This window comes from Sphaeramia orbicularis, chromosome 7, assembly GCF_902148855.1.
Source record: "Sphaeramia orbicularis chromosome 7, fSphaOr1.1, whole genome shotgun sequence".
Taxonomy (NCBI): domain Eukaryota; kingdom Metazoa; phylum Chordata; class Actinopteri; order Kurtiformes; family Apogonidae; genus Sphaeramia; species Sphaeramia orbicularis.
Genome location: NC_043963.1, coordinates 29,568,809 through 29,857,166, shown reverse-complemented (window position 1 = coordinate 29,857,166; position 288,358 = coordinate 29,568,809). Strand labels below are relative to the sequence as shown.

The 288,358-nt window shown below is 39.0% G+C and overlaps 14 protein-coding genes across 29 annotated transcripts; 7 read left to right on the top strand and 7 right to left on the bottom strand.

Annotated features, from left to right (window-relative positions):
- The first annotated feature begins 7,750 nt into the window (after positions 1–7,750).
- Positions 7,751–17,367, top strand: wdr46 (WD repeat domain 46). Its single transcript, XM_030138811.1, is given in 18 exon segments — positions 7,751–7,832; positions 8,101–8,258; positions 8,530–8,605; positions 9,018–9,104; positions 9,196–9,308; positions 9,391–9,478; positions 11,248–11,309; positions 12,390–12,494; positions 12,590–12,740; positions 12,845–13,080; positions 14,305–14,371; positions 14,373–14,459; positions 15,613–15,783; positions 15,861–15,915; positions 15,918–15,944; positions 15,947–16,050; positions 16,160–16,273; positions 16,386–17,367. Coding segments are annotated over 18 exon segments (1,872 nt in total). The 5' UTR covers positions 7,751–7,775; the 3' UTR covers positions 16,500–17,367.
- A 2,403-nt stretch (positions 17,368–19,770) lies between these two features.
- On the bottom strand, positions 19,771–21,505 carry LOC115423097 (putative UDP-GlcNAc:betaGal beta-1,3-N-acetylglucosaminyltransferase LOC100288842). Its single transcript, XM_075353487.1, is given in 5 exon segments — positions 19,771–20,615; positions 20,618–20,795; positions 20,798–20,872; positions 20,874–20,927; positions 20,929–21,505. Coding segments are annotated over 5 exon segments (1,113 nt in total). The 5' UTR covers positions 21,118–21,505; the 3' UTR covers positions 19,771–19,998.
- Positions 21,506–29,213: 7,708 nt separating this feature from the next.
- nr2c2 (nuclear receptor subfamily 2, group C, member 2) lies at positions 29,214–42,345 on the top strand. Of its 4 annotated transcripts, none has more exons than XR_003935763.1 (15): positions 29,214–29,364; positions 31,873–31,981; positions 32,287–32,382; positions 32,586–32,786; positions 32,915–33,020; positions 33,126–33,305; positions 33,501–33,657; positions 33,750–33,840; positions 34,620–34,765; positions 35,080–35,245; positions 35,606–35,727; positions 35,877–36,016; positions 36,241–36,378; positions 37,172–37,341; positions 39,010–39,618. XR_003935763.1 is itself a non-coding variant. In XM_030137943.1 (15 exons), the coding sequence occupies exons 2-15, from the start codon at positions 31,922–31,924 to the stop codon at positions 40,159–40,161; spliced, it is 1,884 nt and encodes a 627-aa protein (XP_029993803.1). In that variant the 5' UTR covers positions 29,214–29,364; positions 31,897–31,921; the 3' UTR covers positions 40,162–42,345. The 4 variants fall into 4 exon arrangements, 3 of the variants coding, with proteins under 3 accessions (XP_029993803.1, XP_029993802.1, XP_029993805.1); XM_030137943.1 differs by lacking the exon at positions 39,010–39,618 and adding an exon at positions 39,987–42,345 and having other exon boundaries at positions 31,897–31,981; positions 37,172–37,277; XM_030137942.1 differs by lacking the exon at positions 39,010–39,618 and adding an exon at positions 39,987–42,345 and having other exon boundaries at positions 29,215–29,364; positions 37,172–37,277.
- Positions 42,346–43,308: 963 nt separating this feature from the next.
- mrps25 (mitochondrial ribosomal protein S25) lies at positions 43,309–46,039 on the top strand. The gene is made up of 4 exons (XM_030137946.1): positions 43,309–43,442; positions 44,369–44,475; positions 44,558–44,645; positions 44,921–46,039. The coding sequence occupies exons 1-4, from the start codon at positions 43,309–43,311 to the stop codon at positions 45,108–45,110; spliced, it is 519 nt and encodes a 172-aa protein (XP_029993806.1). The 3' UTR covers positions 45,111–46,039.
- A 287-nt stretch (positions 46,040–46,326) lies between these two features.
- On the bottom strand, positions 46,327–53,861 carry rbsn (rabenosyn, RAB effector). Its single transcript, XM_030137941.1, has 12 exons — positions 53,742–53,861; positions 52,044–52,324; positions 51,135–51,269; positions 50,897–50,997; positions 50,754–50,799; positions 50,510–50,671; positions 50,148–50,410; positions 49,889–49,959; positions 49,314–49,400; positions 49,119–49,221; positions 48,924–49,028; positions 46,327–48,840 (listed from the first exon to the last, which is right to left on the bottom strand). Exons 2-12 carry the CDS (start codon positions 52,204–52,206, stop codon positions 47,740–47,742), a joined length of 2,337 nt encoding a protein of 778 aa, XP_029993801.1. The 5' UTR covers positions 52,207–52,324; positions 53,742–53,861; the 3' UTR covers positions 46,327–47,739.
- Positions 53,862–57,933: 4,072 nt separating this feature from the next.
- Positions 57,934–60,307, bottom strand: trh (thyrotropin-releasing hormone). Its single transcript, XM_030139815.1, has 3 exons — positions 60,185–60,307; positions 59,568–59,778; positions 57,934–59,080 (listed from the first exon to the last, which is right to left on the bottom strand). Exons 2-3 carry the CDS (start codon positions 59,755–59,757, stop codon positions 58,464–58,466), a joined length of 807 nt encoding a protein of 268 aa, XP_029995675.1. The 5' UTR covers positions 59,758–59,778; positions 60,185–60,307; the 3' UTR covers positions 57,934–58,463.
- Positions 60,308–117,892: 57,585 nt separating this feature from the next.
- tmcc1a (transmembrane and coiled-coil domain family 1a) lies at positions 117,893–164,942 on the top strand. 11 transcript variants are annotated; one of them, XM_030138029.1, is made up of 9 exons: positions 117,893–117,999; positions 118,986–119,065; positions 129,126–129,171; positions 129,712–130,113; positions 130,264–130,640; positions 158,561–158,818; positions 159,294–159,985; positions 161,346–161,481; positions 162,632–164,942. In XM_030138029.1, exons 4-9 carry the CDS (start codon positions 129,951–129,953, stop codon positions 162,944–162,946), a joined length of 1,941 nt encoding a protein of 646 aa, XP_029993889.1. In that variant the 5' UTR covers positions 117,893–117,999; positions 118,986–119,065; positions 129,126–129,171; positions 129,712–129,950; the 3' UTR covers positions 162,947–164,942. The 11 variants fall into 11 exon arrangements, with proteins under 11 accessions (XP_029993889.1, XP_029993888.1, XP_029993893.1 ...); XM_030138028.1 differs by having other exon boundaries at positions 130,261–130,640; XM_030138033.1 differs by lacking the exon at positions 129,712–130,113 and having other exon boundaries at positions 130,354–130,640.
- Positions 164,943–166,722: 1,780 nt separating this feature from the next.
- plxnd1 (plexin D1) lies at positions 166,723–234,256 on the top strand. 2 transcript variants are annotated; one of them, XM_030139079.1, is made up of 36 exons: positions 166,723–168,110; positions 169,861–170,037; positions 173,406–173,537; positions 174,716–174,816; positions 179,319–179,448; positions 181,959–182,136; positions 182,380–182,488; positions 189,781–189,880; positions 191,680–191,778; positions 193,210–193,299; positions 193,615–193,723; positions 196,195–196,352; positions 199,862–200,007; positions 203,693–203,798; positions 205,174–205,313; positions 206,133–206,312; positions 206,693–206,777; positions 208,731–209,000; positions 212,280–212,429; positions 215,497–215,611; positions 216,279–216,386; positions 217,933–218,045; positions 219,163–219,267; positions 220,323–220,456; positions 221,402–221,600; positions 222,258–222,404; positions 222,534–222,690; positions 223,072–223,175; positions 225,122–225,185; positions 226,460–226,494; positions 228,295–228,399; positions 228,519–228,682; positions 228,769–228,916; positions 230,776–230,916; positions 232,133–232,207; positions 233,252–234,256. In XM_030139079.1, exons 1-36 carry the CDS (start codon positions 166,899–166,901, stop codon positions 233,366–233,368), a joined length of 5,703 nt encoding a protein of 1,900 aa, XP_029994939.1. In that variant the 5' UTR covers positions 166,723–166,898; the 3' UTR covers positions 233,369–234,256. The 2 variants fall into 2 exon arrangements, with proteins under 2 accessions (XP_029994939.1, XP_029994940.1); XM_030139080.1 differs by having other exon boundaries at positions 166,899–168,110; positions 220,326–220,456; positions 233,252–233,368.
- A 202-nt stretch (positions 234,257–234,458) lies between these two features.
- On the bottom strand, positions 234,459–239,278 carry exorh (extra-ocular rhodopsin). Its single transcript, XM_030137712.1, has 6 exons — positions 239,194–239,278; positions 238,173–238,557; positions 237,769–237,937; positions 236,595–236,760; positions 235,442–235,681; positions 234,459–235,347 (listed from the first exon to the last, which is right to left on the bottom strand). Exons 2-6 carry the CDS (start codon positions 238,531–238,533, stop codon positions 235,219–235,221), a joined length of 1,065 nt encoding a protein of 354 aa, XP_029993572.1. The 5' UTR covers positions 238,534–238,557; positions 239,194–239,278; the 3' UTR covers positions 234,459–235,218.
- A 36-nt stretch (positions 239,279–239,314) lies between these two features.
- ift122 (intraflagellar transport 122 homolog (Chlamydomonas)) lies at positions 239,315–261,501 on the bottom strand. Its single transcript, XM_030137708.1, has 29 exons — positions 261,339–261,501; positions 259,852–259,918; positions 259,681–259,765; positions 259,529–259,607; positions 259,358–259,434; positions 259,199–259,265; positions 258,964–259,110; positions 258,136–258,211; positions 256,286–256,477; positions 255,723–255,861; positions 254,807–255,009; positions 253,716–253,853; positions 253,342–253,506; positions 252,971–253,168; positions 252,572–252,712; positions 252,098–252,151; positions 251,335–251,496; positions 250,360–250,526; positions 249,248–249,419; positions 247,828–247,930; positions 244,808–244,948; positions 244,589–244,686; positions 243,413–243,513; positions 242,154–242,319; positions 241,930–242,047; positions 241,714–241,842; positions 240,464–240,540; positions 240,173–240,337; positions 239,315–239,982 (listed from the first exon to the last, which is right to left on the bottom strand). Exons 1-29 carry the CDS (start codon positions 261,380–261,382, stop codon positions 239,896–239,898), a joined length of 3,558 nt encoding a protein of 1,185 aa, XP_029993568.1. The 5' UTR covers positions 261,383–261,501; the 3' UTR covers positions 239,315–239,895.
- Positions 261,502–261,535: 34 nt separating this feature from the next.
- On the top strand, positions 261,536–265,132 carry mbd4 (methyl-CpG binding domain protein 4). Its single transcript, XM_030137710.1, has 8 exons — positions 261,536–261,673; positions 261,873–262,140; positions 262,243–262,997; positions 263,094–263,159; positions 263,252–263,386; positions 263,652–263,801; positions 264,802–264,905; positions 264,990–265,132. The coding sequence occupies exons 2-8, from the start codon at positions 261,971–261,973 to the stop codon at positions 265,062–265,064; spliced, it is 1,455 nt and encodes a 484-aa protein (XP_029993570.1). The 5' UTR covers positions 261,536–261,673; positions 261,873–261,970; the 3' UTR covers positions 265,065–265,132.
- A 478-nt stretch (positions 265,133–265,610) lies between these two features.
- LOC115421787 (uncharacterized) lies at positions 265,611–267,918 on the top strand. Of its 2 annotated transcripts, none has more exons than XM_030137713.1 (6): positions 265,611–265,736; positions 265,822–265,958; positions 266,031–266,158; positions 266,229–266,288; positions 266,380–266,569; positions 266,728–267,918. In XM_030137713.1, the coding sequence occupies exons 1-6, from the start codon at positions 265,727–265,729 to the stop codon at positions 266,836–266,838; spliced, it is 636 nt and encodes a 211-aa protein (XP_029993573.1). In that variant the 5' UTR covers positions 265,611–265,726; the 3' UTR covers positions 266,839–267,918. The 2 variants fall into 2 exon arrangements, with proteins under 2 accessions (XP_029993573.1, XP_029993575.1); XM_030137715.1 differs by having other exon boundaries at positions 265,822–265,961; positions 266,034–266,158.
- Positions 267,919–268,076: 158 nt separating this feature from the next.
- On the bottom strand, positions 268,077–275,629 carry creld1b (CRELD disulfide isomerase 1b). The gene is made up of 11 exons (XM_030137711.1): positions 275,411–275,629; positions 274,135–274,257; positions 273,957–274,039; positions 273,723–273,833; positions 272,624–272,715; positions 271,011–271,190; positions 270,807–270,902; positions 270,627–270,710; positions 269,567–269,662; positions 269,334–269,474; positions 268,077–269,239 (listed from the first exon to the last, which is right to left on the bottom strand). The coding sequence occupies exons 2-11, from the start codon at positions 274,249–274,251 to the stop codon at positions 269,019–269,021; spliced, it is 1,221 nt and encodes a 406-aa protein (XP_029993571.1). The 5' UTR covers positions 274,252–274,257; positions 275,411–275,629; the 3' UTR covers positions 268,077–269,018.
- A 1,699-nt stretch (positions 275,630–277,328) lies between these two features.
- LOC115421819 (interleukin-17 receptor C) lies at positions 277,329–287,493 on the bottom strand. The gene is made up of 16 exons (XM_030137763.1): positions 287,128–287,493; positions 285,042–285,069; positions 284,822–284,953; positions 284,445–284,567; positions 284,251–284,354; positions 283,110–283,218; positions 282,969–283,013; positions 282,588–282,724; positions 282,316–282,378; positions 281,769–281,826; positions 281,447–281,679; positions 281,040–281,087; positions 280,663–280,714; positions 280,389–280,484; positions 280,273–280,311; positions 277,329–278,849 (listed from the first exon to the last, which is right to left on the bottom strand). Exons 1-16 carry the CDS (start codon positions 287,263–287,265, stop codon positions 278,032–278,034), a joined length of 2,223 nt encoding a protein of 740 aa, XP_029993623.1. The 5' UTR covers positions 287,266–287,493; the 3' UTR covers positions 277,329–278,031.
- Between the last annotated feature and the right edge of the window lie 865 nt (positions 287,494–288,358).

Here is a 288,358-nt window from a genome sequence, read left to right as displayed (position 1 = left end):
AGTGAACCACCTTGAGATAGTGGGACTGACATGGGAAGATGTGAGGGATGACCTTACAAATCAGTCGAGCCAGGAAGTAACATCCCAGATAGCAAATATTTTGGCAGTATTATGGCATACATTTGGCACTTTTGGCATTATGAAAACCTTTAGGCTTAACTATGGTATGATTAAAGTTATCCATAATAGATATGGAGGCACCAGCAATATATGGCTGAGTTCTGGCATAAGTCTGGTTAACCAAAAGACTGGGCAAAGAGCGGGATCCAGTATAGGGATGGTATGGCATGTTTATGGCAAGCCAGAAGATTGACTAAAGAGCGGCAACATCTTATTCCATATATGGATGTGCTTTGGTTGTGTTTTGGCATATATCTGTAAAGGCAAAACACTGCGCAAAGAGCGGGAATTTCTACCCAGAAGAAGCCCCACTTCATTTTAAAAGCATGATCAACACAAATTTTGGGTGAATTTTGGCCTCCTTTTGGAGGAGTTTTGACTACTTTTTGGCTGGATTATGGGGATTTGCTGTCACAAGGGGGAAAAGAAAGGACTCAAATGCTCGGTACTGAAGGGAAAAAAAAAAACAAGTTTATTTAACAAAATATGAAAACGCAACGAAAACCTAACACAAAAGCCAAATCAGAAACAGAGTCCATTAAAAAAAAAAAAAAAAAAAAAAACATACAACACCTGGGTCAGAGTCCGTGGATGAATATGGATAATTGTCCGGGCTATGGAAAGGAGTGAGGAGAAATGGACCAGCGCTGCATGGCTGCAAACCAAAGCCTTAAATAGGCTAGAGGTAATTGGCTGCAGCCACGCAGCACCAGCAGGTGAGTCTGATGATGATTATTAGAAAAACGGAAAAACTGAGGGTCACAGGCATGACCAAAAGGGAGGAGCTGAGAGTCACATAGGCACAGATCCATGACCAAGAGGGAGGGGCTGAGAGTCACACAGGCACAGGTCCTGACAGGACCCCCCCCCCTCAAGGGACGGCATCCTGACGTCCCAAAAGATGCGAAAAAAAAAAAAACCCCACAGAGACCAGGGCATCCTGGATTGTAGAGGGGATCCAGGCAAAGGGGCACGAAGAACCACAGGGCAGACGGGCTGAAGCACCTCCCGGTGGGACGGCGTGGAGAGCCTCCGGGCAGACTGGCTGAAGAACCTCAGGCCGAACAGGCTGACGCACCCCCGGTGAAACGGCGTGAAAAGCCTCCGGGCGAAGAGGCTGAAGCACCTCCCGGTGAAACGGCGTGAAGAGCCTCCGGGCAGACTGGCTGCAGAACCTCAGGGCGAACAGGCTGAAGCACCTCCCGGTGAAGCGGCATAAAGAGCCTCCGGGAAGACTGCCGAAGCACCTCAGGACAGACCTCCGGACCAGATCATGGAGAAACCTCCGACCAGGACGTGAAACCCCTCCAAAACAGGACAGAAAAAATCCCCTGGTTCGTGGACCTCCAGGGCTGTGGCAGACAGGACTCCAGCTGGGCTTAGGACATTGACTGGAACTGAATATGGCTGGACTAGAGACTCTAACTGAGACAAGACAGACCGGACAATGACTGGACTACAGACATCGACTGGAATTGGACTATGGCTGGACCCATGACTCTGGCTGACCGAGCAGACAGGGGAACGGACTCTGAGACTGGGCAGACAGGGGAACGAAGAGGGAGACCGAGACGGAACCGGACTTCAGGAACGCAGCCGGACGGAACCGGACTTCAGGAACAGGCTTTAAAAAACGCTGCGCGAACAGACAGAAACAGATTTCAGGAACGCTACGCGGACAAACTGAATCAGACTTCAAAAAACGCTGCGCGGCCGGAACCGGACTTCAAGGAGGGGAAACTACCAGACGGCGTACTAGCCTCCAGGTAGTACAAAGGAAAAGGGAACTAGGCCAAGCAGAGAGACACGGACAGACAGACACAGAGACACGGACAGGCAAAGGGACAATTTACAGAACTGAACAGATGAGAACGATAAAATGGAACTCAAGAACATGAACTGCAAGAAACAGAGCTAAAGGACAAACAGGGAAAGAACTGAACTAAGGAGAAACTGATGAAACTGCAGACAAAATAAAGAGACTGAAGACAGACTGAAAAAAAAAAAAAAAAAAAAAAAAAAAAAACACGGGGAACATATAACGCACATGGACTGCAGTAACACACATTGACAAAAAAATTCGCACCCACTGAGAAATACACATAGAAACTAGGAAATTCACACATAGACTAAGAAACAGACTGAAAAATACACAGAAAGACAAATACACACAGAAATGCACACATGGACAGAGAGAAACAGGGAGGAACGAATAAAACAGGCAGATCAGAGCTAATAAACTCACTCAAACCATTAGACACACGAAGGAAAAGACACAAGAACCCGGACCCCACGAAGGCCCAGGTCCCCACATGGAACAGGACACCGGCAACACGAGGCAGAAAACAGACGAGACAAAAACGCACCGAAAAAAACAACACGGGAGGAGAGCCCGGACTCAACATGGACCGGGACCCCACATGACATGGGAACGCCGGCAACACAAGACAAGAATCAGACAGGGGACAGATACATAAGATACGGATACGTGCACCCGACGGCTCCGGGACGTCCCGAACCAACCGGCACGGAGGAGACCGAGCCGCCGGAGCTGAGGACAAGGGTAAGTCTCAGAAAAGCCGGATATGGGGCAGGGAAGCGCGGAGCGACGGTACAGGGGAAAACTAAGGAAAAGCAAACGAAACCAGGGATAAACAACTTAAACACGAAAAACGAAAAAAAAACAGGTCCCTTCAGTACCGGCTGAGTCCAGGTATGGCTGGTCCATTCTGTCACAAGGGGGAAGAGAAAGGACTCAAATGCTCGGTACTGAAGGAAAAAAAATAACAAGTTTATTTAACAAAATATGAAAACAACGCAACAAAAACCTAACACAAAAGCTAAATCAGAAACAGAGTCCATAAAAAAACATACAACACCTGGGTCAGAGTCCGTGGATGAATATGGATAATTGTCCGGGCTATGGAAAGGAGTGAGGAGAAATGGACCAGCGCTGCATGGCTGCAAACCAAAGCCTTAAATAGGCTAGAGGTAATTGGCTGCAGCCACGCAGCGCCAGCAGGTGAGTCTGATGATGATTATTAGAAAAACGGAAAAACTGAGGGTCACAGGCATGACCAAAAGGGAGGAGCTGAGAGTCACATAGGCACAGATCCATGACCAAGAGGGAGGGGCTGAGAGTCACACAGGCACAGGTCCTGACATTTGGGGCTTTTCTGGGATAATTATGGCTATATTTTGGAAGTTTGTAATTACTTTTGGATGAATTTTGGCTTCCTTCTGGTTTGATTTTGGCTTGCCTATTTTGGGCCATTTAGGGCCCATACATCTGCCCACAACTTTGTCAAAATGGCATGCCAGTTTTGGGCCAGATTTAAGCCATGATGATTTTGCTCTCTGGGATGGGTTGGTTGATATTTAGTATGGTACTTCTCCTACAATGGAATGCAAGGAGTTTATTGGTAAATGGCCAAGAATTTAAACATTTCATTGAGGAATCGTCTGTTAAGCTGGATGTAATATGTGTGCAGGAAACCTGGTTAAAGCAGATTTGGATTTTGTAATTAATGGATCTACAGTAGTGAGGAGGGATAGAAATCATGGAGGGGGAGGAGGATGTGCTACATTCATTAGGCAAGAGGTCCCACATAGAATCATTAAAAAAGGAGATGAGCAGGAGTTCATAGTTGTGGAAATATGGGAGAAGGGGGAGGGGGTGATGGTTATTAACTTCTACAATCCCTGCAAAAGGCTGGTTTTGGAAGATTTACTTGAGATGCAAGGACAACATGATCATAAAGTGGTTTGGTGTGCTAATTTCAATGCTCACAGCTCCCTATGGGGGGGTTCATTTACAGATAATAATGGCAAGACTATTGAAGATTTGATTAATGAAAGGGGTTTGGTCTGTATAAATGATGGAACAGGAACAAGGATTAATGTTACTACAGGTGCTGAATCAGCATTGGATGTCACATTGGTGTCTAATTGTATGGCCACTGTAAGTAAATGGGAAGTACTAACAGATTCAACTGTAGGCAGTGACCACTACCCTATCTTATGCTCAGTGGGTGAAAGAGGGGAAGTGACGTCGGGTGGTAAAGCACCAAAGTGGGTATTTGGTAGAGCAGATTGGAATAAGTTTCAAATATTGGCAGAAAACAATGTAACAAGGATTAATATTGTGGGGGGTATTAATGACATTAATTATTAGGTAGCATCAGCAATTATTGAAGCAGCAGATGGAGCTATACCCAGGAGCAAAAATACAATGAGGAGAAAGCTGGTACCGTGGTGGACAGAGGAGTGTCGTCAGGCTATAAAGGACAGAAACAGGGCATTTAGACAGCTTAAGAGAACCCACAACATTCAATATTTAATTGAGTATAAAAAAGCACAAGCATTGGTGAGAAGGACAATACGTCAAGCTAAGAGGGCAAGTTGGAGATATTTTTGCAATAAAATAGGGAGAACAACACCTGTGGCAGAAGTATGGGGAATGATCAAAAAGATGGGAGGAGACAGGAGAGAGTGGGAGTATCCAGTTTTAACATCCGAGGAGGGAATGGCTGTTTCCAATAAAGATAAGGCTGAGTGTATGGTTAAGCATTTGCCAAAATACACAGTTCCGATAACCTTACCGAAGAAGGAGGAGGGAGGAGGGAGAAAACATTGAGCCAGTATCCAGGTGTGTTGGACAGGAGGGAGGAGATAGTTCAGATGATGGACAAACCTTTTTCATTAGATGAAATGATGAGAGCAATAAACAGGTCAAGGCCAACTGCTCCAGGAAAAGATCAGGTATATTATATCATCGAAACATCTAGGAGGTGGAGCATTAACAAAGGTGCTGCAGTTGTATAACAAGGTGTGGGAGGAGGGAAAGCTGCCAACAGTATGGAATGAAGCTGTAGTGCAGGGGTGTCCAACATGTGGCCTGGGGGCCAAATGCGGCCTGCCAAAGGGTCCGGTTCAGCCTCTGGGATGTTTTTGCCAAGTGCAAAAATTCCACAGTCTTGAATTGAATTAAGCAAAAAAAAAAAAAAAAATTGCTTGAATTGAGGAAAAAATCTTGAATTAAGCCGAAAAAAACCTTCAATTGAGTAAAAAAAAATCTTCAATTAAGCCAAAAAAAAAATCTTCAATTAAGTAAAAAAAAATCTTCAATTAAGCCAAAAAAATCTCAAATTTAGCAAAAAATCTTGAATTAAGCCCAAAAAAATCTTCAATTAAGTAAAAAAAATCTTCAATTAAGCAAAAAAACCCTCAAATTTAGCAAAAAATCTTCAATTAAGCCAAAAAAAAAAATCTTCAATTAAGTTAAAAAAAATCTTGAATTAAGCCAAAAAAAATCTTCAATTAAGTTAAAAAAAATCTTGAATTAAACCAAAAAAATCTAGAATGAACAACTTAATTTTTTTCTTTGTTTTAGTGCAAAAATAACATTAAATTATGAAAATATTTACATTTACAAACTATCCTGTAACAATAAAATGTGAATAACCTGAACAAATATGAACAACCTGAAATATCTAAAGAAAATTCAGCCCAATTTGAACTCTCTTCTGCCTGTTCCTCAGTGTTTAGTGTCTTTGTAGATCTGATCCAGAATGCACATGGACAAATGATAAGTTGAGGAATAATATTGATAAAATTGCACTAAATTTTCTTACGTTTTTTTAATTTAAATTTCAGTTTTTTTCAGGTTTTTTTTTTTTTTTTGGATAGTTTATAAAAGTAAGTATTTTCATAATTTAATGGGGTTTTTTTTACACTAAAACAAAGACAAAAATTTGCAGTTGTCATTATTTATAGGTTATTATGTTATTATTTTACTGGTTTGGCCCACTGCAGATCAAATTTAGCTGAATATGGCCCCTGAACTAAAATGAGTTTGACACCCCTGCTGTAGTGATTCCAATAAGAAAACCTGGTAAGGATCCATCTAAGCCTACTAGTTACAGGCCCATAGCATTAACATCTAATTTATGTAAGATAATGGAGAGGATGGTAACAGAAAGGTTATCTTATGTACTTGAAAAGAAAGGATTGCTGGCAAGTTTGTCAGAGTGGTTTCAGGAAAGGTAGGGGTGCAATAGATTCAGTGTTGAGGCTGGAAACTGAAATAAAGAAGGCCCAGAGTAATAGAGGGTTAGTTGTCACAGTGTTTTTTGATAAAGAAAAGGCATATGACATGATGTGGAAGGAAGGACTGCTAATAAAGCTGCATAAGATGAGTGTGGGAGGGAGAATGTTCAATTGGATAAAGGATTTTCTTTTTGGAAGGAAAATTCAGGCTCAGATTGGGTCTGAAGTATTGAGTCAGCACATGGTTGGAAATGGTACACCTCAAGGCAGTGTTATTAGTCCTTTGTTGTTCACTGTTATGATAAATGATGTTTCCTTAAAAGTACAAGATATAGGAAGGTCATTGTTTGCGGATGATGGGGCCCTGTGGAAGAAAGGAAGGAATATGGAACATGCTGTCAGGAAAGTACAAAGAGCAACTGATGAGGTGGTGGAGTGGGGGTATGATTGGGGATGCAGATTTTCAGTGGACAAAACTCAGACTCTGATATTTACGAGGAAGAGAGTGGAGGAAGGGATGAAACTAAGAATGTATGGAAAGGAATTAGAGATGGTAAGAAAATTCAAGTTTTTAGGGGTGCTCTTTGACCCACGGTTAACTTGGTCAGACCATATACAGAGAATAGAAGACAAATGTAAAAAAGTAATAAATGTGATGAGGTGTCTAACAGGTAGCATCTGGGGTGCAAATAGCTCAGCACTTAAAAGAGTATATGTAGTCTTGATTAGGTCAATTCTTGATTATGGTTGTATTGCTTATGGTTCAGCAGCTAGATCTTTAATTAAAAGGTTAGACGTTGTGCAAGCACAGGCCTTAAGGATGTGCAGTGGGGCATTTAAAACATCACCTGTTCCTGCCTTGCAAGTGGAAATGGGGGAATTGCCCTTAGAAATCAGAAGGAAGCAATTGATGACAAAATACTGGGCTAATTTACAGGTACACAATGACTCTCACCCAACAAAAGCTGTGTTGCAGGAGTGCTGGGAAGATGCAAGGAGTCAGAGGGATCATTTTAGTAAGATAGGGAATGTCATTGCAAGAGAGATGGGGGTCATTCCATGGCAATTCAACCAATGGTCCCCACATGACCCCCTCAGAAAATTCTGAAAAAATTCACACTTGTTCACCTACCAGATAAACGAACACATCCAAAGTTTTAATGTCCTATCTGTAATAGTTTAGGAGATACAGCCCTTTGAAAATTTATGTTTTTTTTTTTGTTTTTTTTTTTTTTTATTTTGCAAATTTGCTTTTCAGCCAACTTTGAGGAGCTATATCTCCTTAGGTATTTAAGGCACACTGCTGAAACTTACGGTCTGGGGTGAAATCCCCCTGAAAAGACCATATTTTGGATCAAAATAATTGTAGGTGAAGTTCAGGTCTTTGATATAGGTGAAGGTTTGTTTGTTTGTTTGTTTTTTCTTCTTAACCATTTATTATTTGTTTTATGGGAATAAAGAAGGTTGTATATTGTAAGACCCACACTCCGGAGCAAAGGGTGGCGGTAATGCACGAAAAGTTGAATGCCAACCGCCGTAAAACACGAAGAGGAAGAAGAATTTTTCTGAAGTGACGAAACCGGAAGTCTTAAACGTACACAACAAACATGGCGTCGGCCGACAAGGCACCGGTGAAGAATTCACACGTGGGGAAGAAGAAACAGGTAAGAAACCATGAGTTGGCGACAAGTAAGTTGTTTTAACCTTGTACAGTATTAACAGTTTTCTGTAAAGACAACATTTTAAACCGATGAACTGTACTGTTAGCTGTGCATTTGTTAGCATCGCGCCGCTAACACAAGTGGCTCTGCTGTAGTGTCCCGAAGAGACGAAATGACCCTGTTTGTGGTTATAAACACCTGAAATAAACAAAAATTTACTCATGTCAAAGTCACAGCTGCTAAGTCACCAGTATGTATTCTTGTCCAACAGCCCGCAGCTCGTTACTGGGAGGAACCGCAGAAAGAGGGTGAAAGCAAGGTTGTAAAAGATGGAGAGAAGAGTGAACAGCAGCAGAAGAAGAAGAAACAAACAGCAAAGAAAGAAAACACGAAGGCAATCAAAGAGATGGAAAGAAACGTATATCAGAGGTAAATGAACAGGGATGGGTGTTGTTTGACTCAAGGTATGAGTTCTATTCATTTGCAAATCCTGATTTTAATGTTGAATTGAAATAGCAGTCGATAAGTTCTCTCATTAAGACTAGTCTGATCAAATTTAACATATAATACTGAACAAGACTATTCTCAAATGTAAACCACAGCTCTTTAATATACCACACAGTTTACACTTATGTTGTACAAGTCAGACTCAATATTAGAAATGTTAAAAAATTAATTTTGGGTTTTGCCACCAATACAGCACCCATGTGAAGCCCAAGTGTGTTTTCACTGGATATAAGCCAAAAAACTATGCTGGTTATTCTGCACCACATGCAGTAAATTGCAGTTAAGATCTCTTCACTATTGTTTGTTGAATGATGTAATGGTACACAAAATGCAGTTACATGATTAATGAGTATATTTGTTTTACTTTTAATGTGTTACTATTAGGTAAATATCTACATCTTTTAAGTAAATATTTGTTAGTATAATGTTATGTGAAAATACACAGTTATTAGTCAACGGTAGCACCAAAGTCCCCTAAAAATGTAGAAACAGACCTAGTAGAACCAAATACAACAAAAGCAGCACCGCAAAGTTGTTTTTATCAAAGCCATGTTTTGAATCTAGAGCTGATATCCAACACGGTAGGCAATATTTAACCTGTCCTTGCTTTATTGTTCCTATTCATTTGTATGTGCTTGTATTTTTTGTGTTAAAAAACTTAAATTATTTTGTGTTCTCTAGCAGCAGAAAGAAGACCCTTTTCCTGGACCTGCCCCCATCCCAGAAGACAGAGTGGAGAAGTTTAAGAGGAAAGAGAAAATGAAAAAGGTGAGTGTCTAGTGTCTCCATTTCAAGTCTCCGTTATGTAAGATACAGATACTTCCACTAACATGTCATTCCTTTACTCATTTCTACATAGCCTCGAAACAAGCATTTTAAGCTGAAAGCCCTGATAAGTCGCTCAGAGAAAGCCTCAGAAATGGCCCAGAAACAAGCGGCACGTATTGACCTTCTGCTCCCAGAGGATGCAGGGTAAATTCTTTTATAAGTTGCAGAATGGGTATCACATCCATTGCTTCAAATGTTTAGTTGTAACATTACTGCCTATTCTCAGGTTTTTAGAAGGAGACGATGGTGAGGACACATGCACCATCTCTCAGGAAGATATTGTGGATGCTGTGGATATATCATCTGGTGCAAAGGTAAGGAGCAGGGGTCGTGTGTAATACTGTGGCCTTACATACTTTATAATATGCTCTGTTTTGATCTGATATAGTATCAAATACTGCTCACCAAAGATCCGTGAAAATTAACCTTGTAGAAACTATTGACATAGCTACATTTGTCGCACTGATTAAAACTATATTATACAGTGGACATTCTCTGATTGATTTGTACACACAAAACTGCTGTTATACTAAATAAAACAAAATTGATGCAGTTGAGATTTTTTTTTTTTTGGCAACAAAAATGAGGATGCTGTGTACAATCCCTGAAAGATTTGTAAGATTTATATGACTCAGAAATAGAACCAATCAAGAGCATCCCAGCACAATCTTATGAGCTCAGTATCCAGTTGGATCAAGAAACACTGGCTCTCCACTAGTGTCACAAAATTCTGGCTCTGGTGAATATTCCAAGTGACAATGCTACTCCATGCATGACCTCTGTTTTTAATCACAGAATGTCTTCTCTTTAATGAACCTCATTCCTGTGCCTCTGATGCAGCTCTTTGAATAATACAGTGAAATAATCTGAAAAGTGCAAAGGCTGTATATAAATTGTAGGTGGACATGTTGTATTGGAATTCTGGTGTTACTTCGAGCACTGCAGCTTTGTAGCCCACAGACTCACTGATGGGTCCAATCAAGCGGTAACATGTGGTCACATTTCGTGTTCAACAGTCTCTGTCATGTTAGCAGAGTAACTTATATGCATGTATTATATATATTTGACTAGGTATTTATAAGCACTTTAACATTATTTATAACAAAATTTGGGATAGATAACATTTTTAGGTGAAGAATGTCAAATTGCTGCTCGGTAACACGTGGACTTGAAACGGATATACATTTTTTAAGCTTTACGCAAACATTCAAAACATGCAGTTCTCGACAGAAATTGATATCAAGTAGGACAAAACCTTTTAGATATTATGTTCAATTATGCTGAAAATAAATTTTGGAGTAAAATATTGACCTGAGAATGTGGTAACACATGGACGACTCTTTACCATTGTATGCATCACCCAAAATGTATCAAAAGATCATTACTTTCTGAAAGTTTCACTCAAATATCTGAATTATAAATAACTTGAAAATTAAAAATTGGTATTTTTGTGGTAACACGTGGAATCACAAATGTTCAAAATCATAAATATCAATAATATTCAAAAAATAATGAAAATCTTATACTTGAAACTTAACAGTCAACAGATTTATTATATTTTCAAATTTTGTAGATATAATTTTTAGCGTCAAATTCAAGCTATATTTTTATGTCTGAGCTATGGTGTAAAAAGTACAATTGATAAAATTGGTTGAAACTTTTTTGCAGCAAGTGGTATTTTAAAAAAGGATAACAGTTCCATAAAATAGAGATCTTTAGCTAAAAAATGAGCCAACTTGATAAATGATGTGTGCAAATTTACTTTTTCATGTTGATGTTCACTTTCGCTTGATCGGACCCTGATGCATAACAAGAGAGTTTAACTTGCAATTCTCTTCAACTGTTAGATGCTAATTTAGCACAAAAGTAGAAAGATGATTAAAGGAAAACAACACAGCTACAAAGTACAACTTAATGGCTGTATTTTCATGAATGATGTGACATAATCATGTCATGGCAAATGATTAAATCACAGGCTAAATTACAAAGGACTGCACACAGTCTTCTGATGTAGCACTGATTTTATTCTTTTTTTTTTTTACCTTAACTTACCTGTTTTTTTCTTCCTCTTCTTCATCATCAGTACTTTAATTTGAAGCTGTCTCAGTTTGGGCCGTATCGAGTGGATTACAACAGAACTGGACGGTTGGTGTCACATTGTTTACTCTGGCATTTATCAGATATGCAGTAACATTAATGATATTCGTGTAGATGTGTAGAAGACCTTGAAATTTTAAATGTTTAAAATTAATGTTGAACAATTATTCTGTCAGCAAGTTATTAGTTTGTTATTTTGTGGTCCCATTTATTCTGAAAGCTTAAACACTGTCCTTGAAACATTAACATCTGTACGTGTGCCAGGCTGACGGCATGTTCTGTGCCCAGTTTGTAATTTTATAACATGGTCTTTGCAAAACTTTTAACAAGTCTCACGGAATTTACTCTTCATTTAGTTGTGAATGAACACAGGGTTGGACCCACTAAGAAGGAGAGATCAGACAGAAACACTTGCAGAGACAATGTTTTGACAGTATATCTGGCAATTCCTGACACCTTTTATACATTTACGTCTTGATAAGAAACCAAATTCCTCTTTTGGGTTAATTTTCATGCCAGTTTTTATCTGTAACTTTTATCTGAATCACAGATGTTTTTATTTACTACCATCGTTGTCTTGTTTTTGGGGCATTTTATTTTCCCATACTTTTCACATGTCAATATCTATACAAATATTTATGAGTAAAACTTGTTTGCAAACTGTCTAGCTCTGCACACAAATGAAGCTAAAACTACAACTAATTATATTTTTACTCAGGGCATAATTAGTGCTTCACATGTTTATTCTCATGGTGTTTTGAGTTTACTTACTTAAAGAACAGTTTTGAAAGAATTGTAGATTTTTAAGCTATGTATAATGGTTTCCTTGGATGCCTGTGTTGAATTCTGCATAAGTAACTATTTTCAAAGACAATACCAAATCAGGTCATAAAAACCTTAATATTATGTCCTTTTCTTTTCATGAAAAAATAAAGGAAGGTCCGCACAACCTGTGAGCTCCCAAACCATTTATTCAGTGACCCGAAACGTCACTGAATAAATGGTTTGGGAGCTCACAGGTTGTGCGGACCTTCCTTTATTTTTTCATGTTCTACTTTTGGGATCCTGCACACCTCTAATTTTTTGGATGTGCGTGTCGTTTACCTTTTTTTGTCCTTTTCTTTTCAGTCACCTGCTGCTTGGCGGTAGACGAGGCCATATTGCTTGTATAGACTGGCAGTCGAAAAATCTGATGTGTGAGATAAATGTGATGGAAGCCGTCAATGATGTGAAGTGAGTTCAGATGTGTTATACCTTTGTGTATTATACCCTCACCTATCAGCATCTGTAAATTTCTCCCCTCAAAACAAACCCTTGTCTTTATTCAGGTGGCTCCACAGTGAGAACATGTATGCAGTTGCGCAGAAAAAGTGGCTGCATATTTACGACTCCAATGGAATTGAGCTTCACTGCATCCGCAAATTCAACGATGTGCTCCGGATGCAGTTTCTCCCCTACCACTTTTTGCTCGCCACAGCGGTGTGTTAACTCTTCTTGTTTTTTGAAGCAGCATCCACTGAATGGCTGTATCGTACACTGAGTTTGTGACCATTTTTCTTTGGATTTCATCCTTGTATGTTCAGAGTGCCACCAGTTTCCTGCAGTACCTTGACGTGTCTGTGGGAAAGGAGGTGGCGGCGATCTGCACCAAGACGGGACGGCTCGATGTAATGTGTCAGAACCCTCAAAATGCCATCATCCACCTGGGGCACTCCAATGGCACTGTCACCCTCTGGTCACCCAACCAGAAAGAAGCCCTTGTTAAAATGCTCTGTCACCAGGGAGGGGTGCGTTCTGTTACTGTGGACAAGACGGGCACGTGAGTGGAAATTTAATTTGTTTTGGAAGCAGGAACATCTGGATTACTACAGTATATATTCCAATAATATAATTTTATTATATAATATAGGTGTATTATGTCCAAGTAGACCTCAGTGATAATGTCCTGCTGATTTGAGTAATAATTATTTCTTTTTGCATGATATGAAATATGCCGTAGTGACAAAATCTAGATTACTTCTTCTTCTAGAGACCTTTCTTGCTCAACAAAAATTCTAAATGCAACCTGTTTATTATGGTATATTCATTGTATGTTTCTTCTGCTATTCCTTCACTGTGGTTCTTTGTTATTTAAAATCAGTTTTTCACAATTTGTGCACATTGCACCTTTGCAATTGCATTTTTCCTGTAAATAATATGTACGGTCAATGATTTTTCTGAAAAAAAAACAAAAAAAAAAAAAAAACAAAAAAAAAAACATACTGCATCAGATTCTGACATAAGTTCTGTTGTAGATGGAATAAGATATTACAACTGATTGTAACTCCTTGAAAAATAATCATCATACATTATCAAAGTTATTGGATTGTAATGATGGTAAATGTTATTGGTTTCTATATCACATTTATGATTGACAAAAGTATTCCATACAGGGCTGATTTTTGAGAGATCTGATAGCCACAACCTCTTCTAAATGTACTTCTCAAGTTTTATCAGAGAACGAAACAGAAATTTAACATGAGACATCTTGGCCTTAGCGAAATCATTTTAAATAGATGCCAGTTAAAAATGACGTGGAACAGCTTCATCTGTCTATTTTTTAGTTTAAGTTTTTGCTGTACTTTATAATCTCTGCTTGAGGAGTGTTCACGTAAACATATAAAACTGTTAATTCACTTAGCAACATGCATTTTTATATCATGTTTTTTTTTAAAATTCAACACTCAAGTTTCATTGGGCAATACCAAATATTTTTTTTGAAGTCCTGCTACTGCCATGGTTAATATAATATAGACTTTTTTAATCCTTTCAAACCTCTTTCACATGTTATGGATCTGATCATCATTAAAGCAATAACCTTGATCCTCAGTCCTGGATGTGAATTTTAGAGAATTGAGACATTCTTTTGAGATGAATTTCCAGGGTTTAATTGTGCATTGACAAGTGGAGGAGGTGAAAGACAGAATTTCGAAGAGCCTCTGGTGTAATTTCATAAATGTCCACTAGAGGGAAACCGGTTGTTATTTTTTTTCTCTTTTTGCAGGTACATGGTCACATCAGGTATGGATAAAAAGCTGAAAGTGCATGACATTAGAGCTTTTAAGCCCCTCAAAATCATACTTCATCCCATCTGGAGCTTCCTGTTTGTCACTGAGCCAAAGGGGTGTGTTGTCTGCAGCTACAGGGGATATTGTTCAGGTCAGTGTCTCCTCCAGGCATCGATAATGATTTGTCACGGGAATATGAGCTGCTCCACAGGAAGAGATGTGTTTTCTACATGGTGCAGTATTTGTTTGAATACACACAACTGGACATTTCCATAGTGGGTGGGAAAAACACTAGTGTTTTTACTATTGAGAGGTTCAACTAAACATACCACAGCACTGGGTTGTTTAATGATAATTTTTAAATCTACAGCCAGAAGACAGTAATAAATGTTTCTGTACTAATGATGGGAACAAATGAGATGTTCTAGGGTCTTTAAGTTCACTCAGAAATCAGAACTTTTCCTGTTTCTTGCCTTGGATTTTCGTGAAAGCTAATATGAAAACTTCCAAGTTAATGAGACTTTGCAAAATGCTAACATTCTACATAAAATACTTGTTAGTGTTGAACGTTTTGAAGTTGTTCCCTGGAGTTAAATGTCATCATTAGCATGTATATTTTATCTTTGCCAGTTGCTTATTTTTTGCTGGATTCTAAAGATATTTGCACAAAGTATCTAATAAACCCTAAGATGATGTGCAACATAATTGGAAACAGCTGTACAGAAAATCTAATTGATAAAAAAAAAAAAGTAATTGTTAATGATGAGGATCTTTTATTTATTTATGTTTTTAAATCCACATTTTCTTTATTTTAACACTTTGTTGCAACTGTGTTTAATATATTTTTTTATTATATCAATGCTATTACAGGCTGTATGGAAACAAGTAATATTTTCCAAAGGATTTAAATTTTCTTGAAGTATTTATGTGGTTGAAAAAACACATAATGATGATAAAGTTAGCCCTGACTGTATAACGTATAGATTTTGCAGGTTTACAACAAATTAATTGAAGTTTCAGATTATTTTATTCCCCCTAAGATCTAAAGTGTGAACTGGCAAAATACTGATAAGTGGGCATAGAATTACTCTCCATTTTTTATCATTATTATTACTATTAGTAGTAGTGGTAGTGGTGGTAGTTCTTATACTGTTAATAAGCAGGTCACCCTCTTTAATAACCTTTTTCAAATTCATAGTTTACATAACTTTTACCGTTTTATGGAAGTCATTGTTAAATATAACTCAAAATGGTTGATTTGCACTTTGTTAAATCTTCTGTGTGTGAAAACTGTGTCCACGCAGCTGTACATGGATGTTTGGAGCACCCCAAGTCCCAAACCCTACATGGCCCACAGAGTTCGGGGAGCGGTGTGGGGGGCTACCTTCTGTCCCTTTGAGGACGTCCTCGGAGTAGGACACGGAGATGGTTTCACGAGTATGCTTGTACCAGGTCCGCACCTATATTTCATATAAGTAATGATACAAAACCAATGTATATGTATGATAATGAATTGGAAATAAAACAGGTGCCTCTTTACTTGCATTCATAGGTTGCGGGTGAGCCTAACTTCGATGGCCTGGATGCGAACCCATACCGCAGTGCTAAGCAAGGCAGGAGTGGGAGGTTAAAGCTCTGCGGAGAAGATCCAACCTGAACTGATAAGCCTGGACCCGAATCAACTAGGACAAGTTGACCGAGCCACATATGAGCAAAAGCACCAAGATAGAGTCCAAGCTTTGGTCAGTATCTGCAAGCATCTAGTTGGCAAAACACTGCATCTAGTCACTTGAATTTATTCTGTGACAAAAAATTGTTTATCTCAACTTAGTTATTTTTACTCTTTACCAGGGTTTTGATCCAAATGCCAAAGAAAAATTTGTTCCTAAGTTTAAGAAAAAGGGTCGGAGCTCTGCTGGTTCAGTTGAAAGACGCAAGAAGCAGGTGGCTCATGAGGACCAAAGGGTAAACTTTACAGAATACAAGATAAAGTTGTCACATCTTATCTCAGCTTGATTTCTCTGCTGTCACTCTGGTGCTTAGCTCATATCTCCTGATGTATTTTTTTTTCTCCCAGGACGTAATCAGGAGAACTGTAGAGGACAAAATGAGGCTGGCAGAACAAAGAAAGAAGAAGGCGGCAGCAAAATTATCTGGCCAGAGATCTGCTCTGGACAGGTTCAGAAAATAGACAAGGAAGACCCATTGTACAGCCTGAAACCCAGTGATATTCTGTAGGCGTGACCTTTGAACTTTCTATGAAGGACACATTTGGACACTGGTCTCCTCTGTGTGAACAAAGTGCTGCAGATATTCTGAATGTAGTCTGCAAATAAGGACTTGCATTCAGATGGAAAACAGTTCATCTGCCATCAGTGTTGAGAGCATTGATCGTTTCTGTTGACAGCACTTTGTGTCCTCACGAGTGGATGAACTAATCTGACGGGTCACAGTCGGCGTGGACCTCACTCTCATTTGTGTGAACTTTTGTTTTTTCTCAAATGATGAACACGAGTTCATTTAGTTTTGAACCTTACTGTCTGGTAGTTCATCTGTTTTCTATAATAATGTTCTAAAAATAAACATTACGAAACCTCTTGAATCAAAGTGTCATTCGAAACTTTAATTAGAAGCAGAACAAACTCAAATATCTACATACCATGTCAAACCCTCCTCATTGAGAGGTTTGTTTTGTGGTCTTCTGTAGACGTATGAATTTAATGGAGGCATATGAAGTAATTGTATTAGGGTTACCTTTTTATTTTCAGATACCACTCCCTTACTAGGTTTCGTAATTGGAACAAAAGAGAAGTTAAAAGATCATAGATATATTAAGTATAAGTATCTAACACTTTCTTTATGTAACAGATGTCGACATTATCAGCAACTTCTTCTTTTTAACAGGAAAAGCTCACAGCAGCAACCTTCAGCACGCCTGTTAAATAGCCAATACAGTTCATGTCAGTACATAAGATGCAGCAACAAATTCAGAAGTAAATAAAAAAAAAAAAAAAAACAGCAACAAAATCTCTTGTAAAGCATTTGTGGTTTATGACAAACATATAAAAGCAATGTAGGCGTATATGTGTGTGTTTAAAAACATGAAGGAAAATCTGTAAAATAAGATACATAGTGATTTATTTGGAACAATATTAAATCCATACATACATCACCTGAGTGTAAGCACACTGACATGGATAGAGCAAAACAGCCTGAGGTCTAAACTGACACATAATCAGTCTTTAATAATAAACTCATCCCAGAAGCATCGGCATAAAGCGATCATTCACACTGTTACTTAATGTTTAATCTCACTGTTTCCCACCAAAGTTACAAAACCCCCCTAACGCCTGTGCTTCACACCAGTTTCATACGAGGCAGCAGAGCAAATGAACCGCCCCCACAAAGAACAGCATATAGTGCCTGGCTGTCTCCAACCGACCAAATACATCTGCTCCCAATTTCATATAAACACTTGGGAGTGGTTGAAGGTCATCTGTTCTGAAGAAGCAAGGAATTTCTTTTCACAGCTGCCTCAGGCCGTTTGGGACAAGTACATGAATTCTCGTTTTGTTCTTTATCTGTTAGCATGAGCTCTGCATACTTCAAGTTCATACAATGGCAGAAAAAAATATTACACCATCCTTGTTTTCTTCAATTTCTTGTTTGATTTAATGCCTGGTACAACTAACGGTACATTTGTTTGGACAAATGTAATGATAACAACAAAAATAGTTCCTAAGAGTTTAATTTCAGAGCTAATATCTAGCCATTTTCCATAGTTTTCTTGATAATAACCAAAATCACTTAAGTTCTTACATCAATAGCTATGGCATTGTACTGCCAAAACAGTGCTTTTAGGCATTCCATGTTTTCTTTTCTGTCTGTTTTAGTCACATGATACACACAAGAGTTAATACTTGATTGCATAACCATTGCTTTTGATGACTTTTGATGGTCTAATAATTTTTTCCGCGACTGTATTCCTCCCCCCAAATGAAATCTGATGAAAGATTATAGGCCGAACCTTTGACAAACAAATCAGTCTAGAATAATCACATACAAAGGCTGGCCAGCGTCTTTTATCACAACCATGTTCTAAATAATGAATTCAAACTGGCACCATCAAACAACAGATAAAGAAATTAATAATTTAATAAAGTGAGACTCAGCCATTCCTTTGTGCATCAGCCAGTTCTAAAGGGCTTTAAATAATGCCCTCTTTGACTGTAACGTGTTTGTCTATTCTGCCTCTTGCTTTAATTGTTGTCTTTTCTGATGCAAATGAAGCTGCTGTGATGCAAGTAAAAAATTCAGCTTATACTATCAAGTATTATCATCATAACTGTCCAGTTAGTTTTATAATCATAACCTCTTGTTATTATATTGTTAAATACTGAAACATGTACTGAAGCAATTGTTTTCTACTGTTTTACACGTTAAAAGTTTAAGGAAGTTTTTGCTTCTTGTTGCGTCTGTGAAGATTGTATGATTTCTATGATACATTTTTGAAGAAACCATGCATTTCATTTAATCTAATTAGAGTAAAACTTACAGTCAGTGTAGCTGGTACTACACTACATATAATACACATTACATATGTGAAAGTAGAAGCCTGTTAGCCAGTCTGTGAAAACTTGCTCCAGTGTGCATATAAGCAGCTGTATTTCCTAACTTTATACTAACAGCATGCCAGCATTGTGTTTTTGTTCTACATTTACATCTACAGTCTGTGTCAGTGTAATAATGCAGGGAGATGTAACAGTCTAAGGCAGGGGTGTCAGACTCATTTTAGTTCAGGGGCCACATACAGACTAATATGATCTAAAGTGGGCTGGACCAGTAAAATAATATAAATAATAGGATGAGAACTTATAAATAATGTCAACTCCAAAGTTTTCTCTATGTTTTTGAGTGAATAAAGTAAAATTCCATTATGAAAATGTTTAAACCTATGAACCGTACTTGAACATAACATGAACAAATATGAACAACCTGAAAATTCTTAAGAAAACAAGTGCAATGTTAACAATATTACGCCTAAGCTGATCATTTATACATGTGAATCACAACTTAAAGATTTAGTAACAGGCAGAATATTGTTAAAATTCCACTTACTTCTCTTAAGACATTTCACATTGTTCATATTTGTTCAGGTTATTCATATTTTTTTGTAAAAGGATAGTCTGTGAATGTAACTTTTTTTTTCTAATTCTACTTTTTTTATTCCACAACAAAGAGGAAAATTTGCAGTTTTCATTATTTATAGGTTATTATGATAATATTTTACTAGTCTGATCCACTTTAGATTGAACTGACCTAAAATGATTTTAACATCCTTGATTATTACTATCTTCAGTGTAATTTTTGTATTCCACAAATTCCTCCCAGGGGCCAAGTTGGACCCTTTTACGGGCCGGATTTGGCCCCTGGGCCGCACGTTTGACACCCCTGGTCTAAGGAGAGGGATAAATATTACTGTGACAGATCTTTACCAGCTGAATGTCCCCGTTTCTGCAAAAAAGCACATTAAGTAGTTTTTAAAAAATAAATGTAGAAAAATAAAGTGATATTTTCTCAGTGCACACAATATTTCTTCACAGCCAGAAGAGCACTTGTGCTGTTCACAGTATTAAAGCCAGGTCCAACTATTATTATGATTACTGTATCATTAGTATTATTACTAACCATCACAAGCCCTGCTCCAGTCCCAAAACACTCCCCAGCATGGCCCTGACTTTGCACACCCCTAAAGAAGCGCGTATACTCAGCCAAGAACAGGGGGGAGATGAGTGGACGTCAGCCCAGTAGTGCAGCATCTCCCTGGGGGGGATGTGGTGGATGGATACCATGGCTTGGTAACAGCAGCGTCCATATGGCACGGCTGGGCCCCCGGAGAAGAGGGGGCAGTGGGAGGGCAGGACCCCCGCCGTCCGTGCGCACAGACCCACGAACACATCCTCAGGGGGCAGGGGGGTGGACAGGGGGGAGGCGGTGGCTGCCAGGGAGATTTTCAGCAATGCAGACCTGGACAGGACATAAGCTGTCCCACTGCAATAGTCTGGGTACAGGGAGGCCGGGTAGGCTCCAGAGGGGAGGTAGTGCTTACTGTCCGGGTCTCGGTCCGGGGCCACGTGGATGTGCACCCTGCCCAGGTACAGGTCTCCGTGCTCGTAGGGGTTCCGGCTCTTGTTCAGGAAGTGCAGGAGGGCGCTGGGGTTGAACAGGACATCATCATCCACCTTGGCCATAAAGTGGGCCTGGGGGCAGAACACTGCGCGCCCATCCCGCATGGACAGGGTCTTCAGGTCAAGTTGGAATAGGTGTCCAGAAACCGCCCCTGGACAGATCTCCCGCGCTCCCGGGCCTCTTCGATGAGTAGTTACCCATCCCGGGGGTCAGACGCCACACCCAACCATAACAACGCCATGACCCGGAGACCCCTGACCTCCACCTCCCCTCCCCAGGTGTCCCGTATGGCTTGGTCGGGCCCCTCTGATTGGCAGGAGCCGAGGTTACCATAGTGATGAGATAAGGCTTGGCGCGCTGGCACACGAGCGGACTTCGGCATGAGCAGGAACTCTTCTGGTCTGGTGGGAGGGACACTCTGGGGGGGGATGAATGCCCGCGTGCGGCTCCACCACCGTGTTCATACCCACGGAGGTGATCCATGACTCGATGAAGTCCAAGAAGAGCAGAGCCAGGAGGGATGCGCACGCTATGCCCACGCACAAAAGCGGCAAAAACCCAGATCTGCTCCCCCGCTTTTCCAAACCGGGTTTACATATCCACAGCCCCCGTCCCACCATGTCCAACACAAGCCGCTGCGCAGCTCGAACACCACCACCGCTACGATTATTCCACTCTGGTCTCGACGATTAAAAACACACCGTGTACCATTGCGTGTTTTCAGTTTCCTCCGTGCGCGCCTGTGGCCTCCTCCGCAGTGGCAGCAGCAGGAGGCAGGGCGAGTGTTATGAGAATGCGGTACAGGATGATGGTACCCTTGCCCTGATGCTGCAGCCGAGTCACTTTTGCAGAAACTGGGATATGCAGCTGCGCAAATGTGACGGTCGATTCGGCAGCAAGCCCCAAGCTATTTTTTTGCCCGACCCTGACCGGCCATGTGGACTGACTTTGAGGTCGGATTATCGTACACTCTGAAATGTGGCAAATGATCAGTGAACTGTCCAATCTATATCAATGTGTTAAAAGAACTGGTAATATTGATCTATTTTTTTTGTCATCTTTTTGAGTAAATCACTTAAGAAATGACCAGATATGATGTAAAAATTTCCCTGCTGTTATCATTTTAGATTTGCAAAATTACAAAAAAAATATCAAACATACAAAGGATAGGAGACTAAAACTGCAATAATCAATAAAAAGAAAATGAGCCAAACATCATTATTTAACAGTAGAGTAAATTAAATACCGATTTGTCCTTCTTTTGTTCCAGTGTACATCCAGTCTGGTTGTATATTGCGACATCTAGTGGTTAAATAGATATTGCTGATTCAAGCTGGAAAAATAAAACTCAAAATTATACTGACAGTCAATAGAAACTTTGAGGTAGAAATGTATGCATAATAGAGTAAAAGCAACTCAGCTAATGATTCTTCACCCCTCTTCACATTTGTCCTCATTTACATCACAAATTTAGAGCCGATTCCTCCCCACTATGCTTGAAGTGTAAAATTGAGACTGGTACCCTCATAAACTGCTTTTTGTCTTGTTTAAAAGTGCAATATTTTTGGCAGATGATTGGTCAGGAAATGGAAAAAATATTTTATGTGAAACTGAACTGTAATCCTCTGTTTCTTTTGCTTGGGTTAACGCATCCTGTTGTTGCCAACACATATCACAAAAAATTATATCGAATGCTTACTTTTTGTGCCAGAAAATGTTTGCTTGTAAACTGGATCTCAGATCAGATTCCCACCCGGACACAATGGCCATAAGACAATTTTTAGTTATGTTTCCCTTGACTATCTCACATGTCGATTACACCACAAGGATGATGTCTTCCTAAAGACTTGGGAACCTTTTTTCTTACCTATATGGGACTGGAAGCTTCGACAGGTTGTTAAAAGGGCATTTGTATTTTTGAAATGAAAACAAAATTTTTATGGGGCCAATTTTTGTTTTGTTTTGTTTAGGTTGTTCTGTTGATATTTCTTTGTTTTTGTTTATTGTCATTTTGTGAGTGTGTGTATAAAGCAAAAATGACAATAAATATAATTTTGAAAAGAAAACGAATGTATGCATATTTCTATTTGTAGGAGGGTTGTAATTATTCGTTGTGGATTTATTGATGACTTAGTGCTCGGGTAGTTGAAATATTGATGAGTTGTCATGTTGTCACGGTTCATTGCACATGGGTTGGTCTTTTTGCAAAAGTGGACCAAATACACATTGAGCAATACTCAGTGGGTATCTGCACAATTTGAGGATTGGTTTTGAAGGCCTATATAAAGGCCCAAAAAAGGCCACCATTGTTAGTCCAGTGAACGGCATCATGCTACGTCTATCACTTGAACAACGTCTCAGGGCATAATAGTGGCGGCCGGTTTGAGCTACAGTGATATAGCCAGGCCTATGTATGGGCTGTTCCCAACCCACAATCAGAAACCTGGTTGAACACCACAACACGACAGGCTCTGTTGATGATAGATGGCCTGCATTGAAGCAAACGGAGGCCATACCCGGTATTGACTGTTGTGACTTTGTGTTTGGCAGGTGCCATTTTCTTTTGTTAAGTTTTTTGTTTTGAAATTATTCTTGAAACTTTATGATTCATATGAAAAAATTCCAGTTTAGGGGTTCAAAATAAAAATTGGTAAATTGAAAAATATGGTCTCAAAGTTTTTATTGACTATGAGTGTCTAACTATTTAAAGAAGGCTTAAGAAAAAGGTCATTTTCCGTGTAAATCATTTCACATCCTGAGACTCAGTAACGCATTTTGTCCTCTGTAGGGGACAAGAGTTTCACAGATTTACTTAAAAAACAAAACGCCTGGGTTAGACGGGTTTCCTATAGAATATTATAAATAGTTCATAGATATCCCTGATGGTCCCCAGTTTTAGAAGAAGTATGCAATGAAGCATTTGTTTTACAATCTCTTCCACCGACCTCGTGAGGCTTTAATACACGTCCATCCCAAAAAGGATAGAGATCCATTACAACCCTCAAATTATCAGCCTATAAGTTTACTCAATGTAGACTGTAAAATCCGAACCAAAATTTTAGCAACTCATTTAGAGGAAGTTCTGTCAGGTATTATTCATACAGATCAAGTAGGCTTTATGAAAAACAGATCATCAACAGATAATATGAGAAGACTACTGCACCTAATAAGTCTGAACAGAGAGTAAAATAGTCCTATTGTTGCCCTTTCCCTTGATGTGGAAAAAGCCTTTGACCAGGTCCAGTGGGACTTCTTATTTGCAACCTTATCAAATTTTGGGTTTTCGTCTTCATTTATTACATGGGTAAAAATCAAACATAATAATCCTAAGGCATCGGTCATAACTAGTGGTGTTAAATCACCCCTCTTTAGCCTGAAAAGAGCCACAAGACAGGAGTGCCCTCTCTCACTCTTGCCGTTCAACATATTTTTGGAACCACTGGCGTCACCAGAAGAGGAAATGCAAATATAAGGGGTATAGAGGGAGGTGATAAACAACACAAACTGCTGCTTTACACAGATGACATACTGGTCCCTCTGAAAGACCCAAGTCATTCAGTACTCCACCTGATGGATACAATACAATCTTACTCAGATGCATCAGGATATAAAATTAACTGGACAAAGTCTGAAGCAATGCCAGTATCTGCCATTAGTAGTAAAGATACAATGACAAAATTTGGTTTTAAGTGAATACCAAAGGGAATGAAATATTTAGGAATTGAAATATGTAGGGAGGTGGAAGAAATGCCATATTTAAACTTTGATCCAATCTTACAAAAAATAAAAATTAATTTGGACAAGTGGAAAAAAATAAGGTTGACATTGTGGGGAACAGTGAATGTAATTAAACTGGTGGATTCACCACAGTTCAATTATCCTTTTATGATGCTGCCAGTTACAGTGCCCTCTTCCATTTTTAATCAATATGACACACTAGTTAAGGAGGAGAAAAGGCACAGGATCAAGTTAACCAAACTATGTTTACCCAGGGACAAGGGTGGACTGGACTTACCTGACCCAAGACTGTATTATATCTCCTTTGAGATGGTGAAATTGTCCCTCCATTGGACTGGCCAATATCACTTAAATTGGGCCATTATAGAAAAATCTTTATCTTTCCCTTTCACACCCATAGAGTTCTTCTCTCAAAGTTCAGGTAGAATCTCCAACCCTATTATGTTGCATTCAAAGGAAGTGTGGATGAAGATGCACAAAATGCTTAAATTATCTCATTATAAGCAACTATATTCGTCCTTGAGGTAAAATCCTATAATTTGTGTTGGTAAAAGCCCAGTCTACTGGAAGAGTTGGCATAACCATGGAATATGTACACGGGATAATTTGTATGATGGTGAAGTGTTTATGTCATATAATGACCTACTGAGTTAATATAAACTGAAAGGAAAGGAACCTTTCTGGAAATATTTTCAGATAAGGAACTGTATCATGTCACTACACCGGCAAACTGAAGACAACCAGATTTTGGAGTATTTGGTTTTACCACCTCACCATCACAGAGCCTCAATATTTTATAGAAGAATACGCACTCAGTTCTGATCTGAACAATTTGAAGGTTTTATGGGAAAAAGACACTGGGGTGGTTTTTGGGAATGAGGAATGGATGAAAATAATTTCACAATGTGGAAAATTTTTAAGGGAAGGTAAAGGCAAATTTACACAACATAAGATATTAAATAGATATTATTGGACTCCTGTAAGACTGAACAGATTAGGTTTAATGAATAACTCACTGTGTTGGAAATGTCAAAATGATAATGGTACCCTGATCTACTGTTTGTGGGAATGTCCAATCATCATACGTTTCTGGATGGTTGTTGTACATACTCTAAGTAACTGGTTAGACAGAATTGTGCCACTCTATCCAACGGTGTGTTTATTGGGTGACAAAGGACAGATAGCTAATGTATCAAAAGGAAAATTTTCTGTTATCATGGTTGGGATCTCAGTGGCAGTTAGGATTATTCATAAGCACTGGAAAACCCCTAAAGCCCCACAGTTTAAAGAATGGGTCAACATGATGATAAAAACTACTTCATATGAATGTGTGCTTCATAAGTTTAACAATAGGGATGGAACCACAGCACCAGTTTGGGAGCCATTCTGGTCTTACATAACTATGACTGACAGTCAGCAGGGTGACAGCTGAACTACTTCCCTCCTGTATTTATTTATTTATTTACCTATTTATTTATCTATTTTATTTTATTTTCTTCTTGAGAACTTCCATGCTTTGTAGCTTTTTTTTTGATACTTTTCATATATGTATAGAAGCCCTCATTGTTAATATTAAGCAACATTGTATGATTGTCGTGTACCAAGTGAAAACTCTAATAAAAAGTTGAATTATATATATATATATATATATATATATATATATATATATATATATATATATATATACATATATATATGTATATATATATATATATATATATATATACATATATATGTATATATATATATATATATATATATATATGTGTGTGTGTGTGTGTGTGTATATATATATATATATATATATATATATATATATATATATATATATATATATATATATATATATATATATATATATATATATATATATAATGCTGCACTGCAAATTACATTACATTATAAAAAATAGTAACCTGTTTGAAAAATCTGTTGCATGATGCTGTTTTCAATCAAGACAATTATTTAATGTAAAAAAGCCAAAACTTACTTTCCTGGGTTTCAGGAGGATATACTGTAGAGAAATGAGTGAATATAAAGGAGGCGGAGGCATCTTAAATGAAAATACAAACTGATAACACAGGAACAATAGGCTTCACTGTTCATATTATAGGCTACATGCAAAAGCTTTTGATAAGTGATATCTGTACATTTTCTAATAGTCTGTCAAATTAATCCCATAAAGAGAAAGGGAACAGAGAAATTACAGTTGTGTGTCCTGTGTATGAATACTTTGATCTGTTGAACAACATTCAGCATTGCCTAAAAGAATAAGGTTTCAGTTGTTTGCAGCCCCTAAATGATGTTAATATAATGTATTCACACTGTCATTAACTTGCACTTTTTTGCGAGAGGAAATGGTTTTCTTTTTAGAATGACAGCCCCTGCTGTGGTCTCCCATTAGAAAGGGTTGACAGACAATGAATAGAAATTAAGTAAAATTATTACTACTGTACATAAAATGTGCTAGGATTGTTAAATAAAGTTTATATAGCCTACATAAGTGTAACAGATTTTTACTGTCTGAAATTCAGACACAGTACTATATACAAGTATAGGCCTATGTGAAAAAAAAAATCTGTTATTTTATTAGTTTTATTATCATTAATTACTGTTTTTCTTATTTATTTACTTTTATTTGTATGGTGGCCTTGATTGACACAAAAGGCATCCATAATTAAAATGTATTATTATTATTATTAGTAGTAGTAGTTGTAGTAGTGGTAGTAGCTAATAAAAATCAGAAGTATCTAATAATAACAAAATTATAACAATTAATTAACAATTAAAGTATTTTAATCTGACTAAAGTGATAAAGAAAAAAAAAAATACTGTCTGATGGCAGTGTTAGAGAGGAGGACATTGTCAAAACTACGGGACGTCCTGGACAATGTCTACCACCCACTCCACAACACACTAATGGAACATAGGAGCACCTTCAGTGCTCGACCTATCCCACCCAGATCCACCACAGAACGTCACAGAGGGTCATTCCTGCCTGTGGACATGAAACTCTATAACTCCTCCCTCTGAGTGTCAGATACCCTATTTGATTTCCATTCCCAATTTCCATTCAGGATTATATTTTTCCATGACTAACGGGAATATTGTAACTCCCTTGTAAATGTCTTGTACATTTCTGTAAATATCTAGTACATAAGTGCGTAGCATTGTATATTGTATACTTATTTATTTATTTACATTTATTTTTCCTTACTCTTGAGTTGCTTTCTTTCTGTACTTTAATTGTGTTGGAGCAACTGTAACGCACAAATTTCCCCCCAGGGATTAATAAAGTATTTCTGATTCTGATATACAAATTACATACAAAAAGGCAATAACTACAGAGGAAAAAGCCTAAACTGTTTCAAATGGAGATTGATTTGTCTAGAGAGAACTAAACCTGCTTATTTTTAAAGTGACAGAGAATAAAGCCTGAAAACAGACCGCAAGATGTTACAGCAAGAGCAATTTCTCTAAACTAATAGAGTGACTCAGTCTATCAGCATTAGATTAGAAGACTACTACTGCCTGGGTCCAAGAAGACTGCAGAGGTATATTTTTTTGTCATCTCTTATGGGTGTTTTATTCAATCATTCTAATTTTTCATGACATTTATCTTAATTAAAAACATGCATGACCTGCACATTCATTTTTCATGACTTTGTTTATCATTGTTAGTTATTTCTTAATGATTTCATGTTGATTTCTGTTTCTGTTGTACTGAGGGATTTTTAGTAACACTAGGTTCCCAGAGACCCCAGTTGTATGTTAAGTATGATAGTAGGATGCTAGTTAATTGAACTGAACCACAATAAGAACACTGCAAAAAATGATTTCTAAGAAAGTAAAAAAAACAAACAAACCTTATTTCTAAAACATTTGTCTTATTTTTCATCTAAATAGGGAAAAAACCTTGCCAAAAAATAAAAAAAAATATTCTTATTTAAAAAATGCATATATCTAACTTTTTCTTAATAAGATTTTCCAGCTAATATCAAGATGATTTTATGTCTTGTACTAAGCACTGTTTGCTAAAATTCTAGCATTTTTGTCTAGTTTTAAAGCACATTATGGTTTTATTGTTGATAGACGTTTTTGCTTGTTTTAAGAATTTTAGCCAAGAATTATTTTCTTTTCCCATTGGCAGTTTTTTTTTTTTTTTTTTTTAATCAATATAAGACAATTTGACCAGATTTAGGAAAATTAGGCTTATTTCTTGCAGGGATTTTTTTTTTTTTTTTTTTTTGCAGTGAACCTGTGCAGATAAATAATCACAAAAGGCTGCAACTGAATGTCTAGGCCTATATGGTTAGATTTTTAGTTCTGACACTGAGCAAATGTTTATACACATGCAAAATGAAAGTTGCTTCTATATAAAGTTTTGCATTTTTTAAATTGTTGTTTTTTATTAAGACCAAAAGACATATTTCAGAGCACTCAGAATAAATGGTAATATGTATTTGCCTTGATTACAAAACCACTAGACTAATATTGCAATATTGTTCACAATAATCCCTTTTTTTTTTTTTTTACTGAATTGTACCGAATTACCTAGTAGTAGTTCAAAACACGGTGGTGAAAGTGGAGCCGTATGATTTTATACATATACATATATATATATATATATATATATATATATATATATATATATATATATATATATTTTTTTTTTTTTTTTTTTTTTTTTTTTAATTTTTTTTTTAAATTTTGTTATAATTTAGGCAATTACAGATATCCGTAATAATGACTTGTGTATTAGCAGAAACCAGCTGCAGATGTCCATGTGGCTGTGATTCAGAAATAGGCCTGTACATTTCAGCTGGATAAGGTTCTGATGAAGTCTCAGCTCCGTTCTGTGGATTTCAACAGCATAAATAAAAACATAATGATTTGACAACAATGTCCCAGACTGGCAGACAACATGACGTCAGTGCTGTCTGGCTCGCGCCGGGGGTGGGGGTGTCTGAGGCGCACGGGGACGCGACAGAGGAAGGAGAAAAAAAACCCAACCATCAGCGCGCTAGCGGAGTGGGGTCACGAACTATGACCTTTAACAGAAGAAAACCAAAACAAATATTTTATAAAATAGCAGAGAGACCTAAATCTGTGACCACCGTTTCTGCGAGGTAAGTCTCAGTACTGCATTTAAAACAGTAGAAAGCTCATTGACATAGTCGATGAAAAAAGCGCGCAGCTAATCGCCCGGTTAGCCTGTTAGCTAACCGACACAGAGCTCTCTTCCTGCCCGACTCCGGTAGCTCGGGATCCGGGGAGGGGACCGTGGAAGCCCGGGCAGAGTCTGGCTAAGCTTACACCGGACACTGACAGTTAGACGTATTGTTAATATGGGGAACCGCTGTCGACTTAAGTTAAACAAATCCCTGAATAAGAGTATGTATAGTCCACCGGGAGTCACAGACACAGCGGCTTTAGCTGCAGCTCTTGATGCGTTTACTTGTATTCCGCTAGCAAAGCAGCTAATATTGCACAGCTATATCTGGTGCAGATGAACTCGACCCTTTTACCTTTGCCATCCCGATGACAGCAGTGGGTTGAAATCATCTGACACAGACTTTATTTACCCAAAGTGTATTTTTACATTCACTGCCAGCACATAGGCAGTCGCTGATGGCACTGTAAAGAAAAAAATGCTCAAATATATTTATAAGGATTCATCTGTGGTGGTATTGGCTGAATGCCAGGTTCTCCATTTTGTACAGTGTTTTGATGCGATAGGGGGAAGGAAGTATTGATGGACAATGTGTTAGACCAATGGCTAAATGATAGGAAAGAGCAGCTCCTCCCTTTGGGAACTGAGCCTGTGGAGCTACTGCAGACATTAGCCAGGTTTCAGTGAGGCTGTGTGAGACTCAAATTTGTTAAGGCTTTGTGAAACCTGAAGATGCCAAAGTGAGTCTGGCGTTTCAGTGCAACTGACAACTGCTATCCATGTTTTATCCAGTACCTCTGCTGTGCACAAAAGATGCTCAGATACACCATATAAACAACTCTACAACATACTAATGTGTTTTGAAGATTGCCCTGTTTTATTTACATTTTATTGAAAAAGGGTAGAATGATTGAAAATTACAACTATCATGTAAACAGATTGTATCTAAATTTGTGTCTTCAGATTTTTTTTTCTGTTCAGAAGAATAAAGTCAAAAACATAATATCTCTCAACACTTAATAATTATGTAAACAAGTCTAATGTTAATTACTTTTCATGCAAATCAGTTATTGTCTTTAGTCTACTATTTCAGCTGTATAGTAATACATTTAGATTGTGCTTTGTTGATTGTGCTTTGTGTTTGTCTACACTTTGAACAATCTATTTAATGTATTTTTTGTAATTTATCTGTTACTTTTAGGTTTCAATATTAAAGGCAGTATTTTTGTATATTGCTTCAACTGAGTCCTGTGTCATCATACTATTTACTGTACATTAACTAAGGATTGGGCAATATATCAAGTATAATGTTATATCATTTACATATTTGATTATGATTATAATGACATAATTTAGGGCTGTCAAAATTAACACATTACCACAGATTAATCCATCATCATGATTAATCTGATCAAAAATTTTTGCTCAATTAACCCATCTGCAGTGCAGAATGACTCTGAATGTCTCTGCCAATGCATTTCGGAAAGTTTGTACAAGTAGAGTTAGTGTTCCAGTGCATATATGGGCAGTTGATCCAGTAGTGACAGGCAGCAGAACCAACCAATAAAGATGGAAGACACTAAACAGCATGTTGGCCCTCTGGATGGAAATATGAGGACAAAAAAACCCAAGACAGAACAGTTGTTTCACGTTGCCTTGTTTCAAGTTGTTGAAGCTATTGAAGGTGTTTAAGAAACATGTTAAGTGCCTATATATTCCCTTCTTTCTTGATTCTTATTGCTCATGCAAAATGAAACGCGATTAATATAGGATAAAAATATTGATATTTAATCGTGATTAATCTGAATGAATCCACAGCAACCCTGTGATTAATCTGATTAAAAATTTTAATTGTTTGACAGCACTAATATAATTATCATGATATCGATTAGTTAGGAATTATTTTGTTTCCATTTCCCCTTGAAACCTAAATGTAGTCATGCATATTCTGAAATGAAAAAAGATTTTATCATTATAATTGTTTTGAATGTTCTCCATCTAAATATATGAGTTCTGCTTTTTGACAAGTGGTTATTATGTTCTGACCGTTCAGAATGGTCAGACATTTTTTGTGCTGATTATTGATATCAGCTGGTACAAACACTTGTAGTGTGATTTTTAGCCATATTGCCCATTCCTATATTAACTACATCTGCATGATCCTAACTTTACTTTTTCTAACATCACATTTCCAATTATTTCCAAGCATATGCAGGAGTACCCCCTGCAGTGCATCAGCGAAGAGTAACTCTCATGTAGTGCTGCAGCTGATAATAATAAAAGGTCATTTTCTGGATTAGTCAGTCAGGGTTCTTATTTTGTTAAACCGTTACAAACATGTTCACTTGAAAATTGTTGAAATGATTACTTTATTATGTGCAAATTATTACCCACTCTGATCCACCAGCATCAACATTGTATCTGTGTCCAGATATTGACAATTTCCACCCTTGTGTCTCATTAGTGCGTGTGACCTCCCTCTAAACAGACCTCACTAATGACCTTACATCATCATGACGACCAACCTGAATCTGCTCTCTCAGCAGAAAGTGGAGTCTGAGCAGGCAGCAGAGGTGAGTGTGCAGAGGGACAGTCTGAGTTTCATCATGTATATTCAGCTGATACTTGGCATTGGCACATAAAACCCCTAAAAATGCTTTCGGGAAGCAAAATCAGAACTGCTGCTGTCCTTCTCTCTGGTGGATGCTGCGTTCATTTGTTGCCATGGTAACATACATATTACATAAAGACCCTTGACTGACCAGGCATTTCCTACTAAATTCATTTAGGAGCATGTCATAGTATTTTACACATTATTTCAAAAAGACGACATGCATGCTAAGTGTGTAACTGTGTTGAAATGTGTTTCAAATTGTAGGTGTCAGTCTCTCCCTCAGATTCAGTAATGAGTGGATCTCCGCAGCGCTTTCAGGTCATTTCCACTGAGCCTGCCACAACGCCACAGCGGATACAGGTAACAACTACACATCTGACAGCGTTGAGAAAACGCTGCTCCTTCTACCTGTTGATGCACAACTTGATGTTACACCATGTGACTTACAGTTACTCTCCCATCTTCAGTGTCACTTTCTTTTCTTTTCTTTGTCCTCTTTTGGTACCTGTGCATTTCTGTCTCTTTCTCTTTCAATCTGCCACTTCCACATTTAACTCCCTCAGATTGTAACTGACCAGCAGACAGGTCAGAAGATCCAGATAGTGACAGCAATGAACCCGTCCAGTACTCCCAAGCAGCAGTTCATTCTGACTACAGCTGACAGCTCAGGAGCGGGCAAGGTTATCCTGGCCTCACCAGACAGCCACAACACCAAGCAGCTCATCTTTACTGCTGCAGACAGCCTGATGCCGGGAAGGATACAGGTACACTTTTTTGCTATCTTTTCACCTCTTAGTGCAATATGCTGGTCTTACACCTTTTAAAGATGTTGCTGACATTGAATTGGGGTGAAACACAAATGTAATGGCCTGTGTTTGACTTTGCTTTCCAGATTGTCACAGATCCAGTGTCAATGGAACGGTTACTAGGGCAGTCTGGGGATTTGAGCCGACCCCAGCCGGTGGAGTACTGCGTGGTGTGTGGAGACAAAGCGTCAGGTAATCACGTTTACTGTCATGTGACATGCAGTACTTTTTCAACATTCTGACTGATCTACCAGTGTGTTATTCTGTACTATGAGTCTGACTTGTTTGTTCATTCAGGACGCCACTATGGAGCGGTCAGTTGTGAAGGATGTAAAGGGTTCTTTAAGCGGAGTGTGAGAAAGAACCTGACCTACAGCTGCCGCAGTAAACAGGATTGTGTCATCAACAAACACCACCGTAATCGCTGCCAGTTCTGCCGGTTGAGAAAATGCCTTAAAATGGGAATGAAGACTGAGTGTGAGTGTGCATCCCAACCCAGGACACAATATTAAAACATATTGACAAAACCACTCAGACATAGATCAGGTTTCTAACAGTTACACAACTTGTTAGTGGCATTCTGTAAAAAAAAAAAAAAGAGTGATATTTTTATTATAACCATAACAAGATATTGCACATTATAAAAAAAAAATCTTTGTTGTGTATCTGCAGCTGTACAGAGTGAGAGAAAGCCTATAGACATTGTGCCCAGAGAGAAACATGCCAACTGTGCTGCCTCCACCCAGAAGATCTACATCCGCAAGGACTTAAACAGTCCACTCATCGCCACACCTACCTTTATTTCTGATACAGAGACAGATGGCTCCAGGTTAGTGGAAATCTAATCAGCAAAGTAAGAGCTTGATAGTGATGTTTGGTTATATGAGCCTGTTTCTGATAAATCTGCTATGTATTGTGCAGATCCAGCCTGTTGGACCAGGGGATGCTGGTTAATATTCAGCAGCCTGTTATTCAGACAGATGGAACTTTACTATTGGCAACTGACTCAAAGGTAGAGCTGTTTGCTGTTATTCAGTTGTCTCTCCTTAAAAACCAATGTTAGATTTGTTTTAACTATTTTAGATGAATTCTTTCTCTTTAATATGTTAGTGAAGTCAGTATCTGAGAACCAAAAGAAAAATTGTCTTCAGGACCAAAACATAAAAATCTATCATGAATTGGCATAGATCTAGATTTTTACTTTCTCTTCCACTGTCAAAACACTGTCTCTAAAAGTCTTTTTATGTCATTTTTGGATTTTATGTAATTTTGTTCCCTTTTATGTCCTTTTAATCTGATTGCTTCTCATGACTCCTTTTGTCTTCTTACATCTTTTAGTCTTGTTTTGTGATTTACATCGTTGTTTTACTTGTTACATCTTTTGTCATTTTAATCTTTTTTTTTTTTCAGATCTTTTACATCTTTCCTTTATTATTGTGTCTTACATTTCTTTAATCTTATGTATTTTACAATGGATACCTTTCCTCTGATTTCACATGGCCTTTGTGAGGTCAACAGATATGAACTCTTCCATAGGACACTTCCCCAAATTTAATCAGAAAATTTAATTCAATTATTATTGTCATTATTATTAAAAAAAACAGCTCTGTGACCCATTTTCAGCCTCAATCCTACATTTGGGACCTGTGCTGTTAGAATAATCTTTTGTTTATGTGCAGACCACATACATTTTTTTGTGCTTTGCCGTACAGATGTTGTGTTTGTAGAAGGTCATTGTGGAAGTTATTCATATAATAATGGAAATTAATTTGCTTTTCGTTTTGTCCACAGATGGAGTCTGGACAAGGAGACCTAGGGACATTAGCCAATGTCGTGACATCGTTGGCCAACCTCAGTGATTCATTAAAAGACAACCTAAACAATGGTGATACCTCAGACAGCCAAAATGAAGAACAATCTGCCACCGAGATAACACGGTCAGTCAACAGAATCACTGGTTATAAGAAGGATCAGGCCTTAGTGGACTTTTTGGCTAAATGTGTCACATAGTTATAGTGGAAACCTTTCTGAAAGCAGGTGATTTTAGAATGACATAGTTTTGTCTTTAAGCAGATCCTAAAATGAAAGAGAGTTAAAAAGATTCATCTTAATGGTTTTCTTACATTTCTTAAATGTAAGAAATTAAACATGTGCCCACATTCAGGCTTTTCTTTTCAAAATGACATTTTTTCTATCAGATTAATGCATTAAACAGTCTGTGTCTAAGTGTGTGTTTGCGGGTTATTCACAGTGCCTTTGACACTCTGGCCAAAGTCCTGAACCCATCTGAAACGGAAGTGGCAGAGAAGTCGCAGTGTGTCAGTGGAACAACCATCCAGCTGATTGGTCGAGACCAGGAGACCCCTATCATTGAGGTGGAGGGGCCACTGCTCACAGACAGCCATGTCAGCTTTAAGGTGGGAAGGGTTCCGCTCAAACACAGTCCCGAAATGTCTATGTTTGATTTTATAAATATACTATAAGTAATTAGTCTTTAAAAATGTGAGGTCTGAAATCATTTTATGTAATTTCATTTATTCAGTCAGAATGTAAGTCCACATTTGTGATATATACAGTTTCATACTTCATTCTTTCATGTACAGTCTTTATGCTGAAACTACGCTGTTGACAAAGATTCACCTACATTATTTTACTCTTATATTCAAGGTGTTAAAAAGCAATAAATGGAAGTGTTTGACATCTATAGATGCAGATATTGTCAAAGAACAGTAAGAATGAGTCATTTGCTAAGTGTTTTGTTTTCTTCTTCTTTTTAGCTGACAATGCCCAGCCCCATGCCTGAGTATCTGAATGTACACTACATCTGTGAGTCAGCATCCAGACTCCTCTTCCTCTCCATGCACTGGGCTCGCTCCATCCCGGCCTTCTCAGCTCTTGGGTGAGAATGCACTAGACACAGGAACATATTCTCCTAAAAAATTGCATATTACACGCTTGCAAAGTTGAAAAAAGAAAAGCAGAAGCAGTTGCTTAACTTTATTTGAAAACCTAAATCCTGAACCCTATTATCATGTCTGTCCTTCACAGGCAAGAAGCGAACACCAGCTTGGTGAGAGCCTGCTGGAATGAGCTGTTCACTCTGGGTCTCGCTCAGTGCGCTCATGTGATGAACCTGTCAACCATCCTCTCTGCCATCATCAACCACCTTCAAAGCAGCATCCAGGATGGTATGGACCACCGAAGTCATCATCATTTCACAGTAGGACACACCTTTATAATGACGGGGAGGAACGCGTTGAGGTGTTAAAACTGCAGCTAAAGAAATGCTGGAAGTCAGCCGCTTTTCTACATAGCACTCGATAGCTCAGTCAACATCATCTTCCATTTCTTCAGTTATTTTTAGTGCTGGTATATTAAACTAGGCTCTCTTCTTTTTTTTTTTTTATCTCAGACAAGCTTTCAGGGGACAGAGTGAAGCAGGTGATGGAGCACATATGGAAGTTCCAGGAGTTCTGCAACAGTATGACAAGGTTGGAGACGGACAGCTACGAATATGCCTACCTAAAGGCTATAGTGTTGTTCAGCCCCGGTGAGTCTGCAAGGGTGTGTCTGACCCTCTTGATCTACAGGGCAGATGAAAAGTAACTAGGCATTAAAATCCATATTCCTATTACAAATTTATTGAAACAAATGCTACATGTTCTTGATTACCGGGAAAATGAAAGTAAATCTTCATATTTCAACGTAAGCACCAGTGGCATCAACCAGTTTCCTCAAACGGCCAGTGATGGAATGAACAACCTTCTGAAGGATGTCATCTGGGATATCATTGAGAACCTCCTGAATCTCTGAAATAAGACAATAAGAAATCCCCATTAGTGTTCATTCATTCATTTATTTCATTTGTTCAGTTATTTTGACCATTCAACAGAATACATGCAAGTTAAAAATTTCAAATTAATTCATTTACACTCGAAAAGGAGTGGGAAGAAGAAAATGTGTTAAATCCCACCTGCATTTCTCATCATCAGTAATTTAACATAATCAGATTTTAAATACTCACTCCTGTCTTTCAATCACAAACCAGGACAATGAACAAATAGATCTATACCAGATTATAATAAACTCATTCAACAGTATTTACATTATATAACCAAAATATGTGTGAAAATAGAAACAAAATACATTTATGGTGGTGTTACCACAGGTAACAGTTAACCCTTGATTTATGTCTTGTGTGTTTAAAAAATGTTTTCCTCATGACTTCAGTGATACTAAAAATTCTATAAGCAATTTCTAATGCCTAGTTACTTTTTACCCACCCCGTACATAATAATGGATGTAAGGTATTTGTGACATGGCTGACATGTGTGATGCTTCAGATCACCCAGGTGTGGATAGTAGTGGACAAATTGAGAAGTTCCAGGAGAAAGCCCTGATGGAGCTGCAGGACTATGTGCAGAAGACGTATCCAGATGACACCTACAGGTAAGGACATAGCAGAAGTCTAGTAAAATACAGAGGTTTCACATGTAAAACTCTATTCACATGAGACTAGTACAGGTATTAAAGTTCTCCGTCACCATGACGGATTTCCATCAAATGGAAAAATTGAGGGGGGAAAAAAGTCATATTGAAGCAACTTCCCCACGTGTTTCGCGGAGTCCAGTCGGCACCGCGATCCTGTCCTGGGTCTGCTGTCCTGAATCTGCAGGTGTTTAACACAGGCATGCCACGCACAGGGGGCTGATAGGTTTAACAGTGATGATAATAAGATGACTTCTTTATTTTTATGTCGGGAGGAGAGATTGATGACTATTTCTCTTTGGAAGGAAACGCTGCTCATTATGTTCCTCAGAAACACATGGACAAGTTCAGCTTTACCGAAGTTCAGCCTAACTTTAGTTTACTGCTAACAAGTAGCTTTCATTATGAAAGAACCACAGTGAAAAGGGAAGAAGACAGAACTGATCTACATGGTGTCCCATAAGTCTCCATACATAGGAAAAATAAACGTTTCTTGACATAAACCATTTTTATTTATATAATATGCTCTATATGACTGCCATTTTGTCGGGAACACATTTCAATGCGTGTCCTCCACTGCTGAAGAACTATAAAGAAGAAATATAAAGAAATACATGTTGGAACCATGGAATGTATTATGTCTCCTATGTAAGGAGACTTATGGGACACCCTGTACATGTACCTTCATGTTTGGGTTAATAGCTTATCTCCTCTTGCCAGGTATATGACTAGTGTGTATGTTTGTGTTTGTGTGTATGTGCCCTTCCCGTGCGTGTGGGTTACGCGCCCGACTGCATAAGTGCTTTATTTTGACCCGTTTAGCATCTTATTTCTATCTGTGTGGTACAGTACGAAGATAAAATTGAATGAATGAGTAGCACCCTTGGTATTTGCAAAGCAACTGTATTTTAAATACCCTCAGAGAGTATCTGTAACGGAATATAATTTCTGTTTCAGTTGACGTAATTTCTTCCAATCAAAAGAGAACATGATATTGGCGGGAGGGGGTTGTGGACGCAGGTTTGACGACGTACAGATTATTTTGGCTAGCATATACGACATCATGGACACGTTTGTAGAGGAAGGTGCTGAAGTGGTAACTATTGAGAGATGCGTGAAAAATAGATGGAGGTGGGCATGGCTTGATGAGAAGGGAGACGATGGAACTCCAACTAGATCATGGTGCAAAAAAATGAAGCAGCCTGGTGCGTGCATGTGCGTAGTTTGCCACAAGAAAATTCTTTATGGTTCCAATGGTAAAAAAGTCCTGATTTGCCATCAATCTGAAGCTTCACATAAGGCTGCTGTGAGCTAAATTGTTAAATAAAAAGTTTTTCACTCATTTTTTGCAGTAAGGTTTTCTTCTAGTTATTATTTTCACTTGCTTCAAAGGTTTTCATACCCTTTAAAATTAACCAGAGAGCACCAAAATTGACCTGAAGCTTTAAAAATTTTCTGGGGGAGGACCCCCAGACCCCCCACTGATACCACTCATGACATTTTTTCTATCCATGTTACTAATCTTCTACACCTGTACACTCTCCCATTCAGTGTGTTTCACAGTATTGCCAAATTTGACTATATAAACTTGTACGCTATAGTAGTATTGTATTGCATCATTTTTAATAGTGGCCAATGATTTTGACCAGAAGAAAATTTTCAGTCAGATGAAAAATTTTTGCTTTAATCCCTGGACTAGTATTACCAGTGGATAACATGTAAAAAAATTAGTCAGATTAAGCAAAGTTTGTGTTGCACTGGAATTTACTGGCATTATTCCTCAGATATGATGCTAATGCTATGATGCTATCAATAGCTTACCACTTAATAACTACTGAGCCTGTTGAAAGATATCATATCTTGCAGCTCATCATCTTTTACTCTGCCTATGGCTGAGCTTCTTTTTTGCAAATGCTTCTTTGTGTTACGCGGTAACATGAGCCTCTTGGATTTGCACCCAAAATTCTAATGCAGTATTCATAATGCTCATATGAGAAGGAGGCAGAATAAAGGTGCAAAGACAAAAACCATGCAAAAAAAAATTTAAAAAATACTGATTTACACACTTCATTCTATTGCATGGACTCTGTGTTTGGTGTAATATGAGAGGTGAGATTTTTCTTTCCAAATTACAATGAACTACATCTCTATACGCCCGATAAAGGTCAGACATCATACTGAATTCAAGAGTGTATGGAAATTTTTTTATCATTGATTTCATGACCTCTGTAATCACTACAAAGTCTTAATTTTTGCCTCTCTATAGGTCTTACTGTTACAGATGAGGAATGTATATTATTTTAATCATTTAATATACATTTTTCTTTTATATTTGGGTCTTATTGGTCATGCACTTTTTTATTCCCTCTTGTTTTATTCTTTTCTGTGTGTCTTTTATTTATGTATATCTCATTTGTGTATGAAATGCCCCATCGAAATAAACTTTCCTTGCTTTGGTTCCAGAGGTCTGCAGGTTATACTAGTCCCGTGCAAATATGACTTTAATTAGTTAAATAGTTTTAACCATGCACACAACTTTTTTAGTTTAACAAAAATCTACATTGCCATAAAGATAAACATTTCATATATAGAAAGAGGTCAGTAAACACATCCAACATCTGTCTGCAGTTGCTGGTTTCAGTGTCAGTTACTGTGAACTTGTTTCTCCAGGCTGACCCGCATCCTGACGCGTCTCCCGGCTCTTCGCCTCATGAACTCAAGCATCACAGAGGAGCTCTTCTTCACCGGCCTCATCGGCAACGTCTCTATTGACAGCATCATTCCCTACATCCTGAAAATGGAGACAGCTGAGTACAACAGCCAAGACTCCGACCCGACAGAATGACACCACAGCACTCCAGCAGCTTAAGCAAAGATTGTGTGAGTCTCCACTTCAGGTACTTTTGTCTATAAAGGGTTTATTGTTGAAGCTCAGTTCATTATCCTGCAGTGCCCCGCTGTTCTCTAGCGATGCATGGTGCAAAGTCTGTTCAGGAATCCATAGTAGTTTAGGATAATCTGGCACTCAGACGCCAGGATGACACTTGGAATGTTTTCTGGAGGTGGTGCAGAGTGGAAGTCTGGAGTTTCTGACCTAAATTCAGCGCCTCTGAGCTGAATTAAAAAAAAACAAAAGCTAAAAGATGCAGCTGCGCTCGCCTCCTTTTCTGTCTGCGTAGCATTTCAAGTTGACATGTGAACGTAACCATTTGATCTAAGGCCTGCCAGTTGTTTTAGTCTTACTCACACCTAACTACTCTTTCATGTTAATCACATACATGAACACTAGCATTTGTTTCTTGAAGATACTAACAAGCACAGGCCTTAATCTGAAAGTCTAATGAAAAATATTTTTACTCATCATCTGGAAGTCTCTAACCTTCACTTAAAACTTGCATCTGCTTATGTTTTTGCACACATTGTGAATTTATATTGATATATTAAATGACTAAGAAATAGAACAATTTAGGGTTTTAAAAAAGGTGTGAAAAGAAGTGTGACTTTTCTAAATACTCTGTAACAAAGGACTAAAACATGCTTTGTAATGCTTTGTCAGTTGTCACACAATTTGCTTGAAAATTGTTGAACAGTACAGCTTTCTATTCTAAATAAGTCAAAATAATTAAGTTATGACTCAGTCTAGAAATAACACGGTGTACTTATAACAACTATCAGTCCTTAAAATGTGAAGTGTTCATGGAACTGAGCTGCTTTTAATTTGAGGTCGTTTTAACAGTTCATGTTTTATTCACGTTTCCATAACTACTTCAGCCCACTTAGACACTCAACCACATATCTTTTTTTATACAGACTGGCATCTCAGAGATTTTACTTTTGGGATAAAATATACCGTTACTTCCAGATTAGAAGGCGACTACGTTTATCATATGTGCAATCACCTTCATCACTTTTCCCTTTATGACAATCACATGTGTGTTACTTCCTTTTGCCTCATCATTGCTGTTATTGTCGATCTACATTTTGTATCTATGTGTATTTATCAATGGCAACGTTATGTTTTTCACGGATGATCTTTAAGATTTGGGTTCAGATATGGTACTTATGTGTAGCTATGCTACTGTTTTTGTACATGTATTTGCTTTTGTATCTGGCTAAGTGCACATTAATCAGCTTTTGTGGCAATTCACTGCATTCATGCTGACTAAACTTTGTGTTTTATATGTTTTTTAAAAACTTTAAAATTGATTTGTTATAAACAAATTTGCTTGTTGCATACTAAGTGTACTTAAAGTACTTTTGGGCAGGTGTCCCTGATATGAAAAAGGTGATGTTGTGGAAAACCCCTCTGGACTGTATCGATGTCTTGAAGACCATGTGGAGACACATCAGCACTTGTATAATGGTTCAGGAGAATCATCCACAGCAGCATGAGTACAACTGGGGATGTAAAGAAGTAAACAATGATTATGTCTTGTGAAGTAAATGTCAATTGTAATATTTGGGTTTAAAACTCATACATGCTATTTGTAAAGGCACTTGTGTGAAATGACCTTTTTACATGTAATTTCATGAAATGAGTGCATGTGTTCTTTGTTTTTTTAACGGGCTCACTGTCTATAGACGAAGGAGCGTAGTTATAATTTTATAGTGCATTGCAGTGCATGAAGAAGTTGCTTAAGTGCATTTTATTAAATGCTGTATGAAAAATGTTGATTTTTAAATGTTGTGGCTTTAAAATATTAACTCTGAGCAGTTCCACCATGACATGATAAATGGATGATATTTTTTCCAGCTTTTTGGATAGCATATCCTACGGTTAAAGTTTTTTACATGTTAATATTGGTTTTCTTTCTGCAATGTAAAATGTATTTCTTCAACCATTTAAATTCAAACAAAAGTCATGTTTTGCGCAACTTTATCATAGCCCTACATTTTCTACCTCACACCGATTTAAGATATAAAACAAATGTATTAATGACTGAGCTCCTGTATCAGCATTCCAGTCTCGGAGGTGGCTTCTCTGAAGCCAAACATAAGAAAGAAATAAACAGTTATTCATGAGAAATAACGTGTTTTGAGTTTGTTCATTATATTTATTCTGAGACCGGAAAATATCCCAGGTTACATACATCAAGCAAACAACATTAATATAAATAGGAGAGGGTTCCCACAGTCATGACAAACTTGGAAAAGTCATGGAATTTAATTTCGAGGGATGAAAGTTAGCAATATTTAGGCCACAGAATTTCTATACATACAGACCACATGAAAAGTCAATCATTGCAGTGATATAAATTATAATAAGGCTAAATTACAACTAATTAGAACTACTGTGGGTTTGTTCATATCCTGATGCAAAAAATCTACTGCAAATCTACATTTTAAAGGTACTATTTTCAATGGAGTAGAGTGTACCGTTATTGTTAGTTCAACAGAGGCACAGAAGTGCTAGGGTGCATTTTTATTGTCATTATTTTACTAAAAACAAAGCATTTTTTGCTCAATTTCTACATTATTACAGATTTTAGCAAGTAGCGTATTAGTACAGAATCAGATGTTGATATGAAAATAATTTTGAGAGTGAAAGATTGCTATATAATTTTCAGAAAATAATTAAAATGTTTTGACTCATCTTGGGATTTGTATTAGTGATCACTGAGAACTCATGGAAAAGCTTTTAAATGGTGTGAGTAAATCTGCATCGATGTAAATTGAAAAACACCATAAAAAAGAAAAAAGGATGAAAAAAATTAAACCATAATGATGTCTCATAATATGTTCTAAATGAATAACATAAGCCTGGTATATACAGTATAATTATTATTTTTATTGTGGGGAGAGGGGCTTCATTAACGTTGTTTAACGATGTTACGCATATGTAAAAGCATCACTAAAAACTACAACCACCAAGCTGCATGGCGAAAACCTGCATACGTCATCATACAGCGCCCGTCAATGTGCTAGTGTTCCTGCGACTGTTGGAGATATTTCTTCAATGGTAACTATCTGGTAGTCAAAAAAGGACTTTAAAATGCCTATGAAGGGAAGGTTTCCGATCAGGAGGACGCTGGAGTACCTCCAGAAAGGCGACCTCATCTTTAAAAACAGAGTAAAGATCATGACCGTGAATTACAACACACATGGAGAACTGAGCGACGGAGCAAGGTCAGAGCTAACAGCGGCTAGCACTGGAGTTCAACATGAAAACATTACATTTACGTGTGAATATGACGTATAAGTTGAAGACATTATAAACTCTAGCTCTGTATGTATATTTACTCCTATTGTAGGACAAGCGGTAAATGCGTTGAATACTATTAAGGATATTATAAAAATAATATTGATACTGGATTATATTATTGATCAAACCAATGAACGTTCTGAATAAAATGTACAATGTTGTCTAGAAATGTCACAAAATATTGACGATAGCATTGCCAGTTACGCCACTTTTGTAAGTATTAGAAAACATTTCATTAGGGTAATTTCATACAAACTCCCCTCCAGAATGAATAACTTAATTTTTCATGTCATGGAATTTCATTAAATAATCTTAAAATTTCTTCTGCCAAGTTCACAGGACGTTTTAATCGTGAATGCAATTATTTTTTTTGGTGTTTTTCTTTATTATTATTCTCTTAAGCTTGACCAGTTGTTTGATGGGGCTGGAATTTGTACAATATATTCAAATAAAAAATATTTTGCAGCATCTGTTCATGTAAATAGTTGTTCTAATAAAATTAAAATACATAAATTTAGATTTTTATTTGTTACGACATTTTGATTATGATGCAGCTGTTTTCTTTCTTGTTATTTTTACCTGGCTGTAATATTAGATTGAGTGGTTTCATTTCATAGATTGATATTTGTACTATGTTGATTTTAGGGTGAGTGTGACATTTTTGTAGGATCAGGATATTTCTCGGTTACAGTTTGTACCGATGATGAAATTTAGTTGGTCAAATTTAAAAATTCATATAAACTTAATTCTGAAAAAAAGCATCCCTTTATTAAGGTTTTTTCCTTTAAAAAGAAGAAGCAGTATGTTTGCCTGCTTTTCTAAAATAATATTTCACTTTTTTGTTTTGCAGAAAGTTTGTGTTCTTCAATATTCCTCAGATTCAGTATAAAAATCCATGGGTCCAAATAATGATGTTCAAAAATATGACACCAGCTCCGTTCTTAAAGTTCTACCTGGGTGCGTAGCCTTTTGCATATTGTTTAAAGCATACTCTTGTGTTTTGGATCTATCTTGACTAATTTTTTGGTCTCTCCTGCAGATGACGGGGAACAAGTACTTGTAGATGTGGAGGGGAAGGACCACATACAAATTACACAGCATATTAAGAAGATTCTGGGGAAATCAGAGTAAGATCTTCTGAATATAAAATGAATGGGCTGTCCTTAATAACAGCTATGTGAAATTAAGGTAGATGGATGACACATATTCTAATTATTTGTCTCATAAAAAAAAAAAAAAATAGCTACACAACACTTCCTGTTTGTATTTGAATCGCAAAGAAAACACAACCATTTGACTGACTTAAGGATTTTTGTCTTTTTGTTTACACACACACACACACACACACACACACACAAAAGTCAACCATTTGTAAATATACTTCTTCCTTCTGTCCTCACAGAGAGTTATTACAGGCTGAGGCAGAAGCAAAGAAGGAGGCCTCTAATCCTGCCAATTTTGGGCCAAAGAAGTACTGTCTCAGAGAGTGTATCTGTGAGGTGGAGGGCCAGGTGCCGTGTCCTGGCACCACGCCGTTGCCCAAGGAGATGACGGGTAAATATCAGGCCCAGATGGCAGCATCACAGGAATGAACGCTGACCAGTGACCAAGCAAGCAGACTGTAGATTCAAAGGACAATATGGCACTGGTTTTGAGCACATATACAAGGACTGGTATGATGCACATTTCCTAGTTAGTATGTGCAGCTAAAAGGGTCCTATCATGTTGTGTGCATTGATGGTTAAGGCCACTGTCTGGACTGGGATGTTTTGCTTTGTCCTTAAGCTGAAATAATGTACAATACAATATGTGCAGCCAATACTTTGCTGTGAATTTGGACAACTTGTTATATTTGTACATAGTTTCCTTTTATAATATATAAATGATCCACAACATACAAATGTTATATGTATCTACAGTGTCATTATACTGCACTGAATGCTACAAATAAAAATGATTTGCCAGTGTGGACATAATTAACCTGTTGATGTCTCATGTGAACATAAGGAAAATATAAACTCTAACATGTGACGAGAGAAATGATAAAGTTCATTGAAAGCTAGTGCAGAATGTGTGAACACATGCACTCTGGATCCCTGCAATCAAGAAGAAATAAAAACTATGACAACCACAGTTTACAGTAGACAACATTTTTATTGGTGCTGCTGAGATGGAATTTTCTAAAGTTAATAAATTGATCTCTGTGTTTCTAAAATGCTTCAATTTTGCAATTATTATTTTAGTGAACTTTAATTCCGAAGCTAAAATCAACTAATACATTAAGAAGCTCCTCAGGTTGTTCACCCTGACAGACATGAAGACTGTTGCATGTTTGCTTAAAATCTATTGTGAATTTCACACTGTATGGCTAACAGACTGCTGTTTTATTATGAAGAAAAATGTAGACTTTCTGGTAGACAGGAGAGCACAATGACAAATTAATACAAGGACAAACTTAGCAGCACTGTGAGTGATAATACTTGCTGGCATTCATGTAGTGTTAGTGTATATATTCCAGATTCAAAATGTCCATTGTGAAATATACATCATGTCTCAAATGTTGCCTTGACCTAACAGTTGACTTGGTCTGTTTTCTGTACAAAATGAGATTTCAGAGACTTTGTATTATGTGCAACCTTAACAGTTCCTTTGCAAATCTTGTCACACAAGTATGGTGTATGATGCTGGTTTGACAAACAGAATGGACTGACTTTCCAGATGACACGACTGATCAGATAACATGTTGACTTATAGATCTTCAGAAATGATTTCATCAGTATGTCCAAAGTTATAAAAAGGTAGCAGGAAGAGTAGCTTGGACAGAACAACATTATACAGCACCTCACAAAAACACGTTAATCATGCAACCCAAGTGCTCAGTAGGATCAGAGGTGCCGCTGTAAACAATGAGATCACAACCTGTTGGGGTCACACAGTGAACATTTTCGTTCACTTGGCTCACTGTGGCAGATATGATGTAGTTTTGTTTTTTGTTTAGGTGCAAAATGCCATACTAAAGCCAAGCGTGACACAGACATGATGCACGTAAAAGATAAGTGAACCAGATCACTGTAAAGGTGTTCATATTTGTACAGTTTTACAGAAAAAGCAAAGCTGTCTGAACATACATTTGTTTAATTTCTGATATTGTTTTGCAGAAGTGCTTGTTAGTTGCAGTGCGATTAAAGAATGAAGCCTTCCCTTGTGTTCATGTTGTAAAGATAGTATATGAGACGTCACATGACCCGCAGCAACAGCGATGGCTTGATTCATGTACCTTTCATTTTAACTTGAATTCTACCAGACAAGACTGAAGCCTGAAGTTAAATACTATCATACATTTTATTTAATAGTGCTTTAACTACTAGGCTGTCCGTGCGAAGCATAAAAATAAATTATTAATCCAGGGGCTCTATTAAAACAGAAATGTGCAGTTTTTTCTGATTCTGTCTGAACAGCAGGGAAATATTTTAGACTAACTGCTCCTTTTAATGGCAGACACGATGACCTGTCACAGCAGGAAATGTACAAGATGCAGCAGGAAATAAGACACTGCTGTGAAAAAGGCAAAGTGCAAATATTACTACTGTTTGATAAAAAGTCTCATGTTTACCACAGCATGTCTACAGCTGTCCTTGTCATTTCAACACAAAGCAAACGAGTATGAGCTATTGTCAGTATAGTAATGACTGTACAGTCTTCATCAGGTAACCTGGATGTTTTGCAAAGACAAGAAGGAACTGTCACTGTGTTATATGTTTGTCAGTGCACTTCCTTCTATGACATGTTCATGTCTGCCTTTAAAACTAGAGCCGTGGAACCAAGATATCTCTGAGTGGAAACAACAGAAGCAATAAAAAGCACTAATAAATTCAACATTGATTTTGATAATGTATTGACATCCATTATAATCTGCAACATAACCTTTTAAAAGTACAATCTTTACTTCTGTCTAGCCTCTAAATTTCCCTTTGTCCAGCACATGCCCATGTGACTCTGAACAGGATAAGTGGTTGATAAAATCAATAAATAATCGGAATTTAAGGGAACCATTGTGGTCTAATGTATGTTTAATTGTGGTTCTGTGGTGCAGCAGACCTCACCCAATCTAAAACCACTGGGCTCATTAGTCAGTAAATAGTCATGTAAATGCGTTAGTCTTGTAGGAATTGGTAAGTAGCAAGTGACAAAGGTTTTTTTTTTTTTTTTTAGTAAAAGGTGTCAGTGTTTCTTTTTCTTCTGTTCCTGTAGGGTGTGCTGTAGCTCTCTTAGGTTTTCCGACAGTAACTCTACTTCATCTAGTCGGCCGCTGAGTTTCGCGTCAAAAATGTAGGCCCTAATGTTGTCAATCTGCTGCAGCAGTAACTCCTCCTCTATCACGTCCACATCTGGCAAGACCTCATCATCGTCATCTCCATCAAAGGGGTTGGTTGAGACCCCAGGAGAACTCCCACAGGCCTCCATGAAAGGGTTACCTGCATCTGTGTTGTCATCTTCAAATGGGTTGCCAGACTCGGCCTCAGTCTGCCTTTCCTCCTCGCCTTCGTTATCTTCCTCGAACGGGTTGTATTCTTTCTTTCCATTGCTAACCTCTTTGTGCTCTCTCTGGATGTCCTCAAAAAAGGGATTGGAAGGATCTTCCTCAATAGGAGTAGAGTCCTCCTCATCGAAGGGGTTAAGAGAGGTGCTACTCTGTCCTTCACCACTAGGGGGAGTTACATGCCCCCCTAAGCTCCTCAACCTGGGAGGTGACTCCTCTTGGCTTGTGAGAGCCGGGAAAGCCCTGAGGGAGCAGGGGCTTCTATCAGCTTTAGGAGTCAGGTCGTCTGCTGCGGTGTCTTCCCCTCCTTGTTGCTCCCCTGACTGGCTGATTTCCAGTGAGCTCTCCCAGGTAAAGGAGGGTTGGGTGGAGCCAAAACTGGGGCCTTTGTGCTCCCATTCTTCTCTTTCCCGAGCCTCCAGGCGTTGGAACTCCTCTTGCTGCATGCTCTCCTCCTGAGCCAGCTTCTGTGACAGAGCAATGGCCAGACTGGTTTGCTGCTGATCGTATTCATCCTGCAGCTGGCGCAGGTTCTCCTCCAGCATGGCTACCTCGTCTGCCCTCTGAGCCTCTCGCGCCTGGCGAAGGAAGGACTGGATGTTTTCAATCTGTTGCAGCAGGGGGTCCTCCAACTCACTGCGTCCATGGACAGAGTCGGAAGATGGCAACCAGCCGCCAGCTTTGGTCATGCGTGGTGGTCTCGGAGCCTGAGGCAGCTCTCCATTGGCAGGTGGACGGTTTCTCTCAGACTCCTGCCTCCTCTTCAGAGTCTCCTGAGCTGCCTGTTGAAACATATAGAATATACAAACTAAGTAACTTGTTTCATCAGTAAAGATCAAAAGAACCATCTGAACAATAATCTCACCAGTCTCTCTTGTTGGAGTCTCTTCTCTTGCTCCTGTTTCCTCTTTTCTTTCAACTCTTCATATTTTTCTTTAGTGGGTAAAGACATCAGACCCAAAAGCTTCTCCTAACATAGAAATATTAAAGTGAGGTTTTCAGGAAAAGGAAGGAGAGACGTGTAGTACAAATATAAGTGGTTGTCTATTTTTAGTCTCACCTGGACAAACAGTGTGGCTGTATAACGGATCATCCTCTGTAGCTGAAAAGTTTTTGGATGTGGAGGTGGATCATCTTTTGTTCCCAGTGTTAAAATCCTCTTACTACGAAAAAGACACAGAAACATGTACTCTATAAAAATCACACACACAAAAAAAAAAAAATTACAACAATGTTTTATGAATGTGACATCTACCTTAGTGCATCGATTAGTTCATAGTATTTCTGAACTTCCAGTCTCAGTCCACCAGCAGTGTCAAGATTGTAAGTGGTTTCCCCGGCACTAAGAGAAAACATAGACATAACGTGAGTGTCTTAATCAAAATCCAAACATTGATCATTTAGCTGTGGAAATAAATAAGAGACCATTGTTCTTACTATTTGGACTTATATGAGGAAAATGAACATTTTTGTTTATTTTAGATACTACAGGCTACATTCCTCCCTAATTCCAAATAAAAAATCATCATTTAGAGTCCCAAGTCATAGTCACTATAAACAACAAAACACTAATGTTTTTACTTAATTCAGATATCAACATTTGGTAGCATAACTCATACATCTCAGCATGCTCTCCATTATTTATTCACATTGCTGTTGCCAATTTTATGCCACTACTGGCACAAGAATGTTAGCAACTCGGCTTTGTTTGACAGCTTGTGATTATTCATCTTCCTCTTCCTTCCTTCTAGAAGCTTTCAGTGAGACGAAGGCCTCTTAATGTTTTCAGACCAATATGTCATACAATAACTTCTTTTAACTGGTGCTTACTTTAGAGACTCGGCCATTCGGATATACTCTGGAGCCTTTTCATCCACCTTCTCCATGCACATCCTCAGCCTCTGACAGGAAGACAAGTTATCGGCAAGTGAACAACAGGAAACTCCAAAAGAAACCACAGAATAATGGAAAGGATACAAGAGAATAAACAAGATATCTTCAAAAGAAAACACAGCCATGCTACCACTGGAGAAAATATGTGTAGTTACATCTTTTTTTAGCTTTGAAATTACTTAGTTTATATACCAACCTCATAAAGTTTCACTACATCAGGTACATGGTCCTTCTCTTCCAGCTTCTGCTGCCTTTTCAATAGTGTGTCCATACAGTGATGACAGCAACGGATCTTTTCGTCATCCTTTTCCTCTAGCATGGATGTAACACTGCTCAGGCTGCTGATGCTGCCTCTGCGGGAGCCCATCCCTCCACTGCCACTTCCTGCTGGGGGGGACTGGGACTGACCAGGGCTTCCTGGCACGCAGAGGGCCTCTCTCGTCCCACTTATTAACTTTTCTATGAAAACATGAAATGCAAAAACACCACTGTATTGTGATTCATTAGGTTTTAAGTATTACATTAATGTGATTATTGATTATCTGTATTCATACATACGGGCCAAAGGCAAAGGAATGAAATCCATGCACTTCCTACACATAATGGACCCACAGAGACGACAGTGGTGCCGCCTGTTACGCATGTTGAACTTGTTGCCGCAATCAGGACAGAAGGGGACATCAGCATCATTTACCCATGACACCACTGACCTCTCAATAGCTACAAAGCAGAGATGAAATATTTGACTGTACAGTATTTACCAAACAGGAAGTAAATCATAAACAATAACACGTTGACAAACCTCTAATTTTGGCTGCATCTGAGTTGGTCCTGTCAAACGATGTCAACTGAAACAACAGTGTGAATGGGTCAGAAGAGTAAAACTACAATATTTATAAGGAGACAATGCTTTAAATGAGCCATAATCTGCTTGTGTAAGCACACCTTTTCCAGTCTAATGATAAGTTTGTTGACCTCAATGACATAGTGATCTATCCTGGCAGCTCGGTGCTTTTTGAAAAGGTCCAGGTGACTTCTGGTTGCTCCTATATAAGAAAAAAAAAAGGCACCAATTAATCTAAACCCTAAAATTTTGTTAGCTGAGACTGTAGTTAATCAGCTAAAAAATAACAAAAAAAGCTAAGTGAAATGTGTTGTTACATAAATCCAGTTTTAGTCTTACCAAGCTCCTGAGGCTCCCACATGTACGGGTCCACTCCACCGTAGTAGAAGGACTCATAACTGCCGGTATCAGGTCTATCTTCTCCATCCCTTTTCAACAGCTTGTCTTTGGCTTTCTTTGCCTTCTGAACCAAATCTTTGCAGAGACACACAACAACACATATAAGTCCATGTGTAGAAATTGCAGAAATAAAATAACATAATCTATATACATGCTTCTTAAGTGGCTTGGAGATTAGAAAAAGAAATGGTGATCAGAGAGCATTTTCCCACCCTGTCTCTTACCATCAAGTCCCTCATGTGTGGATCTAATAAAAAATTCTCTATTTCACCTCCCAATACACTGATCTCTTCCTAAAACCCTGGGTAGTGAGTTTGGCAGCAGATTGTGCATTGTGCACATTTTATCATCACCCTTTCCTTTTCTCATCTCTTGTACCCTCCTTTATCCTGAGAAGCTGCAGTATCATCACACAATTGCCAATTCATCCTAGCGGTAGTATCCCCTAGTCCACTGGCACTATATGTTTCCAAATCCATTAAATGTTTTTATGCAAGCAAGGCTGCCTTAGTCCAAGCTCTCCTCGTCCTTGCTGAACTTTCTCCACACTGGCCTTACAGTAACAGACTTTATTTTTTATGTTTTTATTAAAAAAAAAAAAAAAAAAAAAAATCATTAAAAACACTATTTAAAATGAATGAAAGAATCCCAAAGAAAAACCATAAAACAAAGGGGGCTATACAAAGCAGTGGGATAGTAAAACATCAACATTTTAGCTTTCATAAAAGCTTTACAACAGAAGGTTGTCTTAAAAAGAGATTTGAGGTGTTGCCAGTCAGATCTAAACTACTTTTTGGATTGTCAGTTTTGGCTGTAAGGTCATTATGTTCCCTTCGACTGTGGTCTTACTTTTGAGCTGTCCTCTAACATGGCGGTCATCACCAGAGTGCTCCTCTTCATAGTGGTCTTGGAGTTGGTAGAAGGACTGCAGGTCCTTGAGGCACAGAGGACAAAGAAAGCCCTCTTTCACTTCTCCTGTGCCTTCAAAAGGGGGTGGATAACTAGAAGCCATCGTGGCTGTATAGTCAGTTGTTGAAGAAGGGAGGAAAGGTAACAGGATCCCGCTTTGGTCTGCATGTTACAGGGTGTGCAACCCACCCTGTATTAACTCCATCACACCAAAGATAACCCTAGAGTAGAAAAGTATAGAAATACTTGTTCATTAATTACAGTTCATATTCAGTTCATATTAATAAGTTGCAACAAACCAACTAAAACAAAAATGAAGGGTCATCTGCGTCATGTAAATTTTACAAAATGTGTTAAGTCCTATAAGTTCACAGACAGATAACGGTATTTAAGCTCTAATGGAAACCCCACGAGTTTAACTTATGTTTAGTAATATCACCTGTGCCAATTTTTACATTTTTGTGGGTACAAAGTTATCCATTTCCTTACAAGACACTGAGTGTGCAACCATAACGTTTATGAGTCATGAAGCATCTGAAGATAAAACATTCACTTTTTTAAAACAGCAGGAAGCAGAACCATCAGCCTACAGCAGTAAAACTGTTATCACTGAACATAACTACATCATAAATACAGCTAGGTGACATTCTCACAACAGGGGTGATAGGTATTATAAAAACCAACTAGCAATTACAGTGTGGTCAGCTAAATTAACCACTGTAATGTGAAATAGTTAACTCCAATATCATGCAATAGTGTAGTGTTTTATTTTGTAAGAAACTGACCTTCATCTTAAATAATAAATGGACTTGTTTGTAAATGCATGGTCTTCCCTATTTGATGTTATTTTCTCAAATCTGTAGATTTTTTCTAATTAAAAATGTGATTATTACAGTGTTTCCTTATGTGTGTGGATCGCACATGATGGGAGGTTGTTGGTATTTTAACAGCGATGAAATACTACTTTTGTATCTCATTTACATATTGAACCACTTTTATAACCACAACTACATACAAATATTTCTTAAAGTTCAAAGGGATTAAAAGCTTAAAACATGACATGTTCAACAGGTTCACTGAGGACCATCTGCAGTTATTTCTCTCCAGGTTTATATTACATTCATGTGGTTGGGGGGGGGCGGGGGGCATAATGGCTTGGCTGCTGCAATGTAATGAAGGAAAAAAACTGAAATTCTCAAACCTATTGCAATGCGTTGCATTTTTCCGTAACATTGTGCCGATAGTGAATGACCTAGCCTACAGTGGTTATACTGTCACCAGCTCACATTCACTTATTTTACAGTCACTGTTTGTACCGCTATACAACCCCTCAGTCAAACACACACGTAACTACATACTAAGTCTCTGTTTTGCTTACTGAAAGAGAAGGACGTTTTACTTCATCTACCACTTAAATTGTTAACCCTTAGCGTTGCATTGGTAAATATTTGGTTAAAGTTGGCGGTCGATGCACGAAGAGACTATTTAACGTTAGCTGCAAAATGCTAAGAGTGAGCATCGCTGTCTTTAGCCACTGTTTCTACAGTTCATTTGTTCATACCATAGAGATAATGCAACACAACTTCACAAAAACAAACATCCGAGTAATATTTCCCGCAACTGATGATTTATACTTACAGTTTCACCAGTAATAATTGTGTTGTTGACAGTTTGGCTTGTCTTTGACAGCTCAACAACACCAGCTGCAGCAGCAGCAACAGCAGCCCTGCCTGGTCATGTGATTAGCACACAGAAAGTAGGGAAAGCGAAGAAGGACAAATGGCACGAAACGCAAATGACCCGGACTTATGGAAGTACAGTGAGTGCACTTGCACGGATTAGCCATGACAATATGAGGATACCTTCAAAATACTACATAAGTGCTATCTAGTCTAAACCAATCTCATAAAAAATATAAAAATATAAAATAAATGTAGACTCTCTTTGCTGTTTTTGTGGCAACGCAGAGGAAACATTATCTCAATTATTTTTTGACTGCACTCATATTTTAGATTGATCTTAATAATTTTTTGAATACCAAAGTTGATTCTTCACTTAAATTAAATATCTAACATGTACCATTTGGTTTGTCAAAGAATGAAAAAATAAGCCTAGATAAGATATATGTAATTAACCTTCTCTTAATTATAGCCAAATTCCATATTTACTGTTCCAAATTTGCTAAACAACCAAACATAATTGTTTTTAAAGCTGTACTGCAATCTTATTGAAAGAATTGAGCAAAGTTTAAATCCCAAAGTAATCAACACAAGGAGTCTTTGTGAAAAGTATAATGTTGCCTGAACTCTAATGGGCTCTATGCACAGCCTCACTACTTCCTGAACTTCAGGTGGCTCCTTTATTTCCTGTCTTTCATTATTGGACACACTGATAAATCCAGGTGTGCCTAATCAGTCAGTTGTCCCAACAAGTAGCAGACGCACCTGGATTAATCAGTGTGTCCAATAATGAAAGGCAGGAAACAAAGGACCCACCTGAAGTTGAGGAAGTAGTGGGGCTGTGCATAGAGCCCGTTAACCTCGAGCTTTTTTACATTGTTTTTGATTCTTTGTTGTGACATAAATGTTATAATTGCATTCCATCCTGAAATGTTTGTATACTTGGGGTCAGAGCATCTCCACAACTGCAGGTCTCAGTGGGTGTTCCTGTCTACAGTGGATAGTTCCAACCAAAAATGGACTAAGGAAGGACATCCCAATCTGAAGTCCCACCTCTCTACTCAGTGGACTTCAGGGACCTGCTGCTATCCCTGAAACTAAGTCTTGTAACTACAAGCGCTAAAAACATTTTAGCAGCAAAACCAGTGGCTGAATTCATACCAAATTTCGTTTATAGATTGCCAGTGACCCAGAATAGATCTCATTACATTCTGGGAACAGTAGGTCAAAAGTTACAATTTTTTAAATGAATTTTAAATTTTTTCCCCCCATTTCCGATAATGGGCGACATTTCAAATGTTTGTGACAGCAAAACTATTGGGTGACTTCATACCAAATTGGGTTTATACATTGCCAGTGATCCTGAATGGATCTCATTGAATTTTGGGAACAATACTCCAAAGTTCAAATTTTTTAATGAATTTTTAAAATCTTCCCATTTTTTTTATAATGGGCGAAATATGTGCGAGGGGCGGAGTTTGTTGTGCCTGGCACCACTTGTTTATACCTCTATTTATTTATGTGCGTTATTCCTGTGATGCACATGTATTGCAGTAATGGATCCATAAAGATACGGAAGGTAATTTATTGTCTAAACTGTAAATTGTATATGAAAAAAGAAAGGAAAACTAGAAGTAAAATGACACCATAACAAAAACCTAAACAAAACAAACACAAAAAAATGAAGAATAAAAAATGAAACAAACAAAAACAGCACAGCTAAGTTATAATTAATCCTTCTAACAATTTGACCAATTAAAAATCATTCTGCTTTGAAATGATACAGACTCAACAATATCTAAACAAACATGCACGGTCAGTTCATGTGTTTGGCCTCGGTGTCTGTGGTTTATTATAATGGCAAATTAAATTCTGACAGTCTATGTGTTAACAAATACACTGGTCTACAAGTAAAATGCTTCCAGAATAAAAGTAGTGAAATTTTACCACGTGTGAGTCACTGATAAAGAAAAATCAAGTCATAAATGCTGGTTGGCGGAAGTTTCCAAGATACAGTCTTGGGTCAAAATGTGAAATTCAAGAATTAACGAGAGACTGGGTTTTACTCAAAAGGAACATTTGTCTCAGAGCTACCAGATCGACTTCAAAACACTGTCTGCACATTACAATACATTCACTTTCCAATTTCTATCTATTGTATAAATGTACATAAACCAATATGTGTAAAAACACTTTCTCGTCTTGAAAACATCAGCAAACCAGCACTTTTGTGATTTGTTTTCCAATTAATCTTATTAAAATACATAAAATTTAGCACATTTATTCTCTGAAGCAGATATATATTTTTTTAATTGTAGACCAGTGATATCTAAACCAGAGCCCTGAACTGTTACACTGCCTAAAAACTCCATTACAAGTCACATCGTCTGCATTACAGCACTAATAGTTACATAGTTACAGACTTGAAGGAGTGTATAGGATTATCACCTCCTCCTCATGGTCAGTGTTAGATACAGTCCACAGAAGGGATCCAAAGTCTAAAGTCATTGCAGACTTGTATCAGGTCTCTGTTATAATTAAACTGTGTAATTTATTGTGTCAAATTAAAACATAATATTCCGACAACTGAGATGTTAGCCTATGATTTCTCAGGCTTGTGGTAAAAATGTAGCCGATCATAATTCATTTTTTGGTGTGCTTTGTGCATTATGCTTAATTCAATGCCTGTTCATGCTTTGGTCCTCCTTCTGTCTAACCTCCTCTTCTCCTCTGCTCATGCTCCTCTAACTCCATGTGACTGACCGGACTTTTTCCCTGGAGTCTCTGTGCTTTACATCCTTACAGATATTCCCTGGATCATCTCTGGACCTGCTGCTGTGGTCCTGCTTCTCTCCTGCCTCCATCATTATTATTCATTTATCCATATAGTTGTCATCATGTTTAGCATATAGTTACTGTGAAGGTAGTGGTTTCTATTGTTGGTACTAACAGCTGCAGTAGTAGTGTATCCAATGTTGGTACTTTGAGTAGTAGTTTTAACAGTTATGGGTATTTGTACTAGACATTGGTAGTACTAGTAACAGCAGTTCTAGTTTTTAACAGTTGTAGTTCAGTTTGCTGTGTATCCATGTGTCTCCCCCTATACCCCCCCACCCCCCCTCTCTCTTTCTCTTCCTTTAACCCTCTCTCTTTAACCCCACCTGGTCAAGGCAGACGACCATCCTCCAGAGCCAGGGTCTGCTCCAGGCTTCTGTCAGTTAAAAGGAAGTTTTCCCCTCACCATTGTCGCCTAATAACTATTGTCATGATTTGGTGCTATATAAATAACATTTGATCGGATTTGATTTGTTTATTGGATGATGCAGTGTTTCTTACACAGTGTACAGACAGAAGTAGAACTGGGTGGTCCTAGGTGCACAATGCCCTCCTCGTATTTGTGTAGTTATGGATAAATCATGTCCTAAGACCAATCTCAGATGTCACCAGTATGATTTTGAGGGGCATAAGGGAGTAAAATTTTTAACAAGATTTTCACAAACTGTAATCAGTTTAAAAATATACATAAACACCACAGGAAAAAATAATAATAATAACCAAACTGTGGAACCATCTGTTCAGGTTGCCGAAAAAGAGGATTGAGAGATGTCATGTAAAACTATTCACTGTGAACACTGCGTAATGCATTTTGTACCTAATTGTCTGTCATTGAGCTGGGCGGGGAGTCTTACTGTACAACTTGAGAGTGTGTGTGGGAGTGTGTGTGTTTCACTGGAGATTCTAGGTCTCCCAGCTCTGCATGCTGATGAATAATCTGAATATTGATCAGGCCTGTGGACAGCTGCTCCCAAGGCTCTAAATGAAATGAGCCCAATTAAACCAAGCAGAGTATACCTGACACGCTCTGTGCTACTGAATTACAATAACTGTTTGAGATACTTCAAGCTTTATGGACTATGCACCAATTCAGCCTGGTTATACTGAATCATATGGGCTTTTAACACACTAATAAGACATGCAGTTAATGCAACTAATACAGACCATACTTCTTTTTTTTTTTTTTTTTTTACCAATGCATTTTATTGTCCAACAAAAACATTGGTCTGGCTTTAAGGCAAAGGCAGCTTTCAAATTACAACATAATGTTAACTTAATCCATGCAGTAATATATAGAAAAATAATCAGTGACACAATTTATTTGCTGTGGTAAACATTATATTTTACATAAGTAAAAAAGAATAAACCACAAATCAATCAATGAAGATATGATCTATGCATAAGTGTAAACAGAGCCACTCATTTATTCTTTAAGCATTGCTTTACTGACAAGCGTGTGTTACCTCACAGAGGCAACATCGCTACCGTCAGTAGATGAATGCTTCATCCTTGGACTTTGTGGCAGCAGGTGTAGCCTCATTAACTACATAAATGAATTATTAATTATTATTGTTTTAACCAACGAACAGTAATGGAACATGATCAACGTATTTACAGTTCTAGTTTCTGCACAAGCTCTCCAAAGAAACACAAAAAGCAGGTCATTTGTGATGGTGAAACAGTAGACTGACTGTCAAACTGCCAAAGAAAAACTGTGGCACAAAAGGTTAAATGATTTCGATTTTTTTCATTTTTAATAATTTATTATGTTCACTTAATTTACACATTTATTTTCTTTACAATACAGCACTAGGCTAAGCGCACACCAGACCCTCTTTTGATTCAACTACTCTCCTTCCACTAAATCCTCGTCGGGTGCAAACCTTTTACCCGGGTGTTGTCGCTTCTCCTCAACATGACTCATGTTAATGTTGTCTAAAAAATCAAGCAACAAACTGGTTTTGCTGCAGCTCGTGGGGTCCAATACATCACACGGAGTGTTGGTTCCTATTTCCGGATTCGAGTTATCCCAAAAGCGTTTTCCTGGATGTTGGCGTTTTTCCAACTCTGGAAGGTCTTCATCTCCGTCGGCATCAGACTCTCCTTCTCCATCCTCATCCAAGGAATAGCGCTTACCTGGATGCTGACGTTTGCTGTGAAGCACCAGGTATCGTTTGCCTGGATGCTGTCTTTTCGAAAGTTCACTCAGGACTATAAAGGGGTTTTCAGAAATGTGTTCCATCGTGGAGCGCTTTCCTGGGTGCTGCCTTTTTTGGAACTCTATGAACGAGTGCATTTCGTCTTCGCGTTTGCCAGGGTGCTGTCTCTTTTTAACATCCAAGTACTGTTCATCCTCGTCGTCTTCTCTCCGCCCCGGATGCTGCCGCTTCTCCAAATCCTCGCTAAATCTTCTGCCGGGATGCTGACGTTTAGTTACCCACTCGGGTTGAGAAGAAAATCCCTCTGGAAAATAGAAAACAGACTGATAAGAATACTTGTGGTGGCACAAGTCTTGGTTAGGTGGTGCGTCACCGCAAAACCATCTCTTTTTGGTCGTGCGTAATTTACGCACAGACGAGTCCAAAAGTCACTCGCGCGATTCTTGATAAATGGAAGGTTGGGGCATTTTTGGTTGTAAAACAGATTATTAGCAATATTTGACATACATTCTGTATACCTATTTAAGAGGAAATAATCTAAAAGTCGGGATGAAGGTGCAAGAGTTTTTTTTTTTTTTTGTGTTACATCCCGACTTTATTCCAATCACATTACTTTGATGGTAAGACATGACACCAATATCCTATATATCAATACTATAGATTAAAGAAGAGAAAATGAAGTAAAATAATTGTTAATTACAGTTTTACACACAATTCACTTACATACTTAACTATTATAAAGGATCCTGAGTTATCTATGTAATTTTTCTAAGATGTGGAATTTTACGCACCGTATCTACCGTCTTCATCCTGCATCTTTCTGAGAATTGCCCGTAGCAAGAGACTCTCTGCTCTCTGTAGTACGATGTCGTCTGTGGTCCTTTGGTCCGTCTCATCCTCAGCGGGGAAGCTCTGTCCTGTAGAAATCGTCAAGGTGCAGACCAAGAAAGAAGCCAAGATGAGCAGACATGTCGGCTTCATGGTAATTTGGATGGTCTTTTTCTGTTGAGAAAAAAAACAAAAAACAGAAAACAGATAATGGAACAATTATCAACTTTCACAAAATAAGATAAAACTGATGCGAATAGACTATTTTATCTGCTCCAAAGAGTTAGTTTTCTGCAGTGTGTGTTAAACCGTCACTATAATAATTATTTGTTCCGACAAGATTTGTACTTTTGTGCAGTTTTCATGAATTCGTTAAATCTTTTCAAAGTGATGGACGATGCACTGATTATCTTTATCAGATGCAACATCTCTTCTCCTGATTCGCAGTTAAAGCAGATTAACCAGGGATAACGTCTTTCCTATTCCATTGCATCGCTCTCATGTAGAAGGCATTCCACCTTAAAATGAATTCTGTTCTTACACTGCACTATACAAGAGTTGAGACCAAAGTGCGACTCACCCGTGTCCAAATGATCCTCTTTTCCCAGTTCAGCGGTGATGATTTGCTCTCAGCTTCTCGCAGCGCTTGGTGACCCTTAAAGGCCAAGTCTAGAGGTATGAGCAGATAACTTTCAGGCTCACCATTTATACTTACCGGTCACTGGCGTCACACCAACGCTGTATTCATTTTCATCTCGTCTTCATTGATGTCACCAAGTCGTGCGCAACTGGATGGTAGTGAATGATCGCCCTACAGGGCTGCAACCCAATTTGTCAATTGAAAAACAAATAAATGACTGAGACCAAAGATAGACAACCAGATCTACTACAGACTGACTGGGGAAGATAAATCCATTCATTAAAGTTTTGTTTTTTGTGATCATTTTTAAGCCTTAAGTCTGAAAAATAGTTTACCTGCCCGAATTTGCTGTAGTGAATTCAAGTCTGAACTAAGGACATAAATGGTCTGAGTTGCTTAAAAATCTGAGGGTCCCGCAGGGCGCAACATAGAAGCGGTAGGAGGGAGATGAATTCATATTTTCATAAGTACCCTAAGGTCACAGGACTCAGGAAGAAGAGCTGGAAACATCAGTATCCCCTGAGAAGCATAGCTCCGTTTTCTTGTCACGACACAAGAATGCACAAGGGCTGCATTTAGTTTTTCATGGAATGAGCCTTTGGACTGTTGCCTCTTTTACAATGATGTGGTGACCTTTGAATTCTCGTTTTATTGAATCCAGCAATTTCTTCATATTTTAACTCTTTAACCCCTAACGTGTCAGGTGTGAGCATTCTGTATGTATGATTTATTTTAAATATTCCTAAAAATTAAACCTTTTGCTCAGTAAGAAAAAATTCAAAACAGGCTGATAGAATAGACCTTGTTCTTTCCATAGACATCTGAGCATGCTCAGTGCACCCTCTGCCACCTGTGTAATGGGGGTCAGAACACAGAGCAGATGACTTGCTATAAAATTGTTTGGGCTTTTTTTTTTTTTTTTTTTTTTTTTTACACCGTTTACTTTGTATTTTAGTTTTTGTTTTTACGGTTGTTTGCAATTTTGTGCTGATTTTCCTTTTCTATTTTTTTTTTTTTTAACTGTTTTACTGTTACTGTTCTTGTTTGTTTGTTTTTACTGTGATTTTACCAAATTTGAACCATGTAACTGTTTTTTTGGAGTTCAACCAGGTGTCAAAAAGCAGCTGGACTGATTTAAAAAAAAAAAACAAAACAAAAAAACAGCCCCAAAACAAAAACTACTGGGCCAAAATTCAAATACTTGCTGTTGTTCAGTGTGTTCCAGTTCACAGTTAATGTTCAACATCCTAAATCTCTAATTGATGTACACTCTGAATGCTTTATTTTGTAAAAACTCTTTAAAACTTCAGTTCCTCTCTTTGTCTTTTTCTGTTATTCCACCCTGTTCTGACCCTAAAACACACAGTAAAGCAAAACCACTGAAGAAAAGGAGCACAAGCACATACTGACAGCAGCTTTTATGACACTGAAACAGATGCAAATTCACAGCAGCATGTTTACCTGAAATAATGTCTCAGGGGTGAAAGGGTTAACGGGATGTACTGTGTGACAGGGTCTAGCCTGCTGTCAGAAAAAGACTGATGACCAAGCATTTGTTTCTGAAAAGAAGCAAGGAAATCATTACTAACATAACATACATTTTTGACCATAAAGTTGGAATAAAATATATGTTCACCTCTTCTCATGTAACAATTATGACATTGAGATTTATTCTTGATCAGTGGCAGGTCCAGAAAAAATGGGGGTGGGGGTGGGGGTGGGGGGTGGTGGTCAGGGGAGTGGTGGGCAAAGCAAGGCAAAATTAACATTATAAATGCTTCAAATCACAAAATGTGACCACTTTTGGAACCAAAGCAAAGAATTGGCTTTAAAATGAGAAACAACAGGATACAGTAGAGGTATAGACCTATGTTTGACAACTTTGTGTGATTCATTCTGTCACTGCTGTGGCACTTGCAGAAAATATTTCATATTCAGGCCTTGCAGTTGTCTAATAATACATTACATATCTTCTATGGCTGCCCATTTGTTTTTCATGCCAACCCAAATGCTGCTTGAATAGACAGGTGTCCGTTCATGATTAGACTTTAGTCCACTTACCCGGGAAGGTGAGGCAAGGGGTATTGGTTTTGGTTTGGTTTGTTTGTTAATACTCTAGTAGGTAAACTATTGGTTCAGTTCATACCAAATTGAGTTTATAGATTGCCAGTGAACCAGAATAGATCTCATTACATTTTGGGAACAGCAGATCAAAGTTCAAATTTTATATAATTTTTGAAAGCTTTTTTTTCCCCATTTACTTTTAATGGGTGAAATTTCAAATCTCTGCAGCAGCAAAACTATTGGTTGAATTCATACCAAATTAGGTTTATAGATTGGTAGTGAATAGAATAGAATAGAATAGAATAGAATAGAATAGAATAGAATAGAATAGAATAGAATAGAATAGAATAGAGTAGAAGTCATTGCATTTTTGGACAAGTAAGTCAAAGTTTAAATGTTTTATGAATATTTTCAAACTTTTTCCCTGCATTTACTTATAATGGGCAAAATTTCAAATGTCTATAAAAACATCAACTTTGTTTCAATTTACTTCAAACTTGGTGCATATGTAGAGGCACATCAGCCGGATTGATGTCAAAATAAGCTACGTATGTGTGAGGGGCGGAGTTTGTAGTGCTTGGCACCACTTGTTTAGATTTAATTCCCTTTACCATATAGACTCTGGAAGGCGCTGGTAGGTAAATCCACCATTATTGATAGATAAAGTGTGACTGGGACTCAGTGTGGAATCAATGCACCAGGTCAAAGGTGATTATTAATGTGTATAAATAAGAATAAAAAGAGGAATGTGTCTGAAAACAAAATTATTCCAACTTTATGTGCAACAGTGTAGAGGAAGGAGGTGAATGTCAGCAGGGCTGGAGGCCAGAGCTGCAGGATGTGACGCTCATCTTCCACAACAGTGTAAATGTCATGATTTCAGAGATGCAAGATGTACAGTATCACTATTACTAAATATCAAAATATCTGCATGATACAACCTGCTTCCAAACATGTCCATTGTGTGCAGTCAGACCACAGCGTTATCAGTGAACTCCAGCCTACTTACTCTCAGTGGGTGGTAAATATCATCATGAACTGAATTGACCGTGTAATACTATAATTACATGCTTCCAACATGCTGTCATGTTCAATGCTTCAAACAGGTTGAGACGTCAGCTGAACCTTTACTCAAAAACCTCAATATGATGCTTCATCTGCAAGTGTTTTTATAATGCTGCAAAAAAAATGGCTCCTAAGTAACCAGCACTGCCAACACTAACATGTATTCTGGTGCCAATGGCAAAGATTTCTGTCTGGTTAAACAGATCAAGTACTGTACTTATCTCTGTACACATGTATTGTATAAATTGTCTTGGTTAATTCTACAGAAGTTTTTAGCTCAATAGTTCTTACTCTTGCACTTCTTTCCATGTCTGGTTTGCTATTGTACAATTAGCCTATTTATTTTTTTATTCTTCTTTTTCTTCTCCTCTCTCTTCTTCTCTCCTTCTTTCTTTTATATCTTATTGTTTTTCAAGGAAATGTTATTGTGCTTTCAGAATGTAAGCCCCTTTTTATGTATTTGGCTGTAACCGTTCAGCCTGAGCATACTTTCCTATATCTGTCATATTTAACGGTTTTCTTCCAGCGTATTAGTACTTCGAAACCTATTTGATGTGTTATTATGTTGGTCGTTTGTCCGGGACAACAGATGGAAATGAGCTTTTCTGCCAAATCTGGTGCATGCATCTTGTTCTTTGCAAATAATGCCAATACACACTGTCCTGTAACTACACAAATAAATACAAATACAAATGTGAAACTTCTATATGTATGAATCATGATACATTCCTATTGAATAATCTCATGGTTTGTCAGATCATCTTCTTGCTGTAATATGATTCAAATTGTTTTCCTCTGTAAGAAAACAAAAGTACGTTTCTCACATGCTCAGAGGAGTTTAAATTTAAAAAAGAACTGATTCAATATCAACGCAGTAGATTCAATGTGAGCTGCAGCATTCTAGTGCTTAGATGTGCAGTGCAGGTAAAAAAAAAAAAAAAAAAAAAAAGAGTTTGTCAAAATTATTTCATTCCTGTTTCTGAAGGGGAAAAATATGTTTTTTTTTGTGAGTCACGACCACTCTCTGGCACACTGTCTCTACTCTGTTTTGTCCTAGATGAACACAGAATGTTACAGTGGCACAATTAAGATATGGCTGATGTGTATGGAAGTCCACCTCCTTACATCTGTCATGTATGTCCCCTTCGTTTTTTACGGGCGGTGTGTAAAACATGCCCAAAGGAACCAATTAATTGCATTGGACATTGTATTATAAGCTGTTATAAAGGCCAGTATGTGCTTCAGCAAGTGAAAGTCCTGTGATTCAGTGCAGTGTGTGTTCAGTGAATGCATCGCCTTCTTACAAAGACACAGAAGAATGGATGATTGGTACAGCGGGAACAGCATTTAGGTTGCAACCTTTTCCTCTTTAGTCTGTATCACTGTAAGACTGTAATTGAAATACACCTTTCTTCTGCTTTAGCCTGTTTGAGTGGCCTTGTCCAGTGGGAGAAAGCGTCCTATCAGAGGCTTTGTCAGTGTGGAAATGATAACTATTAGTATTCCAGTCTGCATTATGGACCTCACACACTAATGAAGATGACAGTATAAGCACACACTCTGTGCGTTGGTTGAAAACACTAAGGCTCATTAGCCTTTGTCGCATGTTTACACTTCCTGCTGCGATCAAATCTGTGTGTAGAAGTATTTTGTAGTATCTGCATTGTGGCTGCTGCTTTTACATGACTTTATCCATCATTCAGAGTGTGTCCAAATTAACATACTACAAGTTACAATACAAGGCAGAGCAGCTCTCCAAAAAAGACTGAAGCATTTTGGACTGTAACCTGGTACGTAACGATCCTCCTTGCAGCCTTCAGGGAAATTTTCCTCAGTGTTTTAGTGGGAAGTTATAACCAGCTGTGTGGTGAAGGAGAGCCCTCAAAGGAAAAAAACCTGCCACACATGTACAGTAATAAGCACAGTTAAACCTTTGAAACATGAGTTGAGATGAATTTTAATGACCCCAGTGAGGAAAGTAGAAAGACAGAATTTAGAAAAAAGGCTACAGCAACTAAAAATGCTGTTTACTCCTCCTTTTTTTTTTTTTTTTAAATAAGAGAGAAAACATGACACAGTTAAAAAGATCCACTGACAGCTACCAAGTGAGTAGTTCCCTGTAGCTTTATTGACCTTTATTGTGTCTTTTCTCTTTTAGCTCATATTGTTCACTTGTCCAAACTACAAACCATCTGTTTTAGGTCACTCTCATTGCACCAAAAGGGTCATTTACAGCCCAAACAGGTATTGTTTTTCCCAAAAAATATTGTAAACAAAAGTAACTATCAGTATACATTTGACATAGGCAGCAACAATACTTCACAGTGATAACTTAACCCATAAAGACCCAGGCTACTTTTGTGTCAGTTTCCAAAAGATTTTTCCCCTATATTTAATCTTTTTGTAAGTGATTTATCACCATTTTGTATAATATTATCCTCTGTATTTTTCTTTTTTTAGTACAAATCATGAATTTTCTCATATTTAATTCACTGACCAAAGTTTAATATAACAGAAACAGAAAAAAACTGAAGAAAAAAGTGACATTTTATGCAAAATATATCCTTAACTGAACATAAAAAACATGTATCTCTATTTACTGTCATTGATTAAACTCCATGGGTTTTAGTGGTGAATCAATGTTGTAGAAGATGACAGTGTTTCCATGGAAACAACAGAGCCTCTGAAGATCCAAATGGCTCATATCTGATGACCATGAAAAGATGACAAACTGCATTTTACACCAATTATTTACATGTATTGAAAGGATTAGTGGATCAGCAGATATTAAACATTTTATATCAGTAGATGGTTTTGGGTGTTTGGGTCTTTACAGGTTAATATGTAAATCCAGATAACACTCAGAGCTAATATCCATGTTTTGCTGATCTGTCAGTCATCAGATTTATACAAAACCTACTGCACTCATTTCCGTGCGTCCCCAAAATGTCAAGAGAATTTGAAGCAAACTTTAGAAAAGACACAAAAGTGAAACTGCTAATTATGTACATTTCTATAAATAGGTTTAGAATGAATAACCCAGGCTACATTGTGTCACCAGCAGGTGGCGTTATACATGTCCGACATATGGCTCTGATTATAAGAAAAGAAGAAGCATTCTGTTGTTTTTCATTTAAAATAGCTGTGATGGCTTTTTTCACAGATGAGACATAGGAATAATTTGGCCTCCACATCAGTTCACTCTATGTTCTTTTCCAGAAATGTTTTAATACTTTATCTGAATATGTGAGCAGACATGCAAACAGCTGATCAGTCATCTGACCAACCAGATGAACTGAATGTTTACAACAACAAAATTTATGTGAAAAAGGTGTTTCCATTTCCCTTGTGAGCAATTACTCAATTGCAAAAATGAAAAATCATCACAAGCAGGCAAAATAAGCTTTTTTTTTTTTTTTTTTTTTTTTTTAATGAAATTCCTGATGTTTCCATTAACGTACTTAACCCTTTCATGCATGATGTCCACATTTACGGACAAATACACTACTGGTCAAAAGTTTTAGAACACCCCAATTTTTCCAGTTTTGTATTGAAATTCAAGCAGTTCCAGTCCAATGAACAGCTTGAAATGGTACAAAGGTAAGCGGTGAACTGCCAGAGGTAAAAAAAAAAAAAAGAAAGAAAAAAAGGTAAGGTTAAACAAAACTGAAAAAATAATGTACATTTCAAAATTATACAAAAAGGTGAACAAGAAATGGGTTAACAGCTTAAAGCAGTTCTGCAGCAATGGAGGTTGATCAAGCCTCGAAAGCTGGTGCTACCAATTCCTACAGGTGTCCCAGCGTTTCTGAATTCCTTCCAACCCCCTCTGTCTGCATAAAAGAAGTGTTGGAACACACTTTAGTACCATACCGTTGGGAGCATTATTTGAACAGTATTGTACTGCAGAAAGTAGTGTGTTACTTTAAAAATGGAAAACACGAAAAGGCAATTAACCATAGAAGAGAGACAGACCATCATAACACTTAAAATTGTAGGTCTGTCCTACAGAGAAATTGCCAAGAAAGTCCAGGTGTCAGTTAGTCCAGTTTCCGTCACCATCCAAAGGCACTCAGAAACTGGGGGAAATGCTGACAGGAAGAGGTCTGGCAGAGCCAAAGCCACAACAGAAGTTGACAAGTTACTGAGCGTCAGCAGCTTGTGTGATAGGTGACTCACAGGACAACAGCTTCATGTACAGCTCAATAGTGGTCGTAGTAAGCAAGTCTCAGTTTCAACTGTGAAGAGAAGACTTCCAGTTGCAGGTTTGATCAGTCCATAACACCTTCCTCCAGTCTCCAGTGTCCACTGGTGGGGTTTCATGGCCCAGGCAAGCCTCTTTTTGAAGTCGCAGCAATGGCTTTCTTGCTGCAACTCGACCCATCAAACCTGCAACTGGAAGCTGCACCGGTAGTGTAGTTTCAGCTCACTTTCCAAAGGGCTATAAAGGCAATATCCTCAAAACCAAATGGGGGCAGTCTCTATAGACCCCAAGCAATACAATAAAAAAAAAAAGAATCATCTTAGTTTTGGAATTTGGACTGCTCTGTGATCTCATAAAGTTAACCTCCAATGATCCACCTTTAGGTTTACTGTCCATATTTGTGAACAAGAGTTTCACTGCTTTACACAAAAAACAAACAAAAATCATGTCCGCTGCAAAGGACATTCCATAACACATTTATCTGAAAAAAACTATTGTATCATGATGTTTCCAATATAGGCAATTATTTAATTAAAAAAATCCAAAACTTGTACTTTCCTGGCTCTCAGGAGGTTAAATATCTTCTTAATAAAACCATATATATATTACAAAAAATGAAATAAAAGAAAATTCAAAATGCATTTAAAGTTTAGCCTAATTTTGAGAAATCAAATCAATCTAAAAAAAACCCCAAAACATCTAGATACTCTTTTTTTTCATAATTCATGCATGAAAGGGTTAATGCAACATTAGAAATGTACCTAATGTTGGGGGGAATCTCAGCCTTCTAACCGCTGCTTTTTTACAGGGATCTGTTCTCTAAAATGTAAGAGGTTCATCCTTGGCCCCTGTACGGTCCTGCTGGTGGACAAACAGACTCTAACAGTGATCACATAACATTTCTGGCTGAGGTAATAAGTAAGTGTTAAAAATAAATAAGATAATAAGATGAGCATAAAGGCAGGATACTATGTCAAGGCTGTTTTTAAAACTTGTATTTCCTGTAGCTATGGCCTCCAACTGACCAAACACTCAATTATTGTGGCTCAGGAGGTCACAACCCACATGGCTGATGATTCACTCCTCAGTTCCCTGCTTTCAAATGTCGAAATGTCCCAAGATTCTCAGAAGTGGGTAGCTAAACCATAAAGCATTTAGTACATTCCCTACTGTGGGAGTATTTCACTGTGTGGCGTGTGAGTGTGTATATCATGGAACAAGAAAAAAAAGTGCGTCATTTACCATTTATTGGACAATATAACTTTAAATTTTACCTTGAAATACTTCAGATTCTATATCCAGAGAAACTTAGTCACTCATTACAACAAAAGAAATATATCGTTATATTCACAGTGATGTCACCTTGTCAGAAATATTGTCCTTCAGCTTCGTCAGTAGGGTTTTATCAGCTTCCCCAAATTCAGTTTAAAAAAGCTGTAAAAACTCTGCTCCTGAGCGATTGTAATTTTCCACGAGATACATTTCTAAACTTGGAATATCATGGAATTTTATTTGTTGAAAATGTCCTTTTGTGCAGCTTGCAAATATATATTTTTTTTTTATATGTTTAACTGTGGTTGTAAATAATCTTTGAAATCTGGATGTTGCCACTTGTTAAGCCCCTTGAGGATTTTTGGTAACCATCCATCACAATTTTTAACATGTATAATATGTATGTTTTTATGTGAAAATTAAATAATTAAATAAATTAAATTAAAAGTCACTTATCTGTTGTGATGTGAAGTTAAATTGTATATATCAGATGGCATAGGTCCTCGACAGACAGAAAGGAAGTATGAATGATGATTCGCTGACTCTGCATTAATAACAGTAAACGGTTATGTGGTCAGAGGAAACATGCCACCAGTAACTCTAAGAATATTACCAGAGCTTTGGTATTTTCTATCTATGTTTTTGTTACACAAAAAGACAAGTTTAGGAAAAGATGAAGTCTTGAAAGTTCAGTGGATTTCACCTCACTGGGAGTTCAGATGGATCTGTAAACACCTCGGTGCTCATTGACACTCCTTACAGAAGCATCCAGAGGTAGTGAGGTAAAAGACAGGACATCTGACAGGGACAACAGAGGAGTGGAAAGAGCAGAGAGAAGGAGATAGACAGAATGAAGGCAGACACGAGAAAACAAAGTGACACAAACAAATAAATAAACAAATGGAGGTGCGTATGTACGGATGTCGTGATACCTCTGTCCCCCGAAACTGACACTGGCCTGACAGGGGTCACTGCGGTGGGGAATGAGTGATGGGTTACAGGGTCCGCTGGTGGACATGGCTGGATGAAAGTGTGTTTGTGTGACGTAGAGGACAGCGCCACAGTTCAGGAACTCAGGCTGAGTTTTAGTGGTTGGGTTGTTTTGTCTTGCATGTTAATAACAAAGCAAATTTTAATTTTTTTATTTGTTCATTCATTTTCTGAACCCGCTTTAATCCTCACTAGGGTCATGGGGGTCTCTGGAGCCTATACTAGCTACTTATGGGCAAAGGCGGGGTACACCTTGGACAAGTCGCCAGTTCATTGCAGGGCTGAACATATAGAGACAAACAATCACTCTCACACTCACAGCTATTGGCAATTTAGATTAACCAGTTAACCTATCAGTGCACGTCTTTGGATGGTGGGAGGAAGGCGGAGTACCCGGAGAGAACCCACACAGACATGGGGAGAACATGCAAACTCCACACAGAAAGGTGCTGGAATCAGGTGTTGGAATCGAACCAAGGACCTTCTTGCTGTGAGGCATGAGTGCTGTCCACTGCACCTCCATGTCACCCTTAATTTTTTTTAAATTTAACCTTTATTTAACCAGGAAAAACTAATGCCATTCAGACTAAGAACCTCTTTTTCAAGGGAGTCCTGGCCAAAAGGCAGCATGAAATACAACACACAGTTACAACATACAAAAATTTACAGGACAAGTCAAACTATGAAAAACAAGTACAAGTTATTCAGCTGCGATTTTTTCCTGTTGAAATGTTTTGTCATGATCTACAGGCAAATCGCTTTATGGCTGCACAAGGGTTGTTTTAGAAAGTTGTTTGTATCAATGATTTCTTACAACTGTTCATTTTTCAACACAAGAGGATTAGTGATGGGAACTTTATCAATGTGGCTCTTTTCTAGTGAAGCCCATCATTCTGATAAGAGCTGCTCTTTCAGCTCCCAAACGGCTTTTCATTACTGCCTCTGGATATTATAATTAAACCCAATTTTGCATCTGTGACTTGTAATAATACTTCTATTATAATATCGAGAACCTCATTATTTCACATTATGTTTGGTATAAAATCATTCATGTAGAAAACAAATATCTTTTTTAGTTTAAGGCAGTGTATGACTTTCATCACAAATTTTTCTTCAAATTTGTAAAACCCCTAGTGATAGCTTATCATACACACCTCGCAAGCATACAAGGTATGGCCAGGCCCTCACCGCTCACTCGCTCCTCACAGCCTACACGATGACATTCCAAAAATGCCATGAAACTGATGTCTAAGTATTGTTTTTCACAATCACACACCTCGTATTATAAGATGACAATTGACTTACAGTGATTAATTCCATTTCTTCTGACCCGGTAGCGGACATGGTTTCATTGCTTGTTGTCTCCGTGTGTTTTGCTGCATGGAATTCCCATTCCCACAATGCACTTCCGACAAAATTTCCAAAAAGGCCCAAATGACGTATCGGTTTGGTATGTAAATAAACAGACTGTTTGTGATGGAATCATCTTTGAAGTTGTTCACTGTGAGGGAAGTGATTTAGGTGCGTAAGCATGGAAAGACTAATGGATTAGTGATGATTAGGCAGTCACCGGGGTTTTACAAATTTTATGAAAAATTTGTGATGAAAGTCATACACTGCTTTAACCCTGTAAAGCATGAACCATTAAATCATTGACAGAAAATTCCGGTTCTTTGAAACTGGAGCCTTTATCGGTCCTTCTGAAAAACCCCATTTTTTTTTTCTTTTTTCAAATATCAATTTCCACGTATGAGTTTCAATTTTGTATCATATTTGATACATCAGGTCTCATTGCTCAAATATTATTATTTTTGAACAAACAAAAACATAATATAACACAAATATGTGTAACAAATTGGTAATTCCTTTTCAAAATTGGCAAAGTTCTGCCTCCTTCTTCATTAATGACAATCTTGTAGTGTCACTGGAAAGGCCTCTGGTGAACAAATTTCTCCCCCCTGGTGGATTATCTGTGTATTGCATGTATCTATTGTATACTTCAGGTTTTTCAGGGAAAAAAATATCACACTGATCGAGTAGAGGGCTTCAAAACTCATGTATCAAATATGATACGTTTGGCATTATAGGGTTAAGACTGCTCTTGGTCTTGGATAAAGAGGATTTTATTTCAACACTAGTCAGGACAACAGCCAGGTCACATATTAATACATTTTTGGTGCTTTTTCTAATTATTTATTCACATTATTACTGTGGTAAATGTAATTTTTTTTTAGGTGTAAAACTTTTTGTTTAATCTTGATTCAGGTCTCTGTATGCTGCTACTTGGTGACTAGAAGCATCATCTCTCTCCTTATACTAAATCAATCCTTAGTTAGTATTAATCCCTAAAAGGCTTCATGTACTTTGGATCTGGTCTCCATTTAGGTGGTCTTGACTATAACCCTTGTCCATATTAAATAAAATGAAATGAAATGATAAAGGAAATTATAAACCATCTAAATCACAATCAATTCTAAACAGATCACATTCACAATGTGCAAAACAGCAGCAACAAACATTTAAAATAAACATTTTTCCCATTCATTTCTTTTAATCCATTGCAGGGTTGTGGTGCTGGCACTTGGTGAAAGCGGGGTACAGCCATGGACAGATCAGCTGATGTTTAGAGACACACAATCATTCACACCTTTATATTAAATAAGTGCTTCACCGTATTGTCTTGTGTTAATTAACAAAGAAGAAACATATAAGTTCTGTCTTAGAGCCAGCTCGCCTTGTCATCACACTGTGCTAAAAACCCTGTGATATCATTTAGTTCCATGAGGTATTTGTTTGTATTTCTTTGTGTTACTATTTGTTGTGTAGCTTACCTTTTATTTCCAGAGACAGGGCTGCACAATTTGGTAAAAATGTCATTGCAATTATTGTGCTACGTGATTTCCATCTGAGTCTATACCTGCATACTTATCATGGAAAAATCACAAATCATTCATTTAGAACTCTCAAACGTATGAACCTAAACTGCTCAGTGTCATTAAATCCAAAATATCACCATTATTTTTCCTAAGTTCTGCAGTTATATACTTGTGCAAGCTAATATTTCAATTACGGTCCATTTAATTGTGCAATGCAAATGTGGTTTATAACTACCCTTTGACCCACAGTGTCTTGTGGGCGGTCAGTGGGATTCAGATGAGGGGAGAGAGTGTTCAAAGGAAATATTCTAATGGGCTCCTAAGGGCTCAGACTGTGGGTGATTTCACAGCAGACTCCCACAGCTATTTATGAATCAGCATCACAAGACTCTGGTCCATCACACCAACCCATATTTGTCAAATATAACTAACACTACAGGACAATGTGATGATTTACAATTTTTAATTTCATATAACCACCCTCTGGTTTAGGTTTTGAGCATGAATTTGGACAAAACAAACCTTCACTTTGGGATATTCGAACACACACCTGCAAGAACAGGTGTGTCTCTGTATGAACAGTTGTGAAAGTTGTATTATTTTCTTACAAATTCCAAATACAGACAAAGCTGTCACTAGTGTCACTGAATATTTGGAAATTATTTTACACAACTATTTTTGTGGTAGCGTTCAAAGTCTGGAAGCTGGGTTTGTTTCCTTTCCTATATTGACTAATGTCTTATTTCCTCATTTTTCATCACAATGAACTGTTAGCTGCACTCACAAACACACACACAGCAGGAGACGAAGAGAAAGAGAATTTTGCATTATTTATTTTCAGATTCCATCTCTGTCTTTAGCTGTGTGTCTGTTGCCCTGACAATCCCATTATCTCTCAATAACCTGTGAGGCGGCTGTGTGTTTCTTCAGTCAGAGACCGTGATTAGTGCACTACTACCACATGCTACAGCTCACTTATCATTGCGCTTCCTCTCTTTCCTTTTGTGTCTGTCCTCCGTTGTCTTTACGCCTCTCCATCACAGTCAGGTAGTGTCTGGGACCAGGCGTAATCGTTGTAGATTGAGCTGATCTTTCAGTCTCACGCCTGGCTGAAATGGCAGATGTGAGCTTTTAAATATTACATGCTTCACAATTGATGAAAGGGGAGATATTTCTGGGAGGAAAAAGTCGATAATCAGAGCGCCAAGGAAAAAAAAAACTTCTTCCTGTCAAGTCAAAAACCTTGTCCTGAAACCGTTATTTTCTTAAACAAAAGAAAAACTCATAATGAAGTATAATTTTAGTTTTGTTCATTATTCATTAAATGCAGAGTACACATCACTTCAAATAGATGTTGGTTTAGAAACAATTATTAACAAAGACCAAGTCAAGATAGAGATAAGAGTAGATAGAGCAAAGGCATTACAGCAAAGAGGTTTTTCAGACATTACAGCTCTGTGATATTGTAAGAGGGGTGAGATGATTCCCTTTGCCAATGAGTGGCACAATGAGGTGTCCTGAAAGTCAAAGTAGGGTTAGGCCCAATCCCAGTTCACCCATTAAACCTAAACCGTTGCCCCCACCCCTGGGCCCTTGCACTTGGCACTACCACTTGAAACGGAGCTGCAAGGGGTAGGGGTTGAAACATTCCCCTATGAAATGGGACAACCCTCCGCAACCTCTTATGTCATCAGCAGTCATCTATGCCGCCATTAACAGATGTGACAACTTTGTTTCTGAATGCATCAGCAGCTGTAATCATCTCTGTTGCATGGGCTTTGGTCATCTTTTTACGGCTTTCATCACACTGCTGCACTTTTTGGCTGTTTACCTCCATCTTGCCAATGATTTGAACAGAATTATAGGAAATTTCTCCTACCCCCTGTTCGTCATGTGGTCCTGAAATATCTCCATTTCGAGGGCTATATAGCCCTCCACCTTAGCCCTTCCCCTCCGTCTAATTGAAAATCAGAACAACACTACCCCTTCATGTGTTCATGCAAAACAGAGGGGGAGGGCCAAGGGGTGAATTGGGATTCAGCCCTGGTGTCTTTGTCTGAGAAAAGACCATTATTCTACACCATAGACTTGATTTGATTCGATTCAATTCAATTCAATTCAATTCAGTTCAATTCAATTCAATTCAATTCAATTCAACTTTATAGAGCACATTTCATGCTCAAGGCAGACTCAATGTGCTTCACAACAAGTATATAACACAAAAAACAATCATAAAAAAAGAGAGTGCAAGTGCAAGTAAACAATCATAGGTACACACGCTTCTCACACACACCCACACATGCACGCACATGACTCAACAGAATGCTGTAAAAACAAGTATGTTTTTAACCTATTTTTTTTTAAATGGCTACTGATGTGGCAAGTCCAATTGCATCAGGGTGTTCCATTTTTGTGGGACTGCTGTGAGGGATGAGTAAGTTGCCACTGCCTATTGACTGAAGTGTTCTTGCAGGGGTGTAAGTGATGAGCATATCTGTGATGTGCTGAGGTGCAAGGCCATGTAGTGCTTTGTAAACCAGGAGCTGGATTTTGAAATTGATTCTTGTTTTAACAGGTAACCAGTGCATGGATTTAAGAACGGGTGTTAGTGTTGATGGAGGAACTGTGGTTTCTGAACTGCAGTCTTGAAGCTGGTAGTTTGCCTTTTGGTTATCACCATGCTGGATTTTTCGAGCCAGAAGTGACCATATTTGGACAAGGGTGGAGCTATGGGAGCCCAACAGGTTGGAGGTCAGCTGGTGCTAAGTGTTACTGACGGTAAAATGGTAAACTTCGTCAAGCATTGCATAACAAAGTAATTTTACAATCTTGTTAGTGGAAACCGTTGAGCATAACAACAGTGGAGCTGTCTGACAGGAAAAAAGTAGTTTTATTAAATAAACCAAAACTCTTCAAGTCCGTATCAGTGGGTAAGTGAGCGGTCATACAGACCTGCCAATTAAAGCCCAGCAGACATTGAAGCTCCTGTTCAATATGAGATCTTATTAACAGAGAAAAAAATAAGTTGGACCACCAGATCACTTAGAGGTTCTGAACAAAACAGACGAGGAAAAAAATTACTGATGTAATATTTTTAAGAGAGATGTTCAATGTAAGTCTACGGGAGCCAGGTCTTTCTGGAACCACCTACAGTGACCATCAGCAGGATTATAACTGGAACACACTTAGGCATTGGTGAGGTCTTTGCACTTTGATCAAGACCAGTGGTTCTCAACTGGTCTGGCTTCAGGACCCACTATCACCCCTCAATGACAAGTTGCACCCCAAATTGATAAAAGTTACATTTCTCAAAAGTATTTACTGAAAAGATGGTGTGTTTTGAACCTGAGATAACACAGAATATCACAGTATGAAAACAGAGAAGACAAGTTTAATGATAAGCCAAACTGATCAGCAGGTGGTGATGTGAAATATGGAAATATTCCCTTTAACACTAAACTATGTACATTTTAACCAAAACTAAAAAGTGCTCTCAGTTAAAAATTAAAAGTGCATTCAGTGAAAATTCATGAATTTAACACACGGCAAGGCAAGGCAAGGCAAATTTATTTGTATAGCACAATTCATACACAGGACAATTCACAGTGCTTTACAAAAAATGGAAAAGAGACAGGTTGAAAACACACTGAAGTTTTTATCCTTAGTGTTGATAAAACGATATCTGATGTAGTCATTCTCATACCTGGATTTTCATTTGATTTGAATGCAGACTTTTGGGTCTTTTTCTTTTATGCTATGAAATGTCTGGTGTTAATTACATTGCATTACAGAGCATTACCGCCACCTACTGTTGGGGAGTGTGAATGGAAGGTGCTCAGCTCCATGAAAAATAAAGCACAGGATTTGTTCCTTAACATTATTTTTTGCCCAGACAAAGGCCCACCACCCACTGAAAACAGGTTTGCGACCTCCTTTTAGGTCGCGACCAACCAGTTGAGTATCACTGATCTAGACCAAGACCAGTCTTGGGTGCTACAAGACTACTGGTTCTTATAGTTAATCATACAAGCCCTAAGTTCAATAAATAAATAAATAAATAAATAAATAAATAAATAAATAAACAAGTAAAATTCATTGTTTGTTTCCTTCTCTTGATATTTGTTCACTTATAATTAGATTCATGGTAAGCTTTAAAACAAGTCCATTTGTATGCAGAACAGGCTGGATCATCTAGCATCAGTGGAGACTTTCATACATAAGGATTCAATGACAAACAAAACAAGTTTTAATCATATTTTTTAAGCAAAGAGAAATATGCTGTGTGTCAATACAATTTGATACGTTTGGTTTGAAGTTTGGTCGAGCAAAAATGCTCTTTTGTGTATTTGTAGAGCTTTGTTTTTCTTTAATATTGCTGATACTGTTGTCTAAAAGTTAGTTGTTAAAAAAGTATAAATGTCTGTGTTTTATAGCCAATATGTCTATGGGAAACACATAAGGAAAACTCTTTTGATTCTGCATGTGCTTATGGTCTAACCTCGCTTCACCGGAGTATCCTGATATTATAGAGGTTTCGATCTGCAAACCTTTGCTGCAAGTAATTACCTTTCTCTAGGATACACCACACTCAGAATATCTCACCACCATCTCACAGAGACCAGCTTGCATACTCAGGTTCGGATCACTGATTAGTACTTTCAGTCTTTTGTGCTCCTTGGCGGCTGTGTGGGAGTGTGAATATGTAACGAGATAGCTTCTTGTGTATCACTACCAGCACATGAAGTAAACTACAGCCGCAAGATGTTTAGCTGTTACATGCAAACCATCAATCATATGTAGGTAACCAGAGGGAACTGCAGATGCGCACATAGTCCTTCTCCTGTATCCTATCCTCAACATCCTTCAGTTTAGTTAATCTAATTGGAGGGAATGGTAGGCAGCTGCAAAGCATATTAAAAGTATATTTACCACCAAGTGTAAATGCCACAACATGCAAATGCTGTTATCTCCCTTGGCATCAACTTCCTCTGCACAGGATGGAGCAGTTATGTCGTATTTATGGGAGACACTCTGAGAATAAATATGTCTGGTTCATTTTGGGGAATAACTCATCAAGAACTTGTTTCAAGAGAAGTGTAAGAAAGTATAACAGTCTGAGAACAACAGCTGTTGATATTTAATCCCCCTCTTTCTCCTGTTTTTTCTCTTTGGTGATGTAAGAAGGATATGCAATTGAAATAGAGCAGCAAAAACACAAAGTAAAATACAATCAATCTGGCTGAAAAAAATGCTACCTGCCACCTATTTTTTTAAGAGCAAAAAGTTTGAGAATAGAGATGTCACAACTAACCAGTTACTATATTATTCTCATTACCAACACCAATGGGAGAAGACCTTGTCTCTAAAGTGAAGCTACTATGGAAGTAAGTATGTACATTTTATTTGTATAGCACTTTTCACAGATAAAATCACAAAGTGCTTTACACTTGAGAATAAAATGTCACACAAACACCAAGATAAAAACGAAACAATGGCACAGAGAAACAGACAATAACACAAGCCCAAAAAGAAAAAAAACATCAACCCGGGCTAAACATCTAAGTTTTAAACTCCTTCTTAAAGAAGTCAGTGGACTCTGTGCTACATAGAGTTAGAGGTAGTCTGTTCCAAAGGTGTGGAGCACTGGCTTGGAAAGAACGCCCTCCTGGGGTTCTAAATTGGGTGCGAGGAACCATCAAGAGTCTCTGGTTTGATGACTTTAATGAACGCGAGGGAGAATAGGGTCTCAGGAGCTCAACTAAGGGGCTTGATCGTGAAGGGATCTAAAGGTAAGAAACTAAAATCTTAAACTGAATTCTAAAACTGACTGGCAATCAGTGGAGTGAATATAGAACCGGGGTAAAATGATCCCTTTTCTCGGTTCCCATTAAAAGATTTGCCACTGCATTTATCACAGACTGTAGCTTATCGACAGCTTTTTTGTTAAAACACATAAAAAGAGCCTTGCAATAATCAATGTGGTAAGAAACATTAGCATGTATGATCATCTCCATTTCAGTTTTTGAAACCATAGACCTCAGTTTTGAAATATTCCACAAGGGATAAAAGCCGTTTTTTATCAGCTGCTTACAGTAACAGTCCAAGGACACAGCTTTGTCAAAGAAAACTCCCAAGTTACATAGGTTAGACTGAACAGTGGGGGATAAGAGACCTAGATGTTGTCTTATGAGGGGAATAGCACTGTCTGGGGCCTTAATCAATATACAATATAACAATCAAAGTATCTTAATGTGTAATACTGCTGGTGATCAGTAGCTGTTTTGCTCTGGCCTTACATTGAACTTCTCTCAAACAAGTGGTGCCAGGCACAACAAACCCCGCCCCTCGCACGTATTGTAGCTTATTTTGGCATCGATCCAGCTGATGTCCTCATGTCTATGCATGTGGTGATGTCAGCATATTAATAGCCTCTGTGTATGTGCCAAGTTTGAAGTAAATTGAATCAAAATGTATGTTTTTATGTGAAAATTTGCCCATTATAAGTAAAAGAGAGAAGAAAAAAAGATGATAAAAATTCATAAAAAATTTGAACTTTGACCTACTTTTCCCAGAATGCAATCACATCTATTCTTGGTCACTGGCAATCTATAAACCCAATTTGGTATGAAGTCAAGAAACAGTTTTGCTGCTACAGACGTGTGAATTTTTGCACATTATAAGTGAATGGGGAAATCTGTTTTTTATTTTTCTAATTCATAAAAAATTTGAACTTTGACCAACTGTTCCCAAAATGTAATGAGATATATTCTGGGTCACTGGAAATCTTTAGACCAAATTTAGCATGAATTCAACCAACAGTTTTGCTGCTAGAGTGTTAAAAAACAAACAAACAAACTGAACCAAAAACAATACCCCTTGCCTGCCCTTTGGGGGGCAGGGGAAAAAACGCTGATTCAATGCACTTTTTCCATTATTTCTGGCCTCATTTGTTTTATGTTGACCTTCTAATAAATGCTCAGGTCAATCCACTGTAAATAAAAAAGACTTTAAGGCTAATAGACGGCCTGTCCACACTAATACAAATGCTTTTCTTAACTCTTTCCCCGCCATTGACGAGATATTCCATCAATTGCTTCCCAACGCTTCCCCGCCAATGACGAGATTTTCCGTCAATTTCCGTCGTGTTTTCACTGTTATACTGTAGTTGGAGGTGTTGTGGATCATGTGAATTACTTTCCTTAGTCCAAAAACAAACAATTAAGCAGCTTTTTCGGAAAAATGACGGGCCGGGTTTAACGTTTTTGCACTGGAGTCTCCGTATCCCATGGCAACGCATCCAGCGGCAGTCACTGAATGAGGAAATGAAGACTGCAGGAACCACGCGCAGTTTCAAAAGCCTTAAAGATGATTATGGAGACAGAGTCTGACAATTCAATATATGATGGAGCTACAGAAGAACCATTTAGAGACAGGAACGGAGAAACAGAAGGTGAGGGAGACGGACACGGAACACGGGAAACAAGGAGCGGCTCAGGTCCGACACGGAGGTGCGGGTGGGGGGGTGTGGGGGCACAGAGTGACACGGAGAAAATGACAGACAGGAGGAAGAGAAAAGAGACATTTGTAGTGGACATTCAAGGAGAAGACAGACATACAGACATGGGACAAGACAAAGGAAAGCTAGTCTGCATCTGTTAGAGTGAGTTCAGATTCAGACTGAGGACACAGAACATATTCAGCTGTAGAATGTCAGCAGGACACAGGGAAGACACTGTTGGATTTGGCTTTTGTATGAAATAAATAAATACATATATTCATACAGAGATAAATAACTAGATGTCCATATAATTATTTACAGATCAAACACAGCAGCTGGTCCAACAGGAGGACCTGCAGCCAAAGGCCAGAAATCTACAGTATTTAGTGCATTTGTTTCTTTTTTTCTTGAAAATGAGGAATATTGAGGTGTTTATATCCAAAAGCTAAACTACTATGTGTTAGACTTATAACTGATGTATGTAAATGTGCAAAGTTTAGAAGGAACCTGGTGCTTTACAAGATGTTCGGTCTAAAGTTTGGTGTGGATTCCCCTAACATTTTGTGGAATGATGGGATATCTTAGAGCTGTTTGTTACTATTATTGCTGTTATTATTTTATTTTGTGATTTTGAAGACAGTGTTACTGTTGGTAAATAAGAAAGAGTCAAAAATGTAAATAGGAAATCAGTTTTCTCTTGAAAATCAATATCTTTGAAAAAAATGCAATTTTCTCAGCTTTTTGCTCAAAATTCAGTTTTTTCCGGAAAATGACTAATATTCAAATGTTTATAACTCACGAACGAATAAAGATAGAATAAAATAGTTTTTTGTGTTTAAAAGTTGAAGTTCTGTTCTTTCTTTTGATGTATTCAGTGTTCACATACTCCTAACACAACATTTTCAGTGAGCCTCCAAAGATTAGTGAAAATGACCAAAACGGCTGGCGCTGGCTACCAACTCACTGGAAAATGCTCTGGCGGGGAAAGAGTTAACAGGTAATAATAATAATAATAATAAAAAAAAATTCTACATAAGCATAATTTTACCAAATACCTCTGTGTGCACATGACACAAAAACAATTACAAACTGGTACAAACACTTTAGTCTGACATGAAGTTGAGTAAGAAAGGTTTTAGTGTTAACTTTATATTGTATAGTTTCAGCACTACATAACACTGGTATGTGTCCCCTAAACGTGTCCATGCTAACCTCAATCTCTTGCAGGTGATGCATTGTCTTATGTGTCCTATGATTATATGACTTTTATTTGATATTTCAGGTTCATGTTCATTACACATAACAACAGGAATGCATGGATTTGGATGTGATACCATTATGTTCTGATCTCTATTTCTCTTCCACGTGATTATGCACAAGTAAAAAATCTCTGTTTTAGTGACTTCAAATGACATTTACATGTGAATTCCAAAAAATATCAGTTTATATGTGGACAAGGCATTATTGTGTCAGCTTTGATTGACAGGAGTGATTGACAGCTGCTGAGGTGGACTGTACTTTTCCCAACAGACCCTCTGGCTTTAGCTGTTGTTAATAGGTTATAGACTAATAGGACTATCAAATGTCTGTGTTTGCCATTTTTCTATGTCTGTTATCAGTTATCATTTATCATTTTATCACTAGCTCACCCATCATGCAGCTGTAGCTCTGCCCTTCCCTCCAAATATGATCACTTCTGACTCCAAAGAACATGACAACAACTAAAACACAAACTCCTCATTTCCAAACGACAGTCGAATTACCAGTGAACTGTGACGTCACTGTAGTTCCATCCACTATGTCTCCACTGTTACAGTATATCTTTATGCGGTCTTTTCATCTTCCAAACACGGCTGACTCCGCCATCACTTCAAACTGCTCAGATTACATCCATCTTCCCACTTATTTTCTCTTTTCCTGTGAAATCCCATCAATCCTACATCATCTGAAACATCATGTGCACTGTAATTCCTCAACATGTTCTTTTCCTGCCCTTGGGACTTCTCCTAGGAAAGAAAAAAGTGTCACTATAATCACATTTCTAAAGCAGTGGATTTTAACCACAGGGGGCAATAATTCCAAGTTAGTGGAAACACTGAGGGTGCTAAATCTCTGAAGGTCATGGCCTTAAAGCTGCTGGGCTCCTATAAAAGCAGACATTCTATATTGGAGCTATCATACTGTTGTGTCTTTCACTACTCCTGCTGTTTTAAGTCATCAGCCTCCAGCACTTTCAGATCTCTAATAACTCTCCCAAACACAAGCACTTCACAGTTGTGTGAGAAAACACCCCATGTAACACTTTTGTAATTCACCTTGGGGTCTTCAACGTCACCAGAGCCAAAATCAGGAAGAAAAAATGCCAGAATTTGGAACTACTTACTTTCCCTCTGCAGAGCTCTCCTCTAAGTCCAAAACTAGAGACTAAATATAGATCATCTGTGATTATTTCACATGGCTATGGATAAGAGAAGACACTTTTCCAAGTTTCAAGATGTTTTATTATATATGCACAGGATAAAACATACCAGTTACAGTGTACGATGAAATTCTTGTCTGGATTAATTTCACAATTAATCACAATTAAATATCATTCATTATAATCTATGTTAATCACATTTAATTTTGCATGAGCAATGAGATTCTGACCATTTACAAAGTATACTAAAAAAGACTTTTTGGGAGGTACTGTTAATTGAACTAGGTCCTGTATAACATGTATGGTGTTTTTGTTTTGTAATTGTGATGAATGGTTTTTAGTTGTTTGTGTTGTTTTGTTTTGTTTTGTTTTGTTTTATTTTGTGTGTAGATGTTTTTGGCAATTTGTGTATTGCAGTGTAAAGACAATCGTGTTGGGTGTGGACTCCAGGAAGATTAGCGATGGCCTAAACCAAAGCTAATGGAGATCCAAATAAATGAAATGGAATGAAAAAAAAAAATGCATTAAATAAGTGCTGAAGGGGTTTTTCTCATCCACTTGTTTTGTTTCAGTTTTATTTCCAATTAATTTTTCTGCATAAGACTTTAACTAATTCAGCTACTCTGCACTGTAAAAAAAAAATCTGTAATTTAACAGAATTTTCACTGTTTCACTGTAAGATACAGGAAAATATCAATGAAATGACAAAAACAGTCAAAACCTGTCAAATGTAAAATAACACGAAAAAAAAACGTAACTGTGAATAACCATAAAATTTCCATTTTTTAAAAGACATTTTTTCTTTTTTCACAGAAAAATACAGTTACAATACATTTGCAAATGTATTGTAATTTCACAAATATTTATTTTCTATTTATGAGATTAAACTGTTAATTTAAAGTTTAATACTGTAAAAAAAAAAAAAAAATTAAAACCAGATAAAATTACTGACAATTAACCATAAAAGAAGTATTTGTTCTGTAAATTTAACAAGACTTGTTTGTTAATTGACAAGTATCTTGTGTAATTACGGGAGGTTTCACCGCAAAAATGTTGAATAAATGTATTTTTGTGAATGTATAACATGTATAAGCACTGATAAACTGTCCAAATACAGTTTTTATCAGTGGATTGTACAACTTAGTCTCATTGAAAATTATTTATAGATATATTTATAGGTAATTTGATTGTTTTAATATATGAAAATATTCTTTATTAAACATTAAAAAGTCCAAAAAAAAAATTTGCAAAATCTCATGTAAATTTAGAGCAAAAAACTGTATTTTAATTCTGGAAAATTACCGTATTTTTATGATATGGTTATTTTCCGTTATTTAACAGTATTTTTTGGTACCCCAGCTGCCGGAATATTACCGTTTTTGCGTTTTGTTTTTTTTTTTTTTTACAGTGTGCTCTCAAAGTCAGTAACAAGTAGTAATGGTACTAAAATGACCTCTGTGTGCCTGAGCATTAAGGTTGATTACACTTATGCAGTAACACGGTACAGAAATACAGATACTTTTATCAGCACTCAGATGAAAAAAGGCAAAGAGCAGAGTTGTTAACCACGGACCAAAGACTTGTGAATGAGTCAGATTTAAGTCTCACAGCCTCACCCTTTCGTGAGACTTGACTCTGCAGAATTCACTTGACTGGAGCTAAAGGCCAAAACACTTGTTTCTTTTTTGTAATGTTATGAAATCAGTGATGTTGACAAGGTTGATGTGTACCATCACCGGTGCTGTTGTGAATCTGATCTTACCAAAGATTTTAGATTTTATTTATTTGTGGCTATATTTATGCACAAGTAGAAGATGCACTTTATTAACCCATAAAGACCCAAACATCCACCATCTACCAAAATCATTTACTGATCTAAACTGAATAATCATTGTTGATACACTAATTCATGTAAATAATTGGTGTAAATGCAGTTTGTTGTCTTTTCATGGTCATCAGATATGGCCCATTTGGACCTTTAGAGGCTTCATAGTTACCATGGAAACACTGTCATCTTCTACAACATTGATTCACCAGTAAAACCCATGGAGTTTCATAAAAGACAGTGGATGGAGACAGTCTGTTTATGCTCAGTTAATGATACATTTTGCTGAAAAAGTCCCTTTTTCTTCAGTTTTCTCTATTTTTGATGTAATAATCCTTAACTTTACTCTGAGCTTTTATGAACAGCTACATGATTAGTAAATTAAATGTAGAAAAATACCTGATTTCACTGAAAAAAACCCTGCAAAATACAGAAGATAATGTCACAATAAATGGTGATAAATCACTTAAGGACATTTAAATATAGAGGAAAATTAATTTGGGAACTGCCACAAATGTCACACTGGGCCCTTATGGGTTAAAGGGCTTGAAGTGACTAATTTACAACATGCAACAGATACAAATATTAATATGAGTCAATTATTCTTCTGCTTTTGTTTTGCACACTTCCTTTTCAAGCAAACACACTCATACCCACACACATATTCATATCTATTGTCACCTGTTTTTCAATCAAGATAGACTTTAGGGTGCCATGATTATGTCTTGTTGAGTGCGGTGTGATCACCTATTTTTGTCTGCCGCAGTGATCAGAGTGAATTGCCATGTGACTGATGAGCTGGATGAGCAGCACCTGGGCTTAAGCTCAGGACTCGGACAAGAAATCACCTTTCCTGCGCTCAGACATGTGGACTCCTGCTGGCTGACACAAAAAGGTTTCAGTGTGAAATTAACTCCGAGTGGAAAAATTGAAATTTCACGCGACTGAATTAAAATGTCCAGTACTTTCTCACATGTCACAAAAAGTCACATTTCAGAAAGATGTAGGCTAATTGAGAAACTTGACTGTACTTTTTCTTTTTTTTTTTTTTTTAGTTTTTCTTTTATATACACTGACACTTATTGAAGAGAATCTGATCTTATTCAGGAAGACTAATGCTCTGAAAGACTGCATGTGTAGTCCATTGAAATGTAGAATTTCCCCTTTGCAGCAGCAGGTGGTAATTCTTCCTTCTGACCTATTCCCAGGAGACAGCAGAGTGGAGAATCCTGTCTGCTCTGTCAGTTGTCAGTGAATCTGCAGCCAGAAAACAATACTGGATGTCTCCCTTTGCCTTCGCTACTGAGGGAGCTGCACCTGTGTCAGTACTAATAACCTCATTTGTATTAAGTTAGAGTCAAATGAAAGCACAACCTATTAGATCCCTGACATTGTTCCCCAGATTTGTCTTTGCAAATGAGGTTGCGTTGCCACTTCATCTGAATTTGGACATACTGTGTCACTCTTTGTGGTCTCCTGGGGAAAAAAACACACCGATTGTTTACAGTAAAAAGCTCTGACAGGACTCTTCTTGCTCTGCCAACCTCATAGTTTGCAGGCGTGGATGAAGATAGACTGTCTCTATTTCATGTTTGGAGCGGCTGTAAAGGTCAGACTGCCAAGAGGTAGTTGAAGATGTAGACAGTTGTGTTCTGTTTTTGACTGAACTCTAGTCACAGCTCAGTTAGATACCTTCAGCCTTCACACACAGGACAGGTGGGTATTTATCAGAGGTGCCATACTGGTTCAAAACTTTATATGCCAAATACATAGATGTTAAATGTTTCAGCTTCCAGCCTAACAGGGGAGGGATGATGGAGGAAGAGTGTATTTACTGAAAAATATATTCACTCTCCAGCATGTTATTGTCATTTCTAGTTAATCATTAACTTCATTTTCTTGAAACCTGATACTAGACAAATGGAGTGACATTATCATCCCATGGTAATGGATGCTTTTTAAATGATAAGTGTTCACAGTCAGGCAAAATACCACTTTGTCATTCGGCTTTAAGTATTAATGGATATAGCTGGTGATTTTTATTGTTTTCTTATTGCAAACATTATAGAAAATAATACCAAAATTATATGCTTCTCAGGATCTGTTGTGGTTCAGAAGCAGAGATGGAGTTGTAATAAAAGGTTTTACTGGTCATATATGTTAAGTGTTGGGATTACACTTTTGATACTTGGTCTGGACAAATGACTAAAAAATGCTTCAAATTCTATTGTTTCAGTTTGACCGATCTCAACATGATAGTTCTTTTTCTTTTAAGTGGGTTTGTACAAGATACAGTAAACAGTGTTTATCACGGTGCTCTGAGACTCAATACAAACTGTGCTTCTCTCACTCATCACTGCGTTCTCTACAGAAGAGTAAACTGGTCATTGTTATCTGCTTGTCGGCTCAGTCACTGGTATATTCTAATTTACAAAGCAGTTTTGGGGAGACTTCCTTCTTATTTTTGTTCACTGTTAATCTTGAATCACAGCAGTTACAATTTTCCTTCAATGAACACTTTGAAACTATTTGTCACAAAGATAAGGACTGAATTAGGAAAAAAAATCTTTTCGGTTTTTAGCTCCTGATGCCTGGAACAAGCTTCAGTCTGAGCTCCAGCAACAAACACGATGATTTTAAAGAGAGCGTTAAAACTGTGGAGTTAAGACTTGGTCTGTAAATGTTTCAAACTGATTGTATATGTTTTTTTTCTATGTGTGCAAATGCTTTTATTGTTGTTAAACTGTAATAATGTGACTGTAACACTGCCGTCTTGGCCAGGTGTCCCTTGAATAAGAGATCCCCCATTTCAATGGGACCAAATTGGTTAAATAAAGGTTAAATAAATAAATAAACTATTGTCTTTGTAAGCTATGCATGTGCTTATGTGAAATTTGCGTCGAAGTCTGTATTTGTCCAGGAGAAAGTTTATAAACCCAGCGCATACTCCACAAGAACACAGAAATTTGTTTTCTTGAAGTGGCAAAAACAAGAGTAAAGTTACTTTTGGTTGGGATATTTCACACTTCACAACAAGAAACTGAAGAGCAGAACTTTTAGGATGTCATTCATTTATGTTGTTGTCTTTTTTCCCCTGGTTTAGTACAGTAAAACACATAGTTGTGTGAACAGTTCAGTGGAGTCCTTGTCTCACGTAATACATGTCACCAACACCAAATCAGCCATTAACTCAGCATAGGTGAAAGCAAGGTGAAAAAATGTTAAAAGGTTGTGTTGTCACATTCAATCTTAATACCTTCATAATCCTCATAATCAAACTCACCAGTGTGGAAGAAATGCTGCGCAGCATCAAACTGAACTGTTTTTATTTAGAGCTGTGTCCACTGGTGAAAACAACAACAGCGCTTCTAACTTTTATCCCTTTGTCACTTTCTTTGACTCTAAAAGTTATATCTTAGCAGTTCTTATCCCACGTCATCACTCTGAGATACTTTAGTTAAAGGTCCCATGGCATTCGTTTTCCTTGCCATGAGAGACCGGCAGAGTGACTCACCACATCTCTAGTGGTCACATAAATCCACCTGACTGTTGCGGTAAATAGATTTAGTTCATGTCCCGACTATCCAATACAACCTCAAGACTCTTTATTGTGAACACTCCACTGATTCTTTTAGGTCATATTTGTACATTTTAAAGAGGTACATATTGTCCCTTTAATCTTGTGTAACCAACCTAAATGTGGAGTTGGCATGACCAGTGAGTGAAGAGGAAAATGGGTCATAACAGGTTCGCCTTTGGATGCAAACTCTGGTCTCATGATGATAAACTCAAACTCAGTGCATATGATTTTTCACCGTGATCTTCATACCTACTTCCTATCTTCATCTTACTTCCTGCAGCAGCACTGAAATTAGCCCTGAGGGATATTTCCATAAAAGCTAACATAGCTTGTTTCAGAAATCACAAATTAGCCACAGCTGATTCAACATGTTGTTTAAGTTTATTTTAATCTTTCCATAAAATAGCTACTGCTCATTATCTTTTGTGAATTGGCTGCTCATAGCATCTTGCTCTTTGAAAAGAGCAGAACAAAGAATAATAGTAAATCAATCTCAGCCCATCTAAGATGTTAGTTTTCACTTTAATTCTAAAGACTTAGCCACTCAGAGTCTTTGTATAGTTGAAAGAGAGGCTTTGTTTTGGAAAAAGGAGTGTTTGAAGATGGACAAAGGTGTGACAGATGGGATCGCATCACATTTCAGTCAACTGAATCACGAAATCACTTTACTTAGGCCCTTTGTGGCCGCTGAAACATCATTGAGCCGTACAGAAAGTAAGCTGATTTGAGTAAAAGGCCACTGAAGAAAAACATAATGGCTGGATGATTGTGGCGTAGGTGGCTTCCTCATTGTCCAAAACATGTGGTCACACTGTTTACTACTACAAGAACACACAGTCCTCCACAGCCTTGCATAAATTTGTCCTCCCACACAAAACAAATAACTTGTGAGACTAATAGTTTGACTGGTATTGGATTTTTTTTTTTTTTCGCATTTCAGATTCTAAATAACACAGGAATCAATTTGTCTGCTCAAAATGATGCTCAAAATGAATTATGCCTATGGTGCCTTGTTTATTTGCAGTCGACCTATTCCCCTGTCTGTGTGTGATGCAGTTATTCCCCTTTGGAAAAAGTTCAAATGTCATGTTAAAAATATATCCTGAATCTGTCAAAAACAGCTCCTTTAGTATTCCTTCCCTGTTTTGCCTCCGTCATCATTTCTCCTTCTTGTCAACTGTAGGGATCTCTATTTCAGTCATTATTGTCAGTCAGTTAGATCTTCTGAAGTAAAAATGGTTTTAAGTTAGATAATTAAGGATACACATGGCAGGTCATCTGTGTATATGGTTCATAACAGCTTTGTGAGCAGGTCTATCGCTCCAAAAATCACAGAAACCTGTCTTTCACGTCCACATTCCACCCACGTCCATTGTGATTGAATCTCAGTGTGCTGTCAAATCTCTGATGGATTTTTTTCTGAGAGCCATCGGAGTGCGTAGTTGAGATGAGAGTTTCTAAAGACCTGCCAGGTTTGTTTCATTGTAACTGATTCCAGTGAATGAGACAAATAGAGAAATCAAACCATAGTCAACATTTAACTTCTTTATCATTTCTTTCAGTTTAAGAGTGAGTTTAACTTTAAGATGTATTTTGTGACAAGCTTATTTGCTTGTTGAGTCTTAAATGAAAAGATCAATATTGCTTTCATTACTGTGCTTCAAATATAAAGATGAAACAGGGTGCGGTTAATGTAGCTCAGGGGTTCCACAAGGGGTACTTGGAAAAAGCCCGGGGGGTACATTAAATAACTCATCATGTACTGAATACAAAACAAATAATGAGAATCAATACTGAAATATGAAACACAATAAATACATTCATAGAATAGTTTTATTGTCAATCATCTTGTATAAGCTTTGGTAACATTTTAAGAACATTTCTATTTTATATTATTCAAAATGAGTTTATTTGAGTAGCTAAGTAATTATTTTTTGTTCATGAAAGGTTCATTTATTAATTAATGACCAATTTTTTTCAGTTTTTTATTTTGCACACAAAATTTACTTTAAAAAAATGTGTTATTTTATATATATATATATATATATATATATATATATATATATTACTGTTAAATATATGTTGTTTGTTTACAAAGTTTTGAAAACATAAATAGACACCTTTGGCACAGGAACAAATTTTGCCTAATTTTTTTTCAATCAAAAATGCTGAAGTGAGAGTTGGGGGTACTTGGCTAAAATATATATATTTCAAGGGATACTTCACTGTAAAATGTTTGGGAACCACTCAAATAGCTTATATAAGCAGTGTCTGCAGCTTTACACTCACTGGCCACTTTATTAGGCATGCAATACTAGCACCCTACCTTATAAAGTGTCTGATGAGTGTGTATGCTGCTGCTGTTGCTGCAGACCATCTGTTTCAAGGTTTGATGGATTGTATGTTCACAGAGGCTCATCTCCACCCACAGAACGGACACTCACTGGATATTTTGTTTGTCCAACCACTCTGTAAACCTTAGAGGTAGTTCTGTGGTAAAATTCACTTTGGGACCAACAACCATACTATGTTCAAAGTCCCATTTCTTTCAGATTCTGATGCTCAGTTGGAGCTTCATCATATCATCTTCATTAAATCTCTGATGGACTTTTTCTGTAAGCCATTGGAGAGCACAGCTGAGATAAGACTTTTTAAAGAGAACCAGCACAACTGGAACCAACAATGATGCCATGTACAAAGTCACTTAAATCACCTTTGTTTCCCATTCAGATTGGTCTTCTAGATATTTGCATTAATGTGTAGTGAAACAAGTGTCCCTAATATAGTGACCACACAAATATAAAAGCAGTGTACAGTACTGTGGAAAAGTCCCAAGACAACTTGAGGTTTATTGCTTTAGTAATGTTATAATGACCATACATATGCATTTGTTTTTGGTTTTTTTTGTTTCATATTTTTATTGATATGCATATAAGAAAACAAAGGGTACGTGCCAACACCATGGCACACGGATGTCAACATTAACCAGGTTTGTAAACACCATTACTTTCAGATTTGCATATTTTTTTTAGTAACAAATAACAATGAAACCAGACAAACAATACAATGAAAGGAATACTAAGACATTGTCTGGATAAAATAATTAAGCTAGTGACATAAACATAAGAAAATAAATAAATAAGTAAGTAATAAAGAGAAAAAAAAGGGGGAGGGGGAGGGGGGAGGGGGAGGGGGAGGGGGAGGGGGAGGGGGAAGGGTTGTCTCAAAAAAATCCATAATCGCTTGCCATTTATTGTAGAATTTGTTCAAGTTCCTTGCTTCGAATACTAATTTTCTCTACTTTTAAAAAAGACATTACCCCATTAATCCACTGTGTACTGGAAGGGGCTATTGTAGATTTCCAATTAAAGAGGAGGTGGCGTTTAGCAGTCAGGGAGGTAAAAGCTATTACTTCTAACTCTTTTTCAGAGTATTGGGTATACTCATCCGGGAGACCAAAAATAGCAATGTGTGGTGAAATGTCAATAGTTTTTGAAAATACCTTGGACATGGTGTTGAAATAAATTAACCAAAGCATTTGTGTCAATTTCTATATTCTTCTGATATATGGGAAATATGTAAAAAAAAAAAAAAAAAAAAAAGAGTTTCTATAAACCAAAGTGGTAGTTTTTATTGTGACCTCTCTGTGCATGTACCATGTCTTTAACACTTTTGTCCAGACAATACGAGATTTATTGCATTAATATTCTGATGGTTTTTTTGCCGGAACAGATTTCAGATGTTGCACTGTTTGTGCTGCTTCTTGTCACAGGGTCAGCACTGACAATAAATAATAATTTTAACCTTTAGAACCCAATTAGTTCAATTTTTTGTGCCTTCATGTATTGTCTTGTATTATGTAAAAAAATAGAAATTACGAACTAAATGTTTGTGTCACCTTTCCACACCTCGTCAATCATATCTGTTTCACCTGTTGTGCCCAGTTGTCCCCAGTCAGCAGGTCAGCATATAAGCAGGGCAGATTCATCCACCCACTACCAGATTGTCTTGGATTCTACCTGACTCTCCAGCGTTTCTCCTGTTCCAGTGTTTTGGTTTTCAATCCCCTTTCCTCGCCTCAGCCCTGGAAACCTGACCCACCTTTCTGCCTGTGACCCTGATACTGGTGTCTTTGGATTTCCTGTTGCCGTCTGCCTGTGACGATGTGCGAATTGCAACAGACTCATTGTTTCAGCTGGCTCATTTGGCTGAGAGGCAACACTATTAGCTGCCACATTAGAGCCAAGATTCGAGTCCAGGCTATGCAGTCAACCTCTGGTATTCTCTACACACAACCAGTTGTCAAAAGACTTTCTTTATTCCTGCCTGCTTGTTAAGGACTTTTACCATAAATTCTGCTAAGCTCCACACCAAAAGAACTGTGTTGCATTTGGGTCCTCCATTTCCATCCCTCATCACAGTACAATCTGGCCAAGAATGGACCCAGCACACACGCCAACACCTATGAACCATCTTGAGGTGTTGGAAGGAAGATTCCTGCAGCATGAAGCTGGGATGTCCTCAACTGCCAACGAGGCAAGGCTGGCAGTGGAGGCCAGTGGACAGGCAATAGCTACATTAACTCAGCAGGTACAGCAGCAACCGCCCTCTCCCAGACTGCTGCCCCTGCGCCTCCTCTGTACCTTCACCGCCTGCTTCTGCACCCCTCAGCAATGTACCTGAGCCCCGGGTGGGAACCCCGATGTGCTATGATGGGGGACACTGAAAATTGTGGCCCTTTCCTGACCAACTGTTCTCTGTGGTTTCAGCTCCAACCCCGCACCTTTGCCATGGAGGCTGCCAAAGTTGCCTTTGCCATCAATCATCTGACAGGAAGAGCCCACCTGTGGAGAACGGTGGAGTGGGAGAAGCAAACTTCAGCCTGTTCCTCCTTTCAGCTATTTTTGGTGGAACTCCGCAAGGTGTTTTGTACGGGGGCCTGTAGTTCACAGACTGCGCATGGCCTCCTGAACTCACAGCAGGGGAACTGGACAGTGGCCGACTTTTCCATAGACTTTCGTACCGCAGCCCACCAAAGCAACTGGGACACTACTGCCCTCTGTGATGTCTTCCTCCACAGCCTGGCAGACTATTTTAAGGACAAACTGATCTCTCATCCTCACCCAAACCCCCCTTGACAGGTTAATAAAGCTCATCATCAGGATCAACCTCCGTGTTCAGGCTTGCAGACGGGAGAAGCGGCTGAGCTTTTTCAACTGCCAACCTCCAAGTCTTCCTCATGGAAGCCTCCCTCTGGCTGGTTCCTCAGGGCCAATGCAGCAATCAAGGGGGCATAAGCCGATGCTCCCATCCACAGGGGAGGGGAATTAAGTACCTGGTTGACTGGGAGAGCTACAGTCCAAAGGAGAGGTCCTGGATTCCTGCCCGCCACATCCTCAACCCTGACCTCATAACAGACTTCCACCGTTTCCATCCTGACCAGCCCTCCAGAGCCCCTGCACCATCCAGGGGTCCCTGCCAAACAGCTTGCACCACTTCCCTACTTCCTCCCCTGGAGGGGAGCTCACCAGCTGAAGAACCATCCTGCAGCACAGGCTCCACCTTTCCAGACTCTTCAGACCTCCCTGTTGAAGAGATGGACTGGTCCAGTTCAGGGTATGGTTGATCAGATCAGATTTAAAAGTGCAATTGTAAGTGTGCAATACTCATCAGTGAAGTGGCAGATTGAAACTCAACCTCCAATTCAGTCTCCCTTACAATGGACAAAAAACATGTCTGTCCTGGGACTTTTCATTAAGCCTTTTTTGGGCAAATCACTATCTTTGGTAATTTCCACAAACATTAAATATGGGACCAATCCTGTGCCTCAGTGAGGTCAAGAAACATGTTGATTTTTTTAACACTATACAGTGATTCAGAGAGATTTTATAGAAATGTTGATGCTGTAAATAGTGAATATGAGTGATTTTTGTCAGTTTATGATAACAGTTGTTTTATTGAATGTGTTTAGGTTTTAGCAAGTGCAACTCAAATGTTTTAAGGCAAGAGGAGGGAGACTGTTGTCACGCCAACTAACGAGGAGGTAGATGACGATGATGGTTATAACACACTAAGGTTTAAATTTTGAATTTCAGACTATTTCACTGAGTGCCCTATAAAGAGTTAGAAGATATGAACTCTTTAAACATATCAGGTGTCAGTAATGCACTTTATAACTGGATACCACCTATTTTCTAAACAAAGGAGCGACTGTAGAAATATGGCAGATTCTGAAGGAAATCTGCTACCTCTATGCACATACAATAAACAGGTCATTCTATCGTAATATAAACAGCATTTATTATTTTTGCATGATTATTATCCAGTATATCACATGCTAAAAATTCAGGATGTGATATACTGGAAGATGTATCGTGCATTTGAACTACTGGCAGGTGAATTGTATAATGGTAACATGAGGGCAGTGGAGATACACACCTCTATCTTGTTAACAAAGAGGAACTCTACTTCTTGTGCTTTCATGTGGCCAGTATCGAGCCCTTTGCACCGTCCTCTGGCCTTCTGTCCGTCCTCCCTGTCAGATGCTCCTGTCACTGTCCTTCCATCGTGCCAGCCCTCAGCCTCCTACCTCCTGCCTGCTGCCACGCTGACAGAGCTGAGAAACAGAAAGGCTGACAGTCGGGGTGACTCACCCGCCCCATGGGCTCTCTGCAGATACCCTTAACCTCTCCAAGTACCATCAACATGGGCAGCGTCACGTTTTGCTTCCAGAAGTAGAAACAATACTGTGCAGAGATACTGACACATCAGGGTGAACGAGAACTGATTGCAGGGTTGTGTTAGAAGGGTGTTGGAAAATAAGAGGCAGGCTTGAGCAAACATCTATTTTCAGAGCAGACGTACATGTAACTGACTGTTTTCATGTTACTATATGTGCACATGTCCAGCTCACCACAGATATGTTTATATAGTTGTTTAGATGAAGCGTCTCTGCTGTACCTTTCACAACATATTTTCTTGATAAATGCTTAGAATTATTGCAAAATTAATTCCCTGCAGGTCTGAAGAAGCAGAACATGATTTCTTTTGATTTTTAAGGACATTCCATCAGTTTCATGCATTAGCTCATTATGAATTAGAGGATAATATTTGAATATGTTAAGGATTAGTTTGAATAAAGACTCATCAAGGTACATTCAGGTAAGTTGAATATTACATGAAGTCTTGCTACTGCACTGTGTGTATTGCTGTTGTTACATAAACCTATTTGTATGAAGCTGTGCTACATAAATTTGAGCTGTGTATGAAAGACATACTTCACTGTAGATGGAAATGTGCATGCACATACAATTATCCATTCCTGATAATTGTTACCGTAAATGACAAGCTGACATTCAGTGATCTGACGCTTAGCTCTGAGGCTTCTGCTCTGTTTGAAGCCTTCCTTGTGAGGAGGTTTTCTTTTGCAGTACATGAGCAGTAATTGAGGGCCTTCATGTGATAACATCTTAAAGGTAGGCTAACGCGTAACTATTCATTAACAGGGTTTCTTGGCAGCAACTCGCACCCACACATCCCTTTACATTAACTACAGAGAGACAGAGAAAGGCCTGAACACAATCTCTTATCGTTTGGAGGCAACGATATGACATCTGCAGGAGAGAATTAAAGTGGTAAAGATGGCAAGAGGTCGTTGTTGTATGTATGTGAGAGCGTGCCTCTGTGGATGTGGGTGTGTGTGTGTGTGTGTGTGTGTGTGTGTGTGTGCACGTATGTGTATGTGTGGCTGCCGTTCTGTAAGCTGTAATGGGGAAGAGAGAACATTAGGCACACTCAACACTGAGGCAGCAGGAACTTGCAGCAGAACTCCACAGAGTCCTCTCCATCTGTAATCAGCGGAGTGAGAGGGGAGTCACACCTTCTTTTTCCTCCACACAAACAATACCCTGTTCCCCTGTAGACCGCCTCCCTTTTTATCACCGGTTTGCTTTTTTCCATTTCATCCTTTAAAGTTAACTTTATTTTACATTTATTCTTATTCACTCACTGCTTTTCCATCTGTGATGCTCTGCAAATAAGAGCAAAGGCATTACACACCCACTAGGCAGTATTATTTTGCTCTCCTTCCACAATACTCTTTCGACATATTGTAATCCAAAAGGTGGACGGAAGCTTGACTTCTGCTGGCCCTCTTGGCTTTTACAGAATCTACCCTGTGACGGAGGACTTGGACCAATCACAGGTCTTTTCAGAGAGGGGGTTTTGTATCAAAACAGAAGCGTGACAGTAGAGGTGACCAATCGCTGCTCTTGTAGGTAAAAGGTGTATGTGAAGAAGATCGTGGTTAACCAAACTAAGGCAGGTGGATATGTGATTGGATGTGAAGACCTCTCAATGCTGGATATGTCGCTATACTCAATCAAAAACGGTTCTGACATGACTATACAGTGTTGGCTCAAATGTATGTTTTTAGGATTTTTACAGTTTTATAAAGTATTTATCAGACAGTGATGAAATGTTATCTTACTTTATTGTACTCTATGGCAGGGGTAGCTAACTCCAGTCCTCGAGGGACGGTATCCTGCATGTTTTAGATGCTTCCCTCTTCCATCACACCTGGAAGCCATTACAACATTATCACACTTCTGCAGAGCTTGATGATGAGCCGATCATTAATAGAACCAGGTGTGCTGGAAGAGAGAAACATCTAAAACATGCAGGATACTGGCCCTCGAGGACCCGAGTTACCTACCCCTGCTCTATGGTATGTAACTGCAGAAAAAATAGAAACAGCAGTCAGTGGTAAGAGGAATTTTTGATAGTATTCGAACTATGTCACCATTTACATATATGGTGTTTGTCAGTTTAAAGGATAATTTTACAAGTCAGTAGAGTTGCAGTTTATAATAAAACAGCTGAAGTGTGAAAATGCAGGAATAGAATAGAATAGAATAGAATAGAATAGGCTTTATTGTCATTACACCAGCTGTGCAATGAAATTGTTTGTTTTCCTTGATTCAATTACCATTTTTCTTAGTTAGATAACTTATTAGTTTCATTCTGAATTTCGTTTCATAGTTTTGTCGATTCTTATTTATTTCCACGTGCACTGCTCACGATGTTTGTAGTTTCTTTGTTATACTTGTTTTTGACTTATTTCCTACATTTAGTTAATTTTGTTTGCTTGTGATTGTATATCATTATTAGACATTGCAAATACTTTTTTTTATTTCAAGTCTTTGGGGAGGCCCACGATAAACCACTTTGGTTTTTGGCATGTCTTTTATTGTTATTATTATTATGTTTTATTGTCTTGTATATGTCAGGGTACAGACTGCGATCTGGTAGGATCGGTGATTCTACCAGTAGAGACTCCGATCGTAGTCTCTACCTGTAGAAACTCCGATCAGAGTCTCTGACCCTAACCCTAACCCTAACCGTAACCCTAACCCTAACCCTAACCCTAACCCGATCGGAGTTTCTACTGGCAGGATTGGAGTTTCTACCAGTAGAGACTCTGATCGGAGTTTCTACTGGTAGAAACAACGATCGGAGTCTCTACTGGTACAATCGCTGATCCTACCAGATCGCAGTCTCTACCCTGATGTATACATGCGAATGAACAATAAACAATAAATAATAAACGATAAACAAAATTGCAGGTGGTCTCCGCCAGCAACAGTGCACTAACATCAAGTAGCAATAAAATAGATACAGACATCTTTAAAATTATAAAAATATAAAAGTGTGCAATAGAAAAATATGTACAAAATGGAGGTATACTGTACGAAAGGCTAAGATTAAAAAATGTAAGGTAGTATAAAAGGAAGACTACACACCTGAAAATTGCAGCGGTGTCATCATTATAACTTACTCTCTCTGTGGTCTGAGTCATTGAAGCTGTCTCTGCAGCTTCAGCTTCACCAGACTTGTAATGACTTAACGCTTTTGCACATCGTCTCAAGAACAAGATGAATATGCTGAGGTCACGGCCACTTTGGTGACAGTGATGTTTTACATGCAAGAACAGATATAGTCCATTGAAGTGCATCACAAAAAAGTAGATATTTCCCACAAACTGTGATATCTAAAATAATCTTTTAAATTGACAAAAGATTTTTTAAATTATTCCTCTCTTGCTACTCTTTTTCTCTTGTTCTGTTCATCTTTTTTCTGAAGTGGAACACAGTCGATGGGGCAAGACTTCAGCTCTCTATTAAAACAGTGACATAACTTCACCTGTATCTTATTACACTGTTGTTTATAAAGTTGAATAATTTTGTTTTCAGACACATTTATCTTTTTATTCCTATTTATACACATCAGTAATGACTTTTGACCTGGGGTAATGATTACATACAGAGTCCCTGTTGTACAGTAAATCACTATGTCACAATCACTTCATCAGAAGAAGTAAAAATATTTTGTTCCAACTTTATGGGCAACAGTGTATATTCTCAGTAGTGTTCATCTTTATATACAGTCTGTGCTTATAGGACAGAGCAAACTGCAGGATGACAAATCTGACGTTTTTCCTGAATTCTACCAACTGCAGATTTCATTATATTAGCCTTGAAAGAAAAAAAAAGCAAAGCATATATTGCAAAAGATACTAGGATGTTCCTCTCTCTGATTCTAGTTTCAGCAGAAGGCTTGCTCCACAGATTGAGACTTTTTGTTGTCAAAGAAATAAAACGCTGACAGCTTTTATGAATGACATCCTCTCCAGATGCACACATCTGCCCTCAGCAACCATCTGTGACATCATTCAGCGCTGACTCGTGGGCCACACAATGCCTCCCAAACTGCATACTTCACAGCTAACAATAAGCCTGTCACTTTAGACTCTTCTCTGTGCCTCCCATCCCTCCTCTTCTTCTTATCTAACTGTGCCCCCACTCACTGAGTCTCATATATCTAGAAAAGGCCCTCAGCAATATTACCTGCTGTCAGGTCTCCTCGTCTGCCTCAGTCTTTCTGTCTGTCTGCTGGTCTCAGCAGGGTTGTCTGTATTAGGGGATTCATCTGTGCACCGATGGTCGTCCTCTGGCCCCCTTAAGAGCCACTTCATGAATAAATGAATAGAACTGGCAAATGATAACAAGATTGCTCATTTCTCAGAGCTGAATTCTGTATGTGCATGTATTTATTGGGCCAGAGACAGGGAGACTCCGATTTACTGACTTCCCTTAACTGAACTGTACTGAATCCAAAACCATTACCAAAAACAAACAAACCTGTACTTAACCCTCTGGTATCCCATCCCGCAAGGCCCTTACTTAGCACCAAGTGTGCCTTTTTTGCACACTTGTGGAATAATGTCCAAAAAATTTTTCATAGTTTGTTTTTACTTCTTTTACACTTTTTCCTATTTCATCAACTTGAGCCATAAATAAAAATACCAAATACTCAATAACTGTCACATTTTTTAACCCTTTAAATGCCGTGTTTGTAATGTAAACAAACCATTTTTTTGGATGCAAAAAACACAAAAGAATATTTTTTCCTACAATATAGTACACAAAAAGTGGATCACATGTTATTTGATTTTTTCATCCTGGCATATGTCAGTGATTAACTCCAACATTGGTTAATTTGCATTATTATTTTTGGCGCTAGGTCAAATATTCAAACATACTAGCATCTGTCCCCAAGTGTGCGTAAAATGCACACCTATAAATGAAACTATCAAATATTATGTATTGATTTATTTTTCTGCTCTAATTTGATTTCATTTTTGTAAATCAAGGTCAGCCCTAATCATACATATCAAATGGAAGAAATAGTGCGTTTTAGGCACACTTGGGAGACAGGTGCTAGTCTTGTAATTTTATTTTGTTTACAATGTGCAAATTTTAGTTGGTGGCCAGAATTTTAAAGATCATGCAAAAATGAATAACTTTTGAATTCTAACCTTATTTAAATTGTGTAAAATGATATGAAGTTTTTTAAAATGAAGTGCAAAGTGTGCATAAAAGGCGCACCCTGATACACATTCACTACCCGTTGATTTGTAAATAAAGCATAACCTGTAATTGGTGATTTGACCCTCAGAGACCTAAGGCAGATGTTTCTGACTCGTACTTTACTTATTTTATTTAATTTTCCATTTTATAGTTTCAGTCAGCATCTGGTGTCAAACACCATTTGATTCAAGACATCAAAATTCATCTGGTTCATTTAATGTTATAATTTTACACTTGCTTCATTTGAGAATGGACACATTTGACAGAAATATTTCATTAAACTGCAGCAAAAATAGTCTGTTTTATAGAACCTTTCGGTGGTTATTCATGTATTCATTTTTCCACTTTAGAAAGCTATATATAGGTGTTTTAAACTTCCAAATTGTATACATCAAACAGCATTACGGGTTCAAAAATTATTGAACATTTTTGAGGAAAAGTCCATTTTAGCCACAGATCATTTTCTCGCTCTTGGGGGGTTAATGTAAAAATACCATCTTTCCATCTTAAATACTGTCACCATATTTTTTTCATGTTTCATTTATTAGTGGAAGTAGTGGAGTTATTACCTCCGCGAAGGAAGTTATGTTTTTGCTGGCGCTGGTTTGTCTGTCTGTTTGTTTGTTTGTCTGTCTGTGTGCAAGATAACTCAAAAAGGTATGGACGGATTTGGATGAAAATTTCAGGAAATGTTGATACTGGCACAAGGAACAAATGATTACATTTTAGTGGTGATCAGGGGTGGGGGGGCCACGGGGGCCCACTGATCTGCCTTGGCGGAGGTCTGTGGTCTCCGAGTGCTTCTAGTTATCTCTGTTTTTTTCTTTTTTTACTCATCTGACAAAGTATGTGTGATACATTTAAAACACAAATTCATTGGGCAGCATTTCCCAATTATCTGCCAAATATCTTATCTGGCCGCAAAACAAACATTAAAGAACATATACTAAATAATGATGAAAAAATGGACTGAATGAAATGGTTAGTTAGTTAGTAGAAAATTTAACATCTGCCTTTCAAAAGTAGCTAAGAAAGGAGCTGAAGACCCTGGTGCTAAAAGTACTGAAGTCACATTTTTGGACAATTCAAGTTGAGCATATGAACATGTTGTATTTTTTTAGCTAAGTCCACCCTATAAATATTTTTAACAGACTTTTTTTTGTGACGTCAGTACTTTTAACTCCAGGGTCTTCAATTGCGAAAGCTCCAACTCTGCACTGTCATGATGGACTTCACGGTTCTCTCTCCCTCCCTCCCTCCCTGTAGCATCCACTGTGGCTGTCATTTACATGCTCTCACGATGTAGACCTCAGCTTTTGCTCCTAGATCTTCTTTTTTGTCTTCCACCTCCTTCTGTTCCAGTTAGTCTGCCAGGTTACTGCCTGCTGTGGGAGTTGACCTCTTACCTGTTACACTCATCTTCCACCTGCTCCTTGGTTAGCGTTCCCGTCTGCTGACGTCCGGCCCTCCACAGCTCCCTACGCTAAGCTCCAGACAGACTCCCAGTTCCACAGAGACTGTACCTGGACCTCTGACATCACCCCAATAATGATAATAAGGTTTAATCTAAACATCCTCTGCTCTAAATTTGAGTCAATTTCAATTGCCGTATCCCTCTGCTCTTTGTCTCACAAGGCACAGTTTGATTTCTACCAGTGGCTTTGTAATATCAGGGTTCAACAGGTGGTGGTTAGTTAGTCATTATCAGAACAATCCGCAAAAGATGGATTAAGTTTGCAAACCAGTCAGAGGTTTTTGTTCAACTTCACATACCACACTTGAGAATAACATACAGTATGTCCCAAGTTTTGATTCCAATTGACTTTATAACCAATCAGAATTCAGCAAGACGACTGGTATTATTTTACTGGTCCAGCCCACTTGAGATTATACTGGGGTGAATGTGGCTCCTGAACGAGAATGAGTTTGACACCCCTGTGTTAAGGGCAGCTGCTAAAAGTCAAAAGGTAAAGTATGTGATTTGAAGTGCAAAGTGTTCCATTAAGAGCCCACTGTACACACATGTAGCCACACAGCCGCTGAGTGACGCCGTCAACTCATCTCTCCCACTCTAATTAACCAATTAAGATGGCGTTGGATAGAGCAGGTACGCACTGCTGTCACAGGGAAGGTCAGAGCTGTCACACGTTTGTTTGCGATCGTTTGTGCGCGCTTGTATGTGTGCATGTGTAGTACAAGGGTACGTACAAACAAGGCGAATTAGACAATTGTCTGAACTGACAGTTTGCATATAACGGCAGTTGTGTTGAGTCCTGGCTCATTAAATCAAACAGAGCAAATGGGATCAGAACATATCCACCACACACCCTCGTGGACTTGTGGACACCAGTACTACTAGTTGCATTTCATTGTCTTCTCGTGTTTGTTCATGCTCTGATCTTTGAAGGAGTAAGCACCAGAAGTTGTACAGTAATGGTGGTTAATATTAGCCTAAAATACTCAGACACTATTGATGGACCTGTTGCAAAACCTCCTCCTCCAACAGACTGCGGATGTGCTTTTAATTGCTCACACCATTATTTCCTAAAAGGACTTGCAAGACTTCAGCTGAGATCTTTAATAAGACAGAATGTGACTCAAACCCAAAGCGGCATGTCATATTAGACCAATGTACATAGACTAGGGAATCTCAGTGTGTCAGTAGCACATTAAATCGACTCGTCTCCTGGGCAGTCACTGAAAAGTGTAAGAGGGACACAGGGCAGGCGTTATCCTCTTTCTTCCTTATATTCTGTGTTTGACATGTCATTATACATCATTTAAGTCAGCTGAATTATAAACACATCTGATGTAGCTTAATTTTGTCTGAGGTAATTGAAACAGAAAAGCAAGACTGAAATCTAAAAGAATCTTCCTGGGTAATTCATTTTTTGGGAGAATCTATTTTTTTTTTAATGATTTAAGGCAATATTGAGGTGATCTGATCAGTATTTCCTCTTTCTTTGCTTTACGTCAGCCATTTAGTTGAAGCATTTTTATGAAAATTAGTGAATCATAGCATAGTAAACCCAGCTTTACAGCAAATATTTATCAGTTTTGATCATGATGTTTAGATTTAACCCACATGCCACGGAAATTTGATGTCAATTTGGCTGCTTTATACACACATAATCCGAGTTTGATCTGTGGTTGGATAATGAGGAGCTCACGCTGTCTCTATGTTAATTTGTCAGATTAAGAGAGACAAACTGAAAGGCGATGTTTCAGCTCCAGAAATTTCACCTAACCCTCACTCGTCATGTAAAGCACTTTGAAGCGGTAAAATCCTGACTATCTATCATCATTAACTTATATTTTTCTTCCTCTGCCTTCAGATTAGTTCACAGTCTTTCTTTGAAGTTAGTTGTTTCCATTGACTGAATAATCCATAGATCTACAGTTTATCATATAACCCTGTAGTGACTGCACCTTGGCAACAATTAGGATGTGAGTCAGCTTGGAATCATTCATTTGCACTGACACCAAGTTCACTATATTGGCCCGATGCCATATGGATCGCTTCTGTCCTTCTACGATCTCTCTCGATACATTATCTCAGATCAATAAATGCTCATTGTAACCCACACCAGCACTCGCTTTGTACTCAGGCAATTAAAACCAGTTTCCCAGCAGATACTGTACTGTGTCACACTGACAGTATTGACAGCAATGAACATGCTTTTGTCATACATGAAACACAAATGACAGCACAATGTCATTCAGAGAAAAGTTGATGCTAAATAAGTTTTCACTGGCTTTTAATGAAGAAAGACAACAAAACAGCTTGCACATCCAACGTGACGGCAGTGCTGTTGTTGTGTAATCCTCTTTCATAATTCCAGCAGATGAGGATGTCTTTTGGGACAAAGAGGGGTCGTATTAATGGAAATCCCTTTTGACTAACTTGAGGTATAATATAACGCATGGCATGACTCACAATTTATAGTCCATGTATTTCTACCTCTATCCCCTGGTGATGAAATCACCTGTAAGAGCCTATGGCTGTAAATCAGGTTCAGAGAAAACCAATTAGGCCTCATCTTCAGAGCATTTCTCAAAATACCTCACCAGCTTCGTCTCTTCCATTCCATGACTATCAATGATATTACATCTGCCGCACGTATTTGGTTTTATTTAGTGGCTCTCTCAGGAATCCTGAAGTGAAATTGGGCATTAGATTAGCTCCTGATGCCACAGATATGCATTCTAAACAAACTGTATAGGGGTTATATTATGAGTTTCTTTACTGGAATTACTGATAATACATTTTTTTAACAAATTGTTCAACATTTTTAGGGAGGGGATTTTTTTTCTCAGTTCTCTAATATGGACAAGAATTGTCAGGAATGCATGTTAGTGTGTGAGCAAAAGCATTTTTATGAGTCAAAATCCTGACAGTTAAAGGGAAAAAAACTTAAAAATGCTTGAAAATGCTTCTCATTTTGTTTTAAACACTGAACTGTGATGTTTGGAGTATAATGGATGTGTTTGGCACCATAACACAGTTCAGAATATTGAATCCATGGCCCTGGTAAAACTAGAGCCAGTTAAAAGTAATTTAAAGTTAGTCTGAAATGTCTTAGAATTGCTGAAGTTAGTGTTTTTACTATGTTAGTCTGGAGGACTGTAAATTCTTTAGATCTTTTTATTGTCTAAAATTACTGAATTCACTTTTTTATGATTTTATGTACTTATTTAATCATCTTTTTTGTAGATTTGTATTTTTATTGGATTATTTGTATTATGTTTATTGTTGCATTGAGTTTATTATTGAGGTACCAGATATACCAGGAATTCCGCCGGTTCTTCCTCCATTCTGTCATTTCTCGAAGACTATTTACCCGATGCTTTTCAAATTCCATACACATGTTCTTTACCACCTGGAGAGGTACAGTGTGATGGCTGAATTATTTATTTATTTTTTTTTCCAATATTAAAATTTTAGAAAATTTCAACTTAGAAAATGTTTCCAATTTCTTGAACACAATTCAGGCCTTTTAGTCACCAGTTTTACTGTATTTTATTGTGTTTATTTTTTGTTTTTTTTTACTTAATTTTCATTTCTATGGGTTTTCCTGATATTTATGTCAACCACACTGAAAAACCTTTGTGTATGAAACAAAAAAAATAACTTCCTTGCCTAAACTGACAGGCATTTCTGGAGGTAATTTCAACAATAATCGAATCCCAGTCAGTGAAATGTCCAAGCCAATGTGTAGCCTCTGATCAGTCTGGTATCTATTTAGAACATGTTGTATAGAGTTAGCATTAGCTATAAAAGCTGCCAACTCTGCTGACTAGCCCTTCCCTCTGAATTCTAATCTAAAACGAGAAATGGCAATTAGCCCTATTAGCATGCTGATCACCACAGAGATGCAGAAACACTGAGGAGGAAGCAGAGAGGTCCTGACCTTATCAAGAACTGAAGGGCAGTGAGCATGCTCAGCATACCGAAAATGAGTGTGTGTGTGTTTTACTTTAACAAAACCATATAGCGTTATCCTCCCCTAAGTCCACAAGGAACTGTTAGTGAAGTATTGATAACACTATTGTTAACCAGAAACCATATAGTTAATCCATATGCACGTGAAAAGCTGTACTGTATTGTTTACATAAATTTAATAGCGCAAAAACTCTCTAGGAGTTATTTCAATAAATTTCACTTACCATGACTTTAAAATGAAGTGACATGTTACCCAGTGCAACACTATACAGTAGCTTTTTAATGTGACAGTGGAATCTTATGAGACCACTTCTCTGAAAATATCTCTTAAAATTATTAAAATTAAAGTGATATAAATTTTGCCCGTGTGTGCTTTTCAAACTACTGTTGTAGGTTTTGGTGAAGCTGTTACCACATAAAAGGGAGGATTTTCTTTATTAGTTTTTGTAATAGTAGAAGACCCCATCAGTTAAGAATCAAGGTCAATAGAAAAGAAAGCACTTTGCATATACTTCTCCATATATGTGTAAATACCCATAAATATTCAGACATACATTCAAATAAACCCAGATATGTGTATAAGCATATCTTCACACATGATATACTTTACATGTCTAGCAGATCAACCAGTCTCACCCTACCACTCACAAGTAAGGTGCAATAAAGGTAAGCAAAATTTGACAACTTGATTCATTCTCTAAGAATACCAAGAATTCACCTCAAATCTTCTTGAAGTCCTTTCCTTTCAAGTTATACAGTGTGTCCTCACTAGGTATACATGTGGCTATGTCCCGACTTCACCTTACAAATGTTCCGTGTTATGTTGGCTGAGACAAGGCCAGTTATAATAGATCTGACTTTATTTTTATCCACTGTAATACATGTAGTTTCACCCAGGAGAGTTATTTGCTGTAACATAGCTGCCGGTGTTGCCCTCCAATATTCATTTAAAGATGGTCAAGACCAGAAAATGTGGGTCAGTGTACCCATTCCAGTTTTAGATCACAGACTAAACTGGTTCAAGTCAGGTTTTCTTCGGTGTAACCTTTCCAGAGTGTAGTATACTCTATAAAAAAAGGTTGGTTTTCACAATAAAATAAAAATCAGAATACTTTATTAATCCCAGGAAAATTGCTGTGTCTTACAGTTGTTCTGTGCATGTGTAATGGAAAGAAAGGAAAGAAATTATCAATGCTACAAAAAAATATATACATGCTTTTAAAACACAATTAGAACAGCAATATGTACTAGACAAATATTATCTGTGTAATTATAATTGTTTGTTTATACAGTGGAATTAAACTGATGGCCACAGGCAGGAATGATTTCCTGTGTTGTTCAGTGGTGCATTTGGGTACTATCAGCATTTGGGTGGTAGATCCCCCTCTACATGAATAATATCAACTCTGATAGGTCTATTCAGGATGGAGTACAAGTCATAAAAAATGTACATGAGTTTCTTCTCAGAAACATGAGGGACTTCAAATTAGACATGCTATGACATCCATATCAGGCTTTGGTTCTGAAGGAGCTGAGTATAATGAAGTTAAGAGGTCAGACAGGGGCACACCAGTAAAGATGAAGCTGAATCTCTAGGATGGTGACCTATGTATGATACAGGAAGAAGATACGGTCCCTCAGTCCTCAGGCTTTCCCACGTGGGCCCCCCAGCTGTGCCCTCTCCAGGCTGGGGATCGATCCCTGCCTGCCCGCCTCCACTTCCATACTGCGGACTCTTCATTAGCCCTGGCCTGCTGGAGTGGATGCTCTAATTGCCAAGGGCCACTGAGAGCCAGCATCTTCGTCTGCCACGCTCTCAGAGAAGGGGTCGCCAGGCATCAGCCGCTCACACTAATCTTTCCCATTATCCTCTGCGCTACTGTGGGAGTAGGAAAAACAGCCTGTGTAAGGTTTGTGTGTTTTCGTGTGAGTGCGAGGTATGTTACATCAAGCAAATTTTTTGTGTGTAAAACTGCATTTAGGTCATCTTTTCTACTAATGGGAGCTCAGGTCTGATCTGATCCTGTGAAAAACAGAGCCAAAGTACTTGTTAACAGTTTACTTTTAAGGACCCCGCTGAGAGAAATACTCTGCTAATGCTATTTTTTTCTATTGCACCAGATGTTTTTTGTGTGAATTTTGGCCCTGCATTTCCTGTTGTGGGACACTGTGGGAGCTTTTAGAAAAGAGAGGCACATAAATATCTGTCTCCCTGCTGAACTATCACTGAAGTGAGGACAGGTTTATCTCATTCTAATGCTTACTTCCTCTGATGATTCATACTTCTCATACAACTAATTTCATTCCCTAATCACTATGATTGAACATTTTAATTTAAAAATTAAAGCAATTTACAGTGTGGTCAAAATAATTTGCAGGGTCAGTTACAATCTTTGACTGCATAATTAGAATTTACATTTAACTATTTTTACCTTTCTCCTCTAACAGAGCAGGGATAACATCCTTGATGTGGCCAGAACACACTGAAAAGATGGCACTGGGTTGAATTGGAAGGAGGTACAGAAGAACAGAGGGAAGCAGAAACAGGGCTGGTGTGTTTTATGTTGAATTTTACAAAAATCCAACAAAAGTTTTGATCTTGATATTTCTTCATGCCCTGCAGGTTACCATCATATTGTTAGTAAATGTGGATGAAAACATCAGTGTTGTCTACCCACCTGTTGACATCATATTTCTTCAGACTAAATGCACAGCTAATACCAAGAACCCGTTCATAGATCATTTTAGGAATTTGCAACAGGGATGACGAAGGCGTACAGGACACAGCATGGAGAATTTTTATAGATACTAACGTTCTGCTAATAATAGACTAGAACATATCGTAGCCTACATGCATATACATATGATGGTCACAGCCTGTAGTGGGTTATCATTAATAATGACAAATAAACAGGACCTTTCTCTGTGCTCATTGACAAATGTCAAAGCTATTAAGTTGTCATCTGCTCTGAGCATAAGCATTACACAACCCCTGACTTTTATCATCCTTTAAAATAGTGAATTGGAGTATATAGGCCAGTACAGCCGTACATATAACAAATAACTCCTATAATGCTCATATAATTAGACAGTTTGCCAGGAAGGTTTTATAAAAGTAAATTGGTTAAAAAACTGTCTAAAACTATGGTATTGGTTCTAAATGTTACTCACTGCACTAATATAGTGGCTTAGATGGACTTTATTTAGTTCCTAATGGGTGGATAATTTGGATTGGATAAAATGAATTTTGGCTTAAGTAAAATAAAATAAAATAAAATAAATAATAGCTCAATTACAGCAAGTTATTAGTACATTATTTGCAGAATATCCACAGTCATGAGTATATATGAAATGTTATTGAAGCAGTTTTTCATCTTGAACATCACAAATCATGCCAACTCATGCATCATGCACATGGTCTCAAATGTCCTGGATCATCACTCATCAGGCAATATGAAATCCTATTTACATACATGATTCAGTACAGGATCTTACAGGTGTGTTACACATTATTGCTCATCACAGTCAGAGTATTTTAATCAGTGATTGTAGAAAAACTGAGGAGAGAACAGTACAATGGCTCCAATAACACAAGCAGTACCTCTATCTGGTAGAAATAGTCTGATTTATTTGCAAGTATTATGCAGTGTATTTCTCTTCTATCTGGATAAAGAAGTGGTATGTTTTTTCTTTATTATTTGATTCAGTCTTTTAGCGGCTGTCCTTTGCATGGAGCCTTAACCCTATGTGAACATTCATACAGTAGGTCTTTTACGGTCTTTTAAGGTTGGGCTTATGACAGAATAAATATGCAAGGCCTGTATTAGACTTCATTTGAAAGGGAACATTTATTAGTCTCTGGGTTTACCAAATCACCAAAACAGACTAAGTTATGTGGAGAAATGTTATTCTGATGTGACATGTGTGAATGAGAGGCCATTCAAATTAATCACTGCCAGGGCAAAATAATGGTGAAGTTGGTAGGAAGCAGATAACAAGCTAAATAAAGCTAATATTCTAAAAAAAAAAAAAAAAAGACTGTGATCTCCGTCTCTAAAACTAATGAATGTGTTTGGCTGTGCACTGCGAATCAGGAAATGCATTAGCCAGCACTTTAAAACCATGTTTACAGATAACACATTCTCTTGATAATTTGCACTTACTATGCTTTTGAGAATGGTGCACCCAGAGTAATCAGACTACTGACTCAGATACATACCGTCTCTGTCCAATATTGTTGAAAATGTGTAGATTTGGAGTCTAATAATCTAGGTACAGTCATGAGAAACAGAAAGTACACCCTCTTTCAATTCTTTGATTTTACATATAAAGACATAATAATACATAATAATTTAGTCTCTACCAGGTGCTAAAACTATTTAAATCTTTTATTCCTTCAGCTGTCACACTTTTACACTCTGACAGCACCTATTTTATATGAGATTTTTTCAATGTTTGCAGAAGTAACAGGGTCTTTTAGTCTTTTAGCCTGCATTGGTATTTATTGATTATTCATTGTTGATTATTTGATGTATCTATTTGTAGTTGCCTTCCAATGACCTATCTTGTCTTGTATTTGTATACTGATTCATGTTTGTCACATTGCACTTTGAATGTTGACTGATGTCTGTGTTAAGCTGCAAAAGAATTGCCCGTATGGAATGAATAAAGTTTTCTGAATCCGAATCTGAAATCTAACCTTCAGGGTAAAACAACACCCAATCTAATTCACATTCTGTTGTTGCCATTATTATCTAACAAAAATGAAGCCAAAATTGAGAAGCAATATTTAACAAATTAACCACATACTGAATGCTTCCATTGATTTTAAGAGGGTAAGTAGTAGTGAGATGCTGCAGAGCAAATCCCCTTCATTTACTGATCATCGGAAAGTGCAACCGTTGTTGTGCTGGTTATACTCATCAATCTGTGAAATGTTCTGAAGCCATTTCTCAACAATTCAGACTCCAACATTCTACAGTGAGAAAGATTATTCACAAGTGAAAGATATTCAAGACAGGTTCCAATCTTCACAGGAGTAGATGTTGCAGCACTTTTATCTTAGGATCAGAATATGCTGAAATATTTTAATTTAGATAACTGAATTCTTAAGTTTAGTCACATATTAGTCAGTATTAGTATTAGTCAGTATTAGTTAGGATTCCTTTGCGTAGCTAGATTTTCTTTGTTTCACTGGTCAGTCGTAAATTTCTTAGGATAGGTCACATCTTGGTCACATACTAAACTGAAAGATTTATGATCATAGGACTAATACACATGCCCACAGATGATCATAAACAACTAGAGATTAAGAGGTAAACACTAAATAGGGGGTTTTGCATTGATTTGAGGAATTACATCTGCTTGACTTTTGAGTAAGATGACACCAGTCCATTTTCTGTGACCCAGCCCACCTATAGCACAAGGGGTTCAGCCCATAGTTTGAAGATCAGTTTACAAGGATTATAAAAGTGATGTGGATTGGAACGTTGGGATTCCGTTAACCCCGCTTGGGGTGTGGATCCTCAGCTGAGTTATAGTTTGTTTGTGAGCCGATCAAGTCAACAATAAATTTATAAAAATGAGACCTAAAAGAATCCAGACTTATTCTTGGAGCTGCCAACAAAAGAACGCACTAACAATGCAATGTTGAGAGAAACTGTAAAAGCCCAAGAGCTCCATCTCAGACCTCAGGTACCATGTTAAATGATAAAGTCCATGACAGTACAATTAGAGAAAGGCTGAACAAGTATGGTTTATTTAGTCTTGTTTGGAAGAGTTTCCAGGAGCCTTGGACTTTTTTAATAATGCCCTCTGGACAGACGAGTCCCAAACGGACATTTTCTGGCCATAATGGACAGCGTACCACCTCACAATAACACCTCATTCTGATTCTCAGGTACAGTGCTGGAGGGGTAATGATGGTGTGCTTATTTTGTAAACACAGGACCTGGGCACCTTGGAGTGATTGAGTTGACATGAACTCCTCGGTATACTAGTGTATTCCAGAGTCAACTGAAGCCATCTGTCTGACACCTAGGACTTAGCTGAAATTGGGTCATGCAACAGGAAAATGATCCCAAGCAAGTCAGCAAGTCTATGACAAAAAAACAAGAATCAAGGTGTCGTAATGGTCCAGTAAAAGTCCAAACCTCAGCCCACCTGAAAGGCTTTGGCTGAACTTCAAGAGTGCTGTTTTCATTACTACTTTTTCAAAAGATCTTGTATACTAGTGGTTCAGTCAGGTAACTTATCATATAACCCGTTGTCAAGTACTGCTCTGTCAGTCAGGCATGATCCCAGGCTGTTCCAGGACCGGTAGTAATGAAGATTTGTTGGTTTGTCCGATCACCTAGGCTGCAATGGACTGGTCACTGACCCCGTACAGCCAGCACCAGTCTATGATGACACATTATCGGATCGAATAAGTAACGAATAAGTAACCATGCAACTACACAAATGCATTCTGCAAACTGTCTATGATCACTGTCAGCTGTTAAGTTCACTTTACCCACAGAGCATGAGGCGTCTCTCAGGTGGCAGTCACACACACACTTGCACATCCAGACAGCAGTTTTTACTTTCTATACAAACTCCTGATCTTACATCTGGTCTTTTCTCGCAAATACTGATGTGTTTAATCCTGACGCATTATGTTAAATCGCACCGCTAATCGGTTAGATGTGACAGCTAGAAAGAGAGCAGGTGTTGAGCAGGTTCACTTGGTCACCTTCTAGCTGGCTGGTACCTGCAGAGACTTAGACTACCTTCAGACAGCAGGTCTTAATGCACGATTCAGATTTTTTGGTGCAATGTGATTTTTTTGTGCACTCATTCATATTACACATTAAATGCAACTTCTATCACTTTTGAGTGTGAACAGAATGCAACCCTGAAGTGACCCGCATGCGCAAAAGAGGTCCTGACGTAATACGTGACCAAACAGGCTCGCACTGTGTTAGACTCCTGGGATGCAGAATTGTGACGTTTGTCGCATTTCAATGGAGTAAAGTTGGATAATTGCAACCTGGCTGTTCAGTCTGAAGTTGTATTGCAAAATATCGGATAAATATCTGATTTAGGATCACATATGAAATTGGCCTGGGTTGGATTAGAAAAATCGTATTTGTGCTGTCTTTAAGAAATCAGATACAGGTCACATATGGGTAAAAAAATTGGATTTGGGCCACATTTGCCTGCAGTCTGAACGTAGCCTTATTTCCTCAAAATTGCTGGCTATAGTTTGCTTCTTGAACAGGTGCCTTCCACTCAATCTGGCTCAGTGATGACTGCTTGTTTACTCGCACTCGACCACCTGGAATCAACGTGGGTACATCACTTCTGGCCGGCAGCGGCTGCCCCCCATAGGTTCTATCCCCATCCATAATTCATGTAATAAACAGGTCCAGTGTGCTGCATTTATGGTGATTTTTTACTGAATTTTTGCCTGTCGTGCTTATAAGTAATACACAAACTACAATTAACCCATAAAGACCCCGTGCTACTTTTGTGGCAGTTCCCAAATGAATGTTTCTTTATGTCTACCTTTCTTAACTGATTTATCACCAATTTTTAAAAATAATATTATCCTCTGTGTTTTGCTTTTTTGGTGTAAATCATGTATTTTCTTATATTTAATTCACAGATCATGTAGATGTTCATGAATACTCATAGTAAATATAAAGTCAATTATATCAAAACAGAGAAATGAAGAAAAAGTTACTTTTTCAGTGAAGATATTGCTAACTGTGTGTAAAAAGAAGTGTCTCCATCCACTGTCATTGATCAAACTCCATGGGTTTTACTGGTGAATCAGTGTTGTAGAAGATGATGGTGTTTTCTTGTTCACTACTGAGCCTCTGAACGTCCAAATGGGTCATATCTGATGACCATGAAAAGATGAATAACTGTATTTTACACCAATTATTTACATGTATTGATAGGATTAGTGGATCAACAGGTATTAAACAGTTTATAGCTATAGATAGTTTGTGTCACCGGTAGCTGTTTGGGTCTCTAAGGGTTAAAGTCATAAGCATCACCAGTACTGGTGCCCTTGAATGGACTAAAGCGATAATTAACGTACTGCATGTATTTGGATGAAAGTGCTGTTGTTCTACATTGCATTTGAATATATGTTATTTATTACAAAAAATGTTTGCTGTAACTGTGTAACAGCACAACAGGAAAGAGAAAAAGTAAGGATCAGGCTCCCAGGTTCTGTGATGCTACGCTGTCATTGGCTGGCGTTCCGTGACGCTGCGCTCTAATTGGCTGATGTTCCGTGACGCTGCGCTCTCATTGGCTGGCGTTCCGTGACGCTGCGCTCTCATTGGGTGATGTTCTGTGATGCTGCGTTCTCATTGGCTGACGTTCTGTGATGCTCCACTCTCATTGGCTGATATTCTGTGACGCTGCACTCTGATTGGTTGATGTTCTGTGACGCTGCGCTCTCATTGGCTGACGTTCTGTGATGCTGTGCTCTGATTGGTTGATGTTCTGTGACACTGCGCTCTCATTGGCTGACGTTCTGCGACGCTCCGCTCTCATTGGCTGAAGTTCTGCAACGCTACGCTCTGATTGGTTGATGTTCTGTGATGCTGCACTCTCATTGGCTGACGTTCTGTGATGCTGTGCTCTGATTGGCTGGTGTTCTGTGACGCTGCACTCTCATTGGCTGGCCGTGACGGTGTGCTCTTATTGACTGACGTTCTGTGACTCTCCATTCTCATTGGCTGATGTTCTGTGACGCTGTGCTTTGATTGGTTGATGTTCTGTGACACTGCGCTCTCATTGGCTGACGTTCTGTGACGCTCCGCTCTCATTGGCTGATGTTCTGTGACGCTGCGCTCTCATTGGTTGACGTTCCGTGATGCTCCGCTCTCATTGGCTGATGTTCTGTGACGCTCCACTCTCATTGGCTGATGTTCTTTGACGCTGCGCTCTGATTGGTTGATGTTCTGTGACGCTGCACTCTCATTGGCTGGTGTTCTGTGATGCTTCACTCTCATTGGCTGACGTTCTGTGACGCTCCACTCTCATTAGCTGGTGTTCTGTGACGCTACACTCTCATTGGCTGGCGTTCTGTGATGCTCCACTCTCATTGGCTGGTGTTCTGTGATGCTCCACTCTCATTGGCTGCTCAAAACAAATAAATGAATTTAAAAAAAGCCTGTTTTCTTTAAAATCATGGCTTCCTGGTGCTTTCTAAGGCTAAAAACTCAAAAAAGACTGTTCTAGGTAAGTTGCAAATGCCCATGTTCCTGTGACTTTAATAAAAGTAGCCTCAAATCATTGCAACTTTCACCACAATTTTTTGGAAAAGCTGACACAAAATCAGGCAATGTAGGCCGCAACAATAAAAAAAAAAAAAAAATCTCACGAAATCCTGGAGGGAGTGATGAAAAGAAGTTTAGGATAAACTTTGCTCCCCAATAATGTGAGAGACCAATGACTCCATATAGAAAACTATTATTTTACTGCTTTATTTTTGTCATGGCTGTATACGTCCTCTAAGTGTCATCTCATCTTCAAGATGACAAAAGAAACAAAGCATAGATGAGTTTTGACTGTCTGGTGTTTATTGACATCTGTTATAAAAATGAGCTTATGTACTCCAAAGTGTCTTAAGGTCAGCAGTATATTGGACATTCAGTGGGAATTTAACTACAAACACTGACAATAACTTCAAAATTATCCATTAAAATATCTGATATAAAAACCACACAAATAATTACAAAATCAATATACTTAAAAGAAGACAAAGGACTGTGTGTTAACTAAAAAATGTACAATTATTGAGTGTTTTTCTCTGACTCATGCTATCAGTTCTATTCTCTGATGACAATCTATACTCTTTCCTGTGTCTCCTCTTTATGCCTTGTTCCTGAAATACTTGAACTTTTCTGCCCTGGCTGAATCACCATAGAATTTACACATAGGAGGGTTAAACAGCTGTAAAATAATCTGCAGCCCTTTAACACATATTCTAACATTAATGCGGTTTGAGTATTGAATGCATGTTAAGAGTATATTTTCATGAAAAAACACAGAATGCATGACACATCACAATCAAAACCACAGCTGGATTACAAGCATGTCTGTGACACTGTTGCCATCTTCAGGACGAACATTAAAACATCAGCCCAAAAATAAATCCCATTTTACTGTAGTAAATGCATATGCTTGTGTCCTATCTTTTACAGCAGTTTTGATCTATTGGGTTACATAAAAGGTCTAATATGTCAAATTTACAGATTCAGACAGTTGTAATCTGCAACTTCACTGCTAGAGGGCGGTATATATTCCATACTGAACCTTTAATATGACTTAGTTTTGGCATTAAAGGGCTTGATAGGAAGGTTGTAGTGCAGTTCTATCAAATTAAAGAAGCAGACTTTCCCAAAAAATGACCAGTTAAATATACTTTACCACATATCTTTCTGTGTTAAAGCACTATTGATATGTAAATCTACAGTCACACCTCAAACTCTATATGAGTCTTGTTGACTCTGCACCACACAGTGAATTATGCAGCCCTGTTGCTGCTGCCTGTGAGACTAAAGTGATATTTTATTTTAAAGGAAAAAAATGCATGGTTTGTAAGCTGTGACTTTTTCATTACTGGTCCACAGTTTTTGTTATCTGAGTCAGCTTTTCCTTGCCTTATGTATGACACACCTGTTTAGCCATAAATTCACAAAAGCTCAGATGAAATGAAACGATGAGTCTCAGCCTTGATCTTGGCAATACATTTTGCGTTGCCATAGCTACCAAGGCATAATACCTCTCATATGCGAAATAGACCTTGCACAAGTTATTCAGAAATGACAGGTTATATTTCCACTGGTGCATTATGCTGTTTTTTCAGTAAGTGAGAGACAGAAACAATGAAGTCATGTTTAAATAGGTTTGCTTTGGCATTGCTGAAAAATGAATGAATAAATCCTATATTTTTTTCTAACCTTTCAGTTTTAGATAAACACTATTTATATTCTATGGTTGCTCTATTTCTGCAGAAGAAAACCAGAATAATACACATTAAGGAAGTTTTATTTTAGTAGCCTTTTCATATAAAAGTTATAAGAGGAATGTGTTTTGGAATGTGGCATAAATAACATGAGGTTGTGGATCACTACTCTCCCACGGGGTGGACAGCAATAGGGTGGTTATGTAACCTTCTATTTGTTGCTTCTCAGTACAGATGAACAGAAAATAAAGACTTCACTCTCTGCACATTTGTGGTAATTCTAGCCAGAGAGCATGCTTTAATATAAATAACTTATAAGAAAACATCCTCATTGTTTTAACTTTAAATTAACCACAAAAGAATGCCAAAACAGCAATGTTCAGTCATTTATTACCAAAAATGGGAAGTGCATAAGATATGTCATTGTGATATATATTTTAAATCATAAACCATCATCTTCTACAGGTTTTATTGAATTTTGTATTGCAGTTTCAGTGAAGATGCAGCCTATATGGAACAAATCCATAAAAACAGGTAGGCAGCATTTTTTGTGGATTTTGTTTATTTCTTCTAAAGAAAAAAATCAGACAATATGACAAGGAAAAACAAACATTTAAAGGGTGCTGAACAGGAGGTACTGTGGCTAAACCTTTTTTCAGATATTAGTTTCAATTTCTGTAAAGTAGAAACACAGTGAAGGCTTAAAGCATTTATGAAAACAGAAGCTTCAGTTATCCTGTTTAAGGCATAAATTACATATTTATTGTTCTAGCATCCCCATTAATGCTAATTATTCAAACATAAGGATTGTAGCAGAAGGTATGTTGTATAATGTGCATAATTATAAGCTATTCATTGAAAAACACTCACATTATAGCCTATTATTACTTATCTTACCTTACCTATACCTGACATGATTCATGGATGACAATGAAAATGAAGAAAAATAACACCCAAAAGGACCAAAATTTACACAAACTTTGATATAGGTTGATGGATAAATGGCCATAGATATTTAGGCCTTTTTTGTTGAACACAAGGACAAAAGTGTGTAAAAAATGAAGAAGCCTATGTGAACATGAGCACAAGGATGAAAAATGTATAAATATAGAATAAGTTATGGGTGATGGGAATTAACTTACTCATAGCAAAATATGAAGAAATTTACATTCATAAGCACTCAACGCTTAAGTTAAATAAATACATAAATAAATAAATGATAAGACGAAGGGGAGCAAGGCATTATGGGTATATATCAAAGCAAGTGGAAATGAGCTATATGCCAAAGTTAAAAATTGTTACAATTGAACAATAAATTAAACATCTAAAGGGCATATTTTTTTCTCAACTTGCCTTTGATGTTAATTCTATCAAAAATAGACGAGTTTGAGTAAAATAAAACAAAATGTAGTAAAGTACTAGGGAAAGTATGCAACTGGGAGAACTGCCGGCTAGTGACTCCTCTTGCCAACACTTGATCTTCGTTCACTTCCGGTACATTTACGTTGTGCGTACTGACGTCATGTGGTAGAGGGAGGGCTCGCCGTGGAGAGGAGTGCACTCAGAGGAGGGGTACCGCTCGATCAGCGTCGGTGTCAGCTTCAACAGTTTGCTTTCACCCGCGTAAGTGTGAAATATGTTTAAAAGTTTAGTTTCTGAGGTTGTTTTTCCGTCGGTTTGTGTGTTAATGTGCAGTGTGGTGTGGCTCTGTACCGCGGGTGGAAGCTGTTAGAGGATGTCGGAGTAGATATTTCATCGTTTTAGCGGCTCTGTACAATGACACAGTAACGGGACTGTCAACCTGAGTCCGTTACCACACTGTTCTCACTGACTCAAGTAACGTTTACTTGTCTTAGACCTTCTATATTTTACTTTATGTCATTTTCTAAAACACACAACAAGCCTGGGTTATTAAATTACTTTGTTTCTGCGACGTTTAAGCCTGATTTACGTGTTCACACGGAATTTTTTTTACACTTATGTTATCTTTCGTAACACTCGCGGCATGACATCTTATTTAATTTTAACAGATCAACATTTTAGCAGATCAACAACTAAAGCATAATGTTTCATTGTTCTGTAATTACATTGCCTATCTGAGATGAATCAAATGTTTAAAAATGAACTAAAATCTATGGTTTAGTCATTTCTATGTATATTAGTAATGCATCTTATTGGCCTACCTTTTGTAGTCCACTCCATGTCATTATAAAAGTTATAGTAGTTTATAAAAAGCATTTATTCAGTAGGAATAATTTTCTCTGCTGATATTTATTTGCTCAGTGATATGAGCCAGGTCCTGCCAGTTTCTTGCAGCCTACACAAGTTTTAATAAACCCTCAGCAGGGTTTATTTTGGTCCCAGCTGGCCACTGCTGAAGACATTCTGTGGCCTTGAAAAGATGGACATCCACAGCCCTGTGTCTGCATCCGATGTATGGTATGATTTACTGTACATGTGGAGGAGCATTTTTGTGTAGCCTGTTATTATCAGAGTCTAGGGAAACACGCAAACAGGCATACAGGCAGACACAGATAATAGACTGTGCCAAGAAAGCATTTAGAGGATTACATTTTCCATCTCACTTTTGTCTCTCTTCTTTGTTGAAGACCTATGGGCCTGATGCTGCAGGTTGTCTTCTCCTGTGCGTTGAAGGAAGCCACTCCAGAGTCATGATTGAGGACTGAAGGTTTGTTTTTTATGCATCTGCATTACTAAAACACTTAGCCTAAAATCTCTTGGCTTTTCTACTGCTCTGCATGTACATGAGATAAACATGTAAAGGGATGGAAGGGTCTGATATGACTTGATAACTAGTGGATCCCACTATCTGTTCAGCATACTCTGCTAAGTGGCTAAGAGCTTGGCTGCCCCTTCAGGGCATTGCTAACGCAGCCATTCATGTCTCACTCCGACAGTCAGACCACTGCGATGACGCTGCCCTCCTCCTCCTCCTCCTCCTCCTCCTCCTCCTCCTGCTTGTGCTCCTGCACTGCACTCACGCTGTATCTTTCCTTTTGAAAGCTGAGCTCAGAATTGTGTGTCTTTGTATGAGAGTAAAGAGTGAGGGTAATGTGTTTGCATATATATGACTGTGTGTGTTTGTGTGCATGTTGTTTACAAAATAGGAATCAGTGGTTTCTAAAGATGGAGTTGCATCCTCCACTGATCTGTGCTCAGCTGCTTGTAACACTTCAGCATCAGACATGGTAGAGATGTGCTTATCTTAGATCAGATCGCAAGTTTAACACAGCCTGCTGCTGTGCCCGGCTGTCACAAGGACTTAATTGGCCATGTGTACAGGAAGCTGACTACCACAGACACTGTATTACAAAGATGACATGAAGTGTAGTACTGTGAGTCGTGATATAATGTTTCATATTCATTTCATGGTAACCTTCTAGAGGTTCTGTTCTTACTACTAGTACTTACCACTACTCATCCTGTATGTAGAAAGGCAATACAGAATCCTGTGTGTTTGTATGAATTTATTATTACATCAGATGCATTATGTATGACCTAGTGTTTGATATAGACTGTAATCTTTTACTGGTTTACATTAATTTCAAGGTATAAAGGTAAAACTAGAGAGGCATTTAATAATCCTTTGTCCTGTCTCTTAATGTTAAGTAGTGAAAATTTTCAGGTTCCAACACTTTTTTTGGATCTAATCCAAAATGTAATGGGCTCATTCCTGGCCTGTGCTCTGTACTTCCTCCCAGATTCATCATCGTTTTTTTCCTGCTGATAGACCTGCTGGTAAACAAATGGCAATGTAACTTTCTTGACAGAGTTAAAAGTAATGCAAAAGGTATTGCCTAATCTGCTGAAAGGTGTAATGTATGCCTAGACCTCATTCCTGAACAGAATATGAGGTTCAGAGAATGATTTTTTTTTTTTTTTTTTTAAATGGTGTTGTTTTCCTGCAGTTAATAATTTAACCAAAGTGACTGAGTTTTTTTTTTTTTTTTTTTATCTTTACATTACGGTAGTTATGGTACAACTTTGAAGTTAGTATTTACATGGATGACATAACAGGAGAGTTAGCAAATGTCACTTAATGCCATTTATAAGCCTAAGAACTGATAAGTAGCTTCATGCTATCCCAGTGAGTTGTACCTTTAACTGCAAATGATACCTTTAATAATTAAAAGCTGAAACACACTCTCTTCCCGAGATAAACATTTATAAAGTTGTAGTTCTATTAAGGGTTTTATTATGCACTAAAGAGCAGACTGCAGCCTTAGGTTTCTTTGTATTTCTGCCCAAAATAAATTGTCAAAGATTTCGAATAACATTAATAACCACTTTCTGCTCACTAGTCTAAACCACCTCTGAATCAGTCAGGGATTTGCTTCAGTCTGTCATCCTAAAGTCCAGATGTGGCTAAGAAGGAAGTGATGTTATTCACAGAGGATACTCTCTTATCCTTCCTATGTATGTGTATTATTTTCTTTTAACTTTTTCACATGACTTTTAAGGATTATGTCACAGGGCATCAATAGAGTCATTGTGCCAGTCTTTATTCATCTCTGCTGATATAACAAAGTGTGTCGATGTTACCTAGACATGTTTGGCTTCAATATATAGTGAAAATGACAGTGGACAGAGGTGGGTTTATTGTTGCCAGTAGGCCTGACTCCCACTCTTCCACTAAGAAGGTGTAACTCCTTTATATGGGCTGTTGTTTCTTGTGGCAACAAGCTACCTGCTTCTCTCTGACCCCTACCTGAATCTGGATTTTACATACATTGCGTAGATTTTGTACGTAAAGGCTATTTTTTAGTGTTCAGATACATTTAACAAAACAGAACAGAAGTTCCATGAGAGCTGCATTGACTATTCTGTTAGTTCAGAGTGATGAAAAAATGTGTTTCAATTGAAACCTCCCTGACAGCTTCTAAATCTTAAGGTTTTTGTGTTTGTTTGGTTTACTGTATCCTACATGTTAGTGCCTTAAAATGGCAAACTCATCATGTGTAGTTATTGAGATTTGGAGACCACAGAAACCTCCTCCCACAGTGCAGACTTTTTGATGTAGCTACTGATTTCCACGAATCCCATTTTGGACTCAAGTGGTGTCTGGTTTCTTGGGCTCAGATAACTAAATAAAAGTTATATAAATATATGATGATGTGGATGATTTACATATGACTGCGTAAAGTTGTTCCCACCTGCTGGCACCACAAAGAGCCACATGCCCTGTTGGCCTAACAACCTAACAGGTTGCACGCTTCAAACACACAAAGTACACTTTGACCCTGACATGCATTCCCTGTCCCATTCCTCATTGCGTTGCACCTTTTAACACCATCTCCGGTATGAGATTTCAGCTGGTGTGTAGGTGGTTTCCAGCCTGTTGACAGTTGATGATGGCCTGCCAAGGTGGTGGAATATGAGCTTTGTTGGCCAAGTTGGAGATCTGTTATACACCTATCGTGTTCATAAGTGAGGGCCAGTTTGTGTGCAAAACGTGCATCACAAACTAACTTCTTCTCTGGAAAACTATTTTGAGAACATCTGTTTTACAAGCAGTGAACTGCTAAACAGTCCCCAGTAACATGTGTCTCCATTAGGTCAGACACATTAAGTCTGCCACATCGTGTTCTTGCAGTTGTACTCAACATTGACCCAGTGTCAGTTTCATGCACACACTGAATTATTTATTAGGACACTTGCTTTAGTGTTGACCACAGAGGTGTCACTTAAACAAGACGTTCTTAGGAAACATAAGCCACTTTTACACAGAGATCGCAGAAAAAAGGCGAAATGTTGATTCCACCTTTTTTTCACCAATGACTGATTTACACAGCTAAACCAAAGGAGTAACAGAGGTGCTTTCTGGAATCAAAGAGGTGGTGACGCAGTGCAGCATATAGTGTGATGTATAACTTGCGTGTTGGAAATACCCCAAGCATAACAGTGTTGCTAACCTCTCCAGAGTTAGCCCGTCTTTCACCGTTCCACAAATGTTAGCATGGATAGAGTCCTCTGCCTGAAGTGACAACGGCTTGCAGTTCGACATCTTTCTGGTTGCGTTGATATGTTTCTTTACTGTACACAGCCCCCCCAGCGTGGGGGTCGCAAACGCAATACATCATCAAAATGTCACACCTTGGTTGCGGAACGAGAGGTGTTCCTTTTACATCGCGTTCATGATTCCACCTTTATCACAACTCTGTTTCTACCTCCAGAAGCGTTACAGAGCCGCAATAAAGGTGGGACCAAATGATCGATCCCACCATTTTGTTTACACAGACGTCGTTCTGGAATAAAGGCCAAATATTCCTGTAACAGAAGTGCTGTGTAAAAGGGGCTATAAACTTAATCCAACATAATCTTAAATATGCAAAATGTTGACTCCTTGACATCTTTAAATTATGTTTGACATGACTTCCCTGCTGAGATGATTTTGAACTGTCCTACTTCTCTATGTATCTCACAAGACAAGGATCCACAGACCTGTTGTAACTTAAACCTTAACATAACGGCTCCTCTGTGGAATTGAAAATACTTAGACTGTTATGTAATGTGAAACATCCCAGCCTTCATACCAGATATAGAGCCTGCTGAGTGTTTGTGTGTGTGTATACTCATGTTGTTTGCATTCAAAATAAGTCTTTATGTAATGATGAATGGCGGGAGAGGAGGATGAAGGGAAATTTTGTCCATAATCACCTCGCCTCTTATTGCCATGCAGTATTATAAAATATTGAATACATTGGGGGAAAAAAAATCTTTTTTCCAAAGCATTCTTTTTTTTCTTAATTACTTGCTATGAAAAAAGGGTCATAGCAAGTAATTAAGCAGTGGATAATAGACAGCAAGGCAGTCATTATGGTGTAATAAATGGCTTGCCACAAAGTAATGGGACATTAAACAATGATTTACTGTTCAAGTATTAAAAATATAGGAGACTTCAGGAGGATGTAATTGCAGAAATTGTATGTAACAACGGGCGAAGGCAGGGTACACCCTGGACATGTTGCCTGAATGTAATATTCATAACTACATTTTCATTAACTTATGACATATCAAAGCATTGTGTTGCCATTTCCTTTGAATTTGCTGTTTTGTGTGCAGAGCGTACAGGTTTTGTTTTACTTCCACCATTTTGTACTTCCATGTTTTCACCTCTTGCCTTTACCTTACCTCTTCTCTTTTTTCCACAGTATTGTGGGTTTAATCCAGCATTAAAGTCTAGTGCCATCACTCAGTATATTGAGCTGTGGACCAGAGTTAATATCCCCCTTCACTAACAAGTCCAGAACAGGCAATTAACAAAGTGTAGGTCTAATTTCTGTCTTTCTCAATTTTTACCTATGAGTAAGAGGAGTGTGAAACTTAAATGCTTGTTGACATTAAATATCACACATTGAGCTTTTTAATGAGCCTCTATTGACAGCATTAAGAGCAGGTTCTCAGACTGGATTCTGTAGAAGTTCCAGCATCTGACTGAGCAAAAATTGGACATTTTTGCTAAATAGACCTGATTTAGTAACTGATGGGCAGTAGGGAAAGCTTCGTTTTGCCCCTATAAAGATGTGATGTCATGTGAAAGCTATGAATAATACCTTTCTGATGACAGATATTTTTCATACTATTTCTTTTGAATACATGTCTGTGGTGTCAGTGAGCAAACATGAATGTGTATTGTCATTTGTAGGTGTAAATGTTTGTGTGTCTGCTTGTTTGTCTTGTTCCTGGAAAGCTGAGTGTAACTTTGGCAGCTGGGCCTTTCCTCTGGGTTTCATCTTGCACAATAGGGTGTTGTGCCTGCCTCAGTCAGGGAACTACCTGCTCATTCACCTCTTCATTCAGACACACTCCACTCCAAGCGTTCATCCTGAACCTGACACAGACCAGCTAAACACATCACACAAAGTCAGATATCTTGGATCTATTCTGCCCTTTACTGTTTTTCTCTCTGTCCTCCTGTCCCTTCTCTTACTCATTCACTTTTCCTGATGCAAAGAGATGCGTCTGTTATCACTTTTTGCAGTGTGCTGAAGTCATCTCCTGCACTGTCACAACTGACACAACTATGCTATTCTCTGCCTTCCTACCATACACACGCACACACACACGCACGCACGCACACACACACACACACACACACACACACACACACACACACACACACACACACAAATACAATAACGATTGTTCCTGTTTCCTGCCTATGCTGTCATTATGCAGCTGCTGAATGAGATATGGTCCAGTTTCCATTGGTCAAAGACAGCATACACACACAAATGCATTCACTCGCATATATGAAACATGTTTAGTCATGGTTTCTGCTATCTCTGAGTTTCTTTATCCACTTTGTTCATATGTGACTCAGATGTACACACACATACACACATATTTGTGTACTCACACACCAACTTTGCTGCCAGAACTCTCTGGCCTAATTCCCCTCTTATTGATGTGTGTCTGTCAGTGAAAGAGGCGCAGCACAAAGAGCAACGATGGGCCTGTGTGTGGCTCGGAGGGAACAAAGAGAGGTCTATTTCTCGCCAGCTCCCGAACTCTTCTGGAACACTGCATGAGCTTGTTTAAGCTATGGCCATATTTTGAGTTAACTGTCTGTATGTTGCGCAGTGAGCAACAACATGTCTGCTTCAGTGTCAAAGACCTTTGGCCAGATTGACCCCACTTTGTACAAGTCATGCCTAATTTACAACTTTTTCTTTTTCTTATTAATCAATAAATTAAAGCAGAGTTGTAGCAGATGCTTAGTACATGGACCTAATAACATTACATTCAAAATTTGCATGCAAAGTATATTCAATTCAATTCAAAAAACATTTTGTCCCCAGGGCGCAGTTTAAAGCAGCACGATTACATCATACTTATACAACCAAAGAAATCTTGAAAAAAAAACAATAAATAAATAAATGTTAAAAAAGAAAATAACAATGATATATATAACAAATAGTAGATAAATATTTAGAGCAACTATGTACAATAAATAACGTGAATGTATGAATAAGGTGGGTAATATTGATAAAGTGCATTACAATTGTTATTGCATATAATACTCCTACAGTGGTGATACACATTATTAACAGCAGTGCTTTATTGCTTAGCTGCTTGAGCTCAGTAGAACTATGAGGCTTAATCTCCTTTCAAATAATTACATTTCATAGTGTTCTTTGTTCAGTAATGGTAATGGATAATGGACATCATTTTTACCACCTCAGTGCCACATCTTCATCAATAATCTTCCTGTCAGTGTGGATCTGTAGCGGCTTTCTATTTAAGCAGCTAAAGTGAATGTCATTTTAGCTGTGATGTGGTAAGAGACGTGTGAATCTCTAGGCGTTTTTTATATTAATTAACCAAATAAATCAGGGAGAAAACAACATGATTTTTATCAGATTTTTATCATAATACTGAATCATGATCCATTATATTAATTTAGACATGCTTGTTACTTGCCATTTTGATATGATGAAACAGTGTGTGATTTTTTTTTTTTTTTCCAGTCTCAAAATGCCAGAGCTCTGCTGTGCTTTCACCATCTTTCTAGTTTTGCTCGCCAAATGCAGTGACAGCAGGGCTCAACGATTGGCAGCTCAGCTGAACGGCATGAGCTACAGAGCTGGGGCCAAAGGTGTGTGTGTATGTGTGTGTGTGTGTGTGTGTGTGTGTGTGTGTGTGTGAGTGTGTGTATGTTAAGGTATACGTGATGTTGGAAGGGTTCTAGAAAAGTCATTGTCCGTGTGGTCATTCACCTTTGACATTTTGTGAAATTTCTAGGAAAGATGCTGACTCAGGTAGGGCGTTGACCCTGTCTGTCACTGACACTTGTTAATTAATGATGATTTCACATCTGATTCTGTGGTTGACAGAACTTGGATCAAAAAATGTTTTCTTAGGTCGGTCCAGTGAGTAAAGAGAATTTCACTATGAGCCCAGCCAAAGACTCATGTCTGTTAAATATAGTGGTGGGAATCATTAATGCCCTTTTTCCACCAACACTGAATGGGTGCTGTTCCTGTCAACATACCTGCTTTTGAGCTGTTTGCAGCATTTTGAAAAACAATACATTTTCATGAACGTTTAAAAAATGAGAGCTTTGTAAATTGAACCGCTTCAAGAGCCAGAGCTCATTTATTGGAAAAGCTCTAAAAATAACTCACAGCATGATTCTATCAAAATACATTTCTTACGATAACAATGGAATCTCGATAGAAAACAATGATCTACAATACATCCCGTTTCTGTGTAAATAAAGGAAGAGAAATCCCCTAATACAGTTATACATTTATTCACTGCATTGTGGTTTTCGCATCACAGAATATGATAACAGCGGCTTTTAGTGACTGCAACTTCCATATTCACAGGTGCCACAGGTTGTCAATATTTTTACCCCATATCTCTTTGAAACTAACTATAGTATGCGTTGTCTTATCTCACTTCTTAACTTTAAATGTCACTTTCCAGTGGCCTGTTTATCAGTATTTTCACAGATTTGTAGAAACTAGGCCTAAGTAGCATCCAATTCTTGGATACCTGTGCAGTCGTAACGTGATAAAATGAAAACGTTATTGTCAGAACAGAACATAAAATCATCACTCAAACATCCATCTGGTGTTTGTTTTTTCGTGTCATTAGTTTATCAAGGTCTGAATTCCAAACCTTGCTTAAATTAAACATAGATGCAGGACCTCTGACACATACACAAGCATACACAGCCTGACAATAAGGCTTTGTCCTCTAAAGGCTCCTAAAAGAGGATTTAGTTTGAAAATAAAACCACAGGCAATCAAGAAAACATCCAATCCAGTATTTGGGATCAGCCTGCAGATGAAGGAGGGGATTTACAGACACACAGGGAGGGACGGGCATCGAGGTCGGGACAGGGCTTCAGGTTCAGATTCGGCTTCAGGACAGGATTAACTTGGTTTACCCCTTTACTCCACAGTCCTCCATCATAATCAATCACCTTTCATCGTGACTGCCACAAAATTCCACTCATGTAAGTACATTAAGTACATGCATCAGTATGAGGAAACATGCATTAATAATCCATTATGCATGCAGAGTACATAAAGTCACATGTGCGTGACTATTGTGGAGGTTGGTCATAATATGAATGTGTTAACATATATATATCTGCAAGCACAAGTCTTTTTTTCAATGGTAAAGGAATTGTGCTAGTAAAAAGGAAAATATTTAACAAAAAATTAACAGTAATCATTTAGAATATTGTCATAATATTTGGTTACATATTTAATTTTATTTTTCTTCAAGGTATGTGGAATCACTGTCTTGCTGCAAAATGTGGAATTGGAACACATAAAATATAAAATGCATTAGTTTAAAAAAGCACATTTTTAAGCTTGACATAATAACATCTAAGACTACGTTCAAACTTCAGGCAAATGTGGCTCATATCCAGTTTTTTTGCCCATATGTGGCCTGTATCCGATCTGTTAAAGACTGTTTGAACAGCACAAATCCAACCCAGGCCACTTTCGTACGTGGTCCTAAATCCGATATGTATCCAATATTTTGCAATGCGGCTTCAGTTTGAACAGCCTGACCGCATTTATCTGACCTTTACATTATTGAGATATGACAAATGTCACAATTCTGCGTCCTAGGAGGAGAAGTGGCGGTAAAAACATATTTACTTCTGTAAACACAGTGCGTACCTGCATGGTCACGTATGACGTCAGGACCTCTTTTGCGCATGTGGGTCACTTCAGGGTCGTATTCAGTTCATATTCAAAATTGATAGAAGTCACATTTTAAGTGTAATATGAACGAGCACACAAAAAAATTGGATTTCACCAAAAAATTTGAATCGTGCATTAAGACCTGCTATCTGAACATAGCCTAAGTTTTTGCAGGTACCAGCCAGCTAGAAGGTGACCAAGTGAACCTGCTCAACACCCGCTCTCTTTCTGGCTGTCACATCTAACCGGTTAGCAGTGCGATTCAACACAATGCGTCTGGATTAAACACATCAGTATTTGCAAGAAAAGACCAGATGTAAGATCAGGAGCTTGTATAGAAAGTAAAAACTGCTGTCTGGATGTGAAAGTGTGTGTGTGACTGCCACCTGAGAGACGCCTCATGCTCTGTGGGTAAAGTGAACTTAACAGCTGACAGTGATCTTAGACAGCTTGCAGAATGCATTTGTGTAGTTGTAACGTGTGTGTGTTTGTCTGTCTAGCTTTTTGTCATTCCTCATGACCTGGCAGTACAGCTGAAAGAATATAGTTTGAGTATGTAACTGTCCCTCCCTGGGGCTCCCAATGTTCTTCGGTTGTTTGTTTTTCTGCCCTCAATGGAGCAGCTATTGATGCTGCAAGGCATGTCGGTCTGACTGAATGTGGATCTGTCTGTGAGGTGATCCCTCTTCCACCAATAAGGCTTGTGTTTTATCAGGTGTCCCGTCTGTTGTTTTTGACAGTAACTTTAATCAGGCCAAGCAGTATGTGAGGCTGCAGGAGACAGTGTTTGAGACAATGTTTTCAGTGTGGAAACCTTTGTCCCTTGTCACCAACAATGGATACGGAAGTAATGCCTTGGGGGATACTAAATGAGCTCCTGAAGGAACACATACACACAAAGTTGTGTCCTATAGTTCAGCAAATGTTTTACTCTTTATGCCCTTCTTGATAATTGCTCAAATTAAATATGATCATTTATTTTATCATTCATTCAAATCCTGAAATCCTGAACATGGCTGTCTTTATCCCCTCTTATCTCTACCTCTTTTAACTCCTCAGGTAATCCAGAAGAGTGAGTCATACTAGGCTGACAGTTGGGCTGATGGTAGGTGTTTTTTTTTTTTTTTTTTTTGTGCTTTTTTCAGGTGACTTGAGTCATTAACTCTCCCCCTTCTCTCCCCCTTTCTTCTTGTGTGTCTTCTTTTATTTAGCCTCCATCCTTTCATTCAGGGTGTTGTTTATTTTCTTAGTTTACTTACTGAAGTTATTTGTGCCTTTGTATCATGCCAGTCAACCTCGATCCACTTTGTTTACCTGTATCGCTCGTATTTGCTCATAAAACATGAGGTTATTAAAATGCTGAATGATTCAGAGCACTGGCACAGCTGTCAGTAGGCAGACCTTCTGACAGCATCCTCCAACAACAGTGTTTGTAATAGATTAGTTGAAAAGTGTTGCTTATTTATATTGGTACATGCCTCAGGCTTTAAATTCCACTCTGGTTACTCTATCCACTCTTTCTTCCATTTGCATAAAATTTCAAAGATGCAAATAGTCACAAGTTAAAGTCAAAATGACTGATATGTCTGAGATCCTGAGCAACAGTCCAGTCTCTTATAATCTATCTCCTCTTTCTCTGTGTTAGACCAGCATGACCTCTTCTTCCTGAACCAAAGATGCATGCTCCCTCTTTGGATTCATCCCTCTGCCTGCCACTGAGCTGACCCATCCCTCCATCAAATCGTCCCATCTCCACTCCACTGTACCCCCCCACCCCCACCCCCCCGTCGTCTTGTGTTCTCTCCTCTGCAGTCATTGTCCTGTTCTGAGATAGAAAGCAAATTATTACTGTTTCACTCTTTCCATTTTCCAAACAATGCATCCATGAGAAGTCATCAGGGCCATATGCAGCGGGGGGACAAAAGTCTAAAGGAGCCAGGGGGGGTAGTGGGCTCAAGCTCAGGTCCTGAAGCTAGAAGACTGACAGAGGGGTCACAGGAGAAAGAGCTGAAGAGGGCCTTGTCCCAGTCAGAGTCCCCTTCCTTCAGTAAGATGAGCCAAAATGCCAAAGAGAGCATGGGGGTTCTTGGACAGGGGCTCAAACAGCTGTTCCAGCAGCAGCGCAAGCGCCTCTCATTTTCTCGCTCCACCATCACATCCTCGTCTTCTTCCTCATCCTCCTCTGTGGTCTCAGCAGGTGGCGCCTCTCTGTCTGCCCCTGAGGATGCCCCGGGCCCCAGCTGTCCAGATTCTGACTGCTTCTCTGCTCCTGTGGTTCCCTCTGCAGCTGGCCAGGGCTCAGCTGCTGTGGGCATGATGAGGCGCGGGACAAGCCTGCAGAGCCGGCGCAGTAAAGGGTCCGGGTCGGGATCTGGGAGTGGAGACAGAGACCCTCTCCTGAGAGGTAGTCCCCAGATCACGCACCGCCGTTACACCCATGATCCCCAGCAACATACCAGCCGCCCCCGCTCCTCTTCCACCACTGACACCACACCCAGCAGCCCTGCACCTGGATATGTCACGTGTGATGTGGTGTTGTCATCAGGGTACCAGTCCACAGAGGAGACAGACCGAGTAAGTGACAGCACTAATGATGTTTTCTCTACAGAGGCTAATCAGTCTCTATCTTTTCTCTTTACTAAAGCCAGGCCTTGTTTGCCACTGTTGTTATTGCTCAGTTATTGCACAGATTTTCTATGGTTTCTATTGAGAGGTTTTTGCGCTGCTCTGCCATTTGCCCAATTCTGTCTTATTGAGAGAAAAATCCATGTTTTGCAAAAGCAGAATTATGTGAGCATACCAGTGCAGTAAGAAATACTCTTTGAAACAGATATTTTGTCTATCTGTCTGTTGTAGTATTTATTGGAAAGTAGGACTGTGCCCGAAATCTCATGTTATGTTTCCATGTACATATTACAATATAGCCTGCTTACCATAAAATTCATGAGTATATCATTTGTATAAAGTTGAACACATGGGCTATTTCTCATATATACATGTGCAAATTTACATTGACAGGAAGTAAGTTTAATATAGAAATTGGAACAGAAAATGGATAGTTGGTCGGATAGAAAATGGAAAAGGTCAGTGGAATAAATAGAAAAACCCATGTAACACCCTTTATTAAGGTAAATATAGACCTGAAATGTGAAAATGGTCAAAAATATCAACCAAAACATACTACTTTTAAATAGCTCTTAACTACATTCTTTAATACTCTTGTCCTCTGTGTCCACTGTGTCAAATGATGAAAAAAAAATTCTGCATGATTTGTGGCACTGTGATGAACAATAGCATTTATCATTTTAATTATTAAAATGTTAAATGCTCTGTCATCACAGTATTGTCATATTACACAACCTTAATCAATAGAATGTTGCTTATTTCTTTAGTTTACCACAGTGTGTTTGAGCTGTCAGAAATGTAGTTCAGTTGTGTGAGCTCTAGTAATTGGTCTTCATCTCTTGTTCAAATCAAACCTGTTTGCGTTGTCATTTATGATGTAAACTGAAGTCTTTTTGTCCCTTAGCAGACATGGCAATACTGTCAAATGAAATAAATTTATCCACCTGAAGTAATTTTTAACTTATTTTTTCTCATGTGGAGCAGTTGTTTTTATTTTTGTGGAACTTCCAAAAAATATATTTAACTGTAATGAACTATGGTATGATTTAAACTGTTACAGGACAGTTATTGCATTCTGATGTAATAGTGTTTAGATATATAATACTGGATACTGGTTTGCAATCCTTTACTGTCTATTCAGTATCTGTGACCTCATGTTGTGATCTTGAATCACAGCAGGTGTTTTCAGAGTGTTGTTTGTGCTGTCTGCCACCAGAGGTTGCTGTCAGATCAGTTAACCTGCTGTGAAAAGCACTGGGCTTGGTTCATGTGGAGGCTATGTTTGCATTATGAGCTCATATTTTTGGTAGACTAGACTGATCTTTGCCTTAATGAAATAGGCCGTGTCAAGGTTTCAGTGTCTGTGTGTCATAGAGCTGTCAGTTTAGTGACTCTAGATCAGTGTTATCTATGTAAACTGACAGCTTATCTGTCATCTAAATTTAATCTCTTCCCCTTCCTTGATCAGCCCATGCAAGTATCCTTTTGTATGAATGACCTCACCTGGGATGACGGAGCAGGGCTGAGAGCCAGACATCTGTGCTCCATTACTCCTTCTGCCGCGTTAGGCGACTGTCACCCTTTCAGAGGTCTGTTGCTCACCCTCAGCAGAAACGATAACCTGTCATACCCATCTCAGCGCAGCAACATAGCAATGTCATTCAGGTCATCCGAATGGTCTCCGTGGTTACCCCGAAACTTGCATCAAGCAGCCTAGAGCTATGCCCAGCATGGGTTGCCATAGTAACAGCGTGGTGACCTTGGAGGTGTGTGACATCCTGCTGTTTGTGCAGGTCGAGAGTTACACAGCATGACTGTGTCTGTGAGTCAGGAGTGATAAATGCTAGAATTAATTCTCCTGTCACTTCATCCTCTCCACCTTTCTATTCTTTTTTTCCCTTTTCTTCTTTTCTTACTTTTTCTCATCTTTCTTTATTATCCCTCCTGTGCTCCTAATGCCTTTTCTTCCTTTTTCTTTCTTTTTGCCTCCTTGTCCCCCTCTCTCCTCCCCCCCTCCTTCCCTGGAGAGAGTTAATACAGACAGTCAGCTGGTCCCTCCTCCATTCCCATCTCCCCCTCCTCCTCCTCTCTCACCCACCACATCCTACTCCACCTCCCCCCTCCCCCTCTCCCCACCCTTCAGCTTACTGACAGGAAGCAAAAGGCAACCTTGCCTTGTCCTAGTTGAGTGAGAGCTGAGCACTGGTTGTGTGTGATGCACGTTGTGTTATGTGTGAAATTTGTTCTTGTTATCAATGTTGGGTTTGTGTTTCAGAAGAGAGGATGTGGAGGGGTGTGTATGCATGACTGTGAGACCTCATTCTTATCTGCTTTTCAAATCGTTTGTATGTGTATGTTCTGCAAATCATTTATACATTCTCAGCCATGTGGTGTGAGCATCTTGTGTGAATGACTGCTTGTGAGAGAAACAGCCTGAGTGAGCTCAGGGGCTCAGGGTGAATATGAGTAGAGGGCAACACAGCTGAGCTGCCTTTATCTCTGCTTGCGCTCTCTCTCTTTTTTTTCCTTTCCCTCTCTCTCTTTCTTTCTCTCCTCACTTGTGTTTGCATAGTAGACATCTGAAAGCGGTGTGGACTGTAGATGTGTGTATGCACATGAATGTTTGGAGAGGAGGGTAGCGTGTGCGCCTTCAGTGTGTGTATGTGCGTGAATGTTGATTGTACAATGTGAGGCGGTGTGTACTTTGGAGGGATATCAGTGTGTGTGGAGAGGGGTAGAACAGGGGTCCAGCTGTGGGTCTGACAGTCAGTCAGTCAGGATGGTGCAGCGCTTCAGTCTTCGTAGACAGTACTCTAAGGTAAGCTTAAAACATCAAGTTAACACAGTTCTGGTAGCCTTATATTTCAATCTACACACTGCGGCTCTATTTATGATTAAGGTGCAGTTGACCTAAAAAAGGCTTTTATTACCCTAGTGCTGCTTAAGTGATATGTTTGCCTATGTTTGTCCTGTATGCATGAGGTGTTTAATATTATATCAAGTGTTTGTGTTATTAGCTTTCCGCTACTTTTGTTTGGAGTGATGGAAGTCAAAATGGTTAATATCTACAACAAAGTCTTTGTAAACATACTGTATTGTGTAGTTTTTCTTGTCTTTTTTTTACTTTAACTGGGGTTTCCTTCTAACTTTTAGGTAATCCTATCTATACAGTAACCAATTCACCCTGTCCTTGCACTTTATCTTCTTGTTAAACAGTAACTCATGCAGCAGCTGTAACAGTGGTACATAATGAGGTCGATCTTAGTTGTCACCAAGGGATGCAATTATTGGAAAACATTATGTTGACGTTATTGCTGATTAGGGAGCATTTATGAGTCAGTTGCAATAACAAGGTAGTTTACCATGCTAAAAGTGTACATGATATCCATTATCCACCGGTGGTAGTGTTGTTAGAGAGAGTAAAGGGGCTGTGGAGAGCAGCAGCAATAGGTCTATTATGAGCCCGCTGTTTTGCAGCTGGTGCTCAGCCTGTGGGATTAATTACAGTTAGACGCTGATTAATTGATTGACTGAATACACCCTCCCTATTCATCTTCAGCTCTGTTTAACGGTGCTAGTGGATGCCTGGAAGCATCAACATGTAAGTGCACACATGGACAGACGGATGCCTCAGACTTGAAAACCTGCACCTGAGGAGTCAGATGGAGTCTGGTCTAGTCTGGTGTTTTCTCTGAAACCAGAGGAAAGGAAAAATAGATGGAAATAAAACAGATAGAGGAAACTGTTCAGTGTCAAGTTTTGTTTAGGACATGAGATAGGAAAGAACAGTGGAATGGTCTCAAAAGGGATATGAGCTACTGAATTGAGATGAAACAGAAGCCAAGCCTTGAGGCTAGACCTCTCACACTAAAAGATTTGTGTGTGTGTGTGTGTGTGTGCGCGCGCGCGTGTGTGTGCGTGTGTCTGTGTGTGTGTGCGTGCGCATGTGTGTATGTGTGTGTAAGAGAGAGGGGGAGACTCTGAAGCTGTGTTTGTCTTTGGAGCTCATAACCTCCTCCAGGGCCTGTCTGCAAATGCTTGCCAAAATTGTCCCCTTCAGAAGTGGGATGTTGGGAAATATTGGAATCAGAGGTAGTGGATGACCCTGTTTTTCCCCTCTGGCCACTTCGCCATATGTTCACCTGAATTCCTGCTCATCCTTTGTCTTCTATTGTCTATAAAACATGCTTTGGTGTCTATGTTAGTGATACATTTATTGATGGTTTGACTTATTTGAATGTTTCAGTACAGTGTAATTTTAAATTTTAAAGCTGTGGTGCTTGATAGTTTTTTATTGACATTAGGCAAAGAATTCTGTCATTGTCTTTGAGTATACAGTAATCCAAGTGGTCTGAGTAGAAACAGGACCTCTGCATCTACTCCTTGCATCTGTTTTCAGGATGTATAAAATCTACCCCATCATTCAGACTTATCATATGGGTATTTGTTCAGTTAGGGTGTTAAATACCTGATTGACAGCTGTAATTAGCAATGACTGGTCAGATTTTGTCAGATCTGTCCTGGATGCTATTCTACTGCTCCACTCCATGTCTCGATAGGGAAGCATGAAACTATGTCAGGTCATGTAGTGTATATTTAGTCTTTTGATTTGGTCTGAGACCGGAGAGCTGCAGAAGGAAGGTGTGTATTTTCACATTATGGCTCTTGCAGCTTCAATTAGCAATTTTTTTCCTTCTCTTCAGATTCAAGCTACCCTCATGTAATTATTTAGTTTAGATTTAGATACAGTAGCAGTGAAGACAATATCCTGATTTTTTTCCACTAAATCCTTCCAAAAAGGAAGTGTAATTTAAATGCACAATGTATAGTTTCTGCAATTAAATATCTTTCAATCAAAACAATAACAAAAATTGCACTTTGACATTGTTGGGAAGTAGCATTGGATCATGATAGGTTTTGTTTTGACCAAGGTTAGTGATGAAAATTTACACAAAAGCATGTCAACAGAAGACATAGAAATGTATCGAACTTCTTTCTCATAGTGACATATATTTATGTTGTCATGCCATCGTAAGGCAATAGCTGCAAGTACCATTGGTAAACATAATGTTTAATGGTAACTTTTGACTATGCAAGTTGACTTGTCTCATGATAAGTTAGTTATGGGTGCATGATTTAGTGAAAAGGCATGCTGTGGTTTTTACTCCTTGGCCGAGGGGTATTGTAATCGTTTTGTCATCTGTCCGTCCATCCGTTAGTCCGTCCGTCTGCCTGTCTGTCCATTCAACGACATAATTGCATTATCTGAAGAACGTATTGACATATTTGCACCAATTTTATACTGTGGATGCATCTTGGCATAGAGCAGAAGCCTATTGAAAATCAGTGACCTTGACCTACTTTTTCAACGTCAAATGGCCTTGTGCAGTTAGAATATCTGAGTACTTTCAAATATAAATATGTATGTCATAAGTTTTACACAAAGACAGTCTAATCTAAATTATAGGGAAGTAACTTTCAACAGAAACCTACACTATATTTGGCCGAGGGGTATTAAAAGTGCACAGCACGTTATGTTTGTTATTGGGATTGCAATAAAAATTTGTTCTTGTGTCTACTTGGTTGGTTATTAAAATCATTGTCACTGAATGCAATTTTGTTTTTTTTTAACAGATCAGTGTTGGCCTGTTCAGTGGTATCCGTCTCAGCTTGTCTTGACATCAGATAGTCATTACCATAAACTGCACAAGATTCACTGCCTGTACATTTCTCTTTTGTTTTTACTTCATTAAATTGCTGTCTTTTGCGATTATGTGATTGCATGGGCTGACATTGTGATTATGATGTGATTGTTAGCTTTTGTGCAGCTTTATTAACGTGACGTTCCAGTATACAGATACATAACCCACTGGATGCATCACCTAAATCAGTATTTAGACTTATCAATAAATTAACTCTGCTCTGGATTAATATGTTACAAATGTAGTGCATAAAATAGAAAAACATGCTTTGTAGCCAACTAGTTCTGCACTGACTGAGTAAAATGGGCCTTTACATTGAATGTAAGTGTGGAGTTCTCTAAATGTGAACACTGTTGGGAATGTTGGAGGTAATCTAAGAAAATATGGGCTTTGACATTTTCAGATATTTTAATGCTGAAGTTTTGGACATTATAACTTTAACTGTGTGTGAATGTGGAGCTCCTGTCATACATGTGCGTTTTGGTTTTGGTTGAAGCCTTAATATATGGCAGGAATTATATTTTGGTCCACGTTATTCCATGGTAAATAGAGGATTTGTGGTACTGTAATTGGTACCTTTCAAATTTCAAATTTATCATTAGGTTTAATGTCTTTGTGTGCAACACTTTCTTAATTCCACCAGTACAGTTCTGCAAGAGCCATAATGAGACATGTCAGTGGGAGGTGCACAACATCACCTGGTCCCCTGAGGCCTGTTCCGTCCCTGCTAGCTTAACATCCTCATCAGCGCGCTCCCATCGTCTCTCACCTCCTCAGGCTACTGGCTCTGTGTTGATGAAAGCGTTTTGCCCTTTGCAGCAGGACACTGTGGCTTGTCCTAGAACAGTTTTAGTGGCGCCGAGTTATTCCTCAGTCATATTTACTTCCATGCTATAAGGACGACAGTGGGATATGACAACAATTAACTTTTATCAGCTTCAGCAGATTGCCCTCCAGTCATTGTAAATACTGACATAGATGTACACAGTCAAACCCTTGTATGATTAAACAGCTGAGTTTCGATTGACTTTCAGTAGACAGAGAGAGAGAGGAGAGCTATTGGGAGGATGAAGCATGTGCTCTCAGTCTACACAGAGATGATGTCATCCCAGTGTCATGTTTGCTAACCACCGGTCCATACCATATTGCTTTTCAAGTTTTGCAAGAACAGTGTGTGCCATCTTGACTTTGTCACTCTCTGTAGTTCAGAGCTCATAGACTTTACTACACTGAGTACAAGTACAAGTATAAAACCACCAATGGGGTTGGGCAAATGTGTAACTTGTGGTTTGTACTGACTTTCGGAGAAAAACCTAAAGCTTCTCACACAAATGTGTTTATCTCATGTATCTTAATCTTCCTCCTTTGCTGACTGTGGCCTCTAACCCTGCCTTTAGTCATCAGTCCTTCCTGTCATTTCTCATATATCTAACTCCCTATATCGCCTCATGTCATACACAACCCAAATACATTTTTCTACTGCAAGTGCTTAAGATGAAAACAGTAAATATTGCTTTACTGGATTAGGAAAGTTGTGTTTGTCTGGTGTTCAGTGTGTATCCTGTTATGTAGTTATTCAGTATACTCTTTGTGTGCTGGTGGGAGGAAGACAGTCATTGATTGATTGAGTAAACACTAGTATTGACTACGATTAAACACAATGGTTTTCCTGTTCGGGCCCTTTATTTCTTTACCTGTACTTTATTAACGTGTTATTTAACAAGTGTGTTCATGTGTTATAATAAGATGTCACACTGATATAAAAAAGCAGTGTTTTATTTTAAGATTTTAGCCAACATGAGCGGCCAGGAGACTCTTTAATTTCGGTTATGAACAAGGCTAGATGTAGCTGTAGGATAACTGTTGTGTTTCCTGTATAGAGAAAAAAAAACGCAGAACCACATGGCTAGCTTGTGTTATCCATCTCTCAAACACAAATGATACAATTTTAAGTGGAAGTAAGATTGTTGGCTCTGTTGTAGCAGTCTCTATGTAAAAATCAACAGTATGTTTTGTTACACTTCTTAGCGTTGTGTATCTTTACTTATTTTTGAGAGAGTTGGAGCAGCTTTGTCTAGAATCCATAATCAAACAGAAGAGTTCCTCGCTGAACAAACACTTACATCTGCTGTATTGCTTGTAAATCATATCTCGCTTCATCTCTGTGTGTTTCCCTGCCTTTCACTGTCTGTTTGTATTTCTTTGTGTCTTACAGGCTGTCTTTCTTTCGATTTCACTCTCTCTTCATCCTCCTCTTTCTCATCTGTGTCCAGTGCTCACACATTGGAGCTGGTTGCCCATCTCCATGGTAACAGAGTGATGTTCAAAGAGGGCCGAAGCAGCTTAACCCAGCTGAATGCTCACAGGTTCGCTGTCTGATCTCATGGCTACCTCATCAGCCTGTCTAGTGAAATAACTGTCTTCTAAAATTAGACTTTTAAGCAATTCTTGATGTAGACTGTCTTTGTGTTAAATGTTTTTTTTACTGGAACTCTGGAGAATGGCACCTTAATTCTTAGATCTCAGAACTGCAGAAATTGTACAGTTTCCTCTTCCTGTTCTGACACCTATTTACATATTTCTCTTACTGAGGTAAAGAGAGCTGTGGATTGTGTAGTAGTGTTAGTAAAATAAAGTTTCCAGACTGACAGCAAGGCAGCTTGTGCTCTATGGTTGACAGAGAACAGACCACAGAGGGACTTCTGTCTTTTACTTCAAAGAGAATTTACACAATAGAGTAAATAGATGCAGTGTAAATGTTTTGTTATATTGTGTAAAATTCGTAGAGTAGCCTTGACATAGATGCTCATACTTTGTCTGCAGGCATGCACGTTTACATATCTGCATTTGTGTCTTTGTGTGAAATCACCCCAACTGTTCGTGTTCCTTTGAAGTGAAGCCCCAGCTTGTTTAATTAAGCTGTTGAATATTCATATGTGATTATACATATAGGCCAACGCCCTTTTTCCGGGGCTGGTTTCTATCACCATTCACAGTAGTGGCATCTCAACATGCTCACACACATTCACAGTTGATGCATAACAAACAGTTTTGTGTGTGAAACTATTAAGGCGGATGTAATGGTGTGAAAGGCAAGTGGCTTTTTAAAGGAAACACAGGCTAAAGGAATGTTTTTGAAGGATAATGGGCATGTGTGTGGGTGCGTGGGTGGGTGGGGGGTTGTGAGCAGTAGGGTTGCAACTGTGAGGCTCAATTTTAATGGGTATCATATTTTAGCATTTCATTTTCACTGGAGTAGATGATAGTATGTGTCCAAATTGTGCTATCACTGTATATTTCATGTTGTATTATAATTTATAATATAGAGCTTTGGAAGTAATTATTCTACTAGAGTGACTAAGTAATGAAAACATTTGTCAAAAATGTTACTTGTAAAGACTTTTAGATGCAGTGTTAAGGCAGTAAAAAGGTTAATAAACAAATAAGCACAATTTACATCATACTTCTGTTTTTCCATAACAGATATGTGTTATTTTGCATTGGTAAAACGTGGTGTAGAATGTGGCTGATTGCTAGTATTAGGTCTCAAAACTGGAATTATTAACTTTGATGGAAAATGTTCAATAAAATAAAATAAAGTTGCTTAAATCTAGGTTATTTTGCAATTACTTTGATGGTTAGTTCTACATTTATTGATTACTTACTTTAAGTTTGATGTTCTGTTATTTAGGTATTTATGACTTTGACTTAGATGTTCAGTTCAACAGTTGTCTAATTTGTAATAAATTGACAGATTGTTAATTACAGATATGCAAAATGCTAATAGGTTAACACTTTTTGAGGAAGGGGTAGGGATGATATCAGCCAAATAAGTAGCTCTCTTTTCACTTTTTCCAGCTCCAAACTGTTGCTATTATTCTCAGCCTTTAAAAATCTATTTTCAGTGGACCTCTAATTGAAAAGTAATCTAGAGGAATTTTGTTTTCCAATAGAATATTAAACAGTTATGATGAAAAGGTTCCCTAATAATTACTTCCAAATGTATAGTATATCATATCGCACATAAAAATCCTGATGCTTTTGGTGTGGTTTCTAAAAAAAAATTGTTTCCTTATGAATCTGCTAGCATCAAAGTACTTAAGTAATAAGGATATGTTGTGACACGCATGTTTATGAAAAAAAACTCCTGTGATTTGGGTATTACACTGGACCTTATTGTGATTCCAATATTTTGATTGCTTGGTCAGCTCACAGTCATGAAGAAAAAATAGGGAGGAAGATAAAGCTGTAAAACTGAAGCGATTCTTCCCTCTTGACCAGTTATGTGGGTTTCTAATCTGGATCTGAATGAGGAAGAAGTCTGCTGCAGTTCTCCACAACTGCTATTAATAGACAGATGTCCGAACCAGGGCTGGACAAGTTCAGTTTTCAAGGGCAATTAAATTTATTAATCTGTGCTGAGCAACAAAAAACTTCTGTGTTTCTTTTCCCGTGATTTCTCTCTTTTAGAAACCAGTGAACTTCAGTGATGGTGTATCACAGTAAACCAGCTGATACACTGATTTTCCTCAAATAAATAATGATGCTTTATAAGTTTAAGGTTGTTGTCTATACAAGAGGTCATGTGCATTTAGTATGTGTCCATGTCAGCAGTGACTCATTATGGGTCATCCATTGTGTATTTATTTTTGGCCTGCAGCTGGTCCTTCCTCTTTGGGCTGGTGTGTGCAATTGTGTGTTTGTGAAAAGGAACCTAAGTATGGGCATGCACGTGTTACACATGCTGTTTTCTCAGCCGTTGAAAGATTGCCACATATTTGGTCACTGAGGATGTTCTGGTCAACCTTGACCTACATGTCTGTTCCTCAGACATTATGGCTGGATTCATTTCAGACTGCTGCAAGTGCACATTCATGTAACTGAGTCAAGAGGAGACAACAGATAAATCTGTATTTTCATCATTGTAGGAGAGAGTGTGATAAACCCAGCCCACTTGAATCACACTGAAGAAGATTTTTTTTTTTTTTTAATTTTGTATGTGGCATACAGTTCCATTCAGCATGCAAACATTTGCTTTGTTCGATGGAGTCCAGGATACAAGAGCCGTGCATTCACACCATTTGTCCAAACAGATGAAGCTCCAGATACCCTCAGATTAAAAGGTGTCAGCTTGGTAGGGACTGTGAGTTTAATTCATTTATTTGTCTTAAGTCTTATCATCCTTGCAGTGTGGAAGAATGGTATTTCACATTCCAGATTTTCCTCATATGGTGCAGACCTCGAGTCAGCTGTGAATATTAGGTCTGAAAAGGACTCCCTTGACCTGTGCTGTCAAAATACACTGCTGTGTATCTTTCTAGAAATGTATTGTTTGGTTTTCTTCTTGCCCACTGTGAACATTATATTGTTTTCAAAGGGAAATTGCTTCTTCTGTGAGACAGGGAAAACAAGCAGACAGATGCAGACAGGGCATGCTCTGCATCCCTGCCACTCCCTGCTCAGTCTATATCATGTGTGTGACTCTGATGAATTATGGATGAGGCTATAGATCGCTGAGCTCAGCTCTGCTCTACTGACCCACTTAGAACACACATGCACGTACAATTCAAATCTGATCACCACCTCTTGGGAACTGTCATTATATTTCCTCTCCACTAATAACTAGAACCATTCCTCATGTGTGTCAGCCAGGAGGAATCCACAGGAATACTTCATTTTCTCTCATTTTATAACTCATAATTTTCATAGTATGCTGAGCAATAGAAACACAATTTCAGACTATTTTTTTTGTTTATGGTTTATTTCAGCAGGCATTGATGTTTAGTTCACAAGAAATCATCACAAGTAAGCTTTTTTCCCGTCACACTAATAATGTGACATCCACAGTATCTACCCACAACTCCACATTTTTTTAGAATCTCCTCTCATGAAGTTGTATTCTGATAAATGATACAACTTCAGCATTGACACTACCAGCCTTCACTCTTCCCTTTTCTGTTGTTTATCTTTTTTTTTTCTTGACACATCTTCCTTCTTTACAGTAGCAGCACATGAGCCTGTGCGCCATGATGTGACTTCCACATCGGGACTATAAAAAGTTATGTTAATGGCTGCAATTGACAAGAAAATGACAGAAGGTTGTAGCACAACATTAGAATGATATTGTTGGGAAATTTTTCACAAAATCCTTTTGGTCAAGGACAGACCAGTAACCCAGTACAACATTATTTGTACTGTAGCTCCTCCTAGTGGGTGAAGAGTATCACTGGCTGTTGTATTCTGATAATGATCATCTAGCAGACTGTTGTTGATTTTGACAGATTTATTGCCCTTTTCTCTTCTTATTCTTTTCCCTTTTTTATTTTCAAAGAAAGAAAACTCATATGCATCTAAGACAGACACATTCCTGGAGGAAATTCACCAAATTTCCTTCTAAATTTTAATGCTATTGACAGTAGAAATGTTCAGTGTAGTGGACAAGATGATATTTGCAGGGAATAAGAAGCAGGATGGGTAAAACATTTAATTTTCACTCACAAGTAAAAAAAAAAAAAAAAAAAAAACAACCTTTAAACCAAACTGAATTTGACACGGCTCAATTTATACAGTGGACCCTATGAATTACTGTGAATTTCATGATTCAAATTTGAAAAAAGACCCATCTTTTTGAGCTAGTTCTCTTAGAGACAGTCTGTTTTTGTGTTAGATAATCTGCATGTATGAGAGAACCCCCCTAAGATTTTCATTAGATAACAGTTGTCAAGCGCTGTCCTGATAGCAGAATGCCATACCTCATTATCTGTCCTTCTGTTACAAAATGTTCTGCTTCCTAATGGCCTAAGTCACACAGCGGCGTTTCACTCAAATGTTCTAGTACCCAAAGCTCAGACCCTTTAATAAGTCTATTTCAAAGTGGGCAGCAAGGTCAACACAAGGCCACATTGTACTCCATGCGGTTTGAGTGAAGCCAAACCAAATAAACTTTCAAGTCCAAAAATCTAGCACTGATTGTCCAGATTCATCTTCCTGCTTATGAATAGGGTGGCAATGTGTTTGGACCAGGATACCACCCCATAGTACACAGGGTATTGTCTAGCATCCACATAGACTAGCTCCGAATTTTGGGCCAGTGCTGTTTCTGTTTCCATGTTGCATAACCAGGATGGGCTGAGTACAAACAGAGGCAGCTCCCACAAATACAAGCCATAACCAGTGGACAAACATTATGTCTCCCCCATGTACCCATACTGTGTCCCTTCACATACACACATTGTGTCCCCTCACATACACACTCTGCTTCATTTCACTACCGATGTAATCATGGCACAATCACTTGCCTCATACCCAAAACAACACTGGCATATCATTTCTATTTATGTTCTACTACCTTTTCTCACACAAGCACAAATGGGTAAAAACAGTACTACATATCCTGTTAGGGACTCGGTTGTGTGTGCTGGGTTGTAATTGGCTGTTAAATTAACTGCAGGGTCGTAACTCTACTAAATCTATACTCGCTAGACATACGCACTGATTGATTAGACAGTAACATCTGTGAATTATGCAGACAAACAAATAGGACACTGTCTCCGCAAGACTATGCTGTTGTTTGTTTAATACCATTAGCTTTAAAAACAATTCTATTGACAGGCACTTTCATTTAGGAGAACACCACAATGAAGGTGAGTATCCCAAAATCAGACCCAACTATTTGCAGGACTATACAGTCATGGAAAAAAATGTTTGACCACCCTTGTGTTCTTCAATCTCTTGTTCATTTTAATGCCTGGTACAACTAAAGGTACATTTGTTTGGACTAATATAATGAAAATAACAAAAATAGGACTAATGGCCCTGTAGCTTACCGGCCAAATTAAAAGCTTTTGGAAATGTATCCAGGTGCCATTTATTATCACCTAGTTATGTGTATTTATTATATTACAGAAATAGCCCATGTTTTGGTCATATTCCAATCAGATCTGTAAAAAATTCAAATTCCAACTTGATATCATTGATACTTAGTGATTTATTGGATCAATCCACTTCCTATCTCTTATAATGGGAAAATTTTTCAAACGCACACCAAATCCAGAATCAGATCCAGATCAAAATAATTGTAATACCTGGTGTTGACATCATCATAAAGAAGCTATATACCAAGTTTGAAGTCAATCAGAACTGTAGTTTCGGAGAAGAAGACGATTGAAATTTTTTCCCCGTAAGAGCCCATGTTAAATTTTGCCTATGTTCCCGGATCCAGAAGAAGATCCTGATCAGCATGTGGCCATTATGTTTTGGTCATCTCCCATTAGGGCTGGACTGCAGAAATTTCAATTTGGTATCATTTATATTTACTGAGTTATTGCATGGATCCACTTCCTATCTCTTATAATGGGGAAATTTTTGAAAGTCACACCAAATCCAGAATCAGATCCGGATCCAAATAATTTCACTAACTTTTGTTGACAGCATCATAAAGAAGCTGTATACCAAGTTTGAAGTCAGTGGGAATTGTAGTTTCAGAGAAGAAGGCGATTGAAATTTTTGTAACGGACGACAGACGACGCTGATGACAGACGACGACAGACGCCGACGACGCCAACGGAGGCCGCATGACAACAATAGCTTATGGCCTGTCGGCCGGTAAGCTAAAAGTGGCTCATCAGAGTTTAATTTAAGAGCTGATATCCATCCATTTTCCATGGTTGTCTTGATAATAACCAAAATCACTTCAGTTCTTACATCAGTAGCTATGGCATTGTACTGCCAAAAACAGTGCTTTTAGGCATTCTATGTTTTCTTTTCTGTCTGTTTTAGTCACAATATACACACAGGAATTAGTACTTGATTGCATAACCATTGTTTCTGAAGACTTCTTGATGGTCTAATAATTTTTTCTGTGACTGTATACTATACATGATAAGTGAGAATCTTTTGTTAACTTAGTCTTTAAAGGCACACTCTATCCCATTGGATTGGCTTATCTATCATTGTCAGTAGTGTTCTTTACTGACTGAGGCCTGATGTAATTCATTCATCATTATCTGCTTCTAGACAGGGGAATACGGCTGAGACCACTTGATTGTTTGGGTTGTCGTTTGTTTGTTTTCCTTCCTGCCTGGCTCTTTTGGATGCCGGTACTGCACTTGGCCACTAAGATGTTTCACGCTCTCTGACCTCACCAGTCATAATGGTTTCTGTGTATAAAGTGCCCAGTTGTTTATGTAACATCTAATAGTACCATTGATTAGACTGAAGCTTATACCACGGAGGACTGGACAGCCGTGGTTGGACAGGGGGTTTCTTTTTAAAAGTAGGTATTGTTCAAAGAGGACTGAGCCCCAACTCATGGTCATCTCCTCTCTCAGGCTTGAATTATCCCCAGTCAGTGAAGACAAAGCTCTAGCTCTTCTGTCTTTACGTAACCTCTCATGGCCCCAAAACATTGCCCCTTGTACCCCATCACAACAGTCACATGGAAGGCTAGATAATGCATTTGGACATGTTTTTAGCAACTTTTGAAGACAAGATTGTATTGGTGAGCATCCATACATCTGAGATGGACATACTGTTTTGCAGATAAAATTGATTTAAATATGTGTTTTCAGCATAGTTCATTTTGGAGCATTTATAAACTGCTGTGTTACACAACTGTTATTGTGGAACTGCTTAATTGCTTTGGTTCGTTGTGTCTGCCAGAGAGGTTATGTGATGATTCCTGTTTGTTTGTCAGCAGTATTACGTAAAAACTACTGCACCAATTTTCAGAAAATTTGGTGCAACGGTATGGCATTGTGTCCACCAGTGCACAAAAAGGAGGACAATATAGGTCAGAATTTGAGGATTAATGACATTGCAGCATAATGAGTGGATTGGACTAATGCTTTCAAAACTGGCCAAAAATGACATTTGATAGTTCTTGCAAAAAAAACCCCCAAAATATAGGTTCAAGCTTATTAATACATTTGATGACAAACCTATACACCAATACATGTAAATACTGATATAGATATGTTTATTTCATTATATCTAAACATATACAGAATAAATACAAAATGCCTGCTCTCAGTTAGCTGTACTATTATTTTCTATTTTTTCTTGTATGTTGTATAATGTATTATTACTGTATTACTTGCAGTAGATTTTTGTGAGTACTAAGACATGACAGGTGGTGAAATGTACATACTACACAGAATACAGTTAGACTTCAATACTATGTGAGGGTCCATGGTGAGGTGTTCACCAGAAACAATGGTTTGCCTATATGTAGCTCGCACTTAGGCAAACCACTTACCTCATGGTTCCAAAATTTTGCTCTCTGCTGATCCAGAATCTTGCTTTCCAAATTTCCAAACAGAGCTTTTTAGGGAGCTCAGAACACATATCACTACCTCTGTGGTCGAGATGGGCTGTGAACTCTCTGCCATCATTAGCACAGGATTGTTTTTGAATCATTCACTCTATTCAGCTTGACCCACAGTTCATTTTAAACCATGTGAATTAACGTTGCATGACTGTGGCCCGTCATGCTCTCAGAGCAGTGGTCCAGACCAGATGTGAGATCTTGCGAGACCGACAGCTTTGACAGGGACGTACAAATATTAATATTCATTGTCTATTTTTGTTTGCAATTCAAATATATAATCAAATTTAGAATATTTGTTGACAGCCATAGAGTGGACTGTTGGAGGTCTGTGTGCTACTCACTTCACCCTCCCTTCAGTGACAGTCCTGTCACATTGTGTTCGTCGTCTCTTGTGGATTCTTCCATTACTTTTTAGTTCTGAGGCATCAGTCTGACCTCAGTTTAACACCAGGCTCTGCCTTCCGAATGACAATGAGTATTATCCTGCTGGCTGAGGACACATCTTTATACAATTCATCCTCTATGCCTTTGGATTTCAGCTCGTCAATTGCAACATTGTCCATTCAAAATTTACAGTTTCCCTGTTGTCGCACCATGAAATCCAGCTGAATTTTAACATTAATACTTGATCCTGTGCAGAGATACCCTATTGTAAAACAGCAGTGTTCTCAATAAGTTTCTTCCCAGCAGGATTGTAGCAACACTTTGGTTCAAAACAGTGTGAGATTACCAGGGAGAAGCCATAGTTAAAGCCTAGCATTGGTGAACGTGCTAGAGAAACAGGCAAGATCCTGCACCTCGATAGTAAAGAGCGGGAAAGGCGGAAAAAACAATAAATTATAAATTGCTAATATGAGCATATATGCTTAATATTGGTCAGTTACAGCTGAGAGGTTATCATTGTGTTTTATTTTCTCCCATCTGTCGCCTCAGATTTGCTGATTTTCACAAGTTTAACAATATTTGCTCTCACCCAGCCCACGCATAAACACATAGCCAGATGACTCACTGCAAACACAACACAACACAACACAACTCAACTAACACAAACACAACTAAATATCATTGTATAGTGTAAGAGGATATTTGTTTTAATGTACTGTTAGGTATTATCCCATAATACTGAAGATGAAATGTGTGCCTAGGCTTTACAGCTGCAATTTAAAACAGACTATGCCATATCTACTGTGATTTATGTTTTTTTTCTGTCAAATGAGATTCATCTGAGTCTTTTAACACTTCTAGTAGATAAAATAAGATTAATGAAATGCAGTAAATAATTAGTCTGGGACTTGTAGCATTCTTGAAATTTACTCAGTACCACTTTCTGATTTTTGACTGCAGTATTGTCTTTCTGGGAACAGTTTCTGTTGCAATAAATATTATTCTGCCTGGTCTTTTAGTGTGCTATGAGAGCTCCTAAACTATACAACACATGATACTGTTGTGGCCTAATGAGCTACAGCTGGGTATGTTGTCTAACTCGATAAGCAAGCCGACTCTGAATTGGCTCTGTATACATCACCAGTTTAACCGGTCATGTCTTCTATAACCCATATGTATAGGACGGAAAGAGATATTGTAATGTCATGTAGTCATTATGTTAGAGCAGGGTCACTGGTTAGCTGTATAGCTGCGTCACACATTAGGCTGGGCAATAAAACAATATTTATCCCAGTTTTCAGTTTTCTTGCCTTTTTTTGGCTTTCATGGTTATTCATTTATTTAAATTGTCTTTGACAGGGACACTACGCATAGGCATTATTACATTTAAAAGGAATGCAACTGATGCAATGTACAGTACTGTGCAAATGTACTAGGCCAATATTAGATTTATGGGTTTAGTAAAATTATAATGACCACATATGCATTTGTTGATCACTGTATTAAGATACAATCTAGATATAGAGGGGAAAAAGTTTCTGGAAAAAACAGCCTCTGTAAATCAAAGAGGAAGTATTTAGTGTGACCTCCCTTTGCACTTATTATGCCTTTAACGTCTGCAAGTAAAATGCCTTGAGAATAAAAGTGGTGAAACTTTACCAAGTTTGAATCACAATAAAGAAACATTAAAGTCAAAAATGCTGGTTTGGTGTAGTTTACAAGATTTTTATACAAAAATAATGTTTATCTCAGAGTTACCAGATCTACTTCAAAACACAAAGCTATTAAGAAATACTAATGCAAGCATAAAGACTAAAAGTATGACAAAAACTTTTTAAACAGATCAGAAAACAAATGATATTACAAGTTACAACAACAAAAATTACTTATAGTTACTTACAAATTACTCTAAACACGAACTGAATAACAAGAACTTAATGACAGGTACGATCAGTGTTAGTGTTCACAGATTTGTCTTTGTTTGAGGCAGAAGTTTCACATTGGTATAGAAACTGTTGAAAGGACCTAATATTTTTTTATCTCTGATGACAAGGTACTCCTGATTTGAGGACCATTAATCATTAACTGACCAAATATTTTGCATTTTTCTGATTCGTAGTCTCCATTATCTGCTCTTCTGGTGGTGACACTTTACTTTTGAAGAAATTTGGAAAAATATTTCTGCTAGGAGACCATTCATACACCAAAGGATTGATTTCAGAAAGAAATTGTTACATATCTCAAAACTTCATAATTTTTACCTTTTTTCTGAATCCTAAAATGGTGTCATTTTATTGGCTTGTGATCCAACATTATAAAAGCTTGTTATAGTTTGTTTGCATTGTCAGTGTAATCACTTACAGAATGTTCCAGTCTGTTGTTTTGTATTTCATCATACTTGTTTTGAATGCTCAACTTCTACATTTGTTACACCCCCTGCTGTTTGGCGAGCAAACAGCTCGCACATCTTTGTCATGTTTTAACAAAGAGGATTAGTTTAAAACCATAATTAACCCTCTGGTTTCTTTGACTTTTAACAACAAAAACAACTTCTAAACTTAAAAGAAATAATTTATATCATAATATTTTATTAGATCATATCACTTAGCCCTACTCACACTCATAACGAGAATCAAAAAAACATCTACTTAAGTTTCTGATAGATTACTAACTTTACTAATTACATCACACCCTGCAAACAGAACCAGTATTGTCATTTAGACATTAAGATTTAATTGAACACCATTAAAGTGCATAATGAACCTGTCAACATCTTAACCCATTAAGACCCAGTGCTACTTTTGTGTCAGTTCCCAAATGATTTTTTTCTCTTTATTGAACATTTCCTATGATATTTGACACCATTTATTATAAAATAATCCTCCATATTTTTGCATTTTTCCAGTGAAAACCAGGTATTTTCTACTAATTAATGTACTGATCATACGGATGTTCATAAAAGCTCAGATTAAAGTTGATGGTTAGTGTGTCAAAAACAGAGAAAACTGAAAAAAAAGTGACTTTTTCAGTAAAATACATCATTAACTGAACATAAAACAAGTGTCCCCATCTGCTGTCATTTATCAAACTCCATGGGTTTTACTGGTGAATAAAAGTTGTAGAAGAAGATGGTGTTTCCACGTTAACTACGGAACCACTGAACGTCCAAATGGGTCATATCTGATGACCATGAAAAGATGACAAGCTGCATTTTACATCAGTTATTTACATGTATTGATAGCATTAGTCGATCAACAGGTATTAAACATTTTAGATCAGAAGATGATTTTGGTCGGTGGTGGATGTTTGGGTGTTTATGGGTTAATTAACAGAAATGTCTGTAAATAATGCCGAAAGCAAATCACAGCTGTTCTGTGTGTCCTATTATTTAGACTACCCAATATGTCACTAAGAATGTAGAGAAAACCACCCTTGAGGCCAATGTCTCCATTTTCTCTTGGAGGGTGAGTCACTTAGAATGTGAGCATACCCCCCTTTGTGAAATTGTCATTACGGAGCCATTCTGCTGTTTGAGGTATGCAAGTCAGGCTACCAGACAGTGAGTAAAGAAGACCTGAGTCACCCTGGAAGCATGTCTGTCCGTGAACTGACAGGACCTGCTGGGGGCCACATAGCTGCCCTAGGAATCAAAGAGATGCTGATAGCAAAGTAAAGAATGTATGCAATGCTATCCTGCCTGGAAGGAACCTGTTTGACAGACTGTTCAATGGGATTCCCCTGAATGATGAGTAATTGTTAGTAAGGTAAAAACATCACATGACAATATTAACTTTTATTTGTTGCGGTTTATAAATAGCCCCAACATAGAACTAGTGTATGTAACCGGGCAAAAATGTTAACATGGAAAAAAAAAAAAAAAGCTTTGCCAGTAAAGGAAAGAAAGGACAAATTGCCTCAGAATAGGTGACTTCCATCAGTCTCGGATCATACATCAAACCACTGATGCTGCCATGTATCCCTTTGATTTAGCGAAGGGTCAAACCCACATGTTACACACTTGCATTACCCTTTGAGCAAGTTTGGTTTTCTTCTTATATAAGAAGCCCTTTCCCTAAATCCTACCCTCTCACTCTCAGTCGGCCCCCTAACTCCTCCTGCTCTCTCATTAAAGCCTGTATTCATGCTTTCCTCTCCCCCTCCCTCCTCTCGGCTTCTGCATAGAAGTCTTTAGAAGCCCTTGTCCTGCCTCACCCCTTACGTGCCCTGCTTTGCTTTTTTTCCTCTAATTGCTTTGTACTTTTGGAAGTTTTCAGGGAGGTCATTCCATCTATGCTCATAAAGTGGTGTTTATAGGAATATTTGAATATGTATAATCATGTGATATATGGATTTAATGTGATTTAAGGTCAGACTGTGAACTTTTTGATAGTGACTTCTGCAAATAATGTAAAATACGCACTTACAGTAGCTGTGTGGATGGTTTCCTTGTGACCTGACATTGCCATTGATGGTGTGTTTGCCTTTAAAATGAGTCTTTGGTGCCTTTGATCATGAAGAAGTGATCGTCATCCTGTTTGTGCAAAATTGCAGGAGGATTATTAGCAAAGCAGTTTTGCTTTCGTCACTGGATAAGGAACAGGGAAGCTGTTATATATGCCATAGTCATGTGTATACACATATGCACCATCTTGAATAGCTGCTTTGTAAGCATCATATGACTGTAATCTGTTTTTTTCTGGGGTGCAAGATTTACTTTCAGGTTAAATCAGGCCACTGTCTGCTCCCCCTCTGTGTTTTTTTATGTTATACTATCTACATAAAAGAAACATGCTGAAACTAAACAATGCACATTTCTAAACCCCCTTTTCAGCATGACTGAGGATGTTCACGGTGTGTTATTTGGTCAGGAGAAGCACTTGGTGTGACCCTGTTTGGGAGTGCACATAGTCTGTTGAAGGTGATTCATTACAGCATGATCGCTCAGGAAACTGATTGGCTGTGACAATCAAACTGTGTGATAATTGAAAGGAGGGACTGGATGATTTTTCTCCCTATTTTCTGCCTCAGCTAGCCACTGTTAGGGAGCTGTGCTGGCCTAGAAACTCCAACAGAAGAAAAGCCCCCCTCCCTTCGTGAAACTTTCTCACAACCCCTCGCTCCTTTTACTCCCTCTCTCGCTCCGTCTCCCTCTCCGTGACAGCTCCTGGTGGGCTCTTTTTTTTCCTGTCTGCTCCCTTACTCCCCTCACATCCGTCCTCTGGGTCTCTGCCTCTCGTTTTCCCTCTGAGGATTTTATGCCCGATGGAGTCCTTTAGGTTCACAGTAAACTCTTACTTCTTCTAACGTTGCCTCCAGCCAACCCTGCAAGTCTTCATCTGATTAACTGCCTCTGCTCTGTCACCCCAAACCTGCATGTGACGGACCTTTTGCTCCAGATGTGTCCTTGTTTGCCCACTTATGTGAGCTGTCTATGGCACTTGTGCTTGTCGAAGCGCATACATATGCATTCCATAGGCTCTCTGGCGGATGATGTGTACTGTGGAGTGTGTGGTACCAGTGAAGTATGGTCATGGGCTTTGAGGAACAGCTGCTCTGTGAACCAGCAACACATCACTCTCTAGACTCTGTACCTATCAATAGTCATGGTTCATTGCTAAAGACACCAAGAATTCTACGGATTCTGGATACTCAGTCAAGCCAACGCTAATTCCAAAGAGGCTTTACTTCCTCATTGTCAAGTGAAGTCTTTGTCCTGTTGACTTGAAGTCAAGTGGACTTTGTTTGGGAGAAGTGTCCTGAGTGATGAGTGGTCTTGCGGGGCTGTGTTCTTTCCCTCTTCCCCGGCTGTGGTGGTCTCCCAAGGGGCACACACTCAGATAGACAGACCAAAAAGAATTCAAGAGCCAGCTGCGCGCATGCGTTTCCCTGTCATGGAAGTCATCCTCAACCTGGTAACTGCTGACACCTCTCCTCTTCATACCCCCAGCACTGTGAGTCTCTACTGGAATTCAGTGTGTATGTTTATAGCTATCATTTCCACTCCTATTAAGTTTATTCATGTGCATTGTGACTTGGCTTGTTCAGGTCCTTAAGTATTCAAGCCTAAGTGGATGTGTTTACATTCATTTGGAATTGCATGGTACTGTTGCTCACCTTTTAGAAACAGTTCTGTCATGTGTATTTGCTTGTAAATGTAGTGAAACAGTAACCAACGTTTCAGAAATTTTAAGACCACAAAATCTAGTATGAATCCATGTAGATTAAGAAGGATTTCACCTTGATATCAAGAGGATTCAAAGTCTTTATTGCGATAGAAAGTTCCTAGAAAAGCCCTTTTTTCCCTGTCTCCTTGCACTGTCAGCTGCTGATGTGTGTTTTCTTTCATTTGGATGTGAACACGGGAGGCTTTTTCTCACACCCTCTGGATTCCTTAGCAAATTTACTGGCAGGCACTGACTCTGTGTGTGTGTCCACTCTGCTGTGCATAATTATTAGTGCTACTTTGTGCTGTGTTTGTATTCACAAGTCCATGTGTTGAGTAAACAGCTTCTTTTTCAGCATTACACAGTTATGTAATTAACCATATCTGGTGAATGGGGTTCATTGTGGCCACACTGGGTTGGCTTAAAGAAAACAAAAAGTGGATTTCAATTATTTTTTTAATCTGTGTCAACTCTCAATAGTTTTTAATATGGCACGCTTGAGACATTTAAAGAGGTGACAATTGAAAGGGTTCTGGTTAGATTATAGCACACAAATTGACTTCACACATGGTCAGTCACAAGCCAGTTAAAGCTTTTATCAATTTGACAAAAGACCTCAGGATCACTCTGAGCTGTCATGTTGTCACTATGGCTATCATACTCACTTTCTGATCTCCAGAGTCCAGGGTTAAAGATCACACCAACTAATCAGGAGTGTGAAGTTCAGTTGGTGATGATAGGCTCTGTGGCCACCAGAGGGTTAGTTCTGAAAGCATGGAAAAAAGTTGTTAAATGGAGAGAGTATAGCTAAAATGCAGAGGAAAAACACTATTTACAGGTAGGAAGATCATGACCATACATTATGTCTGAGAAGCAAGATTCCCAAAATTCATCAGAGAGCTAACATCCTGTCTCTCATGGATATTGGACCCTGTAGATAAGCGGGGTTAGAGGGTTAGCTGAACCAGCCCACAATTGATGTACTGCAACATACCAGCCATTTGCCTACTCCATATATGAGAGAATGCTGTAACAGGAGAAGCACAGACCTGGGTTCCCAGAGAGAAACCTGAAGTTAAAGTATATCCGGAGTATCACACTTGCACTTTGGCACGTGAAACTGGTGTTTTAAAAGAAACACAAGCTGACAGGAACCTAACAACCACTCAGCTGGAATGAGATGCCTTACAACTAACAAGGTACTGTACTTCTACACATACACATAGAAATAGTAACAAATTGACCTGTACAACCACATTTTTTGTTGTAGAAGAAAAGAAAAAGAAGCTAAGACCAGTCTTTCATGAGGCTTAGGTGTTCGTGCCATAATGTTTATATCCAAAACAATCAAAGCTGCAGCTCAGCGCTCTGATTTCTGTGTTATTTAAGACCATTATGTAAGCTATAAGCCTAAGACATAACAAATAATATGATGCTGGATTCTTAAACCTCTGTTGTAAAAATATCATACGTCTTTAAACAATAAGCAGTAGGAAATAGGGTTTCGATTCCACCCGTCCTGATGTGGTTTAGGTGTAGATAGATAACCATCAAAGTGTGAGACAAGGAGCTTAAGGCTGCATCTGTTTCCATTTGATCCATCAGGACATTAACTGAACCTGAACTCACCTGTGTCCTCTTACCCAGCATTCAGCTAGACGTAATGAGAGGATGCTCTGGCATAGAAGGAAAAGCAATAGGCCCATTTATTGAATTGCCTTTCATTATTTTCATCACTATTGTGTCTTTCATTATGTTTATTTTACTCTGCATTATTGAAAATCAGGTCTTCACCTCAATATGTTTTCAGCGTTAAAAAAAATAAGGGTTGAATGAATGCGATCTTATGAATATCAGTTCATTTTCTGCTGTATGACCCACATTGAACAGGCTGGAATTTGGGACATATGTTTGAGCTGTGTGACTGTGAGAGTGAGAGTGGGTAGTACAAGATGTTCTTGTTGCGTGTATCTAATTATGTGTGATGCATATCTAATATCATTAGGCTGGTAATGCTTTCTAAATGCCTGTTTGTGTGGGACATGTGGCCATAGGTCTGAATGTTTAGATTTGACTGGGCTTTTCCCAGGCCTCCGTTGGATCTTAGGTAAGTCAGGATTGCAACTTCACGGCTGTAACCAGCTTTTCTTGGATCAGAAGCTGTTGCACAACCAGGCCACCAGGAGCTGGACCCCAGTTTGGGACATAGACATGGGTGGAGTGAGAACAAGCTCCCTTAGTATTTGTGATGAAAACGCCATAGGGCAGGGGACAGATCCATGGAGACCCTTTGTCTTACTGCCTTAGAGATAAAGTCTAATCAGTGTGGGATCAGACTGCCCCTCACATACACATACTGTAGATTCCCTCATTAGGCTACATAGGCTCCAGTGATGCAGTGCCTGTTGCTGTTTGCTTCGGTGGCTCAGCACATAAACATGCTTGGCTCTGTTAACCTTGGGAAATTAGCCTAATCCTTCAGCTCACCATCTTTAATTACATGCATGATTAGCCACAGAAATACCCGAACATTTGGGGATGACACTGATCGTACAGACAACTCCAGTTAGTTCACAGAGACTCAGAAAGCTCTGAAGCATGAAACATTAGTCTGTAATGTCTGGTATTGTAACACTATCATAAACCCCTCATTAAAATGAAATCATAATTATGCAGTGACCAGTCATAAAGAATAGCAGAGCTGTCTCTTGAGCTATTTAAGACATACTAAAGAGAATACACCCTCTGAAATATGACAGCTGATCAGCGTTGCTATGCTCTGCTGTAAAGCTTTACATAACATAACCATAGAATTTTGCTGACAGTGACATTTTAGATCAATAAATGGGCGTTGATTTTGTGCTGTTCTGTGCAGGTCATTAGGCCACCTTATCGTAATATCTGAAACTTCTACTCTGTATGGCAGGTTTCCCCAGTTCAAAGACTTCAGCTGACTTGCTCTTTGCCCCTTAGCCATATCTTGAATCAGAGGACACATATCAGATAATTAAGTCATCTTTGAGACAGTCGTAAACTTGATAATCTCTACAGTTACTCCATGGGATACTCATTTGGATAAAACCAGCCCTTCATTCATGCTTCCCCTCATGTTAGCTATAAATAAAGTTTTGTTTATAGTCCAGAACAGACCAGGTGCTGCACTGAAACGTCACCTCTCACTTCCCAACTGTGCCAGCTCAACAGGCTATTCTAGTTCCTCGAATCATTTGATCTCCTTGGCGGCCCAAAGAGGATTTTATAATGATTAGAATTACCGTACACAACATTAGTCGTGTAAATTGTCTCATGGATGCTTGCCTATTTTAATTTAATCCCAGTTTAAGATCACCGGCACCATATGAAACTGCTTTATCTGAAAGCCGTATTATTTACAATTTCTAAGTGAGCAGCTTAATCTGCGCTGTTTTTACAAGAATTCACTCTAGGGTGTAAATGTGTGTGTGGTAAACAGGCGTCAGACTGGTTTTTCAGGCACTTTACTCCACTCTATTAGCTGGCAGAGATACAAGACACTGACACTGAGAGCTGATAGTCACACATTGTGTCCCAGACCCCCAGTCTACCCCAAAGCTTCTGTTCAAGTCATTTATAGAACCTCTTCTCTCATGAACCATCTTTATTACCCTACAATGTACTGGAAAATTACCAAGAGTTTGGGTCAATATATCTGACATATCTGCTTTTGTAAGTTGTTAAATAATGCTGCGAATATAATTTATGACACATTATCATCTTACACTGTCTGTTGATTTTATGGGTAGATCTGAGGTGCTATTTCAGCTCTCTGAGGATGATTGACATCTGCCTGCCGCGCTGCTCTCGGGATGATGTCATTCTCCGCTCTAAAGGGGAGGGACAGTGGGCGGAGCTTGTCCTCTGCCCACTTCAGTGAGTTTCAGGTGCGGTTCAACTTTCATAACAACACCGGCGACTTGGAGTTAGTGTCCGGTAAAACTGAGGGGAATCGGTGCGGACACTGCGCTCCAGAATTCATTCGTTCAATTTTACTGAAATAAAACAGTGTCAGGCAGATGAAAACAAGAAAAAGTCGGACTGACTTAGTGGAAAATGCACTGGGAACAGTTACTCCGTTTGACTAATGGGAAGGTGAGCGCCGCTTTCCGCACACGTTTGGTACTTTTTTTTTTTTTTTTTTTTCCATAGCGCAGGATGCCTGTTACAGAGAGAGCTACTTTTGGGCAATCCCCAATTTCCTAATATTACTGCGGAGATAGAAACTGAAATCTCCAGTGTTGGTTTTGTCCCGGATGCGTGCCGGTCTGTGTTGTTGATCTGTCATCTATTAGTCATGCTGTTGCGCATGGAGGTGAGCCTGGAGCTTTAGGTTTTTACCTGTTATGGTGTGGAAATAATGGTAAGACTATTCAGTCCAGCCGATGATGGTTTTGACTGATACATTCTAAATAAAGTACTAACTATGTGCTTCAAATTATTTTCTTTTTTGCTTGAGCTCCCGCGCTATCTTATAATGTTAATTTACTTATTATGCGTGCATACTAAGTGATGAGTGGAATATTTTAATGTGTTCTCTGTGTTAGTCCCTTGAGGTGTGTGAGGAAATGAATCACATCCTCTGCCTGTGATTGAAGGTCTTAAGGTTCATATTCTCTCTGCTTGTGTTTATCTAATCTTGGGAAAATAGAGAAAGAAAAGAAATTTATAGATAGTGTGTTTGATTTTTTTTTTTACACAGATGTTTTGTGCCCTGTTGTCACAATCAGGTCAGCATTGGAGAAAGCAGAGACATTTCCTTAATCTGTGAAACTCCTGTAGACACAAATCTAATATCCTGTCAGTTGTCTCATATTGTTACTACCTGAACCGAAAAACACACAGAAGCTGATAAGGCTGATTCTCTTTCCATTCTATTTAAACAGAAAAATGAAGTCTTTATGTTTTGCGGGAGGTTATTGAAGTTGTTTTTTCCCCCCATTGCTTTCTTTTCTTTGTAAGTGTCTGAAAAACCAAATATCTGTCATCTTCCTTTTTTTGAAAAATGTAACCGCTAGTGCCCTGGTTAAATATCTCAATTTGACCGCTTTCTAGACGAGTGACTACAGAAATGCAGAAGCCACTCCGTTTTGTGCACGTCAGCAAAATGACTTAAACCTTTAAAATGCAACTTACACTTCTTCTTTCCCCTATTGTCTCCCTTTTTTTTTATTTTCCTCTGTAATCCCTCATTTCCTCCTTTGCCTCTTTACCTTTACCCCAATTTCCATCTCTTCTTTTCCTGTCTCTTTCCTTCAGATCGACCGGCTGGAGGTGAGTGGGTTAGGCCAGACACCCCTAGCTGTCTCTTGTGGGGCCGACAGTTCGTTCCCTGGGGGTGACGATGGAACTCCTGACCCTCAGCGCACCAAGCAAGCGATTGCTCAGTTGCAGCAGAAAATCCTCAAACTCACAGAGCAGATTAAGATAGAGCAGACGGCCAGGGATGACAACGTTGCTGAGTACCTGAAACTGGCCAATAATGCCGACAAACAGCAAAGCACACGCATCAAACAGGTACAGCAAAAAAACCACTGTTACAATCCCTTGGGCTAATTGGCTCATACAAGTTCTAGCAGGCTGCTGAGATTAGTTGACAGTCATTAGTGCATTAACATTATTCTTGTTTGTTTGATTTTTTTTATCCCTGAAGATTAGGAAGAAGTAAGGAGGGAGTCAATACACTGGAGTATCCTGATATTACATTATGGCAAACTGTATTCAATCTCAAAAACACTATTGTAGCAGACAGTTAATTTTATGTATGTACAAAACCCCAGAAGCTACATAGCAGTGTTGTATTCCTTAGCTGACTCTTCAACTCCAGCATTTTGACTCAGATTTCCTCAGAGTTCATTGTTCACAGAATTACAATATCAGTATTCTATTATAATGACTCATAACCCATTAACATGATATGTATTGTATGGCTAGATTTTGGCAGCAAGTGTGTATGTCTCTCACTAATGTTCACTTTGTTTATGTCTGTAAGGTTTTTGAGAAAAAGAACCAGAAGTCGGCGCAGACAATCCAGCAGCTCCAACGCAAACTGGAGCACTACCACCGTAAGCTTCGGGAAGTGGAGCACAATGGTATCCCACGCCAGCCCAAGGATGTTCTACGGGACATGCAGCAAGGCCTGAAGGATGTTTCCGCCAAGGTCTCTGGCTTCAGCGAGGGTGTGGTGGACAGCGTTAAGGGAGGCCTCTCCAGTTTCTCCCAAGCCACACACTCCGCTGCCGGGGCTGTGGTTTCCAAACCACGGGAGATTGCATCGCTGATTCGCAACAAATTCGGCAGCGCTGACAATATCCCCTCGCTGAAAGACTCTCTGGATGACCCCTCAGTGGAAGAAGTGGTGACAGCGGCCGGAGGACGTTCACTGGGCAGTGCTGGCCATCAACTCCAGTCCAGTCCCAAGTACGGCAGTGAGGATGACTGCTCGAGTGCTACGTCAGGTTCAGCAGGGGCAAACAGCACCACGGGGGCCCCTGGTGGTCCCCCCAGTTCTAAAGGCAACACACTGGAAAGGAGTCAGAGCTCTAGTCTGGACATGCTGCTACAGGAGGTTCAGGAGCTGAGGGAGGGCCAGGCCAGGCTAGAGGAGAACCTGGATGGACTGAAGAGCCACTATCAGAGAGACTACACAGTTATTATGCAAGCACTGCAGGAGGAACGCTTCAGGTAAGAATCAGGAAGAAGAAACAGACCAAATATAGACCATGCCTGGCTCAGCACAAGAAATACCCTAATATTCAAAGGAGTTGTGTGATCATGTTCAAGCACGTTAGAGTGCACATTGAATATTCATAGTGCCATGCTGTCTGATGACATAAGATCATGGGCAACACTTACTCTGTGTGGGTTGAAGGGTGCGTTTATGAGTGTTAGCACGCACTAGATAAAAAAAAAACTACCTTGACCTCAACGTCATCCTCACAAAGCTGGTATAAAGTACATCTTGCAAAGCACTTCAGGATATCAACAAGTTTATTATGAAAAGCTTCGAAGGAAATGTTTGTTTTGTTGTTAATGCAGCCATTTACACTTAAACAGAGACACACCTGTACAACCCACAAGTGTTCCTTTAAGACAACATTGTCAGTGTTGTTTCAGCCCCTTCCCAGCTCTGTCTCTCTGTGGTTTTTTAAAGCAGCTCTTGTTTTTGTTTCGGTCTGTCTTTGGGCAGCTGGCCTTTAAGAAATACACTCACATTCCACCAGAATGTTCTGGCAAAAGGGCACAACGATTAAAAATGCCAGTAATTAGACAGGACAATGGAAAAAATGGGAGACACAGTCTGCAGCTAACATAAGTGAAGAAAAATTAGCATTTTTCTCCTAAAATGTCCCTCTTATTCCCCAGGCAGTCATTTAAGATTAAAATAATTGTGGACAGAATGACCCCTATTGCCCACTGGGAATAATCGTCCAGAAATTAATCATTTTATTAAATGTCTTCTCCGTGACTGAATTCATTCTTGGCACTACCAAGATCAACTAATAATATATTGGACTTCTGCTTCTCTTGACTAATAATGTTTTAAAATCTATTCCTCTGGCTCTACAGTCCCTGTTATGAGAAAGAATAATTGCTTATATTTGGATCATTCATTAAAGTTTCCCAGCGGTCCATCACACCTTTGTATACAGTGCATGTTGTTTACCTTACCTATATTAATGAAATTCTGCTAAAACAAAACAAACTCACAGGGACATGAACCCCTATGTCTATTCATGTCCTGTTGTCCATCCACTTGTATGCCTTCCTGCCAAAATAAACAGCGGTATAGATCCCTCTTCCTCCTGCTGGCCTCTCTCATTGGCCAGTCTCATCCTGCTGCCCCTCTGTGATTGGCCTGTTGGATCAGCAGATGAGTAAGCATGTCCTAATCTTGTCAGCGTGAGTCAACAGTTCACTCAGGTACCATGTGGTCAAATGCCTTCAGGGTCTGCTGCTGCTAATTCCTACATGTGTGTCTTGGTCTAAGCTAATTATGCCCACAATTCTCACGTGTGTTTTCCTGTGTTGTCTGCGTTTTCAGATGCGAACGTTTAGAGGAGCAGCTAAATGACCTGACAGAACTTCACCAGAATGAGATCTTGAACCTCAAACAGGAGCTGGCCAGCATGGAGGAGAAGATCGCTTACCAGTCGTATGAGAGAGCAAGAGACATCCAGGTTTGTCTGTCTGCAAAGCATCCACAGACGCCATGTCCATGTGTGGAACAATAGTAAAAATGTACAACTGAAACAACACCTAGACTCATCAATCAGTCCAACAACAGTAAACAGCCAGGCAAATCTTCAGCTTTTCTACTAATATTATCATCGTGAGTTGACTGGCTTTGGCTTGAACAAAAACAACACATTGACATTTTGGGCTCTGGGAAATTCTGATGGGCATTATTCTCACTGACATTTTGATGACTCAATCAATTGATTGTTTGACATTTTACACGAGCCGTAAGCCAATGAAATGTATTGCTTCCATTTAATTTTATTAAAAGTGTTTACTTCATGTTGTCACCTCATGACAGTGTTGCCGTCACTAATCCCCACTCCCTCAGCCTTCACTTAATTGCCTTCGCTGAGCCTCTCGGTACGTTCGGCAACTATTACTGAATTTATCCAGGTGTCACTTTGAGCAGCAATACACAGGAAATGCTGAGTGACTGAAAATAATAGGGACAAAATGGCATTTCGTAATGGATAGTTTAGTCTGACCTTTATCAGGAATCAGTGGTGAATCTTTAGAGTTTTGTATACACTATTTGAATATATTTATTTAGAATGAGCTGTGTCGGGCAAGGAAAGAGAGACCCCTGGTTCTCATCCCTATTTATTATCTACCATGTGGAGATCTAGAGTAAAACGTCTTACCAACACATTAAGGAGAGCTCAGTCACTCTGGATTAATGTCTTAAGTAGTGGTAGGCTGCTTACACCAGACCACATCACAGTATTATCTTGAGTTCATCTTTAAGGTTATCACACGCCCTCCATGAGTATGGATATTACCTCATTGTCCATGTCTACACTGTAAATAGTGAGGTGAGACAGAAAATCCAGTCTGTCTTCAGGTCTTCAGCCTTCATGTTTTTCTCAAAACACTAGCATTTCCTTACATTCCTCGTGTCATTTGTTGTTGTCTATGAAGGCTTTAAAATAGGTTTTCAAAATAGATTTGTGGCTCAAGTTGCCCCTGAATGCATTTCTTTTCCCTGGCAGCAGAGGGTGGTAGAGGCCTATGAAATAATTGTTACAGATGTTTGCCTGCTTATACAGAAGGTGACTTTGCTGAATAACTTTGTTTATGCGTTGTTTGCAGGAGGCATTGGAGGCATGTCAGACGAGAATCTCTAAGATGGAGCTCCAGCAGCAGCAGCAGCAGGTCGTCCAGTTGGAAGGGCTGGAAAATGCCACAGCCAGGACCCTCCTGGGAAAACTTATCAATGTGCTGCTGGCCCTTATGGCTGTCCTTCTGGTCTTTGTCTCAACTGTGGCCAACTGTGTGGTCCCTCTAATGAAGACACGCTCTCGTTCTCTCTCCACCCTTCTCCTCATCCTCCTGCTGGCCTTCTTGTGGAGAAACTGGGACGCTCTCTCGGGGTACACACATCGGGCCCTGCAGGCTCCAGGATGACCTGATTGAAGCCAGCACATGTTGCTTTGGTGTCAACAGGCGATGAGACTGTAGCTGCAGTCAGGCAGGAAGTTTGGAAAACATGTTTGCCAGTACGACAGTCATGTGGCCAAGGCTGAAAATTCAGCTGAGCACACACAGACGCAGCTTGTAAAAAAGATGAAGAGGAAGAAACTGTGAAGTTGAGAACATACATGATTGTCATGTAAGAAGGAATAGACTGTTTACATTTTAGAAATGAACTGTTGAGTTGTTAGTCCTCACAGGATGCAGCACTGTACTGTTTTTACCTTTAGAGTTTAATCAATGATAATGTTATTGTTTCTAATAATATTTTTATTTCATTATTTTATTCAGTACCATGTAGCATTACGCTCCCCTCATCCGACACGGCGGGGAGTTTAGTCAGGAAATTGGGCTGGTGACTCACGCCAAACGCCCAGTCCGTCTGTAGAGACATGTGATCATCTGGTTGATTGCCTTTAGGACAAGAACTCTGAAAACCTTCCCAGGAGTTTCTCCTTTCTTGCTGTGATGAATCTGTTTAGACAGATGATTTTGAAGGACTGACTAGAGACTTCTTGTGCTTCCTTACCATTTTTAATTGCAACGATCACAAGCTTTTACTTATTTCCTTTTATAAGTAAAACAAAAAAACAGTGTACAATAGGGGAGATAATCAAAGAAAAAAATTACAGTCTGCCGCCTGTTGGAGAAGCTATGATGAGCTGCTTACAATCAAAACTGCTTATTTACAAAGAAAACATTTGGTCATTCTCAAGCATCAGCCATATTTGGGACGTATATACAATGCTGCATGCTTCTATAGAGAAAAGTCAAAGAGGTGAAACTAACCTTGCTTTTAAAAGCAATGTCAAATGGCTGCTGGCCAAGTAAAATCAATTTGTTGGGATCATTTTCTTCCCTCGCCATATTTGATTTGGTCAGTTTAGTAGAGAGAGACCACCAGTCCAGCTCCGTCACAGTTGGAGTGGGAATGCTGCTGCTTCATATCTCCAGTGAAAGTCGTCTCCACTGCCATTCCAGTCAGTTGCACACTGCCTGTATGTGATACTCTACTGTTAATCACACTCGCTCCCTGCATTGTATCTCTGTGGTCGTCCTTTTTCTACTAGTACACTATCTTATGGTGTAATCACCCAGTGCCAAACCTTGGTCTGCCCAGGGATGTCTGAACGCCCACAGGGTCCAAGCTGAGAGAAAAGAGGGCAGGTCTTGAATTTATTTAGAAATGTCATGAATGTCTTGTTTGGGTGTCAAAGATTCTCCATCATCCTTTGGGTGACTTAACATTTGCAAGAGGAAAGTGTGTGAGAAAACTCACAATGTGAAAATGAACTTGACTCCAGATGTGAGTGTTTCTGCAATTTACTTCTTTAGGTACAGTTCCTTGGCTATGGGTTCAGTATTTCTTATACTCTTTCACATGTAGTGAAGGACAGGATGAGATGACCCAGCACAGTAAATAATCCACCCCGCATTTCATGCTGAAAGGCTGATTTCCTAACAGATAGTGAGATCATTTGAACTGTACAGCTGCACTTTAGCACACTGCTTGATAACATATAGGTCAGGCTGAGGTTTGAGAAACCTTTGATAGAGACTTCAAAGGTTGTCACTTTTAAGACAGTAGTCCTCAGCGGGATAAGAGGGGTTACCTCAGGTCAGGATCACTGTCATCTCTGTCTGAACATAAAACCCACAGGGGCAACTTTTTTATTCATTTCTTGTCAAAATGTCAATAATTTTGATTCCTCTAAATCTTAACATGCAATTAAAACGGTACTAGATTTATTGATTTATTTCCATCACGGCTACAATGGACACGTTGAGAGTGAGCTGACCTTTAACCTTAGCTTGACCTAGCAGTAACACCTATATTGTAGGGTCGTGTGCTAAACCACTCCAGTGCCTTCTGATGTTCTTTTTTAAGTGTGGAATAAATAAAGTGCATTCCTGACTAACTTATGAGAAATAAATATGCCTGTGGTGTTGCTTTCTTCAATATGGTGGTGTGTGTTGTAAACTTCCAGATGTTTAATTACACATCTTTTTTTTTAAATCATCTCTTGTCGTTTCCACATTCAGCCAGTAGATGGCGATCTTTTGCCTCTTAACGTGCCTTGGTTATTCCTTGTGGCTGTGTGTGCAAATGTGAGTGGTCTGTTATTAACAGTGGTCTGAACACAAGGAGGTGTCACTCCTTATCAGGAAGGAAACAGGTTGGGTGGAAGGCCCCTTTAACCACAGCCTTACTGCCAAAAGTCAGAGTGGGCCACAAGGGACAATATTTTCATTAAAAACACAGGAGAGACCACGTCTGCCCCACTTTATTCTCTCTCTCTCTCTCTCTCTCTCTCTCTCTCTCTCTCTCTCTCTCTCTCTCTCTCTCTCTCTCACACACACACACACACACACACCTGAAGTCCGTTGAATGGTGTGTATGATTGAGCAGCCCAAACCGCAGCACTCAGTCACACCTCAGGCTGATATCTGATGCTGACAGCTCTGACCCACGCCGCGCCTTATCCCTGCAAGACCCCGTGCGCGTCACCCCACAGCTACTTAGAGGCCCACGCACGCGCAGCCTGTTGAGATCGTTTCTGGCTCAGTCATTGTGCGGTGCAGTTGGGGGGTCATTATGTTGCACTTTATCAGCGCGTTTTCCTCCTTTTCTACACTGCCAGATTTGATGCGCATGGCTGTGCGCCAAGGTAAACACGGGGCGCACTTATCTGCCTTACTGAAAGCAGCAAGTGGTGACGGGGGAGAGCCAGGAGAGAGGAGAGTGAGTCTGTCCCCAGAGGAGGCCACAGTAAATAGGCACAAGCGATTGCGCACGATTTAGCATCAACTTTAATTATTGCATGTATTCAGAGATAACACTTCTCCGACTCGCCTGCAAACTGATTATGCAGTGTCTGACACATTCACGGTCGTTTTCCTCGTAGGGACTATTCACTTCTATTCAGAGATGTGAACATATGCACACTTCATCCAGAGACAAAAAAAATGCTAACCGTATTCGTGCATGTTGAGTGGGGGCGCATGTGTTGTACTTGAATATTTATGAGGTAAAGCACACAAGAAAGCTATGTTGGATAGATGGGAATGTCAAAAACCGGAAAGGTGTGCTGATGTGCCCATCTGGTAGCACTTTCACGGTGCTTACCGTGCCGTATGTGCCCATAACGGAACCCTCCAGATCTGCAGAACTAATCTGAGAGCCGAGGGACCAGAGAGCCCAGGAGGTGGGACGGTGACCTGCAATTAACCCCGAGATGAGCGGAACCACGCAGGGCGGAGATTCATCAAGTGGTCCATCTTGAAAGGAGTAGATGGTCATTACAACTTCATATGGCAGGAGCGCACCATCCACATTAGATGTGTTGTGATGTACGATTTAGTACAGATTTACTCCTATTTATATGTGACTAAATCCATTCCAAAGCATGACCAAATGAAAAAGACACATAAAATAGATCTAATATCCCTTTTATTTGTCATATAATTTTACTTAAACTGCATATTTTATTTATTCATAGCTTCATGTGATCCTAGAATAATTCCAAACATTAGTAGTTTGATCACCTTTGCGCGGACATCCATGCGCAAAAGAAAATACGCACAGATATTTTTTATCATATTTATTTCAATTGCCGGTTAAATGCAAGTAAAATGTGAACGATGCATAGTGTGCATTGTGCCTGGGGAGAGAGGCTGTTGAGCAGCACGCACAGTGTGCTCAGAGTGACAGAGGAGGTTGCCTGAAAAGGAAGCACGACTCGCTTATCGCGTCATTCTGGGTTTAGGCGTTGAGCAGGAAACAGCCTTTCCTCTCGGATTGTCGCAGTAGGAACAAACACACAATTTTGTCTTTGCTCAATGCACCCCTCGGCACAGAACACGCGGAAGCCGGTCAGAAGGAAAAATGCCTCCTTCGATAGAGATAGCTGTTCTTCTCCTTGGCGTCCTGGCTTTGGAGACGCGCCGGAGTGCCAGCGCGCTGCAGATCCAACAGGCATTCGCGTCTCCAAATCAGACCAATAACTTCGTGGTGGACCCGGTCTCCAGAAAAGTCTACCTGGCCACGGTCAACACGGTCTACCAGCTGAATGGGACCCTGAGCATCGAGGTGGAGAAGAGGACCGGGCCAGTGGAGGACAACCTGTTGTGCCATGCGCCACAGCTGCCACAGGCTCCATGTGAGCATCCTAAATTCCTCACTGATAACTACAATAAGCTCCTGAAACTGGACAGAGAGCAAGGGGTCGTGGTGGTGTGTGGCTCCGTGTATCAGGGCTTCTGTGAGCTCAGAAAAATGGGGAATATTTCAGAGATAGCAGTGGAGTTCCCACCTCAGGGTGAGAAGACTGTTTTCCCCAGCATGCTGAACATTGCTGCCAATCACCCGAACGCGTCCACGGTCGGGCTCATCTTCAGGAGTCACGGGGGCAACACCCGGCTTCTTGTCGGAGCCACTTACACAGGGGCTGGAACCCAGTTTTTCCCCAAAAATCACAGCAAGGAGGATCTGCGCTTTGAGAACACGCCGGAGATCGCCATCCGCTCCTTAAACGTCAAGGATTTATCTCGCCTTTTCACCTATGACATAAACCCCTCGGAGGATAATGTCTTTAAGATTAAACAAGAGGTAAAAACCAAAAACAAGCTGAACTTCGTCCATGCTTTCATTCAAAAGACTTATTCTTATATTGCCTTTAATAATGATGCGAAAATGGGCCATAAGGAGAGTCAGCCCAACAGCATCCTCGCCAGGATATGTTTGGATACGGAGAACCCCAAAAAGCCCACCGGCCCAGAGAGCAGGAAGCTCACTGAGTCCTACATCCAGATGCCGCTCCAGTGTGGATTTAGTGGGAACATTTACAATCGGTTGCTGTCCGTGTATCCAGCGGAGATCCACACAGACAGCGGGAAAAGCTCTGAGCCGTACCTGTTCGGAGTGTTTTCCAAGGCGGACAGAAAGTCTGCTCTGTGCGCCTTTAAGTTTAGTGACATTGAGGAGGAGATCCGACAAGGCCGCAGGAACTGCTCCAACTCCCCCAGCAGCGACGTTCAGGTCCTGGACAGCGTCATCCAGGGCTCTGGAGCAGCCTGCATCCAGAAAGGCAACCTGGTGGTAAGAGTTTATGGGCTGTTAAATACAACATGTATCTGTGGAATGATGCCTGCATCTAGAGGGATTTCATGTTATATTTCAAAGTTGTTGTTTTTTTTTTGTTTTTTTTCTGAGCACAAACTGACTATAAAAGGAAAATTGAAGTTTACAGAAAACAGATGGGGCAAAATCCGAAAAGATAACACAACACAAGACAAATCATTAAAAAAAAAAAAAAAGGATTCTGCTAAGTATTTGTCTCTTCTATTACTGCTGACATTATCTCCTTGTCCTGGCAATGACATACTGAATATTGGCTGAATATATATATATATATATATATATATATATATATATGTATATTATTATTATTTTTTTTTTTTTAATATAAAACCTTTGGACTCCATTGGGGTTAAAGACCCATTCATGACTCCTGCATGTCACTGACAGCCTCTATTTTTGCTTACAAGCACTTATGCTCTTGTGCCCTGAGGCTCATGACTTGGAGAGAGGATCTCCCATGTCACGAGTGGAGGTCATAATAACTGGAAAAGATGCTCCAGAGCCACGCCGGGGGTTATGGGAAGGGTGAGACTCCTCTCACATCCAGCAGCTCCTTCTGTTATCAAATATAAAGATGGAAAGGGGTCAAGAGTTTGCAGTAAAGCCTTAGACATGCTTTTTTTTCTGGACAGACTGTTGCAAAATTTGTGCCCGCCACAAATTTAGTGCATAGTTAGTGAATAAACCACTTTTGTTACAAACACATGGTTCAATATCTAAACTTTATTAGAGCAACAAAATTAATGTTTTTCGTAACATGCTTTCTACTCGCATACCGAGAAAATATTGCCCTTGAGGAAATTTCAGACACACAATACTTACCCTTTCTCCCCATTTTTGCACACTATGCTGACAGTGTCTGAAAAAACAGGGATTTAAAGCTGTTCACTGTTTTTTAGGAATGCAGTGAAATTCCAGCTTGTTGTGGTGGTTTTGATTGACAGAACAGAGGTCAAAAGACGCTGTCCCATGACCACTGCGCTGTCAGGTCAGAGAAGTTGCCCTCATTGCTGGCACAGTCATGTCAGGGTCCAGCAGGGCCACTTCTCCTGTGACCAGTCTCTGAACACTGTCTCCACCGACACACACGTTTACCCAGGACACACAACCGACTGCCTCGTTCAAAGAGACTGTTTGGGGATGTTTGTCTTTCTGTAACACAACCTCTCTCCCTGAATAAAGTTTGTCTTTACTTTAGCGTTTATGTTGCCATGGTCACTGCAATTCGATCTTTTTTTGTAGTCAACACTGTGAAGGCCAGTACAGCGGGAAAAGCCAGACACAATTTATGATAAGAGAGACGAGGCCCCGAGCAGAAGGGCCCGTGGGAAACGGCTCTACAAATATCCACTGTGCTTAATTCTTTTTTGCCTCTGCGTGCTCTAAAATATTCAGAGAATTCCCAGTAGATCCTGGTGCTCATCTAAGCGTGGCATTAATGTTTTATCATTGCCCGCTGAGGATTTGACAAAAGCAGAGTCTTATGAGTGTTGAACACCCTTGTAAGCCCCTTTCAAGTATTCACTGAGATGTCTAAAAAGTGATTTAGTGGAATGAGCAGCACCATTGTGATTGCTACTATCAGCTCTTGTTTTCCCCTTTGCTTTCATCATACAACTTTTTTTTTCTCTTCTTCTGCTCTCTCTCTCTTTTTTGTCTAATCAGTGTGACATGACTCCACACTTTTTTCATTTTGTCCGTGTTGTAGTTGCAGCCGGAGCAGCTGGACTGCGGTGCGGCCCACCTGCAGCACCCTCTGGCTCTACGGAGGTCCCTCAGAGCCATTCCCCTGTTTGAGTACACTGGCCTTAGTTCTGTTTCTGTGGATAATGTGCACAACCACACTGTGGTTTTCCTGGGAACGAGTAATGGACGGCTTCGTAAGGTGAGACATGTTTCTATGTTCTTAAACTATGCATAACCTGGGGCCAAAACACAATTGTAGCACGTAATTGTCACCACTGAATAGAGTTAATTTTTTTAATGTGATCGTGCCCTTAAGCTTGGAAAAACTATAATAGCTACAGAGTTACGTCGTGCTGCTTTCATGTGGCTGCTGACTCTTTCAATAAACTGTACGTAGGTGCTTCATGAAACACTGTGAGTAACAGCAGAACAAACAGGAATGTCCACTTTCATCTCCCAGGTCTCAGGCCTATCACCACCCTCCCACCCCCCACTTCCCACAGTGATCCATGACCCATCCTGGCCTATGAAGTAGTCCTAATCACATGCACTAATGTTCCTCAGACCTGGTTATTGTCTGAGGGATCACCAGAAAGCTACTTAGCAAGATCAGTTGATGGTGAATGACTCAGCCCTGCCTTGTGTTGGTGATTTCAGCTCAACGGTCTGCGACCTAGAACATCTGCACAGGGTCCGGCTTGTGAAAACCCTTTTCCGTCCAATTAACAGCATACCTTAATTCTGTCTCAGTCACATTCCTAGTCACCCCTGACTGGGCTTGCTAAGCAGCAGCCTGCCTGCCAGCACCGCAAGCTGCTTCTCAGCTGTCTGCGGGAAACAACATAAACTGACTCTAAGAGCTTTCTGACCTATTGTTTGGCATTAAGCTTGTACCTTTTACAACATTAAACCCATTCTGCTGCCGGGTGTTTCATTTTTGGCCCACTAAAAGAGCTCCTTGTTTCCCACCCAAACATGAAAGCACTGTTTTAGCCCCAGCAGAGCATGCAGTAATTGGGTTTGGGTAGTTTATGCCGGATACACAACAGCGGTTGGGTTGGTGTAAGCAACATTGTATATGTATGTGTCTGTGTATAGCTTGATTGCAGGTTTGTCTGTGTTTTTAGGTGTTTGACTTTGTCTTTAAGCCAGCGCAAGTGGTTTTGTGATCTCATGTGTTTACTCACATGAGTGCATACCCTGTGATTATGTTCTATATGTGTGTTCCCTCAGCATGTGTGTTAGCCTTATTATATGTGGAGCGTAGTATTCTGTGACCTTGGGCAATATGCTCTCTGCTTTTTTAGCTTTATGTGTCTTTCATTGTTTGTCTATGCATGTGTGTGTGGCAGTGTGTGTGTCTGCGTGCCCCGCGGATAGAGCTGTTACAGAGGTTAATGGTGCTGTTAGTGTGTGTAATGTGATTCTGACTGTGAGTTTGGCTCAGACTAAACACAAGGGAGCAGTGGTTGAGATTAAGTTAGGCCTCTTTTACTGTCTTTGAGAGGGCCCTCAGTGAAGTAATTTGTAATTACATGCATTTTTTAATGAAGTCTCTCCCTCCCCATTACAGCTGACTTCCATTTTCTGCCTCTCTCTCGCAGCGTCCGACTTTATCTTATTCATTCCTGTCCAATTTTATTCCCTGAGTCAATCCGACCTACCACTTCTCAGTTCATCACTTCGTTGTACCCTCTGTACCTTTATTACTTCGTCTCAAATATAAAAGAGCCTTTGATTCATGTCACAAACAAAATCACTTTATCTTTTTCGTTCTCTCCTGCCCCACCTTCATCTGTCTTTATTCTTCTTCCTTTACACCCAGGTCTAGACAAGCACAGAGAAACAGAACATACAACAGCTGAGCTCTGCTTGGTTGAATAGGGTCTTTCATCTGCAAGTAAATAGACAGTGAATAGAGTCAGAGTGACCTCCCAGTGCAGCAGGTGTTTTGTTGGTTGACCTGGTGGCGCACTGTGTCACACATCTCCTCACTTCTCCTCCTATTCTACTCCCTGTCCAGGTGTGTAGGCTGCTGTTTACTTGCTCCTCAGTGTGTCTATGTGTTTGTATTCACTGGGGTGTGGGGTGAAGACATAGCACAGCTGCTTAGAAGCCAAAAGATCACGCTTCATTTGATGTGTGTGTTTAGTGCGTGTGCAGATGGGTGGGTGGTGTTATAAAAACAACAGTGATATTTGGAGGCTGAGATAATGCCTGTCATTGCAGGTTAAGCCAATGGTTTACTAAGCCTGGATCTGCTGGTTTAACAGTAACCAGCTCGTCTCAGTGGGTGGCAATATTGTGAGTGGGTTATTTATGTGTTTGGTCAATGGAGAAGTGACACAGCCCGTGCTTGTCACCAGATGCTGGTCAGTATGCCAGTTCCTCAGGATGGCAGGATGTCTCTGTTGAAGGGAAACCAGACAAATCACAGAAATAAGAGCTTTCACTGTCTGTGTGACAGGAAGTCTAACTCAGCACAGTTTGTTTTTCTGTGCAGCTCCGTGCGTGTATGTGTGTGTACATGTGGTTTTTTTTGTGCATATGTTTGTGCGTACGTGAGAATTTGTCACCCATTTTATTATCTCGAGCTGTAAGAGGGCCAATGTGTAGATAAATCACTGCTCAGAGGAACTAGATTAGGCACACTGTTCGAACAAAAGGTCTCCTAAATGTATTTGAGGAGCTTGAATATATAATAATGTTCTAATATTACTGATAAGAACTTTCATTATGAAAAATATACTTCTGCAAAACTTTTATTAATATACTTACTTGCATTCATATTATAAATAAGTCTTTGGTGGCGTTACAATCTGGAGCGCTAAAGTTTTCAGATAAAATAATATAGTGTATGTCTTATTAAAACTCTTAACTGCTCAGTAGGTGTAACAGTCATCTTAAAGAGACTGACAATGTGCCTAAAAGACTTGTGAAGTATTGTTTCGAATGGCACCTACCTGTCGATATACCTTACACTGGGAAACTCATAATATTTGAGGAGTTTTGTGGTTGAATATGAAGCAAGGAGCTGGTGAAATAGTGCTTAACTGACTTCCCTTGTTTAATTAACCTTGAGGACTATTTACTACCAGTAAACACCACTTGCTGTAGAGATGTATATGCAAACAGAAAAGGGGTGTGATGTTTTGTCTGGCAAAAAAAGGACAAGGACTCAGTTTTTCCGTGACCTTTTTTTCCTTCTTTTTTTTTTTAACAGCATCAAGATAGAGTGAAAGCCAGCAAAGTTGTTTTTTTAATGTGGATTTTGTTATAACTAATCCTCTTCAAGTAAAACGCTGCCAGAAAAGGAACTTCGTACCTGCTGTGTTTTCACACAACATGAAAACAGGCGAAAAGTGTAACATATATTTATTATGTTAAGTATGTATGTATTACTATAGTAGCTGTTTTCTGACCAGCACCTATTTAAAGTGTAACTGTGACTATATATATACACATGTATTTTGTGCACTTATTTTGTGTTACTCCCAGCAGTAATTTGAACCTGTAAAATGACCACGATCATCTACTCTATCTCATCCATGGCGTTTTTTTCCACAGCTGACCTTCTTGCCGAACATGACCTTGGCCAATCAGTGGGCACTGAAGCTCCCGGCAAGCGAAGCAGTCCACCACATCATGACCTTTGACCCCAACGACAGCAACTTCCTTTATCTCATGACCTCACACCACGTAAGAACGGGCCTTAGCCTCAAGATGTTTATTCTCCCCACGTCTGCCACTGATTTATTCATCCAGGCATAGACGAGTCATAATAGCTACAATCAGACCTCATTTCAGAGAATCCTTCACCTCAATTTAGCTGAACAGTCACATATTTGTGGCAAAGATAGCCACGTACTCAGACCCTCAGTGGGATTCAGTGCATTTCCAAAACAATATGTTTCATAACAGTCGTACTTATGACAGGATGTGTCTGCACCTCCAGCAGTTCTGTGTAGAGCAGATGCACCTGATTGTTAGCTGACTGCGGTGAGACTAAATTACACTTCTTTCTGCCACAGAGGAAAATCTCATGCTTTCATATGCTGTCATGCGAGACTTACAAACTATTATACACACATAGATCCATAACATAATTTATCTGTAAGGTTGTAGCTGATTGTTTTCATAGTTTATAGGTCAACTGTTATGTACAACCTTATGTGTGTATGTATGTATTTTTTTTATTTATTTGCTTTTCTGGTATGTCAATATGGGTGTGTATGTATGTGTATGTGAGGATGATAAGTGAGGTTAATTACTTACAAAAGATGGAAGGGACTTGACTTTTCATATATTATGCTGATAGGAAGCTAAAACATAGACTGTTGTGTGGAGAAAGGGTGGGATTAAATAAGTTATACTTCCTCCCACCTCTTTGAATGTGCAAATGAAGTCATGTATATGTATAAGTTAGGTTTTTGTTTTTGTTTTTCTTCCATGACTTCTTACTACCTGTTTTATTTCTAAGGACTAAGTAAGATTGCTTTGTCTTGTTGCATATTCGAAATAAACTAAACTAAAAAAAAAAAAAATGTTGAAAAACAAACAAACGTCATCAGAATTTTCTAGTTGCATCATTGATTTGTCCAGTGATTATCTAAAGCCTGAAGGCATTTATTTTACAGTTTAGAGTAATATAAAAAATTGAAAACAAAAATAAAATTCTCATGTTTAACAAGCTGGAGTCAAATGTTTGGCATTTGCCATTGTGACTTGATGATTAAAACGGTTATGGAGTAAATTCTGGAGAAGCTCTTCACACAAGTTTTATAAAATCCATGTAAGATATGATCTGAAATGCCCCTTTTACAATGATCTTTAATATTAATATGTGGATTTTTTTATATTTGTGCCTTGTTGTGTAGATGCTGAGGGTAAAAGTGATGCAGTGTGACCAGTGGAGGAGCTGCAGTGACTGTTTGGGAGCAGGTGACGCCCACTGTGGTTGGTGTACTCTGGAGAATAGGTAAGAGCCACATGCGCTCGGTTATTGTCTCCTTGCTCTCTCCATCTGTGTGGTTATCTGTCTTCCACAGACTGCTGTAATGTGATTAACAGATATAATCCAATGAAATTATTATATACTTTAGTGTTATACTCATGCCACATGCTGTTGATGGAAGAAAGTGGAAACTGTCTCCACTCTCTGGGTGATCCAAATAAAAACATATTCTGCAGCTGAGTATGTGAGTGATTTACGATAATGTTCATTTTAAATAGCATTAGCGGATTACGCTGATGATTTCTACATGTCATTTAGATCTTTTTATTGTTTGAATCTGTAAAACCACCGAGGCTTGTTTTCTGGTTCATTCTAAATTTCAAGTTGTTGCCAGGCTCAATGAGTCTTGGCAGCGACGTACTCTGTTTTTGGGTTGGAAAGCTGTTGTTGGAAAGAGCGAAATAGATTGGCTTTTTATTAGACCTCAGACTGGGGACTAACATCATTGTTTGAAGCGGTCTTGGTTCTTAGTCATTGGGTTAGGAGTGACAGGCTGGGAGCGACCGGCGAGGAGTGACTTGGCTCAAGTGTTACTGTGAGCGAAGGAGAGTACACTGTGATTAATGTGGCTCTGTCAGGACCGGCTCACTGGCTCTGCCTTCACTGGCTTTCAGGGAGAATATGTGCGGTGTCGAGCTGTGTTTGTTTGCGTGTGTGTGTGCGTGTGTGTTTTTGTCTGTGTGGGTCTGTATGTATGAGTTGGTTGGATGGTTGCTTGGTGATTAAAGCAGATCAGATGAGAAAGTGAGTTTTGTGATGACTTGTGTTGGAGCTCTGGAGGCTTTGGCATTGCCAGGGGCCATTCAGAGCTGGAAGAGTGGAACTGATGAGAGTTGTGTGTTTATATGTGTGTGTGTGTGTATGTGTGGTCAGACTGTCTTACTGTCATCTCCCTGTCTCCTCTTCTTATTTATCTATCTGTCGTCTCTTTATCCCAGCCCCTTTCTCGCTTCACTGCATTTTTTTTTACCCTTGTGATTCTCTCTCTGTCTTTAGCTTCCTTTTTTTTTTCTTTTCTTGCCCTCATATTTTCCAGTAGCTTTGAGAATTTAGTTATCCCTCTCTCAACCTCTCTCTCTGTCTCTGTAGTCCTTGTCTCCTCCTCCCCCAGTGCCCTTGTCCTCCTCTCTATCCCTCTACAAAGGAGCGTTGATTGTGATGATGGTGGTGGGAGGGAGAGTGCACACTGGTTCTTTTGACAAGGAAATGTCAAAGTGTGTAAGTCTGTGTGTCAGTGTGTGTGTTGTCTGGCTCTCGGAGGCCTGAGAGCTGATGTCATGTGTGTGTGTGCATGTGTGTGTGTGTTTGATACACTGTCATGTTGGCCGCTGGGCTGGCGCTGTGGCCTGGCACTGTGGCCTCAGAGCCTGGGGGATCAGGGGGTTGATGTGTGGGGGTGGATGGTCTTCTCCATCACCTCACTGTTTGATACCACTACAGACACACAGAGCACAGATAAAAAAAAAGAAAAAAAAAGAAAAAAGAAAAAAGAAGAGGCTTCTACAGAAAGATTTCACGATCTGTGAAGCCACCACTGTCTCCGTGGGGGTCTGTTTAATTTTATGCTCGGTCCTGACGTCGCTCATCATGTCTGCATGCAAAGCGAGCATGAAAAAATGTCTATTTGCTCATTGAAGCTGGCATTGTTGTTTGAAAAAGCACGAGCTTCACTGCAGAGATAAATCTTTGGTGCTTGATCACTCTTTTCATACTGGAGCTGATTTCAGCCACATATCACAAGAAAGCCCTTTAATATCTTTATTTGAATCAAATTATGCATCATGTGCAGTCTTTGCTATTCGCAAATTATCATACTTATCTGCATGTGTGTGCTTGTCACACTAACTTTGTGCGTTTCTGTGGCTCATGTCTTCTCCTGCTGTTTAACAGTTTCGCTGGCTCCCCACCTTATCGCTCCTCTGACGTTTAGACACTTAGGAGGTGATGAGTTTTCTCAGGTCATATTTTAACTGCATATGTTGACTCTGTTTATTTTAAGGGGCTGTTTGAAAAGCTTTTAACGTCTCCCTGCTGCATTGAAGAAGGTGAAGAATGTGTTTTTGTGAATTCAGAATGTGCCTTGAATACTCGGTACCCGATCAATTTTTATTTGTTTTTTTGTTTTGTTTTTTTCAGTAAAGAATAAGCAGTTAAGTGTGACAAGAATGCATTCAAGTGAAAATCAAAGGAAATTAGCTAAAGGAAGGTATGCAGTATATATAAGATGTATCCCTGGTTAAATTACCCCAGTGTGATGGAAGAGAGATAAGGAGTTTTTTGGTCATCAGTTAAATCTCATCCGCTGTTTGTTGATGTTTATCTCAGAGTCTGTGTTCGTTTCTTTCAAGATGATGCTTCCAGGAAGTGTGTTTCAGTTTATACCAAATCCCATCTATGAGGTATTCAGCATTTAAAGATAAAATCTGGAGTTTACTTGATTATCTAAATATATTCCTGTAGAGAGAAAACAAGGAGCATACTTATGAGCCATTGTAAACCTGGGAGGAAGTCGTGTTTTACTCTATGATTTTAAAATGAAATGTAATTAAATCTTACACAAGAACACAAGAACAATTCATGACAAATTACCCTAAACATCTTTAAATGACATATTGTGGTACTTTTACAACAGCATTTGTTTAGCCCTACAATTGCGTAATGGAAGTCGTACCAAAAGTTGGCACTTGTGGTTTGTTATATCTTGTTTACTTGTTCATTTTACTGTGCGCCCACATATTTTGCTGAGTTTCAGGGGAAAGGTAAGGTTAAGGCTGCTTGCATTAAACAAAATGTAACATAACACCTTTTTTTGTGGTATAGAAAAAAAAGTGTTTGGTGTTTGTGCAGAAACAGCATCTCTTGAGAACACTGTGGAGGCTGAGTTGTACCCAAAGAGTGAAATCTAAATGAATATCATCAGACAATGTTGGTAGCTGATTGCTAATTACATATTCTGTACAGTGTATTTTTCTGTAAATCCTATCTAGAGTGGCTGTTGAGTTTTCGGAGACTCTTTATGGGTTTGTTTTTGTCTGGGGGATTTTTGCACGGTTTGCAAAGCCACTCAGCTCTATTTTTAGGTCGTCTGCTGACCTCACGGCCCTTCTCTGTCCCTCGGTGCCAATGGGACTGAGAATCTGGACGCTCATTTTGCACAAACACAAACACTTACACTAACAGGCATGGGGGCACAAAAACACACACGTTAATTTAAAACAACTGTGAAAGTGTGAGAGGGAAGTGGGATGTGCCAAACTCATTGTGTGGCGTGTAAGGACGTTGCTAAATGAGGCCTCTCTGGTTTCTCCTAGTCTGAGGTCACTTTGTCCTTCCATTCTGCTCTGCAGATGAACTGCTCTCTCTGCCAGCGGACAGTGAAGTTCATTAGTGAAGCAGAAGTCAGTCAGAGTATGAGGCCACCTTGCTTGTTGAATGCCCTCTCACAGTTGCTCTGTCCTAGACCTTCATTATACTCACAGATAGGCAGGCACTGTATGCTCTATGCATGCACACAAACACACATTCATGGGTGCACAGTTGTTGGCACCACACAGATGAACAGTCAGATTGTTTTTTGGGTTATTTCCTTTGCTATCAGGAGTATAAGCCTCTGATCTTTTTGCCTTTCAAATGTGTTGTCACTGGAATTTGTGATTCGTAGAGTCAAGTAGTTTAATGTGTTGTCCCAGGAAAGGGGACAGATAATGTCTGAATGTGATATGAAACCACAGCACACCATGAAAACCCTGCAGAGACAATTCATCCTCAATTAAAATGGAAGTGCAAAGTTTGTCACAAAGGATGAAATGTTGACCTTAAGGCTGTGCCTCCGTACACCGGTGTGGTAGTGTAGTGGTAGATTGGCTCTTGATGATTACAAGCTGCAGCATTGACAAGCAATTACTGTATATCAGATGTTCATGTTGAGGGACAGGAAATGCTGACAATCTCACCAAAACTTCCCAGCAGCAGCAAACTTTGCAGACTAACAAGGAAATAAGTTGTTTCTCAGGATGAGGCTGTTTTGAATTACTTGTCAAGTCATCATAAATTTGCCATAACATGACAAGAGGCAAAAACATCAAAATATTAATTAAAGGCAAAGAATGGGACATTTCTCGTCTGTGTTTGTAGAAAGAACTGTTCACCCATTTTTCCACTCAGTGAGAGAGGGAGAGAGTGGTGGTCAAGCAAGCAGTAGACTAAGTGGAGAGAGCGAGCACCAGTAGCAAGATAAAATTTTTGAAATAGGAAAATAAAATATCAATCAATGATGATTGTCTTCACAGCACTTTTTCTCTAAAGCCCACATAAACTAACACCATTGTACATCTCCTCTTTCTCCTCCTGATGATTTAGAGGGGTTGCCATATCAATTGTTTTATGGGAAAATATTAAATTAAGTCTCTTAAACTTGATAGATTTGATATAATAAATAAGACTTATATTCTTCCCTCTGTGTCCAGGTGCACCATCCAGAAGGAGTGTGCTCAGGGCCTGTTGTCACGCTCCTGGATCGGCATGGGTGAAGGCCCACAGCAGTGTCCGTCCATGACCCTCACACCCCCAGAAATCAGCATCTCGGCAGACATCAAGGTAAATTTAACACTATTCACATTGATGTTGCTTAATTTGCAGCCACGATAACATGATAGTTGATACAAACTCAGTCACTGGGATGAAACTCTACATACCAGCTAAACCATAAATACATATAATCTCAATGTTTCTGAACCAAAAATACATTTCATCAGCATTTCTCGGTACATTTAATCAGCATAATAGAGTCTTATCTGCACATGGTTCTTTTAAACTGTGTCCATAAGAAAGTATTTATGTTCTTTAATGACTGTTACGGATGTTTTGCACAGACAAAGAGACTTATAGTGTATTTATTAGTATGTAAACCAAATCATGCTCTTTTTCTTACCCTAACATGCATGCTTTTCTTTGATGTCTGGTTACAAAGTCCTGGAGTAGATGGAGGAAATGAAAGAAAGAAGTACATCATTCACAGAAAAATTGCAATAGCCTTAAGTGTTTCTGTGGTTTGCAGAAACATACAATAGACACATTTTATTCTGATGACTTTTTAAAGACATCTAAATCCCCTGATTGCAGCTTTTTAAATGTAAATATATTCTGATGTTTTTACATCTCTATGACGTTAGAGTGAACATCTTTCATATATTTTAAAATAATACTTTTTCACCTTTTTTGTGATGTTTCATAGACCAAATGACTAAGCAATTGATCAAGAAAATAAGTGACAATGAGAATAATTGTGAATTATAGCTGTAATTAGGATGTTTCAGGTTGCAGTCAATATAGTTAACCATTTAACCCTTAATGTGTCTGTGGTGAGCATTCAGAATGTAGGATTTATTTTAAATATTTATAAAAATTCAACCATTTGCTCTGTATGAAAAATTTCAAAATGTGCTGATAGAATAGACTTTGTGCTTTCCATAGACATCTGAGCATGCTCAGTACACCCCCTGCTGCCTGTGTAATGGGGGGGAAGGGGCAAAACGCAGAGTAGTGAGTGAGAGTGACTCACTACAAAAATAGACAGTTTGCATTTTCCTTGTCATTTTTACTGTTGTTTGCACTGTTGTCATGATTTTCCTTTTTTTTTTTTTTTTTTTTTTTTTTTTTTTTTTTTTAGCTGTTTTTACCAAGTTTTTGGAATTTAAGCAGGTGGCAAAAAGCAGCTGGACTGATTTAGAAAGAAAGAGCCTCATAACAAAAACTACTGGGCCTAAATTCAAATACTTATTGTTCAGTGTGTTCCAGTTCACAGTTCATGTTCAACATCCTAAATCTCATATTGATGTACATTATTTAGTAAAAACCTGTCAAACTTCAATTCTTTTCTTTGTCTTTTTCTATTAGTCCACCCTGTTTTGACCTTAAAACACACAATAAAGCAAAACCACTGAAGAAAAGGAACACAAGCACATACTCACAGCAGCTTTTATGACATTTCACAGCAGCCTATTCACCTGAAACTAATGTCTCAGGAGTTAAAGGGTTAAAGAACATTTTTCTGTCACTTTCAATGATAAACCTGTCTGGATTGCTAATGTTTTTGTATCATCTGTGAAAATCTTTTACCTTACATACTTGGTAGAATCTCAATAACCTCAGTATATGTTGCATTGTATGAATTTAGGGCACGGGCAATATTGAGTGTTGCCTAATACAGCCAGGTCTGACTTTAATCAAACCTGACGGAATGATTGATCAGGTTACTCAGTGACAAATAGAGTGTCTGCGTCATACCTCAGCGGTGACATGTATATTGCTTTTTTCAACAACATTTTCCAGTATCATACAAAACAGCCATAAAAACAATGTGATAATTAGCTTTCTGAATTCCGACACTTTAAGTATATTTGACCTTTAATTATAGCTCATAATTAGAAGAGGCGGAAGGATGACAGGTCATTAATTGGTTCATTAATTGGGAATATTTGCTTGTTATGTAGGTCAGCCTGACTGGGCTGTAATAGATCCAGCAGCTGCCTGGTCCTCAGAGCCACAGGAAACTCAGCTCAAGGTTGTCCCTAAACAGGAAGCAGCAGGCAGGAAACAAGAGCTTTAGCCAGGAAATGATCAATTGTAAAGGACAATAGAGTGGATTTTTAAGACAAGTCACCACATGTCTCTGGCCACTTCAGTTCTTATCTGTTGAGCCATAAAATATGCTATCTCGGTCTTCCTCTTTGCTTAGCTGACTTCTTCTGCTTCCCCCCTTTTCGTCTTTTTCTCTCCCAGTGAAATCTTTAGCTGAAATTCAGTCATGTCAGCGAGGTGCTATGTTTCTCATTTTACGTCTGTCATACTTCATCACTTCGCCAAATTTAGATATGAATGTAGCACTGTGCCATCTGTTTCTTCATTGCACATTAGTTTCTGTATTCCTCCGCTTGAACTGTTGAACAAACTTGAAGTAATGCCATTGTCATTTAACCTCCTCTAAAGACTCACTGTAAATACTGTGATGGTGAACAGGTCTTTGCATGTGGGCATGTAGATGTAATTTCTAATTAATGTGAGACCAAGCAGTTATTTTTGTATCCCGCTGTGCCTTTCTGTTGTAGGATGTTGGTATCCTGATAAATGGAAGTGTTCCTGATCTCATTGGCTCGCGGGTAGAGTGTGAATATGGGCCGGGTGTTTCCACAGCTGCAACAGTGCACCTAGACTACGGTCCCGCTCAAATCCAGACCTGCCCCCTTCTCCCCCGAGAAAACTACCAACCAATCGTTCCTGGCACAGGTGCAAACAAAAATCCATTACATCCAGTCATAACTCCACACACATGTGCATTTACAATATGCCATTCATTTATGTTGCGACTCTGCTGCATCATAACAAATACAATATCTGCTTTTGTCTCTCGAAACCCTGAAAAATTAGCGTAACTTGGGAGGATGTCTTACTGCCAAGCATGCACATGTTATGATAGCATCTCAAAGGGTTGAAACATGCAGCAGTGAGTGCATGGCTTTGTTTCTGCAGATCATCTGACTGTTTCTGTGGCGATTAAAGTGAATGGCACATCTGTGGTATCTGGGAGCTTCATCATCTATGACTGTGAAAGGACCGGAGCGATTCACCCAAAGAAATCGTGAGTCACACATTCCGTTGTTTATCACAAATTCCTGACTTATTAACAATTCTTATCATTTGGCCAAGTGACAGCCTCCTTTACATACAAATTGTACTCACTTAGCCTCAGTTGGTGGCTACTGGATTTGCATAAAAAGCCTTAAAGGGGTCATATTTTGTTAAACCCACTTTTATTAGTCTTTGGTATATTTTTTTGTGTATTTGGACCGTAATAGTTCCGAAAGTTTGAATTTGAACCCTCCAGGTGCTGCAAAGCTATCTTTATATTCATTTTGGCAAAAACTGAGTGGATATCTTTAACCTGTTTTAATTCCTGCTTAATTTGTTACGTCTAGTATAACGAGTTATGTCACGACATTTGCACATATAAGCTCAAGACTTCCGACGAACATTTCTCCGAGTACGACATAAGTGTTTGTCAGCAGCAGTTGTAGTTCATACTGAAAATATGTCCAAACGTTGAACCGATTACCTAAAACAGGGGTCTCAAACATGCGGCCCGGGGGCCAAATGCGGCCCGCCAAAGGTTCCAATCCGGCCCGTGGGATGAATTAGTAGAGTGCAAAAATTCCACAGTCAAGGCTGTGGAACTCATTTTAGTTCAGGTTCCACATACAGACCAATATGATCTAAAATAAAATAATATTAGCATAATAACCTACAAAAAATGACTCCATATGTTCTTCTTGCTTTGATGTGAGAAAAATAATCATATATTATGCCTATAAATAATACAAACTTCATGTTTTTCTTTGTTTTTGTGCAAAAAATAACATTAAATGATGGAAGTATTTACATTTACAAACTATCCTGTAACAATAAAATGCGAATAACCTGAACAAATATGAACAACCTGAAATGTCTAAAGAACATTAAGCACAATTTTAACTATTTTTCTGTCTGTTACTAAGTGTTTAGTGTCTTTGTAGATCCGATCCATTATGCACATGTAGAAATAATAAGCTGAGGCCTAATATTTTTAAAAATGGAATAAATTTTCTTATGTTTTTTTTAATTTAAATTTCAGTTTTTTTTAGGTTATTCACTCTTTTTTTTTTTGATAGTTTATAAAAGTAAGTATTTTCATAATTTAATTGGGTTTTTTTGCACTAAAACAAAGACACCAATTTGGAGTTGTCATTATTTATAGCTTATTACGCTATTATTTGACTCATTCGGCCCACTGCAGATCAAATTGGGCTGAAGGTGGCCCCTGAAAGAAAATGAGTTTGAGACCCCTGACGTAAAATGTTCAGTTACTAGTTGAACGAGACAGAGCAGCTCAGCCAACAATCTGAAGGGGGTGGGGCGTGATGTGGCTTATTTGCATTTAAAGGGCCAGCGCTCAAAACGACCTTTCTGGTGTCATTAGTCAGAAATACGGTTGAAGATGGACCTGTGGAGTTGAAGTAATGAAGAATTCAGACCCAAGCGTAGCATTTACAGTTTATGTAGACCACAGGGAAATGTTTTAAAATGCATAATTTCATTCAAAAAAAAACAAACAAAATATCACTCCTTTAATACAAGCATTTCTTCTGATACAACACAGTTAAAGCAATCCCTAAACGGAGCGGCGTCCCCAGCTATTGCATCACTCAAATGTCACCCAAATGTCTCCACGGCATTCTGGATGTGCACATATTCCTAGAGACACGAAGAACAGCAAAGCATCTCCTTTGTTTTTCTCTGAGGTCTTTCTACTTGTCTCCCACCTCACCCCGTCTTGTTTTTCTTGCCCCTGCTTTATATTTATTCCTCAGTGAGTAAATATTGCCAACACATCCCCTTGGAGGGCTTATTGTATATTTGGCCTGGATTTTCAGCCCAAGATCAAATGTGGGATTAATACGCTGTCAACGTTAAGCCAAAGGAAATTGGATATGTATGTCTGGCTGGTCATGTTGCTGTTTGTTTTTGTGAAGGACTGTGACTTGTATGGCGTGGTCACAAAGAGGGCTTTCTCGTATCTGGAGGCAATCCAACTGGCTCCTTCCTGAATGTTGGACCATGTCAGAGGATCCACTTTATCTGATGGGCAGATCTTAGACTCACGAAGGCATCAGTGTGTGTGCATGTGGAAGTGTGTTGACTGATTCCTGTAGATTGAAGCCATTTGGGTGTGTCTCTTTTGTTCTTTTTTTTTTTTTTTCCCTTTTTTGTTTTCAAAATGGGTTGAGGGTGTGAACACAGTAGTTGCAGGTACATGTGTGTGAGGTTGCATCCAATATGCGCGCGCGGCCTCGGTGCTCGGTGAGGTCCAGGAGTGTGAAATTAGACGGTGGTTTGTTGAAGGTGATAATGAGCAAAGTGCCATTCTCACAGGATGGGCGTTGAGCTGCAAACTGCAGAGCTGCTATACTCTGTCTGATTTTAATCACTTCAAGCTGTTTTTTTTTTAATAATCCCTAAAGAGAGAGTATTATGAGCAACTCTCAAGATAAAGCCCATTGTCTGTGATTGAGGTAAAGGATGCTGTCGTGTTATCCCTTCATCTGAATTTAATAGTTCTTTGGCTTTGAATTTCACAGTGATACATCATCAGTCTTGTTTGGTGTTTTTATTAATTAAAACAACATTCAGATAACTGCACCAACAATATCCACCAGAAAGTACGGAAATTAGCTCCTGGAAAACTTTTACTCATTGATTAAAAAAAAAAAAGACAATCTCCATTTTTTTTAATTCAAGTAATTTGTTTTTGTTTCACTTTTTCTGGTCAAAATAAAGTCAGATATTTTACAATCTGCATTTTTTGTTGGAAACTTCACAAAAAAGACCCAATTGCTTAATTGTCAAAACACTTGATCGATTTATTAATTTTTTTTTTGTTTTGTTTGATCTTTATTTAAGCAACCAAGTCATTAAGAACTGTTGCAGCCCTACTTTAGCTTCTCAACTAAATTAAAAAAGATGTAAGCTTAAATAATCCACTTGAGTATTAAAAGTAGTGTTGCATAAGGATGCATATTTTGGGTTGTTTTATTCAGCCTTCCTCTGCTATTTTTGCTTTGGTTTGAAGAATGCCTCACCACCATAAAGGGAAGCTACGGATTTGAGCTTTAAAAACCCCATTTCAAAGTGGTCTCTGCACAAAGTGCTAATGACAACCAGACGATTGCATTCCACTCTCGCCAAAGAGCCCAGTAGGACGACCACCTTATCTGCCCTCTCTCACTGTTTGTCTCACACTCTTTATGTCTGTCAGCTCCAGACACACACACACACACACACACACACACACACACACACACACACACGCACACACACACGCACACACACACACACACACACACACACACACACACAGGCTGTCTCTCGGTTTTATTTGCTTTTTATTTCACTCCCAAGTTTTGGCACCTCTCTTCTCTTTCTTTCTTTCCTATGTCCCACTCCCCCTGAAACTGCTCTTTTCGTCTGAACGTATTTCTCCTTGACAGAGACGTGATTGAGAATGTGTGTTTAACCGCTGTGTCCACCGAGAGGCCCTGAGAGTGTGTGTTTAGGGTGTGCATCTGTAAATGCGTGTGTGTGTGTGGTCATTATGGCTGTAGGTGGGCAGTGTTACTGGGTATTTACTGTCACTGTCAGGTCAAGCAGAGAAAGGAGTGATTATGAGTGTGTGAAGAATGAGTGTATGTGCTCGTGTGTGAACATGTGCGTGGGTGGTAGTGTTTAGGTGTTTTGGTAGGACAGCAGAGGAGTCAGGAAAAACAGAAAAAGCTGCAGATGATAAGAGCCTTAAGGGGGCCGTCTGCTTCTAATCAGTACACACTCACTCACACACACATGCACACATTTCCATTACATTTCTGCATCCCCTTACACACACCTCACCCATCCCAATCTGAAGACCCCCTCAGAGTGCCGGTATCACTGGAGGCAATATCATTTCCAGTGAGGGACATCTGTCTCTTCCTGGAGGCGATACAACGACACTCTCCACTTACACACATAAATTTGAGTCGTTCCACTTTAACTGGTTCATCTGGAAAGGCACACACACACATATGTTTGCACTACATCCTCTGTAATGACCACTTAAGGCTAAGTGTCGTTCAGAAATTTTCCAACACCATCACCAGTACCGGTACCCTAACTCGATATCAATTTTGTATTTTAAGAAAAAGAAAATCTTGTTTATTTTTCAGCTCATCTACATTTTTATCCATAAACATTTTTATTTCAATATGTTCGTTGTTTTTTAGCACCCTGGAAATTTCGCACTCATTTTACAACATAAGAAAGACTGACATTTAGCTTATTGTCTCGTCATTAAGTTGTCTATGAATAAAATATCATTAATGCGCTGATGTAACTAGTGTGCAGACACTTCATTGTCCTACTAACTGTTTTCTGAATGGTGAAGAATAAGATGAGGACAATGTCTTCCTTGCTGACGGGAGGATTTAATCTTTTTTAACCCATAAAGACCCAGTGCTACCTTTGTGGCAGTTCACAAATGAATTTTTCTCTACATTTAACCTTTCTTGTGTGATTTATCACCATTTATAGCAATATTATCCTCTTTATTTTGTGTTTTTCCAGTAAAAATCATATATTTTCCTGTATTTAATTCACTGATCATGCAGATGTTCATTAAACCTCAGATTAAAGTTAAGGGTTATTATATTAGAAATAGAGAAAACTGAAGAAAAAGTGACTTTTTCCAGCAAAGATATCAATAACTGAACATAAATCAAGTCTCTCCATCCACTGTCACTGATCCAACTCCGTGGGTTTTAATGTTGAGTCAATGTTGTAGAAGATGCCTGTGTTTCCATGTTCACTAAGGAGCCTCTAAACGTCCAAATAGGTCATTTCTGATGACCATGAAAAGATGATGAACTGTATTTTCCAATTATTTACATGTATAGATGGGATTAATGGAACAACAGGTATTAAACAGTTTAAATCAGTAGATGGTTTTGGTCGTCAGTGGTTGTTTGGGTCTCTATGGGTTAAAACACATGAATATTTGTACAGTGACTTATCATGACCAGTTTAGCAAAAGCACACCTCTCCTCCTGAGGTAAATATGTGAGCTCCAGCATTTATCAAACTGTGCTCTACAAAATGAATAAAATAGTAAAATAAGTAAAACAATTCAATTAAACAAAAGACATCTCGTTCAGACTGTGTAACTACAACAAGATTGCCTGATGTATGTTATATTTTCCCTCCCATTGTCAGCAATTTCAGTAGTTCATAGATCAATTTTTTGTACAAAAAAGGACATGAAGTGAGCTCCCATAGCTGTATAAAACATGAAAATTATTACAATAAGGTCTCCTGAGCAGTTTTCCTACAGCAAACTGGGGGAAAAACTATTTTATCTTGACTTGAGCTCAGTAACTAAGCGTATTACATAAAAGTGCAGTACTCAACAAAAATAAATACATAAATACACTCTAAATAAATGTGCCAGCCACAGATAGCATGTGTGAATTGTAGTAAATAAAATGTGCACTTCTGTTCAGTATTTTTGCTGCATTTTAACACTCTATAAAACAGGAACACTCGTAGGTTTTACTTCGATGGAAATTGGGTGAAAAGGATAGCACGAATCAACAGGAAATGATGACACTGAAAGGTCATAGGTCACACAATGTAAATACAAATCTAAACAAGTGGTGCCAGGCACAACAAACCCGGCCCCTCGCATGTATTGTAGCTTATTTTGGTATCGATCCAGCTGATGTCATCATGTCTATGCATGTGCTGATGTGTGGCAAGTTTGGAGTAAATTGAAACAAAATTGATGTTTTTTTATAGACATTTGAAATATCGCCCATTATAAGTAAATGGGAGAAGAAAAAATACTTTTTTTTTTTTTTTTAAGCTTTGACCTACTTTTCCCAAAATGTAACCACATCTATTCTGAATCACTGGCAATCTATAAACCCAATATGGTATGAATTCAACCAACAGTTTTGCTGCTAGGGTGTTAACAATAAAATAAAGAAACAAACAAACCAAACCAAAAACAATACCCCTTGCCTCTCCTTTGGAGGGTGGAGTAAAAATCCCCCGCCACCCTCCCAAAAAAAGCACCACAATGGAAAACAAACATAAGAATATGAGCAAATATGAAAAATGGATTTAGTGAAATATAGTGATTTAATTATACATTAAAGTGACACTGATTATACTCACTCTGTAGGTACTGATTTTTTTTTTATTGAGCAACTAGACATTTTTCTGATACAGGATAGTATCTAAACAATTCAGACAGTGAAATATAAGAATTAACATTCAGTACAAGCTATAGAATGACTACAATCCACATTTCCCAAAACTATTTGATATACAAGTTATAGTCAAGAATATTGCAGCAAATCTCATCAGGACCTCACAAAACTAAAGTCTAATCTGGTTGCACTGCTTCCAAAATGGTGATTAATGTCCAATGATAGATATCAAGTAGCTTATCAGTAAAACTGTTAGTGTTTAACTACATTCCTGAAACACAATGAAGCTTCCTCCGTTTTGGCTCGAAAAGTTAAAAAAAAAAGTTTCCTTCTTAATCCCGGGAGCATCCGCTGAACCATTCTTTTGTTTGATTCACATAATCTTTTCTAAGCGTTTTTGTTTTTAGATTTGGTAAACCACCTCCTCTGACTATTTTACGGTTAATACTAAGGTTAACCATAAATTAGTCATCAAAAAGCACTTTGAGAAGCCTGGGCCTACATCATAAAAACATGTGCAGCTTTCAGACAAACCTCAAGTCACTCCCATTCTTACCTAAACAAACCAATGAACTGTGTTGGGTGTTTTTTTTTTTTGTTTTTTTGTTTTTTTGACTGTAATGTGAGCATGTCTATATAAATAATGGAGGCTGCATACTCCTAATAGACCTTCCTACTATAATGGCCTCAGTCAGACAGTATAAACTTGAAAATGGATCTCACAAAGATATTAAAAGAGGAAACATTACACACGAGTCACACACATCATCATTTACCACTCTGGATGTTTATAGAGTAGTGCTTTGTTTCATTTCAGCAGATTTGGCCTAATTTGACCTCCCTGCTGGCTGTGTTGTAACTGTGGAATGAATGTGTCTGCTTCTGTGACTAATCATTATTTCCTTTTATTAAAGCTAAACTTTGATGTCTGTAATCAGCTTGGCCTCTCAGATTGTGTTAAACTGGAAAAATAAATCAGAGTGGGCCACATACTTACCATAAGTATAAAGACTGTATTTAGCAGATCAGAGGGAGAGGCGAAAGGAAAAGACTGTATTCATGTTTCTCAAGTCTTTCCATGTTTATGTATGTCTGACAGATGTGTGAGCTGCCTGAGCACCAGGTGGAAGTGTTACTGGGACCAGCAGAACCACCTCTGCTTGTCCAGTAAGGACGAGTCAAAGAACAACCTGCTGGAGGTGAGAAACTCTCCATATTTTTTTTATAAGCGTCAGCCTAACAGACGCCTCGAGGATCTTTTTAATATTACGATCCCACTAGTCTCAGCTGCAGACATAATCCAGACGTTGCTGTCCAACAAATCCAAGTCTCCGCTGTAATGATCTTAGTCCAGACAAGTTTAGCAAGAAGAATCATGTGGTAACTCGGTACAAATGTAGGAACGCTAAAACCAACTGTAAAATCTCAGGAGATCGAGGTTTAGACGACTCCTTCCCGTAATGTATCGTTTTAAAACTCCTCTGACCTCCTATAAAGTTTTTGGCAGTTCAGTTTGATATCCCAGCGTGAGGGAGATTAGTCTCACTCTGTTACTATTTTTGTAGGGAATTATTACTGAATGTCAGGACTGCTTGTTGCCAGCGAAGAGATAAATCTACACCTACATTTGCAGCGATGGTTTTATTTATTTATATATATATGTACATATCCCCTCATTTTTAAGTAGGTGTCTGTACAAATGGATTATGTAGATGTATGTTTGCCAATGTAAAGCCCAACAGGGGGGTAACCTACTCTGAAAGGCAAACCAACCGAATAATGTAAAAACCCTGGCACAAGCCCATGAAAATCCTGTGAAGCTGTGATATTTATCCAAAAAACTAGTGTAGCCTCATAGAAACTAATCACCACTGTGTTTCTGACATCATTAAGTCAGTCAACGTGTTATTCTTGTTCCCACTGGAGTTTTTATTGTCCAATGAGGTTCAACAGCCTGTATCCTCCCAGCAGACTTTACCCGACAGGAAACCAGAGGATGTGACTCAGCCGCCGGTCAACTGGTCGTGTTATAATGTTTAAGTGATTTATTGTTGTTTAATGTTTAGGTTAATGCTTTGCTCACATTACAGAAGCCCTGGAACGAAAGAAAAAAGATCCCCTTGTTAAACAGCAGTGCAAAAAGAGAATGTAAATGAAGTAAAATACCTTTGTTTTTCAGGTCTTTATCTGTGACGAATAATTATCTTGTCAAGAATGTGTTTCATTAGAAAAGAAATCTCATGTTAAGAAAATACGCCTACATTATTTCCACAAGATACTGAGCTAGATTGAACCTGTAACTAGTAAAACAACAGTTTGCATAATATCTGAGTAGACCACTTTAACAATATTAATCAGGTAAATTTCTGTTTTTATTGCACAGGATTTCAGTGAATAATGTAGTTTTAAGAAATCTAGCCAAAAACGATGACATTATTTGCTCAATACAAGACAATTTAGTCGTATTTAACAATATTTTGCTTCTTTCTTCTTCATGCAGCTCTGTTTTTTTTTTTTTTTTTTTTTTTTTTTTTTTTTAACAATGGAAGTAATAAAGATATCATTGCATTTTCTAGGCACTAAATCTCGGTCAGGCATGTAGTTTCAAATCCCAAGATACACAAAAATAAACATATGGACACTTAAAAGACCAAGTTTTTTTTTTTTTTTTTTTAAGCTGCTTTTAGTTATTGAAATTTCATGTTGCTTTCGAACATGAAAACTCTATTAGAGTCTGCGTAATGTAGGTCATGAGGAGATGAGGTTGGGTTTTCCTGCTCTGCTGAACCCATCACAGTGTCCGGTGGGTCTGTTTTTCTAATCCCTCATCGTCTCTCTATTTGAAGCTATTGTTGTTTGACTCAGAGTGAGAATTCACCCTCTCATTTCCTCCCCCTCTGCATAAACAGGACAGGTATTTTGGGTTGCGGATGTGTGGAGGGGAGCTATTGTTTTCTTTAACTCCTATATGTCACTTCCTGCCCCTGTCCCAATACAGAATCCTGCTTCCTGCCCCAGCTTGGTGGCCACTGAGGTTCCTCCATCACCATCAGGCATGGCCCAGGACTTCACCTTATCCCTGAGCAACATCCAGGAGGTACGACAGACAACCAACAGATATAGAGCCGGACTTGGAGCTAGTCCAACCAGTGCATGTTGTGAATATGATTGGAAGAAAACCAAAGCATATGGTGTGTTTGCTTCAAGCTGCGTTAAACACAGATGGATACTTTTGTGCTATGATGTGGGTCAATGAACAATCCAGCCTGATGGCGGGCGTTGTCCATATTGTGAGACAAAAATGAATGAAGGATGTAGTCAGTATATTTGTGCTTATGTGGCTCAGGACTCAGCTGTCCAGTGTCTAACAGTGACTAGCTGAGTTGCGTCTTCGTCAGCACAGCGTACAATGTCTGAGGCAGCACACGCAGCATAAGATTTATTTCATTTGTGTTCATTTTAAATTTGCCTCATCCTTCCAGATCGGTTTCTTAAACTCCTATTCTCAGACTTAATCCACGCTGCGAAATTCAAGCAGCTGATGATAAGGACATGACTGGGATCTTCTAAAAATTCCAGTGCTGACTAGTTGCCAGGCGTGGTCAGTCACACGTCTAACCCTGGCTGGCCTTTCGAGCCCTCTCCTGGTGTGTTGCTATGGTGACAGACATTGAGTCACATACAAACCCAGTCACACACACACATCCTCGGGCAGTCTGGATATGATCGTCCATTCATACTACCACTCTTCAGTTTGATTATGAAAGTTTACACACTCTGACGTCTTAATTCTGTCAACAGAGCAGAAAGGGAAGTGTCAATCCAGTTGAAACACAACACCATTCCTCCGAAATGAAATGATTCCCACACTTTTGCAAGCAGATAACCTTCAAATATATTACTAAGACTTAACTCTGATAAACAATCTTTGCGAAGTACTTAGCAACATGCAGAGGCTTGTCTTCCTGTGTCGGTTAGTTCCCAGACTACTCATAAGTAGGTTGGTCTTCAGGGAAAAAGAATCTGCCAAATGCCAAAAGAATCAGGAGTCTCTGGTGTCAAAAAGTGTAGAAAAATAGAAAATCCCATGAGAGGCTGATCCAAGTAGACCCATTTAAGTTGGATGGATTCTCAGATGATTTCATTCACTTTCAACATTTATCCTTTACTGCCCTCACCTAGTTTTACTTCCCTATGGCCATACCTTCATACATTTTGGCTCACTTAGACTCAGGCCACTCATTTTATGAAGACTGAATTCATATTCATTACTCTACTTCCCCGATGACTTGCAGAGGTGTGGGAGTCCAGATGTTTATGAATATGAATTTTGAATGAATTGCATCTCGTCTGGCAGGGACAATTATTATGAGTTATTTTAGTTTCCTGGTAACACTGTTGGAGTTGTCGATTGTTACCAGACATAGTCATGAGAGCTAAATTTCTCTTTTGCTTCTTTGGTTTGTTTTGGACAGTTTAGGTAAAAATTATTGTGTATTTTGCATAACAAAAGCATTCTGTGTAACAGGGAGAGCAGCTGGAGTGTGACTTTGGGACGGAGCAGAGATATGAGGCCACATGGCTGAACAGCTCTACTGTCAAGTGCAGCGGAGTTATAGTAAGTGCAGAGTATAATCTGACAAATAACCCGTGAGTCAATTTACCAAATCTAAATAAAGATCAGTGATGCGCTTGGTGCATTTACCGGTTCATTTTGTTGCGTATTGTTAATTTTAAGCCCTGTTTGTAAGTTGTTTTTAATGCAGTTATTTTAAACCCTTGATTATACGCTTACTAAGTGCCTGTTATTATCAAGAGCATCAGCAAGTGGGAATTAATGCAGGTGGAGGTAAAATTACACACACACAGTCATAACATAGACATGTCTACGGTTGTCTTACTGTTGCCTCTGACTCTTCTGTGTCCAACATAGCTGTCCACAAACCAGAGGAGTCAGTTTTACCACCTCAACCTCAGGAGAAGAGGATACTTTGGGCGTCAGGGGGAGGATATATTCATCGACAGCCCAGAGCCCATGAAAGGTAAAATATTATCTCTGTGATTATGTTGACACATGGAAAAAACAGATAAGAAAAACACAATTATTGTTAACCACACTTCAGCTGTCTCCTGCATAATTAGACAGTCTCAAAAACAAGACAACTCTGACATAGCTGCCACGGCTGCTCCCAAAATGCATTTCACCTGTGCATGAATACTTTCTGATGAGACTGATGGATTTGATTATACCCGCAGAAAAAAATAAAGAATCATTTAGAGGGACAAACGGTGCTAGACTGGCGTTCACTTGCAATAATAAATGCTCATGTATTACAACACATAATTTGCCTCCAGGGTGTAATTTGCCATAATATTATACGTTGCTACCATCTAATTACCTGTAATGATTATAGAACATAGGGAGCTGCATTGGAAGGTGCTCTCCATGCTTCTTTCAAGCAGTACCTCTATGTATTGTTGAAAATACAATTTCAGCTCCATGACAACAGTGACATGATGAAAAGTAGCGTGGTGTTTTGCTGAACTTGGCATGTCGTCTACAGTGCAGCTACACCCCAGTCCTCGCCTATCCCGGTCCCAGATGTGCTGTTCACAGTCCATGTGTCTAGCATGTGAACAACAGCTCTGGGCTGCTGCCAGACACTTTGCACTGCTGTTAACGGACATGACGCTCGCTTCTGAACATGCAGAGTCATCAAAATTTAAAGGCACATATTTTGTCACATACACATGCAGGCGCAAACACAATGCATTATGCACACAAATATGCACAGATGCACATGCAGCGATACAAATGGGACTTCTCACTGGGAGGCACATTGGAACATGAACATAATCATCTGTTTCTAGCTGGCTTTGTTCTCCTTGACTCCGCAAGCTCTTTTTTGTAGTTTATTTTTATATCCATGAATATATCATCCTACAAAAGCTTATGCTCGTTCTTAGAGCAAACAGGCCATGTGGTTCTTATGAGCTATAATATGAAACTTAGGGGCCTTGAGTGGCTCAGCTTAACAAGACAAGGCAAATACAGGCTAATAGTGTCTGTATTACAATAATAACTGCTCCTGCTGCCTCTGTCTGACTTGTTATAGTGAATGAACACTAAGACTAAATCCAAAGCTGGCTGGGAAAAAATAATCTTGTTGACTGAAATGAAATTAGAAACAACAGTTTTCAGAAAAGCTAAATAAAATAAAGCCAAAATAGAACTGCAGGGTATAAATCAGCTTTGTTTTCTCCCCACTGTTGATGGTTAAAATGGTTTTGTAAATTATATGTGATGGGGATGTTGATGTTATTGTTACACAACATCAAATATTTTTCAGCTTCTATATATTAAGGTTTTTTCTTGAAAACCTCATACTAGCACTATAATTAAATGTACGGTGGCCAACAAGGGCCAAACATATTACAACGGCCCAATGCGTCTCTGAAACAACGCAAATTCATAAACTCAAACACGAGTCTAAACAAGGTACAAAAAGAGGAATGTGGTGCAAATTAAAAAATGTGTTGCAAGACACAAAAACAAATGCATAATAATCAAATGCTCTGCAAATAGAGAAACGATGCAAAGCACAAAACGATTCAAACCAAGAAAACATCTGCAAATGAAAAACATTGCATAACCAGTCACTACAACGGAAGTGCTCCAGACCTGTAGGGGGCGCTGTCAGCAGAACAACTCAATGCAGAGACACACAGGATGGAGAGAGAGACGGAGAACAGCTGACTGACAGTGTTTCAAGCTACAGTGGGAACAAATTGAAGTTACATTGTAATGCAGTAATGTGATTTTTATTTGATTAAATTTGACACTAGTCTGTTGTCTGTAAACGCTGGCTGGCTGCAGGTTTGGAGCACTTCTGTTGTAGTGACTGGTTATACAGTGCTTTTCATTTGCAGATGTTTTCTTGGTTTGCATTGTTTCTTTATTTGCAGAGCATTTGATGATTATGCATTTGTTTTTGTTTCTTGCAGCGCATTTTTTCATTTGCACCACATTCCTCTTTTTGTACCACATTTAGACTTGTGCTTGAGTTTGTGAATTTGCATCATTTTTGTACTTGCAGCGGTTATCTCTTAACTGAGACGCATTGGGTTGTTGCAATGTGTTTGGCCCTTGTCGGCCACCGTATAAATGTAGTCAGTTTTTCAAAATAAAAGTGAAGCTACTTACACACTCGTAAACTAAAACTAAAGTGAAATCAGAAACACTATGTATTTATTTTCTAGGGACAGTGGGCATTGATGAGCCTCCATATAAGAGTAATACAAGATGTGAAAATATAGGATTACAGGGGAAAAAGTACAAGGCAGATAAAGAAAGAAAATAACAATATACAGACACTAAAGGGAAGCACAATGTATCACTGTATGTGAGACAGCCAATCAACTTCAAAAAAAAAAAAAAAAAAGAATAGTGAGAAAAAAAACTCATTTTAACACTCATCTCTGATTCTTTCTTCACCCACTCATCATCCTGCAGTGGAGGTGTACAACTGTGGAGTGGGCAGCGGAGACTGTTCCCAGTGTTGGGGTCGGGAGGATCAGGGCCACCTCTGCGGTTGGTGTGACAACAGCTGCAGGCCGAGGGATGACTGTCAGCCAATCAGGGATCAGTGCCCCGCTCCTGAGATCTACAAGGTAAGATCACGTTTTCAGGATTTGAACAGGCTTGAATACCACCTTCCTTCTCTTGTGTTCCTCCACTGCTGTTCTGTAGCCTCAAGGCTCTATTTTCAGGCCATAAAATGGTGAATCATGGGGTCACTCACATGGTGCCATGGCCCATTGCCCTGTCTGTCCTCCATCAGCTGCTGAGGGAATGTTTGAATAGACTCTCATTAAAGCAGTTCGCTCAGTAATAACACTAACACTCACTTAACCACAGGCCCTCCAGGGACACAACCAAGTCGATCTGCAATCACTCAGGAGGGCATGGGAACACCTTCTGCCCTACAAAGCTACAGTATGTGGGTAAACTGTGTAGAGTGGGACTGGAGCCTATATGTGTAGACCTCTTTGTTTAGAAAGCCACACAGACAAAAAGAAAGCAAATAAGAACCATCAGGGGGTTTTGTGACCAAAATAAGAGCAAAACCACACTGGTCCAAAGAATTAAGGAGTGTTTATTTTTCACAGGATCTGGCTGTGGTCACGTCAAGTCAGTCATTTCAGTTACCGGCAGAGGCCTTTTTGAAACACTTTGCGGAGCTCATTTGCATGATTATTTTCTTATTTTCATTAGTTTTTCCATTTGTTATGGAGCTGTGTTTAGACCCATCCTCTCGCCGCTACTGAATGTCATATCAGCCCCGCTACGGTAGGCGGTCATGGGAAGCACGGCTCACATGAGACCCAGTCGGCCTGAACTTCCTGTAGATAAAACCTGGTCGGCCCAGGAGAATAAGCAAGCAGAACAAAGCAGGCGGACACACACACACACTTACTCTCTCTGGCACACACACACAAGCCCACAATCTGTCACACAAATAGGCCATATTGAAGCATTCACGATTATCCCTCATTCTTTGTAGCTGTCAGCATACTGTGACTAACAGGATGCTCTGTGAGAGTCTAACTTATGTGGACTTCTTACGTGACTCAAGTTAACTGGGCTGAGATGCCGTATGCGTGGGTAGACCATTGTTGCGATAGTTTCTTTCTCCCGCTCACACACCCTCCCACTGTTGCTCTCAGGAGAGAGGGTTGGAGAACGGATACTGCATGGGGCTGTGGTTCTGTGGGGTGTGTGATGCAATGCTTTGGCAGCCATGTTTTCCCAGAGTATCCACAGGGGTTACAGCCGGAGTACTCAGGCTTACAGAAGAAAAGATCAGCTCTCCCTAAACATTCACACACACACACTACCACAGCAGCTCTTTGTTACATTATCCTGGTGGCTGTGTGTAAAGCTCAGATAAATGAAATGTGTTTTTCTTGCTCCGCTTTGTCACATGCAATCTTTATCACAAGGTTGTTGTAACAAAATATCAATAAGGTGGAGGAGGATTTCATTATTGCTTAAGTTTGTCACATACTACCTAATTGTGAAGTATGCTATCTATTCAATGCATTGACTTAAGACAATGGAGACATTTATAATCCCTGTAGTGTCTTTATTCTCATGTTATGTGTGGGTTTGTCTAGCGTTTAAAAAAAAAAAAAAAAAAAAAAAAAAAACATTGATTAGAGGTACTTCTGCATCCAAAACAGGAACTGCCAAACATAGTTTATTTAAGACATGAAAAGAAAAGGAAAACAGAAGGATCTGGGTGAGACATAAATGGTTGAGGGAGAGGATGGAGAACCAGTTGGACAGAGAATGGGTGGAGAAGGGTGCAGTATAGTGAGAAGCTTTTTCCTGTTTTTGTTCTCACGTCCTCCTTGATTAGTGTGATGCAGAGGAACAGGAGTGAGGAGACCAAGATGAAAGCTCTGACCTCAGACCATGTATTCAGAATGAAAAATAGAAGACGAAAACATATGGATGTTTTTCCTGGTTAATCTAGTGCAGGTTGTATATCTGCATACACAATATATTCAGAGTCATTTTGATATGAGTATGAGGATAATTTATTCCTCGAATGCATTTAATAGCTTCAGTGTTCCTGGTGGAGGTTTTGCACAGAGAAACATTCACACCCCGTGATCTCCCTGGAGGCCTGGCAGAGTTTGTGCTGTAAATCAAACCTCACAGACTTGTGTGAGGTGTAAATGAACAGCATGCCAGCTGATGTTGATGTCAATGCTCAGTGGCACCTCAGAGACACACAAGGTGCAATAAGACATATAGTGATAATAAATAACTCTGCTTTCTTCTGAGCTCTTGAGAGAAGCTAGGGTCTTTTATGTGTGTGTTCATATGTGCTTACACATGCGTTTATGGGCTGTTTGTACTTTACATGTATAAGAAAGACTGCCGGTGTGTGTTTTTGTTAAAGCCTATATATGTAGTATAAATAGGCAAGTGTTTTTACGCTTATCGTATCCAAAGGCTTAATATAACCATAAAAATATTTACATCATTTCCTGTCGTGTCAATCACATTGTAAGTACAGGGTTATTTTCCAACAGTTTGTTTTCACATGATATTAAAAGTTACACACTCTTTCTTTATTTAACCAGTTCTGGAAAATGTATGGTTTATTTATATGCACTGTCGCTCTCGCTGGCATTAAAGTATCTGAATGAAGACTCACACCCTGTTCTCTCGCCTAGACAAAACAGTGGCACTGTTTTCATTCTTAGGCTCAGTTTTCTGATAGAGCTGGAGCCAAGCTAATAACGTCGAGGGGTCACAGTGACTTCAGCTCAGCCAGGGGTCATTTGGAAAAACAAGAGCACTGCTGGACTAGCTATGCTACAGTGGCAAGATGATAGTAGATTGCTTCTGTCTGGGCGTCTGAGATGCTATCTCTAAGGCCGCGTATCCATCGCTACAGAGAAAGAAGTGACGGTCCTCTTTTTCCATCCTGCTTTCTCTTTGCTTTCTCCTGAACTGAAAGACCAAAGGCGAGGGCTGAAATTGTGCGTGAGAGTATGCCTCTGAACAACAGCAGAAATTGGACTAAGGAATTTGACATAGCAGATGAAAGGGAAGAGTGCTGTGCATTAATTCCCTTGTTGAGGCTTTGCTCCCTCACTACCACCATCAGCATTCACTCGCCTCTCGACACTCAGTTCCCTAAATTGCCTCCCCACTCATCCACCTTTCTGCTGTGCTCTCCACCTCGCCTCTCCAGCCCTCTCTCTCTCTCTCTTTCTCTCTCTGTCTCTTGTGGGATGTGAAGGGGGCTCTTAGGCTCCTCTTTATTTGCATGTGCTATAGAGGATTAGAGGCTGAAGAGTCTTAGACTGGCACAGTTAAGAGTCTGCTTTGTGTGTGTCTATATACCTAAACCATGTGTCTATTCAATTAAAAGAAGAAGAACACTTACACAGGCCACTTGTCCTCATCTCTCTGTGTGACACACTCCATGTCAGCATCACAGACAGCATCTCCATTCTCTGAATTCCCCAAAATGTTCACTATTATCATTAGAAGAACATTTTACCGAGCTAATCTCCTTATGATCCCTAATATACAGCATTGTGAGTATTACGTGGCTTTTTACAGGCTATTTTTTCTCTCCGCTGTCTGTCTTTGTCAGATCTCCCCCCTGAAGGGTCCTGTGGATGGAGGCACCCTGCTGACAGTAGAGGGCAAGAACCTGGGCCGCAGGGCTGGGGCTGTACAAATCTCTATTGGAGATGTACCATGCATTCTTCAGCCTGAACTCTACACTGTCTCTGTGCAGTAAGTGTTACAACATATACCTCATCTGTCATTCAACAATTTTGGTACCTGGATTTTACATTTCCTCTGCGGGGGCCCTGGTGCACCCAACAGGATGACCAAGGATGCTGCAGAATCTAAATCCTCTTCTTAACTGACATTAAAAACACAATATACTTCTGTTGCATTATAAATTTAAATAACTAATCATTGTCATTTTAAAATGCTGTTAAGACGTAGACTGTTGGGATGATAGTTAAAATGTACAGTTGTCATGGTAACATGATATGCCTTTATTCAGGTAAGTGATCAGGTGGATGGCAGGGAGAAGAACAGACTATTAGAAACAGTGATGGAAGGATTTGTCACAGTTAATAAACCTGGGGTGTACCTATCCGAAATTGATAGGTACACCCCAGTCTAAAAATGATTTATTACATTTAATAGGTGGACTACCCAGATGTCCCACTGTGGAAAGTCTTATCAGCAGAGACAGTCATGAAAATGGGTGATTGGCAGTTACTGCTAAATGCCTTTAATAAAGTTATTTAATGATACCCTGATGATATAAAATGATTATGGTTTTGTAATTCCATGGAGATACAATTGAGATCACAAAGGGAACTTAAAAATACTCCCATAAGCATATGTCCAGAAAGAAACAGCTACATAGTAATTAAAAAGAATAATAATTCAAATTCACATCATTTACATAAAGAAAATCTTACGTGAGCCACCTTTGAATAAGTTCCCAAATTCCCCATCACTGATGGCGGTTCGTCAATAGCCTCTCACATAATGCCAGAAAATAAAATGTCAACCACCCCTTTGTGGTTTAGTTTTTATGTATTCATGATGCTAATTTTCACAAATATTATTATGCAGCACACATCTCATTTTAAATGACTCCATCGCTATCCCTCCATAGCACAAGGACCATCACACTGTCACCATGGAGACAGCAGGACCCCGCTTTGACACACGCATAACGGAGCTTAGAGGAAGTCAGTAACTCGACAATTACATCCAAAACTTCCATTCAGTATCTGTAATGTCCCTTGAATGGAACTGTTTATCTGGTGTTGCTCCACTGAAGCTAATCATTGTATTAGGACCGGTCCGAAGGCGACCTGCGGGTTTTACCTGTCAGTTCTGCTTCCTGACACATTCCCCCAAACCACTCATGTCGAAAACAGCGAATCACATTTCACTCCAGGGGTGATCTCATCTTGTGCCGTCACTCTTTATTGGCTCTGAGGCCTATGACAACACAACATATCCATTTTGCTGGAAGTGGCACGGACAAATCATAACACATCAGTGCATCTGACAATGTCAGCACATTTGACTCACACACACCAACACACATGCGTATTCATGTTTCTTTTTATATCCTTGTAGCTGCCTTCCACTGATTTGATTACATTTGATCCTATCTCCTCACCTTGACTAGAATTTAACCTCACTTTAATCTCAGCTTCATTCAAATTATCCCCACAATGCTAATGCTCAATTAAGGCCTGTCAGATAAATGAGAACTGGACAAAATAGCCCCGATTCACAGTAATGTCCTCACTTACATCTCAAACTGCCTTGTTCAGGGAGACACACACACACACACACACACACCTACACACACACACACACGCACACACACACACACACACACACACACAGTCAGCTGCACACACACACACCTGCAAATGTGACCTCATTTATCAGGGCTGTTGAGACAGGTGTCTGCTCGTGTGCTGAGAGGTGAAAGTTCACATCTGCATGCCAAAAGGAAAATGTGTAGCACTGGAGAGTAGGTGCTCCGTTCACTCTGTGTCAACATTTTAATTAATGGCTCACTCAGTCGAGGCACACCTCATTTACTGGAGTACTTCTCTTGATATTTGGCTCAGGTCCTCCACGTTGCACTCTCGGTCATTTTCACATGAGCCTTGAGTGGCCTTTTTTTCTGCTCATTTAACAGGACTGCAGACAACGCTCGCATCCTTGATTGCTGATGATCATCACCCACTCTGGGGACATGATCAGAGACATCTTCTGCACTAGCCAAAATATAAGCCTCTGAAACCCATAATACACCGCCCACAGTGGGCCAGAGCTGGAATGTGGAGCAGGGGTCAGTCGAGGCACTGCCTTCTCCTACTGGGAGTCTACATGTCCTTTGACAGAGATCACACTGCATCAACATCACACTCTGTACATGCACACACACAGAGCCACTATGTGAGCTATTTTAATGCTACTGGCTGAGACCATGGCCTATAGTACTTTATCTACTGATATGCCTTTGTACTGCAGTTGCATTGGTTTTATGTTTATGTCTTGGGTACAGAATAATCCTCTGACATTTCAGTTCAATAGCAGATATTGTATGGATGTGATGCATTGCTGTGATTAAATTCTTAGCCTGAATCCATTTAGACCTGAAGAAACTCTACTTGCCTTGATTCAGTCTCCAGTTTATCTGATTTCCTTCAGGCTTGAATTTGCGTATAGCCATGTTTCATTTTATTTATCCTTTTCTGTCATCACCAAATGATGCATTTTCCAAACAGGTGTGTGTCTGTATCATGCACTTCAGACCCACTCTGGTGCCCATTGAGTCCTGCAGTCCTTTTCATCTTCACCCAAAAAATATCTTAAATGAAAACAGGTGCATGTCTGCCCTTATGGCCCTTAACTGACACCAATTTTTGAGTGTGGCGACATTCTTTACCTGATGCTCCTGTAATTAGCGAGCAGAAATTGAAACCCTGTTATCAGCAGAGGGCTGTAACTGCAGGGTATTAAGATATTTTTAAGTTATTTAAGATTATAAAATATATCTGTGTTTTAACTGAGCTCATTAAATGCTGCAGTGGAACTGTAAAATGAGAGGATTCGGTCTGAATTGAAAGAAAACACACTTTTACAGCTGGTGTAAGACCTGACCCCAGTCAAACCAAGATCTGGCCTCATCTTACCGCAAGTCCTGCCAGATCCTCCTACATAAAACACACCTCCTCCGTGTATGTAAATTCCCCACAATTCTTCTGTCAATCATTGTATCACTCACGGAGAATTTATAAGCACTGTAGCACCAAACACCTGACTAAATAACCCAGCTGGGTGTTGAGCTGGGAGGGGATCATGTGAGGTGATAAAGGTTGTCTTTCCCCTCCAGTGCATTTATCCCAGAGAGGCCCCTGAACAGTAGATCCCACTGCCTAGGTACACCACGGTGTCATTAATGTGAGACGTCCCTGTAGAGTGTGCACTGATGACACAAGGCTTAATCACAGCCAGGAGGCGAGAGAACAAGCCTCAGCAGCTCCTTAATCTCCTATGTGGTTAGACACATCTGGTGTGTGGAGCTTTGAACTTTACATCTTCTAATATCTGATATCTGGAGGCTTTATTGGATTCCTTATGTAGATGCAATATGCTTTGATAAATTAGTTCATAACCGCCATTCTTCAAATTAATTGTGTCTTTGTTAAGCTGTCATGTTCATGAGCTTTTTCTCCATCTGTGACCCTTCTGTCAGTTTGAGTTGAGGAACTTGTGTTAATTTATTTTATTCAATGAAAAAAATCTTAGATAAGGTTTTTGGGATACTATATATTTTATGTTGTTTCCTTTATTAATTGATCGGTGATTATAGTGTTTGGACAACAAAACAAGAAATTAATTCCCTGATTTAAATCCTCAGGCTGATGTGTGTCACTGGGAGGTCTGCACTTGTCATGAAGGACATCGTCCAAGTGGATGTGGATCAGAGTGGGGTGGGGACGTCAAAGGAAAGCTTCTCATATTTAGTGAGTATTGTGCAGACATCTATCCTCCAGCTGATCTTTGATTTCATGTTGTGTCTGTCTCTCCCTCCGCATTCTTCTTCTTCTTCTCCTCTCTCATGTTCCTTGTTCCCCACTGGGATAGCCGTCTCTAGTGTGTCAGTTGAGTGTTAACAGATGCGTTTTATGATGCTGAGGAATGCGAGTGTGTGGGAATCTTCAAACATTCATCTCAACTGCAACTAAGCACCAATGTCATTCTGCGCTGGCTGCCAGCAAAAACAAATATGGCGATTGTTTGAGTGTCCCTCACTCTGAATTCATCACTGGTAGTGAGGCAGTGAGCCAGCATTGTGTTAATTGACCTCGACCCAAACAGTCTCCCATTGGATTAAGAGTATTCAGTCAGTGGAAATACCCATGTAAGCTCTTTGTTTCTTTTTGTTTGTAGACAATGGGTTTTTCATAATGCAATGTGGGAGCAGTCTATCATTTAAGCAGCTTCTAAGAGAGGATCTGCCTATGAGTCACCCCACAGAGAAATCACCCCAATCTTGAAGCCCTTCTTGATACGTGAGGATAAAGGAAATCCAAAACAACAAACATTAAGTTGGGCTGTGGTGGGAACCCCTCTCAGGGCTTCTTATCCACATCTGAAATGCCCAAAGAAGAGAGGCTGTTGTAGTAGGGTGTTGAGGGGAAGATGTGGGAGAAAGAGAAAACAGTTTTGGAGACAGGATATGTGCCTCTGCTGCATCTCCTTCCTCGGACCTTGGGCCGGAAACATCTGCCTCCTTACACCCACTCTGACACAAATGCACAATAGGTCTCCTCCATCCATGCGCAATGAGGAAGTGAATCCTGTCAGTGAGGATAAGAGGTTTCCCTGGAGGCGAGGTTCATAGAGGGGATAGAAAACTCGCAAAGAGCAGGAATGCTGATGCTGATAGCTGCAAAGCTGAACACGGTTATTCATCTTTGCCTCAGGAGCCTTTGTTTGCGTGTGTACGTGAGTGTATATGTGTTTGCATGTGCACACATGACCGTGCTTGCATGCAGTTTTTTCATGAGTGTGCGCAACTGCATCTCACCCGGAGTAACTGTCCTGCAAGCTCGGACCCATAGGCCAGTTGGCTTCAGCAGCACTGTAACATACTGCAGCGTGGGCTGTCTTCACAGTTTTCTTCGCTAATTTACTGTTGTAGTCAGCAGCTGTCTCAGCCCATCTGCAAAGAAAAGATATTCAAGCCTCAATAGATGAGATTTTATTTGGTGTCAAGAACAGCATCATAAAGCCCAACACAGAAGTTGTGTAAGCTTCTGCTACAGTGCTGCCAGGCTTTATGGGGTAAAGTTGATGTCTTCATAGTTACATGCTCCATCTGTCCTCTGGATCCAGGTTCCAAAGCTGTTCTCCATGGAGCCAGGGAAGGGCTCTCGTGCTGGAGGAACCAGAGTGACCATTAGGGGTGAACACCTGGACATTGGCTCTCAGGTCAAAGTCAAGGTCAACAACACACTGGAATGTATCATCATTGAGTGAGTTCTACAATCCTATACTATTATATCCAGGTGATTTTTATCTATGCGAGGACAGTCCATGTCTGGTTTTCATTTAAGTGGTTCAAGTTTCTGAATGCTGGTCATTATTTGACAGAGCATTTCATCATTAGTAAATAACTTATACCAGCTGTTGGAAATCTATTGTCTGTTAAAGCTCTAGTATGTAACATTTCCACATCAGAATATCTAAAAATAACAAAACCTATTCATTTTATTGGCTTTTACACTTACAATGTATTACATCTTTCCAACATAATTCAATTTTACAGAGATCATTGATCCATTCAGTATAACGGTCTGTTTTATTTGGTTATCTGTTGATGGTACCACATCCCCACATCTCTGATAACATCACTTGGCAGCTGTTTCATTAGAATTAAATTACATAACATAAATGTGCATCACTAAGTGTATAACGTCAATAAAACTTTGATGCATTACTTCATCTATAAACATGATTTTTGTCTGAGGCACATCAGGTACATCTTTCTCAGCAGTGTTGGTGAAAATAAATCCTAAGACTCTACACATCACCAAATAGAAAAGTGTGTTTTATGATTGTCTTGTTTTAGAGAAATTACATATTGTGCATTTAAGTATACACTAGTCCGTGTGGCTAATGCAGTGTAAAATTGTGTTTAGGCTCTGAATTTTTCCACTCCTCGTTTTGTGACTTTAGTCCATCTTCAAGTGTGAATCCTGCTGTTAGTGGCACTGCTTGAAGCTTTTGTAAATTATATTTCAAGTGTAGACATCACATGATGTGCGGTTTGAATGTTTACTTCATTTTTGCAGGAAAACAGATGAAACTATTGAGTGCACCATGCCTCCAGCCTTACTGCCGTACACTGACTCTGTGCTGGTGTGTGTGGAATTTGAAAGCCTTCCCTGTCAGAGTGATCAGCTTAGTACCACATACACCTACGAGAAGAACCCCTCGATCAGCTTCATCCACCCGGAAAAGAGTTACCTCAGGTAGGTAGACTGCTACACACATGAAACATATTAAAATAGAAACGTCTTAAACATCTCAAGCTGGATGACTCTGCGGTTAACCTCCCAGAGTCACTGACATAAGTCATTACTGTAATGTCGTCCTGATGTGTAGCTTCTTCTCCCTATTGTGTTCTAAATAGCACAGCATGTGTGTGACAGCGTAGCGGCGTGCCTTTGAAGACATGTGTACGGATTTTCTCTACAGTCAAACTGTTTTGCATTATTATCGGCTTCCTTTTTTCTCTTTTATTCTAGCACAGTGTTCCAAAGTATTTGCATATCAGTATGAATTTGTCACATTTCTGTCATTGCTGAGATGTGACTGTTTGTTTGTGTGTCTTCATGTGTGTGTGTTACAGTGGTGGCAGGACCATCACAGTCACAGGCCAAGGTTTTGATCTGGTACAGAGCGTCACAATGCAGGTGGTGGGGATTGGAATATCAGTAAGTAATCAGCTAAAATGTGTCTTTTTTTTTTACATAAGGAAAGTTTTAAATGTATAATCAGACGAGGTGGAACTAATTAAAAAGTAAATAATGTTTTGTGGTGTTGCACAATCATAAACCCCTGACACTTTTTTCTGTAAAAAAGATACTCATAATGACATTTTTTTCAGGAAAATACTCTTATGTTTCAAGGGAGCACTGCATTTAGACACATTTTCCTATAATTAGAAGATCAGGATCTCGTGGTAGAAAAGTTATGCCAAGTGTTGAGACATAACATGGAATATATTCAAAAAATGCAACAGCATGAAAGAGTCCATTTTAGTAAGTAAGGAAGTTTTTATATAGCACCTTTCAATGACAAAAGTCAGTATAAGAGTATAAAAGAAATATAAGTATAAAACAAGTGGTGCCAGGCACAACAAACCCTGCCCCGTGCATGTATTGTAGCTAATTTTGGCATTGATCCAGCTGATGTCATCATGTCTATGCTTGTGGTGATGTCAGCATATCAAGTGCCTCTATATATGTACCAGGTTTGAAGTAAATTGAAACAAAATTGATGTTTTTATAAACATTTGAAATTTTACCCATTGTAAGTAAATGGGAGAAGGAAAAAGATTTTAAAAATTCATAAAAAATTTTAACTTTGACCTACTTTTCCCAAAATGTAACCACATCTATTCTGGGTCACTGGCAATCTATAAACCCAATTTGGCATGAACTCAGCCAATAGAAATGAACAAACAAACAAACCGAACCAAAAACAACACCTCTTGCCTCCCCTTCGGGTGCGGGGTAAAAAATGAAATGTGTATATGAGTATAAAATAAATGAAAAGTCATAGATTCCAACAGTTAAATTCTATGTAAATGCACCCAAGTCCATAACGTAGGACAAAAACCTGGGAAGCACCCTGTCTGTTGGACCAAAGTACCACCAGCAAGTGTTGGACATATGTTTAGTTACACATAGATGTAAAAGTTCACAAATGTAGGAAACCTCTGACCACCAAAAGATCTGAAATATATCACCAAAATCTTGAATTGACCTTGAAACTTTATGGGGAGCTAATATAATAAGAAAGGTTTAATTAGTTGTCGTAATTTTTCTATTCTATTGTAGATTTTATTAACCCATAAAGACCCAAACATCCACCATCGACAAAAATCATCTACTGATCTAAACTGTTTAATAGCTGTTGATCCACTAATCCTATCATAATCTGTATGAAATACAGTTTGTCATCTTTTCATGGTCATCAGATATGACCCATTCAGACATTCAGAGACTTTGCAGTTGCCATGGAAACACCATAATCTTCTACAACATTAATTCACCAGTAAAAGCCATGGAGTTGGATCAATGTCTGGTTTATCTCTGTTTCTGATATAATAACCCTCAACTTCAGTCTGAGCTTTTCTGAACAACTATATGATCAGTGAATTAAATATAGGCAAATACATGGTTTACACTGAAAAATGCAAAATACACAGCATAATATTAGAATAAATGGTGAGAAATCAGTTAAAAAAAAGGTTGAATATAGAGAAAACTTCATTTGGGAACTTCCACAAAAGTAGCACTGGGTCTTTATATGTTAAAATATCAGTGTTATTTGTTAGTGTTTTCTATGTCATATGACCCACTGAGTCCAAATCTATGAATTATAAAACTGTGAATAAGACTCAGCCCACATTATTCTTCTATTGTATATGAATATTTTTATATAGACAAAGCATTTTTTTAGTAGTTTGATTATTTGGTAGTGATGGATAACCAGGCTTAAATTTTCTCATAGTTCCAAGAGTCTGATGTTATAATAATGTGATATTTTGTCATAATTACAAAGCATTTCTCAAAATTACATAATCAGGACCTTGCACTTTAATGCCTTAATCAGTGGATGAGGGATATATTTTGACATTATTTTCCCTGATCTTTCACTAGGACTGCACAGTCATCTCCACCTCCATGATCACCTGTCCATCCCCGGCGGCGAGCCAGTCCCAGCAGACCACCGTGCAGTTCCTCCTAAACGGAATCTCGTACACCGGAGACAGCCCAGCCTCCTCGGACAGCGAGGCAGAGGAAGAGGAGGGGGAGCTTCTTAAAGGTCACTTCCTGTTGGAGTATGTGGAGGATCCTCAGTTCTTCACTGCTAACAAGGAGAAGCTGATTAAACACCACCCGGGAGAGCCACTGACACTCATCATCAATGTGAGTGAAACTCCTGCTGAGACAGGAAGTTCAGATTAGTGTCACACAAGTATCTTACTGCGCTGATAACTCACGCAAATATTCACATCCTTTAGAAAAATCAAAGGTCATCCCCATCTCTTAATATGATGGATGCAGTTTTATTGATTTCTATTTCATTTTTATGATGTAGTTGATTAAAGCAGACATTTTAACAGGAAGCCTTAAACCCTTTATTTTACCTGACACTTTAACAGTAATCTTTTATGATTTTTATTTGATGATTTTTTTAGGCCTGTAATAACTGAAAGCCACCAAAAAAAACATTAATGTGAGTATGCAGCCTATTTCCAAAGTGTGTTTCTGATATCTGTCTGTATGCATGTCACTGTGTGTCATTTTAGTAGAATGACAGATGCACGGTTATGGGATGCATTGTTAAAAAGTAACAGCATTTTTTTATTGTTACTATGTCAAGAATACTCATACATGCATACAAATTGTTTATATTACATCAGTGTAACTATTTAATGAAATATGTTGACAGGAGAATGCCATTTGATAAGGCCCAGGGAGAGTTTTAGACATTTTTTTGCCATTCCCAGTAAAAATCATGTATTAGTGGGGGTGTTAGAAAATATCGGTTCTGCAATGTATCGTGATATTTCATTTCACAATACTGTATCGATTTTAAAAAGTACTCTATCGATATTTTTAGGTATTTATTCAAATGCAGATATGGTGTAGGTTCATTTTAGTTTTTTAGTTTTCTTTATTGTTTCTATCTTATTTATTATTATTTAACACTGTTTGATTAAATAATGGTTATTTGAAGCATCCTAAAAGCACTTTTTACTGTCTGAGAGGCAGATATTAGTTCCTTTGTTGGGATTGTACAAAAATATTGTTCTGATGTTAGTTCTGAACTAATAGAATATGAACATTTGAACAGGATCTTAAACTGTAACGTCTGTAAAACATAATTTCAGTTTGAACACAGGAACATTTTGTGATATAGCATTAGATCCTGTTGTGATCAAATAAAAATGTGTTTAGTATTTGTGCATATTTCTGGTGTAATTCAATTCTTCTTTTTTAAAAAAGAAAGAAACAAAAAACTGCCTTTTTAATAGTATCATGATATATCGTGATATATCGTATCGTGATCCTAGTATTGTGATTTGTATCGTATCGCCAGATTCTTACCAATACACACGTCTATGTATTAGAATTTATTTTTTCCATCTGTGTAAATACAACCAAATCAAATGCTGCCCATTTGAGGAGTAAACACACAGAGGGGAGACTCTTTGAAAGATGAGATTTCTTTGATATAAACGAAGCAGGTATTTCACCATATCAGCCATAAAAACCACCCTAGACCCAGAGATGATGTTTGTTGGATTGAGAAGTGCCTCTGCTGTAAACCTGACTGCTCCTGCTGTGAGCAGCAGACTGGGCTGAATGCTTCTTTATTCATATTCACATAAACCAGAGGCACATAAACCACATCAAAGCATACGTCCCCTGAAACGTGTTGATTTCTGTTGTGGGCCTGAGAGAGAGGGGTGAGGGGTGGTGGTGGTGGGGGGGTGCTGCTGCTGAGATTTAATGGCGGCTCAGTGGGAGGTCCTGTGTTCCTATGTTCTGGCTGATCTAAGCACCTGTCTGCATGGATTCATCGCCCATAAAAGCTGCTGGCCCTGACACTGAACGTCATACCCACAGTAACGCCACAGACGGGGAAGTTGAGACATGATGCAGCTTCCTGTTGGTGTGTGTGTATGTGGGGATGAGGCCCCTGCAGGGACCGCTGCCTCAGTCTGGGTACATGGGCGACTTTTCTGTTGTTTCCTGTTTTCTTTAGGAAGGTGGATTCCACTTGTGCCGGACCTGAGGGGAGGAGTGGAGGGAGAATGTGTTTGTTTATTAATAGGAGCTTGTTAGTCAGTCGAGCCTATATTAAGGACCTGAGCTGGAATGTGGGTGGGTTGTGTTTGTGTTTCATCCTGTTTTTGCGGTTAGATTTCATTATTTGGTCGAATGACTGGGACTGCGATGCCATATTGTGCTGTATATGGCAGATATGCTTTACATTTTTTAGCATACTACAGCAATTATATACGGATGTATGTCTGCATCTTTTTGTGTGTGTGTGTGCATGTTTTGTCTGTTAGGAAACATTTGTTGACAAAGACCCAGGGGGTGGCATCCTGCAGTAGGGACAGGACAGGGCCCTGAGGGTGTAATCAAAGCAAGGAAGCACACTGGGAGTAAACACACACACTCGACTAAACACATTCCTCACTTGTGATTTGTTATATTGAAAGGAAATTACAATTTCATATAACCCGACTCCTGCTTTTGCATTTTTCTTTGGTGAAAATAACACTGTTCTCACTAGTTTTTAAGGCCGAATTTGGCAAAAAAGCAGCAAAAGAACAGATAATCAATCATTCGAAACAGGTCTAACAGGTTTTCAAACAGGTTTAACGCAACCTGCAATGTGAGCCAAATGTATTTGGAAGTGAAACAAAGGCAAAGCATTGAATTATTTCAGAATATGTCTAATGTAAACACGCATAAGAGTTTACAGGCCGACTTCTCAGGTTGGTTTTAATTTGGACAAACAGTTTCCATGTTTACAGCTTTACTGATTGTCTGACCACTTGTGTTTTCTTGCCTTGTCAGACTTAATTATATGTCTCTGAACTCTGCCTGTTCCTAGATATTGACAGTTTCCTCCTGGAGAGTACATCATTAATACCAAAACCACATAAAACACCCCCAAAGTGACTGGTTATGCTCTGTGCAGCCGTAGAGTTTTATTACTGTTGAATATAATATCTAGGGGTTGTGAGAAGGAATCTACAAAAATAGTGAGAGGTGGGGTTTATATGGACAGAGTTGGACTGATAATGAAGGCCATGTAGGCTCCTGCAGAAGGCCCTGAGAATGTTATTTTGGGCAGCGGCAGAGATGACTGTCAGCGGGTTTGTTTGTAGAAATTTCCCTGGCCATGTGAAGGAGGCAGCGGGAATGTTTGCTGCTTTAAGCTGAACCCTAGCCCAAAAACTGGTTAAGTTTTCTGCTGGCTTCCTCACTCTCACAGCTGTGTGACAGGCCTGCCGCAGCTCACTTTCGACATGTATGTGTGTGTGCGTATGTATGTGAGAGGGTGTATGTGTGGATAAAGCCTTTGCAGCCTTTATGAATGTTATCTGTGCCTGTTCAAACCCGGCCCCTCAGGTCTCTTACCACTGACTGGCTGATGGCTGTTTTTGTTCATTTCTGGCACAGAAAGGGCCGAGCGATCTGGAACTGGTGCCGGAGGAATACTCAGTGATGATTGGCTCCTATCCTTGTAACATCAGCTTCCATAACGACCAGCTGTTTCACTGCACCATCAATGGATTGTTGAGCTCCAGTGAGAGAGAGCTGCCCGTCACTGTAAGTATGCATGCATGTAAAACACCACATTAGAAGACAAACGCACATGAAACCTCTTGTTGAAAATATTGATGGATATACCCTTCTAATTTAAGGACATCACCAGTCTGTCACAGAGTATTTAAGCCTCTTCTGTCAAAATCCCAACCATCTGTGATTTACACTGAAACAGACCTCAGCGGTTTTCGTCACATTTAGTGATGCATGTGTAGGTCTGGTGTTGGAGAGTAGAATACAAGATATGAGTGACAGAGTTTACAGTTACAGCTAACATAAGCTACACTCCTAAAATAAATAGATTACTTTTGTGCCTCTGTGCTGTTTGCTCTGAAATTTAAAATGCATTTACCTATAAGCCTCTGATTTAAAACAAAGCACAAATCTAAGTGTATCTGCACCGTAGTCGATTATGCATGCAGCGTAGCCTATCTGTCCACACAGGACAAAAAGGATGGAATGACGATGGGAAATCAAGTTGTTGCTGTGGGAAAAAAAAAAAAAAAGAAATCACAAACTGCCTTTTCTGCTGCTGGTTCTATTTGAAGAAGATTAGCTACAAGGCAACAAAATGTACCTCAGAAACAGAGTGAAAGCAGTGTTCCACAGAGGAACTGTAAATTTACATAGTTTTATATTCATTTTTCTTCACTGGTTTTGACTCTAGTTTAATGCTATGTAAAGAACGGATCCTCACTCCTTTTTCCACATGAAATATCACGCTGCTCTATACTGTAAGCTTACATCTCTACAGCAAGTATGTTCAGAAAGACTCCTGGGTTCAATCTACTTTATGTCACTTTCATTCACAGTTACAGCAATAATAATGTAAATTAGAGTATTTGAATTAATCTAGTAATCTAATGGAATGGATTACAAGTTACAGCTATAGGCATGTAATCAGTAACATCTTTTAAATCACTTCTTAAAACACATTTTTACAGACTTGCTTCTATGGGATGTTGTCTACTTTTAATGTTTTTTATGTTGAACATTTAATTACCTCCGTCAAGTGTAACGGCGGAGGTAATTAAATGTTCTGTTCTGATCTGCCTTGGTGGAGGTCTGTGCTCTCCGAGTGCTTTTCTAGTTTTACCCTGTTTTGGTTATTCATTTATATTGACATACATGATGTTGTTTTATTCCATTCCTTCATTTTTGCATTGATTTGACAGCATCATGTTATGTTACTTCTGCCCACTCTACTACGATACATGTTGGGTTGTTTTCTATGTTTTAGTGTCTTTGCTTGCATCTTGTTTTTTTTCTTTGTCAAAGCACTTTGTTAACTCACTTTTTAAAGGTGCTATATAAATTAAGTTATTATTATTATTATTATTCAGTGTAAGTATTGCAAAACATTCTACTATAACCTTCCCAACTCTGTGTGTCTCTATGCAATATGAATGATCTGCAGTCACTGAGAATGAGTCAGCAGCTGGAAAGGTGGTGATTCATCATTGTGTGTCACAATGCCACGGTAGAACAGTGAAATGTTTACACTTATCTCCTTCATCCTTTATCAGTCTGTCTATCATCAGTGGTCCAATCAGCCATCATACAGACGGTATTATCTCACAATGCACTTAGACCCAAGTCTTTTGAGCCAGTGATTATGCTGCTCTTTGCTTATGTTGTTGTTTTGGCTCCAAGTTCTTTCAATTACAATTAAAGGTCTTGATCAAGATGTAAGTTTAGTCTCTCCTGATAAAACCCGTCACCCTCTTTAGTCTACCAGTGTTTCCCATCTGTTGTTGTCCGTTCCGCTCTGTTTTGATAGAGTTTTATTAGAGGGGAAAGCATTCATCTATATTTAAATATGAGCCAGACTGTGAGTGGTTCGGTGGAATAACTTAGAAACATATGTTACTCTGTCTGTTGACTTGTATTGTAGGAAGCTTTTCCCCACTTTGACATAAAAATAGAAGGGAAGCTTTTATTCCCTATCTGTACCTGTGGTTTCCTCTGCACCCTCTACTCCCCGTCTGTCTTTTAGAATGACTGAAAATAAACAGAGGCAATTAGCTAGGACGTAAAGCCAGGGCAGGGGTCAAATGAGATGTCATAACACAAATGGGTGGGCTGCATGCATCTCCTCCATGCACATGAGTGGTAAAGATGATTTGTGAGCACATGAGACAGGGGCATAAATACAGCGTGCACGTATATTTTCATTTGTGTCGGCACATTTGAATAAATGCATACATGTCGGGCTGGTGCATAGCTTATGGCCATTCGTGTTACTTCACTTACTTTAGGTGGCAGGTCTATTTTTACATGCCTGTGTTGTGCTTGGCTCTGAAGTGAAGCCGAGCTAAGGAGGGAATGTTGGGAAGCAGTGTTTTTGTACCCCAAGCGAAACAGGAACATGGAACAATGGCATTTCCCCCTCCATTACACCAGGACTGGCTGCTGCAATCACTGCAAGAAGGCTTTCTCTCACTGGTCTCACTAAGTAAACGCCAGGACCAGAAAGAGAAAGGCTATAAGAGAAAGAGGAATGAAGCCTAGTGAAGCTGCTGCTTTCCCTTCAGAGTAAGGCCAGTGTAAAGAGGGATTTGGTTTGAGGATTGGAGGGTTTTTATCTGAGGCTCTTTTTTATGAAGTTATGTTAGGATTGAAGAAGGAGAGGGAAGGATGTGCAGAGAGACCACAGAGACCCTGCTGACTAATCAGAAGGCAGAAGTGAAAGTCCTTTTCTTGTCACATCTGGGTTACTCTGAACTGGGTGACTCCTCCAGCTCATTGCAGCACAAGGCCATTTTTCAAGTTCTGCTCTGTTTTTTTTATTTATTTATTTTTTGTGCGTGTCTGCACCTGTGTCCATTAAATTGATGTATGTGTGCACATGTGTAGAAGCAATGACCATGGTTCCATATCAGACCACTTGCAATTTTTCTATTAGACTACAAAGAATAGTAAATGTTCCTACTACAGTACACTTATGTAATTGCGTTTAAGCATTAGGAAATTAAAACAATAGAAAATAAAAACTCAAGGGGTTATTGTGTAAAGAGGATAAAACAGAATGTGTATTGTTTCACATGTTGTTTCTCTTTTCTCCTTCTAGGTTCAAGTGGGGAACTTTCGTCACACTATTGCAAAAGTGCAGCTCGGTGGCAGTGAGCTGGCCATTGTGGTGTCCATCGTGGTGTGCTGTGTGCTGCTGCTGCTGTGCACTGTGGGTAGGTTATGTATACATGCTCGCCAGCAGATGATGGATGTCTCCCTGCTGTAGCGATGGATGCTCCAGATGTGGAGCAGATAAAAGGAATTTGGGGGTCATAGTTTCCCGCATTTGCTTGATCTCTTTGAGTCCCGGTTGCACAAAGACCCCACTGTTCCCTTTGCTCCTTGTGCTCATGTCTGTCTGACTCTGTGTGACTGTATCGTGTAATCTTTGTGGGAGTGTGTGTCTATAGAGCAGGTGTAGGGGTTGTTATGTGGATTTTCTCAGTTTCCTGCTTTGAATCTGCTCTCAGATATCAACAAAGCCTTTTTCTTCTCAGATTTATAGCCTTATTCCTCGGAAACTATCTGTGCACAAATATTTTATTATTATTATTATTATTATTATTATTATTATTATTATTATTATTATTATTATTGTTAAGAATCACATTTTCTTCTAAATTACACATCTCTTAATCTCTTTGAAAGGTTTTTTTTTAGACAAATACAAATTGAAAAAAAATCACATGGCCACACGTTCAGATACATTTACATTTTCACAGATTTTTAATATCTTCATATTTTCCTTTTTCAGCCTCATTTTATATGTTCTGATGTCGTGGAAGTTGTCAGTGTGTGAAGCATTTCTCTTTTTCTTTCCTTTCTTGTGTTTCTTCTCAGCTCTTGTAGTTTACTGCACAAAGAGCCGAAGGGCGGAACGCTACTGGCAGAAAACTCTACTCCAAATGGAGGAGATGGAATCCCAGATCAGAGAGGAAATCCGTAAAGGTGTGTTTGCACAAGAACGCACACAGGAGCACACACCCCTTGTACTATTTGTACAAGATTTACTATCAAAGTTATTTAGATCACAAATGATGTTTTGTGTCAATTGACATAACAAAGGAGCTTGTCATAAGAAATATCGACCACATATATTTGTTTGTCTTTACGTGCATGTGCTTGTTAATGTGTGTTTGTTTAGGAGTTTGAGGTGGGAGGGATATACAGCGGTTGACAGATTTGTGCCTAGTAAGCGTGAGTCATAAAACACAGCGTCTGACAAATGATCAGTCACATGCAGACACACTGAGTAGCCATTTCGCCTCTGCTGTGTCTGCCCTATAGGAATGAGGCCTGTGTGTTCGCCTCTGCATGCGTGTGCGTGTCCAGGGCATTAGAGTAAAGCGCTGTGAAGGCCACTCCGCATCTGAGCACCCAGATTTATGGCGCAAAGATGAGGCGACAGATAGTGAAAGAGAAATGGAGGGAGGAAGAGATAGGAGCGGGGAGTCAGGGCCGCGAGTCCGAGGAGAAGCGGAGACGTGGGAGGGAGAGTTGGAGAGGAGAGGTTATTTAGTCAGAGGACACAGATAGATTTGTGGCTAAGTTCAGGGTGAGTGTGCACAAAGCGAGGGATAGCTCCACTGAGGAGAAAGATGTGATAAAAGGGGAGTAAAGGAAGATGGGGAATTGACATATTCCAGGTTACAGGAATGGGAGGGTTTTGGTATTTTGTCTGAAAAGTGAGGTAAAGGGGAGGATTGGTATTCAGGCCGCTGTGTCTAATCAGGAGTAGATGGTGTGAACTGACTGGTGGTTTGGAGGATAAATAACCTGGAGGAGTAATGAAATATGTTTCAGCTTTAAATCCCTCAGGCCCAGTATTCCCCTCGTTCTACGCAAACAGTCTGAAGAAACTCCAGTTGTAACCTAAAAATGTCTCTCATCCAGTGACAGGAAGAGCTTTTCCATAAAAGGATCTCCAGTGTCTCATTAGAGGAGAACATTATCCTCTCCTAGAATATACCTCCCAATAAAGCGGCTACAATAAGTCCAGTATTAACATGCAGATTCAAGTCGGTGTCTGGACATGCTGATACTGCCTCTGCAGCTCTTACACTCTCTAAACCCCAGCCCGTACACATGTTTTGGATGACAGCCTCAGACTGGATTTGGCTGCTCAGATTGTCTTTTGGTAAATATTTGCCTGCATACCATACTGGACTGCAAATTCTGGCAAAGAAAAAGAAGGGAGAAGATCAGAGAGTCTGCATTTGGCATGTTTGTATTCAACCAGAACATGACAGTAGCTTTGGAAAAGTAAATGATACAGTTCTGTGGGTCTGATCTCAAATCTCCCCCATTGCAATCAGTCAGTCTTGCACCCTAATGTAATAAGTATTGCATTCATCTGTGAACAGATTTGTGACTCACTTTGCTTAGAAACAGATTAATCGTTTGGAGACACAAACAGGAAATAACAGCTGGTTAAAAATCGTTCCAGTGTTTAATTTCTATCGGCTGGTTTTTTTGGTTCTTTTTGTCCTTTTAGGATTCGCAGAGCTGCAGACGGATATGACAGACCTGACGAAGGAGCTGAATCGCAGCCAGGGCATCCCCTTTTTGGAGTACAAACAGTTTGTCACACGCACGTTCTTCCCCAAGGTGAGAAAGCCTCCCTTTGTTTGCTATCTGATTTCATCTGGCAGAGTGACAATACCATTTTTCTCAATGGGGTTTTAATATTTTTTCCTACATGTCCCATTTCACATTTCCCACTGCTGGTAATATGCAGGATAAAAATTCACCTTGGAACTTTTAAACATACCGTTGACGTTTAGAGAAGTGTAGTTCAATTCGGCACCCTGCAGGAGAGTTAATGTGTTCTCTATAGGTAAGCATTTTTCTGATGTGTGATCCACCCCGAAGGTAGACTGTGGGTCTATCTGTGGGTGGGTGTTTTTCCACTGATACAGACAGTCACAACTCAGCAGGCTTTGTCTTCCAACCACAGGCATGGGCTTTCAAGGAGACAGAACAATGACGGGCACCGAGACAGGGAAACTTTCCCCCTGATTTCTCAAAACACACTCCTCACTCAGCTCACACCCCCACACTGTTTTGCAAGAATACACAATCTTGTGCAACGGCACTTGTGTTTGGGTTTTGTTGTATTGGACACTGGACACTGGGCTCTGTTTTTGGTTGTGAAGGAAATGAGGAGGGGGGGGGGGGGTGTTGAAAAGCTACATGGAGAGAAACATAAATTCATGTGTTGTTGCCTCAGTATTGTCTCTCATAGTTTTTCCGCTAAGACAGCAAACAGACTAGTCACAACCCTTCATGCGCTTGTGTTTTTTTTTTTTTTTTTCACAAGGGCTTCTGCTTCTTGTAGATTACACACACACACACACACACACACACATATACACACACATACACACACACACACACACACACAAGTGGTGTGAAGACACAGACTTGAAGCACAGTTTGAAATGAAGCCAAATGGAGCTTCTCTGAAATGACAGATTGAGTTGAAAGACTGCTTCTTGGCTCACACTCAGTTTGCTTCTGAAACCATTAAAGCTCACGACATTTCGTGTCACGGTGTCATGTTTCCTTTTCATGGTCGGTCACAGCATCTTTAAGAAATTCTGTCCTTTGGTTCCAGTCGCCAAACTTAGTGGGAATGCCTTATAGCTGGTTGTTTTTTTCTTCTGTGTTTGACTACAGCTGACTTTGTATTACAGTTTTCGCTCCCTGTTTATGTGTCTTTCAGATGTGTTCTGATTATGAAAAGAGTCTGGTCCAGCCTGTCTACGAGAATGATGCTTTGGGTCCCCGAGCGCTGCCAGAGACCCACCCGCTGCTGCAGGATTGGCAGGTGAAGGGTTAAGCCATTAGGAAGTTAGGTTAGGTTTTTGTTTTCTTCTGCCAGAGTGCCTTAATTTGGGTCCTTTTTCATTCCTTTACTTTTCAACTGGGTCACACTGAAGCTTGTTAAGGTTTCACATTGTTGATGACGAGTTGGAAAAAGCATACCGTGCATTTTTACCAGTGTGTGTGCTTGTGGTGATGTATGTGTGCAGTGTGTTAACATACTGTTTCTGTTTGTGCCTTGTGTGTGCTACTAATGCATGTCATTTTGTGGTTTCTGGGTGAGTGAGATGTAAAAAAAATTACTTGTCAAACAGCACGCTGCCCACCAAGTTGATGGCAGGGTGTTGACACACTTCCCACTGTCTTGTGGACAACAGAGGACCATGCTTTTCATTGAAATTCATCTTTGCTTGTTTTGTGTGACTGTGTGTATAATAGAAGGGCGGGCAAGAATGAAAGATATAAAGAGAGTATGGGAGAGGGAGCATGCACTTTCACACACCTCTGTGCCAAAACGTGCAGGAATTGAAAGCATGTGCATGTATGTGTGCGCATTAGAAAGAGAGAAGTAACGATTGCAGCACTAGTTTTGGGTCGGCAGCCGGGGGAGCCTGTCTAACGGTGATGAAGTGCCTTGGATCCACATCGTCTTCCCAGGAAGTGTTTTCCAGGTCACAGCAAATAAATCTCACAGGCGGGCATTTATCTTAATGGACACCCCTGTTCTCCTTCTGTCAGGCTGCAAACCACACCATATGGCTACAGTCCAGAGGGAAGACTTCATCACACTGCTGCTTAGTCGCACCATAGATAGGCCATACTCATTAAGTCGACTCGGCACATTTAGAGACAATCACACACAGTCAGGGACCAAAGTGGGAGATACAAATGCAGTAGAGAGCCAGAAAGAGGGGGGGGGGGTCTGAAATAGCAGAGGGAAGAGATGTGATAGCAAAATGAATAGATTGGTCTCTTGAGACAAGATGTGGTTAAATAGATTAGGGAGGACGCAGCAGGTGTGTAATGCACAGAATTAACTGTTTTATCCCTCTCTGTCAGCAGGCCACCAACACAACAAGGCCCAACGTAGAGGAGGGCATCACTCTGTTCTCTACTCTTCTCAACAATAAGCACTTCCTCATCACATTTGTCCATGCCTTGGAACAGCAGAAGGACTTTGCAGTAAGAGACAGGTAATAAATGACAGAGCACTTCAGGTCATCCCATCTGTAAAATTTGCAGAATTAGAGCTGTAATGAACAATACTTTGACAGTTTTTCCAAAACCAATTTAGCATGGTGTGCATAAGGAGCTGACTTCAATCACAATCACTATTTACCAAGATTTACTGAGTTAGAAAAATAAATGACAAATATTGTTAGCACAATCTTGAATCTCATATTACATTGTTCTCACCTTAAGATGTATAATTGAAAGCTGTGGTTAAATCTATTCTTGCAGAATAGAATAATGATGACTCACGTCTGTGTTCTCTCTGATGGTGTTATATGAAATTATCAGACGTTATGTCTCATTATTGATATTTTTACAGTTCTGTACTTGAAAAAGATCAAGGATATAATTACAATTGCTCAAACTGCTACCTTATCACAGAAACAGCAAATTGAACTCAAAGTAAAAAGTAAGTTTTTAATATACATCTATATTAGTTTTTTTTACATTAATATTACATGCAAGGTGCTTTACTGCTGATAAAATTGGCAGCTCTGCCTTGTAAACATGTTGACATCTGTCAACGCAGCGGTTCAGTCCTTCTAAAACCAGACAGTCATTGTGGAGACTCTTTTAAGACCAGAGAAAATTTCCAGAGGCAAGACCACATCCCCATCCCAGCTCAGCGTCAGCACTTACTGACTGATGGAGCCTCTTTCTCATGGATTAAAAGGGACTTTGTTAAGGAAATCCCCAGCACCTCTGGACTTACTCACCCACACACTCCCTGCATTAGATCAGACCTTTATTTGGCTCTGCTGTCACAGGTGCTACAGGGAGGAATAAGGATAGTTGTTGTTTCTGGAAGAGTTATTTTTAAACCTCCACTGACCATACATTGACAGGGCATGTTTGTTAGAGTATGTTTTTGCTCATCTGTCTCTCCCTCCCTAATCTGTTTTCAGATGCAGCCTGGCATCTCTGCTCACCATCGCCCTCCATGGTAAACTTGAGTACTACACCAGTATCATGAAGGACCTTCTGGTGGACCTGATTGATGCTTCCGCCTCCAAGAACCCCAAATTGATGCTGCGCAGAACTGAGTCTGTTGTGGAAAAAATGCTGACCAACTGGATGTCTATATGCATGTACAGCTACCTCAAGGTGAGAATAGATAAGACGGAGGGCTTAGCGAAGTTCGACACAAGGGGTTGCAGGCATTTGATGTGTTAAGCTCAGTGCACACCAAAGATTCACAACCAGACAAAACCCTTTTAGAAAGTTTCAGGGAAAAGTTGCAGCACTGTGAACTGGGTCGTCACAACTCTACTCCACTGCTTCAGAAGTTAGTGTGTTCTGTGTTCATGTGGTTGCACAGTAACATTTAGTCTAAATGAGGGAATTGTTATAAGGAATAGGAGAATTTCTCTGCCATTGTTATGTCTTCACCATTTAATCAGTAGTAGAAATACAACCGTTGCTTTAAGTCACTGTCACATTCGTCATTCATATTTTATGGCAAACACAATTTCTATCCAGAGAAAATCCCAAAACCTGGAAATTAGAACATACATAATAAAAAAGGTTAATTGCTTTGGAAGTGATTCACCTTTTTCCTGTGGTTGCATGACTTTGAACTAGCAGGTTTTCAGGAAGTTGCAAACCTCTGCATTGAGAGCAATTGCAAATTTTCAACTCATCTCTTTGTGAATCTTTAGTCTTTGAACATTTTAATGATGAAGAATTACGCCAAGAACACCTTGAACTATCTCACTTTTAGAGCTCTGCTTCCTAACTTCACCATTTTGTCATGTTTTTCAGGAAACAGTGGGTGAGCCTTTCTTCCTGCTGCTGTGTGCAATCAAGCAGCAGATCAACAAGGGATCCATAGACGCCATCACAGGGAAGGCTCGCTACACCCTCAATGAGGAATGGCTGCTGCGTGAGAATATTGAAGCCAAGCCACAGGTCAGATACTTCACCTTCCTCTCTTCTTTAACCATTCTCAGTTTTTATATTAAATCTTGAACATGACCTATGAATAGAATGTTATAATCTAACGTGATAAAAACTTTCTGCCCCCTGTTGTTTTTGCAGAACATAAATGTGTCCTTCCAGGGCTGTGGCATGGACTCACTGTCAGTCAGGGTCATGAATACAGACACAATCTGCCAGGTGAAGGAAAAAATCATAGAAGCCTTTTATAAAAACCTGCCATTCTCCCAGTGGCCCCGAGCAGAAGATGTAGACCTGGGTAAGAGGACATTTTCACTGATTATTTTCATCCTTCCTATCCCCAACCTTCTGAGATATAGTAATCTCCTTTGCAAAAGGTCAATTCCTCTCATGAAGCTCAACTAACCTGAGGCTGCAATATAATAAATGACAGAATGCATTGAGGAGAGTGTACAGTAATAATCACAAAGAGTTATTGCTTTCAAAAGCTGTGGAGCCTGCAGAGCTGATTTGATTAATGGCCCAGGAATATTTCCACAGGTCGTGACACAGCCAGTTAGAGCACGGCTGCCCTCTGTCTCACATATTCTTTTCCAAATTTAGGATGAAATTGTCTCATATCTCATATTACCATCCTCCCTTGTCTTCTCCTGCCTTTCTCCACCTTTGTTTCTCTCAGAGTGGTTCGACTCCGGTAGCAACAGTAAGCTCCTGCAAGACCTGGATAACTCCTCGGTGATGGAGGATGGCAGGAAGAAACTCAACACTGTCTTCCATTACCAGGTTTGTGTGCCTGTGTGTGTGTGTGTGTGTGTGTGTGTGTGTGTGTGTGTGTGTGTGTGTGTGTGTGTGAGTGTGAAAACTCTGGTGGATGTCGTTAGAGTGTACCTGCATACTCCTGACATTGTAACAGGAACAGCGGGGGTGTTTAAGGTGAGAACTCCTTTTAAATGGTGTCACTGACTGTCTAAGCGTGAAGGGGATAATTCCTGTTCCTGTCTAACTTTACATATAGTAGCTGTATCTATAAATGAATATACGTGCCAAATTTTCAAGTATATATTTTTTTAGCTCTAAAAAAATCAGTCTTATAATGTTAATATATGTTTAATGTTTCCATGCAAATACAAAACAGTAACTGAAACCTGGCTCTGATTAGTAAGGAATAAAATAATGAACAATAATTTGATAATATGATTTATTTACAAATAAGTAACACTACATAAATGACAATGACTTGAGGATTAAATCATTACTAAAATAGAAAGCGCCACAGTCCTATAATTCAATCACACGCCCTATCTTGCAATGTTACAAAAAATAAATAAATAAATCCAGGCTCCACCCATTTTGATGAATATATTACAAAGTGTAATGACTTTGTCCTTGGCTCAGACAAACAAAACCATGGATGATCACTTTGGCAGAGGTAATAAATCAACAAGAGCATTATCCATATTTAAAAGTGAGGTTCTACACTGTTAATGTAGCACTGCACTCTGGAAGCATAAACCTCTGCCAAGGCCCCACACACCCATAATTGAATTGACATGCATTCACAATATAGGAAAATCTTCCCTTTTCTATGCATCTGCTCCAAAATGTGCAGGAATCATCATTGGCCCATCCCCTACCTTTCTACAACATTTCATGAAAATCACCTCAGTCATTTTTATCTTATCCTCCTGACAAATAGATATGACCTTTTGGATGAAATAATAAATTATTAATAAATTATGATGAGTTATTATTAATTGAATATTATATAATACACATATATATGCCCATCTATATAATCTCTCTTAATATAGAGGTACACTGTTGCCCATAAAGTTGGAATAAAATATTTTTACTTCTTGTCATGAAATGATTGTGACAATGTGATTTATTCTTTATAGATAAACTGTGACTGGGACTCAGTATGTAATCGTTGAACCTGGTCAGAGGTGATTACTGATTTGAATAAATAGGAATTAAAAGAGGAATGCGTCTGAAAACAAAATTATTCTTTATATAAGATAGTACATAATCATTATTTATATGTGCTATATTGTTCTTATATTAAAATTAGGTAAATATACAGTGCATACATGTATTTCATCAATTAAAATATTTCGCACTATTTAATTTCTCTACACCACTGCAAGGAAATGCACTGTACATATGACCCTTAAAGTGTTATTATTTTAAACACTAACGTCACTAACGGCGAAAAAATAACCAGGGACAAACAAAAAACGCAATGGCATTCCATTAAAAATGTCTTCAGATGTATGTGTGTTTGCTTATGTCCACATTCATTTACGCATAAGTAAACAGACGTTTGGTGACCCTCGACCTTTGACCTGTTACCTGTACTTGTTAAGTGTTCTGTTTAGTTTTTGCTGAGCCACTGGGACAGAGCTGTGAAAGCAGTGAGCTGCAGCGTGTACTAACAGTCTGGGTTCACTGACGAGACTGTTCAATCCATTTCACCACGGGTTGACTTTAATGAGCCAAGCCAGTCTCCCGCAGACTCTGCCATCACTCTAAATGCACACAAGACCAACATACAGCTCCACACAAACATGTACACCTCTCATCACCACACCCCCCCTTGAGGGCATGTTTAATGACGCTGTTGTGGTGCACCCCAGCTCACCCTTGACCTCTTAACCTCTGTCCTCTCCCTTCTTTCCTTTCCTCTCTCTCTTCCCACTCCCTCTGTGTTTTCTTCCCTGCCTTCACAGATCCCAGAGGGGGCATCACTAGCCATGAGCATGAAAGACAAGAAAGAGAACACCCTGGGGAGAGGTACGTCACCTTCAAACACACCCACTCCTCGTCACTTTGTCACACACACTCATCCACTCTTAGATAAACAAAAGCGCTCACTCCATCACCGGGAGCCGCACATGGTCTGTTCATCAAGAGAACACGATACGCTCATGTAAACACACATGAAACCACACACCCTCCCGTCCCCTAAGACACACCGGACATCTAAACGCACTCACAGCTAATAAATCACCACACGTACCCGTCTGCTTCACACAGGAGCTGCAGTCTCATTCAGGGCTCTTTTTTGTGTTATCGATGTATTCCATTAGTATATGTCAGCTCGTGGGAAAAAAAAATGCATCCTAACTTGGCCCAGTGTCCAGCCCCAACTCTGAATATAATAAGGACTGCGCTTGTTGACAGATGAGTTTACATACAGCCTTTAATGGGCTTGTCCATTGGTCGTACCTTACATAATCAGTACCAGACCAGAGCTCACTTCTGCTCAGGCTCTGTCCATCAAAGCCATTCCTCTCATTCATATTGTGCCAAAAATAGGCTTATGGACCAAACCTGGCTCAGGCTTCAAAGCATCAAGGGGGTGTTATGAGCCTGTAGTGCTCCCTGGCTAATATAAAACACTGTCCTGCCTGCCTGTGATCAGTGTTGAGGGTCTGGACTGGGGCCCGCTGGGCAGGAGCATCTCTGGCAGAGGAGGCTGTAATGAGAACACACTCACCGTACAGTTTGTGTGGAAATGCCTGGCTTTGTTTTAACTGGTGTATGTGTGTGTGTGTGTACAATAATTTGTTTGCCTTTTGTGTCCGCATATGTGCTTATGTTTAGACATGCATCTGTGTATTTATGTGTTCATGCATGTGTATGAGCATGTGTGTTTGTGTTTAGAATCATATGTAAACCAGGAAGGTTTAATGCTCTTTACTAACATTGGCCGTGCATTACCATCTCATTACACTGGCTCCAGAACCAATCACAGTCTCTGTGTGTCTGTCTCTCCTAATCTCTCTCTCTCTTCTCTCTCTTTTCACTCGTAATCTTTCTCTTTCATTCTCCCAGACAGCTCCCCTCCCCTCCCAGCCTACAGTCCACCTTAATCACTTTCTCTCTCGCATGTACTCTATCTCCCCTGCTCTCCTGTCAATCTCCCTCTTGTTTTTTTCTCCCTCCTATCTGTCACACTCCTCTGTCTCCCTCCTCCTGTCTCCTCTCGTTCTCTCAGTTCTCCACCTTGCTGATTACACATTGTTTCATGCTCTCTCTATATATTTTTGTCCCTTTCTCCACAGTCAAAGATCTGGACACGGAGAAGTATGTGCACTTGGTGAGTGTCCCCAGTGCTACAAGTATCGTTATATGTAATCAGAATGTTTCTATAAGTGCTCAGAGTTTATTACCAGAGCTTTTCCTGTGCGTGCCAGTGCTAGTCAACCAGGAGCAAGGCTGACAACAGAGAGAATGAGGGTGAATGGAGGTGAAAAGGAAAGCTGCTGAGAGGACATGACAGCACTAATGCTGCTTAAGCTCTTTTATAAACGTCAGCCAAGATATGGGCCCTTTGACTTTAGAATAATGAGTTCTTTGGAACACAATTTGCCGGGTGAATAGTTAGTTTTACAGGACAGTTTTGTAGTCTTTTCTGACAAGTACGTAGAATTTGAATATTTTTCTTATCCTTACCTCTGTTTAGACCTGCATGAGCTAATCAGACACATGATAACCTACTGAGCAACTAGAGGAAATCTTAAGAAATTCCAACTCCAGTTACTTCCTCAAATGGGTTTCAAAATATCATGTTGTGGTGTCTGGATCATGTGTTTGATGCACAATAGAAAATTTCCCAACAGGAAATGTTTGACCGCAGAGACAGTGGAGTATTCAAGAGCAGACTGGTGATAACAGGGTTATACTTTGATAGTAAGGAGATGATAATTAAACAAGACAGTATAAATACCAAAGTCATGAGTAGTAGTTTGGTATTAACAGCAGATAATGATATTTTATCAATTTTATTGTGCAAAATCTTGTAGACGTAAACACTTAAAACAGAAAATCATGATTATTATGCAAAAATGACCAAAGCTTTTGCAAGTAACATGACATTCAGCATCTAATTTATACAATTATTTGATTATTTGATTACCACAAAACAGAATGGAATGTTTGGAAAATAATTTCTTACGTTATAGTGACTTCTAAGAGTGACATTTTGAAAATATGACGCTATAAAGAAAAATCACCATTAATACCCTATGTCACCATATGACAGTTTGCCAGTTTGTCACCAAAATATGGATCAACTTTCATTAAATAGTTTTGTTTGTTTACTTCCCCACGTCTAACTTACGTCTGTTGTATATTTAATTTATTTAGTACTGGTACTTCTCACTTGTTTTTAATTTTATTTATTTGATTGTATCATCTCATCATCAGCTGATCATTATCATCATTTGTTTTTTGTACTCAGTTATATAAATTTCAGACTAATATTATCCAGATACACCAATTGCCCCCAGCATTTACCTGATTAGTACTTCAGTAATTACATACTGGTATGTAAATTTGCAAGAGCCAAAATCAAAAGGGAAAAAAACATAAACAAAAAATAATAATACATCCCTTCCTTCTGCAGCTATCTCCAAATCAAAAGACTAAATACATTACAGAAACAGATGAACCAGTGCCTTTCTGAATGTCCATGTCCAGACACAGAGTAGAGCAGCAGAATTACATCCAGATCTAATCAGTGATTGGTAATTACAGCTGCCAATCACATTTTTGACCCTCCCATCTATCTGAAAGCACCTGTGATTAGCCAGAGTCAGGAGGTGAATTTTCAACAGCATGAAAACACAGGCCAAGAGTCGATGTAGAAGTGTCATGTCCTTTCACACCACTTGGATTACAATATACTGAAAGCCAATTATGGACCATTTTCCCCCTGAGGCTATCGAGCACCACAGCTTCAATTTTTACCTCTATTATTGAACTATTTCCCCACTGTTGAAATGTTACCACTAACCTGCTAAGCTGTAATGTAGTGTTTCCAAGCCTTTATTTAATTACTCAAGCCTGGTTTGGTTTCTTTAACCTGTGTGCTGTATGTTGACCTCTCCCATTTCAGGTCCTACCTCATGATGAGCTAATGGAGACCAGGAAGTCGCACAGGCAGAGCCACCGCAAAAAAGTCCTGCCTGAAATCTATCTGACGCGCCTGCTGTCTACCAAGGTGACCACATAGACCACAGTCTGACTTGAGCTGTAACATTGCTTCTGAGACATACCATCTGGAGCTCCACATCTCTGTCTGTGTATGTATGAACCGCCCTTTTTTCTTTTCCTCCACAGGGAACTCTTCAGAAGTTCTTGGATGACCTCTTTCAGGCCATCCTCAGCATCCCACCGGACCGCCCACCTCTAGCTGTCAAATACTTCTTTGACTTCCTGGAGGAGCAGGCAGACAAACGGGGGATCACAGACCCAGACACCCTGCACATCTGGAAAACCAACAGGTATAGACAAAGAAACATTTATGATCTCCGGTTACTTCGCTGTGCAGGTGAAAGACTTCCAACCTATATTTTACTTAACTTTATAGTTTACCTCTGCGCTTCTGGGTGAACATCCTGAAGAATCCTCAGTTTGTGTTTGACATTGACAAGACGGATCACATGGACGCGTGTCTGTCTGTCATCGCCCAAGCTTTCATCGATGCCTGCTCTATTTCTGACCTGCAGCTTGGCAAGGTGAGACTATAAGTATATGTATGTATGTGTGTATGTATGTATGTGTGTGTGTGTGTGTGTGAATGTATGTATGTGTGTGTGTACAAATGTGTGTATGTATATATATGTATGTATGTATGTATGTATGTATGTATGTGTGAATGTATGTATGTATGTGTGTATGCATGTGTGTGTATGTATGTATGAATGTATGTGTCTGTCTGTCTGTCTGTCTGTCTGTCTGTATATGTGTGTGTATATGTATGTGTGTATGTATATGTCTGTCTGTCTGTGTGTCTGTCTGTCCAAACCTCATGAGTCCCCCTGTGAACCCTCATCCTGAAGCCTTCAGACTGTCAACTCCATCTACCTCTCCTTATGTTATTTCAGCCCAGTAGACTGATTCAAGGTCATGAGCACTAGGAATCGTTTTGTGCATATGTGTGTGTGTGTGTGTGCTGAGCTGTACGTCTGTCTTTCTGTCGGTCTGTCTGTGTGTGCGCTTGCATGTCAATGTCCTCACTGCTCACAAATCCGTCTCATTCCTCAGACACCGTGACCCTGAGCACGCTCTGCTTCCTGTCTCTCTGACTGGCTTCCTCCCTGGAGGGAGCAGAGGACTCATCAAATAATGCTCCTCTTTCAGCGAGAAACAGTCTGATTTATATACTTCATTTCTGAGCCAAAGATATTCTGTACTCACTCAGCAGCAATATTCATTTACACAGACAAATAACAGATCTATGAGAATACATATAAGTAAATTACCATCTCACATCAGGCCGTGCATGTTCTGTGGAGTCACAAGGTTCAAGGATTTGGCTGTATTTTCTTCCGTAGGTCAAGGAGACTGATGCGACAAACCTCCTCTATTGCCTCAAGTGTTGTTTTTGCTTGTTTGTGCATATGTATCAGTGTGTGTGCGATGGCCGCAGGATAGGGCAGTGAAGGGTACGGGGTCTGGATTAGCAAGAGCACAGCAGGGGTGAGAGAGAGAGGTAGGAAACAGACCGACGCTTGCTGTTTCCACGGAAACTCTCTTATCTGGCGGGATGCACACACACACAGAGGCCTGTGGGGTCACATGGGGGTTACCGGGCAGATGGGTGAGCAGCAGGAAGTGACCTTGTGAACAGGAAGGCACAGGGTTCCCTATCAGAAGGAGGAGGGACTGTGGCCACGGCATTTTACTCCCTTAGCACTGAGAACACACACAAACAGACACACAACAAAACACACATTAGGTGACACAAATAACTCATGACACACAGAAATATTTACGTGCGCTGTAAGCACATTCACTGATGCTGAAAGCTAAGGCTGCCCGTCTCTTTTTCCCTGTCCTACTTTTTCTCTCGCACACAAAGACCCACATACTCGCTCGCAACAGTAGTCACCACTAAAACCTGAATATGCCCACAACCTCTTAGCCCCTCTACTTTTCTTTCTGCTTGAATAAGCGCCAGTGTGAGAGCTTGAAGTGACTGTGGAGAGTGCGGCCGAGGTATGAGGGAGGATTGTTTGGACTGGAATGTTCTCTTTCTGGCTCTTACTCTTTTTTTTGTTTCCTATTGTAGAGAATTGTGGAGAAAGGAAACTGTTCCCTCCCTCTATTGTTTCAGCTCAAACTATTTGAAATAGGACCATCAACAAATAATATTCACTTTCTTTAACAGCCCCTTATTAAGACATTTCTGGCTGACTGCAGACTACACAATAATTTACTTAATTCTTACCTCAAGGACTGAATTTGTCCAATACAAGAGGTGCAGAGCCAAATGATTAATTGGGTTTTAACTTTCCACCCCCACGGAGCACTTTATCAGAGGTTAAAGTTGCCTAATATGTGTGTGTTTTTTTTCTTTTTCTTTTTTTTTCAGGACTCGCCTACCAACAAGCTGCTGTATGCAAAGGAGATCCCTGAGTATAAAAAGAGAGTTCAATGCTATTACCAGCAGATACAAGAAATGGCACCTCTTAGTGAGCAGGAGATGAATGCCCACCTGGCTGAGGAGTCAAGAGTGAGTGAACAGAATGTGAATTTTACTATATTTAATAGTAACAATGCAGTTTAACATAGAGTCGTGGAAAAAATTATTAGACCACCCCTTTTTCTCTTCAATTTCTTGTTCATTTTAATGCCTGGTACAACTAAAGGTACATTTGTTTGGATAAATATAATGATAACAAAAATAGCTCATAATAGTTTAATTTCAGAGCTGATATCTATCCATTTTCCATGTTTTCTTGATAATAACCAAAATCACTTCAGTTCTTATATCAATATCTATGGCATTGTACTGACAAAAACAGTGGTTTTAGGCATTCCATGTTTTCTTTTCTGTCTGTTTTAGTCACATGATACTCACAGGAGTTAGTACTTGATTGCATAACCATTGTTTTTGATGACTTTGGATGGTCTAATAATTTTTTCCATGACTGTATGTATGAACCGTGTAGGAAGAAGTATAAATTTATAAGGTCCTACCCATTTTATTTGTGTGCAAAAATCACCTGAAATAACATATTTGACATAAATGACAGTGAGCGTCACAGTCCTGTTTGACCTTTTGCTCTTTTCCTGCACTTTTCCTACATACATCTTTTTAATGTGCTTTACATTTATGCTTTGCTGAAAGTCAATACCAAAACTTCATGCTGAACATGATCATTATAATCAATGAATAAACTCAAAAACGTGAAAATAATAATTTAATAATCTAATAATTTTTTCCGCAACTGCAATTATGATACAAAGGTGTACTGTTGATATGACAGATAAAAATAGAAAAGATAATATGACATAAATAAATGTAAATTCTAAATTTATTTTGTAACCAAGATTAAATCTAATCTATTTTGTCATATTTCATTGTCATCAGCTGCATTTACATTAACAAACTATTATCAAAGTATCTAAAAATTAGTATCAAAATCCATACATTTGTCACATGATACACACAGGAGTTAATACTTGATTGCATAACCATTGTTTTTGATGACTTTTGATGGTCTAATAATTTTTTCCGTGACTATAGATGGAAGCCACAATGTGCTGCGCAGGGAGTTTATGGCTTTTGAAAGTTCTCAACTTTTGTCACTAGTTGGGTTTTTATGCACATACTTAATATGTATCTTAAAATATACAGCTTTCAGCCACAACAGAAGCTTGTAATTACATGCAAGTTTGACATTACTGTAAATTTGACTTTGATTTCTTACTTTCCCATCCCGCAGAAATACAGAAATGAATTCAACACCAACCTGGCCTTGACAGAAATCTACAAATATGCCAAGAGATACAGAAACCAGGTAAGCCCAAGGAATCTTATTTCATTGTCTTTCTTCTGTGCCTCTCTGAACTTTGATTTAGATTAGATACAGTATGTTAGCCATGTTTAAACTGGCCTTTTTCAGGAGCCAATACCCCTTGCTGTATTAAGTTTCACAGATGGGTATCAGAGCGTGACGCATCAGCGCAGATCGTCTGCATGCTGAGAGATCTGACTCCCTGCAAACCGTCTCACAACCTGTCACTCAAGCAGCTGTCAAAACCAACCTGACATATCTTCTCTAAATAATTATTTTCTTTCACTAACTGTTTTCTCAAGTGAACTCCAAACATGTCAACAGCATTCCCGGCAGTAGCTCCACACGTCCACCCCTCCCCTTCAGCCCACATGGACTGTTCTGCACCTATCGCTTCAAATAAGCAACATGCTGTTTACTGTCTCCTCTTACCGCCGCCTTCCAGCCCTTTATCCACCATCCCCATCTGCTTAATGGTGCTGTCATGTTGCTGCTTTATAGCTGTGTCTTTGCTTTGAACTATCCCTGCTCAGCTCCTGCTGTACTCCCCCATGTCTCCTCACTACTGTGACTATTCTCCGGAGAGGCTTAGTCAGTGGTGACTGTGCCTTAATGGAGCACCCTCATGATAATACCATTTAGCTGCTTTCCTCTGTCATGCTACTGTACTGACGTGGGCCAGGGGCTTAGGCTCTGATTCACAGAGCTCTGTGAATGGCCTCTGATTGCCTATTCTCTCGCCCCAGCTCAGTTCGCTCTGCCTGGTAGCACACTGCTGCTAAGAGCCCGTAAATCCCACTGACACGGTGACAACTATTGGGCATGAAAAACAGAGCAGATGTGGGTTTTGTAAATATGTGAAGAGCAACGGCTTTTGTGATATGGAGGCATGCATGAAGGCAGAAGTAGAGGCTGAAGCACTTTTTACCCTCCAGTTTTCTATGTCCGGGCAGGTGGCTGATTTTCTCCCTCTCCTAGATGCATGAACGCTTGACAGCCACTAAAAGTAATCTTTGTTGTGTTTTCTTTTCTATCTCACTCGGTCAGGTGGTAAACGCTTTGGAGTCTAACCCCACTGCACGTCGCACTCAACTGCACCACAAGTTCGAGCAGGTCATTGCCCTTGTGGAAGACAACATCTACGAGTGCTGCAGCGAAGCCTGAACCTGCCAGTGTCTTTTTCTACTAGCCATCTCCTGCTGCTCCTGCTGCCAGCTGACGTTCCCCTATCCGGGCAGATACTTGGGAATGTTGGCCACTAAGGAATTAGCCTTCATAAGTGTCACAGACTTTAATAGTGTGAAAAGTGTTGGCGCGAAGGACTGAAACCTGCCTCACAAGCATCATCCATTAGCGAGGTGTTCTGCACTTCGCGCTCTCACCTGGGAATGCCTGGTATTTTTCCCAAATCTTGTAGGAGCTTGGAGATGAGGCTTTTTCTGGATGTCTGTACAGTTACTGGGACCTAAAGCCCTGGTGGCAATCTTAACGCACTGAACCCCTCTTAAGGGAATGAGCCAATGATGCACTGTACTGTAATATAATGTCCATAGCAATATTTATAGATGTGTTATAATGCTTTCAAGTGGCCTGTCTATCAGAATGAATAGGAGGGACCTTGATAAACTCCTCCCATCACCTAAAACCTGCAATGTTCTCAGGTGTGATTGATGAAGAATACGAGTGACTCATTCTTATCGGTGCTTTAAACAATACATCCCAATGTGCTTTGCAGGTTGATGATGGGTTGCGGAGGAGAGAAGAAAGGAATAGTAATCATTGTCTGTGGGTAATACCCGCGAAACGACTGAAACTTATAAATCAGATGTAATGTAGTTCAGTGGGAAGAGCTGCATCAGTATAGAAGTGTTGATTATAGTGTGCTTGTAAACAAATGAATATTATGTTGGACTCTGAGCAAATTTAAAGAGGGAAATATACATTTATGGAAAAAATGTGACTCAATATAATCAGAGGAGAAGATGACTGTATTTGTGATGCCAAATGACTTGTCAGAGTTTGTGAAATAAATTACAGTATTTAGGATTTTAATATGCCTATGTATGACAATGTTATTGTGATAGATAACAATGTGCTTCATTTCTAAATGCATTACGGCATAGCAATTTTTAACTGCATTTGAAAACCATTAGGAACTGGCCTGCCACCCAAAAGCCTCGAGAAAAGCATCTGGAACTTCTCAAAATGCCTTGTAAATGTTAAAAGCCAGAAAAGGAAAAGCCATGCAGACATTTAGCTTTGTTTTTATTGCAGGACACAGAAACAGCTTCCACAAGACCCTAGCCTTTTACACAAAGAACAAAATAATATCCTCTTATCTCTTTAATACACACACAGACTTTCTGACATCCATACAAACACATAAACATCCACCACACACACATCCAGTCTGTTGCAGGAGGCGCCGTCTCCTTGCCGAGGCTCTTTTCAGGTCCATCTGTTTACACTCATTCTTAACTACCACCTCAGCTTTGCCACCATAAAGCCAAGAGGTAAGACAGAGAGACCGGTGAAGAGGCCATTACACTGACTATGAAACTTAACAAAGACAAAATGAAAATGAATTTTACCAAAACAGTTGTAAAACTACAAGAATGAAGCGCATTAGGGGATAAATAGCTGCAACAATTACTTGAAGAAGAGGACGAAACCATAGAGTGTGGTCAGTTGAATTATGCTTTCACCTATGATGTCTTTTTCTGAGTAGTGGGGAACTTGGAAGGTGTTCAGTTGGATCGTCACCAGGACAATACCCCCATGATGCTGGGTTAAACTCTCTGAGGCCAGCTGAACACTTTCCATGATTAAATGGGTTGAAAGTACACATGCTGGCTTTTGAGTATGTCCCACAGAAGGTGCGGTTCTGCCGCTGCAGTGAAGACACATGGAGAGGTAAGTCAAGAGGATTGGCCAATAGAACGTAGTGCTGCTTGGCGGTGGTTGGTCCCTATGTGTACAGAGACAGATGGGACATCGAAAGGAGGGTGCACAGGTCAAGCAGGGGACACCTGGCTCGAGGAGACCGATGAAGTCTGGGTTTTAGAAACGGCAGCACCTGCAGCCTCATCATCTCCAAATGGATTCTTTCCACAGCACACAGTGGTTATCATACAGTTTCTAAACTGAAGGTCACAGAGAAGGAGTGGATCAAAACACAGATTACAGTTTAGCTTCTTAATCACAACAAAGTCAGACAGGACTGTTTAGTTTACGTACCTGTTTGTTTAGGAGGATGTATATGACTGGGTTATACAGAGCAGCGCTCTTGGCAAAGAAGGCCGGTGCAGTCATGAACACTGGTCCAAACTCTGTTCCCTGATTGGCAAAGATGTACCAAGCCACGCTGGCATAGGGTACCCAACACACCAGGAAGGAGATCACCATGACGATGACCATACGGGTCACCTCTCTCTCAGCTCTTTGGGTGGTTTCAGACTCCTGCTGCAGGGCTGCAGCCTGAGCATAGACACATACAGATTAGTGGGGGCTTATTGTAAACCTGATCCATCTAAATCCTAATGTAAATAGATGAAAAACCATCATCGGTAAAATTGCAAGCATGAAGGTTATTGTAGTCAGCAAAAACTGAGGCTAAAACCAAAACTAATTTTTAAAAACAAAATGCAAAGCAAAACATAATTAGTGGTTTTGGAAATTATTTTACCATTTTCATCCCATCTTTTTCAGCTTCTACAAATAAAAGCTTTCCTCACAACCTCATTCCTGTAAAAGTAAAACTGCAACTAAAAACAACTATAGTTTATCAAAAATAAAAATCTATCTGAAACTACTTATGGAAGCTAAAATCAAAACAAAAAACAAACTAGAAGAGTAACATGTTTCACTAATATGTTTAAATCAGTGGGCTAATAACAATTATTGTGATGCATCTCATAAATTATATTGATTTTTAACAGAAGCAGCTTATTTTTCATAATTGCTGATGAAATCCTCCAATTGTAAATATGACATAAAAGATAATTAATGTACTGAAAGGTACAGGTTACACAACTGATAAAAGGAATGGAGGAAGGAAACTTACAGAATGTCAGCATTGTTTTTTTTTTTTGTTTTTTTTTGTACTGCTAATAAATTGCCATGTTGCTGCAGCATTATTAATGAGAGCATTAGGATGACACATTGAGTGGGCAGACTGCCCTTCAGCTGGAGGACCTCGGTTTAAGCTGCCATGTTGGCAAGAATCTGCCCTTCTGAAGTGTCCTTGAGCCATTAAATCCCTCACATCTCCAGAGACTGTGCTCTGTGATGCTCCCTGCAGAAGGGGGCAAGGTAAAAAAAAATGTCTACAGGGATAAACAAGGTATCATATTCCTATTATTAATATTGCATCTGACAGTGGTGTTCCTACCGCTCGCACAGTGCAGAGCAGGCGACTGTAGCAGAAGAAAATGATGAAGAGAGGGATACAAAAATGGAGGATAAACATATAGATGACGAATGAGGTGTTGTTGATCTCAGGCTTTGGAGTGTAGTAGTCAATCCCACAGGAACACTGCATTCCCTCTGGGATGTACCTGCATCCATGCACACAATAATAATCTAGTAAGAATCTCTAAAATCTCCACGACACAAGTGTCTGACACAGTCCTTCTGCTGCAAGAAACTGAAACCATCTCAGAGGTACACTACCAGTAAAAAATGTGGACACGCCTAGTTTTTCTTTACTTTCATGACTATTTACATTGTAGATTCTCACTGAAGGCATTCAAATCATGAATGAACACATATGGAATTATGTAGTTAAAAAAAAGTGTGACATTACTCAAAACATGTTTTATATTTTACCCTTTGCTTTGACCACTGCTTTGCACATTCTTGGCATTCTCTCGATGAGCTTCATGAGGTAGTCACCTGAAATGTTTTCCAACAGTCTTGAAGGAGTTCTCACACTGCAAAAATTAAAATCTTACCAAGTGTAATTTTCTCATTTCTAGTCAAAATATCTCATCACACTTAAAATAAAACACAATCACCACAAGAGTAACTTTTCAGTGAGGTGTAAGAACTTATTTTTAGACAACAGATCTTGAAAATCTTATTTCAACAAATCTTACCAAGATAATTTTCACTTGTTCCACTGACAGATTTTTTTTTTTTTTTGCTTGAATTTAGCACAAAAATCTTGAATTAAGCAAAAAAAAAAAAAAAAAAGAAAAGAAAATCTGCCAATGGAACAAGTGAAAATTATCTTGGTAAAATTTCTTGAAATAACATTTTCAAGATCTGTTGTCTAAAAATAATTTCTTATACCTCACTAAAAAGTTACTCTTTAGGTGATTATGCCTTATTTTAAGTGTGATGAGATATTTTGACTAGAAATGAGAAAAATACACTAAGTAAGATTTTGATTTTTGCAGTGCAGTGATGCAGAACACTTGTTGACCATCTGTGGTCCATCTCATGTCATTTAAATGAGGTGTGTCCAAACTTTTGACTGGTAGTTTACTTTAGAGAGCAATGGTAGTATTCTCAGAAACACATTGTTTGTATGCTTTTTGTCTAGATATTACAACATGCAGTACCGGGACCATCCAAACAGAGGTGGAGCAGCACAGGTCAGGGCCATGATCCATGTAAACGCCAGGCCAACCAAGGCATGTGTCTCCCCAAAGCGGAAGTTGCTCATTGGTTTACAAACCACAATGTAGCGCTCAATAGCCAAAACCACAAGAGACCACAGACCAATCTCCCCTATGACATAAGACACAGTATAAGCACATAAAATATCATTAAGTACACTTTTACCCATGAAATATTGACTTTTAGATTGTGCTTCTGCTTCCTAAATGTCTCTTTAAGATGTTATAGTTTATACTAGGTAACAGTAATAGTGTCCAAAGTTCAATCAAAATCCAAATTAAAGCAAATCATGTTTGGGTGAGAACTGTGGCACTTTATTTCACATTAAATAATCACTTGATCTTACCTCCTAATGTGGCAAAGAATCCTTCAATGTTGCAGCCTGTGACACCTAAGCTGAAGTATCCATGCAGAGATGTGTACAGAGTGACTGTGAAGCCCCCGACGACCATGAAGAGGTCCGCCACCGCCAGATTGAGCAGCACATAGTTCAGAGGGGTCCTCAGTTTTTTGTGTTTGACAGTGACATAGAGAGTGAGGAAGTTGATGGGGAAAGCAGTGATAATGAGGAATAGCATGTATGCAGCCAGGAGAGAGTACTTCCAGGGCTCAGCCAGGTAGTACTGAGGGTACTCAAATGGGCTGCGCACCAACCCAGTCTTGTTAGACATGGGGACATAAAAATTGGGTCCTTCTGTGCCGTTCATATCTGCTGCTGTTTGGTTTTCCTCCTATGACAGTGAGTGGGGGAAAAAAATGCCTGTTTCTTCTCGGAATAAAAAGAAGCTATCAGAATCCTGTCAAGCAGTTGGAATAGAAATGGAAAAGAGAGGACAGATGGAGGGAAGGATCCTGTGTAAGTAAGATGTGCTATGTAGACCCCAGAGGGGGTGCAGCACCTTTTAACAGGGAGGTCGGATTAGGGCCGTGCATGAAGTAAAGTGTTAGCATAGATGGAATTAAGACACTCAATCTCAGTCTCTCTCACTCCGCCTCACACACACACACACACACACACACACACACACACACACACACACACATAAAGCATTACAGGGAAAACAGAAAAAGCTATGCGGTATGTTAAGTATTGTCAAGGTCAGAGGTTACAGCCATGCATACCCCTGCATTGATTGCTGTGAAGTGTAGCAATATATCTTTAAAATGTTTGGTAGAAGAGGCAAACTGCTGCACATGAGGGGAATGCAGTTTCACTATGATTTAAACCCTTCAGAGTGGACAAACTACAAATGGAATTTCTGGAGCAATCCAACTTATTTGCATCTGTCAAAGCCTAATCCCTAATAACTGCATAATGCAGAGCTCAACTCATAGCCTTAAGTGTAATCAAAATCACTGGGGCATACCGCTCATAGCATGCACTTTCACTCCAGTTCCTTTCCCACAGAGACCAATCTTGATGCTAAATTGTGTGAAGAAGTCACTCAAGTTGTCAGTATAACATTATGAAAACCCACTTCAGAAAAGAATAGCAAAATTGTTTATTGAAAAGTATTTCGGTTTGACCTGATTAAACCTTGTTAAAGTATAAAAAAAATACCTTTTCAAGACAAGAGCATCAGATGACAGTTTAAAATGTACACACAGTCCAGTGTCTGTGTATAAATCTGCAGAATGCACTTGAGGGATGTATCAGGTCTATGTGAAGAACTATATTCTCATATAAGAAATGTTAACTGAAAGGGCAAAATAAATGTCACTTTCTAATAACAATTTATGCACTTTGCACTAATGATCCCTTTAAAGTGACGATGTTACCAGTAAAAGCATTAGATAATCTGATCCCAATAATCCAGTAGGCTTGATTGGCTGATGGTGCACTTTTCATACAGTCTGTAATGACAAACACTACAGGTATTAGTTCAATCATTCATCCTTGGAGGACAAAAGGCTACACTTGCAAGGGAGCACATACCACAGTGTCTATGCATATAAAAATATATATTACAGTCAGAGAACAGAAGTAAGACAACCGTGACATAAATGTTCAAAGCACAAAAATTTGAGGATACAAATCTGAAATATTAAAAATAGCTGCTCTAGTTCAATCAGTTTGGTTCATCAATGGGTCTGCGACAGTAAGGACAACAGTTGTGCTGAAGCACCAGCAGCTCATAATCTTCACTGTGGAACATCTACAAGGAAATGAAAGGAAACATTAGAACAGCCCAGAATAAACAGGCCTCAAAAGATGCTATCTATAGATAAAGGCATCATGACAGGAAACAAAAAAAAAAGTGTTTCTCAAAGAGAGGGGATAGAAATATAATGTGCTGTGTGGTTTAAAGCAGGTTCCAGTGTTGATGTGTCTGATAAATACTGTACCTTGAAGCAGGTGGGGCACATGGTGATGCTCACATCAGGCAGCAGGGAGCGGAAGTATTCCCATTTGAGCGGCCGGGGCCAGCGTTTGATCAGGACGTCCCTCCTGCTCATGGAGCGTAGCACTGAGCGACTCACCTTGACGGGGACAAAGTTCGAGCCCCCCTGCTGTTGAACACACACATGAACACGTTCCCATTCTATTATGGAGCCTGTCCTTTCACCTTATCCAGCTGGTTCACACATTTGCCACAATATTAATGACTTCATCTCTTCTGTCCTTTCCCACCTTACCTCAAAGCTCATTTTGGCTGTGAACGGGTCTTCCTCTATCTCATCAAAACCGTCATCCATCCTCAAAGTCTGGTGATCTAATTGGTGTTAGTTAAGAACAAGCGGCCTGAGACATGCATCCATTTCACACATTCCATGTCATTTTAATTCCTTGTTAATAGGGATGGGAATCACAGAGTAACTCGCAATGTGAAAATCGTAACTGGAAGAAAAAACATACCCCTGAAGGAGCAAAAAAAAAAAACTGTTTATTCACTACATTGTGGTCTTTCACAGAATTGGCCAAATGAAAAAGAATGATGTCCAAAAATAGAATGTAGTATCTCACACACACAAACACTGACTGCATCATGTCCATGCGTGTCATCATTCTGTTAAAAGGAGTTTTTCCTTCCCACAGCCGCCAAGTGCATACTCATGGGGGATTTATTGGATATTTTTCTCTTTAATATTGTAAGGTCTTGATCTTACTATGTTAAGCGCCTTAAGATGATTTTTTTTTTGTTGTGATTTGGCGACACATAAATTAAAGTGAGTTGAACAGAATTGAAACAGTGACTCTGGTAATGCCATATTAACAGGGAGTTGTTTTTTAAGGGGTTTAGAGCGCCTGCATGTTTTATTAAAAGATTAATTTTTTTTTGCCTTATGATTTACACTGTAAATGTCATACAATTCCATGTACCACATATGCCATCTATATTTTGTCCCACCCCTCCTTGTTAAGTAATAACACATTTTGCCAGCATATTTACTCTTGAAAACAGGAAAACCCCTCCAGTATTTTGAGAGTCTAAGTGTTCAAAATGCCAATCAGTCTTGCCTGTCAGTCAGGACGTGGATGTGCAAGAACAGAGTACGCCTCGGTGCCCTTGAGTGTCTGCTGGCTAATGCAGGTTAATCCCTGCACTAGGGCTGTGGCTACGGCTCTTGGAGGGTTAGTGTCATTAAGATGAGACAGGAGAGCCTCGCTAACCCTATTAGCTCAAGAGCTAAGATGACTTAGCTCTGACAGCTTACCCAACAGCACAGAATCGAGGCCAACGCAGACTAAACAGCTTCTTGGAGCTGTCACAAGGCAGAGGAGAGTCCCATGCTTAAATTTGAGGATGATGTGGCGGAGTGTAAGGGCACAGATATAGACTCACAGGACCAAACAGAATGAGACGTTAATAATTCATATACACACAGCATGTGAACCATCTGTTATTGTGTGTCTGTGTGATTATGTGCAGGTGATCAAAGGATACCACCGTCGTCCATATTCTGCCACTGTGCCTCCCTCTGATCTGTATGTGGAACTTCCAGATCAATAAGAGAGACGGCCTCTTCATCACTGATGCCCTCCTCCAGGTAGAACTGCACCAGCGGCAGCACTTCTGTACACAACATGATGAGCTACATTGAAAACATGCACACGGTTCGTCTCTGACAGTTACTGCACTATACATTTGTGTGTCACTGACCATATGACGACGCAGAGTAGATGAAAGGCTGGCGGCAGTTGATGCACACGCTTCCCTGGTTGTTCAGCAGGGGGTTGTTGGTGGAACAGCGGTAGCACATCATACCCTCGATCAGATCCTGAGGTAAACATAATATCACCATGTGTATGAATATTTAAGCTTTAGGAGGACTTCCGAAAAGTCCCAGCATCATCCTGGGCCCTGTTGTCAAACCGTAAACATACCTCACTGTCATGGAAGGGCTTGGAACGAATTGTGAGACTGCCCAGTTCAATTGACTCTTGGAAGCGTGATGGTATGCTCAGCTCCTGGAGCTTCTCATATGAATATCTGGCAAGTTTGTACGCCCCCAGTTTTCTACTCTGCTTTGCTAGTGCATACAAGGTGTTACTAATTATTAGGTCAAGGAAAACTCATGTAAGAGGAGAGGCCAGCAATCTGTAGGTCTTAAATGGGACACAGAATATTACTGAGGGTCTCCTTCCTTTTTTTTATCTTGTGGGAAAAATGATACTACTCTGTATTTAAAAATAGGTATAATGGTACATTCCCTCATGTCTCTTAATGGGTAGTACAATACCCATGCTGAGCCAGCAACACTGGCTGAGTTCCATATATAGCAGTAATACTGTAGTCTTTGGTCTAGATACTGTATCTGGGGCTTGTTTGCTCATATGGGAGCATGTGTGGCTGTTTCTGTGTCTGAGTGAGGGAGAGTGTTGCTTGTTTGTATTTATATGGAGACAGATTGTTGGGAGAGCATCGCTGAGAGTGGAAATGACAGGTCAATGAGTTGCAGCTGCAGCAGCTCTACGCTGGCACTCCTCCATCACCTAAAACTTAACACTACTCCTCTTCTTTCCCCTCCACTCAGCTGCTCTTCAGCTCCTCCCACACACCCAGTTCTGTTCAACTGCTGGAACTATTGATAAATGCATGTCCCCCTATTGTGTAACTTTAGTGGAGTTTTTCTGTGGCAATGTATTTAATTGTTCAAACCTAGCCCTGTAAGACAATAAATCTAAGTTCAAAGTTTTTAGAGCATCTCATTTTGGCCACAGAGGATCCCAGCTGCTCAGCCTGATTTCCTGATTCAAGGCTTTTCTTTCCTCATACTCTGTCTCCCCTGTGTTTCCACATGGATTTGTCTGTGGGTGTGACTGTCTTTGTGAGAGTATTTGTTCAAATTAAAGCATATTGTGTAGTGTGGTTATGTATACATATGAACAAAGTTCAGTAATCAAAGCATTTGTTTAGATAAGGGGGAACATGCATCTTGTTGGCATTGCCTCCTCCTCCTCATCACCTCTCTTCTCCTTCTCAGCAGCACTATGGTTTCTACAGTGGTGCCGACACTAGTTTTTTCTCCCTAAGTTTATCACTTTTACACCACTTTACCATCGCTGTCATGCTTCACAATCCATTTGTCTAAAAATATTTTCCATATATAGTATTAAGAGCACTCTTTCAGATGGAAGGATACACTTTAGAAATGCCTGGTGGTACTTCCTTGGTGAGGTTGTTCAGGAGAAACCTGCAGATGTTGAAGAGTGTTTCTGGCATGTGGGAACTGAAGGGCTCATCCTAAAAACAAAACCAGATTGGATTTAAATTACAAAATAAAAAACACAAAAAAAATAAATCTCAGATACAAATTTGGGCATTTTTGACATTTAATGAAAAACTTGCCGCTTTCCCCTTCTGATTTTTTAAATCTTTTAACTCATTTTGAAAGCAGTTGGAACCTCCAGGGCCTTATTCCAAATTCACTGCGCATGGCCCAGTTGATTTCTTAGGGAAAGAAGAAAAAAGCTAAAGCAATAAATAACACAGTATTTTAGCTCTAAGTGATAGGTTAAATCTATAGTTCCTGCCCAGGAGAGTTAAAGTGAGATATCGAGGTTTCCTGCTCTGGTCTGGATCACAGTGATGCCTCAGTATTGTATGGGTGTGACCAACGCTCAGCAGAAAGCTGAAACAACAAACTGAAGACACTGACACAGGCCAGGTCACCCATAAAGTGCTCACAACCAGAAATTGCTTATTTGTAAGTATGTTAGGGGCTGGGGGCTTTCACAAGACCACTGATGAGGCAGTGATCATGATCAATTAAGTTAGTTACCATAGTGATAGGGGTCAGAGAGGTTGTTGGACCACTTGGATTGTGAGGGGCTTATCATTACTATCAGTAATGCACTTCATGTCCCAATACATTTTCTCTGTCACTTTATTCCTAGATAAAATGCACAACGCTTCCGTATTGTATCAAGCTAAATAAATTCCTCTTTAGCGGTCTATTTTGTTTACTTAAACCAAAAACCTCAAAGCTTTTCAAAATTTCTGTGTTTTTAGCTGGACAAAATCTACAGAACCACACTTTATTTTGTTTTGTCAAGCTCACTCAGAGGTCTAGTCAAATTTGAGCGCAGATGCTGATTAGAAATGGAAAAAAAGGTGGGCTGTCAGTATACTTCAAGCTAAAAAAAAAAAAGATTTGTACACAAACAGAAATCAGCCCACAGAGGCAGAGAGAGCTGAGAAATTTCAATCTGACAGCCAATGAAATGGGTACCTTATGATCATCAAGTTTTTCTGCTCATTTTTTTTTAGCCTGGCTACATAAAATTAAGACGGACAGGACTAAGTATCATGTTCTCACCGTGTAACGCTGAATGGAGCGGTAGACATGGTATAGCTCAGCAAGATGTTGAAAACGGTCAAACTTCTTCAGCATTTCAACTGTTTGATCTCCACATTCTGGTTCAGACAAACACACAAGACAATAAATGTATAAAGTCGTAGATCATAAACAAAAGTGCACATTGACCCTTTGGTTTCACATAGTGTATCAGTGCACGGAAGACCCTGCAGACCTTACCTCGAGCTATGTCCAGACACTGCATAGACACCATCCAGTAATAATACCCAGCATCGTTGAACCTGTTCTCCACCACTGCATTGTGGGTAAGTTGCTCCAGGACTTTCACAGCTTCTTTCTGTTGCCCAGCTTTGTGAAATGCTGCAATGGTACATAATAGAACACTGAAGGATGGATTGTTATATACCCTTCAAAACCTGTCTAGCACAGTGGCCAAGCTGATTTAAAGTGGCAATCCAATCAAGTGGCAATCCTACTTTCTACACTGGATTTTCCAGAAATTATATTGCAATCAAACACTAAGTATGAGTTACTTTTTCTGTGGTGAAAATTTGGCTTTGGTAAGAACTACAATATAGAGTGTGCTTTTAGATCTTATAGAAGTTTTCAAGCACAAGCTAATAAAGTTAGGTATGTGTAGGTTATTGTAAACTTTGTTTCTGGATACAACAGCAATTTACACTTCAATCAAGCAACGTTTCCCTATTTTCTACCCGTAAAAATAGCCGTAACTCTTGTCCAAACAGGAATGTGGCTCCTAAGTATCAAACACTGAAGCACGTTTAACTTTAGAGGTCTAATAAACATGAGTGCTGTACTTCATGTTCCTATCAGAATGTAATTAGAAGCAGCTTTAGGAAGTCGACTCCACCAATGACTCTTGCCCAACAAACACAGTAGGGGTCAGCACATATTAGTGGCAAATATTCATCAGTCTGCTTAACTGGATAAAAAAAAAAACATGTTCAGCTGCTATTGGTTAAAGCTGCAGTGCTTGTTTTTCAGTATCTCTGGGCAAAAATGTTATAACTGCCTTTCAGAATACTGTAATCCAAGCGGTCTGAGAGGACTCAAGACTTCTGCATCTACTCCTTGCCTGTGTTTTCAAACAGTAGAAAATGAACCACAGGGTGCAGATTTCAGCAGATCACAGGTGTTTTGCAACAGGTATAGGGGTTAAATACATGATTGACAGCTGTAATTACCAATTGTTGATCAGATTCTGTCAGACAGGACCTGGGCGTGACTCTACATGGAAGCCTGAAAAGGGGCTTCAATTTCTTTAACAGCCTGAAACTGTCGGGTCATCTGTCTTTATATTTAGTCAGTGGATTTGGCCGGAGAGGAGGGAGCTGCAGAAACTATGGTGTTTTTTTTGAGAGGTAGGGTGATATATCGGCCGGGCCAACATATTGAATTTTTTTCAATATCAGCCATCGGCCTTAATGTTTTTTTTGAAAGCCGATATTTGATCAGTAGTAAAAATGTTATAAGATGTTTGATCAGGCACCTATGTGGGCAGCACTTGAAGTTCAATAAATGTTAAAAGAGTACTATGTGTATGTGTATCAATAATTTCATTTATATTGCTGCATAAAAATCTTAATTATGTGAGTGTTTCAATTGCTTTAAAAAAAAAAAAAAAAGTGGCCTTAAATATGGGCCTCAAAAATTAGTTGTAGATATTGGCCATCGGCTGACCAAATTTTTAAAAAACGGCACACAATGAATTAAAGTACCTTTGTCAGTCAAACATTTCGCACATGCATCTGGAATGTCAGGGGACCATTTATTGGGTTTCTCAGGGGTTATGTATGTCCTCATTAGCCACTTATGCTGCAGTAGTTTCATTCCAGTATTAAAAGTTTGTGATTGAGCTTTTAAACAAGCTGTTGCCCACTCATCTTCTCCAATATCTTCCTTAATATCTAAACTCAATGCCCTCCTTCTATCATGACTAGATTCCTTGTCATGTGCGATAAGTGCTGCATGTAGAATAGAAATTTGCTGTTTCCTATGCATAACATAACTGTATCTTTAGGGGACTATCATTAGCCTCATAGCATAATTGCTTAAGTCATATTTTTGGCCAAATTGTGATACCACTACAAACACTGCTACTTAATTTTAAGCAGATATCACAATTTGGCCAAAAATATGACTTAAGCAATTATGCTATGAAGCTAACGCTATGTATCATCAAGGTGTACAGCAACAAGGAGACACTGATGAAAAACATTTAGCTTGTTACCAACACTAAGTATTAAACTCCTGATATTTAGGTTTATACAATGACATCTGTATTATAATGTGTCAAATAATTAAATGAAACCAGATTTCTGGTCTATGAAGGTTCTGACTCTGATCTAGTAACCAAAGATGAGGATGGAAGCTGTGGAGCGACCTTGAGGTACAAATAACCATTGGTTTTTAAAGTAACTGAAAAACACGAAAATATTTAAAAAGGAAAGCACTTTTTCTATGAAAACAAAATGCTGTGACTGCAGTTATTCGCAGAAGCATCCTGGAGGTCCGTTATCCCTTTTAGATATTAACTGAACTACATCTGAAGGCCCCCAAAAGGTACGCAACCATATCAGCCTAATGTTAACTATTTGAAAAGCTGTTACTGAAAAGCACTAGAGGAGTGGACAGAAGACAAGCCAAAAACCTAGACTCAATTGCAATCACTAGTAATACAATACTATGTCACTGCCTGACTAAAATACACACAATCAGCAAAATGCATGACCATGAGCAAGCTCCAATACAATCAGGCTTGTTCAGTCATGTATTCCATGCCGAGACAGGCTGAGGAAGATTATGTAGAGGAGGAAATATGCCTGCTGAGATCATAATTATAAATCTATGAGCTGATTATAACTATGGTTACAGTTGGTAATCATCATCAGAGCTGCTTGTAGTACTGGTGATTAGAGGCATACATGCATGTCATTCAGTTAACAGGCAGTGCGGCTCTGTTTTGCTATGCCCCAGCAAAGAGGATCATGTTTTACAGTGGATACAGAGAATCTTAAGGAAGTAGTGAAAAATGTCTGGGTCCAGAGCCGGTGACGCTTTATCACTTCCATATGTAAACACTGGCTGTTGTGCTAGACTTTCACATTCCCTGCAATAGTCCTGAAAACATATATTTCAAGAGAGCATGTGAATATACATTAGAGTGTCCAGTATAGGACAGGAAGGCTAAAATTGATGGTGTGGTGCTGCACACTCACATTTCTGTGCCTCCTCGAAGCGGTCATTCTCAGCTAACCACTGGGCATAGGGAACATAGACGTCATTTTTGAACTGGGGGTGTTTCTCCACCAGTGAGAAGGCCTGAGAAAATGACAGGTGAAAGGCAAACCAACAGATGTTAAGATACTGTATAATGGACCAGCTGACATGAGGTTTTATCAGTTGCAATAACTTTAAGAAGAGAAAACAGAGTCAGACTGCCCTGCGAAATTAGAACTGACCTATGGTGATTAGGGACTTTGGAGTTACTGCACATTATACAAAGAGAAACATATTACTTCCAGTCAAAGCCATTCTACAGTATTATTAATTAGTTCAGCACAAAGGAAATGATATGAGCTCAGCTGCTTTCACACTCAATTACAACTATAACTGCTGTCCAATGGCGTTTTGAATGACAAGGTAAAAGAGCCATTGTAGAGCCCCACGGACACATACTGTATTTGCTTGTCATGGTGACGGATTAATGTAAATGTCCTGTGGCAAGACCTCAGCCAAGAAACACACACCAGTCATACCACACAGTAAAGAATGTTTTTATGTCCCTAGTCTGTGGTTCCGAAGCCTTTCAACAAAATACTTTGATTTAGAAAATAGTTGGTGCAGTGAATAGCATCCATATGGCCAAGGCTGAAACCCTGTCTGGGCTCTCACTGTCCTTGGTGTCCACCTCCCCCTGTGAAGCACATAAAGCCTAACAATTCTCCAACCCTCTAAATCCCTCCCTCTGTCATTTCTTTTTTTCTTTCAGGATTAAATCCAGGAAGACTTCCTCTGACACTAAAGCACAACTATGTGATCAGGATCTGATGTTCTGTTTTTGGCTCTTCTGTTTCAGCATACAAATTACCAATGTGCATTTCTGTAACGCCTTTAACTCGATTAAAGGCTACAGATGGATTAAAGAAATGCAATTTTTTTTCTTGTCTGAGCAGCACAATCCATTCTGATATAGGAATTTGGTTGGAAGCAATGTACAGCTTTAAGTTGATACTGCAACAGAGAATTTTGTGCCTCTCACTCTCTAATCATTAAGTGGGCATGGATTCAAATAAAAAGCCAAAGCTGGATGATTATCAGAGGAGTATGTGTGCATGGTTTCAGTTTGTTAGTGTACAGGGAAATTAGGCAGATGTACTGTCTTATTGTCTGCATTCAGCTGTGGTTACTTTAACAACTACAGAGTACTTTTCTGCAGATCCTTGCAAAAACTGAACACTCCATGGACATTTGCAGTTTGTTTTGTGGTTTATAATATGTCTTTCTAAGCACCACAGCAGTTTATTTAGCACAGACCTATGTGGCTTGCATTATATTTATATTATAGTCTCTGGAGACTCTATATAAGTCATGATGAGCTGTGCAGGTGTGCCTCTCATGTGCATAAGTGTGTCAGACCTCGTCCCAGTGGCGGGTTTCCACATGCAGCTGCACCAGAGCCTGTAAGTCTCCCATCTTGGAGAAGGTCTCTGAGGCATAGCCATGGTGTTTCAGCTTCTTGAAGTAGAACGCACATTTTGCCAGTGGTTCTCGTTCGGCCTTGTCCAACTTGCGAGCTATGTCGATTAGCCTGGTTGAAAGGAGAGAAAGGAGCACACTTGTATGAAGGGAACATGTGAGGATGAACACACATAAATTCTCAATGGGGTTCTGCAGAGTCATTACGTGACCTATTATGTCACTGTGAACCTGTCAGACTCATGGGCTGAATGTGATTCAGAGTAAAAAGCCCTATTCAGCTGCAGTGCCTGTTTTGTTGACCCACTGGCAGGACCACAGGAGGCTTATAGCATTCAGACAATGGGTCAGATGAGTCAGCAGGGAGCTCTGATACGACCACCAGACACTTTCTTATCAGTTTGCCTGATTACAAAAAACCCCACCCTCACACAAAACTTTCCCATGGCTCATTTCTCTTCAGTTGTACATGAAAGAGTATATATTGGGCATGTGTTCTCTACTTATTTTATCAGCTGTCATGGCTTTCACTAGGCATGTCAAAGGCATCTTTTAATATTGATCTTGTGTGTGAGAAACATATGTTCCGGATATGAGTAATATTAGATTTAAATTTGTAAAATCTCAGCTGGCTAAAGTCTATATCTGTGACAGACTCAAGGGTGGATCAGCTGTTGACTCTGTTTCAGAGTTTATACCTGGCCCAGAAACTCTCCCAAGCTCTCACGCCTCCTCTTACTGAAAAGAATATAAAATATTGTGATTGTGATAGTCCTAGTATTGAGTCAGTGTTTGTGAGAATAAAACTGTCAAACCTTCAAACAAAGGACTGGGAGTTCCATCAGTGTCAGACTATTTTCTACATGTCATTTTCCAATAGAACAATAGTGTCTGAAAAAGGATGAATGGCACTGAGTTGATACTAAGTCACTGTTAAAAAAAAGTGAATGAGGTAAGAAGGTGAGATAATGCTCTCAGTTCTACACAGGCTCTTTTGTCAAAGCTTCTAAAAGGTCAAAAATGTTGAAAGTGAGTATGTGAGTAACACTTACATGTCTGCCCAGCCGTGCTCGCCTATAATGTCTATGGCTTTGAGATGTTCTCCTGCTGACAGGTACATCTCTGCTGCTGCTCGGGGCTCTTTACTACTTTTTGCCCAGTCTGCCTGTTTGGTCATCAGGATTCGAGTGCTCTTCGGGTCTGTCGCTCCAACAAATTCCTACAAAGGAAACGGGAAAACATGAATTACAAACTTACTTAGAAGTAATAAATAACAGCATTTACAAACATGTCAACAGAGATATTAGACATATAATTTGTCTTGTGGAGGGAGAGTGAGAGGAAGTCGATCTCAGACAGACAGAACCATGTGGGTCAAGGCCAATAGAAAAGGAAGTCACATAAACCACAAGCAGCTAGAAGGCCTTCCCCTGTGTCCATCCTACCTAAAACAAACAGCCTGTGGGACCAGATGGCCACACAGTCACATAAATATACAGCAGCCACATCAAACATACATAGTCTGATACCCACTCGCACACAAATATACACAAACTAGTCATGACTGTGTCATCTGCTTCAGCTATCTGAATGTAATGTTGCTGATCAAAGTGCACACCCATATGTAAACATAATAAAGCATGAATTTATCCAACTCCGACTGACCTTCTCATCAAAGTATGCATGTAAGCAGACGCTTGCCGTGTTGCTCTTCACTTTGCTCCATTTCCAAATGTAGCAGTGTGTGTATACTGACCTTATGTTGTACAGATATGTGTGCAAAAGTGTGTGATCAGATGATATACATGGAGCTTCTAGTGATATATGAGGAGATGAAAGACAGACGATAAAGGGGGGCTTTATGAACAGAGTGCAGGGCCCCAACTTGGCATAACTGCACATGATGAAGAAAAACATATGTTCTACACCCTGAAAACATACAATGTTCTGCAGGTCTTTTCTGCCTGTATTGATACAAAGGTATGTTTTATGTGTATGTGTGTTTTGTCTATTGATGATTTAATCACCTTTGCGTATTCGAACATACGCAGGTCCGTGTACATGCTAAGGGCTCTGGATTCTTGGCCAGTACGTTTGTAGAGCTTGGCTGCCTCATGGAATTTCCCCTGGTAGGCATAGACGTCTGCCAGGAACAACTCATTGTCGTTCTCACCCCGCTTCTTCCTCTCCTGCAAGTCAGTCAACAGAAACACAGGCATGTGTGCAGAGATAAACACTCATATGCATACACACACACACTCAACATTTATGACTATGCATTGACACACAAACATCAGTGAGTCAACAACACAGTTCTGAAGCAACCTTTGGCACAGTAGATCAAAACCTCCTTCAAAGTCTTGTTACACCGGACATGAGTTATTGAACAAACACAGACTTAAATTAAAAAAGCACATTCAATGACGGTCATTCCTTTTTCCAAAAGACTTTCCTCTGACCTTCTTGCATATAGTTCAGAAATATGTGTGTTTTTAAGTGTGTAGAGTAGGACTGTTTGCGTATTTGGAAGAAATCTGAGAAAGTCATTCAGGATACAGGTTCCTCCCTTGTTTAAGAGTTTGAAGTGCAGCCCAGAATGAAACCTAGCAATTACATGTATGATGACAATGATAATTGTGATTGGCTCGGTCTCTATCTCCCCCATGTCTGTCTAGTACTGATGATGTCAGCCGCATGATTTTAGACAGAGAAGAAATTATGTGTTGGCTTTAGTCAAGTTACAGGAGTAGATTTTATATTTTCCTTATGAAGAACACTGTATGTTTTTACCTCGATACTATTGATGAGCTCCAGGTAGCGCAGATCCCTTATTCTGATGAAGGCCTGAACATACAAAAAGAGAAAACACCATCAAAAACATCTAAGAGGGACTTTAATTAAATTTATAACACATTTCTTTGTAACGCATCTCAACTTGTAAATTATAAATTGCTATCAATTTTATATTACTGCCTCGTCTTGAAACTTTGATGATCACACAGTCTTTGATAGGTATCTTCATAGGCCATTTTTGGTTTCCAACTTTTGCATAATGAGCAATATTTTTAAAACCTTACTGTCTTTTTATATATGAAAATAAATAAAAAGACAAGAGAAGACAGAAATGTGTAACAGTTTAAACAAACCTGGCATCAAACTGCCATGTATAACAAGCTACGCTGATTCTCTGTTTACCTTTTTTAGCATAGGAAAATGAGCGACTAAGACTCTGCTCATCAGTATGATTCGTGTACTTCGACTGACCTTTTTGGCAGTATCAAAGTCAAGTCCCTCCAGGGCTTCTGTGGCTAAATCCCTCCAGTCACTGTCTGTCACACCCAGACAGGCGATCTGGTAGGCCTCCTTAAACATCTTCCTCTCCAGGTACTGGTACATGGGCGCTGACTGTGAAGGGCATTTACAAAGTGAAAACAGGAGCAAAATAATGATTAAATAAAATCAGGACCACCTTCACAATGATCCTAAATACACGCTTATCTTTATGAATTCTTTATGAAAAACCTTTACTTTTTTTTGTCTTCGTGGTAAGAAAATAGCCCTAGATAAATGATAACAATGATGTGCCACAGACTAACCTTTACCATCGAATTAAAAGTTAGTTGTTATTTATAATGTCCATAGATTAGCTGTCAATATACCTACCTGGGGCACTTCCACCGCAGACATGGAATAGACATGGAGACAGAAGATCTTAGAGCCATTGTAGCCGACCATAAAGCCTTGCATTTTCTGCTGGTGCACAGGAAAGTTGCTAGCCTTGATGTTGAGGTAACCATTGCCTGAGAAGCACAGCATATCCTCACATTGGGTGTTCCAGGCCACACTGTTAGCATTAGGCTCCTGCAGGGAAAGACAGAGAGAGAGAGAGGAGGAAAATTAGGTTTAAAAGTGTTAAACACAAACCAGGCCCAGTACATGAGGATATGCACCCAGGAACAGCACTTTAACATGCACATTCATTTTTTGTGAATGAATTTCTACTGGTGCTCTTTAGCCTTTCAAAAACTACTGACCTGAAAAAGTAGTTCTTTATTATTGATATCATAGACCAGCAGAGTGTTGTGTTCATCCACCACAGCCAGCTTATTGCGTGAGGCACTCATGTCCAGGCAGCGCACTGACGTTGACAACTTGAGCAGCGTGATGGGAAATGGGTTGTCAACGAATATCTTCAGAATCTATAGCGGAAAAACAACGACAAAAAGCAAAACAAAAATCAAAAGAAGTCTTTAGCGACGGCACTACATGAATCTAGTCATAAACTGTAATATAACAAGGATCGAAAATACACAGGAGTGTCTTCCTATGGTCACAGCCTCATTAAAAATAAATCTATTCTTTTTTAAGAAGAAAGATGTTTTTTCTGTTCCAATTCCCAAACACTCACAGCACCGTTCTTTAACCCGACAAGAAGGCCCTCTCTTCCTGGCGGGCCACCGATGACTTTGATGTAGCGAATTAGAGACTCCATCACCCATTCTTTTTCTCTGACACTGGTAAAGGACAGACACTGAAGTCTCTTTTCCTGCATAACATCAGAGAAAGAAAGGTAAGACCATGGATACATTGAGTAAAGGGAACATTCACTTGTTCAGTATCATCAAATTGGTCTGTTTTATCATTTAACAGTCTATTAATCTTACCATTTACCACATGGTGAGATATTTATAAATGTCTAACAAATCTTAACACATTACTCTCCTATACTTTTAAACACTGATAATTACTTTAATACCATAAAGATAAATAATGATTGGATCTGACACAGACATACAGACCCCATAAATGCACACTCCATTAATATAGTCTAAAAGCTGTCTGGGGCATGAAACACAAGCACACCTATTAACGGGAGATCTGAAGCACCTCTGTCACACATAGACAGATTTAGAAAGAAATAACCTGTGTGTTATGGCTGCTCCTCTTCCCTACCAGCCTCTGTCAAACACATACAGACAAGAAGGAGAGAAAAGCCCCGAGAGACACCCTCTGGTTCCACAGACTGTGGTCCTTCCCCTTCATTCAACTGTCTTACTTTATCTAGCTTGAAAGGGTTTGAGAAGGGAGAGAGACGAAGCCTGCAGAGCACATGCACAGCTGGTGTCTTTTTCCAACCATAGTGTAGGCAGAAACATCTGGGAAAGCAGCTATTTCATGATAATATCGTTTTTTTTCTCTGAGCTGTTTAGTGAATGTTTAAACACTGATTCATTGATGTTTATAGTGCCTAAGTGTCTCCAATCTGTCAAATGCTCATTAGTGTGATATACACAGAACAATACTGGACAGTGGACTTTAGTCATAAAAACAACAGAGGAAAATCTGTTTGTCTTATAATGAAGGAAAATATGCACAAAATACAATGCATTTGAAGACTGCAAGCAAAGGACATGACTAAGCAAGTTTAAACAAATGATTGATTTTTTTCTTATTTTTATAGATCTCACTGCAAAGAAACCCATTTCTGTTTTCTCTCACCTGACACAGGATGATATGCTGAGAGCAGACAACCAACAAGTTGCATTCGAACTTCCTGCATATTTTCTCCTTGATGCGGTAGTGCATGTCTGAGGAATCATCTGAGTAGAGCTCATAGATCAGGATCTTCTCAGGCAGCTGGATGGCAAGACGGTTTCTGTATATGGCAATCTTCTTCACCAGTTCTCGACACTTAATCCTCACTGAGTAAAAAGGCAAGAGTTAATAACTAAGGTAATATACAGTATCTTCAAGAATGAGCCTTATTTTGGCTAATTCTTACAATCCCAAATATGCCGTCAACATTTCCTAGGCAATTAAGAAATTAAAAGTGCATTACAAAGATTCAATGGCATCTAGTGGTGAGGCAGCAGACTATAATCAAATTACCTAAACATGCTAAAAACATGAAAATTGCTGTTTTATTTATCTACTATGTGCTACTATAGAAACATAGCTATACAACATGGCAGACAGGGCTCTGTAAGGCTCCTGTAAGGTAACAAAAACACAACAATTCTTATTTTCAGGTGATTATGCACTAATGAATACATAATTATTCATATCATGTTCCATTTCTGCAATTAGACTCCCCTAAATCATAGACAGTGCACATTCAAATACCAAATACAGACATTTGACTGCTCGAAATCAATTTTTTTCCCCTGCCTACACTGTTAATATCATTTGATTACAGTCGATACAGCTATATACATACATAATAAAATGTGTTGTGTACTTCTCATAATTATTTTATATTATTAATTTATTTTTGAAGGTGTTAAAGAATGTGTTAAATAAATATCACGTCATTAACTGTGATTCTTTAAGCAACATGTAACCTATTATACAGAATGACATCAGTATACGTGCTTTAGCATAAACTCAACGACTTGTTGCAAAAGAAAAATCACACCTTTTTGTTCAGTAATAAGATGCTGAACAATGACGTCAGTCATGCTGTCTCTGTACGCATAGCGGTCTTTGTAGAGGCCATGAACTGTACTGAAGATAAGTTGGTAGCAGGTGATGGTCCCATCCTGGCAGCCCAACACCTAGATAAGAGACAAAAATGTAGCAGTACATCCTATTAACACTTCTAAGAAAAGACTGCGAGAGTGGGAAAATGTTCCTGTTGGTAAAGCATCGACACAGTAAAAAACTGAGAGGATCTGCCAACAACCATTTGTCCAACGTTTGCCTCATGACTTTCAGTTAAATATAGTGAAAGGGAAAGCTCAGTAGTGTTACTGTACAACAAAATGACTTGTTATCATGTCAGCTAAAGAGGTGTTATTTTATCAGGTAAAGAAACTGTCTCACATGCATGCTATCATTTGAGTGTCAGGTTGGAGTTCATGAAGTTCATTTTTTTACTGAACAACATTAAATTTGTCTTTCGCTTCTTTTACTCTGACACACTATTGTTTAAGGTCTGGATCTTCTCTGGACACATGTTTTAAAAAGCTTTGGACCTACCACAAAGTTGGAATCAGGCTTAACCCCGCACGTCCACACCAAGGAATTCTGCTCTCCAATGGTACCCAGCCGCACTCCATCTTTAGTATAAAGGGAGGCCTGTTTGTCAGAACCACCCATGACTATATACTCGCCCTTGGAGAAGTAGCTGACGCAACAAGGGTCATAGGTGAGAGTCCTGTCTTTTCCAATCTGAGCAGGACAAAGAAAGAAGAGACAATAAAACAAGATTAAAACAAGTACTCTTCATATTTATAGCCCAGGGTCTTTAGCCAAAACTTTTTGCTGTCTGGGCTGACACACATCAAAGTCTTCAGTACAGTCAAATACCCCTTTGGGTGTTCGATGAAAAGAAAACCTTTTCTGCTTTAAAAAGCCTTTACTGTGTTTGGGTTCAAAGTCCATTTGCACAGCATCATATCAGGCCCCAAACTCTAAGCATCTGTTTCTTCTCACTCTAGAAAAAAAGTTGCCTGACAATCTAGTTTTATTGGTTCATTGGTGTCGTAATCAAAACAGAATGTTCAATTAAATAGATAAATAGGCTGATGACAAAATACGAGCCTAAGGCATAATGGCAGAGTGAAGAACGGTGCATATTTGGCTATAATTACCTTAATGCCCAAAGGGTATTAGCAAGGAAGGAGGGATAGTGAGGGCGCCATTTAAGCATAGCAGGATCACTTCCACTGTGCTGTTATGATTACACAAACTCTGACAGTCTGATTGCAACAGGAAACATAGGTCTTAAAGTTAATAAAGGCTGGACGTTCCCATTTCTATACATATTTTGTACAGAGTAGGAAAATTACTCTTGTTTCTCATTGCTATAGCAACTGATAGAAAATCCAAAATAACTAAGAATGCTTTATTTGGTTGTCATTTGCCATGTTAAGCAAAACTAGTATTCTTTAATCAACTACATACTCTTTTAAAAACAAAACAAACCTTTGGTATTCTCATGAATAAAGGTGTCATAGTATCTGAATTTGTCCACGTGGTTTAGTACACAGTATAGGCATGACAGTACCTGTCAAGCTGAGAGTGTAACGTTTACCAAACTTTATGGATGTTTACAAGGAAAGAAATTAAACTACATTCACAGGTGCTCTGAAAGTACCAGGTAAGCAGTGGCTTCTAAGTACAAATATAGCATTAAATACATTTGTAAAGGAGGGGCTGGTTATAAGTTCCCTGATTAGTGATTGTATTTAATGACTTAAACAGACATGACCAGAGCTGGATACAGATGGTTCACTGTGTTCTGTAATGACTGACTCTGTCATTCAGTTGCTTTCAGTTCAGTGTTCAGTTCGTTCAGTGTGTAGTGTCTCATGTAGTGCTCCAGAGTGTCCTGCTGGGTCCAGTCCAGTCCAGTCTGTCTGGTTAATGTCCATGTTTAACTTTAAACAGTGTCTTCAACAAAGGTATTAAGTAAAGCTGAATATCATCTCTACTTATTTTCCTATTCTGACATCCAACAGCAAAACACAACATTTTTATTCCTTATTTCATAAATCTAGTCCAGTACCTTTCATTTGTTTCTGCTGGGTTTCTGCCACCGGTCTGTGCAGGTAGCAGCAAGTAGCAAAGAAGTATATTGCACAACACTGTCTTCAAAATATATGAAAAGAAACTAAGGTATTTACGTTTGAGATTTTCTTTTGTTGCTTTTTCCATATCTTACTGTATTGTATTTTAACATGAACCATGACTTTAGTGTACGATGACATCCCTACTAATGACACTTAATATATCTGTACAGAACTGAACAATTCCCCATGTTTCCTTTACCTAGTTAGACATTTAAAAGTCCAGGTCTACTTGTTGATCTGAGTTGTGATATTAACCTGCTTTCCACTAAGCTGATAAAAGGACAGCTTCTGACCCCAGTCTGCCACAGCCAAGATGTCATTGTGCTCATCCCTGGGAAAACACAACAGAAGGATCACAGTGTTAACAAATTCAGGATAGGACAAACAATAAGCTTTAGGAGTTAAAGACCACTCTTCTACTAGGTGACAAATATTCAGCTCCTATGTATTTGCTAAGAGGACCACCAGGACTGTGTAAATACATGGTGTATGTATTTTATGTCCTTGTATTCATTTATCTATTAATAAAATTCTTTAATGCAACATTCTGATACTGTGGAAACTTTAAACACACTATACTCTGACTGACCTCATTCTCTGACGAATAAAGAGGCAGGTAAATCATACCTTTTCCTATGACAGTTGTATTGCATTAAGTGCCTTTATAAACTTATCTGATAGATCTTTTCATTTCATTCTCATACCACAGCAGTGGGTCTGTTTAATCTTTATACTATGTGATTTCCCACTGTTCTGTCTGCGTTTCTTTCAATAACTCAACTGTGGCTACCGCTAAGTTCCTGGTTTTGGCTTCAGGGGGAATCATGGAGCAGAAACACCTCTGCCAAGGCACCATTATGCTCCCACTTTTACACAGGCAGCTAAAGCGAGCCATGGTTAACCACTGCCCCCTGCTGGCACTACACAAAACATACCCTTACTGTAATAATGCCCTTTGAAATTACATGTATGGACAGTGGGAAAAATATTAGGTAAAGAAAGAAATTAAAAGTTATAAAGTATGAAGTTGCAGCATATTCCTTCACTGAGAACTCTATGGTACAGTGATTAAATGGGACTAACTTCGAAGGGTTCCAGGCTATGGACCAGATAGGAGAAGATGAGCCTCCTGGACGCTCTATCTTGACCTTTTCCTCTCCATTCTTGTTCCGAATGCTCACTACCCCATTCATCATTCCAAGGGCAAGGTACTGACCATCATTTGTCCACCTGAAATCAAATAATAGCTTTAAAAAAAAAAGTATAGTCAAATGAAGGAAAGTCACTGATAGTTACAGCCCCAGCTATTTTTACTTACCCACAACATGTTATTTTGCTGCTCACTTTATGTTTATTTACAGACTTTTGCTCTGGTGACCACAGACCTAAAATCATAAGAATTATTTAGATGATCACTTTTCTGTGTAAGTCTCCATAAAAATAGCTGCGTAGATTTGATGACCTGTATTACACTCACCAAAATCCCCAGAAGAGCAGGAGGCAAGTTGATGAGTGACAGGGTTGTATGCAAGGCACTGGATAGAGTCATTGTGACTACAAATACACAGATGAACTCATTAATTTAGGGTGACAGAGAAACACTCACTGTAGCGGATAACCTAAAATCAAATACAGAAATACCACCTACGTGTATTTTAAAATACCCTCAAGTTTGGATGTCCAAATGATGATGCTTTTATCTGCTGATCCTGAGGCAAACCGTTTACCTGCAAGGAAATGCAACAGTTAGCATCATTACAGCGATGATAATGTGTGGTGAAGGAATAGAAGGTTTAATACCATCTTTGGCATATGCCACACAATAAACTATGTCTTTGTGTCCCTTCAGAGGCTGCTGAATAGTTCCATCTATGGTGTCAAAAACCTGCAACAAAAATATTACATATCAGACAGTTATATTTTAGGTACATGGCCTTGCCAAAATGACTATAAAAACTGAGCAAATCTTACGAGAACACGAAGTCCTGCCGCAACAATGAGTTGAGTGCCATCTGGTTTGAAAGCAAGGTCATAAACACTGCAACACAGAAAAAATCTGTTTATTGGACTGTTGACAGACGACAGATAACAATCAGCAACAGTTCAAACCTCAGATTTCTTGTTGAAAGAGCAAACTTTGACCTTAGGTTTTGCTGGATTTATAGATATACAGAATGATATACAGCTGACAGTGTTAGAGCTCCCAGAACTCACAAATAAATATGACTCAATATGCCACTGAAATGAGGGAAAGCATGCTTTGAATGGATGGTTATGAGAACAAGTTGGTTGGAGATTTCACTTTGGGCTCTGGAAAACCATATCACTGATGTCTTAACTGTAAAAACAATTTGCACATTAACCCATAAAAACCCAAACATCCACCGGCATCCAAAGCCATCTACTGACTTAAACTGTTTAATCCCTGTTGATCCACTAATCCTATCAATACATGTAAATAATTAGTGTACAATACAGTTTGTTATGTTTTCATGGTCATCAGATGTGACCCATTTGGACATTCAGAGGCTCCGTAGTGAACATAGAAACACTGTCATCTTCTGCAACACTGATTCACCAGTAAAAACCCATGGAGTTGATAAACAACAGTGGATGGAGACACTTGGTTTAAGTTCAGTTAATGAGAGATTTTACTGAAAAAGTCACTTTTTTCTTCAGTTTTCTCTGTTTCTGATATAATAACCCTCAACTTTAATCTGACCTTTTATGAACATCTACATAACCAGTGAATTAAATATAACAACATACATGATTTTCACTGAAACAATGCAAAACACAGAGGATAATATTATGATGAATGGTGACAAATCCCTTAAGAAATTGTAAATTTAGAGGAGAAAAAATCATATGGGAACTGTCACAAAAGTAACACTGGGTCTTTATGGGTTAACAGGGATACTGAAATGGTGTATTGTTTGGTCTTGGACATGGCAGAATGACAAAACCAAAGAATAAGTTATGATAAAACGCTTTGGTAAATCATGCATCACTTCGTTGCAGCAGCGGAATCAGTATTGGTGAAATGTTGCAGAGTATGCTACTAAATAGAGTAAACCTTTTAGGTTAGTATGTAATAAGTACATGTCTTAAACATTATGCATTTTCTCAGAGATATGACATAACCCCGACCAAACATGTCACCGACAGCTAACGAGCTAACAATATATCGCGTTGCTGCGTGTTACACATGAGCTGAAATTTTGCTGACAGGAACATAAATACATTACAAACAAATCAAAGACGATAACTATGATCCCGTTTCAGTATTTCAACCAATTCTGAACAAAAAACGTAATTGGTCAAGAGCTAATGCTAAATAGCTAGCTAACTAGCTAACACAAGTTTACATAGCAACCACCGTTGCTAACCACCTAGCGGTACATCCCTGCGTCTGGCCTATGCTGACAACGTAAACATAACATATGAAGGACTCTCACCACTGGTCACGGACAGTTTCTTTCCATGTTAAAACGGCTCTCATTGCCACGTTTTAGCGGTACATAGGGGCGCTGAGGTTTTTAATCGACGGGTTATTGCTGCTCGTGCAGTTAATTTTTCATACTAAGCTCCGTTGACATGATTTGTTCTCACTGCGCAGACTCCGATCGTACATCTACTTCCTGCTCTGTGTTGGCGCACATGCAGTGACGGAGTCTGATGTTGACATCAAAATAGACGGGTAGACGGGACCCACCACTCAATAATAATAATAATATGTTTATTCCAACGTAACAAGCAAGGGTCGAGGAGTCATAGATTGATCAATATTCAGGTTTGAAACACTCTGATGTGTCAACGTTTCAGCACTGTTCTACTTTTCAACAATGCATTCTGTTGAACAATCAGCTGTGCAGCAATGCATTAGGCTGTAACTTATTATCTATATTATATAATTAGGTGAAATCTGTCAGCAGTATTTGTGCATCTGAATAATGGCGTGCATTTTATTGTTGCAATGTGTGAAATTTCAGATAAAAATATAACAGAAAGCTAATGCCTGCTGAAAAAAGTCAGCTAGAAGAAGAAACATTCATCACAACTGGGCTGAAAAGCAACAGCACATCTCAAAATGCAGCCAACTAGCTGTCATATCGACCTGGAGACTTGTGAAGACATAGAAAAGCCAACGGACAAAGAGGAGTCGTGCCATGCTTCTACAATGCCCCCTGGTTGGATCAGAGAAGTGAGGCAACGGAAAGCCGGCAAGACTGCAGGCAAACTGGATATCTACATTATAAGGTGACTCATTGTTGTTTTTGTTTAACTATCTCTGTGTGCTGCCATAAATTACATCATATAGCTGAATAGATCATTGTCTAATTGGTCTTTCTGTATCTTAAGTCCCCAAGGGCAGAAGTTTCGCTCAAGAGCATCCCTGCAGGCCTTCCTTCTAAAAAATGGAATGGGAAACTTTGACATAAGGTTATTTGACTTTACTCCACGCAAGGATGACATCACCAATTCAAAAATAGTCTCCTCCCAAACAAAACAAAGGAAACGGAACAAAAAGACTGTGGATGGACAACAGGATACATCACAAATACTAGATCCACCTCCAACCACATCTAAAAGATCACCTTCTACCTCTTGTATTCATACTAAAGAAGCAAAGGTAAATGATGCATTAGACAATATCCATATTAATACTGATGTCACAATTACCCGGAGCACAGATGTATTAGAAGTATGTTCTGGTCAGACTCATAAAAGTGCAAAATGCTGTATAGAAATGACATCTGCAACCACAGAGGACGATGGTAAAGTGCAGGATAGCCCCCAGAGGATGGGGTCACTGAGGGAGAAGCTGCTCAGACTAAATACTGGCCTTAAACAGCAGGACACCTTGCGTGCTCATCAGGACACCCAATCAGACTCTCAGCCTTCCTTCCCGACTCTGAGTGTTGAACCAGCACCTGAGAGTGAGAACAAGGGTGAGGATGAACAAGATGGAGATAAGATACAGATTCACAGCAAAGGTGACAAGAAGCCTATTTTAGACGTGAGGACTGACACCGACAGTCTGAATGTGGAAGCGGAGGTGTTATTACCTGACATCCCAAGTGGGAGCTGCACACCATTGAGAGATTCCCAGAATAGTAAGTATGATTTACACTTTCTCATTTACTGTCAAAGAGGAAGCTTGAGTAAGATTTTTTTTTGCATCTATTTTTTATATGAATATGGCTCTGTAGGGTCAAAGAAGCTGGAAGTCAAACGGAAAACAAGCCCTTACTTCAGTGGGAAAAACTTACGAGATGGTAATGTTTAAAAGGTTAATTTAGTGTAAAAAAAAAGAAGGATAATGTAATGTTTAAAATCAGGTTTAAGGATATACACTGCTTGTACACAGGCATTAGCCCACCAAGGAGGAAGGCTTTTAAGAAGTGGACCCCCCCTCGTTCTCCTTACAACCTGGTGCAGGAAACCCTTTTCCATGATCCATGGAAACTCCTAGTGGCCACTATTTTTCTTAACAAAACCAGTGGTAAGACTCACATGCACACATACTTTAATTATTCTCAATATTACATTTTTTTTGTTTTTTAGTGCCACCTGTTATTATTCTTATTGCGATTGTTTCCTGCAAAGTTTGGTTTTAATTCTTTCAATTAGTCTGTAAGGTTTATTGTTTTGAATTATAGCTTTTATCATACTTGTTTGCTGTTATTTTTCAGCTATATTAAATAAAGGTTAAATTAATAAATTGTGATAAACTGGATTTTGTATATTTTTGTTTTTCAATGCTTCAGGAAAGATGGCCATACCAGTTCTCTGGCAGTTCTTTGAGCGTTACCCATCTGCAGAGGTGGCACGGGAGGCAGAATGGAAGCCCATGTCTGAGATTTTGAGGCCACTCGGACTTTATGAGCTCAGGGCAAAAATAATTATCCGCTTTTCAGGTGAATGTGCTTTTCCACTTCATCTCACAACCAACATGTATTTGCTGTAAAACTGCTGGGAGCTAAAAGTAGCATTTTTTATAAAGGTAAATGAAAATAAATGAATAAACAAAACAGCTTCCAAAGTTGCATAAATTACATTAAGTATAAATTAGTGCTGTCAAAGGATTAAAATTTTTAATCAGAATAATCACAGGGTTACTGTGGATTAATTTCAATTAATCACAATTAAATATCATTCATTTTTAATCTATATTAATCGCGTTTCATTTTGTATGAGCAAACAGACTCAAGAAAGAAGGGAATATATATGCTCTTAATGTGTTTACTAAACACCTTCAACAGTTTCAATAAAACAACTTGAAACAAAACAACTTGAAACAATAGCTCTGTCCTGTGGGGTTTTTTTGTCCTCATATTTCCATCCAGAGGGCTAACATGCTGTTTAGTGTCTTCCATCTTTATGGGTTGGTTCTGCTGCCTGTCACTACCGGATCAACTGCCCATTTGTTCATGCGCAACACTAACTCTACTTGGACAAACTGCTCCAAATGTGTTGGCAGAGATGTTCAGAGTCATTCTGTACTGCAGGTGGATTAACTGCATTAAAATTTTTAATCAGATTAATCATGATGATGGATTCATCTGCGTTAACATGTTAATTTGACTGTATAAATAAATACCATTTTGATTGGTTTTTAAATGTCAGTAGTAACAGTTCAGCATCACCAGATTGTGGTGCAGAAAGTGAGGTTACCATGTTACAGAGTGATGAAGTGGTAATGAGCCAGCTAAATCAAAGTTCTACACAAAATGTTACCAATTATCATAAAAATGCTGAAAATTGCTATGGATTTCAGTTTGTATTTATGCATGTCTCCAGTGTGCAGTATAGTTGTGTTCAGTATTTGCATTAGCACTGCAGTCACTGTAGACTTTTAGAAGTAGGCCTCAACTGAAGAAAAGGCTCACCTCAGCATCCTGTCACTTCATTTTATAGATGAGTATCTAACTAAACAGTGGCGCTATCCCATCGAGCTGCACGGTATTGGGAAGTACGGCAATGACTCATACAGGATCTTCTGTGTGGGAGAGTGGAAACAAGTAAGTCTGCCCCTGGCCATTTTCAGTGTACGTTAAAGTGTAAAGTACATTAACTGTAACTCTTCTGTTTTATTTGTATGAAAGGTGACACCTGAAGACCACAAGTTGAACAAATACCACACCTGGCTGTGGGAGAACCATGAGACACTTGGAATCTAGAATAAGACAAACACTACATAAAAAACAACAATGAAGAGCAAAAAATAGAACAAATTATTTTATGAACAGTAACCACTGCTGCTTATTGTTATTAGTATTATACACTTAAACCTGTCGAACTGCCGAACCTGAATGACTTTAAAATTATGGACTGTTATACTGAACATTTTAGTCTTATAATGTGACCTGTCTTTAAAAGTTTTGTAATAAAATGTTTTAATGTTCGAGTTCAAAAGATTAACGACTGGCATCTTCTGACCAGTATTCTCGTCTCAACTCGTTAAATGTAAATGAGATACAGAGATGTCTTTAGGCAGTATCTCGTTCCTTTGTCACAGGCTAATAATCTCTCTTTTTGAGTGCACCGACGCATGACTTTACACTCCACGCGCTGCCTTTCTCTTCGTTGGGGGTAACATGATCCCCAAGGCAACTGTTGCCACCGCAAAACACTCAGTGAACGCACAGGCTTGTCATGGTTTAATCTATAACTAGCACCAGTACAGTAATCTGCGACATTTACATTTGGAGTAATGCCATTACTGAATTACAACAGATTTACAAAAAAAAATGTGAACAAGTTGTCAGTTGCAAGACTTTTTGGAGAGTTTTGTTGCAAGAAGCCTGGATTTCTCTGGTGAAGGACAAGCCCTATCAACAAGATGAAACTCCGTAAGAAAATAGTTTTTGTTCCATATTTTTGCTTTACTACTGAAGTGCGCAGTGATTTATTTTGCTTGAATCTTCATTTTCACAGCAGCCATCTCCATTGCCTCCACACCAGTGTGTATTCCTCATAACACACCACCTGCCCGGCAGACCCGCTCTCTGGTGGTTACTCCCATGACATTGCCTATCATCTCAGACTCTGCCCAGCTGTGGACCGGCAGTCAGGTGGGCAGAGATTTACTAACAGTCATAAAAATTTTAGCATTTGGAATGAGGTTTTAAAAATGTGATCCTCAGGCAATTCCGAGGCTGAATCCTTTACATCCACCTTTGGTCCATAAACGCATCGTCAGTCTGGAAACACCAGCTGTTCACCACCACAACCACCAAAGGACATTGATCATGCAGAGGAGAGAACATTACAGGTAGCATCAAGTGACCACAATCAGTCTATGAGAATTTACTGTGAGTTCATGTTCTCTCTTGACGTGTTAGGTATCATCAGGGATGGCGAAAACCCTTTTATGGAACAAACAACGAGAGAGAAGAGTACAGGTACAGAGTAATGTCTTACCTTTATTTGCAATAATAATAGATTTGGCTCTTTTTATCTTCTAATTTGTCCTTACTGACATTCTCCCTACAGGAAGGAGTTGCGTGAGCACTTGAAGAGGCAGATAGAGGAGAAATGTGTGGCGTTGAAGCTGCAGCTGGCCAGCAGAACAAAAGAAGCAGAGTATCTTTGTGAAGTGGACCGCCTTGCTATAACTGGTGAAAAAGAGCAAAGGATGCAGCACAGACAAGCAATGACAGCATACAGAGACGAGAACAAGAGGGTATTGTCCCAAACAACCAGTGTTTTGTCGACTAAAAATGCTTTTATGTTCCTTCCAAAAGTGTCTGGGCTGAATATGTATCAACATGCAAGCTTTTCTTGTGCTACAATAATATAGGGAGTGTTTTTCTCTTGTTTCTGTCTGTACTGTGTGTGCAGCTAATGGAGCAGGGCTGGCGGGACAGAGCACTAACACGTTCCCAGGAGGCTCTGAAAGAGAGAGAGCTGCTGTGCCTTAACCCCATTAACTGGAGTGGAACACTGAAATAGGCTGGAGCTCAACATCCACATCCAAAACATCACTCAGGCCTGGCTCGTGTAAACTTGGACATGCTTTCAAAATGAAAATGGGACACAACATGCATAGCAATAGGCCAATTAATCGATGCAGACAGGATGTTTACAACTGTCAGTATCGGTGGAACTTGATTCAGATCGTGGCCATGGGGTATTTTATTAGATTTCTCAAGAAGAGTCACTCACTTTGAGGGAAAGTGTCTCCAAATTAAAAATGGCTTCCACCTTCAGTACTGTGCAAAAGTCCTCGGCTAACATTAGGTTTGTCGGTTTAGTAAAATTATGATGACCGCACATATGCATTTCTCAGTCTCTGTATTAAGATCCAATTTGGATATATATGAAGTCTGTACAACAGTAAAAACAAACATTTCAGTGAAAAAACAGCCTCTATAAACCCAGGTGGTAGCATTTAGTGTGGCCTTGCTTTGGACTTAATATGCTTTTAAAGCTTATGCACAGACAATATGTGATGTATTGAATTAATTTTCTGATGTTTTATACCAGGTCTCATTCAACACATTTATTTCTACTTGTTTGTGCTGTTTCTTGTCATGGGTCATATTAAATAGTCACTTTAACCTTTAAAACAAATAGAGTTCGGTGTTTGTGTTTTTTTTAAAGCTGTGCATATTCCCTGTATTTTCTCGTTATATCTGAAGAAAAGGGAATGAGAAGTGGTATATGTGCTCATTTCAACCCTGCAAAAACAACAAAGCTTGAGGTGGCCGAAGATTTTAGCACAAAACTGTACATTTTGCAATTTTTTGTTGAATCTTCAGTTATGCAGGTCTATTTAGATTTGTAATCTTTTTCTGACACATTATATTGGCCTTTAAAATTATCCATCTGTTCATTTACAATGCCTATCAGCTGTAACTAGTACTTTCCGAAATCAATAACGCCCAGTCTTTTTTCCAATGTTATTAACATTAAACTCAGGGTCAGCTGTTTTTCCTTGACCTCCAGTAATGTAAGTAGCAAATGTATACTGTGGGGTTATTTTTTTGTTTCTGTAAAGAGTAAAGGAAATAAATTAAGCAAAAATTGGTATCAGATATTTTTATTGTAAAGCAAACATCTATCATGGATGGCTGGAGAACAGTTCACACTAAAAAAATCCAAAAATAAATTAGACACACTGATAAAAAAAAAAAAAAAAGTGATAAATTAATGATTTTCTATCTGCTACAATAACTTAATTGATAAAAAAAAATGCATTGAAATACACATCCAGATACACAATAGATGGCAAGCATCTTGGTAATAAATATTACTGTGAAAAAAAAATGAAAGGCAACAAAACATGGTTAGCATCATTCAGTTCAGAGCTGGTATATTCCTTAGCACATTGGCTCACAAAGACATAAATGGTACCTGCACTCATACAGTAGTCAGTAGCGGTGATGTTGTTGATCCAGCAGCTGTAAAGGTCAGTCTTCCATGCCAATGTAAAGACAGTAAATTAATACATACGGTGTATTATCTCTCATTTCAAATCCTATTCTCATGCATTATTACTAAAACATATCATTCAGTAAGTATGGAGGTAAAAAAGTCATGGTGCGAACATAAATAACCAGTATTTCATAATGGAAAAATCCCAGAGTTTCAATGAATCCCGTTGCATAAGCTTAAGTTTTGCTTTAACCTGCTTTGGTCAAAACCTGTGTACTATTCACTATTCATCTGCTTCCACAGCACTGAGAGAACCAAAAATGACAAACATGATGACTAGAGGTGTTGGTGTGGAAAAAACAGTGGAAGAAAACTGCATTTCTTTGACATCAGCGCAAAATGAAACATAAAAATGCATTATACATTTAACAATCAGCAGTTGTCTTCGTGTCACCCTTATTCCCAACACAGTTGAGGTAGGGGATCAAGTTCAGTTCCTTTGTATCAGTGCAGTGTAGCTTAATTCCTCTTCAAGATTTACGCTTGTAACAGCATTCAAGTTCTCACTTTTTCCTGCATTATCCTATTTATAAACATAAATAAATCCAAGCCCTTTTTGAGTATCTCCCCAATCCCAAGTCAATCCCTGAAAGACAAGCATCAAAGGGATATTTTCATGCCCTAATGGAGTTTTCAGTGCTTTACCGGCTGTGGTTCCAAGGTCCTTATTCCACTGGAGACCTCAGACTCACTACCTAGCGTCCCTTTAGAAACCCATCCAGCATCTGGTCTCCTTTTTCTGTCAGCCAGTATCCAGCCATAGCAGCTACACCTCCGATGAAAATGGCAGTGAAAACCATATCCCCCTTAGCAGCGAGTGTAGCCAGGGCACAGATTACAACGCCGAAGAACATCTGCTGCAGCACAAGGACTTCATCGTCTGTCATGTCATCAAACAGGCCTTTGTCTGGGTCAGCTGGAGAGGTAAAAAAAAAAAACCCAATCTCAGCAAAAAAATCTGAAAAACTCAGTCATTAGCATCTGCATATTCTGTTATAATCAGTTCTTACTTGGAGGCTTATTATCAACACAAATGCTGTCTCTTCGAATGAAACCATCAGCACATTCACAGTGGAAGGATCCCTCCTCATTAATACAGGCCTCATTTAACCCCGGGCAGGCTATTGCACGTTCACTACATTCATCTATATCTGGACACGGTGAAAAAACAAATCAGTCAAATTAATAAACAGTATTAAGATAAAATACAGTGTACACATTTAGATAAATAGTAAATCCTTACCAATGCACTTTGCGCCTTTTATTCTATAGCCACGGGCGCATTTTTTACAGCGGGCAGGACCACTACCCATGCAGCCCACGCATGCCTGGTCACAGCCTGAATACAAGACATGAGTTTGTCATACAGTGAAAATGTTCTCCATACTTTCTATATTTTACATCTTCTCTACAAGTATTTCAATTTAGTACTGAGATACTACAGGTTTTTAATTTACTCAGCTACAACTCTTAAAAAGAAACGTGCGCATATGTCTAATTTGAGTTATTTTGTTTTTACCTCATAACTAGTCCTAATTTACCCATCTTGCCTTTTATCGGAATTTGTTGCAGGCCTTATTTACAGGAATCTATAGCATAATACTGTAAGGTCTCAGAGTGTGTGTGTATGTGTGTGTGTGTGTATTGGCACGATTCTGACAAATTGAGACATTTTTAACTGGCCAATTTGGTACCTACAGTTGAGGAATAGTCCCATCTCCACCTTAAATATCTCAGCAAGTTGATAAGACCAATATTTTTGGAGATATTAGTCATTATGGAATACAACTGACTTATAATCACAGAAGCGCAGTATTACGCTGCATGATGGGAAATTAAGTTAAAAACAGCAATGTCGTATTTACTCCCACAGTCCCGACATATCAGTATTAACATTGGCTCCTGCAGACATACGGCCTGTGCATACCTCATGCGTAGAGTGACATTTGTGAGAGAGAGACCGATATATATATATATATATATATATATATATATATATATATATATATATATATACATACACATAGAGAGAGAGAGAGAGAGAGAGAGAGAGAGGGGTAAGGTATGTCCCAGTACTTATGGAAAACAAATATCTTATCTCCATACTGTCTGTCAATTAAAAATAAGTGAATGTAAATGTAGAGATGCTTGCTGCTTCCTATTTTTATGTGTGTTTCCAAAACAGTTTAAACCATTTTTCCTGACATACAGTTAAATGGTATAGTAAAACGACACAAAAACTGGTGAAACCATCAGGGGGAGCAGCCACTTTTTCATAACCCTTTTCAACATAAATGCCTCACCTCTGCAGTCGTATGATCCATCTGTATTATGACAGTAGGTGTTGGAAGGACAGCGAGCTAGTTCAGTACCACACTCATCCACATCTAAGAAACGGAAAAGGGCAGTCAGATAAAACACACCTGGAAAGCTGGCACATGATGTATAAAATGTTACCACATGACCTCTAAAGCCAGACTCACCCACACACTTGTTGTCATGGAGGATCCACCCAGGTTTGCAGTCGTGACATTTGTAATCCTGTGGCCCTGTGCATTTCTTACATGAGTGGTAGCAGGCTACAAAGGGTGAGGGGAGAGGGATCAGAGAGAGGGTCAGCTTAAGATGACTTGCTGTACTGCGAACAGGGTTTAATGCATATAGAGAGTTGTCTGAATCCGAAGTACCTGCGCAGGCTCCTGCACTATCGTTGGAGCTTTTCTCTCGGTAATAGCCATCAGCACAGCTCTGGCACAGATGGCCCGAGTACCCAGGATCGCAGACACAGTCGCCATCTCCCAGACGAGTCCCCTCCCCCTCGCAGCGACCTAGACCTCCACATACACCACCAGGGCCAGATGGACACTCTGTATATAAAAAGAGCAAGCTATTAGCAAAAAACACCTCCTCAAGGTTTTAATTGGCTTTAGAGCAGACAACTACTATTAATTGTACTGATTGTAAAATTAGAATGTTTTAACCCATAAAGACCAAGTGTTACTTTTGTGACAATCCCTAAATTTTTTTTCTCTCTATGTAGCCTTTCTTAAATTATTTATCAGCATTTATTGTACCATACTTTCTGGGCTATAGAGCGCACCTGACTATAAGCTGCACCCACCAAATTTTAAAAGAAAAAAATATTTGTACATATACATAGGCCACACCTGACTATATGCCGCAGGTGTCCACATTGTAACATGAGATATTTACACAGAAAGATGGTACACAGAAAGATTATTTAAATATTTATTTACATACCTTAACTGCTTTTTTCCAAACAGTGCCTGTAACACGGCAGTAAAACGACAGTAACACAGCTGGTTAAAAAACCCAGGAAAGTCATTGATCGCTATCTTCATCTTCCTTCTGCGCATTGAAACCACTGAAGTCGTCTTCTTCAGTGTTGGGAGTTGAACAGCCTCAAAAAGGCTCCGTCACACACCTTCTCAGTCTCTCTTCTATTGTCGCTCTCAATGGCACTTGCGTGCAGCAGCTCTATTTCCTTCTTAGACAGCCAGATCAATTGCTTTTAACTTAAAAGCTACATCATATGCATTTCTTCGTGTGTTTTCCATGATGAGGGTTTGTGCATGACACGCAAAATAACTGTTAAAAGTTAATCTTAAAACTTCTCCACCTCGCATCACCTCTTCCATCTGTCTGTCTCGCTTTTGCGCTTACTGCTAGAGCACCCCCTGGAGGCCATTCTATAATCTATATTTGAGCCGCATTGTTGTATTAGCCACAGGGTTCAAAGCGTGAGAAAAAAGTAGCGGCTTATAGTCCAGAAAGTACGGTAATATTATCCTCTGTATTTTGTGCTTTATCAGAGAAAATCAAGTATTTTCCTATATTTAATTCACTGATGATGTAGATATTCATAAAAGCTCAAATCAAAATTGAGGGTTATTATATCAGAAACAGAGAAAACTCAAGAAAAAGGGACTTTTTAAACAAAATATATAATTAACTGAACATAAACCCAGTGTGTCCATCCACTGTCATTGATCCAACTCAATGGGTTTTACTGGTGAATCAATGTTGTAGAAGATGACAGTGTTTCCATGGTAACTATGGAGCCTCTGAACATCCAAATGGGTCATATCTGATGACCATGAAAAGACGATGAACTGTATTCTCCAATTATTTACATGTATTGGTAGGATTAATGGATCAACAGGTATTAAACATTTTAGATCAGTAGATTATTTTGGTTGACTGTGGATGTTTGGGTCTTTAAGGGTTAAAATGGTACAAACAAAGACATGTTTTGTTTAAGGCTTCATGCATTTCAAACCTTTGCAGTCTGGTCCAAAGCGACCAGGCGGACAGCAGAGTCTCAGCTGCTCTATGCACAACCACTCAAACAGGTCGGGTGCCTCTTGCTGCCTACAGAACATGGAGAAGAAGAAAGATTTCTTTTTAACAAGGAAAAATGATTCATTGAGATTAAAATTTGCTTTTGCAAAAGTGTCTTGGCCAGGACAGCAGTAGCAGAAGGTTACAGAAGAAAAGAAATTTCAGCCACACATCCACACTAAATCGTACATAAAACACTGAATAAACTCAGTGCTGAAAACATACATATAAGTCACCACCAATAATTTAATAATTAATTACTGTAATTGCCATGCAGCTACAGAAAGATGTCAAGGTCAATTCACTTTTATTCTAAGGCCATTTCACATTTTGAATTGCATCACATTTCACTTTTTCCTGTTCTTGTTTTAACTGATTCAACTGTTTTGGATTATTATGAATGCAATTATTATTAAGGACATTTTATTTTACTGAATTGCGTTTTGTTTTGTTTTTTTAATTGTTTTTCTTTTATTTGGGTTCAGTGATTAGTTGGGAAGTCATTATTAAGACGTGCACTCCACCCAAACCAAAATAATGACAATAGAGAAAAAATGTAATAACCAAAGAGTGGGGGAACTGCAAGTACACCATGTGATTTCTTACAACAATTTAAGTAAAACTTTAATCAGGCTAACATATGCAGCACTCTGCATGAAGTAACTATAACATTCACCCCCATGACAAATAAAAACCAGTCCACTCTTAAAAGTAACTGTTGACTAACTGACTAATGAATTTTTCATGCACATCCACACTGGGCTGTATTGGAAATTAGCTTTCTGAATGAATGAAAACAGAGCCATGTGTGTAACATAATTACATGAACTCTGTTCTGGCCTAAAATGTTTCAGTATAAAAAAATAATAATTGATAGACTTAATCTAATGATAGTTTGAAGACTGACTCTTTGGAAATTCATAAACCTGTTGTTATTTTACATTTTGTTTACATGCACTTGTAAATGTGTAATGGCAATTAATTCAATCTGAGTTGTTTTTTTTAATCAATATTGCACAAGTGTTCCAAATATTTACCTGTGAAACCACCAGGTCTCTACTTGATCTTCTATCTGCTCCAGCAGCCGGTTACATTCAAAGTCTGCCTTCTCACAGGCAGATTCTACAATCTCCAAAAGACGAGTCTCACTGAAACAAGAAGCCAGCAATTTGATAAATCATGTAAAGGTTAAATAATAGAGCATATGTTAAAAATGTACACTGATACATCTAACACGGACACATCACAAGAGAAACTTCATTCACTATTACCTGGTTGCATATTTAGCCAACTTCTCCTCCTCCCAGGCAGTGTTTCCTCCCCCAAAGTTTTTGTTGGCCGTTCTCTCCAAGCCCTAAAAAAGAGGGGCATGATAGGAACTTGAATACTGTAAAATGTGGCTCAAAGACCCAAGTGTGAGTAGTTGGTTTAGTAAATCATTGGCAGTACCTCGATGAAACTGTCGGTGAGTTTTCTACAGGTCTGGCATGGTGCCGTCTGGACTCTGACCACAGACAGCTCTGAGAGAAGCACCAGAGCAGGCAAGAAGGACCAAGCCCACCACATGATCCTCTAATGGACACACACAGAGAGAAGTATAAAAACACACAGTTAAAGCTTAGGAAACAAGCCATAGATATAACTTGTACAATCAGACAATAATACATTAGTAAAGCCATAGCACTGGAATATATTATACCTGTGACTGACCTGCTGTTTTTTGCAGGAGTGTGTAACATAGGCTATTTATCTGTAAGTTGTTGTTAGTGTATGTAATAACATTGTTCCCTTCAATTGAATCAAAGAAAAACAACATTATTTGTCCCAGCGGCAATTTAAATGCACATATGAGCAGCATGATTACACCACAATGTAAAACAACCAAACAAATCTAAGCATATAAAGTAAGGAATAGAATAGAATAGAATAGAATAGAATAGAATAGAATAGAATAAAATAGAATAGAATAAGAGCAACTATATACAGTTACACCAGTCACAAGTGTTTTCTCCTGGAGGATTCTGTTGGGTTTCTGTAAATTGGCTTAGAGTCTGGTTTTGACCAACTCTATAGGTACAGTGTCATGAGATAACTTTTGTTGTGATTTGGCGCTATATAAATAAAATTTGATGGATCTGATTGGTTTTCCCCTGTAAGTTGCTTTGGAAAAAAAGCGTCTGCCAAATGCATAAATGTAAATGTCAATTAACATTAAAGCTGTGCCATGAATATATATATATACATATATATATATATATACATATATATATATATATACATATATATACATATATATATATATATATATATATATATATATATATATATATATTCAACTGTCTTCTCTGTTCTTTCAAGTTTCTGTCTATTAGAAAACTTAAAACGGGTGAAGTTTAGTTTTTGCCTAAGTATATATATTGAATATTGTTTGGAAAGCTTGTTTTGAAATCAGACTCTGAGCTAGCTTGGATGCTCCTGTTAGCTTCCTCAGCATCAGCACCACAATTAGCCAACTAGCCGGCTAAGGTCAACAGCTAACTGCTAACCACAGCTAATGTTGATACCACAGTCAGCGTATCTGCTCTAATGACCTTAAAACTAGTTCCACTCAGCGTTAAAGCACTTTTACATATGAGCTAAGGTTGTCCTGAGTGCTCTTTATTAGAGTTAGTGCTAAACTATCTGATCGGTTTGTTGTAACTGGCTAGCCCGGTACCAAAGTTACCTTATTGCAAAGCCACCGCGTCCGCTGCACCACTGATGATTGTCTGATTCCCTGCTGGTTCACACACTATCTACAATGTGAGTTTCACATTTTACACATCGGGGTTTAATATTTCAAGCGTTCCATTTTAGCTGACAATCTCCAGCTAAGTCCATTGTGAGAACAAGCTAGCGTTGTCAGTCTGTATGCAGTACAGTGGGATGAATGAGCAGCTGCCCTGCAGATGAGACGCGCATGTAGACACCGCCCAACACCACCGGGATTCACCCACCGACCAATCACTCTGCACCACTTTATCCACTACAGGACGTCAAGCCTCTAAAAAAAACCAAATAAAGTCGCAGTTCTTTTTTGATTTCCCTTACTATCAAACACCCTAAATGTACTGATAATTAACAGATTCTTAACCCTCTGGTATCCCGTCCAGCAGGGCCCCTACTTAGCCCCAAGTGTGCATTTTTGGCACACTTGTGGAATAATGTCAAAAAAAATTTCATACAGTTTGTTTTTAATTCTTTTACACTTTTTTCTATTTCATCAACTTGAGGCGTAAATAAAAATACCAAATACTCAATAATCGTAACATTTTTTAACCCTTTAAATGCCGTGTTTGTAATGTAAACAAACCATTTTTGTTTTTGGATGCAAAAAAAAACAAAAAAAATATTTTTTTTTTTCAATACACTACATAAAAAGTGGATTACATATTATTTGATTTTTGCAGCCTGGCACGTGTCAATGATTAACTCCAACACTGATTAATTTGCATTATTATTTTTGGTGCCAGGTCAAATGTTCAAAAATACTAGCATCTGTCACCAAGTGTACCAAAAAGGCACACCTATAAACCAAACTATTAAATATTATATATCGATTTATTTTTCTGCTCTAATTTGATTTTATTTTTGTAAATCAAGGTCAGCCCTAATCATACATATCAAATGGAAGAAATAGTGCGTTTTCGGCACACTTGGGAGACAGATGCTAGTCTTGTAATTTTTTTGTTTACAATGTGCACATTTTAGTTGGTGGCCAGAATTTTAAAGATCATGCACAAATGAACAACTTTTGAACTCTAACCTTATTTAAATTGTGAAAAATAATATGAAGTTTTTTAACACGAAGTGCAAAGTGTGCCTAAAAGGTGCATCCGGATACCGGAGGGTTAATTCACAAACTTAAAATAAAAATTGCTCCTAAAATAGTAGACATAGGTGTATAATCTGATGCATTTTAGGACAGGAGTAAAGCTTGACGCACCCTCCACATTTGTTATTTGAATAAAATTTGACCATACATAAATTATAAGCTGCTGCCATCATCTGCACTGATCCTTAAATAACTCAATGCACACACCTTTAAAAAAAAAGCTTGTAAATAATGAGAACTCCAATTTTTTCTTTTTGTTTAAATGGAAAAAAGGTAAAATTAAATAATTACAATTTTTACAAACTATGTTTTCACTAAAAAACAAAAAAACTGAAATTTCTTATGAAAAATAAATGCAATTTTAACAATATTTCTAGTTGTGCATTACAGTAGTACACTAAAACATTTACTAACAGGCATAATATTGTTAAAATATTAGTGTTTGTCTGGAGTCTTTTAATATCTTGGAACCTTTCCTGGGCTGGTTTTGACCCATGGGCTGCATGTTTTAACGCCCCATATCTGCAGGCTTTATACCAGGGGTATTCAAATCAGGTCCTTGATGTCCAGTATTGTCCAAGTTTTAGATATTTCAGCTCATCATCAAGCTCTGCAGAAGTCTGATAACGATGTAATGGCTTCCAGGTGTGCTGGAAGAGGGAAATATGTAAAGTATGCAGGATACCTGCCCTCAAGGACCAGAACTGAATACTTGTGCTTTATACATTAATACTTTTGGGTGGCAAAATGTGAAGTGGCACTCAAACAAAATAATTCATATTCTTTATTTAAACACTTACAGTAAGACAAAAACACAGTATAAAATTAACTCCCCATGTCTGCTGGATAATGTAAGAGTATGGACACAAGAAGAAATAGTTTATTTATCAAAACTTCTATATGGGCTTTATGCACAGCCCCACTTCTAACTAAACTTAAGGTAGTTCTTTTATTTCCTGTCTTTCATTATTGGACACTGATTAATCCACGTGTGCCTGTTACTTCTTGCTGTGACTACTGTGGTCAGACACACCTGGATTAACCAGTGTGTCCAATAATGAAAGACAGGAAATAAAGAAGCTGCCTTAAGTTCAGGAAGATGTGGGGCTGTGTATAAAGCCCACTGTCTGTGCGAATTGTGAAAAAACACAAATCAAACACACGTAACGGCTAAAGTATTGAGGTCAGGACAAACACAAGAGAGTACTTCTTGGATATATTGGATTTTTTTTTGTATTCCTCACTTAGTAAAGAAACTCCATTTAATATGTCTTTATGAGTTTCCTTTTTCAAGACTTTTGAGGTTTTGTGCTGTGCTTTAAGTTTTCATATGATGTACTTGTTTTTCTTCATGTTGCACCAGTTTTTTAGAGACCCCCGAGATTTGACAAAGCAGCAATGTGATATATTTATGTGATAACCTGCAGAGTATCACTTTCAGTTCCTTCAGTTTGTGTCATCCTCTGCTACTCTCAGACCCAGTCCATTTCACTCTTGGGGGTCTTGGGGTCTATGTCGGGGCTGGATGGAGGGGTAATAAGACATGGCTGGAGGGGCATCGTTTCCCCAGAGTCTTCCGCTCCTGTTCCAACACAACTTTGCGGCATCCCTGCAAGTCGTAATACAGTTGTCCCTGCAGTGAACCCTGACAGGCCTCGTGCCAGGGCTCGAGATGCCATCCTGAGGCCCCCCGCCCTCTTCCTTCTAGCTGAAGCGCTGGCCGTTTTCCGAGCCCCAGCCAGTTCGGTTAGAAATCCCAGGCTCTGTGAAGGGAGGCTGTAGACGTGGAGGCCACGGAAAAGTTCAGGCAGTGGTCGGCAACCACCTGGAGGCTCAGGTGGAAGTGATTCAAACTGTACCAGCATGAACCGCTCACCTGCACGACCCTGTAAATAATCAGCTAGAATACAACTCAACGAGGCACTAAAAACATCTACACAGGGAGGAGAGAGGGGGTAACTTCTGCCGGTCCCTTTCTCATCCATGCCGCCCTCCCTCTGCTTGGGTGTGTTGCGTTCCCAGCTCCGGGCTCCCCATTCTTCAGCTTTTATCCAGGCTGCCTGGGTCAGGACTAGCACCACTTTACCACCCTGCCTTTGCAGCCGGTCCAGTCTTGAATGGAGCCAAGGAACAGGACCTAGAGCACTGAGCTCCTTATGGCTCCACAAGTCTAGAGACACACTGCAGCCCAGAGCTTGGAGCGACGATCCCAGATGACACATTAGTTCTGGTAAAGCCTGTTCATCATCAGGTGGATACAACAACACCACATGCCCACCACCCACAGCACCTAGGAAGGATCAGAAGAGGTGGAGAAAGTCATTTTAAATGAATCGGAAAAGGATAAATCTGGATGTTGATGTTTTTATAATTGATTGAATTGGGTTCTGCTTTGAGATGCTTTAAGGAACATTGCTGTTACACTTTTAGTACCATTTAAAAATAATGGTGGTGTTTTATATGTGCGTTCTTATTTTAGCGTTTTATGTATGCTTTTAGAACTGACTATTATTATGTTTTATGTATATTTTTACTATGGATGTATGGCTGTGATTTCTATTTTTTGTAACTTCTGCTGCTGCCGCTGTCTTGGCAGGGGTACTCTTGAAAAAGACATTTTTAATCTAAATGAGCTTTTTTCCTGGTTAAATAAAAGTTATAATAAAGAAAAAAGAAAGAGAGGAGGAGCATTGGATAAAAAACTGAAACTCTGTAATATGACAGTGTATTAGGGCCAGTAGATAAAACAATTTTTAAGAACTAGGGTTGGTTTAAATGTGGACTTAAAACTGTTGTTCTACGACAGGTCTTCTGGATTTTGTGCGATGGCCAAGTCAGTCACCTGATCTCAACCCAATAGAGCAGCTTTTCAGTTACTGAGGGTTCCACTGAGGGCGTAAAGACCCATAAACAAGCAGCAACTGAAGGCACCAAACTTAGTGTTTGGTAACATCCATGGGACTCAGACTTCAGACATTTTCATCCAACTCTTGAAAACCCTTCATGTATTTATAATGAATTAATGTATTTAGAATGAATTACTTTTGAGTCTCTGAAAATGCTTGATGCAATATTTTTATAAAACCACTTGAGTTAAAGTTTAAAGTCCACACTTCAATCACATCTTGATTGTTTCATTTCAGATCCACTGTGGTGGTGTAAAGAGGTAAAATTACAAAATTTGAGTTTCTGTCACAATAGGCCTACTTATGGACCTGACGATTTCAAATCTCAGCATTTCTGAGACTGAAGTCATACAATTCCAAGAAAAAAACTCAGCATGACAATTATTACGTGCCCACAATAAAGTAAATAGGAAAGCAAAATTGAATGCATACAGGTCTTACACCCAGATAACTAAGGTTTGTGTCTCAAACAAAAACTTTGAAGTATTTTTATTTCAGATTTTCCGTGGCCAGTTGGAGTTTGGTTGGAATTACGCAGCAAACTTGCATCTCAGGAATTTAGATTTTTTTTTTCCCCATATGTACCTATACATAATTTTATTTTTTTAATGTATTAGTTCAGACCATTATGTCAGCAAGCAATTATGATTTGTCATAGCACAAAAAATACTGAATTTTGACATCATTACTTTTATTATTTAAACCTGTAATTTTCCTTATGTGAAAATGTCTTTAAAAAGCCTTATTTTGACCTAGTAGGACTTGGATGTCAGGCTGTTACATACAGTATATATGTATATACAATACCTTTCACATCATCTTCTTTCAAGCATTTCCACACATAACCTAAAAAATAAACATTAAGTTAAATATCTTCCTTAGGTGTGGTATTAAAAAATGATGATTTATAAAAAGAAACAGACCTTTAAGCACCCCCTGTGCCAAATAGGCTCCTAGTACAGACAAGCATATCAGTGGGAATCCAATGAGGAGGGGAAGGATCCATCTCCAACGGGATGCTGCAGAAATAAATCAAGCAAGTACAAAATACTTTTAAACATGTAATGCTAAGAACAATATCAAAAGCAAGTTGGTGATTAACCCTGTGCCAAATAAGTGAGCTGGTGCTTGTGTAGGTGATAAGAGTTAAACATTAAACCGTTTAATAGAAGTATGGGAAATAAATGTTAATCTTACTTGCAAATGGGCAATGAGGATCCAACTGTGAATGTGCCCCTCGAATTTTCATCTAGAAAATTAACAGAGAAGTCATAGATTTTAAGTACCTATCTTGAAGCAGTCATTAAAAATGTCAATCAATGAAGAGTTCATGTTCCATTTTTCGTGTACTGTTGCCCATAAAGTTGGAATATTGTTGTTTCGTTGACACATTCCTCTTTTTATTCCTATTTGTACACATTAGTAATCACCTTTGACCATATGAGTCCCAGTTACATTTCATTTCTAAAGAATAAATCACATTATCACAAGCCTTTCATGAAAATAGATAAACACATTTTATTCCAACTTCATGGGCCTCAGTGTAGTTTATTAGGAACCAAAACAACGACTACCTGAACACAAAGCAGAGGATGTGACGACCCATTGAACTCCCCTGATTTCTGAAAAACAGTAATAAATCAGTGAATATTTAGAACTTTTTAGAAAGAAAATGATTATCATGATCTGTAGCTGAAAAATAACAGCTCAGGTAAAGGCTGTAGTTGAACAGCTCAGAATCAGAATCATGTTTATTGCCATGTAAGTAAACAGGATTCACATTACTAGGAATTTGCTCCAGTGGTTTGGTGCATACATAGAACATGGAGTGAGTAAGAAGCATGCAGGATAAAATAAAATAAAATAAAATAAAAAAAGTAAGGTAGAGAATAAGCAAACAAGATTAAGTTCAAAATATACAATATACAGTGTACAGATGAACAGTTCACATAACCTGCATGAGTAAAAATGACTTGATTACCCAGTGTCCATTGCGTGTAGCTCTCCATCCAGCATGTGAGTGGTTTTTCAGGGTCTGTCTGGAGCCAGCAATCTCCTTACACTGACCTCCTGCTGGGTCTCTTTTACAGAGCCACACCTCTGCCTCCAGTCTACAGGGGGCAGTCACATTCCAGATCAGCACTGAGCCCCCTTCCCTCACTGGAGACTCCACCATAGACACAGACACCCTGCGCTGCATTCTCTCCTGCGCAGCTGCGAAATAAATACAATGACAAGCAGTGAAATCATTTACCATTCAAATGAGTCTTGATCTGGCATCAACTCTAATGGCCTGTATTTACCTTGTTGGTTTTGGAAAGGGCAGTACTGTTTGCGCAATGTTTTCTCCTTCCACCATACCTGAAAACAAAGTTTGAGAGACGTCACACAATTTTATTTTTATTTTTCGTACACAAGAAACAATAATAGAAATCTGGCTCATAGACCAACTCCACTTTGTTTTTCTTTTTGTTCAATTATTTATGCCTGATGTGTGTCATACCTACTAATATCATTGTTTTTTATTTGTTTATTTTTTTATTTATTTAATCTCATATGGGATACATTACCCGGGACTTTGTAGGGTGGATTGGGAAGGGGTGGGAAATGTACATATGGAAAATCCAAAAGTATTGTTTTTTCTTGTATGACTGTCACTTTTCTTTTTCTTTTTTTTTTTGCCTTGATTCCAATAAAAAGAACATTGAAAAAAAAGAAGAAGCAATAATAATAGAAATCATAATCTATTTAATAATAATAATAATAATAATAATAATAATAATAATAATAATACATCAGTTTTATAGAGCGCTTTTCTAAGTACTCAAAGATGCAATTAACTTGAACTACCTGGAAGCACAAACATGGTACAACGGACTCTGTTGAGATGATCACTTCTCTCTGGCCTTTGGGCTACGAAGGATAAAAAAAAAAAAAAAATTATATATATATATATATATATATATATATATATATATATATATATATATATATATATATATATATATATATATATATATATATATACACACACACACACACACACACACACACAGTCAAAACTGATCTTACAGAGAAGACTATTATGTGTTGTCTAGATGTTTTTAGTGCAACAGACTGACCCATTCAAGAACATCTCCTCCAGGAATGCCATTCTGAACCTTCAGGCACATGAGCTCCCTTTGTTTCTCATCGGTGCTGTCCACTTGGAGGACGACTATATCCTTCTTATGATCAGTTACAGCTCGGAGTTTGGGAACTACAAAAACAGCACATTATTTACTTTTATTTGGGTTGTATCACTCCTCGGGTATGCAAAACTGTTTTTATTGGCACTCGTGTATTTCTAGTAGTCAGTATCAGATTACAAACAATGTTTTTATAGATTCAATAAAACAAGGTTAGCTTTTAATGATAGATTATAGAGATAACAGGGTGAAGGGCAGACAGAAATCACCTACTTTGAAACTGAGGCATTTTTTCTGTATTAATAATATACTTACCATCATCACATTGCTCAACTCTGCCATCTAGGTTCCGGGAGCAAACTAAAAGAAAGAGGAAAGAGTAAATATTAAATAAAGTGAAAACAAAACATACCAAATTGTATGCGTTGTTGCAGCTATTTCTGTATGTAATCTCACCTGTTTCTAGGGATGGAATTGTGACATTTTTGATGTAGGATTTATTTGAATGTCCAATGACCCTGACCACAAAAGGCCTGCCAAACATCACTTCCTCTGTCAACAGCAACTGCAAAGGAAATGTTTGTTTTAACTTCAGTTGTCACTCATATGCTGCAGACATTTATTATAGGTAAAACAAATAATGCCTGTATTCATACAATCATAGGCAATGATTCCTTAACCCATAAAGACCCAAACATCCACCAGTGACCAAAAGCATCTACTGATGTAACTTTTTAATACCTGTTGATCCACTAATCCTATCAATCCATGTAAATAATTGCTGTAAAATGCAGTTTGTTGTCTTTTCATGACCCATTTGGACATTCAGAGGCTCCGTAGTGAACGTGGAAACACCATCATCTTCTACAACATTGATTCACCAGTAACATCCATGGAGTTTGAACAATGACAGTGGATGGAGACACTGGGTTTATGTTCAGTTAATGATGTATTTTGATTAAAATAATAAATAATAATAATAATGGATTGGATTTTTATATAGCGCTTTCTAGACACCCAAAGCACTTTACATTACTGATCCATTATTCATTCACTCTCACATTCTCCCTCTGGTGGTGAACTACATATGTAGCCACAGTTGCTCTGGGGCAGATTGACAGAAGCGTGGCTGCCAATTTGCGGCTACGGCCCCTCCGACCACCACCAAACATTCATACACCAGTGTGAGTGGCACTGGAGGCAAGGGGGGTGAAGTGTCTTGCCCAAGGACACAACGGACTGACTAGCATAGAGCGGGATTTGAACTGCCAACCCTTCGGTTATTGGACGACCCGCTCTACCACCTGAGCCATGGCCGCCCCAAAATGTCCCCTTTTCTTCAGTTTCCTCTGTTACTGTTTCTGATACAGTAGCCGTCAACTTTAATCTGAGTTTTTATGAACATCTACATGATCAGTGAATAAAATATTGGAAAATGCCTGATTTTTACTGGAAAAATACAAAATACAGAGGATTATTTTATAATAAATGGTGACAAGTCACTTAAGAAATGTTAAATATAGAGAAAAAAATTATTTGGGAACTGACACAAAAGTAGCACTGGGTCTTTATGGATTAATAAAGTCAGAAATATTACCTCACGTGTGGGTTTTTGAGTTGACTGAGCAACACTGGAGTAAGTAAACTGGAGTGTCCTGTAAATATTCCTGTAAGGGGAGCTGTGGCACACTGTCACTGAAGCTGAGTAAAGAGCGTAGAATAATAGAGTAGAATTAAAACAAAGACATGAACAAAAATCTGCAACTCGAGATGTTTTGATGTATTCTGTACCACTTCGTTCAGGAAACACAGACTGCAGGCCACTTCCTTCTGCCAAACCATTTGTGCCAAGGCGCTCGTCTTCATAATTTTGGTCACCAGACTCCTCAGAAGCATCCTTTAGATGGCTAACGTCTGCACAGACACATAACATGCACACAGTCAGGAAACGCAAGAGGGGCATGGATGTCAAGAGGCAGCTGGATGGATGACAAGTCAAACAATGATGATAGGAATGTATGACAGAGCCAAACCGCGACTCAGAATAACTTGGCTGTAGCTGTGACATGAAATATTTTTGTTGTGGTTAAAAAAATGCTTCATGTATCTTAGAAAAGGTGTGCCACTTCATCTGAAAACACCACAGATACAAAAAAAAAACAAACTACCTTGGACTGTAATATTTATCTGAAGACAAGGTACACAGCGTTGCCTGTTTGTACAGCAAAAAATGACTTTCAGCTCCCAATGATCGACATCGACTGCATCCTCTTTAGGTAGACCCGCATCATAATGAAAAGCTGTGGAGAGGAGTGTGATCCTGCATTAATTAACCTGCATACTGCTGTGATATGAGCCAGTCATTATGTGTTGACAGTTTCACAGTACCTTGGCCCATGGAGCAATCAGATAAACCCTGCAGAAAGAAAAAAAAATGCTGTTGGGGATTAATCGCTCACCAACTTCAGTCATCTGCATCAAAGCCCGCCTTATGAATAACAAAGGTTAAAGGCGTGAAAGAAAGGGAAATAACAGACAAAACACAGACAGGACTGCAAGTAACAGCAAGATTGACGGATCTGAAGAAATTACACTGTTGCCCATTAAGGTGGAATAATTTTTTTTGTAAATACATTCCTCTTTTTTTCCTATTTATACACATCAGTATTCAAATTTGACCAGGAGTTCCCGGTTACACTTTATCTATCAACAATAAATCACATTGTCACAATCATTTCATAAGAAATTTAAATATTTCATTCCATCTTTATGAACAACACTGTATAGTTCTATAAAATATGGAACAGCAAAGAAACAAGGACTTATGAAAAAGCAAAACAGACCATAGTGTACATATTGTATACATATATGTAAAAGGGATGTTTTTTATTATTATTAATGTATTAACCCATAAAGACAAAGAGCTACTTCTGTGGCAGTTTCCATACAAATCTTTGTCTATAATTAACCTTTCTTACGTGGTGTATCACCACTGATTGTAATATTATCCTCCTTTGTTTGTGTTTTTTCAGTGTAAATCATATAACTTCCTATATTTAATTCACTGATCATGTAGATGTTCGTGAAAGCTAAGATTAAAGTTGAGGGTTATTATATCAGAAACAGAGAAAACTGAAGAAAAAGTGACTTTTTCAGCAAAGATATCAATAACTAAACACAAAAATAAGTGTCTCCATCCACTGTCATTTATCAAACTCCATGGGTTTTACTGGTGAATCAATGTTGTAGAAGACGACAGTGTTTCCATATTCACTACGGAGCCTCTGAACGTCCAAATGGGTCATATCTGATGATCATGAAAAAATGACAAACTGCATTTTACCCAATTATTTACATGTATTAATAGGATTAGTGGATCAACAGGTATTAAACAGTTTAGATCAGTAGATGCTTTCAGGTCTTTATGGGTTAATCTTGCAGTTATTACATAAATATTTAGTGACAGAAAGGGTTCAGTACTGTTTTGTGAAATGTAGAGGCATAAAATTATAAAGCAGCATAAAATGGAAATACTGATGTAAGTGATAAAAAGGGTCTGGTAGAACTGTTGAACTGCATTTACTTTAGTGCACACTAACAAAACATTAAAATTAGTCTGATAGATTGCTCAACACTTAAACCAAATATTTGTTCACAATTTAATATGTCATTTTGATTCACCATGCTTTCCAGAGTACAATGCAAAATGATACATTTTCATGTAATCTTACTTTTTACACTAAAATAAGGAGAAATATTTGGTGTTGTGATTATTTATAGATTATTTTTGATAATATTTTAATGGTCTGATCCACTTGAGATTGAATTGGAACGTATGTGACACCTTTGATTGTCAATATCTCACTGGAATTTTTGCATTTCATAAATTCATCTCATGGGATTGGACCCTTCGGCAGCCCAGTTTGGACACCCCTTCTCTACAGCGTATTCTACATGTAGTAAACACAGATGATCTATGTCAGTGTTGTTTCTGATATTTTTTCTTCCTTGTTCCAGTCAATTAAAACAGAAACCAGGAACTGTTCAGAATAATTCTAATAAAAGTGTTAATGTATTTTTGTCTTTATATGCATTTTATTGGTTTTTCACTCTGGTTACCTCTATTGTTTCTGAAAATGCCATATAAATACATTTGGATTGAATTACATTTGGATGATCTTGTGTTTGGTTCATTTCACAATTAAGAAAAAATGCAGCCGCACCAGCTTTCCCTGGAACTGGAGCAGTGGAATAAGATGTCAAGCTGAGTCACAATAGTAAATAAGTAATGGACATTAAACTCTGATCTCCCTCTCGCTCTCAGCTGTTGTTTATTTGCTGCCTCTTTCTTGAGAAACAATAAAAGTCGCGACACTTTTATCTTAGTAGAACCCCTGCCAAGCAATTACTGAAGTGAAACTGTGCGCACATTCCATCGAAACCTTCCTTATGGATTGTCTTAATAAGTCATTACCTCTCTGCACATGAGGGCAGGTGGTTTCAGGTCCATCATCTCCAAAGCCTTCGCCGAGACAAACAGGTTTAACAGAAGCAGTGGCAGAACTTGAAGAGAAACACGTGTCCCCTCGGGTCGGTAGTCCCTGTGAGCCATGTCTGCCGTGCGTCTTTGCGCATATGGAACGCGGGGTTTCTCTCCGGCGCGCTCGACTTCCTTCACGTTTCCGCCGTGTTCTTACATCCAAGACAAAAAGCAAAGACGGTAACCTCTATAGGTGATAGTCTTCCATCCGTCAAAGTAGAGACTAGGGTGTTTGCCATCCAGTAAACACAACAGACCAGGTCCAACTGAAGGTGTCTGTCACGCGTCTCTCCCACTCAGTGACAGCTCGGTGTTGGGGCGTGACTTCCATACTGTCAGCCCAGGTGAGGTGTGGAATCGTGTCACATGCTCAGGAGCCTGAATCAGTCCATTGAGCAATAATTCCTTAGAATTCGTTTAATTCGTTAATGATTAATCCAGTGGTTTTTGGGTGTTTGCATATAACTGAAAAACACTAAAGATTTCAATAAAAGGAAATAATAAAAAAAAAAAAAAAAGGTTGGGGCCTTATGAATACCAAACGGTGTGAAGGAAAGGGACATAACTGCAGAAAAAGTAGAGACAAGACTGCAAGTGAAAGGAAGAGTGCACAGCAAAAACTGGAGAGTTGAAATTTCAGGGTTAATCATTTCAGAGTCAATTTTCACTCTCAAAGTGTAGTTTTAACTCACTGTGATTTAACCCTTTCATGCATAGGCCACTCCAGTGGACAGTTATTCTACAGCTGTTCTCTTGTATATTCATGGGCTTTGTTGTTTTAGTTCCATATCAGCCAACACAGTGGACACTTACGCACCATCCCATACAGTGACATTCAGACCACTACTGTAACTTTGCTGTTCTTGATAAACCTGATCTGCACTAACATGTTTAAGTGTAAATCAATTGTTATTTGTAAGACACGAAGTTTGTTTTTTTTTTTGCATATTATCTCCATGAAGTGAGTAATTACTAGCATTAGAATATGTTAAAATTTGAGAAGACATCAGATTAGCAGCATTAAAAATGTTTTAATTTTATTGTTTTCATATCACTTTCTGATATTGGGTTTTAAACATATTTTTCTTTACTTCAAAAATTAAGTGCATGGATATTTTTGTAATTCCATAGGAAAAAAAAAAAATTTGATCGCATTGTTTTTTTC

Coding starts and splice junctions, on each gene's coding strand:
- mrps25 (XM_030137946.1), top strand. CDS start 43,309: ATGCCTATGAAGGGAAGGTTTCCGATCAGGAGGACGCTGGAGTACCTC. Junction 43,443..44,368: donor GAACTGAGCGACGGAGCAAG/GTCAGAGCTAAC, acceptor TTTGTTTTGCAG/AAAGTTTGTGTTCTTCAATA. Junction 44,476..44,557: donor GTTCTTAAAGTTCTACCTGG/GTGCGTAGCCTT, acceptor TCTCTCCTGCAG/ATGACGGGGAACAAGTACTT.
- exorh (XM_030137712.1), bottom strand. CDS start 238,533: ATGAACGGCACAGAAGGACCCAATTTTTATGTCCCCATGTCTAACAAG. Junction 237,938..238,172: donor ATTCTTTGCCACATTAGGAG/GTAAGATCAAGT, acceptor CTTATGTCATAG/GGGAGATTGGTCTGTGGTCT. Junction 235,348..235,441: donor ACATCCTCCTAAACAAACAG/GTACGTAAACTA, acceptor TGTGACCTTCAG/TTTAGAAACTGTATGATAAC.
- plxnd1 (XM_030139079.1), top strand. CDS start 166,899: ATGCCTCCTTCGATAGAGATAGCTGTTCTTCTCCTTGGCGTCCTGGCT. Junction 212,430..215,496: donor AGAGAGAGCTGCCCGTCACT/GTAAGTATGCAT, acceptor TTCTCCTTCTAG/GTTCAAGTGGGGAACTTTCG. Junction 218,046..219,162: donor CACGCACGTTCTTCCCCAAG/GTGAGAAAGCCT, acceptor TGTGTCTTTCAG/ATGTGTTCTGATTATGAAAA.
- creld1b (XM_030137711.1), bottom strand. CDS start 274,251: ATGTGGTGGGCTTGGTCCTTCTTGCCTGCTCTGGTGCTTCTCTCAGAG. Junction 274,040..274,134: donor TCACCGACAGTTTCATCGAG/GTACTGCCAATG, acceptor CCTCTTTTTTAG/GGCTTGGAGAGAACGGCCAA. Junction 271,191..272,623: donor CTTTGGACCAGACTGCAAAG/GTTTGAAATGCA, acceptor TTTTATATACAG/AGTGTCCATCTGGCCCTGGT.
- rbsn (XM_030137941.1), bottom strand. CDS start 52,206: ATGGCTTCTAGTTATCCACCCCCTTTTGAAGGCACAGGAGAAGTGAAA. Junction 49,960..50,147: donor ATGTAGTGAAACTTTATGAG/GTTGGTATATAA, acceptor TCTTCCTGTCAG/AGGCTGAGGATGTGCATGGA. Junction 49,222..49,313: donor GAACTAATCGATGCACTAAG/GTAGATGTCACA, acceptor TCTTTTTCGTAG/TAAGAGGATTTTAACACTGG.
- LOC115421787 (XM_030137713.1), top strand. Junction 266,159..266,228: donor CAGAGGAGAGAACATTACAG/GTAGCATCAAGT, acceptor TTGACGTGTTAG/GTATCATCAGGGATGGCGAA. Junction 266,289..266,379: donor AACGAGAGAGAAGAGTACAG/GTACAGAGTAAT, acceptor TTCTCCCTACAG/GAAGGAGTTGCGTGAGCACT.
- ift122 (XM_030137708.1), bottom strand. CDS start 261,382: ATGAGAGCCGTTTTAACATGGAAAGAAACTGTCCGTGACCAGTG. Junction 250,527..251,334: donor GTATGTTCGAATACGCAAAG/GTGATTAAATCA, acceptor TTTCCTTTGTAG/GAATTTGTTGGAGCGACAGA. Junction 243,514..244,588: donor GCTCCATTCAGCGTTACACG/GTGAGAACATGA, acceptor TTTTGTTTTTAG/GATGAGCCCTTCAGTTCCCA.
- tmcc1a (XM_030138028.1), top strand. CDS start 129,951: ATGAGAAGTCATCAGGGCCATATGCAGCGGGGGGACAAAAGTCTAAAG. Junction 130,114..130,260: donor GTCAGAGTCCCCTTCCTTCA/GTAAGATGAGCC, acceptor CTGTGGTCTCAG/CAGGTGGCGCCTCTCTGTCT. Junction 161,482..162,631: donor AGAGAGCAAGAGACATCCAG/GTTTGTCTGTCT, acceptor CGTTGTTTGCAG/GAGGCATTGGAGGCATGTCA.
- trh (XM_030139815.1), bottom strand. CDS start 59,757: ATGAAGCCGACATGTCTGCTCATCTTGGCTTCTTTCTTGGTCTGCACC. Junction 59,081..59,567: donor GGATGAAGACGGTAGATACG/GTGCGTAAAATT, acceptor TCTATTTTCCAG/AGGGATTTTCTTCTCAACCC.
- mbd4 (XM_030137710.1), top strand. CDS start 261,971: ATGCAGCCAACTAGCTGTCATATCGACCTGGAGACTTGTGAAGACATA. Junction 262,998..263,093: donor ATTGAGAGATTCCCAGAATA/GTAAGTATGATT, acceptor ATGGCTCTGTAG/GGTCAAAGAAGCTGGAAGTC. Junction 264,906..264,989: donor GTGTGGGAGAGTGGAAACAA/GTAAGTCTGCCC, acceptor TTTGTATGAAAG/GTGACACCTGAAGACCACAA.
- nr2c2 (XM_030137943.1), top strand. CDS start 31,922: ATGACGACCAACCTGAATCTGCTCTCTCAGCAGAAAGTGGAGTCTGAG. Junction 32,383..32,585: donor CAACGCCACAGCGGATACAG/GTAACAACTACA, acceptor TAACTCCCTCAG/ATTGTAACTGACCAGCAGAC. Junction 33,021..33,125: donor GTGTGGAGACAAAGCGTCAG/GTAATCACGTTT, acceptor TTGTTCATTCAG/GACGCCACTATGGAGCGGTC.
- LOC115421819 (XM_030137763.1), bottom strand. CDS start 287,265: ATGGCTCACAGGGACTACCGACCCGAGGGGACACGTGTTTCTCTTCAA. Junction 284,355..284,444: donor TGTGTTTCCTGAACGAAGTG/GTACAGAATACA, acceptor CTCTTTACTCAG/CTTCAGTGACAGTGTGCCAC. Junction 283,219..284,250: donor CTCAAAAACCCACACGTGAG/GTAATATTTCTG, acceptor TTTCCTTTGCAG/TTGCTGTTGACAGAGGAAGT.